The 263,408-nt window shown below is 39.9% G+C and overlaps 1 protein-coding gene across 2 annotated transcripts; it reads right to left on the bottom strand.

Annotated features, from left to right (window-relative positions):
- Positions 1 to 41,114: 41,114 nt before the first annotated feature.
- Positions 41,115 to 191,600, bottom strand: sgcd (sarcoglycan, delta (dystrophin-associated glycoprotein)). 2 transcript variants are annotated; one of them, XM_036524608.1, is made up of 8 exons: positions 191,196 to 191,600; positions 95,902 to 96,087; positions 78,049 to 78,150; positions 75,240 to 75,327; positions 73,256 to 73,375; positions 53,890 to 53,962; positions 43,293 to 43,416; positions 41,115 to 41,528 (listed from the first exon to the last, which is right to left on the bottom strand). In XM_036524608.1, the coding sequence occupies exons 2-8, from the start codon at positions 96,085 to 96,087 to the stop codon at positions 41,355 to 41,357; spliced, it is 867 nt and encodes a 288-aa protein (XP_036380501.1). In that variant the 5' UTR covers positions 191,196 to 191,600; the 3' UTR covers positions 41,115 to 41,354. The 2 variants fall into 2 exon arrangements, with proteins under 2 accessions (XP_036380501.1, XP_036380500.1); XM_036524607.1 differs by lacking the exon at positions 191,196 to 191,600 and adding an exon at positions 107,910 to 108,170.
- Positions 191,601 to 263,408: the final 71,808 nt, after the last annotated feature.

Raw genomic sequence — 263,408 nt, 5'->3', positions numbered from 1 at the left:
TAACGAACAGGAAGCCGACAACTGTTCGTGACAAAGAAGAGGAAGTGCCCATAGGTTATGTGACCCTGTGTTTGGTCAAAATCTTCCTTGTTTTTAAATTTTTTTCATCTTGAAGATGCAATGTGGAAAGACCTAAGAGCTGTGAGCAAAACAAATGTGGAAATGAGATCTGCCACCAAACAAAAAACAGTTGCTTCGAAATGACAAGTAAACCCTTTGCCATTCTCATTACACAGTTGCAGTGCTGATCTGTGGAAAATTTCTGTTCGCTTAGCCCGGTCACACTTCCTCCAGCCAGTTCATACAACTCAATCACACAAACAAACAAAGCTGCCTCCCTGGACGTGCAGCAGAACTCGTCCCAGGGCCGGCTTGTCAACAAACGCTCCACAGTGGCTGTCGGATCTCGGCTCATTTGGTGAGCTAGCAGATGCCATCGCAAGCAAAAAACTGTTAACCTCTCGGCACAAGCGGTGGCTGAATTTGCAACAGATTCATAATCATCCAGATCCTCGTATTGTCACACCCCGGGTGATGTCATACTCGTCATCTGTGAGGCTGGCGAGGTTTAAATTCTCTGTAGCAATCTGTGTCAAACAACACACGATAGAATGCCCCCTCACGGGGTGCTTCTATACTGTAGTCGGAGTAACGCAGTGTCGGCCATTTCAGGGGAGGGTCAAAACAAGACAGATTTTTCTCCACATCTCTATCCCCAACATTTGGCCTCCTGTGTTGCCTCAGCTTCACGCAGCTTATTTATAGCATAAACAGTGCATGCCAGCAACTCATCAGGATTTGGAGGGAGCAGTAATACATAATTGGGGGACTGATCTCTCCCAAAGCAGGAAAAAAAAAAAAAAACAATGGCACAGACCAGCAGTCATTGGGGAGAATTGCATGTCCAAGAGCACTGAAAATACACAGGGACAGAGCTTAGACATGGGACCTCTTCCTTAAATTATCATTGTTGGAGGGATTTGAAAATCAGAACATTGATCTTTGGTCAGGGTAAAACGATAATGCGCTGCTGTGGATTCGTCGGGTCTTGTACTGCGAACTAAAAATGGTCGAAAAGCTAAATTTACAGCCACATTGTTGGAACGCGCAGCATGCTTGTAAATTAAAGCGCCATTGACATCTGTTTTGCATTAGCCACTTTACTACGGCCTCTTGCTATTGACTCAGGAAGTGTGGAGAGATAAAAGCAGGAGCCTACCCGTGCGCTTCCTTCATGAACCGGTTTGCTATGGTACTGTAGAGCTTTGCTAACTCTCATCAGTTAATGTCAATAAATAATCCATATAAATCATACAGTGGTATTCTTATCTCGCGGTGCTGCCCCACAGCACAGCGGGGGACAATGAGAGACTAGGCTCAAAATGTCTCCGCTCAAAGGTAGGACGTACTGTACTGTAAATGTTCCATTTATAATTCAAAAGCCTTGGGGTTTTCGCTCCATCTTTCAGATGGAGATTTATTACACGCTAACTCTGTTAATTTCCAAACATGCAAAACAAGTTTAAAGGTGTAGAAGGAAATGGGAAAAGGGTAACCGCGATCACTTAAACTGCAGGGCGATTAAATGTGCACGTCTTAGCTCACCACAACTTTCATCATATTTAATGCATTAAACAAGACTCCTGGCTCTTTATGTAATCTATATGCAATTAGGTATTAAATGACGCCATTATATCTCCTGGTGGGCTAATAATATGCATGGATTCTTTAAGAACTTATGCAACGCCATGAATCAAGCAAAACAACTGTCTACGCCTCTTAACCGCACGCACACAACTGGCCCAAACTAAGCTTCTGCTTATGACATGCAAATTTGCGGCAGACCCGGTCAGCGGCGGAGGTTTTGGGGTTTTAAACAGGCTAAACGATTGACGTCTCCCTTGCACGATCCGGACTGCACCTTCATTCCTTGGCGGTAAGTGCGGCGCACCCCTACGCCCGTCTCCGCCTGCCGGAGTGTGTGTGTTTGAACTTCTTTATGGCGACGCTCCCAGAGCCCCGCTCCCCAAAGACCCGCTCGTTTATCAACATCCTCATCAATGGCATATCACTTACCGCCGAGAATTCATGTGGCTGATAATAGCTCTCTCAGGAGACTCTTCCCAGTTATTTGAAGGGACAGAATAAAACGTGATTACACACTCCTCACTCTCGGCAGGCTTCTGGCACCGTCAGAAAAACCCGGGGTGGAAATGAACTCAACCCCCCCCAGCCCGGTGTGATTGAATGACAGCGTTTAAAATCGGCCCCGTAATGAACACACTCGCTGTGACCCTCGCGGCTACTCGAATGCAGCTGGTAAGTCTTTAATTTAGAGGTACACGTACGAAGGATTTGTGTGGTTTGGCTGAACTTTAATCTACCTGTGTACCTGTGCATTCTCTAGTGTAAGGTGTTAGCGTGCGCGTTGCAGTTTAATATGCAGGGAGTAACAGGTGAGAAAGCTGCCCTTTTTCACAGCAGGATGGGCGCATACTAATCTGCCTATAGGACCTTATGAATATGTTTAATATATATGAATGCTTCCTCAGCAATATTTCATTTCAAAGAGCAGATTACCTGTTGCTTTATATTTTCATGTAGATAAAATGCATTCTCCACCATCACGCGGCTAACTGCTGTACTGTACAGACTCTGTGGATTGACATGCAAGTGCTTGGCCTGATTACAAGAGTGTCTCCCTGGAAGACAGGCATACTGCTGTAAAAAATGGAGAAGCCTGCTGTTTCTTGGCAAGGTGAAGACAGATCTTTTCAGATTAAGATAACATTTGTCAGTAATTTTAACCTACATATAAATGCATGCTTGACTGTATGTCAATACAAGCACAGGTTTCCTTATCGATTTTTGATACACTTTTAACGGTGAGTCAGATTTAAGGGTGAATGTTGATGAGTCCAGGATGCTGTTGCCTCGCTCCACCGTGGGGGGGGGCCTCTGCAGACACAGGGTGCAAGACGGTCTACTCTCACATTCTGGGGGTCAGATCTGCTCCCTTGTCAGGAGGCTTTTCAATGTACACGTCTCACTGGAATAACAGGAGAGACCAGCAGCTCCCTGTGAGATGGAGACCTGCCTCCCAGCATGCCGTGCTTATGAAAAATAAAACACAAAAGAGAAAGCACACGGAGGCAGTAGGTAGCAGTGTGATTTCTGACACTCTCACAGCATTTTGTCTAATGCTCTGCACCGTTATCCACTATAATATCCTACACCGTGTGTTGCTGTCAAGGAGTGGAGTTTTGAATTAAAACAAGCACGGTATTTTTGTTTGTAGTATTGCCATCGGTGTATTAAATGTTACTTTGAATATGTGGGGATCACTTTTATGAGGCAGCAATTTCATGCTGATGATTTCTGGAAACATTGTTTGTGTCACATGCTGTAGCACAGCTTATGTGTGTCACAGTCTTGGTTGTAATAATAATCAGACCTTCAATGCTCCGCTGTGCTGGGAATCTTTCTTACCCATGATATTTTACATTTTTGTTCCATCAGATGTAGGTCAGCATGTCCTTTAGCCAGTTTTTTGGGTCACCAGTACACCACTCCAAAAGAAACATAATAATCTTCAATTCCATGTGAATGTTCTGAACTTAACTTTTCAATCAATAAAATCACAAAGTAAAACGAGCTAATATCCGAAAAGTATAAAATGCAATAAAAGCTTTTCTCCTTGAGTAATCCACTATTTATCTATCCATCAGGCCCACACTCCTGCAAAGATCTACTGTATGTGTTAACTTAAACTGTGTCTTCAGAACATAAAAAATGGAAGACCTCTTGACTGGCTGAGAAATATGAGTAAAATGATGACCTTTGCGAGAATCAAGTGCCGCTCCCTTGCAACCTCTCGTGGTCAATGAGTCCTTGGAGGAAGCCTTCCTGACCGTTCACAGGCCCCGACGCGGAGCCGAGCTTTGAAGCAGAGGAGAGCACGACCCTCCGCAAACCACAGCTCGCATCCCCCCAGAGGACTCATTGTCGTCTGTGGAAGACTTCCGTCACTGTCACACATGGTCAAGACTGTCGTTTACACAGGCCATCTGTTCAGAGATCCGTCCCCGTGTCCCTGAAGTATGCTGTCTAAAAATGAGTCTCGCAAAATGGAGGAATCAGTCTCTGAATAAGGTGCAGCTTTATTTATTTATTTATTTATTTGTGAATAAGTAGAATAGGAATTCATAATCACGCACTGTAACAGCTCCATTGTTTTCCTGTTTTAAAGTCCTTCCAATTACCTATTAAAAAATGATGCGAAATATGGCGGACAGTTTCAAGTCGTGTTCCGATAATGTTCATTACTGTAAAAGGCATTCCGCAAAGCCCATCGCTATTTGCATTGAAAATTGCTGGTCACCCAATATATGCCCAGTTTTTTGCCAAAAAAAAAAAAAAAATGCTGCCAAACCCACTACGATGTAATTACACTTGTGAAAATACCTCCCCAGACGTACAATCACTCAGTGAATGGACATTAACTAAGAGGAACAAGATACGGCAATCTGGAGATAATGACAGTAAAAAATGCAAAAAAAAAATAAAACACATGATGCCCTGTGACTGTGTACTGAGTGCTTCACAGACAAATTGCGCCAAAATAGCAAACAGATTAGTGGCTGGTACAGCAGCTCATTCAAGCTAATGTTATATTCCAGCTGGCTCTAAGTTACTGCAGCTATTTAGGGAAATGGATAAACAGTCACTTGGCTTTAAACTGGAAATACATTCTAGATGATAGCACCTGGCTAGGGAAGGTCACTTGCAGTGCATATTCTCATTACATTTCTTTGCAAATCTATACTTCTTTGATTGCCAACAGCTATGTGACTCTTTTCAGCAATTTGGTAGCTAGCTAAGTCATAACCTATTTCACCAAGGGATTTCTTGTAGTTGCATACAATAAAATGTGTAGCTTATGCTGACCTCATTGTGGTTATGTAGTGCACCGTATCTGTGGGATCAAATTACAATATATTGCTACGAGAGTGGGAGGGACTGGTGGTCAGCCAAATTCAAGACGGACTCGTGTGAAAATTGTATACGTGCCAAATGGCTCAAAAGATATCAGCCACCCGAAGTACCTTTTTTTGGAAATGTAAAAAAAAAAAACAATACAACTCTCGATCCAGATTACACTAACAGTCTCACAGAACAATCATCCTCCTCTGTCCAACAATGAGTATTCAGACAACATCCTGTCTTTCGTTGTAGCTACACAAACTTAATAATAATTTTAATTAACTTAAAAATGCATTCCTCATTATGTGTATGGTGAGGAAAAAATGTTTCATCTGTATTCAGGTTAAATTCATCGATGAATAAAAATATGTTTGTAGTTATAATGACTGTAAAGCAGAAATGCTGCAACATTCATTAAGCTCAAAAGATGTTATCCAAAGATGGGTAGGATACTGCTACGATAACAACAACAACAACAACAACAATGATAATAATAATAATAATAATAATAATAATAATAATAATAGGAAGGAGACGCCTTAAGTAAACTCTGGAACATCTGGAACAGGAACATGTCTGAAACGATTCCAGTACATTTTACACAGACAACAAAGAAAAAAAACAAGGGGAACTCTGGTGAGAGACAGAAGGAGAAGAAAAACTTCTAGTTCCTCTTTTTTAGGGACATATGATGCAGATTATAAATTTAACTGGTAGAACTGTCTGCCCGTATGTCACTGCTGACTGAATGGTTTCCCAAAAACCTGATGATACAGTGAATTTCACTTGTATTAAGGAACTGTCTCAAGAAGGCAGTTCAGCTTTTGAAAATGCATTGCGCATTGGCTGTATGTGTTCATTCACAGAAGGGTAAAGTCTTTTGTAAAGTCTTCTGTGTTTCTGGCACAGTTTGTTATTGTGTGGAAATATTTTATGCTTTACAGTCGCATGGCACTATGGAACAACTGCACTGCCTATTACTGGTTACATTAAGGTGTCATGGCAATTTCCATAGGGTACACGTATATATAATGGATTTGTAAGTACTGAAGCAATTTTGGTTACACGTCTTGCTCAAAGGTACAACAACGGTGTCCCTCTTTGGAACTGAACATGCAACCCTCTGATAACAAGAATTGTTCCATGATCACCACGTCACACTCCTGCTTGCAAAGTAAACAATAAAAAATATATAAAATACATTGAGGTTGGGGGGATACTTTCCTTTGCCATATGTATATTTGGGGGGGATAAATATTGAAAAAATGAAAATAGAGAGATCCCCAAATACTGTAATATACCAATGATAAAGGCTTATGTACCAAGGTTATTTATTTGTATCTAAGTCAATATATTGAAAATATGTAAATTATTGCCATTTTGGTATATGGCAATATGTTTCTGCTTTGCATTAATAGAATTTAAACAGAGGTGGAAAACCCCGGCTTCAGAAAGTAAAAGTCCTACCATGTATTTGTTCTAGCCATTCACTAAACAACGTCTTTTCACAAATTAGCTCCTCTACCTGGCTGAAGAGTTGTGCTAATTAAATTCAGCTGGTGTAGTGCATGGGTGGGTCAAATGCGTGGCAATATATTACCGTATATTTAATTTTCATATATAAAACAAACATATTTTCAGAATAACTGAATCCATGAATCACAAATCCTCAAATGGTGGGAATGTCCTGTAGAATGAAGGGGCCTGAACTGGAACTGCTTTGAATTTAAGTTCTATTTACATTTATCAATACCTCTACCATTGTCACCAATCCCATGGAATCATGATCATTACTGCACATCTTCACTTGAAGCACACAATGTACAACGTTGGCATTGTATTACAGAAACATTACGGCTGGCCTTTTAATAGATGACATGTAACAGCATGGATGTACTATTACACTGAGGTGCATATTTGACTAAACTTAAACAATTGGTAATATTAAAAATAGTACATTTTAAGTTTAACATGGTGGAATGCCCATCTCAGTGTTTTCATGGTAATACTCTACTGCCATCCTGTTAATAATTGATGTGCTTCTTCTTGAATTCTTGAAATGGGCATCATTTTACATTTACATTTTGTCATTAGGGAGATGCTCTTATCTGGAGTGACTTACAGCATCAAGTTTTGCATTTCCCTATCTATCTTTTTTCCTATCCTAGAGCCTTAAACTCTCAGCATTTAATTGTAATGATGATGTGTGAGAATAAGCACCTCATCAAGGCTGCAGACGATAATTAATTAACAAATGCTTACGGAGGGGACTTTGCGGCTTCATGTAACTCATGCCCTTGAGTTGAATCAATTCCCTGAAAGATGCCAGCTGAACTCCAGTGACGGCCTAAGTCAACTGTTATGTTTCCCATAAGCCCCTGCTGCAACTTTCCCCAGTGGCTGAGGAGACCTTTTTCTATAGCATTGACAGGCAGGCAGAAACTCTCTATGATTTAACAAGGTGAGGACTGGCAGCGGGCGCATGGGCAGGATCGCTTTATAGCCGTGTCAATCCCCATTGTCTCCCAGCATGCACACCCACGTCTCGGAGGCCTGCAGGTACCCCCGGAGTACGCCGGCTGAAAACCCTCCGTAAGCAAAAGTCAGGACGCATCAGCTGGCCTGTCAATGGGATGCAGTGGAACCTGACAGGCAGCACATTGCAAGACACACTGTGTCTGGCACTCTGTCTATCACTCTCTCTCTCTCTCGCCCTCGCCCTCTCACTCGTTCTTTCGCTCCTTCTCTCTCCCTCTCTCGCTCTCGCCCTCTCACTCGTTCTTTCGCTCCTTCTCTCTCCCTCTCTCGCTCTCTTCCCCCACCCATCTCTCTCTCTCTCCTTGCACTGTGAGGAAGTGGCGCTCAGTGAGTGATAGGTGTACATACGTTTCTGACGGGCAGAGTATGATGATTTATGAAAAGCATTCTCTGGGTTGATGAAGAGAGAGAAGCCGTTCGCCTCCCGTCCCCGTGTTCTCATATCCAGCGCAGATGCCTGGTTCAGAAGCACAAAGCCTTGCAAAACACGTGCATGTAGGGTCACCTGTGCATGGAATAACCAGTTGAACACTCAGCAACACAGGGTGCCTGCTGTGGTTCCACTACCACCCCTGTGAGTACAAAGCAGGGTGGCAAAATCAGGACACCATGATACGCTGCACTCGCTCTTATTAAAAAAAAAAAATGCTCCACGTCCAGTGTTGTCGTTTTGCTTCCATCCATCCCCGCTCCTCCCGCGGGGGGTGACATCCTCTCTGGGCGATGTTGTGAAACCACGATCTCTCTGGCGCGGGCCGCGCCGCTGGGCTCTGACAGGTAACTCCCAGGACGGTCATTTCCCCCACCGTCGAACATTAATCCCACTTTCTGGCCATAAAGTGACTCATATGGAAGCCATTAGAGAGCTTGACAGGAGCCAGAGAGGGAACTGTGAAAGGCCTCAGCTTTAATTACGCTGCTTTTCCGCCTAGAGCCCCCTCATAGGCCATCCAGGTGCCATTAGAGAGGTCCCCCCGGCAACAAGCCGCATTTCGTCAGGAAGTCCTTCTTAATTACAGTTTTGCAGGTATCTGATTTCGCCATGACAATGTTACTACCAATGGCACAACAATAATATTGCAAAAAATATATATTCTGCAAGTGAGGCCCACATATTTGAACTGGGACTCATTACTTAAGGAATGTTATAGTCTATTCTGTTGTGGTTATGGTGAAGGAGGACAGACTGCAGCTCGGACTAAACAAAATGATTATCACGTCCTAGCCTGTGCTAAGGTTATGTCACATTCAGACATACCAGAAATATGCTACATTCTGTACTGCATAATGGTAAAGAGAACTACTTAATGCTAAACCTATATGATTTATTACCGCTGTCTCTCCATAGTCTGTACAAGAGAGCACCCAATAAATCTGTTTCGATGTTTGGGTTTTAGATGTACAGGGCCTGTAGATGTAAGCATTTCAAATGCGAAGGAAGAGTCTTAACCCCCTTTGAAAATTAATGACCCCAACTTAAAAAAAGTGGTCAGTAAAATGTAATTGTTATTAACATGGATGTGTTGAACGTCTTTTTTGAATGTGTTTTAAGGATCCTCAAAGTCCACTGATGTACCATAATCCTGAAAATAGAGCTTTTTCCATGGACATTTCAAAGTGGACTGTGTGTGAAGTGTCTGTGAAGAATGGGTCTGAAAGGATGCTAGCCATTGGATAAGAAATAGCATCTGTTTGATTTCTTAATATTAAATACAGGTGTATAACTGTGGATGCTGAACCAATTCTTTTTTGTGGGGCCACTGTCCTTTCCATTTCCTCATTTGTCATGAATTTTGAAAATTGATTTTTTATTGTTTTATACATTTCATCCTGCTGTCACTGGCGGAACATTAGCCAGCATTGTCAGATTAAGAATTAAACACAAAGTGCTACTGTGATTGAATGGCTGTAGGGTAGGTGTTTTGAAGCCAGCAGGTTCACCTCCTTCTAAAGAAGGTTAGTGCTGGAGCGAGTAGTTGGGCAAACATCCAGGCATTGGACTGAAGGCCCAGGGATTGTGAGCAACTCCTACGGAGTGGCACTATTTGCACTTAGTTAGGATGACAGTCATGCCAAATTCTACAGGTAGAAAACCACAATGGGTCTCAGTTCAGTGAACTAATTGCAGGAGTGCAGGAGTCTGGAGTTTATCCGAGTGTGGACATCACTGTTTGCTCCAGTGACTCTTTCAGTAAGTTTAGTTTTCAGCCGGTAGGGAACACTAAGAAGGGGATGCCATAGGACAGACGACAATGAAAGCTGGCTACTGTTACTGAGGTGCTTCAAAATAGCTAATACAAAGTCTCAGTATTAACACAACTTACAGTGAAAGTTGTGGTTGATATAAAATACTTATACCATACCCTTTTACAATCCACTCTTGCTACCAGGCGTTCTCAGTGGGAGACATCAACTGAAACAAAATATCACGTTAACATGCATTCATTTATTACCCATTTTGTCTTTAGTTCCAGCCAGACATTATAAAGAAGGTTCAGTATGCATCCTGTTAATGACAGACTGTAATTAAGAATGCATTTGACAATACATTAATAATACTACTACTGGAAAAAGCAACAGCAGAGCAGGTAGGGGAGAGCTTACAGTCTGATTTTATTTTACAAATGAAAAAGCTTATAGTCAATAATTACAAAAATAACAATAGAAATGAATGTATTTCCTTGTTATAAAACACAATGCACAAGAATTAGTACAGATTGTGAATACAGAAAAAATTAAATAAAATTAAACAGACTTGGAACTTGAAAACACGTACAGGACAAAAGGAAGAGTTTCATGAAATCAGTGCTTGTCAAACACAAGTAAAAAAAAAAAAACAAATTTGGCTTTTTTGGGAAGAAAATTAATTAGCTGACCAAAAGGAACAAGAAAATAACATTCTGGTATTGGATCCTTTTGTATAGCATGTAATTTAGCACAGATGGATTTTGACCTATTTCAGTGCAAGTGTTTGAAGTGTATAAATACAATTCAATAATCTCTTTTTTCCTACTCCAAGTGAAGGAGTGAACTGCCTGTCAACATAAGTACTGCACTTTTTCAATGCCTTTTCTACCTTGTAAAAGCAGGACTCTAAATAACTGCTGTTCTGCATTTTGTACAATATCCAGATTTAAATTTTAAACATATTACTTATATTCACATTTACAATATGTAAACTTCTATGTTGCAATTCCATTGACATATAATTGACTTTAGCCAAGTTTTTTTTCCCTTTTTTGTAGTATATTCGCTTCTGTCAGGCATGGCATCTGCCCAGTTATATTTTGGAGGGGTATATTCTGTACCTATACAGACCTGCGGACCTTGATGTGACCCACAGAAACAACCATGATGACCCTGAAGCCTGGCTTTCGGTGATATGACAATACAATATCATATAGAGTCAAGCCTCGGGGTCGTTATGAACATTTCCATCTATACCGTCTAACTTAACCTGAATACAAAGAATTCAGAAACAGAATCATATGGTCTAAAAGTAAACATACAGACTGGGACCATTTTCCAAGTTACAAAACAGAAAAAAAGATTGGGCAGTGTTACTTTGGAACATTGCTCTTTAGTGTGTGTAAGGTAAGGCAGGGTAAATTATAAGTTGTACAATGGTGTCATATTGAAACCAATATTTTGAATGGCAGTGCTATTTTCACAATCATGCACAGCATTTATTGACATATTGCCACAGTGACGCATTGCAGTGTTTGCATGCTGAGAGCTTTCTTTACAAACGTGTATGCACTGATTTAGGATTTGTACACTTGAGTAACTTTGGCGTTTTAGTACGCTAAAAGCTTTTTTTTTTTTTTTTGTAAAAGACTGTATTTACTATCTCACACATTGTTAGCCCCAGGAGACAACAGGGTTTTTTTAGCGTGTGCTGGCCTCGGATATAGCTGGGAGAGAATGTAAAACTTCTCTCGGTCCACCTGAGATTCAATGACAATGACAGTCATATCAAAGGACATAGCGGGCTAATCCAGTGCTGAAGACAGAGTTCCAGGATTTCGCTTTGAACGCCTGGTAAGGCATGGTGGCGTGTTCAGCTGTGATAGCAGATCTTTAGTTTGCCTTTTTCAGGGGACGCTTTGAGAAAGATTAATGCTTTTCTCTCTCTTTCATTTGCTTTTAAAGTTTAAGGCATGTGTGATATGAGAACGAAAAAAACACATTCAGTAAGACTCTATTTCAATATGCTGTCAGTTCATACCTCTCTATAGGGAATACTCGCCCCTCTTTTTGCAAGGGCCTTAACACTCTTGACCTCAAAGTACATTATCTTTTATCAGGCCTGGATTGCCATGGAGTATTTATAACAAGTACTGTTTTCACATACTGACCACTCAAGTTGGTGCATCTGCTCAAAGTAAACCATTCAACAAGAAAAAAGAAGCTCCCTTAATCACACACTAACACTCTAGAGGAGGCAACAAAGTTAACATTGCATACTTTGCATAAAATAATGACAACACCTGGCCGACACAGGGTAAACACGGAACTCCTTAATGTAAATCAGCAAGATATAAAATGCGAGGTCAGAGAAATGCGTGGGATCGCCTGCGCAAAGAACCTGCAGAGCTTTAAATAATTAAGTCACACCACAAAAGACAATCCCTGGACCAGCAAGTTTCAAAGAGCAGGGAACCTGCACTGTCAGCACTCCCCACGGGTCGTCAGCACAAACCTTTTCACATTTCAGCGCGCGCCTCTTGCTTTCAAGCTTCGTTAACGAGCATGGTCAACCACCCCGATCTCACAAAACACTCTCCCTGGGCCGGGCGGTGGCAAGTCTTTCACAGCTTTGAACCGCGCTAATGCCTCTCAGTGATCTGCCCTTTCCACATCTCACTGCTCCAACTGTGGCTGGAGTGAAGGGGGAAGCCACCTTGCATATAAGTGTTGTGAATGATAAAAGTTTTGGATTTCAACTTTTCGATTGAAAAGCAACATTTAAGCACTGTGGATCTTGTCACCCTCTTTGTTTGTGTCTTCCACAAGTACAACCTCTCTGTGTGTCAATCCAAAATGGACTACACAAAAAGAAAGGGCACTGTCAATAATTAAAGTGAGACTGTTATATGTGTTATTGACTGAAAGGTACTGACTATTGAGGAGAGCTATATGTGACTCATTTGGTTAAATCTAAATGTACATGTTGGGTGGAGCTTTTTCAGTTCATCAGTTCTGTCAGTACTTCATATCAAGAGTTAAAAAAGACACTTACATTTCATGTAACAATGGAAGATGAGTTCCAAATTTCTAAATTAAAAAAAGTCCAGAATGCATTGCAGCTGGAGAGCATGGTCTATCTTTAGGTGCTGTCAAGGATTCACTGAAAGCCTGTAGCACATGACAAATACCTTTTTACAACAGAGATATTGATGCCTTTCAATCCAAAACTTAATTCACGGGATCTTCATTAGCCTTTGACTGAGGATGATGTACAAGGCTGACGTTAATCGATTTTTCTATTTACATGCCATTTTCAATGAATAATGATGAGTCTTGTTGTTGGCATGCCATCTCCCAATGACCTTGTTCATCTTTGAAATCTAATGCTGCAATGATATTCAGCTCACAGAAATGAATTACATAGCTCAGGACATGGCACACAAATTCATCCATTGCCAATCATATTTTAATGCACCCTTAACCAGGGTTTGTGTGTATATCATTCTCTTGAATTGTTTGAAGGCAGTCCCTCCACAGAATTTCTGTATGAATGGAATGCAGAAAGAAACATACATTCATACATATATTACACAAATAAGAATGATAACAAATCTTAGATGCACTCAATGTTACAAGGCAAATGAGATCCAGCTATGACATTAGCCTACTCTGACAGAACTGGGGAAACGCTGACCACCTTCCAGCTGCAAATAACAGCTAATCTTCAAACCTCACCTTGGTTCCCATCACCTGGATGTGTCCTATGCCTAGCACCTAGTATTTGTCGCTCCGAACCCTGAATGAAATCAGAGATGGGGCAATGTTGCTCTAATAGGTTGTTGCTAAGCCCTACGATTGGTGCAGCAATAGGGTGTAGTGGTAAGGAGTAAGGCTTGTAGCCCACAGGCTGCTGGCTCAGTTCCTTGGTGGGTTGTGGCTGTTGTACCATTGATTAATAGGCCCTATGTGCATGATGGCGGTATGTTTCCTTTAAGGATGATTGCAAGGCACTACACCACTTAATGTATATTTTATTAATTACAGTTCAGCTCAGACTGTTTTCTAGTTACTGTTACTGGCAGTTCTGTGTGTTTGTGCTTGTTGCCCTTTTGACATGCATTCAATGCATCTTACCTTGCTGGTCTGGTAGGTCAATAAGAGCATCCGCCAAAGGAAGAAAGAAACAGATAAACAGACAAATAAACACAAGTACTGTTGCTGTTGTTCTTCTCAAGTATTAAAAACTCTTGTTAGAGTCGATAGTAAATTTGGTGTAAATTCAAAATCAATGTGATTGATTCTACCGCTGTTGCTGTCAGCGTATTGGAGATATTTTTAAATATGAAACTATTCCCCATTCCAATTTGCATAGTGACATTCTCGCTCCCCTTTTGCCTCTAATTATCCTATTTCAGCTTGAATGCCAGAAGCATGACACACATTTTCCCGGGGAATGGAGCTATAACTCCGCACCACGATTCCCCAAAATGCCCTTTGTCATTCGATATGCATTCAGGATGACATTGATGGCCTCTTCCTCTAACTTCTCAAGGGTGATACGCTCCACGTTATGTACTTGAACGACACCGCTCCGGTTTCGCTGGTGGAAAAAGTTTGTTTGCGCTTTCATTAATAAAGAAGTCAGGAAACAACACATAAACATTGCAGTATTTACTAAGGGAGATGTATGCTTTCACTGTCCCCTGGCACACTATAAAGGCTGTAAAACTTTGAATGTGGCTGATCCACTGGTCTAGAATTGAAAACATGTTGCAGAAGTAGAAACAGATATGAGCTGTGGGCATAACTCCTTCGGGTGCAGCCGAGGTTGAGATGATTTCTGAGTTTGAGTTTCTGATGATTAATCTCACTCACAACATTTTCTTATGACTAATCTCTCCACTATGAAGGTGGTACCAAACACAATGCAGTCTGGCTGAACACTGTGTTCACTCTGAAGCAACACACTAACAGCCATGTCGTCTTGGAGCCAGCCTACTTTAACAATTCTGCTGCGAGGCTTCAACTGTGCCTTACTTTTCCGAAAAGTTTATTATCTGAAATCTTGGGAAGCCAGCTTTGTGAAAGGAGATCTGTCCCTAGAGGCCAGGAAAGGAAATGACATCACGCTGTGATTCACTGGATTTGGAAAGGCTGCTTTTGCTCAGTCCTTTAGATATTGTTTTGTTTTTTTCCCCTAGTCACACAGAAATGAACCCAACTTCTGGGAAAGGCAAAAAAGATGGTGTATAATTATTAATGCAGGTTTATTGTCTAAGGACAAAAAAGGCTATTATTGTGGAATGCCATCTTCTTATTTTATGAGTTGTACCCTATGAAAGTTTTATACTTCAGTTTACATTTCTCACTTTGGTTTACCCTGCGGAACCATGGCACTGCAAGCTGTATATTTGACAAACATCAAACTCTAATTGAAACACGAGCAAAGCGAAAACAAACAAAGGTGGAAAATAAAGTTCAAACAAATCATTAAGTGTCACATATTTCAGCACACAATTACAGTCGACATGGAGTACAAACCGTGGGTGGCCAAACAGCATCTGATAGCTCCGAAAGGAAATGCGTTTTCTGTTTTCATTAGGAGCCGTGGTGTTGTAAGATTCTGTTCGCATCAGCTTTTCCTTCGCACACATCCCTCACTCGGTCTTCACCAACCGAAAATTGCACATCCACCCTGACAGCCACAAGTGTGGGTCAGCAAGTTTGTTGATATAACTTTGTTATGAACTCTACTATTCCCAGTACTGTTAAACCATTGAGAACCGCACAACTATGCTGTTAATAAAATGGAGAATCCATTGGAGGTAATGTACAATGTTTGCTCTTCCACCAGAGCAAATGGCAGTGCCATTTGAAAGATGTGTAATATTTCAGATATTACTATTTGTCCAGCTGACCTGGGCTGGGGTGCACACTGTCTAGAGTTACATCCCTTGACAACATGTACTGACCCCAATTTGTAACTCTTTTTCCAAACTCCTGTATCTTTCAGACTTCATAACTTTCTCTCCTGATCTTTAAAACGGCATCTCTTTCGGCACTGACACTGGCATGTTTGCCTTTGGAATGGTATATAGCATTAGGCTTGCCTCATAGTGTGGAAAGGGAAGCCCCAGTTGCTTAAAAATATTAGATCTTTCCACACTGACTGTCTCCCAAGGTTTGTATCCATGTGAATCTGCTGATAATGGCAACTGACACAAGGGTATATCCGCACAGTAGATGCCAGAACTAACCTGTTCATTGCCGTGTGGGTGTCAACTGATAGGGCCCTCTTGGGGACTAATTGCACTAATTGGAAAGTAATTGCATTGTCAGATTTGACAATGATATATTACCCTAGGTGATGTTATTTTTTGACTCCCAGAAGATGACCATAGATGCATCCTAAACCTCAGTACAGGTACAATCCAGCTGGTGAATATCCTGAGCCTAATGTCAGAAGTACATCACTGATTAAAGTTCCAGACCACAAATTTCACATTTCACTGAAAGTTCTGCAACATCAAGACTGTTCTTGTATATACAAAGGGAATACAAGTTTACTGATGCAATTGTCCTATTGATAATGTTAAAAATTACATAATCTTTCCTGGTATTGCATGAGGAAACTGGATAATCTTCTTCTTGTTCACTCTGAATGTTTAAAATATTAGACTGAATTAGAGAAATGACTGAATTAGAATTTTCTTAATCATCATAAAATTCAGAGCTCAACAAAAATGTATATTCTTGAGAATTTTGTAATCATTATTTTCTCTTCTCAGTCAGCTAACCAAATAGGATGTGACTGATTGATTGACTTCCATCCAGTGTTAAGGATAAAGAAAGCTCAGACAGAGATATCTTCATACAGCAGTGCCCTCAAGGCTTGTGATTATTTAATAACACTTCACAATTTTATCCCCTTTTTTCTTTGTTCAGTAAACAATAAGACATTCACCCCCTTTAAAATCAAAGGGCTGGTTCTGGATTATTCTCATCTCTGCAGAAAGGTGGTTATTATGACATATTTGGCAATAGTGGTGTCAATTTACTCTCCCAAATGTACTGTGCTCAGAGGTCACCGTGCCCGGAGGTGAATGTAACCAGTAATTTGAATTCTTTTCCATTAAAAAATTCACAACCATAGAGTTAACACTTCACTCTGTACAACTGAAGGTACTATAACCAAGCAACACACACACAAACTTGCACAGACGTGCACATGCAGACTAATTCAAAATCGAAACCCCCGCAGTTCTTAATGTGATAAAACCTGTCCTAATTAGTTGATAGTAAATAAGCTGTCAATTACAGTGACAAGTTATGTGTTCTCGTCTCTAAATTTTCCCCGAGAGATCAAATTATCATCTGTTGCATGTGCACCGATACCACCCCTCCCTAAAATCCTGTTCAGTCTCTGATCCGTGGAGCTGATATATCCATGGTCAAGGGAAACCTATCATTTCAGCATACATGTTTTTAGAAAAAGAATCTCTGCTCAGTGTCCAGAAGCCTTGTGTTCACTAATGTTCCTTGTTGTAATAGAATGAGATGGCGTCAACAACACTTAGGGTGAATTCACCAGCAATTGCACCAAGTCTCTTGGTTTTGTGATGTCTCAAGGTTTTGTGTAAACCTCCCTTATGGAAGTCTGTGACTACTCCAAAACTCCTACTTACAGTTCCACTCTATAAGTGTATATTTTATGTTATATAATTGAATTATAAAAGTTTATAGTTTTTCAATTGTTTAAACATTAAATGTTTTTAAACAAAATAATACTGTTCAAACTACATGCAGAGCATTGTAAATGAATGGATAGGAAAAAAAAAACAAACACTTGGAGAATAATGAGGTAAGGTGAGGGATGGAGCAAACAGATATAGGTGTGAGTATACATAATTGTACCTGTAGGTAAATTGCATTGGTCTTTACTCCAGGAATCATAGCAATAACCTCCATGAGATGAGACTTTAGCTGTGAAATGGCTGCCAAAGGGCTATTGCTTCTTAACCATTTCTCCAGGGGCAGTAGCCAAAGAGATTAAATTGCAGGAATACGCACTCTCAGCCAGCATCAGTATCCTATACTGTAGCTGGGAAAGTGTTTATTTTTCTTGATGAAATGCAGAAAAAAAAATCCCCTGCCATTTATTAATTATTTATTGGAAACTGGGAAAAACACCCGGTGTTCAGGTTTATTGTTATTCATGTTTTGTCTTATGATAATAAGACATCCACTATGAGGAGTATTCAGTGATTCCTGGAAGCGGAGTATATTTATTTGTTCACCATTTGCCAGCGTTAGAATTTCATGCATACCTACCTATAGGTGTCCTCCCATTACATTTAATAAATATACCACATACTGCAGGGCCTGATCAAACACAAATGTTCCTGAGGGTTAAACACAAGCTTCTCTGATCGAAGTCAGGATTCACACGCATTGGGAAAAAAAAATACCCCCTTTATTTGGAGTTTTATGCAGAAGGTGAAATCATGAACAGGCTTGATATGACTGTGCTGGCACGTCTCCAGCCTCAAGCAGGGCCAGAAATACATTGACTTTTTTTTTTTTGTTTCACAACGAGACTGATTTCGTTTGTCATGCAAAATGATCTATTGAGTCCTTCCATTCAAAGGGACAGTAGCAGTAATATTTATTGCATCACTAAAGTAAAAGAGCCTATTCTCAACTGTATTACTTCTCCTGACATGCTTTACTGTGGTGGATTTATGGTGGCATCTCTTAGAAAAATACCTATTGACATCACTGGACAGCTTGAAAGAATTACAAAAGGGGAATTGTTTTGCTCTGTAAAATTTGGTTTAGTTGGGCCTTTGTGTAACTCAGTCTCTCTTCCTTTTAACCTCTGAAGTTGATAAATCGCTAGCTTGTTGGCATTCTCAAGAGACTTTGATTTGACTTTTTTATTTTCTTTTAAAACTGTTTTGCAGTCCAATGCAAACCACATTTCATCTGACAGAAAGCATTTTAGGCTCTGAGTTAAGTTTGACTTTGTAAACAAATACATTTAAAAGATGAAAACTATATGCCCACATTACAAGCACGATGTTTATCAAAATGGTAAATATCAGTTGCTGGGTTTCTTTGAAAGTAGTGTAAAGAGTAAGCTGTCAGGACTGCCCACTTATATTATGCAATACATTATATTATACAGCATATGCATATATTTGGTCATTGATGACTGGCAATAAACAACCACACCCCTCATTGGATGCTTATTAAAACATTCTTGTATATGAATCATATTATAGTACAATAATCTATTTGTTCAAAATTATTAAAAGTTCAAAAAGGTTTGAGATGTCTTGACTAAAGTAAATCAATCAAATTTCGCCCCCTACTGGCAGGTTACATTCATAGCGCCTTCCAGCTGGGCATGCAGCATTGGTCTTCCAGAGTCGTAGTTCTGCAGATTCATCATTATTGATGATGTTCATGACAATCATTGAACTAAAGCTGGATGCTTTCTTATTTTGACTATTATACAACTATACGTAATGTAGGTAATGTATTGCTTCAATGAGTCCAAATTCCTGAACATTGAGCGCTGCCATGTCATTAAAGCGAGTATTGCAGTGCAGAAGCAAAGGCTGAAAAGGATGAATAAAAAAGAGGCCTGTAGTGAAGGCCAGTACAGGCCTCTTGGTCATTATTGCATGACTCAGTGCCAATGCATGGAGTTGTTCATTTGGATCTATGTTGTACACACTCCTTACAGATGCACTGATCTTTATAGCATGCGAATAAGATAATCTGGTGGATTCAGTGAACTGAAGAAGCTATCTAGATGATTTAAAGATCTGAACAGAAGCTGCTGAGGATTCATCAGACAAATACAAAAACAGAAGCATAAATTAAAAAAAAATCCCAAAACAAATATTACTAAAAAACTAAACTCAATGTTTTCTGATCCCGGTAGGAGAGGTCTGAAACATCCTCTGGTTTTCAGTCTGAGCGAGCGCATAATTACCACAGCTAATTGAGCTGTTAATTCAACCTTTGTCTTGACTGGATATTTCTCAGCTGGTCCCTTCTCCTAGGTCTTTGGATTTAGATACAGTTGGCAGGGAGCAAAGCTTACTTCAGTCTCTCCTCCAACTGTTCAATGAACTGCTGCTTCACAGCGGCTGTTTGAGCAGTTCTTAAGAGGAAAGCAGTTAAGAGGTTCTCAGACTACCTGAATAGAATTATAAAACATTTCCAATGAAGATGCACTCTTAAGGTTCTCCACAGGAAGGCACATTACCTTAACTAACAAATTATGTATTATGAACATGCATGAGCATTCTATAAAATATAAAAAGGCATAGTATTGTGATGTCAGTGTACAGTGACACCCACTTTTGCTATGGCATATTGGTCAAGGAACTAGCCTCCTAACAAGAGGGTTATAGATTCAAATTGAGGGCATGGTATGCATGAACAATCTACTGTACTTGAACCGTTTTAGTAAATGCCAAACCGCCAATTCTACAGTATATGCTAAAGCAACCAAAGTCTGTTAGTTATCCTGGATAGGGACACCTGCTGAGCACAAGTAAATACAGAGAAAACAAAATTATTACGAACAGTAATGCCATGAGCAGTTAACATCTATTGTCTAGTTTGTCTACTACGGTTTTCAGTCAGGCTGATGCAATGATTCACTCCTTTCGCGTGGGAAGGTCTTGGGAACCACTCCGTGTGTAGACTGAAAGGACAGCAACTCCCCATTCATTACTGTTTTGTTTACCATTAACATAATTACAGTCTGTTTCAGTTGCATGTAATCCCCCCAAACATTTAATGTGTGGGCATTTAATGTGTGTGGGTGGCATAGTGGTAAGGAGCAGGGCTTCTATCCCAAAGGGCGCTGGTTCAAATCCCTGCTGGGACACTGCCACCGTACCCCTGGGCAAGGTAGCTAACCCACAGTTGTCTCAGGTAATATTCAGCTGTATAAATGGATGGAAACTATAAGTCGCTCTGCATAAAAGTGTCTGCTAAATGGCAATAATGTAATGTAGTGTTATGTTATGTTCTCCTGAATGTGAAATTTCATGCATGCCCTCCTTGAATGAGAGAGGTGCTAACAGTGTGCAATTATTCTGGAGAGCATTGAATAAATGCAAAGTTGTTGGATGCTTAACCCAGCATTGTCTTCCTTTGTTTGGGCTAATTTGCAGCATCTCTCCCCACATCCAGCCTGGTCCTTCCCTCTCCCTGGGCATGGAGAATGAGATCCATTTGTCTGCAAAAGGCAATCTTTGAACTGAATGCACAGGATAAAAAAAATCTCATTTGGCACAAATGCTAAGAACAGACCTTATGTTAACTCAATAGAATATGCAATTCTGAACAAATATCTTGTAACTTTTGGCATCAGGTTGGAACAGTTGAATAATTCATACTGACATATTTAAAATACTGACATAAAAATACATTAATACTGGCATAATTAAATATGTCATACAGTAAATAAACTCATAAATAATGGAATGAATAAAATAGAATAGAATCAATATTTGACATTGATGCAAAGATGTTCCAACTATATTTTGTCCATGAGTGGACATGGACATTTTGGTTGAGCTTTAAATACAACAAAGTTAAAATAGAGCAGTGGTCACAATGTATGTAATACACCCTGTCATAAAATACTGCTATGTAATGATTTCTAATTTTAGAAACACTTTATTTAGAAAATATGTGGTAAATAATAGACTAATTTACTTTACTGTGGGTTTTGTTGCACGTTTCTAATTGTGGTGCATAAGAATTCCACTCACAGTGCTAATTATTTGTGAACAGTGGAGAAAAGGTCTGCTTTGCCAGCTTTTATATTCACCTGAACATTCATTTGATATGAAGCCATTTGTTTTTGATAAACCATGCTGTAAATATGCAGATGTTGGACCCTCCAAAATTGCATGGATCAAAGTTGTAGGAGGGGTTTTGATTGCTTAGCTCAACATTGACTAGAGGGTAGAACAATATTATAGTAGTATGGTATAATAGTATATCTAAAAGTGACTCCAATTTAGATGACAGAACTTGATGTGACAGAACTTGATGACGGGCAGCAGTGTAGCATAGTGGTTAAGGAGCAGAACTTGTAACCAAAAGGTTGCTGGTTTGATTCCCCATGGGGTCACTCCTGCTGCACCCTTGGGCACGTTCAGCTGTATAAATGGCTAACATTGTTAAAAACCTGCAATTAATGTAAGTTGTTCTGGATAAGGCTGTCTACTAAATGCCAATGATGTAATGTAATGACAGGAATAGAGTCTAGCTAAGATGAATACTTCCAGCTATATGTCTGTAGTTTTAGCCCCCCAAACATAATGAAATAATTAATGAAATTCACATTCATGTGGGCACCTGCCCTTGCAGAGACAGAGTTCAGTTTGGAAAAGTCCATGAAGTACCAAAGCCTCCCTCCCATCTTACTAAATTACCAGCACCACTGGGCTACACCACTCTCTCTGCGCAAAGGCTCCATCATCGTGCCTAATTCAAGCATGACCTGCACCTCCCGCTTCAAGCCAGGGATCAACCTTGCTGTCAATTGTCACAAGGTAGTGGGGCATGGACAGCCGAAGGAGGTGACAGGGAGTCCAAAATACAGTGCAAGGCAGGTGTTTATTACAGCAAGGTGCAGGTGCAGAGGTGAAGCATATATACAGTGGTGGAGAAAAATATATATACAAAAAAGGAAAATTATACAAACTGATAGACAGTGTTAAACCACATTAACACTGGTCAGCAACAACAATATATGAATTATTAAAAAAAACAAAAAAACAAAAAAACAAAAACATACACTACTCTCTTCACCAGGCTGTGCAAGGAGAATAGCTTATACATCGCTTGGTGTATCCCTGAATGGAGCATACTAATTTGCAGATAGGTAAATTCCTGTCTGGACACACAAAACCATAAACAAAACCGTGAAATTCGCCACATCATAGTGATACATTACTGAACACATAAAAAAAAAACAGTCAGTCTCATCTACACAGATGATACACAGACTGAAATCATTTCTTGGCATTTCTTGGTTATAAAGGAAATGTCCGCACTTATTCGGTAACCATCACCTAGAATTTACAATAGCACTGTTAAAGGAACACAACAGAAACCCCCAGGACCATATATGTTCTGTCTCCCACATATTGTCAAAATGAACATACGAGATGTTAAAATAAGGTGTGGTGGTAAAGTGCGATGGCAGCGCTAAGCTACCACGCGACAGCACGAAAAACTTTTAAAAATCAAAGTTAAAATAAAGCAGTGCTCACAATGTATGTACCCTACAGCTTGTCATAAAATACTGTTACATAACCGTTTCTAACATCAGAAACACTTCATTTAGGCAAAGTGTGGTAAATAATAAGCTAATTTACTTTGGTCTTTGTTGCACTTTTCTAACTGTGGTTCCTAAGAATTCAATTCCACAAACAACTTGATTGCTTGTGAACAGTAGGGGGAAAGGTCCACTTTGCCAGCTTATATATTCACCTGAACATTCACTTGCTGTGAAGACATTTGTTTGTGACGTTTGTGCAGTTGTTGGACCTTCCAAATTCCAAAAAGTTGTCAGAAGGGTTTTGACTACATAGCTCAAGACCAACTAGGGGGTGGAAAAGGATTATAGTGGTATAATAGTATATATAAAAGTGACTCCAATTTAGATGACAAAACTTGATGAGAATTGAGTCCAGCAAAGGCAGCTAATAACCATGCCACTTACAGCTATACGGTTTTAGTTTCAGGCCTCTGAGCCCAAATGAAATAATACATGAGATGAGCATTCATTTGGGCCCCTGCCCTTTGAGGCTTTCATCCAGTCTGGAGGAGGCCGATTTAAGTTCCGAAACATCTCCCCCAGTGCAATCCTTGAGTTCTGTTTCTGACAGGCTGGCACATCCCTTCTATCTGCTAATACATCACATGCTATCAAAGACTCTGCAGGTTCTTACAGCTTTGATAAACACCCTCTGCCTCTGATACAAATAACTTCCCGAAATTCTACATAATCTCCGCTAATATTCTTGCTCAATGTGCTGGTGTCAAAGGCACCGCCGGATTGTCAACATGACTCAGTGTGAGGTGGTGGAAAAAGTGGAAACAAACTGCAAACCCTCTGTATTTCTGAGAGCTAATATTTGTCTGAACTCAATTAACACCGCGCTGATATCACGCTCGTCAGTCTCAGATGCATCATTTTTTCCCCTGGTTTCTCAGCTTTGGAATTGCTTAACCTGTCACATCATGACTGCAGAATCTTTAACTCTTTTTAATCCTTATTAAAACCCCTATTTTTCAAAACTGGTATTAAAGATAAGATGAGCTCTGTCCCATTTTAGTTTTTGATGTGTATAATAATAGTTTACCACTCATTTTCGTATTATTCATATTTATTTATTTATTGTGCTTTCAAGCTCTTGCATTTTACAATACTTTTATGATTAATGCATTCTTTTGTGCATAAAATAATCGTCAACAGCCAATAATGAATCAGTAATGCATAATGATGCTTATATATATCAGACATATCAGACAGACAGACAGACACTGCAAGGCAAATGCAATGAGGACAGTGACGGCTTATACATAACCCATACAACCTGTATTTATTTATATGGGCATTCATAACTTTCAGAGAATGACAAATCTGCCTTCATGAGTGACAGTATTACTCACATCAGAATGACTTGTGGACATTGATTGGAACAATAAAGAGGATGACTTGTCTCCTCTCTGTTTAGGGCTGCAACAGGAGGGAGTGTTCAGGAATATAAGTAGTGTCTTAAACTCTCCCAGTCTGTCTCAATGACAGCTTGAAGACTTGGGTGCGGTATCTACACGGCTAATGGGGCCATTTGTAAATGGAAGTGTTCAAGGTGAAGTGTGGAGAGTTCCCATACCACACAGCGGTCTTTTCTGCCCAGTTCTATGCAAATGGGAGATAACAACTCATTTCATTTACTTGCCTGGCTTGACATTAATTCATTTCAAATATCGTAAAAGCAAAGAAAAAAATCCATATATGCTCAGCATACACCTATAGGACAACATTAATCTTCATGATGTTTTCAGTTTCGTTCGGCTAGCAAATCCTATAAAAATGCGGGATGCCGTACAACTCAGAGACTGGGCAATTAATTCAGAAGACAGCATGCAGTTTTAATTCCCTGCCATTTTCCAGTTCAAAAGCTACACAATTTGTGTATCATAATTTGCAGTCCATTGGCTAAAACTCAAATTAGCACCCAACATAAGTGTTGAGCTTAACTGCAGGATGATTTTATAATGTGTGTAAAAACACCCTCTTTAGCTGTGCAATTAGCAGCTATTTGCATGGTCATATATAATTAATTTGTCGGACATTAAATAATTCATAAATTCATGTCAATGTCATTAAGTTTCATGCACATGTTTTTGCAGCATATATCTGGCAAGCACTTCCATATTTGCAAGTCCCTGTGCACAGTGCAGACAGCTCTAGTCATTGAGAAGATTTGTCACCAGCCTTCATCCTTATATCTTCAGTGGTATCTGCTACCTGGAATTTGCATTGGAGGATCTGACTGACACCCGGGTTTAATTTTGTCATTGACTGTGAAGACCAGACAGAAATTCCGAGGTGTACATTTAATTTATGTCTAAGCTATAGGGCTTTGATTTTTTTTTTTTGTCACGAATGCTGTCATGAATGTGGTATGGGCTGGTGCTGAGGTTCTTCACTCAGTGATGTCATAATTGTGGTACTGCCTGACACTTTAATGCCCAGTATGAGGGAAAGGCAAACACAATTCTACTCTGGCATGTCTCCAGACAGGCACCTCATTTGAAATCAGACTCCCTCGAAAGCCGTCAGCGTGGCAGCCTTCAAATCGATTGTGCCCACACATTCCTCATTATGCAACACCGTGAAAGTCTTGATGTGCTCTTAAGTGCCCGTTGATGTCAGAATATATGAAGATAAAAGTTAAGAGCAGCGGTTCGACTGGGGAAGCGGTATTATCAAAAGAGAGGTAAATAACTGCGATTGATTACAACTGCAGAAAAGAATATCTTACTGGAAAAGGTCAGCATTATTAGAGAGGTGTATTGGCAGTTGCTGTGTTGTCCACTTTCATTTGAATCTATCAGTAAACTCTGCTTGCTCTTTAGACAGTGAAATAGAAATAAACAATATATAGTAATAAAAATTCACATTTTGGGGGTAAAACCTCTGCTTTTCTTGCTAACCTTATCAAGCAACAATTTGTACAAAAAGTCATCAGAAGGAACTGTATTTAAATTCATTTTATCACTGAAATAACCTGCAGTGTCTGACTGTCTCTGACCTGAAACTGCTGTTAGCTTTGAAATCAGACCTTCAGCCCTGCAGGAATGAGAGAGAGCTGCATGTTTGCATGTTTGCTCCGTGGCAACAGAACAGGGCATAGGCGTGATTTACGCTGGGGGCGCCGGTGGCATGTCCCCGCTACTTTTTGTTGTGGCCCATTTCGTCCCCACCACTTTAAAAAGGTGTGGGCACGTCAAACCTGTCGTTGTCCCCAGCACTTTTCAAAAAAGCCCACGGAACAGGGACATGAAATATCAGCCCATGGCCTCTGTAGCGTAGGGCGAGAGCAGTCACCCCACCTGGCCTCAAACCCGGGCCTACGGGGTACCAAACATGCAACTTTGACTGCGACACCACAGAGTCAGGCTCGTTGGTGCGGCAGTCAGAGCGCATACTCAACCGTAGTGACGGCACTCCGTCACACTGCCCTCCATTTTGGGAAGCGCTCCCACGCGCTTCACGCACCGAGGCATCCCTCACGCATCCCCCACCGTACTTCTCCCATCCCAGGGTGCCCCACTCACTGGTGCTTCACCCATCTCTGGGGTCCCTCACACACCGTGGTCAACCGAACCACAGCCTCCATGATGCATCTCTCTCAGAAGAACAGAGGGAAGATGAAGTGCATCGATGTGTAGACGTATCTTTGTGCTACAACACGTGAGGTGCCATATCTGCTGCATGAGATGAAATGACCGTAGCTTTGTACAGACGTTCCTGCACCAAAATGCCTTCTACAAACATAGGACACATTTGCAGTGTGCCCTCATAAAGCTGTGGACAGCTTTCCAGAGAGATTAAAAATAACAGAAAAACCCAGCCTGTTTAGGGAAGAACCCAAAAAAAAAAAAAAAAACGATTCCCTGACACTGGATACACAGATGAAACATTGGGAAACTGTGAAATGCAAAATGAACAGTAAGATAGACAAACAAAAGTTTGAAGACCACCATTAGATCACTGCATCAAACATGAGACCTCATGTAGATGGAGGGATGGCCGTTGGGGTGGACAGTGATCTTTTATTTACTGAAATGCTGGATGCTGTTGACAGTGCCTTTGTCTGTGTGCATTGCCTTTTGCAAGGCCATGGAACACTAACTAGTGTGGTTTATTTTGTAAAAGAAAGAATCTACAAATTTACATGGTTGTTGTTATTATGTGGTTCGTAAGATGCCTGGTGAGTTGCTCAGATGTCAGTGGTGTGGTGCCTACCCTTCAATTTCTGCCCACGTCATTGTGGAGCTATGTGGGACTTGTAGTGTGAAAAATAGGAGTTTGGCTTGTGTGCAAGTGTTTGTGAGGATCGCAATCATCTCGCTTCGATGCTCTTGCACAACTCCACAGGCTGGTGAGGTGAGACGAGCCTAATGTGAAATTAATGATTCCAGAAATGCATTTTACAAAGGGAAAAAAAGTATTTAAATAATAATAATATGACATGCAGATGGTAGGCCAAAGTGCTATTGGGGACAGGAGAGTGGAACAAAATGGAGAGGGCCCCACAATCCATCCTGGAGCTTCAGCAGACATCTGGGAGAGAGAGACCAACTGTTGCCACAGAACCAATGCAGCCAATGCATAACTAGAAGGTGCACAAAACACCTCAAGTTCACAGAGAAACAGATGAATCACTCAGACCATGGCTATGTGACCCCTTTACAGATGCATCTGTGCTTAGCTGCTGAGAGAGTGCAAAGATTGAGATGACCAGTCAGCCTGCCTGGTGGAATCCAGAGGATATCCAGTCACTTGTTTTCATGTTTCCAAAAAGAACCTGTCCTCTGCAGGAACCACATTTTTTTTTGCTTCATGCACTCCTGAATTGTTATTGAATTGAATACAGCTTTTCACACCATGAGTGTGTACAAACACAGACCCATAGTGAATACCATTGTGGGTTGAAGGCAACCTAATGTAGCCTTTGTACACACCTATGACCTTACAATTGCATAAAGTGGGTACAAAAACTGCATTTGGGACCAAATATGGATGTATCGGGGACAATGTGCAACTCAGATGAACTGTTCCGGGGAAGTCGGTTAAACAGGTGTTCCAGGAAGACTGCTTGACAGCCACAGTGAAAAAAGGATAGCATAACCCAGGAAACATTTAAGCGCTTGACTGATTGTGTCACTCTTGAGCAAGCAAGGGCTTACATTAAGGCGTTACGTTCATGAGGTCACACGGCTGACAAGGTCATGGTCATTGTTTGGAGTAGGTCTGCTTTCTGAGTGGGAAACAATGATTTAAACAACTCTTGTTCTCCTGGCAAGAGAGATGCAGGGCTTCAAACCTCCGGTGACTCACCATGGCACAGACACCTACAACAAAGACAAAGGGCCTCAACAAAGTGCCACAGAGAATACATGATACTTTGTACCCCTGGAGAGGACATGTGACAGCAAACACAAATTCAATCTGTAGTAATCTGGGATTTACTTATTTTTCTTTGATTTGGAAAATCCCTGAATTCTCTACTGTTATGAAGTGCATCAAACCAGAGAGACAAACGTAATAATCTGTATTCTCTCTCTGACTGCACTGCAAGACTTGTAATACTACTGCAGCTGAGGGAATATAATATTTTTTTTTCCTAAATAATATAGATCATAGATAAATAATACATGTGATTTATAAATAATACTCATTCTCTTTATTCATATGGATTCTGTGGGGATGAGGAGGTAGGGTATTACTTAGTCAGCTGTAGTATATTTACCATGAAATAGTTTCATAAAATAGACTGGATGATGGCACTTTTGTTTAATCGGAATGTTATGTGCAATATGGTAACGGTATCATTGCACTATAGTTTTATTCTTATCTGTGCATTCCAGAAATTAGGATAGGCACACTACATTAAAATATGGAGAACTATTAAATTGCACAATTTGTAACAGTTTTTAACTTCCAAGATTTTTAATACTCAGAATGTTCTATTTTGCCTATTCTGTAACACTCAAGATGTGTTTTGGAGAAATATATGAGAGAAAAGCCAATAATAAGAATAAGATATCCTTAGTAATAATAAAAATCCTAATGGTTTCAAAGCCTGAAAGTGCCTGGCTGGCATACTGTTTAATTTTTTTTCTTGCCAACTGAATAGCAAAACAACAAGCAAGTGTATTTACAAGTATGAATGTATCAGAGACAAAGTCAGTGTGGTTTCTGAGTGAAATGTTATTGGGAATTCTGTTAGAAAAAGTGTTGCGGTAATCATACTCCCTGGGGGAATTGTGGCTACAAAAACAGATTATAAATATGCAGAAGAAATGTTTGGAATGCCTAAAGTAAAAATCTGATTGTGAGATTATAGTATTTTTCAACTTTTGCTGCAGACCATCTTGAGAATTCTTAAGCTTGTAAAGAAATACCATACACCTTTTCCCTGATTCCTGCTTTCCAAAAAAAAAAACACATTTTGTGCTTCTTAGCCTTTGCTTTTTTTTCCTCCTTTTTTCCTTTATTCATATTTTCTTGCTTGACAAACAAGTACTATACAATAGTACAAAGCACATTTTTCCATTGTATACCACACAACAATGTCTCGCTATGCTAAGTTGCCCATAAATACATGCATGGCAAGTTAACTTGAACTTAAAATGCAGAGGAGTGCAAAACAGCCTTCTACTTGTCTGAAATTTTTTTGTTTGTATTGATTCTGTTGATGGTATGTATAGACATTGATGGAAATGTCTATGTGACCAAGAACTCTGCAGGGCTGAACCCCAGGGGTACACATCCCCCCTAGCTGTGAACAAAAGTTCTGCTTGTATCCTGTTCTCTCCACTCAGAAAATCTGCCTACATAGCACCAGTTATTTCCTGGTTTGCTGAAAGCCAGCATGCTTCATCGATTACTCAAATAATTGCTGAGACATTTTTGTTTTGTACTGCACTTGTACGTGAAAACCTGAAAGTAGGAAAAATAAATAAATAACCGGAATGTGAATTATGATCGATGCAGAGACATTGGCAGAAATAATGTTCCTAAGCAAGCCTCAGACATGACAAAACTTTCAATTAAACGAAAGAAAACTTAATGCCAAAAAAAATTAGAGGAGAGTGTGGGATAGATTTTAGGTATTACTAGTTATTTTAAAGGCAGGATCAGGTCACCTGTAACTTTGGGATACAGTTTACAACAAGGTGAATTTGCATGTGAAAAAAAGAGGCATATTCATTCCATCAGCATGAAAATACACTGATGCCACTACAGAGAACGGTAAACAGCCAGAGATGGATTCTATAAAGGTAACGTAGACTCTTGTTTTTCTATGAAGACTTGCCTGTGACAGCATCAGGAGTATCTTAAAATTCAATCCAAGCCGAGTGCATTAGCTAAATGACATGACCAGCTACCTAGATGTGTTTGGGAATACATCAAATTAAAAATACATAAAGTGAGTTGCAAGCTAAATAGTTTTACACCTCTTTGGTCAGGTTATGATACTGAGTGCAATAAAACAGGTATATAGATAGTTTGCTACCAACAGAGTATTTAATATTTTATACAGAATCGATACAAATGAAGATGGTCAAAGTATCAAAGAGTTTGTTGGGTAGAACTAGCTGAATTGCTTTTTGTCTGATGTCTGAAACCACTAATTATGATGGATGCTGTCAGAGTAACTTGAATTCAGCAAGTATTTCTCTAGAATATAATAGAATATTTCAAAAGAGGGTTGTGTAAACATACTGGCGGACAAGGTTGGAAGATTAAACTGACTTGTCCCAGTACATACCCTGCAAATATCAAAAATGCTGGTGAGTTTTTGCAAATGATGTAAACTTGCAGAAACTTCAGTTTGCCCAGTGCTAAAAGTGTTCAGAGCATGAATAAAAAGCATAAATATGTGATAAATGTGATAAATACATGATAAACATGGAAGGGAAAACAGGGCGTGATGACATTGCTGATCACAGTAAACGCACAAGGGTAGATACTGCAGAAGTGAATGTGCAGTCTAGTTTAGGGTTTGTTTAGGGATAGGGTTAGGAGCCAGATTCCTCTTCTGGAGTAATGAGCTGAGCTCATACAATACAATGACACAAATTAAGTGCGTGGTAAATATATTCTTCGATGGCTTTGCATAGGCAGAATCTAACGCATGAGATATGCAACTGTGCATATTTCCTTAGATGACATTGACCCAATGAAGTTGCAGTGGTATGAACTGTAACATTTACCAAAATCTGAGAGGAGCAGCTGAGGTTTTAAAATGCAATTTGCAGTACACATGACCCCACAACACCGTGACTGCAGAAAGGAACATGATACCATTGCTGATCACAGTGAAAACACAAGGGCAGATACTGCAGTGGTGAATATGCAGCCTAGGTTTTTTAAAGGCAATGTCATCCTTGGACTGAAGTCCAGGCTGTCTTCTTGACGCGAGCAGATGGTAGCGTTTAGTGTTACGTCATGTGCTACAGATCCAGATGCGGGTGATGCAATGGGAAAGCAATTGTGCCATACTAGGTTGGCCAGCTTCAGCTCCAGCTCACAATAGCCTGACTTAAGAAACCACATAACAGGATGTATTGGGGGAAAAAAATGTTAGAAACACTGGATATTATGTTGATTGAGGCTTGAAAATTCTGCCAATCCAAGGAATCACTATCTACTCATACCTACTTGTGTAGATATTAAATAATCAGTTTGACACTTCAGTGAAATTTTATTCTTTAATTTGATCATCTGGTTACTATCCGCCCATCTCATTAATAACACCTGTGGAAAATTAAGGAGAAAAAAAAGAAACAAAAGCATTTGAAATTGTTCTTTTTTAATTTTACAGATCTGAGATCTCAGTCATTTCTCAGCATGTTGTTAAGCACTACACTAGAATTTTAGGGGATCAAATCGATGAGCAACAGGTAACAGCTGGTTCTGATGAACACAAAGTGCTTTTCTCATCATATTTGCCTCAGGGAATCACTGAAACCCATTCTACCTCAAAGTCGGATAAATATCTCATTGTGATATATGGTGTGTGGCATGTATTTAGCAATGTTTGACATTGACATCTGATTGCCAAACTAACTTGGTCCTGCCTTCTTTTAAGCATAATGAACCTGAAGCAAGTCATCAATATATTACGCTTAATTCAGGGAATGAATTTTTCTCAGCATCGTCCAAGACAAATATAGTTCAAGGTTAATCTCACTCTCTCCTCCTACTAATATTACATCTGAATATGACTTCTCTGCCTTAGCTTAAAATAAAAATAATTGTTGTTTCTTGGGAGCTTGATAATTGTAGCAGCTGTGTTCTAATATTTTTTTTTAGAAATATGAAGATGAAATATGTTTGCTAGTATTTTTGGACAGATGCTGTACATAGGCAGAGTTTCAAAGAATGTTTACATTTACAGTATACATTTAACAAATGCTTTTATCCAGAGTGACACACAAGGCATGTAAATGCATATGGTAAAGCCACATTCTCAACAATACAGTACTGTACTGTATTGTACAATCAGAAGATGCCACAGAATATTGGAATAAAGATGTAAATGTGACAGTATGCTACAATAAAAAGTTCCATAGTTTAAAAAAGACTAAATACAGTGCTAAAATAAAAAAAATAAAAAAAACAAGTGTCACAACAAGAATGTATGAATCAGCGCTTTAATTGCCCTAACACTGACTGTTGTGGGAAACGTTTCAAAGCTACATCAAAAAGTAGAAAATGCCTATGAACTATGAACACCCCCTTGATATTTCTTTTTTTGTTGCAACCTTGATTTTAGTAGCCTTACAGACAGTGCATTGAAAGTAATGAACATAATAATCTAGCTTTGAGGCAGTGGAAATGCTGTAAAGATGCCAAAGAATGCCATTTGCTTTTCACATAAAAAGCTGATTATACTATACCGCTTGACCTACATGGGATGTCCTGTTTTTATTTATTTTACTTGTGCTGGTTTTCGGAGACATTTTTGTGTTAATAGGGATAGCTCTCTTAAACTGTAAAATGAGGAAAGGAATCATCTGTGAAATAATTGAAAATCCATTTAAGAAGTTTATCCCACTTCACCACAGAAAGTTGTGTGCCTCTGTAAATACATTCAGTGCATTCAGACATGGGCTTCTTAAGATCCTATTGGCAGATGTGTGTTTGGGGCAGAATTTGCCCAAAAAATGAGGTGAGGGCATGTTGCTCCAAAATAGGCTGTGTGTCATTATTTTCCAAGGTATGCGTATTCTGAGTTGATACTGCAATCTGCTTTCTCTCTGCAACCCTCCCACACTGGAAAAGGTTGAATGAGTATTGCACCACAATGGCCATTGTTTGTAACAACATTATTAGTAACCAAACATGCAAAATTCAGTTAAAAAACATAGAAAACCAATTTTCTATTTGACATATATTGCATTGTACGTTTGAATAATTTCACCCCATTTGATAACCCTGCATAACTAGCCTGTCATTGAAATGTTTGATTTTTTTTATTTCTTTAAACACAGCATGTTATTTTCTGTCACCTGAAACACTGTAAGACACGTTTATTAATTAATGTTCAACTCAACCTGTCGGACACATTAATTCAGCTACCCTCGTGTTCTCACCGGTCACACATGCTGCAAATAATGTCCCCTGTTGTAAAACAGTAGCTAGCTAGCAAAGACAAAAGGAAGCACTTTTACTGTAACATATCGCACCATAATGCAGTCATTTATAAAGGGAGATCGAGGTGACAATTCAGATATCTATTGACAACATTCCCTATGGATTAAACAGTAGCTAGCTTCAGACAGTGCACAGTACTGTCAAATAACTGACACAAAATAGCTGGACAGTCTTTCCAACCACTTTACTAGCTTGGTACCTAACTAAATAGGGGTCTGGAGAGCAAACTACTACAACCCCTTATCTTTAAGGGACTTAATGGATCAGCCCCCCGCTACATACAGGACATGATCAAGGCCTACCAGCCAGTAAGAGCACTGCACTCTGCTACCTTGGGTCGCCTCTGTGTCCTGAAATACAAGGGCAGCATCTCTCGGACCCGCCTCTTCTCAGTACTTGCTCCATGCATTGGAATGCATTTCCTCCTGAGATTCGTACTTGAAGGGTGCCTTCAAGAGAAAGCTGAAAACTCATCTCTTCAAGCTGTACCTCTAGTCTACCTTCCTATCTATCCTATCTGTTCCTATTTTCTATTAAAAAAGGCACACTACACTAGTTTAGCACTTAACTCAGTATATTACTGACATCTTGTAATACTTCTCAATAACTACTCTTAGCGTAGTGATGCACTTTTTACTTCACTTTACATGACTTTTTACTTCACTTTACATTACTTCTTAGCATAGTGATGCACTCTGGGTAAGAGTGTCTGCTAAATGACATAATGCAATGTAATCTGTAGCAATGACACAATGTAATCTATGGCATTTATCGATTTAAATTACGTTAAATGCTCATGACACATCACAGCTTTTGTGAGGTCTGTGTTCTAAACGTCATTGCTCTACACTCAACCTAACCTAAAAGTTGATTCTCAGTAATTTAAATCGATCTAACTAAATTTAGCTCTGTTTTGTGATTTGAATTTTGTAACACAAGAAAGCTATAATGTGAAACATTTCAGAGAAAGCTTTGGGATTACTTGCCACTTAATTGTTCAAACTGCCATCCTTGTTAATTAAAAAACCTCATACTGTAGCTTTCGCAATAGCGCACAAACTACAGACAATCTGCGCTGTTTCGCGAGGATAATCATTTATTCTATTTACGCATTGGTCTCAATTATTCTGTGAACTATTTGTTTTATTGTTAATCAAGGAGGATAAAGGGGAACAGGTTGAAAGTAATGATAGATTTAAAGATAATGTTTAAGCCTCCCCTATTTCCAGCTCACCAGCCGCCACTGGTACAAATACAGTTGCAAGCAAAAATTGCATACTGGACAGTGCACAGTGCCATGGGAGAGCTGAAACTATTGTCTCAAAACAGAAAGCATTTAGGACCATTTTGCAATCTATTGTCTTAGCTTGTCTGAACCATTCACTAGACCAGCGTTTCCCAACCCTGCTCCTGAAGGCACACCGTCCTGCATATCTTCTATCTATCCCTGCTCTACCTACCTGACTGAACTCATCAGTGGCACTTTTGATTAGCTGAGCACACCTGATTTAGTCAAGCAGGAAGGATACATAGAAGATATGCAGGACAGTGTGCCTCCAGGAGCAGGGTTGGGAAACACGGCACTAGACCATGGACAACCTCCTTTTCATCAGTGTCCATAGGGTTCAACCAGTTTCTGCCATTGCTACATGTATACAAACTTCCACATTGTCTGTTGTTTTTGCTTTGTTATAGTTTGAACTATGTATGTGACGGTCTTTTTCCTTTTCAAAAATAAAACTATTCGACAGCCTACTGATGTTTGTACAATTTTATGCAGAAGTATTCAAGAGGTTGATCTTGGTCCCAGAACTGCTTTATATTCTATTCGCTCAGCTTTCATAATTAAAGAGAGTATCTTGTGACTGCGTTCTGCAATAAGGGCTAATAACTCTATCGGCCACCAGGCTCCAGGCAGAAAGGTATAGTTTTTCAGGGCAGGTGCAGGTGTGCAAGCTAAGTGCAAGTTAAAAATGCTCAAGGCAAGAATGTTCAAAAAGATTGCTCAGCTCCCATAAGTCTAAATTGGCTCCTAAATGACTATTCCATTAGATGACTATTGACTATTTTGCTAAAAGAAAAAAAAAATCCCAGAATATACTGATTTAACATGTCATTTTATACATCACAAATAGAGGACAACTGTACGTTTCCATCAGTGCTGCCTCCGTTCCATCCTCAGCATCCACTGGAGCGACTTCGTCACCAATGTCAAGGTCCTTGTGCAAGCGTGCAAGGTCACCAGCATGTTGAAGACCCAACCACGCTGGGCAGGACACGTGTCCAGAATGGAAGACCACCGCCTGCCTAAGATTGTTCTGTACGGCGAGCAACAGAGGGGCGCCCAAGAAGACTGCCTCAAGTCTTCCCTCAACGCCTGCCACATTGACAACCGTCATTGGTCAACTCTGGCTGCTGACCGCGAGGACTGGAGACGCACGTCCACCAGGCTGTCTCCTCCTTTGAAGACATTCGCAGAGCCACACTGCAAGGCAAAAGGAGCAGGCGGAATCAGCGCAGCAGCGCGGTCCCCATCACCTCTGACCGGACCGTCATCTGCGGCCGCTGCGGCCGGACCTGCCGGTCCCGCGTCGGACTTGTCAGCCACCAGCGAGGCTGCAGCAGGTGTGGACAACCACCTTCTTAGATCTTCGTTCACGAAGCCAGGCCGAGAAGAACATCTGTGGGTGTCACACACACACACATGCAGTGGGGTTTGTGCTCGAGTGTACACCTGCAGTGGCCAGCTATAGTGGAGAGCTTATTATTGTCATTTAGCCATTATGTGTCCTATTGGTTTGCTGGTGTCTCACAGGCTGAGATCACTCTCTTTTCATCTCAGCACAAGTTTCAGATGATGGGCACTATGGGCTACACTCTGCTTTTCACCTGGGGGTGATCAAGAACAAAACAAAGGAAGAGAAACAGAGAGAGCCGCAGAACCGGATAAATCGTTCCACACTATTTCCTCCCCAGTTTTTATTGAATTCCAATCTGTACCTCACATTAGTTATGAACTGTGACATACTGTCCTGGCAAAGAGAACATTGCCTGTAATAATCGCTGCAACCCAGTTAGTGGGGCCATTAGGATAATGTAACAATTCTAGCCTGTAACCTTAGCTAAAAAACTCCAGCTTCCAGTGGCAAAACTGTTAAAAGGTCAAACAACATGTTATTCATTCCTGTTTTTAATTCTTACCTCCTGATCTTTTTAGTAGATGCACATCCAATTACAAAGCACTTTCATTCAGGGAACGCAATTTGCTTTTATTAATAATTTTATTAATACAGTTTATAAGATTGCAACTCAGTTCATAAATACAAATTTTATACAGAAAGTATAATAAATTTAAGATTGTAACTGATATATTTTCATCTCATTATTACAATGCTTTTCTATTCTGTTTCTGTATTTTGCATAGAATGTGCGAGGCTCTTCTTCATTTGTATAATGGTTAAAACAAGTAAAAGAAAGAAGGGAACAAACAAACATTAAAAACATTGACCTCAGCCTCGCAAAAATGTGTTAACCCACTTTTCCCAGGCAGGTAATTTTGGCCACAACTTTGTAAAGAAGACACAGTACACATTCGTGAACTAAGTCAAGCCACTACACTGCAACACATATCAGCTGAATGTCACACCAAGGCAACAAAGTGTAGCAGTGCCCCCCCCACCCCTTAGAAAAAAGAGAAATGAAACAAAATGAAATAAAAAAAAACAACCCTCCCCCATAATATCCTCTTTCAATCTCTGTGGACAGATATCCAGATGTTCATTGTACCAAATTATTCAGTTTTATTTACATTAATTTTGTACACATGACAGGATGACATGCAGTTTCACACCCAATGCCAGGTGCTGAAGTGCAATTTTGAGTGATGTTCTCATGTTCTGTACATATTCTTTACATTTTGTGCTCCTTCTGTATAAACTGCTATGCAAAGAATGCCTTACCTATGACGTAACACATTTTTGTGAAGCCTAGAGCAAACTAAACCGTCTCAGTTCTCTCTCACACATAAAACTCATGAAACAAACCTATCATGCTACATTTTTTTTAAAACACTCAACACATGTTTATGTTAAACATTTAAGCCTTCATTCACAAAACAAGAGAAAAGAAACCATTCTGATGAACTAATTGCTCTTTAGCCTTGCGAAAGGTCTGCATTTAGTTCAATCTAATATTACTGGAGGGGTCTGTGAAAGAACTGATCAGCAGTATTTGGATGCAATGACAAAACTCGTATATTCTGATCATAATCAAATCCAACTGAATTGAGAGGCCCATTTAATCTCAGTTGATGTGGATAACATTACACACTCATCCTGTTTTTCATGTGGATATTCTGATTCTACCTAGGGTGGATTCGCTTTTCTGCTGCAACCTTCAGACTGTTAGTGTTGCGGGGACTGTACAAGGAATAATGCATGTTATGAGAGCTGTTTCAGCTGGGGTATAAACGTCACGATAAGGGCCATCCCAGCGCGACCGATGCGAGGAAGTGTGTGAGATCGCCTGCAGTGAGTCGGTCCCCATGTTCCCATGTCCCCATCTGCCTCCTCCTGCTCCGTGTGCCAGTCAGTCTGTGAGCTCACTGAGACTCCTTTTGGGCATTGCGGCGGCAATCAGTCCATCCCCCCGTAAGGAGATTTAATTAGTCTGGGGCTTCCTCTGATGCACAGTAATGCTACTCAGCCTTTTTTTTTTCCCTGAAACATGTCATTCCCAAAGAATTTCTCATTTCCCTGTCTCATTACAATTGGCCATGACGCAGATCACACCAAAGGGAAAGTCTGCAGTCTACTGGAGGTGTTAGCCATGTGAATGATATAATTAATCTCATCGGCTGGATTGCGGTGGCTGCTTATTGCAGAGATATTTAAATGTGTTACTTTTGGCTTTAACTTGAAAACCTGCTCTGTTTATGCTATGGTTAGCATCAGCATATCATAAAAATGCAAACATTGACATGAAAAGAAAAAAAAACGCTTTTTTTAAATTTGAAAAGCAGCAGTCTCACTTAAAACAACTCCCTCGATGTGATATTGCTACAACTATTCGGAGGCCATATTACTGGCTGCTGATGCCAATAATGAGGTTTAGGAAACACATCTGTATCGTTTCTAATCAGTTCAAACACATGGGAAGGTCTTTCTGATAGAACAAGGAGAAGAGGGGAGCTGTGTGCAGCTTCATTACTGCCATTGATTCAGTTTGCTGAGGTAATAGCCACTGGCACAGGAAGAAGATCCCTGTGCGTGCGTGTGTGTGTGTGTGTGTGTGTGTGTGTGTGTGTGTGTGTGTGAGAACTTGTGTGTTATAGAGGGAGATACAGGCATATTGCACAAACAAAATCAGTATCATGGTGTTAAAATCGAAGCTGTTACAATACTCTGGCACAGATTCTGAGTATGAATGCATTTGGCTGATGGAAATGGTTGTAAAATTAATGCCTACACATTGAATGGATGGGAGTGTTTTAAATGTGACTGTAAACTTGCTCTTTAGTTAATGTACGCACATTAACGATCTTTCCTGTGACAGTTCATTTTAATGTCATTTGCATTTGTTGAAATTAAAAATGAATGAAACACATGAGCTTGGGTATGGAGGAACAAGTATATTTATGTAGAGGACAGTGGAAATTTTGCCATATTGGTTGTTAAAACACAAAAAATCCAAAACTTTGACCCCCATGTGTGCACTGTTATGAGAGTGATTGACAGCTATCATGATCATATGCATTCCATGGCAATGAGCGATTTGCCAGTGAGTAATTACCAAGAGGCGAACTGTTTCTGTGAATGAATTAAAAAAAGACAGAAATAAAGTTGCAGAAGGCAATATGGAGTTTTAAGTCACTTTTTTTTGGCTCTGCACCCAACTTCCATTAACCCCTTTGCATCAGATCACATAACTGTCATTACAGTAATGTACATTAATTCATGTAGTCATGCATGTCATGAAGTCTTCAATAATGAGCTACTTTGATAGTCGTGTAAGCCCCTCCAGTTTTTGGTTTGAGTCTCTGTTGTTATACATCACAAAATGCAATGGATGAAAGACAAAAAAGAAAGATAATATAATATAATATAAAAGCTCTTATTAAAACACACTTTCACACAACACACAAGGAATGCAAAGATCGTCATTTCCCAACTGAAAAAATAAAGTCTAGCTTTCGTTGTTACTGTTCCCTTTGGTGTGACTATTTTACAAAAATGGAAGTGTCAAATAAAAAGTGTTATTTCAACGAGCAAACTTTGTATACTGTAATCTACATGCTAACCTACAGAACATTGTTTTAGCATTTATGTTTAAGCACATTTTGTCTTTTCTTTGACATTGACTAAAAAAAAATTACTTTTGGGAGGATATTTATCTTCTATGAAAATATACAATATAACCTGTGATTTCTGCTTGATTTAGACAGCATATATATGGTTATGTATATTTACACTTGAACAGTATAAAAGACGTGATGCTCTGATGGTGATTGAACACTAACATGACCACCATGCTCAGATGCCGATTTGTCCCTCATAAGAATCATTTTCTTACTTCATTCAAAACCTTAATAAGAAGGAGAGAAAGTAGAAAGCTCTTCCAGTTGTTTTTTCTTTTAAAAATGAGATCCTTGCATTCCTATGACAAAAGAAAACTGAAAAAATGTACTCTTTGACAAAAGTCAGTGATGTGCTTCTCCTTGCCACAAGTGCATTGAAATAAGGCACAGGCACAGTTCCCCTCTTTGAACAGAGTGGGTCGATTCGGTTCTGTTCCAGTACGAGGAATTGTTAGGGTGACCACCTTGGAGGAACCACAGGATTTTAGGTTACTTTGTGCACAAATATACATTTGTATACCTTCTTATTGAGTCAGTAGGCATGTTATGACTGAAGCCCACCTGAACGTGATGTGTAAAATTCCTCTTTTTATGGGCTCAGGTCTGTGCAGATGTCATCTACTCACCACATGACAAACTGCTCTGTTGCATGCAATCACAATACATATGTATGAAAAATATAGAAATATGACAGTGGCTTTTAGATATTGGATGATGTGCATCTAAAACACAGGTTGATCTGTCTTAAGTAACATTTTCTGAAAAAAAAAACAAAAAAACACAAAATCAAGAACAGACAAACAAAAAAGCAAAAACATAAATCCAAGTAATAAACTTAGATCAAGTGGAACAAATGCATGCTTCTTCTGCATTGGATGAGATGACACAGTGACCACCCTTCAGAAGAATGTTCTGGTATCCTTCCCTTTCCCTCGCTAGAAGACCAGAACAAAGGTGAAATAAATGTACTTTCACCGCAAAACAGTGGTGCGGGTGTGCTGCAGTGGGGGAATGGGGTAGGGACGGGGGAGGGACGGGTGGGGGGGGTGGTTACATGGTTACATGGTTTTGTGATTTGTTTTATGGTGATCACCCTAGTGATTCTGGTACTGAAACCGATTTCAGATCAGCGGAGAGAGAGATGTCACTTGGCGTGTCCCTCTGCGAATGCTGGGCAGCTCCACTCAGTTCCTGTCTGATGGGAGGTGGATTGAGGGGGGGAGGGGGTAAGCAGTTTAGAAGAGCAGGAACGCCCCTCCCCCTCCGGTTTGCGCGTGTCCTCTAGAGGCAGACACTGTTGCTAATTTGGCAGGTGGAGCCCGTCCCGGCCTGGGACAAAAACAGCTTTCCGTTGGGGCACACGCACACCTCGAACACAGTCTGCCTGGTTGCGGTGGGAGAGGCCTGGCCCTCGGGCAGTCTGAGGAGTTTAATTCTGCTGGCATCCAGAGTGATCTGGAGAGACAGGGAAAAGGAAGCAATGCACACACACAAAAAATCAACATCTCATGCACATTTGCTGCCCCACATTGTTTCAATGCAGATTTCACTGAGTAGTCAGGTTGTAGAAATCACCTCTAATAGCATGTATTTCATTATATATATATATATATATATATATATATATAAGTTTTCATTATATTGTGTTAGTTTTTTTAGCACCAGGCCTATGTATAGAGTACATATTGTACATATGTGTGTATACAGTACACACAAGTGTACTGTATATGTAGTGAGTGTTCTCCTCGTTATGGTAACTGCCTGTTGTTCAACTCAGAGAATCTCATTCTTTATTTAGGAAACATGGCACATGTTGTTGACTATGCCCCCTGCCATTGTGGAACTGCCAATTGCATACTAACGCTTGTCTCATTGCGATAATCTCCGTGCTCTTGCAGGAGCACTGAAGCGAGAAAAAATGCATTCCTCCAATACATTTGTCTGCAGCCAATGGCTGTTTTTCCACACTGTAAGTCACACAGCACGCCACAGTGGAGTGTTTTATCCTTAGAGGGTAGGTGATTGTCGTAAGCTGATGATTGACACAGCAGGGATTGAACCAGGGCCATAGCACTCAGCTTGCACTGTAGACAAGCACCTTAACCACTGAGCTACCCAGGAGCCTGATATGTGATGTGGTTAAATTCAACAATTAGAGCAATAATATCAAACCAATTGTAATGTTCAATATGCATGTATGTTATCTGTATTGCACACATGTGCACGTCAATGGATAAGAAACCCAATATTATTTCCATTCTAGTACATGTTGCCTTTGCCCATATAGTAGCAAATAATCTCTTATGAAACTCAAAAGCGCAACCTGCCAGACAATGAAGCGGCCAAACCATTTTAGCAATAACTCCTGGAACACCTACAACATCACAAGCCGGCTATCCGAGTCCCATTTCCTGCTCTCTCACTCGTGGGACTCTAAAAAGTTTGTATTAGCGGCGGCTCGGAGAAGAGCTGCTCGAGATATAAAAAGGTAAGAGGAGCCATTACCAACAGCCTGGGGGAAGCATTTCCACCAAATGACCTGGAACACTTTTAAGCAGGAGTCTCAGCTGACTTCTCCAGACATCTGTTATTGAGCAAATTTCCCCATAAAAAGCGAGAGGTCGGGGATGTGCGATTCCTAATGCCCAAACCTCACAACTAATTGAAGCGTTACTGCTGGGACCAGGGTGCCAATGGGATGGTGTGAGTGACTGCCCTCTACAAGCAAAGGAATAGGAAGTGGAGGGAGCTGGGAATTCTCTGTCTTTTTTTGGAGGATGGTGTTCTTTTTAATTAATCTTTTTAATTTCAAGGGTACAGGACGTATCTGCAGTTCATATATTAAATATATACTGTATGCAGTACTTATCTATGCTTACATTAGTTTTACAGAGGGCATTTTGAGTGTCCTTTGCATGGGCATTTTTTGAAGGAACATTCCGGAATTCACAGTTGCTTTACAGCAGTAAAATAATTCACGCAATCAACACTCTATTGGCTCTCCAGGGCTGAGATGTACAGTATAGTTGCATGTGACATGTTTGTGTGCCAATAACGGCAGATGGCTTGATGGAAATATCGAACTGTCTGTGCTCAAAGCTGAATGGACAAGCTTTCTAAAATGTCCAGCTTGCCTTGTGCAGCCATAATATCAATGCAAGCCAATTCTACCTAGAAAAAAAAAATTAGAATGATGAATCAGGTGAATGGGGCCCATACCTCTCCGTCCTTCGATTCCAAACGCAGCTCGTTTCTACAGGCTGCCTGGATGTCCCCAACCTCTGCAAAGATCTTAACTCCTTTAGGGGCCTCCATGAACAAAGAGCGGGTTGGAGACTCAAGTCTGTAATAAAGAAGCGACTGTTGTCATTACCAAAAACATATCTTTATACCAGCAAAAAAAAAAAAAAACCCATTTATTTAAAAATAAATAAATGCATGTGTCAACCTAGTGCATAAATATTATTCCCCTCCTCAGTTTCAGACATTCTGCAGCAGTGTTTTTCTGCTTCTTTTACCATGATATAGGTTAGGCCCATTTTGGAGTGATCTCGTTTCACAAAGCCAATATGATCAGTCAGAGCATCACTTATCTCAGTGATAAAAGGTATCAAGCAGCGTCTGGGAAGAGAAGGCAGCTTTGGATCAGGGCTTGCTCTATTGAGGCCGATCTGTCTGTTCATTTTCCTCCTCCTGGCTTTAGTCAGGATTCAGCACAGCTTGACAAGGAAATGAAGTATTGATCCGATGCCATGACAGATAACAGCTAGGGACATTTATATTCAAATAAGTTTCAGTCAGCAAAACCGTTATGTACAACCTAGTTTTTTCCTTGTATAGATGTCTTCCTATATTAAAAATACAGCTTATATATTTCATTGAAGCACTTGTGGGGTACTAGTGGGGTACAATATTACAATAAGTGGCCATAATACCTGTGTAGCCACACTGTATGCAAGTGCACACTAGAAAACTATACTTCACTAACTTGTATCATATTGCATACCTACACAGGATGGATGTAGGAAGTTTACATTATGGGAAATTTAAAGGTTAGGTTTCCAAAACAAACAGCAACAACGTTAGGTAGCCCCAAAAATCCAAGTCTGGTTGTAGCAATGGTCAAGTTGTAATTACACTGTAATCAGTTTTTATGTGGACATGTAGTCAGGTATAACAAGTGTTAAAGGTTAAAATGGTGTATCAGTAAGGGGGTCTTTGAGGCTGCCTAATATATATTCAGAATGTCTGGGACAAATGTAAAACTGCCTTATATCTGTAACTTGTAATGATTATTATCATCTGAATACATATGTTGTGTGTGATGTAAAATATACAGTATGTAAATACACTTACTAGTTGTTAAAGTGCTAATGAATGTATCACTGTATGATAGTGTCTTATGAGCTGGGCATCATAGTGTGTATGATGCTTAAATGAGAAATCAATCAATTGATCAATATTTCAATCAGTGCATTAAAGAGAATTTATCTTTAACTGTACAGGAATAGACACTACTTTGTAATTATGCAGGTACGCTATTTTACAAAGTTCATTGGATTGCAATCCATGCTTTCACATCAGGCAGAATTTCAGATCTTTAACCAAGACTTGGGTTGTCAAATCTTTCATGTTCCAGCTAGTGTGCATTAATTTCCACAAATGGAAAAGTCTAATGAAATTTATTACCGCGATTAGATGGTGATGGGCAGTTTTATTAAATGCTTGTGGGGTGTTAAAAAAGTGACAAAAACGCTATTGAGCGTGATAAAATGTTACAGACTATTTACCTAATATCTGTGTATTACCTCCGAGAAAGAGGGAGGACTGCAACTTATTACAAGTTTAACGTGATGCATCTGCAATTCTGTGTGATCCAGTATAAACCCACAACAGATGGGAAAGTTTGCAGTTAAGTTAAGTTTGCAAAGTTAAGTAAAGTTAAGTAAATCCCAACATCCATCTGAACAGTTGCTTTAAATTACATTTGGATAAAAGAAACCAGACCTCCCTAAATATAGTCAAATAAAAGGCAAGAGGAATACTTTCTTCATACTGTGAATGAACCTATTCAGTGAGGACTACCTTTATAACCTGCAGAGAAATAGCAATACAAGCTTATGAAAATTACATATTTCTTTTCATTTCGGAGCATAGGAAAAAGTGCAACTTATAAAAGTATCTTATGATTTACATTACAGTGTGTAATTCTTTATTTAGAAGCTACTGTGCTAAAATGCATAAATATGGTGCGGCATGGCATTCACTTATGACTTGGCAAAAGAGCATCTACTATTGAATATCTTAAAATCCCCTCTTGTTCAGTTCAGCTGGTCATAATGTTGTCATCATCCAATCAGAGCCAGACAAAAAATGATTTCAATGGCAGCCAATCACATGCTTTGTCTGGCTCTGACTGGATGACGACAACATTATGACCAGAATTTATCCCCACCCAGAAGCCCAGCCTAATGCCTGCTTGTACAGAACTCATTCTGCAAGGAGTTAAAAGAGGACCTTATGATGACCAATGGATTGTAGTTCAGGTTCAGATTCCTTATAGACAACCAGTCATACTTTTTGATATTACCTCCATCATTTAATGTCCAGCACATTGTATATGTATGGCAAATTAATGCGACCACTGGAAGTTGGTACATGAAAATAACTCATCTGGAGAGAGCAGTTTAGATCATTGTTTTAGTCTTGTTAAATTGGAAGATTAACATATTGGGCTGTGTGAGTTTTGATCTTTTTACAATCACAGAAGCAGAATAATCTAATTCTATTGTGTTGTGGTACAAGGTTTACATTATTGCAGACCTTTATTATTAATGCCATTATTTCTCATTATCCTATCCTAAATGTAGAGTCTACGAAGTCATTCCAGAATGTCTCAGTATTTTGTTTTCATATTTCGGAAGGCTGCAATGCTTAGTCATTGTTTACTTTTGTGGAAGGATTATGTGCTTTATTTGTTTTTATGCCTTATGCGTGGTATTTGTTTTCATTGACAGCATAAGGTCTGCAGTGAGAGGACAGAATTCAATTCAGGAAAGGAACGACACAGGAACATGAGACAGGCAGTTACCTGTTCAGAGCAAGACATATGGAACTCCAGAAAACTGCCCTGTTCTCAAATGGTAAATACTTTGACTGCTCATCAATTTCTTAGATTGAAATGGCTAAGGAGTATGATATTTTGTGTAAAAACAAAGGGTGCTGTTTTCTGGCCTCCTTCATCCTTCCATCCTTTCAAGGGTGTTTTTCCTCAAGCTGGTCTTGCTTGCGTGCTATGGGAATATGTTTGAATTACATTTGATATGAACTGTAAACAATGAGCTTGTAGTAAATGCTTAATAGTCAGATTAATTGCTCAATTGAAGTTGCTTATTTGATTGTAAAATTAAGCAATATCCTCCCCTAGAGGTGACACAGATAAACCATTTTAGAGTAGCCCCCCCCCCCCCCCCCACCCCCACCCCCACCCCAGCCCCCTCAGGTTTACAACCAATCAGCCACTACTGGTCTGCACACACTGTATTAGAAATCTATTCTCATTTACACAATGTACGTTTGAATGTTTGTATCAGGAACATTGGCATTGTGCCTGTATTACGGAATGAATTGCATTGAACAAGTCATAAATAGGAGAAGAGTGCACAAACAGCTTAAAATAAACACAACAATTGCACAGGGCACATTCTCTTCTGAGAAAAAAAAACCTCATTCCTGATTGTTTTAAATAGAACAGAAAGCAACTGAATGCCATCTGGGGTAGGATAACCTCTTCACTTTCCAAGATTAAGAGCTACTCTGTTCCAGATGTTTGGAGTTTAAGTAATTTAGCTAAAAGCCTCATTGTGGGAGCGTGCAACATTTGAAAACCTGCTCAAGCAACTCTGAGGTGAGCAACTTTCAAAGAACAGAACACTTAGAAAAGAACAAGAATAACTTTTTCAAATGTCTACAGTACATTTTATAACTATAAATAACTTATTTAACGTGTTTTGCATGGTATAAAGTGAACGTATTTTGCAGATTTTAGTTTAGACAATCTGTATACTAATTCAAAGACCCTGTCCTAGCTTTTTTTTAAATACACCAAGAGAGAAGCAGAGGGGTGTGGGTAGGAGGCATTCTGCTTCTTGGCTTGTCTGGAATATGTCTATTGATTAATCTAACAGTGATTTGGACCAAAAATCATTCCAATTAAGTATATACCTAACAGCGGTCTCCTGCAGCCAAATGCTGACAAAGACAAAAATGTAGCTAGTTTATTAACTGTACAAGCTGTCACACACACACACACACACAAACACACACACACACAGATCACTGATCATATCCATTTTGACTTTTATAGGGCCCACCAAATAGACAATGCATTTATACGATCCTTGCACTGTTCTGGCACAGACGTGCTTCTTCCGTAAGCATAATGGAGAAAGTACAGTAAAAATAATGAAAGAGCAGTACAAATGAGCCAGAATAGAAAAAAAAAAATATTGAGCTGAGGTATGTGAGAAGGAAGCGGGTTGCTGGTGGAATTGGAATTTAAATTGACACGCATTTGACTGAAGCCATGCTGAGCTCCATAAATCCCCAACTAGCATATTGTGGAATAATGACCCAGTGAAGGTTTTTGAGCTTCAGCTTGCACAAAGGGTAAGCTCTGCTGGTAATTAGAAGTTAAACTTAAAGGCTATGTGAGGACCTTTCAAGTTGGTCGGCGGAGCCTATCGACACACCCTGTTGATATTGCTAAGCAGAGGGAGTTTTGAGGGTGGGGTCAGGCTAAAACACAGCGCCAAAGCAAGATGAATTATGTTGATGGCAACCAGAAACCTTCCTCTGGGGAGATTTTTTTTTTGATGAATGTTGATTATACATTTGAATAAAATGCTCACAATAGCATAATTGTAATAATAATAATAACAGACATAAATTTATAAAAATGGTTCTGCTTCATTGAATAAAGGCTTTGAGCTCTAGTGCAGTGAAGTCCATGCAGAGCAGAAAATGGCTAGAGGGAGTTTAATATCATGTGACCTTACTAAACTTCTAACATTATTGAGATGCCAGCGAACCGAGTAATGTGGTGTGCTTTCTAACACAAAGTAGTTATTATCCAGTGACTACAACACATTTTTTAAATTATGCCTCCAGTGTAAAATAAAAGAGTATGTTCCCATTATTAAAGACCAATCACCCTGTCTCATCTTAAGCCCTGTGGACCAAGTTACTGTAGTTGTATACACAGAGATTAAGATGGATGAGTAAATTATGTGTGCTTAGACAACCGTAAAACAGACCCCTGAATATGATTCTTTTGCAATGATTTCATTTATAACACTTAAGTCAAATAGAACCTCCTTATCTCTTAATATAATTGAAAATATTGAATTTTTCCCTCTGACCAGAACATGGGAAATTAAGTAAGGAATATTATCTAACTTTCAGAGCTCTTCATTCAAAAATGTGTTTTTCACCTGAAGCTTCTGTTTGAAGAGGGGGGACATTTTGAATAACCAACATTTACTGTGATAGTAACAAGGAAAGAATTACAATATATTTTACAGGTCTTAGGAGGAAAGAGAATCTGAGTGAATGAACATGAACATTTTTGTGTTACTGTACTATTGCAGTGCACATTTCTGGTACCTCTTTCGTACGGCATTTATATGTAAGCTAGCCGGCAATTGTCTGATGCCGAATATGTACTAAAGAGAAGCATTCCATGTATAAATGTGCTTTCTGCTTAATAAGCCACAGAGTGAGTGTTTTAAGATCCCGAAAATAAAATGGCTCACTTTTCAAGATCGCAGCAGTTGAAGATACAAAGGGGTCGTGGGAAAGGATTATTTCCTCATTTAAAACACAAAGACCAACTACCCAGCTTTCATAAACATTGTATGTTAAAAGGTTGCCTATTAATACTGCAGTACAGCTGTGGCAGTTTTGTTGGGTTATATTGCACAACCATCACAACCAACTGCAGTTGTACTGAAAAATAAATGTGTTTGGCCCATTGCGTGCCTGCTCCTAAAAAAGTTCTTGTGGCTCTATTCACTAATAAGTACTCTGTCTCTTTGATTGGTGCTTTTTTTCTACAGTCATTGTTCTCAGATCTGCTTGACTTCCTACACAGTAAATCTATGCAACATGGTGGCCTATGTTAAGTTCCTATGACCTCGACACTTCAAAGTCCAGATGACGAGAGACATTGCTGCCCTGTCTGCACAGTGCAGAATTAAAAATGTAGAACATGTAAAAATGCGTCCTGAAAAGGGGAATGAGAAGGAAGTCGTATGGAGAAAGGGGTGGGAATGTTTTGCAACAGACGGGGATGTGTAAGGACATTTGATAACCATGTTTGAAGGTGAAAGAAAACCGGAGAGGCACGCTGCCAAGTTTAATGAATATACTGCTTAGCAAGACTAATCAAAGATAGATGAGCGGTCTATGCAGCGGGACACAAAATCCTCCACAGTGAACATTTCTGCAAGGAAATGCAGTGCGATTTATCTCTATGTTAAATTCGACCATCAATATTGATAAACTTTATGGCAAATTGTTCCTGTTATACCAGTCATGGGACACCATACAATTGTCTCAAATCTCAAGCAAACAAACTTAACTCTTCAGAGCGTGCAAACGTGGATGAGCTGGCCAGTATCCAAAGAGCACTGCCTGGTGCAGTAGCCACTTTTAAAAATAAGTAATGACAGGTAAGCATTCCATAAACAGATAACATAAACATTTATTTAACCTCACTTCATGGACTTGATGGGCCGACTGCCCAGGAACTTAATAGGCTTAGCCCCCCTCACCAAGCAATTTTTTGTTGCTTTTCACTTTACATTCACAGTTATGGTTAAACTCACTCATGATTGCCCTGCAAAGTGGCCTCAGTAATAAGTCTAAAAAGGGTTCAAACATCAGCATTACCGACACCATTGATTTCAAGAGCCACCGAGTGTTTTCTTTCAAAGGAGCATGCAAAACCAGTCGTTTTTAAAGCCTAACACCACTACTTTCTTCTTTAAATCTTTAAAACGTGTGTACGGTCGGAATCTGTATTCTCAGTAAAGCGGCGGCTTGTCTCGATGTGGCCCGCGTGTGCGGGGGGGGGGGAATGAAACAGATTATCAGACACAATGTTATTGTGCGGCCTGCATGCCTTCCTCCAATGGCAGAGTTGACTAATCTGTCACTTTAAAAAAATCAAATTGATCCCTACAAGGGTGTGCGGAGAATAATGGGATGCCGGCGACAGGATCCGCATCTATCCGGGACGGAAGGGACAGCCGCCCGCCGCTCCACCGGCAGCTTTTCATACATAAATGAGCAGAAGGGTGTCATTTGCTTCAACCAAGTATATGGAAATGTCACCTGGGGAATGGATGCTTAAAACAAAGACAGCTCCTTTCCCTTTTCCTTTCATGCCACCTTCAGTATATCTCCAGCTGAGATCAAAGGTTAATAACTTTTCAGGCTTCCTTCTCAAAATTGCTACATTCCAAATACGTTGCAAATTATATAGGCTTTGACCTAAGGGAGGAATCACAAAGCTGACTGTGTAAATTTATGCACATTTTTCAGAGGATGACATATTTTTGTCCTTCACAATGACTCCTAATAATTTGTATTCCTACTCTGAATGGTTAGAGCTAAAAACAGGTTCCAAGGAATACTGTGGATTGTACTTATTTGCATAACATTTATACAAAACATTTATTGAACAAAACTGTTCTCATTTTAATTTTGAACCATACTTATAGCTTACTCTTTCAATATCCTGGTACCATTCAGTGATGTAAATGTCACTTGAATTATGTAAAATGGATTGACTTGGATGTTGTTGCAAGGTCTCATTTTATTTATTATATTATACATTCATTTTTTGTGTTTTTATTTGAACTGACCCTACTCCTGTATTGGACAGACAGTACAGTATTTCATGAGCAGTCAGCAATCTCCCTTGCTGGGTAGTGGAGTTGATTATTTCTAGTGAGCTTATGGTGAATTTTATGAAAGAGAACCCCTAGGTACCAATGACCCACACCATGTTCTGTAAATTACTCAGATAAATATACAACAGGGTGGGAGTTCGCTTGACAAGCCAGGGTTGTTTGCAGTCTGTATAGGAACTATGACCTAATTGCAATGCCATCAGGGGCTATTCTGAAAACCACTACAGGCAGCATTTGTTTTAATGATTACAAATGTCTCTGGGATTACAATACAATGGTTGTATAACCATGGATATTGAACAGTAAAGAAATGAGATAATGGCAATCATTGCATTATATATTGCTCCCCAAGAATGCTTTTCTGCTGAAAACTACTTGGATAGTTGCTTTGGCCTCTTCTGTAATCGTTCTCTCTTTATGTAAACCACTAAATCCATCAGATTCGTCAGTATGTCTATCATACTTCAAATACAGAAAGCCCGAGTCCAATAAAGACTTCCTGTTGTTTGGTGAGACATCAATTGAACACAGACATCTCCGCCAGAGGAGGCAATCTGAAACATTCATATCATATCAGGATGTGAAATACAAATTGCAATCCCTTTGAAATTGTTACCTGCCATCATTTTCGGTGCATTTGAAAAAGATTAGATTTTACTCGAGCTTCACTGGATTTTTGTCCTCCTCTAAAATAATTGGATATGTCAAGCTATGTTCATATATGAATTGGCTACTTGTCTCATGAGAAACATCAAAATAAGTTCTTTCTTCCAACCCTATATTATATGGGCGACATAACTTTTTACCCTATTCCATCAGTAAACCTTTAAATTAATACTTTGACGGCTATTGTAGATGATTGATGACTTCTGCTCTATCTGACAAAATCATTCTCTGAAAATATCAGTATTGTCAATTGATGAAAACAGGTTTGTGATGTTCGAAGTAGAGTTAAACCATGTGCAATCTTACAGCGGTAGGGTTGTGAAGCACAAATTATACAGTAAACTGTCTGCAACATACGATGTAAGATCTTGTCGGTGCAACTTGTTAGGTTATCCATTTGACTTTCTATACCACTGCGCAGTGAGATCCTCCAGTCTTCACCACTCTGAGACAGGGGTGTCCAAACCTCTCCTGGAGGGCCACTTGTCCTGCATGTTTTAGATCTCTCCCTGCTTCAAATGATCAATTCATTACGAACTCCTGAAGCTGCTGAATAACAAACTGATCATTTGAATCAGCTGTGTCGGAGCAGGGAGAGATCTAAAACATGCAGGACAAGTGGCCCTCCAGGAGAGGTTTGGACACCCCTGGTATAAGAGGTCAGTTCAGGAACATTTCACTCTCAGCTGAATGCATTGCGTGCTTGTTTGTGTTTGTTTGTTTGGCTGTGTGTGTGTGTGTGTGTGTGTGTGTGTGTGTGTGTGCATGTGTGTGTGTGCATTGTTGTTGCTTCATTAAAGATGCAAGTCCTGCACTGGAGCTACAGCAATGTTCTACTAATGCATCTCAGTGGTTTGATTGATGGATGTCAGATTTTTTTTTTCCTCGCTTGTCAAAATGATCCTGATAACCCTGCTCACCTGTCTGTTGTGTGGCATATTATATTCTGATGGGGAGCAGGTGAGACACTGTACCTGAATCTATCATCTGAGAGTGTTCCAATGGACCGAGGGGTGGGTGGGTGGGGTGGGGTGGGGGGGGAGTTGTCCTTATCCCCTTATGGCAGTTATCATTCATTAAGCCCGGCAAATTTGCATGGCCTGCCACGTCTCATCCACTTGCCAGTATCACCTCCTCTCTGCTGTTGGCATTGTACTTCACATGTTTGTTTTAGTTAATGAGAATCTACTTTAATTAGATTTTGATGAGCATCCGGGCATTGATCAGGGGAGAGAGTGGCTGTCCAAAAAGGCGGTGCCAAGAAAACATGCATCGATCTTATTAGTCTGCGCCCGCACACACAGCAGTGCAAGCCTCTCATTTTAAATCATGGCAGCACTGGAGGAGAAAATATGTTTATTTTCAAATGAACAAAAAACCTTGTTATTGCAGCAAAAATCCATTCTGCACAACACTGAATTTTCAAAATGGCCAAAACAGTGCCAAAAAATAGCTTCCATACCAAACTCTGATGGAGAGCTACACAGACCGCCTTTTATCATAATGCACATTATGTTTGAGCTAAGAACACTTTGACCAAAAACAGCACTGTGTTTGGATGCAGAGTGTACATGCTGTCCTTTCTCCTTGATTGTATTATTCTGGTGCTCCAAAGTATTTTAAACTGCTTTCTCAGTCTTCTCAGGCACTGGATTAGACATTTGGTGCAGCTGACTCATAAGTATTTCTTTTTCACCTGTCCCCGGTCTGATCATGTCGTCCCGACACAGCTAATCTTACTGGTAATGAAGGCACCACCTCACAAGCAGTCATGTGTCACAAATGCACCTCTAAATGTGTTTCCTTAATTATACAGCTGTTTGCATGTTATACTTCATCAGATACAATCATGGATGTCAATAACTTGGGTGAGTGCCTCATTTAAAAGGCTGTAATCCAAATCAAACCCTCCCTTGCAGTAAGATGACAGAAAGAGGCTCATAGGAGTCTTCTGCGGTCTTCTGTTGACCAAACACACAAACCTTGGAAAGCTCACAACGGACAAAGGTAACTGTTAATAGTAAATATGCTATCGAAGGGGGAAAAACTACAACTCACTCTCTAGAGAGCAAAAATAACACTGAATCACTACACAAGATGACACCATTCACTGCAAAGAGTTATTGAGCAGACACCATGGTGGAAATACCATACGTGCATACAGGGAGACTGACCGTAGCTCCTTAAAGGGTTCAGCCCTGACGTGAGGCGTTTCTACAGAGTTGCTGAACACGGCTCCCTCTGCACCTGAAATGAAAAGAAAAGCAAAGCGTGAATCCCCGCTGCAGTCGGTCAATACCAGACAGTGATATGAAATCAATGGACATAATCTCTGGAGTCATCAATCCATACGTCTCGGCAGGGCTCGCTCATTGCGTTACACAGTGAGTTATAGTGAATCGTGGCCTCCTCCCTCTGAATAAACAGGGCTATAGCACAGCTGCTGCATGGTGCTGTGGTGTGTTGATGCTGCTGAGGCCTTTACAACGGGCCTTTTGGTTTGCTTTGCCCGGAGTGATGTGGTGCCCCCTGAGAGCATTGGATTCCTATGGTTTCTCAGGCCTTTTATGACGTTGCACTGTGACGGACAGGCACTTCACCAAAGGAGAGAGCCACAAATGTGTTCACAAAACAACCTACTTTCCCTGACAACATGGGACATACATATTACATGCACGCAAGTTCTGTGAGTGAAAGTGGGAGTTCTGCCTGCAGGACCATTGTTGATTCATGGTATATTCATATAGGAATGGAAAGATTCTGAAAGATTGCCCTCTTTTCCAGCTCTGAACTCTGTAGGCGGGATCCTTGAATATAACAATTCCAAATTGATCCAACTTAATGATCAAGATGACCATTGACCGTTGTAATGTAGCAAAATCATTATAATGCAGTCATTATGGATATGTATATTTCTCTGCATGCATTTGGTGCTCCTATAAATTACAATGATGGAATGTGGCAAGATGATGACACATGTTTTTGTTTATGTTATTGTTATTTCTTCACATCTTACAATGTGTTTCACAGTAGCCAGTATGTACTCTACTGTAAGTTAAGATGTATCTGTTATGACCAAAAACAGATGAATCTAATAGTTTCAGACTGCAGACAAGGCCAAACACACGGTAAAACACTTAAAGCCATATTAAGCAGCTTGCACACTACCCCAACAAATGCCAACAAACGCAAACATTCTAAAGTTTGCAGTTGTTGGCATTTGTCGGTTAGCAGACTTTAGAATGTTCAGAAACCAACTGCCAGTTCTACACTGCCCAGACAGTGCCCGACCTTAGCTGAGAAAAAAAATAGTCTACAGTAAATAGCAAACATCTGCTGGCAAAAGTGACTCTGTCTATAGAACACTATTGAATGGGAAGCAGGCTGAGAGACCACAGATACAGTGCAGTCAGTCATTTCACCTGCATAAACCTACAGAAAATGAAAAAAAATAATAATTTCAAGTTCATTTACATTATGCCTAAACACAGTTATAATGTCCCCTTCCTGTTCCTAATACATTTAAACTCACACAAGGTATGGTTACAAACAGGAGTGACAATCGGAAGAGTTTAGTCCTGCTAGATGCAGGTACTGAATGAGCATTCAGTTGCGTTTTGGAAATTGGTAAGTGCAGTTTACCACAAGGTGTCCTTTCATTTGAGAGCTAAGCTGCACCAAGCACCTGCACTAAGCTCCATCCAGAAAGTTTTTCCACAACAGCAGACATAATGTTAGATAGCTAAAATGAGTTCATGGCATTGTTTGTCAGAAGTGTGTTGACAAAAGATGTTGTCTGCAACAAAGATGCCAAAAGAAAGATGCAGTCTACAAGTGCTTTGAGATATCAACATCACAGATCTTAACAAATGATCAATTAATGGAAATGACTCCAAACACATTTTTACCTATATAAGTACAATATATACATCACAATGCATATTATATATATTTTAAATTTGAATGCTAATCTAATTTTAATATGAAGCCATTTTCCCCCAAAATATATAAAAATACAACTCGGCCTATATTCTTAGTCAGGTCAAAATTGCTAAATGCTAAAGCTAAGTGAAGAAACTTATTGCTTTTGGCCAAACTGACACCAGTAGATTGAGTTAGACGTTTTTTTTTTTTTTTTTCACTTTTCTACCATGAATCTGGAATAGAGGATTAAGCTGGCTACACCACCATTTCTTCCCGGCCTCACGTAATATGCTCTGAAGCAACAAATGAGTAATCCAGCTAGACACTTGCCTGCAGCTTACTGATATTTCACACTGTCCCACAGTGTGCTACAGGAGAACCAACGTCAGTTAGAATGTTTGATACACATGTCACTGAACTAGTAGTAACTAATAGATGCCTGATGAAGATCCAACACTTTTAATGAATCAAGAGATGCTGTATATTCTAGCTAACGACTTCGCTGTAATGGGCAAATGTATTTTGCTTGAGTGTATTTTAGAGGATTCTCATTTATTCACATCATGTTATTTAAGCAAATTAAGCACATGAAGTTATTTAAGCAAAAAAAATGTCAGTCTACATTATAATTTCAGTGCATAAAGTGTAAGGAAGGAGGATTTTGAGTCCTGTTGTACTTTGTTTTCTGTGTCATAAGCAGCTGTATCTGAGCCATGTGGCCCGCAGGGTTGGGGCTTATCTCGATTTTTGTTGCATGAAGCAACTGATGTATAAATGCAGCCCCTGGACAGGCCACTCTATAACACAGCCATTACTGGCAATACATCTCTTTTAAAACTGAGTGCCAAGCAAAGAGGCAACGGGTATCATTTTTGGAACTTTGGAATGACTCTACTCAACAATTTTGCTCTCAACTTTTGGAGGCGCTCTGACTGGTTATTTGTGATAGACGTCCAAGCGAACTAAAAGGAGTGCTGTGATTCTAAATAACTAGGAACTTCAGAACTAGATTAGTCCTTTGTGTGTTTGCACTTAAAAATATATTTGCAAAAATACCGTATAGTGATTTTGGTGGGAAGGAACGTTTTGCTGTTTACTTGATGTATTGTTAAAACCGTGTTTTGAAGCAACAAGGTAAAACGTGAAAAAAACTGTCAAAAAAAACACAGTCCTTCTATTTATTTGTTATTGTATTAGATAGAATCCTTAATATTGACTACATCTGATGTGTGTCTGATGTCTACATCCAGCTCCACGAACGAGACAATGTTCACCTACAGTTATCTTTGTGTTTTTATCCATCTTCGGCTGCAGCACCTTTGACTTTGGTGATGGAGGCACGCTCATAATAATAAATCAATAGGCAGCCCTGGAGAGCTGTTAATCAATATCTTCTCACCTGCATTTACACGTCACCTCATGCACTTGGGGCGACTTTTATTTTCGCTCGATTCATTGTCTGCTCCATTCAGACAAACTCGGCCAATGCTCCTGCTGACATTCTGTAATGCGCCGGCAATAAATGTCCATAAACAGATTGAGTGAAAAATCAATAAAGCCATTTTAGTTTTATTTTAAGTCCCACATAATGTCCCCCCTGAAAATTATTTCATCAATGTGTTTCCATTACGCTGCTTTTCGGCCTCATCCACCAACCCCCCGCCCCCATGTTGATCAATCAGCGAGTTATGAAGCATGAGGCAGGATATATCGCAAGTGTTTTGAAGCCTCATAAAGATTCACTTAATGGCTTTCATACCGAGAGAAGGGAATCCACCGGACAATGGAAACTGTGCGTCAAAAAAGCTTGCCCGTCTCAGAAAAAAGGGCTAATATGCCTATCTGTGGAATATCAGCGACTGTCAAAGGCATGACTATTTCAGGCAGAAATTCCATTTTCTCATTGAATTTCATACCATAAAAATAAAATCACCCAAGACTTACAGTTGTGACTGTATTATTTAAATTTTAAAATCTAATTTTTTTGCTCATAGCAAAAGCTCATGGATGGATTGTGTGCAATTCAATCATTACTGAATCACCAAGCAAATAGCTATGTGGTCATTTTATTAAATTTATTTTGGTTGAAAATATTCAGTGAAAATAAGTATTTATTGATACAAAAGCTTTATTGTATCTGTGATACTGTATGCAGTGGTATGTGCCTAAACAGACCTACACTTCATCTTATTTCAAATGGATTACTCAATGCAAAATAAAGTAGGTGATGGATTTCTTTCCTTTGTTTCACATACAAGAAAATAGATAGATAGATAGGTAGATACTCATTTTTATTAGAATTTTAGCCCATTAAGACAAGGGCTAAAATTCTATAAAACCAGCATTTTTTCAGAAATGAAATGCATCTATCATACGTTTAACTCATGCCATCCTACTCCCAAAGCATATTTGGACATTAAATTGATGGAAATACTTTGGCAGTAACCAAAAAAGGAAAGAAATGATTTGAAGAGAACTGACTCCAGGAGACCAAATAGCAGACTGGGCTGGGAATACTTATCTGACTTAGTCTGGGGGCCATTCACTGGCAAAATCACATAAACCAAATGGAGCCCTTTCCTTGAAAGCGAATCTTTTAGCTCTGTCACAAAAGCACAGTTTGGAGCGTCAATGGGATATTCTCAGGCAAGGACTAATGCCTACACAGGCAATATTAAAGGACATCAGGTTGCTGCTTCTGGAGAAACATGTTTAATTTGTGTCTTTTCATAACAGGGACAGCCATAACAGTACCTGCGTGGGTATTTTTGTGTGTGTGTGTGTGTGTGTGTGTGTGTGTGTGGGGTGAGGGGAGGATCCTGAATGTTTCTGAGATATCTTTTTTAAGTGCCATGGTCTGGTGAGCTCTTTCACGGAAGCGAACCACAGTCATCTAACACAGCGCAGGGGGAAGACGACCCAGCACCGGGGTGAGGGGAGTGGAGGCCGTCAGCCTGGCAGATAACATCATCCTCCGCAATGAGGCCATTTGTCACTCGAACAGCGGCATGAGGCACGGGGACACGTGTTTTTTGCGAGGAGCAGTGAATGGGCTCCGGCCGATCCTGAGCCCAGCTGAGCTTTGACGGGGTGCAGTCACACACCGATCTACACATGTCCTTGATCAGACCTTCAGCGTCAGTGCCTCCTTCACCAACGATCCGCAAAGGGGAACACGTGATAGAGCATTAGAGCAAGGTATTTTTTTGTTGTTGTTGAAGGGAGTGGCATACTTTTCCACTATTTATTAATTATTAACTGACATAGCCCGGCTTCATATGCTTAATTGTAGATATGCTCAAGTAATTAACAGGTATTGATGTTCTTCAAATTTTGTTTTGTTTTTATAATCACAGGCAGTCTGTTTACATTCTTTATAATGCAGAGGAATGATTGACAGGTGCCGGAGCTCTGTTCGTTTAATGATTAGACAGAATGAAATAATTGTGTGCACGTCTTAGCAACACTGCGACATCAACATGCCACAGCAATGTCACAATCCAGGTGCTGTGTTCCTTTCGCTTCTGCATTAAACTGAACTGAAGTTCTCAATGTTGCAAGGAGAAGAAATACACACACAAGAGGCGGAATCAATACCGAACTTAAAAAAAAAAAAATCACTTAATTATAATGGCAATGTCCCTTTCAATTCCGGCATTGGAAATGAATTATATTGTATATCAGGGGAGATGCTGTAGATTTATATGAACTGGTGTGAGTTGACATTAGTGAGACTGCACATCAAACTGGAAGTAGCTAAAACGTCATTGCACTAAGGGACGTCACCCCTCGTCCACTCCCAACAGCTCTGCCATCACTATCACCACCCCTGATGACTCTTTCATCACCTTTACCCCAACTTATATCACTGACTCTGGCTTCAGCTCTCAGTCCGTTCCAGCTTTACCTCAGTCAATCAATAAATCAATCATCCAGTTTCCACTGTTAATGCTCTTAACGATTCAGTTTCCTGCAAAAGCACAATATGGAGAAATAATGCAAATAATGGCAAATGAAACACAGTTTTTAGCGTGTTACTTTCATTTGTGGCTGCTACTCTGCGTGCTACTCTGCTGCGTCTGCCCTGCCTGCACCCAGTCGGGCTTATCTTCTGTACTCTGGTCAGGCAGAGCCGAGTTGCTGTGTGAAAAGAAATGGAAGCGGTCCAAGCAGCCTTCATTGCTTATCGCTCTCTCCTCTCATCTTTCAGCACCACCCCAAATCCTCACAAATTCAATCTATTATACAATCTGCAACTGCCAATCGAAGCAAGTTATTCTCCGCTTCCTCATCTCTTTTGAATCCTCTAACCCCCCACCACCACCGCCGCCACCCCCAACCCCACCTCCTTCCCCCCGATGTTCCTCAACCTCCGCTTGTGAATTAGTTTCACCCTCATCACTTACAGTATGCTTGTGGTCATTTTAAAAAAAAAAAATCTCCTTCGTCCGACACCTTGCCCTGAATCTTCGTCTGACTCACACATTTCCCTTCCTGCCATTAATGCTGTGTGCTCCACTCCCTGAATCAGATGTCTGCTCCTCGCAGCTACAGAAACCTACTGTCTGCCCTCTGGATACTGGGCCTACTCATGCTTTGCAAGCTAATTTCCCCAATCTCCCACCCTCTGTCCCCCTTCTCGTTAACATGTCCTTATTTCCTCTCTCTTTCCTTCTTTGACTTTCTTCCTCTTTTTCTTTGTAAAACCCCTGGTGGGCCTGTCCATCACTGACTCTGCATTCTTTCCTCTGAAATGTGCAGTTTTGCACCTGTCATTTAGTGGAATGAAGCTAATGTCTTGAAATCACTCCTTTTAGAGAGCTCATGCAGGTTCCCTTCCTGATGTCTTAATTCCAGTTGATTTGTCTTCTGTGTACTACAATATGTACTTCACAAATTCTAAGAAATCCAATCACAGAAATCCAATATCCAAAGTAACTCTGAAGTTTACCTTTTCATCCATTGAGACAAGTGGGTATTTACTAAGGCAATCTTAGTAAAGATGAAAGGTTAAATTGCCTGGGTTACCCTGCCCAAGGATACAACAGCAGTGCCAAATCAGGACACCCCACTCCGGCTGAATCGGCAATCTTTGGATGACATCTCTATACCTTACAACTACACGAAACTGCTGCCGTGATGTGCTGTACTCATAATTCATTTTTTCAACTATGCCAAACTGGGAATCTCTAGGTCTACTTTTGCTTGGTTATCCTCTCATCTTCCTCATCACAGTTATCACAGCTATGCCTGGAAGCCACCTCTTTACTCATTAAGCTCTCTCACTCTTTTCTGGCATACCCCAAGGTTCCATTTTGGGTACATTCCAGTTTTTTTTTTTTTGTAGCTGCCCCCCTAAGTCATCTTATGGATAATCACCGTTTCTCCTATCACCTCTATGCAGATGATACAAGGTAATTGTTATTCCTCTCTGATTCTCAGATTTCCTACTGGAATTTGAATGTGTCTTTCAAATATCGTGGTTACAATCCCACCATTTTAAATTCAAATTCAATTTGTCTGAACCAATTCAGACCTCATTTCCCTTTTCACCTTCATTCCCCCCCTGCTGAACTCTGCACGCCTGTCTATCACTTATCTCACACCCCTGGATGTGAAAAACCCTAGGGTTCACTCCAGGCTGCCAACCGTCCTTCTCTCAGCATATCAGCCTTGTAATCATGCTATATGAGTATGGGTATGTCTTATGTAACATCATAGAAATCCTTGTACAGGATTTGACCATTTATTGTGTTGAATATTGTCATTTGTCTTTTCACTCAAAAGCTTGCCTTTTTCTTTCTTTCATCCGGCTCCTTTGGCTTCCCTCCTTGTATTCCTGTTGCCACTGGTGTTAACCGACTGTCTCCGATTTATTTTCCCTCCCAACTATAAATCTCATTAAGATTTACTCATATATTGTGCAATTAAAAAAGTCATTACGGTCTTTTTGGATTGCAGCACTCTGCCCCTTTTGATACCCTGACTGAATGTGAACAGAATCCATGAAATATCTCATTGAAATTGCAGATGGTATGCTACTGTTAAGCACAAGCCTTTAAGGCCACTGTATGTGTGTTTAGCTTTACCAATAACCAATAATAAATGTACAACTTTAATAATTTGCTTAACAGCACAAAATACAATAACATTTAAAAACCTACCCAATGATATGCCTTTGTGCAGTGATGTCTTCGTTCTGCCCGATCTGGTGATTATTACCAACATTTTTTGACATGTATTTTTTGTGTGTTTTAGAAGACAAAGAGCATTGCTACATGTAACTGTTCTTGGAAATAAATATGCATTATATGCTTTCATTTTACTTGCCATAACCCATTAACCACACAGTGCAACAAAAAGTCATTTATCGGTTTTTAACCATTAATGTATTTGTATTTTACTTCCAGGGCATTGAATAATTTTATTCAGACACTCTTGATACCGCTCAACAGTTGTTTTGTCATTTCTTGTGAATTTATGAGTGTTTGCATTTCAAATGATGATTCATACTTTGAGTATTACTGCTGTAATATCTTTTCCCAGTGGTCTTATGTAAACCAGTTAAGACGGTGTGCATGCTCTTGCAATTCACAAGAATGATGGCTAGCTCTCACTGCTTATCGTGACAACAGTGTATTTCTGTAGATTTCTGTAGAATATTTTTCATTTTCCCATACCCCTACTAATTCTAATATACATGTCTGTTTTCATACCTTACATTTACTATATTTGACTCCTGATTTTTTAAGCTGTCTACTAAATGATCTTTGATCTTTCAACGGAGCTGTTTTAAAATATTTAAATCTTGCTGGTTAATTGTGATTCAGTTTCAACATGTCAAATACATGAATCAGGTTAGCTATGCTTCAGTTGAACTCAAAGATGTTTCTGGCATTCCATATGATGGTATTCACACAAAACATTTGTTTAACTCACATTTATTAACTTTTGTTAGGTACTGTCTAATGTACCACATAAACCTCCATCCTGGACACATACAGTGACAAGGCTTTTTCATACACTGTCTCATAAAAATGAGGGGAAAAAATACGTTTATTTAATACAGACATAGCTGTCAATGACGAAGACTATAAAAGGTGTCACTGTAACAGCATGATCATGTTATACAGCTGAGCTCAGTTTGCAGATCCATGCTGTTTGTTAGAAATATTCTCAGTGGTAAAAAACCAAGAGAGCATAGTCCTGGATACAAACTAATCTTACTTTGTGATGAGTGGCCTACAGACTTATTTTGGCAGAGAAACAAATCTCCATGATGTACACATGTAAAACAGGGTACACAGAGGTGTTAAATATAATTTATTGCTCCTTATAGACTGTTTCTCATCGACATGCCGTGGTCACCTGACAGAAATCCAATGGTCACAAAGCAGAATGAATTTCCCCGTCAGACATGATAAAAACATGAAATGTAGTCCCCTTCACCCATCCTAAATAATTTTCATGTATGACGTTCCCTGCACAGTTAATCCGAAGGACGTCTTTAGGGTCTGATTAAGAGGAAAGCCACATTGGGGGAGTGGAAGAGAAAAGAAAACTTGGCATGAATTTTTGCGTTTTAGTTACAGCGATGGAGAGCACAATAAAATAAAAGAACTGAGTCACAAGTTTATCTTCTTGTTTATGCTCATTCTTATTATGTAGAATGATAACAAAATGATTTCCTTTATCCTACATGTTTCTCTTCCTTGTGGCCATAAACCAGTGCCAATGTAATAAAAAATATAAGCCTAATAAAGCATTCAGACTTGTATATGGGTGGCCTTCAATAGCAGATTACAATGCTAATATGCGGAATGCTATATGACATATTCATAAAACTTAAGACTTCCAACAGACCTAAACAAAACACTCATAACTGAGAGCCTGGCCCACAGTCTACTAGTTGACATAAAAATATTGGCAAATTTATACAGTATTCATTCAAACAGAGATTAAGGCTGGAAAAAATGATTTCCCAATTGAATTAATTCTGATTCTTACTATGAAAATTATTTTAGTATTTATTTGCGGACATGATGTGTTTCTTTGAACTATTTTGCACTACCTGACGCTAAACACATCAGAATGTCACTCATGACATTTTGTCCTTACAGAGAGCAATAGCACTTCGAACTATGAACATTGGTGTCAACTGAAATATACATATGGAATTGTACTGAGTGAATGTATGCATGTTGCATGCAATTCATCTTATGCAGGACTCCCACCTTTCAGTTACAGTATTCTTCTCAAGACAAAGGCATGTCCATGCCAGTGCGTGTCTTGTCATTGTGTCAGTAGTATAAAAAGATAAGTATTTCAAAAATCTAATACAAACTTAAAGCATTGTGTTGGATGTACTAGGGGCATGTAAAGAAAAAATTATGAATGATTTTCATTTTTCATACTCATCTTTTTGCCATTGAGTTTTATTTATTTTCTTTGGAATTATGATTATGTGTGAGGTGAAGAATGGTCATTTGCCTGTACATTTTTAAAATAATGTAGTACAGTGATGATTTCACACAAAACATTTCCAGAGATATAGGCATTATTAAACAGTTAAAGTTACTGGAGCAGTCGCAACCTAATAATTTATCTACATACTTCCTATTTACTTCCAAACGGCCTACTCAAGTTAAAACAAAATCACAAAAAACTAGAATGACTGCCTCACAGGAACATCTTGAAATATATTGGGGTGGTCAGGAAATATCTTTAAAAAAAGTTTTTTTTCTGTTCCTCTGAACAAAATTGCTCTCTGCAAACTGTTATACAGTTCCAATTCACAGCATTAATTGCCTCTTTCTTGTGAGTGACAGCAAATAAAATTAAAAGGAACAATTTCCATGCAGCCTACCTGCTAGCACCATCCTCTACATAACTCTATCCTTACTGGATAGTTACTATTACCCACTAAAAGGCTTTGAAAGTGGAACTGAATCTGAAATGAGAAAGTCTGAAAGTTGCTGTGTGACAAGAAAAACACCTATGCTGACAAATCCAAGACATTAAACGTAGCAACACGGGAGAGGTTTGAAGGTTTCAAGCACAGTTTGTGATTAAAGTATACCTTACCCCTACTGCCTTAGATATTTCAAGCTTGGGTCTGAGCTGTGTCATTAGCAAGCCATGCCAGAGACCATCTGCAGTGGCAGAACATAATTGGCTCCATTCCACTGGGCAGGGTGGGTCACATTGACCGTCACGCCACTCATTAGCACCTCCTAGTGACGTACTGGGTGCCAATGTGTCGCTTGGATGACGTCAGTGAGATGCTCCTATCCTTTATTCAGAATTGTTTTCCTTTCCTGCACTGGACTGTGAATAAATAGCCTTTGTTTTCATGCAAGTACAATGGAGGATTGCATTTGTAGTGCTACGGCATGCCTGCTTGAGGGAAGAGGATGCACTTGAGGGTCGGGTGAGATTAATTCCTTAAAAAATAACAGAAAAATACACCTTAGAAACACTGAAATAAATGCATAAAACAAAGAATTTTCTATGCGTGCAGCTAATGTAATTCATGGTTGAGCAGAGCCAGTTCAGACATTCCCAAAGCATAAAAACAACTATGCTGTCTCTGACAGTTTAATAATTGAGCTTTGGACAGACGGTAAGACAGATGTGATTGAAGGCTTTCCTGCCTGGGTGTTTTTATTTGGCTTGTCAAACAGGCATTACACATGCACAAATACTGGGAATGATTCAAAACAGCCAAGGTGGGTATGTCAGTTTTCAGGTTTTAAACACTCTAATACCAAACGAAAGATGCAGGTGACGACAGGCACTAAAAAGCCAGGACTATGTATCTGTCAGCCTTTCTACACTATGTGTATCAGCGATCCCTTTAAATCATGCTGTTATATCATCTCACACAGTTTCACCTAATCAAGGCCATGAGATTTACGATGGTAAGAGGGAGCATCCTGCTTAACTTAGGTCCATACACGCATGCAGTAATTTTATTACATTACATTACATTACATTCATTTAGCAGATGCACTCATCCAGAATGACTTCCAGCCCAATAGAACATAAGTGTGTCCATTCAAGTTGAATGAGCAATAGGGTCAGGCCAGGCTAACAACACTCCCAGACCAGTGAGTGTGAGTATAACACTGTTCAAGCCCTACCCCAAGTTAACTTGTGCAATCTGCTTAGACAAGGGAAGCCAAGTATACTAACCATACATCAGTCGCTGGATCATTTATGTATACAAAGCATATACATACTGTGTATAAACACCAGAAATACTCATTTGTATAATGTGGTCTTGTCTGAAGTTCCCTAATCCTAGTCCTGGGGTACTGATAAATACATAATTTTTTTTTTACCCATTGTTTATATTTCTTTTGAGTTCTTCGCTGATTACATTTCATGAGCTGATTTGAATTCTTACCTGGATTTACCATACCATCTTTTGTCTCCAGAATACTTTGTGATGCCAATATGTTTCTGAAGGTGAGTCTGATGACAAAAAAATTAAATCTTAAAAATGAATTAAGATGAATTATGTGTTCAAGCAAGTGATTACTATAGAGCCCAGAACAATTAAGATCAAGGTATAATGTTTCACACTAACTACAATACAAATGCTTGTGGCAGATTTGTTTAAATTGTTACCGTGGCCCTTTGAATCAAATTTACAATTTTAACACATACAGCTATTTTTCCTCATTTAGAAAATCTGGAAATTAACATCTTGTTCATGCAGCTGGATTAAGCTTCCAAATTCACTTCATCATTACAACAGCAAGCGTCCCAAAAGAGTTTTTTCCTCTGCTGCTGAAGTTTGAAAAGCAAATTTAAATGCGATTTAACTACAAGGGAAGAGACATAATAAAGCATAGGGATTTGTAAGTGTTTATTAATTTTTGGATATTTGATGAAAAAGGGATGCAATACTGTTTTCAGGGGTAGAAATTCATGTAATTACATGGACAAAATGCCATTACTTTTATCTTTTTATAGCACACATTTGGAAAAAGTTCTTCAAGCAAAACATTTCCTGTCCCAAAGGACTTACTTGATTATGAACAAAAGATGTGAAATCTTGGGCTACCCCAAGACCAGGACTGAAAAACATTCAATAAAAACAAGAATCAACCCAAAAATAAATATATTACAATATCTTGACAGAACCGGGAAACACTGCGAATCAAAAAATAGCACAAATGCAATAAAAAACAAACATGTTAGTTGTTAAGCAGGGCTGGCTCCCCTTATAATAAATTAAGCACTGTGTGATTATTAAGTGTGGCATTCAGTTTAAATTAGCTTGCTCTTCACAGAGTCAATGGGATATAATTGAGGCAAATTAAAAAGCTTTAATCATGAATACAGGAAAAAAAATCATAAGGTATGTCATTATTCTACATCTCCACTTAATTGTTAATGGTTCTTGTTGCCTAAAATGAGCATGTTTGGAAATTTCCAGACAAAGCTTTAATTTGTTAGAAACAGCGGAGTGTTTTATTACTCCGACTAGCTTAATTGTTTCCGAATGAATTGCATTTATTGTGTTGATAAGTAATTCCGGACACTGCATTGCTGTTTGACGTGGCCCAGCTTAAATCTCATGCCCCTTAGACTGAGTCCAGGTATGCTTTACTGTGGCTCTTGCCAGCAGACTTGTTTGTAGTCTTCTCAGGTACTCCTGAGCGTGGCCGAAAACCTTGCCTGTCTGAGTGGAGCTGCCTTGTTAGCACTGCTGGCTAACTCTTATTTTGCGGGGGAGCAGGTGCAATTCAACTGCAGTGTCACAGCTGGCCACCCTAGGCACGTTTTAGCACAGTGACATCTGTTTTCAGGTCTGCGGCTTTTCTAACATAGTTTCATTCACCTTTTCGTCTGTGATCATGCATTTCATCATTCAATAAATGAGGTCTGCTTAGCTCGAAGAAAAGAATTCGAGCCGTGCTGATTGCGTCTTGTTAGCCTTCACATTTCAGACAACCTCATGTCACTATCAGGTCACTGGCACTACTTAGCATCTGTGAGATACATCTAAGAGTGCTTTTCAGAATGACAAACAAATCAACGTGCTGCTGTTGCGCTTGTGCTGATTGCCAGCTGACATTTCGGTGTTTGATAGTGCAGATCACGAACATCTTCCGCAGGTCGCTCCCAAGTGAAAGTGTGTAAAAGCAGAGCACAGAGCTAAGGTATCTCGCTGTGAGACACATGGGGCTTTCTTTATTAGCGCCTCTCTTCAGATTTCCCAGCTCACCCCTCCACGGTGTGCTGGAGAGTTCAGCCTCACCTCCAGGCTGGCTCCAGCTGGCTCCTGCACCTGCTCTGGTGTACCCACACAGATGCTCCAGATCAGCCAGCTTTCACCCACTATTACCTGCATCCAGGCCCCAGAGTCACAACGCATTGAAATGACATTTTCACAACAGTTACATCAGACCGGTTGCCTGTAGCTGCGTAATGTGCAGCTAGAAACCTGTGGCCCCCGATCTGGCGGATACACTACAAAGTGGCAGCTTTTAACATTATTTGATAGCAGGGCTGGTGCTATGGGGGTGCTTAGGGGTGCACTGCACCTCCAGATGGACCTCAGTGCATCCCCAGTTGTCACCTTATATCCCGATATCTACATAGTATTTACTGCGTTTTTTTACGATAGCCTATGACGCTTTGCCCCCGCGTGGACTGCAAGCGCACCCCTCTGTATTTTCTACTGACCCTGTTTGATAGCAAACGTGGCAGAGGTATACGACCATTGTGGACACTGTTTGTTACGTAAAATTATGATTTTAGAATTGCCTTGATAAAATGAATTAGGTTATAACAAAATGTAACCCAATTAAAACAAATAGTTTCATGCTGAGGGAATTGAGTCTATGTATGAGTCTATGAGTCTATATCTGTTCTGAAATGTGGAATGTTTGTAAATAAAATCCTTGCAAATGTGTGCATGAAACCTCTATTTTCAGTATACAGAGAACAATTCATATTCTGTTTAAGAAAATTATTGTAATATACCAAAAGAGAATAAAAAGAAAACTGCCTTTATCTAAACGTAAGGGTGGCACAGTGGCGCATTAGGTGTCTCTGAGAATCTAATTTGGTCTCATTTGAATGGAATTCTACTCTACACCACTGCGGAATGGCTTCAGACCGTTTTTTTTTTAAACAGAAATACCACAGCAGGTATTGAATTTCATTACTTGGAGGGAGTGTTATTGAATCCACAGGACCTGTGGTTTCATCACTCCAAGTGGTGTGCCTCATGCATTTTTAACCTAAATGTGGATGTAAATTACAGCCAAACACTTTCAAGGTTTAGACTAATCAGAGTAATCCCCATCTTGACATTGGTTGGCTGGCAGAATCTGTCAATATTTCGGAAGAAAATTAAGCCAATCTGATTGGCCGTGTCTGCAATAAACTGGGCTTCACAGTAATCGGCTCCCACTGTACATAAGTACACCGGGCTGGCATTCCTACTATTCCAAATTTTATACGCCGCCACTACTGCTGGGTCAAACTGTGCCATTCCCCAGAATTATCAATTCTACTGCCTGCCAATGGTAGGGGACATGATTGGCTGTGAAGTGAGGGCACTCGGAGGAATTTTTTAAATGATATATAGTAATAAAATCCCCTTTCCAGCTTCTTTTTCCCACTAAGTAGTAGCTAGGGTCACAAGCATTGTTTCATTCACCATTTTAAAAGTCTGACTGAAGTTTTATGGTCTGCCTACTAATCAGTATATTGGAACATGCTGTAGTGCATAGGGATAGACAAATCATATGCAGTTCCTGAAACCGCGCACATAATTTTTGCAAAATAAGTATAAATGTCTTGTGATTAAATAACAGTTAATGGCCTGTTAAGGGACCCATTCCATTGGGAAATTAGACCTGATTTAATTAATCGTTATGCCGTGCTTTATTCAAAAGACATTTTCAAATTGTTTAATGGCTGAGGTGGCAGAGCCGCTTGGCGATGCATGATTACAACATTGCTGATGCTGGATGTGGGAATTGTCTGCTATAGTATATTAGTAATGATTTCTAACTCCTGTTATCAAGTCGTTGGATACAGTGCAGTAGTGCAATGATCAGACCAGACTTCTCTTTTCTCTGTGCCAACTGCACTGGTTTTGTTTCATATGCCCCAGCATCACTCTACCTCCGAAAGAGATGTACTTTATTGGTCATAACAATTGGGTATTATACAGTTCTCATTGGCTTACGATTTGTTATGCTTCTGCGTTGGTTTGTCTCACAAGTCCTTTTCATCATGTTTCAGGTCCCAGCAGCTAATTCTAATTACACGCCAGCACATGTTTTTTGTAATTATACTGACCTTTTTTATTGCAAATTGTATTGTGTTACATAATATTGCATATTATTTACATATTTGAAGCTGTGCTAAACTGAGTTGCATTTATCAAAACAGGAGTCATATCAAATATCAGATATAATTAAGATGAGGAGATTTTTTCCCCTCATAGGCAGGTTGTCTCTGTTCCTTCTTTACCACACAGTACACTCTGTGCACAAACCCAAAAGCTCAGGGTTGCATCACAACTGTATGAATAAATAATGGTAATAATAAAAGAGCATATTTTCAGAACTACTGTGTTTGCTTGGAGTCCACAGCCGAACTGAGGGGAGAGAAAGTAATGAACTCTGGCTTACAAGATCTACTGGGGGAAAAACAGATAGAGACAAGGTTGTGAGTAATAACTTTAAAAGAAGATGAGGGTAGCTCTGGGGAGCAAAATTCAGACACAATCAAATGGTCCGAAAAACCTCCCAAGTGCTCAGGTTTACAAACTCTTGGTCCAAAAATAAACAAATACTAAAGGCTCCAGAGTGCAATTTTGAACTAATGGAAGAGGGAGGAAGGATATTCATGTAGCATACAGTGCACATTTTTTTTTTTTTTGCATTCTTGAGCCAAAGGCAAAAATCCAGTCAGTTTTGATATAATTATAGTTTCTGCTCATTTCTGCCTTTGGTGATAACCTCTGCTCTGAATGAAGCAGACCACAATAACATCAATATGCTGTTTGTTTTATAAAGCACTCTATCAGTGTATTGTTAACTTTTCTTTCTAGTCAAAGTCTCTCCACCGTCTTTAGAGAAAAACTACAGTAGAGAAAAGTAAAATAGCAAAAATATGTATTTTAAGCAATGCTCTGTATACTTTGTTTTGAGGGCTCTTAGATTCCAGTCTCCCTCCAGTACAAAGATAAATTACTATAGTCTTCTACCATCATGTTCATCTTGTGTTAAACCATAACAAAAATATGTAAATGATGCTGATGGCCTGTTCTAGCTAATATATTTTCCTCATCCATTTGCTATATGGTTTTCTTTCAACCATTTATTTATGATAGTCATACTTATTTTATTGTGTTTCCACATCAGAATTGTGTAGCACATATGATTGTAGTGTGGGTCCATAAGAGTGTGTGCAAGTCTACTGGTAAATTCTTAGCCTATCTGTTGACATAACAGATATTTCACCACGCTGGTTGATGGTGTAGAATCAAGGGCATAGATTTGTATATGGATGGTAGGGATTGGTCCCTACCAATATTTGAGCGAACTCGTTCGAATTATCTTTGGAGTGAAGTCATATTAGATAATTCCGATGTGCCCTCGATTGTTGTGTTCCTACCAATGTTGAGACCAAACCTACGCCCTTGTGTAAAATGGGAAAAAAAGTTGTATGGTAACAGCAGGAAGACACTCTTAAGTATAATGGAATGTAACTGCACTGTTTTAAATCCTTCAATATTGCTAGCTGGTATGGAAAGAATGGAAACTGAAAAGACTTTTTGGTCTCCTTAATGTGCATTTTGCTAGATTAAACTGTTTTAGGCCACTATGATGCTACTCTGAGCCACTCGGTTTGGAACCATTTGGAACACTTTGTGGAATCTATTTCCCTGCAAAATAACCACAATGCCTTTGGTCAAACAAATGCATTTAAGCAAGTATTACTTCTTAGACAATACTATGACTTATGCGGTCAAAAAAATTGACAACATTTGCTTAAAATTTGTTTCTGAAAGTTAAAGGCAAAGTGAATTGCAGCCAAATTAAACAAAGGATTTAGTGTCAGTTCCTTCAGCCAGGGAGTGAGGAGAGGCGGGTGGCTTTACACTTTGATGCTCATCGGACGGACAACCACACAGGGACCCACAGTGCGTCATGTCACTCACTGTGATAGCACTGTCATACAGTATGTCTGTATTAGTAACCCTCAAGTGTCTCTGCAGTTTTTTTTTCCTATAGAGCCACACGGGCATTGCACCTATCTTTAATCCTCCATCCAGAAGAATTCCGTTCAGACACACAAAACTGGATGATTCTATTAAAGGGCTTCTGATAGACAAGCAATCTCTAGCCACTATGCTAATGACCCTGACACACAGTAATCATTTGCAATGTGATTTATGGCTTGTCTGTTGTGATTTGCTCTTATTTGTCTGAAAAATAATTCACAAGGCTTCTCGACCATCAGTGGACACATCCGCCTCATTAGCAAAATTTCACCTTTTTAATTCTGAAAAAATGCCTATATCGGTATCACATATGCTGAGCAGCGATAACCATGTAACATATTCAGGAAGAGTGATGTAGAAGCATGTTGTTTCGGTTGACTGAGCTTTTTGCATAGCTCAAGAAGTTCTCCCTTATGTTCAATTATGCCTGTAATTCTTTTATGCTTAAAATGTATGATGATGAGTATTTTTTCAGCAGTTTGTGACTAATTACATTTTCTGCTGTGTAAAAATGTCCATTAGCTGACTGAAAACTAAATGCCAAGTGAATCATGCTTCAGTGCAAACATGAGAAACATAATTGCACTGTTTATGACAATGAAACACATTTGTTAACCTAAATGGAAATGGATTTTATTATGCACCAAAGACCAAAAAAAATTAGTGCTGAGGGATCAGTCACTCATCTACTCAGATACATCTTAGACTGTTAAAAAGAGGAGATTACATTGCTCCTTTACAAGGTTCTCGTTAAAAACATAATATTTATGTTCCTTTAAAGGATGATTTTCCAGCCCATCTCTCTCATCTGAAAGGTTCCAGTGTAAAAAAAAAGAGGAGCTCTAACATGTGTCCTTCTGACCACTGAGAGTGCAGTGGTATCTTCTTTAAAGAGATAAATTGAGTTCAATGATTCACAGGACATGGCATGGATAACAACCCACCAAACGTCATTACTGTTACCAGCCTTAGTGCGCTATCATGGTGTACCATTTATATGAACAATTTAACTATGACATTTTACCATCAGTGTCCCCTTTAAACTAGTAGAGGTAACCACACACCATTGTGTTCCTACTTTCTTCTGCCATGTTTCCATGTGTAAGAGACCACACAGTGAATTGAAATACTCCTTCGGTTCCAAGCAAAGTACTATCCTTGCGGCCATTACACTGTGAACTATGAGGCATATGCAGTATGTTGACCATAACTAAACCAAAAAGGATATAGCGGACCATATTTTTTAATGAAATGTCTCTAACGAGTTAGACTTTTGAACCGGGGTTCTGCATCGAATTTACTGTACAATAAGAAAACATTTGACCACATTTTATTTTTTTGGAGGCAGACCTTACCCATGACTCGCAACCGTTCAGCACCAACCACTACTTCTTGGTCATCAGCGGAAAACAGCAGCTTTCCATTGTTGGAGTTCACCTCAAGCTTTTTTCCACGTGCTTGTATTCCTTTTGATCCTGTGCATGGAATACACATGAAAAGAAATGAATAGGTGACTCTCTTTCACTGCAGACACGTATTAATCTCCTAACTATCATATCCTTACACTTACAGTAATAGCCAGAGTGAAATTACATTATAAAAATACTGTTTTAATAAGATCTGTAGGATAGCATGCAAAATTTGAGGTGAAATTCTTACATTCATGGACTTAGTTTTGCATGTTTTTTGTTCGTGTTAGCTTTCTGCATTTCAACTTTTCAGTGTTTTCATAATTAAAATATTATTATTTTAGATTAGGTCATATTACATTATGAGGGCTATGAACACATCAAATTCAAGGCAAAGGCATGCAGACATCATTAACACTGCCTGTTTTGTCTTTGACATTTGAATTCACACATTATTTCTTTCATGGTGTTAACCCATTTACACAGTTGCCAATCAAGTCCTCTTAATTGTGCCAAATGTGTGTGCTCCTTTTGCAGACAAGACAAACAGAAAACGATAATGCTGCCTCCTTTTGTGAACAATTCCGCTCAAACCATAGGAGCCCCGCATGACTTCATTTCTACCCATTCCCACATGTAAGCAAAGAAAGAAAGCTTCAGAAAAGCAACTAGTTCAACTGCAGAGAAATGGTGTTGATATTTTAAAGAACATGGCATCCTCACAGCTACACCATGTTGCCCTATGGCTCACTCTGTGTCATCTGAGGTAAATTGGGGCTGTTCACACAGCACGTTAATGACTTGTTCCTTCCTGATGGAAACCCGCATTTCAGGGGAAAAACCAGGGGTAGAAGTTACAGCATCATGGAGGATCAGCTGATAGGATATGAGGGAGCACATACCGGTAACCCTCCCTGGACATCACGATTCAATCGGGCTGTTACATTTTTCTCTAAAAGGATGCTACGGCATTCCTCCGGCGATGGTACCCCGCCGATTTCACAGTGCGCCATTAGCGCTGACTCAATCAAAACCAACAGCGGCCACTTTTTTTACAGATAATAACTGCATTGCATTGCTTTAAAAGGACCTCGTTCACGCATGACTTCACTCCTCACTCCACAGACTGATATGGGGTGGCCTATTGGGTTCACACGTTTACCATTCCTGCCTTTGCCTGTCTTTTCATTCTAGGAGAGATTTGTTCACGTGTCCTAAGCCTCCTATGCAGCAGTTAAGCAACAAACTATCACATGGAGGAAGAAACTGGTATTCTGGTAGGCTACCTATATTCTGTTTTATTTTTTCATGATTTACTTGTCCTTATCAAGTGTGGAGATGGTGGTGTGGTGTAGTTGTAAGGGAGCAGGGCTTGTAACCAAAAGGCTGCTGGTTCAATTCCCCGCTAGGGCACTGCCTTTTTACCCTTGGGCAAAGTGCTAACCCCAAAATTGCCTCAGTAAATATCCAGCTATATAAATGGATAATATGTAAAATTGTAACCTATGTAAGTCACTCTGGATAAGAGTGTCTGCTTCATGATGATAAGGTAAGGTAAAAGTAAGGTAATCCCGGGCTATGGCATAAATGTGCAGTATGTGTTACACGTGTAAAGCTTTTAAAATGTACACTGTCCATATGTTGATTGCTATCCTGTATGTTTACTGAAGCAACAAACTGCTGTTTAAGTAGCTTGCTAGCATGTCCAACAGCACTGGTCTCAAAGGGATTTGAAGGAATCACAAGTCACAAGTCTAATCACATCCACAGTACCACTGTGGTGCACCTCACGCCCATCTCCACATGACATAATTCCCTTTAGGCAGGTTTAATAGTCAGATTCGTCAATGTCAATATATTGATGTTAGTTCTGGTAGCATCAGATTTGTAAAATGGCATGAATTTTGCTTTACTTTGCACCATATCTTACCTGCAACTAGTTGCGTGACCATTTGATTTTTCCCATTGAGGACGTTGACGGACACATTTCTGGATGATTGGAGGAACAATGGGCTACCCTGTGTAGGAAAAGCAATACCAAAGATAAACAATCAGTTATTTGAAGACATGTAGAAGGAATTCTCACGATAATTTGCATTTGCACAGACGTTCCAAGAATAAACATGTAACAAACCGTTAAATCTACATGCAAGTTTGAAATACATTTAGATTTAGTTTAAGCATGGCCATACACAACTATTAGTCATTGGATGGAGAAAAGCTAAATGCTAATTGGGATGTGAAATACTTGTGTCTTGATACATTTTGGTATGTTTTTTTTTAAATGTTCATCTCTTTTTTCAATTTGACACTTTTTCACTTTGACATAAATTTATGGGGTATGTAAAAAATATTTTTTTATGAAAATATGTAATAAATGACAAAAATATGTTTTTTTTGGCTATGCATGTTTACGTTTGCTTAATTGGATTTATTCAGATGAGGTTTTCAGTTACATCTATTTTGTATGTTCTTATGATGTGAATTATGGGAAAAAGGTAAACACGTGGCAGGTTTTTTTTTTTTAACGGTTCAGATCTCTGCACACAGCTGAGCATGTATTTTGGTGAAGCAGTGATCTGTTTGAGTGTTTGTTTGTTTGTTTGTTTTCTGTTCCTTTTTTTAGACAAGTTCCATTTCTTCACCGTATAAAGCTGAAATGCAAATCATGACTCATGCATGCTTCTGTTGTACCAGTCCCTTTTACTTGCCAAGGGAATCTTTCATGCTCCAATCAACTTCTTAATTAAAGATAGAGCTGAGCTATTGTATTCGGATTAAACCATGGCGGATTATGTTTCTTGTGTATATTAAAGATAATACTATGTTGTTCTATATTTATCAAAGTTGCTTTCAGATGAGACGTATAGCAAAATATTGATACTGGAGTAACTGATCTGGCCAACACCTGAAAATTCTGCAGTAGGATTCAGAGAAAATGAAAATTTCACAGACCATCAACCATAACTTTTTTATGTTAGCAAGCAGTTTTCTTAATTTTGATTTGAAACAATTGATAAGTTTTGGCTACGTGTGGTCCTTCAGCATTTCCTAATGGTTTTATGGATATGATGTTTATAAAATATGAACCATGGTCCATCACAGTCCACTCACGTTCAGTTTGCATGATCTAATCTCAACATTGAAGGCTTCATAGTGATCTAAGAATGGTAATTTTAATGCTGCTGCTGTGATGTCATAAAAGGCCATGCAGCCTTTAGGCCCACATTGCATTTTTGGTAAAAATCCACTTTCCATGTCCTGCTTATTTGGAAATTCATTTTCGTTTGGAGAGAACATCATTTTCCTTTTGAGAAAGACATGGAATTGAGCATTATGCAATTTTTGTGATAAACATTTTTTGGTGCAAATTCAGTTTTGAAAGATGGAGATGGAAGGCTATAACACTATGCAGGAAGAAAATATTTGCCAACGCTCCTGCCACAGACTTGGAGAAACTTTTTAAAGTGTGGTTTAATAAACTTGTCAGCATGTTGGCCTATGCATTTAAACATATTTAAACCCATATTTAAACACATATTCATACCATATTAATATTTTATGCATATTTGACTTAATCACATATTTATATAGTCTTTTTGTGAATACTCTTTACTTGTACCTTATGTACAGGAACCCTTCCCTCCCCTGTTTGGAACATTGCATCTTTGCAAAAATTGGATGCAATCCCTTGTGATCCAGTTCACAACATTGTTTTCAGACGCACATTGTGTCTTAAAAGTGGGGACTGCCTATATAGTAAACAAGTCTCTGGGTTGCCCAGCACTTCTTTTTGAATGCATGCATTCATTTTGATGCAGATTGCAAAAAGATGGATGATGTGTAATTCACCGTCTCTGATAATTGTGTTTTACATTATAATAAACAACAACAACAGCAAAAAAAAAAAAAGAATCTGGATTGTATGCCAAACACACATCCAACAAATCGTGGCTCTCCAGACATCCCGCAAGGAGAATGAATTATTACCCAAAGTGACGTATTCTCAAAGGCTCATACACGGCCAGCATTCCAACATACTGAATATTCAAAGGAAACGAAGCAGCAACTTTTAAATTATTCAGAGACGTTTTACTGGTGCATTATATATGCACGCTGGGCTTGACGAATGTTATTATGCATGTGTGTAAGCCAAGACTGAGTTTCTTCCCCTTTGGTCTTGTGTACCTGGTGCAGGTTCTACCCCTTCTGACATAGTTCATATGTCAAGAGGGCTGTCCAATTTCGGGCCCGTCAAGCTCACTTAAATGCTTTTCCCATCATTTCTCCAGAGTCTACTTTGATGTGCATGCCAATTCCACAACACTGGCAATCCACCTACTGTACGAGCTCATTTTAACAAAAATTCGGGGATACTGTGCAGTATCTTTTACACTTAGCACCTCTTTGTGAAGCTTCGTCAATGACATAGAGAAAGAAAGAAAGACAGAACAAAAGAAAGAAAGAAAGGCATCAGATTTTTTTGTCCAGACTTATTTTTGGACAGTTGTCTTCGCCCATTTTTCATCCAGATCAACAATTGCTATTCAGCTCACCTCCACCTTGCTCGGCCTCCTCTCTGCTAGTGCTAGACAGATGAGATAAAGCATGTGCCCCACATATTATCAAGCCATCCATTCGATGCATGATCTGTAATATTATTTTCTTGGGACTTGGAGAGAGGGAGAAAGTGTCTCTGATTGCAGTAACACCGTTGCCCCCGAAACTTCTTTACTTACTGGTCTGGACTGTATTTCTTTGGCATACAGAGGTTGGAGGAACTCAGAGTCCCCTTCGAGTTTCAGGCCCTTCTCTGTGATTCTTAAATGACCCATGCCATCCTGTAGGAGAAATAACAGAAAAAAAGAACACAGGGATTGTTAGGATTAGCGTATATGTAAAAGAACAAAGGAGAACTACAGTAAATTGAACAGGAAGTTGAGAAGACCTTTGTAAACTAGATGATGCCAATCCACGGAATGGTTCACAAGTACTTTGATTCTGGCAGGTTTGACATTAACCTTCAGCTTTCATCAGTCAATAAATAAACCTTGGAGATTATTTTTGAAGATAAGTGCATTCTCTGATATGAAAGGAGCCCTCCTGTATATGATCTGGAAAGCCAGCCTTTTGTTTTCCAATACCTTTGATCATAAGGATGTGAAGACTATTATCAAATGGAGATCAAGACCTCAGTACCCACCGGGCCTTGAATGGTTTAATCTGCTCTTGACAATCTTTTCATAAATCCCCTTTTCCATTTTCATTCTGTAAAGTAACTGGGAAATGTAAGTAATGCATGAAACCAGGGCGTGTTTTAAATATTAATTAATTCAGATTTGAGAACCTTTGAAATGATATTCACGCCAAATCAATCTGCCTCCACTGGAGTAATTTTTGTGGAACTTCTGAATTTATGGAAGTCTTTCGACCAGAGATTTACATTTGCTGTTTGGTCATTTTAAGTGACTTTCTCTTTGTTCATTACCACATTCAGCCTTCACTTGCTGCACATGAAAGACTCAAACCTTCCCTAAAAATGATGTCTATACTTTCTCCACAGCTATGTGCTGTGGTATGTATGTGGTGTGTGCTATGTATGTATGTAGATATACATGTAGATATGCATGTAGATGTGTGATGTATATAGAGAGAGAAAGAGCGAGATGGCATGGTTAGATAAGTGATAAAAAAACAAAATTATGTGTAATGGTGCATCCAGTTTTCATTTGAATTGGTGTCTGCTGTGTACACAAGGCTATGGAGAAAAGCACAACTATTTAGGAAAATACATCTATACAGTTAGTGATTTGTTGTGGCCACTGTACTTATTACTGTACACGCAGGTTTAACATGGAATTCTGTCACCCAGCAAGTATACTGTCTGTGCTAATAAGTGATTATTTACTTATTTCTTTTAACAAAAATATCTGGATGTGAAATATGTACCAGAAAGTCAAGTATTCTCAAAAATAAAGTGAGGGGAAAGTGTTTGATTGAGTAATACACATGCATGCACCAAGTAGGCCCTCATGTCTGACTTACACTGTACATACTTGGTATGTCCAACCAAACAATTTCCTTGGGTCTTATTTTCTGAGAGAACCACCTTCAGGGCATTTTAAAAAAATTGCCATCAGAAAACAAATGTGTGGTGACTCCAAGCTAGAGGAATCCTTGTCCATATTAACACGGTGTCATTTTCTATCTCCATTTTTGGGCTTAGAAGTAGAAATGACATACTTCTCCGTATGAATGCATGTCAAACATGCTGTATACATTACCCCCATAGTGACTCATGCCATGTAAGGTCTGACATTTGTGGTTTCGGTGTAACCTTCCCAGCCCCGCCCTGGCCCCCCCTCCCCGCCCTCTGTATTTTGGATCAGCAGCGCGATGGAGTGGAGTTTTGTAGAGCTTTTTTTCACGCCGAACTCGAGCGAGCGGCGCTGCCGGCGACGCGTGTGATGAATAATTCAGAGCGGCATGCGCCAACAGAGGGGCCCCAGAACAGTCAGGTGAGTCTCTCCGTCCCGCTCTGCTCCGCCGGGAATCAACAAACCTCCACTTGCGTGCCACAGTTTATGCAGCATCAAGGAGTAAATTGATTTCCACTCAACGTGTCCTGGCAGCACTGTCACTGCTGTGGGAGGTTGATATTTATTGCGGATGAGAGAGAGAGAGAGAGAGACAGAGGGAGTGAGAGCGAGCGAGTGAGAGATAGAGAGATGGGCACTCGTGAAGACGTGGATCTCTCTGGTTTTAACTATGAGCGACACCTGTGAGTGTGTGTGTCGGTAGGACGGGGGGAAGGGGGGGGGGAGTGGCACACGTGACCAAAACCACGGCCCGCACCGGGGCTCGACAGCTGTTGAGGTACACGCCTCACAAAGAGGCGAGCTCTTATCTGTTAGACCGGGCAGGAAAAGACACCGCTGTACTCATTTGCATTTGAGCCAGGAGGTTCTCCACCCCCGTAGGCTAATGTATGCACATGCATCAGCGTCTGTGACCCGCCGTACACAAAGCAGGGCGCTCCGTGAGCCATGTGTCTGTCTACATCAGCACAACCTTAGAGGGCAGGAATCCATAACCCAGAAGACTTCCAATGAAAACGCAGTGATTTATAAATGTCACGCCCAGAGGCCATTGTGATTTTTTAATGACAACATCAATGTCTATTCCGCCACCCCCCGAAGTGAGAAAAAATAAATGAGAATGAATAGATACAATGACCGAGGGGGGAAATGATTAAAGTCGAATCAAATTCCATTACAAAGACAGCCGGACAGACATGTGACACTGGCAAGGTGCTCCCCTTTTTGGAACAGAGATGTTCACAGGCACCAGGAACATTAGCAAGGTTAATTGAAGTTGAAATCAATATCCCTCTCTCTGCTGCCATATTTTGACAGCTCCAAAGAAATTGTTACATGCTTTTAGTCTCAGATGCGCACTGAGAACATATACTCCAAGACAATTTAAATGCATGACAGATAGCATTACCCCGAAGAAGACAAAGGGGCACGAAGTAAAATTTGTCTGTGGAAATGAACCATGTCTGCATTGCAACCGCCGAGCAGAAGTGTTTTTGTGTTCTGTTGAAGATATGCATGTAAAACACGGGCAAACATCAGGGTGCACATACCACTGACAGGAGAGGTGAACTGGGGCGTTTACCCGAAAGAACTGTCTAGCACATGCAGGGAATATCATGTATAATAGAAATATATTTCATCTTCATTTGAAGCTTAGCCAGGCGAAAGGTATCGCACCAAGGAGATGTGATTGTAGGAGAAACAGATTAAAAGGCACCCTTGCATTTACATAAGGTTGGGGATTATGGCATCTATTACCATACCAATGTTAGAAAAAAAAAACACTTTTATTTGAATCAATCCCTGGAGAGAACGTGACCATAAATAATGCATAATCAAAACGGTCATTTTTTAGGCTCATATTGTGCTCTTTTTTTTAAAATTTTTCTTTAAAGAAGCTTAAGTCTCCTGCTTCAAATCATAATCAAAAAAAAAAATCAGATTTGTTCAGGAGAAATGAGTAAAGACACGTAGTACATGCCGTACAGAGCAGCAGGGGGTTTTGGTATAGTTTCGGTTTGCTTCATAGCGCAACGTGCCAGTTTTGTGTGTACCGCCTGTTGAACCACAGTCAAAACGGTCTGTGGGAATACAATATGTGGAATGCTGAGCAACCCCAGGGAGAAAAGGGAACAGGCTAACACGTGCTGCTCTCTTTCCAAAGAATAAGCCAGAAAATAAAACCTTAACCTTAAGGCAAGAGCGCAAATTCCTCTAAGAAGGCAAATATTTCCACAACCTCTCCAGAAAATGGATTTGTGTGTGGAAAGATTACTGAATGGAAAAAAGTCCCTCCATACACTGGAGATCAAACGCATGCGGTCGTACATTAGACGTAAGCACCCCTTGGAGAAAAACGCTGCTTCTCTGAAACCAATCTCATCATTTCCGTTACGCCTCCATGTTTAAATCTAACAAATATTTTTTTTCAATTGTTGTTTTTTTTTTTCAGGCATGTGATATTGGATGCCGAATATCTAAAACCTTTGAAGAAATTTGTGATACTGGGTCCAAAATGAAATTATTTCCAAATTGTTTCCAAGCTTCAGCTGGGTCTGGTGGCTAGCTCCTGGAGACCCAGTCCCAAGTAAAGTGTTTTCTAACTTACTGATAAAAAGTTCCACCCCCTGGTTTCAAAGTAATATTGTACACAGGAAGCCTATTTCACTCAAGCTACAGGTAATATCCCCAGTGCTGTTATAGTCATGTACGCTTTCAGATGGCTATCAGTGGAATTGCCTTCCGATTGCGCCAAGCTGTGTCTCTAAATCTGATCGAGTTCCTCCGAGTGGGGGAAGCCACCATTTCATCATCCATCAAATGAACGTGCCCCTGTCTAGAAAGAAAGCCGTTCTGTCCCGTTTAATTAACCTGGCAAATAAACACAAACAAACACACTTCATCCGCGCCAACCCTGATTTAAGAGGGGGTTCATTACTGTTCTTTTGGTGCGCTTCTGCTACCAATCACTGTCGGCGAGTATAGATTTCCTATTAACTTCATATTAATTTGAACCACAGAAAACAACCCTGAACCTTCTTCTAGGAGTGCTGAATCAAGCTCTCCCAAGACAGTGATTGATATGTGAATAGGACTCCCATTCTGAATGAACACACTTACACTCACTGGACCTGTTGTAAATGACTTGTGTTAGGGGTTCAAACTCAGCAATTATCTCTCTTAAACATCTCATCTTTTGCAGCTAATTGTCTACAGTAATTTTTCCACAACTTATTATTGGGGTAATTGAATAGAGAGGCGCTTCGGAGTGAGGTGGTCTGTGCTCTCCCGGCCTCCCATTGTCTGTGGACTGGCAGGTTGAAAGGGTAGGAAATGGGTTGTGGATTCACCAATCTTCAGATGAAGAGTAATGCCCTGACTGTGACCTGGCCTGACCTGACTTTTCACTGTTCCTTCAGTAACCCATCACATTCTAGGAATGTGTTGGTGTTTCATATGCTTTCAGGATAAAAACACCCTTTGCTAATGCAGGAACAATACATGCATACAAATTAAATAAGGTCTTCGCCCTGTCTTTGATGGATCCAGGACACGAGATTGAGCTTCTATGAAAACTGCTATGCAAAAAAAAAAAAAATACAAGGCTTTCTTGTTATTGAATTTAAATTGCCTTGTTTTCATGGAATAACATCAAACAGAAGTGTTTGTTTCAAGATCTTGACTGCTATATTGTACCGTAATACTATGTGGGAGTCTTTTAACTTATAGCTTTCAAAATGGCTTATTCACTGGACAAAGGAAAGGATCTCCTTTTGCCTCGTGTTCCTGTTGCCTTGTGCAATGTCTTTGAAATGTTCACCTCCTCCTTACACCTCGTAAAATATACACTCTAGTTTATGTTTCACTGCAACTTGTAGGCCTTTATTCAAACTAGCTGTACTATACTTGTCCTTCACCACGGGTCATGCATTTTTGTTTTGTTTCACTCGAAGTCATGCAGAAAAGCGCGCTGCAGTGAGACTGAATAGTGCCAATATCCTACAGAGCCACCCATCTACAGTCTAACCACTTTTGTAGAAGTGTCTCACAGTGATTTGCCCTGGCTTGCTGCATTTTCTAGGTATTACAATAACCGTTAAAAGTTTCTAAGATGAAATGGGCTTAGTATCGGCATAGCAGCGCTGACCCATTCCACTCCGGTGTGCATACCTATGCTCAGGGGGCTGAGTGGAGACCTCGCTGTGGCACCAAACTTAAGGGTTGTTTGCACCAGTCCTGCTTTCCCTGTGTCTCAACATGGGCAATGCTTTCGTCACATTCACGGACACTTCAGAGATGATTTGGCCTTGGCTGGGACAGGGTCCCCCCCGGGCTCATTCCAAAGAGAGCAGAGAGGAAATAGACGAGTTTACTTCTCGTGTAAATCATATCAGGAGGTCTTCATTTTCATGTGACTTCCACGGATAAACAAAGCCACAGAGAGAGATTGTCGCATTTCCTTCTATGACGCTAATGCGAGAAATGTTATAATCAGACTTCTTGTTTCCCTGGAGTGAAGGAGAGGGTCACTGCCACTGATATGAGCAGCAGCATAATCATTTTGCCTCCTTCAGTTTCCATGTCTCATTGCTTTTCAAACCAGCTTCCACATAGACAACTGTAAATACACTCTCACATATACACTTATAAATAATACGCATATAAATAATACACATTCTCACACATACACACACCAAGAAAAATACACACACAAACTCTACATGGACTGCTCTTCTTGCCATAGCAACAGCTGGAATGTAGGGATGGAGTGAAGGACAGTTGATCCTGACATTGCTAGAATGGGTTTAGAGCAAAGACCTCCTGCAGTAATTCAACACAAAAAAACACAAACCACCTTCTTGCATGACCCGCAAGCCAATAGAACATACTCCACCTACATCTAAATGTTAGCAAGAAGACAGCAGAAAAATATTCCTTAGTATCCAGTAGATTAATATGTCAAAACCCTTTTAGTCGGCAAAATGGGTTTCATAGTTACATGCTTTTTGTCATACTACAAATAATTCACATACTGGCTACATGCACCTTTGATATTGTCTTTGTAACATGTCCAGTTTGGCAGGTATCTGCATTTCTCCACAAGAGATTCATTTTCCACTTAGCCTCAGATCTGTGGCATGATGTATTACATGGTGCATTCAGGGACTACAACTGTTATTTAACATTATTAATTAATAGTATTAATCAGACAGTGTATTCTGACACTCCTATAATTATTATTTCATAAACCAACATGTTAAAGCATTTCTTTGGAACAAATCTACAGTATATGCTTTGAAACGAAGTATTTTAAATAATTCTGCCTCTGCAGCCAGCTATGTTCATTTGTGTATACGGTAAATACTCACTGACACCAACAATATGTCTAATCCTTTGGCTTTATATATAATAAAATTAATCAGCCAATGTGGATTTGTCACAACATAACCTCTAATATAGTCATCTAATCTAAATAATATGTTCCAATTCCAAAGCCACCTTGGTTCCATCAACAATTTCCATTGAGGGACATTATGCCATTTATTCAGACTCTCACCCATTGTGAGAACACATCTTGGATTTGAAACGTTATCTGGTTATACAGCTGGGTTTTTATTGAAGCAATTCAGGCAAGGTATAGGTACAGTACCTTGGTGAAGCAACATCAGCAGGGCCTCCCGAGTGGCTCAACCGATAAAAAGGCTGGCTGTTGCTAGCAGCAACAGCAAGTGAACAATGCACAAAGGTCAAGCACTACGGCTTGAGCACAAATTTGCTTCCTTTCACCAAGGAATACAGGGAAGGGTAGACTGACCAGGCGCTTAGTCCACTCCATTGCACATAAGCTACCCCTGCTGGTCAGTTTGGCATCTGCAGTTCTCCCTGAATAAAGCTGCCTGTGAAGTGTCCTCCCCTGACTCAACTCCTGACAAGCTTAGCATGGGAGCTGCTAGAAGAAGCAGTGGCTGTCATCACATGTTTTGGAGGAGAGCATGTGTTTGTCTGTGTCTTCCCACATTGACAGTAGAGGTTGCAGCAATAGAGGTTGCAACTAAGGACATGATAGAGCATTCCATTTTTTTTTAGAAAATGGGGAACAAAAAACATTGGGCGTTACAAATGAAAAATCAAAAAAAAAAAAAAAAACATCATCAGCAGTGTGCCTCATGTTGGCCGAACCTCCCAGTACAGGGCTTAGCCTAAAAAGCCATACAATACACAGCCTCTTGTGCTGTACTTCCTCCCTTTGACACCCTCCCTACCTACCTCCCGTTTTCATTTCAGCCATATCTATTCCATCATTTCACTTGGGGGACATGATGAAATTACAACACTGCAGCGGCTGAGAATGAATAGATGACCTTACTATTACAGAGAACGAGAAGGGCATAGTGTGCATCGTGTTACAGAGTGTTTCCTATCCTGTCAGGGTTTTATGGAGTAAAGAGATCATAAAACATTAGGACATCCGAAATGATCCTGATCCCCAGTCGGGCCGGCACCAAGCGTGTCTACAGGCCCGTCTTTTTTTTTTTTGCTTTTGCTTCATCAGTGAGAGATATGGATCGTGCCTATATGCTGCACTCCACAGATGTTATTACCGTTAATGGCACTATCTGGAGTTGCGTTTTTTTATCTGAAGGCCCTCGTATTCATCAGTGATTGTGCTGTCCGTTGGAGGATTCAGTGCTCCCCGGGCTTCACAGTCGGGGGGCTGCAGTCGGAGCTTGTACAGTAATCAATCTGTACAGATGTCCCACGCAGGGCCATGTGAAATAATCATGGCCAATGTGGGTAGAATGGAGCTGACACAGTCGACAATGGGACTTTTAACACCCCGCATTAGCAGAACACATTCCTCTGCTCTGACTGCTACCTCTGTCCTTCGCAATTCCTTTCATTTTAAGCGACTGCATCCCTGTGCGTTCCTTAAATTGCGATTTGTGAACCGGGCTGGACTTTATTCTGTTCAGCCCTAATGTCTTGAAAGAAAAACAGCATTTTGTTAAGCCGCCTTCACAAAAAAAAAAACAAACAAACAAACAAAAAAAACCATATACTTCAATACAAAAGTACATAGTATATAAAACCATTTGATAGATAATGGGTTCTGTTCCATGTTATCTGGTTCCTAGGGTTTCCCAAGCAATAAAACATGTGCAGATTTTCCACTTGGGCTGCTGTTGTTAAAATCTGTTCCCTGCGCACACTGTCTTTTAACGGCTCCCTCACTCCAAAACCTAAATCAATAAAATCCATCACTTTGAATTTGTCTGAGGGGCTTTTCATCGCGAGGCGGGGACGCGGCTCTTCATTATCATTCATCTGCCAGTGGTCGGCAAGTAAAAACAGGGGACTCGGCGCGGGGGAAAAGCATTTGTCACCACTGTGGTGTCACACGCAGCAACTTAAAACCACAATTGGCCAAATGACCTCCTGGTCTCGAAGCCATGGTTGGTGTTTCGTTGTTCGGGCATTACGCAACTTTGGTATCAAGCGGCGTCATGTTGCTTTGGCTTAGATGCCATCGCAAGCCCTCAGATCTCTACTTGTGCACTCGTGCAGGGGTAAAGTCACATTCATTTTGCTAATATAGCACATATTGCAGCATTTTATGGAGAGGATCTTGGTATGTCCTCGTATAATATACTGACAATTAAGAACAGCCCTCAGGATTACGCTGTTTTTCCAGCCGCAGGTGCTGCAAGATGAGGCCAGCCATGTGGGAAACTAGAGAGCATTATACACGTTTGTAAAGTCATAGGTCCAGCTCCTGAGTGGAAAAAAAAAAAACGTTACGACACTCTTGAGAGAAGTACTGAGCTGCTTTATCAAAGCCCTTGGAGAATCAGTGTATTTTACAGAAACACGCATATACATTATCAATCTTAATTGTTTATGGTAGCACATTTGTTCCAGATCTAGAAAAGCGCTCCCTAATTTGTGAATGACCTTGCAGAGGATGATTTATCAGGAGATTTGAATCGTAAGTGTCATGTGATGCCTTTTACTGTAACTCTTTTTTTTACCACTCAGAATGAGTGTTCGCTTTTTTTTTTTACCATTCAGAATGAGTGTGTGCTCACTTTCATGGAACAAGCACTTGATTGAGGGACTACCAAGGTTAATCAGTGTTTGGTCAGTAGGTACCACTTGGAACGTGAAGATGTGGTTCCTGTACAAAGTACGCCCTCTTCAAAGACACGCTTGGCGTCGGAAAGGAGCGTCAGAACCCTAAAAGGTCAAACTCATTTTATTTTCAAAGTATGGTTTGCGATCCACAGAGGTCACATTCACACTGTAAACGGAGTCTGTGTGGCACAGATAAATGGCACTGTAAGAAATTCCACCATATGTAACAGTAATATGGGAATGAATTAACTGATATTACTTTCATAAATTTAAAATTCTTTGATCACCACAATAAAGCAACAGAGCTGCAATCTCCTGCAGCGTGGCCCTGCTAATGTACTTGGGGAAAAAAAAAAACATTTAAACAAGTATGCTTTGCTTTCAGCTGCTGCTTTCCTTTAGTAAGCCAAAATACCGTAATGTAGCCAGCGTAGCTTTTCATTACATGTTCAATATTTAATGTGCTTTTTTATCTTAACTGCATCTAACAACCCTGCATTTGACAGCAGCATAACAGACCTTGTTCAGGAGCATGCTGACCAAAGAAATGCCCAAAACAACAGAATTACTGCAAACATGTCAGACATTGCGAAATGCCTACAACAGAATCAATCACTCTCCATTCTTCTTCAGTCAGTTGTGTAGCAGAGGACAGAACAGAATCTGATACAGTGCTTGGGCTCAAGGGCATTATCTCCTTTAAATTGTTGAATCATAGGCTATCATTGCAATGTTTACCCAGGGACAGCTCTTGAATCCAACAGATGATGCTACGTTTTGAGGTGATGATGAATACACAGCTGAATTTGACTATTCAGTGGCACATACCCTGGGATGGTATTTAATATTTTATTAAGGGCAAGAACAAAAATGCTGTGTCTTGCCATTTAGGACTGACTCCCTCAAGCAACCTCATTCTGAGAAGAATGACTGGCTCTGGTCTTATATTGCACCATGCGCCACTGTAAATGATTGGAGTCAGGCGCAAGAATCAGGGTGACATCCGAGACATTGGGGACATATATTGCAATATTGGAGAAAATATGACTGTGGATTAGTTCCTTCGCATTTCTCTCATACTCTGTTTATTTGGTATGCATTTGTTTGACAAGATGGTGTCTCTAGAGGAGCAGGCCGGTGATTGGTTTGTCTTCCGAGTTGGTCTTTAAAAGACAGGGAGATGATCCCTCCATAAGTGTACAGCATGCAAAGATGACTCTCAGTGGCCATGTTTATGCAAACCCAGGAAAATACATGGCTGTATAAATGCTGGGCCTTTTTACTCTTCATCTTAGAAAAACAGAGGCACAAGTTTGGAGTTTCACGTTAAGTAGTTTCACCAAAGAACTTTACAACCCTTTTTGCAAAAAAGTAGAGTTTGTTATATTCCTTGATGGAGTGCCTACACCAATGTCTGAATCACCGGTGTGCTCTGTTATGAAGTTTTTTCCAGGCGTTACTACAATATGACAACCTCATAATCATTTTACATAAAGTCCTTGTTTGCATGTCACAGTGTGTAACATCTTATGGCTTCTTGCAATATTGGGTCAGTCCCCTAGAATTCATTTTATTACTAGTTTAGCCTCTCCCCCTTTTAATTTAATACTCCATGGACAGCTGTCATTCTTAATCACATGGCCTTTTTGATTAGCAGAAATGTGGCATATCCTCTCATAGAAGTGTTTATAAGTGAGTACAGCCAGACAGTAATATTAATGCAAACTACGAATCATAATTCTGAGGACCTTGTCTCGAGTATTATTTATACATTATACAGTGGTTAAAAAATAGCACCACCTGCCATTACTACTTCTCGATGGGTTGCAATTAATGACATACTAGATGCCTAGAGAATAGTTTTTAACAATGTGCCTGTGGCTGCCAAAGCAGGTCAAAGAGGATCATTCCTTAGGGTCGTCAATTCTGTCTCTATAAATCAGCATTTAAATGAAGTATTCTACACTTTCAAAAAGCCCAGGGCTGTTCATATATATAAAAAAATCTAAAATGGTTTGGTTTTCTTCTGAGCACTTTTTTTCTTTCTCTCCCCCTTTTTCTTCTTCTCTCACTCCCTCCTAAATCTCAGACTTTTTTTTTCATTTGTAGGGGGCTTAAGATTTCCCTGCTTGGACTTTTATGTGTACCAATTTGTTTCAATCGACTGAGCATGGTTCAGTCTGACTCTGCCCTTTCTCTCCATACACTCGCCTGACAGAGATGCGTATAAGGGCTGGAAATGCCAAGCCACATTTCAGTGATGGTGGAGAAATGTCATGTAATTCTGTCCGCTCCCATAACGTGGAGGGAGTTACTTGTGCAAGTCCCATTTCTAATCTCCTGGCTTTGATACCCTTTCCAAAAAACCGAACAAAACGAAACACAAAAACTGACAACACCACCATCATCCTCCAGGGCAAAGCATATATTGCTTGCTGACGTTCTGTTGAAGCAAACACTTGGTCAGTTTAGCTACTGTCAATTCAATTCTGTCCTATCAAACGGTGGTTCCTTTGCACATTCATATGTGTCCAGACATGGAGGATAATGGGGAATAGGTCATGTCCCTGCATCTCAGTGGTAGCTCAGAGAGTATTAAATACAGATGTTGTAATCAATGTTTAAGTATCTAATGAATTCCTTGATTGATGTATTATTGTTAAAGAATGTTCCAGTGGTATAATGTACAGTATCTGACTAATTGTTATAGCGGGTATAAAAATCCAACAGACAAACATAATGTTCACCAGAAGTCCGGTTATCCATTACATTTACGTTACATTTCTTCATCCAGTCATTTCTTTATGGCTGTGGTATGGCACTGTCACGAGACTGACAGGAAGACAAGATAATCAGACATATCTTTGGTTACAGGATACATTTCTCCAACACTATTGCTAGAAAAAGAGATGAAGATAGACGTCAATTACACATGAACAACTGCAACTCCCCATTAATAATAAAAATAAAACTTAATAAAAAACAATTTGACAAGAAAATGAAACCTCGGGGACAGATGTTTGTATCTCAAATTTTCATTGAATATAAAGGCTAAAATATATTTTTACTTGAATTGGGGAAGCATGGGGCTAATGGCACTTTATGATATTATTTCTGTCCCCTGACCCTGCCACCCTCTTCTTGGGTTGGGGGGTTAACAGCATGCTGGCTGATTTTTGCAGCCTCACTGTGTCCCTTGGGGAACCATGACTGAGAACTCTGTTTGGACCGATCAAGCAAAGCATTCATATTTCAGCAGCTGGGGCCGTTGGACAGTAATTACTTTGCGGATTACCTTGCCGTTTGCGGTGTGTCTGGTCATCCGTTAATGCGGCGCGCGACTGTTCCCAGGGAGATTTGTCCTCCCTGACCCGTCAGGTGACGCCTCAGCAAGCGGGTCTCTCTGCTTCCCGTCCCCTCCATGTCACGCGCTTGTTGGCCATTAAAAAATCGCCAGGTTAGAAATGCCTGTTGGCGTATTGCGCTAACTCCTCTCTCGCCAGAGTGCTGATGCTCTACTTTCGCCTATTAATTACTGCGAGTAGAAAATGCAGAGAGCATACGTACAGTACATTTTCCACACACTGTAAAGGTTCTGCCCCTTTCCAAACTGGTACTTTTTAACAGCAATTAATTGCTCAACAGGGCAACTGCCATGTTTCCTCACAGGACAGACATACTGGAATTCAATGGTCAGTGAAATGACCAACTACATAGCTGAGAGGATGGGATGTTTGGATGCAACACAGTTTAAGTCCTTGCGGCATGACACCAATGCACATGAAACCAGTAATTCGCTCTCAGAGCATTAAGCATCGTGATTCCCTTTCTGCTGATTTCAATAAAGCTGGCAGAGGCAAATGATTCCAGCTCATCGGCATGTCAACATGTTTTCCATTTCTTTTTTTCCCTGTTTGTGCAGCTGTTGCATTCAGCAGACATGTCCCTGGCCATTAGTACATATCCAAACATGGTCTGAGTGGTGCTGGCTGCTGGAAGTGATCAGAGAGTGGAATTTATCTGATGTGAAGGCCTTTTTTAAGCTTGTACTGGATGATTCAAATTGTTTGCTTTGTAGCACATGAGCTGAGAGTCTATAAAAACTTTAATGAAATGAAAATATGCCTGATTAAAAGAGTGTATCTGCGTAACTTCTGTGGCTTTCTTACAAACCAGATTAAAGAAATACCCTAATTCAAGTTTTAATATAAAGGATATTTTATTAATGTGAAACATAAACCACACTGTTGAGACTGATCTTGGTTTGATCACTGATCACTGGGGAGATAAGTCTTTGATAATAATGTGATAATTTCTGTTCTTTTTTTTTGGAATATCAAGTAACATAAAACATAATACTAATATTTCACAAACATCAGATAGAAAAAACATACTGTAAGTATTGAAAGTATTTTAAAAACTGGTGCAATAACCATACAGCAGATATAAGCAATTTTCTTCCTGTCAATGCCAGGAAAATCAGGACAATGATTACACTACAAAAATGTCCACAATGGCTACAGCTCGGAGAGAACACTATGATGTGCCAAAATAATGGATAAAAATCTCCCACCCAGACACATCAGAACAGTCTCACACTGGAGCTAATAGAATATGACACCATTTTCAGTCTAGCAGAAAACAGGAGCTGCCTCCCTGGCCCCGGCCCACATCAATAACCAAACAAAAGAACAAAACTACAGGACTTTCGATGGCACTCGTTGCCTCCCTTTTGCAAGCAGACACACGCTAAATCGGAGGGGAGACGTTAGGCACATGGCGATGCTGATCACTGAGAGGGGAGGAGGAGCGGCTGTAGCACGGCACAGTGGCACAGGGGGAGTCCAGCAGGTGCGGAAAAGGGGAGGGGGGGTGGGGGCGAAAATAAAAATTCCCTGGCTGGACAAGAAAGGCACGCGTCCACCGCTTGATGTAGTATGTGTCAACTCCTGAGCCATAGATCAGTCCCCACAGGCCAGTGATCCACATCCCAGAGCGGCTCACGCTTCAGCGAGAGCCCAGCTCTGCCCTCTCACCTCATTGGCGGGCGGACTTTTGCAGGTGGGGCCGCTGCTTTGGGGGATGACCTGGCGAGGAGCCCAGATCCAGAGAAGCTCCCGGTTAAACGGAGCACCTCCGACCCCAGCAATGGGGATCTGGACTAACCTTTCCACGGCTTCGAAAATGCAGCGGCAAGCAGAGGGAGAGAGGAGACAACATCCCCCTCTCATCCATGTGACTCAACGGGCAGGGAAACTTGCTAAAGCATGAAGGTCAGATTTGGGTACTGACTAAATTCATTAGCCAGCCCGCACCTCCCACTCTATGTTAGAAGAGAGAGAGAGAGAAACTATGCTAACAGCAAACTATGCAAATATTTTATATGATCACAGGAATTATTTTTTAAACTTTCCTTGCGACTTACTGCCAATATGTAAGTGCAGATGTTGTATGCACTTTCTGCTGAACGAGGCAGCGGTATGACCAGAAATATTTTTTGGCGTGAATTAAGTTAACTGTGTCCTATACTGTAAATACCACCACAACGGTAACCAAGGCATCTGTGTAATGCCTTTCATTATTTTTAGTGGTAGTGTGCTCCTTGCTAAAGATGGAATGCCAAGTCTGTTGTGTGAGAAAAATACACTAAACTCAATGAGACATTTCATTTGCTGCACAGGCAGTCTATATTGTAGCTCTGAGTTGCAGGAAATCCTTAATAAACGGAATGGCTCCTGAACTTCTGTGTTTCACCCAACCTCACAAGATCTGACACACTCCAGCCTTTTCTTGGGTTTTAGTTCATCCAGAAAATATTGTGTCTAATTTTCACTGTGGGAGAACCAAGAAACAGAGACACTTTAAATCTTACATGTATAGAAGAGCCTAACGAGATAAGGGCTACTGTCTTGTCTGCCCTGGAATGACCCATACAACCGAAGCCTGTGTGCCATTGTTTTAAGACATCTAGAGCCTAGATTTTAAAAATAAAAAGTAGGGCTTAAAGTTTTAATAGAAAACACTTCACTTCTCTGTCATTTAAAAGTCATATTCCTTAGCCTTTGAACTGACACTTGATGTTTCCCTCCCAAGACTTCAAATAATTCTAGTGTGAGTATCCCAGAGCCCTTTGCCGGTTGCATACTCTACTTGTGCTAAAAATTGTGGGACCACTCGGCTTGTGTTCTATACGCTATTGTGGCTCACAACTGCGGCTTACACAAAATGCTTGTGAAAAGCCCTGTACATGAAATAAAACTACTATGGTTCTGCTAAGTTAGGGTTGACACATATTTCCATAGCTTGTGAGCTCTCTCACAGTGAGATTGATCAAACAACACAAGGCAGAGTGATGCGGTTTGCTTAGAATATGAATAAATAAATGAATTATCAAACAACTAAGATGGGAAATAGTAGTAATGCTCAATCCTGAAGCAAATTATAGTACTTAGCTTGCTGCATGGTATCAAAAATACCCTGCATATTCTCAGTTCCTCACTAATATTTTGTATTCCTGAACAGCCTAATTCAACATTGATGCAGCTAGAACATTGTTTTACAATCCACACATTCTAGTCCAAATCAAACTCGACCACTAACCTGTTGCTAATATTCATTGACATTTCCAGCATTACACTGTCTAGGTTCTATATAAGCAGGACATAAACTGTGTTATCTTCCTTGACATGCACATCCATAGTGTGATGCTCAAAAGCAATCTGAGGAGACACTAACCAACAGCACATGCCCGCGACCCTCTATACCTGTAAATGTGAAAGCGCCGCCTCCAAAATTCCCCATGCTCGCAGGTTTGCATCTTTAGGCCAGTGTTACTTCACTGCTTGGCTTGTGCATACAGCACTGTTTCAAGTCACGTACAGCTTCATTCCTGCTTTGCATCCATTTTGAAATAAATAATATCTGCTTGAATATATAAATATGCATAGAGCAGAAAATGCAAGAGGACAGATCAAAATATTAAAATGCCATGAGCAGCCCTTTGATGGCCCGTGAATTAGACTTTCGTTTAATTAATTACTTCATTTTCCCTATTAAACCGCGTTCTTGAACATCAGCTTGTTCTCATGTTTAATTCAGGGTGAAATTCTGCATTCTACTTCTGTCCACATCTGACGCGTCGAAGGTGCTGCAGATTACTAATCTGAAAGGAGATGGAGTTTCAGTATGACTGGAATTTTAGAGTCAAGCCAGTGATAAGAAAACTTAGTGTCAGACACTATACTTTACTATGGTGCTCTGGCTGTAGGATGAGGCTCACTATCCAGAACTTTCTCTGCCGTTGTCCCATGATGGTGGAATGACCTTCCACACTTCATCTGTTCTGCCGAATCCCTCGCTATTTTTAAGAAACACGTGAGGACACAGCTCTTCTGCACTCATCTGATCACCTGAATCGCTACCACCTAAAGCAATTTCTTATGCCCTATACTCCGTTTTCCTTAAAAAAAGGTTTAGTGCACTTATGTTTCTACCAGCTAGCTTATACCTTGTCTGGTCAACTATTGAAGTTGGTCATGCAGCACTTCTAATATTATGACTCCATCTATGGCTTTTGCTTGTGTTGTACTCTGCCTCGCTTGTAAGTCACTTTGGATAAAAGCGTATGCCAAATGAATAAATGTAAATGTAAGAGACATAGGATTCAATGGAATTCACAGCTGCAGCTCGCCCTTCACGTCATTTTAAATGGAAGATTTAGGTGAGTCACAGGGCATTCACAGGCTGTAAAAATGCTTCTACTCATCACACCATGTTTTTTTTATGGAGACAAAATATCAAGTAAACATGACACACAAATTATAAAGCACACATTCAGATGAGTTCCCCGCTCTGGTAAAGATGTGAGGAGGTTGCGAGAGATGGATCGGGAGACTCGTATAAGCTGGGAGAAAGCTGTAAAAGTTCTTGTGAAATTACTTGATGAGTTTGGACGGAACAGAATAAAAATGCATGAGTGTGAATTAAAGGGCAGGTAAATATTACTGTGGGTAACAGTGCTGCATGTTTAAATTGACCATATTTACTTTGACTGCATAATAAAAACATGCAAAGAAACCATGACTTGAGGTCTTAATTTCTCTTAGATGAATCGAGTGCTACAGTATGCATTTAACGCTGAAACAAATCAGCCACTGTGAGACCAGATTAAAGCAGTCCCCTGAGGCGCCAAGGCTGCCATTGTATAATTATCAAATAGCCATTTGTGAGTTTGGGCCTTTGAGTACCCCTGAAAGAGACCCTCCGTTGTACCAACTGAACATCTAATCACACCGAACTGACAATTCCCTCCCTGAGTGGAAGGCGAGTCAAAGGAAAAAAAAAAAAGGTGGTGGTACTTACTATTGTGAAGTTCATGACTTTGAGGATCCAGATGGTTAAAGCAAGGTTGACCAGAATTAAAATCATGAGAAGGAGGACGAAGAAGTAAAGGCAACGCTTCCGCCATCCGTAAATCCCCACTTTGTACACGTGTGGTTTCTCTGAGCTCTGCACATTGTTTCTATGAGTGCACTGTTCCTGGGTCATCTGGAAGAGACAGGGGAGAAAGAAAAAAAAAATGCTGTAGTTCATGTTACATCTTCAGCTCCTCCTCCTACCCCCTCCAACCCCCCCCCCCCCTTCGTAGAAGACGTAGAAGACTCAAGCTAGCATAATGGCAGACTGAGCATAATGAAACATAGTTTGGTTAGAAATCAAATTGATTCATTGTCTCATAAACTTTTGATATCTCTATTACTCCCTTTCTGCACCATTGATGCCCTGATAGTCCCCATTAATGATGATTCTAATTGTCTGTCGGAGAAGAATAAAAGACATTGTACACTTCAAGCACTGTAATAATAGCCCAATAACTCAAAGCAAAATACAATTTACAGTCTGTAGTGCTTTGAATGGGTGACTTTGCCTGCAGCCCCATTAGCATCAGACAACCGCACACATTCAGCGCTAACTGATACAAATCACACACAAATCTGTGTGCATTATCCTTTCAGAGCGCAAAGGCAAATCAACAAAACCCAGCTTTTGCCTAGTAACTGTCTTGAAATTGAAGTGCAACAACAGAAATATGTATCTCTACGCTGAATCACACACAGCAATCCAACAATTTCATCTGTGCAATATTGCTTAGGACATTTACAAACTAATGAGCAGCATTTGAAAATTAGCATTTGAAAATATGCAGCAAACATTCGGTTATGCATATTTTGGGAAAATCCGTGGCCATAACAGCAATGACAGGAAAACAAAACCAAACAAAAAACAATCATGACTGTGGAACCTGTGAAAAACCTACTATTATTGATCTGTCTTGTATTTCAGTAGCAGCCACCAGGGTTCTGAACACTTAACCTTGTGGGAGGCCGATCCCATCACACCAGAACCCTTTTCAAATGAGCCAATATGTCCGCTGCACTGGGGTCAAGGTTCAGGGGGTCACCTACAGTATAACCCCGCAGCCCTCAGGCTCTTTCCACTCTTCTCCACCTCTAAGTGTGATTTAGGAGGGGCAACCTGAGAATGGGCAACCTCCCGCTAAAAGGTAACTGTGCCCTGCCACGGTTATTGACGCATACGCCAGCCACACAGCGGTGATAATGAATGTGTGGACAGGTGACAGACCCCGCCTCCCGCTGACATACAGTACAAACAAATAAAAAGATCAATGTCACCGCTTTGAAGGACATCGGCAAATGACATCTTCCTCAGAGACCCTGTAGTGCCGTCATACATCAGCCTCAATTCTCCGCACCACTAGAGGACGAGTTCACAGAGGGTTACTACCAGCCAGGCAGGAAGTGAATGCTGTGTTCCCGCTGAAATGTTTCCCCTCATATCTCTGTACAATAAACCATCACGGCTTACCTTGGAAAACAATCTGATGAGGGTCTACATAATAACCATGAGGATAATAATTCATGAGTATATTAAATAGGTATCATATTCGTACAGCTATTGCTGTACATTGGATTTGGGTGGTGTGAACTTTATTTCTCAGGACTTGGCTGAGAATAATATTTGTAGAACTTGACTTTAGTATGGCAAAACTATTCTTTATTAACTGAGTGAGCTGGTTAATATACTTGTAGTGCATTACATTCTTGACTGGGCTGCTATGTTTACCTATTATCACATTACCTTTCAAGTGTGATTAATTTTCTTGCACGGTTTAGTGTCAGTCTAATTGTGAATTAATTTGTAGTTTCAATTTCCCTGTCTCAGCTGGCTGCATTTAGTGGGCCTACCCAATTACAGTACCTATGTCAAATGTTTTGTTTTTCAGAAGAGTGGCTTTTTACTTGAAAAGCAAGAGAGAAAAAAGACTAAAAAAACACAAGTGGGGTATTATATGGCAAGTTGGAGACATACCAAAACACTGACCTTTATGACTGAAAGCCTGTTATACACCAGTCAACCAAGAGCACCCTGTTTAAACCAATACAATTCAGAAAGAGTTTGTGAGTCTGGTGCCTAAGCAAGCATAGCCAATCAACTGTGAATATAAAGTGATTTTTTTGTCTAGAGCAACCCAAACACTGCTAAATCTCCCTAGGTCACAGCTAAAAAAAGATAACATTTTTGTGAAGGGAGCTGTCATGTCAATTGACAGTATAAATATCAAGTTGACTGGCTAACAGCTATTCTTGCAAGTGTATCTTTAGAAGGTGATATGTAGCTATTTAGAAGGTCCACAGCTCATAGACCCAAATTAATTCTTTGAAGCATCTTTTATTAGCATTTTGGTATGTTCTTAACCACTTATAACAACAGACATCATGAATTGACATTAGCAATGCTTGCCCATTATTAGGGTCTGTGCCTCCAGTCAGTTGGGGAATTTATGAATCCTGACTCCATGTCAGACATCATGCATGGTTCAAACAGACATTGTTAATTCGTACTTCAATTATAACATTACAGTTTTTTTTATTTTTCATCGTCTGTCCCTTCACTTTGTCATCTCTAACTAGTGACTGAGGACAAAAATGTTCCACATTCACGGTTTTCCCTTTAGCCTTCTCTTCAGAGCCAATGGGCCAACTTTTCTCCCGAGAGTCATCCTGCAAAACCACACAAATAACATCATTCATTTGCTAATGCTTTTCTGTTGGAGTAAATGCACACCCTGGAGTCGTAGTTTTTGTCTGGAAGGGAGATGAAGTGCTTTTAACAGCTGAATAAGTTTTGTTGCTTGTCTGACACAAATCTACCAAATGACTGATGACATTTTTTTCCTCACTCCCAGATAAAAACTACTATTTATGAGGATCAAACAAAACAATTCCAGTATTTTATCACTAGCTACTGGCAGTGGCTGTGTGTTCAGCCATTTTCTGTGCATTCTTTCATTTTATATGCCTTCTTTACAGTGCACAATTTTGGGATTATCATCTCAGTCTGATTTTTTTTACCTGGCCTTCACCTGTTTCTTTTAACATGGCTCTGGTGGTACTGAATTGTCGATTCATTGAGTTCACACCAAAGACCAAAACTGACAGAAGAAAACTGAGCATTGTCAAATATGTCAGTCTACGAAATTGGACTCTGTGGGCAAGAGAAAGAGAAGGTTGTTATCTGTTGGAATTTATGTGAGGAAGTGAAATCCCCTGATGCTTTGAATCAAAATCTTCCTTTATTGTGACAAATCCATTTGGAGCAAGTGAAAAGCCTACATGGACATTGCATTTCATCAACCCAACTCAGAACATCCATCCATTTTTCGGTAGCGGAATTATACTCCCGAAATGAGCTGGAGGCACACCCGGATGAGACGCGCACATACAAGCAGTGGGGCCGTTTAGAACCAATCAGATTAGACAGCATGCCCCTCCACTGGGGGAGCAGCACTTAGAGAATACCCACAAGGGGAACATGTGCTCTCTATGCAGATCTGAACCCTAACCTCCCAAAATTGTGAGGGAACAGTTCCCATACTGCTAACAGCAAGATAAAAAAAAATCCCTCTTCAATGTCATTGTGGCATCAGAATGATGACTAAAGTAAACGCTGGAGCCAAGCCATCCACAGCACTATTGTTACAGTGCATTTCACTGTGAACTCTTAGCATAACACCAAGGTTAATAAGCACATGATTAATTATGAGCTGCCCTTCCTGGTGCTCTGTCAGAGCTCTACCCAGAGACCGGCTGTAATACGCACAAGAGCAACATCACAAGAGACCCAGGATGATCACCAGATAAAATACTCGATTCCTGACTAAAACAATGCCAGGCTAATTATCTCCAGAGGAAAAGAACCAGGCCTTACAGCCCTCCCTGATGAAGACATGGCTGCACAGAAAATCATTTAACTCCTTAGGTTATTTAATTACAATAAAGGTTCAGCAGGGAGAAGTAAACCACAGTAGCACAGTAACTCCTGGCTGGTGACAGGCCACAGAAAGTCAAGCCACACTGCAGCTCATTCCCATGGGAAACTCACTGATGGTGGTTTTTCATGCGTGTGCTGGAGATTCCTTTCCTATGAGACACCATGTTCACAGTATGTGAACACGAGCAGCACACGTTTACTACTAAGTTCAGTCAAGGGGATGGGGTGCATGAGATACTAATAAACCCAATGACATGAAGTAATCAATAGGAAGAAATCTGTGATTCCTAAGCAACACACAAAACAGGAGATACTTCATTTCCAGTACCAGTCAAACGTTTGGACACCTGTGGTTAACATATTGGGAAACATGCATTCAAAGACGAATCTAAAATATAACATAAGTTTTGATTTGTTTAACAGTTTTGTGGTCACTGCATAATTCCATGTGTGTTATTTCATAATTTTGCTATTATTCTACAATGTGGAAAAAAGCAAAAATAAAGAAAAACCCCTCTATGAGTAGGTGTGTCCAAACTTTTGACTGGTACTGTATGTCCCTGAAGTTGTACACTTTATTTCAATACCCATTTAGAGAATGATGTCTGGTTAATGTCCTTTAATTTTGCAACCTTTATGACTCATGAACTAAAACTGAAAACCACCCTGGTTACTGTTCTGAAAATGAAATGCTGTTTTAGGCAACCTTCAAACATTCATGTGGAAACATTATGGAGGTGTATTGATCTGTCTTACTATTAACTGATATGTATTGAAAACACAGAAATGCGTTTAACAAAAAAAAAAAAAAAAAGTCAGAGCATCAACAATTACTCAACTGAACCAATTATAAATGTGGCTTAAGCCTCTTTACTTGAAAGCCTTGTTTCAGGAAATTCTATAAGGCCAGCGCTGCCGAATCCAATTAAACATGGAAAGCACTTTGATGGAGCTTTTTAGCAATATTTTATGACTCTGCCTTTCCGTGACTTTGACAATTTTATGGCAGCACAGGAAGGAAGGTGGATGCATTATGGTCACATTGCTTCATCTCATTTTCACAGAGCTTCTGCTTCTTCTTCTATCAGCCATTTGGGTGCTGTGACCCCTTGCGTTGAGTGAGCGCCTCCTCGCAGACTCTGTGACCCTGCTAAGGGCATGCTTCTTTTTCTCCCTTCAGTCTCGGCTATGCTGCATATAGATTTTGAGTTGTGCATGAAATCTATATGCATGTGCAAGTACCGGGACAGTCATACTATCAGACCTGTTTCTGAATAATGTGGCTTGAATAAAACATACACACGCACACACATACACACACACACACACACACACATTTTACAAAAAACCCATTGCTGCCATTTCAGTAGCGACCGGGAGTGAGTGTTCAGCCAGATCACTTCCTGTGTTCGTCAGTGGAACCAGGTGCGGTTTATTTCCTCCTCATTATTTTTAGTTTCCATTTTTTAGCTTCCATGCCATGCCATCTCTGACGTGTCTACCATTTATAGGGATTGGATCAGTGATGTGAGAGGGTGTGTGCTGAGAGAGTAGAATGGATTGAAGGGGATTCATTCCACAGATCTGAGTCCATTGTCCCATGGTTTGATTATCATGGCTTACATGAGAGGACTGAAATGCTGTGGTTATCTTATCCACTTGTTTAAATGATGTCATAATACACTAGACTGCTAAGAGTTTGTTGGCAGACTTTTTCATCAGTGAGTCTGCAAGGGCTACCTTCATTAATGTATTAATAGTACGACATGTATACTTATATTTTACATTCATCACTTGTAGTTGTTCAAATATTATATTCAGAAGCAACGTGAACTAAATTCCTTTGAGTCACCTGGTGAACTAGTTAAATGTAAATGCTTCTTTCTGACAACATGATAAAATGCATGCTGGATTTGGATTTGTGAAAATAAATGGGTAAGCATAAACTGCCATGGCCAGTGCTGCTAAATTGCATAGTAAGTGCGCTAACATTAGCTATCTAGATAACATACCATATAATCATTTGAAGTTCTGCAATACTTTCACAAATTACTAAGTGTTATCATTGTCACACTAACATCTTTATCATATATGAAATACATATCTTTGAATATATAAATAAATTGATTGATTCATTGTTTATTGAAACTGTGAGATCTGCCAGCTGTCTCATAACTGCTAGTCATCATTGGGCCATGGGTTAGGACGTGGCTGCAAATATTGGTCTTCCAACTCATGGTCATTAAATTGCTCATATTTAAAGTGAGACTGACAGGCTGTTGAGTCTCATATTTGAGACAGCGAGAGAATGTTTGTTTAGCTTCTGAATTCCAATGGAAGTAAACAAGGATCCTCTGAATATTAAACACCTCCCGGTGCCTCATTTGCTTCCCCATTCCGATCGATGCCTCGGCTGTTGTTGGGGGTATTCATGACGGTGCAATCTAAATGTGCTGTTTAAACACCCAGGTGCCGCATTATTTCTCCCATACCATGTCATAGTTTGCATGGCAAGTGTCACTCAAGCCAAGATAACATACTTTGCATTTTTATGTATACATATACACAATTTATATGAGACAAATAACATTTTTTTGCACATAACTAAAAGATCATTTTAAATTAATCAAACTGTTTCAAAACAATGTGTTGCTGATCTTTCATTAGCATGACAAGTGTTCAGTTTGAGAACTATGCCAAATTTTCTGTAAACAAAATCAGACTGAACCAGCTCTGTATTATTTGGTGGGCATTAATACCTGAGGTGCACAAACAGAAAATTTGTATAAAAACTATTATCAATCCAAATGAACAGCAATAATCTCATCAATGAGCATCAATAATAACTATATACTTATTGCTGGAATTACATAAGAACTTTCCGGGCAGTGTACTGTACATCCTTAGGTACAACAGTTATGCTAATGTTGCGGCCAAGTGTCTCAGAGTGGATGATTATGTCTGCAACATCAAGCGTACTGCCTAGGGGCGTTACATTGGAGCTTTTAAATATGCTGCCATCCAATCAGTTGATTGTGTGCCAGCCAGGAAGTGAATATGGTGGCTGAGAAGGCACAAGTAATCCAGACAGAAGGCAAAATCTACTTCTGGCCGGTTACACTAAATATGAGTTCTAACTGACCAACATGCAGGCTGACCAGGCAGTAAGTTATAATGTTGGTATATTAATGGCATTACAGTATCCAATTAATACCTAACCATTTAGCAAGCAATATGGTTAGCTAACTAATATGATAGAAGTATTCACACAAAAAATGAAAAAGCATACAAATACTGTCAATTGCTTGCTGAAAACATTACAGGTTTAATCAGCAAGCGGAAAAGCGCAAGGTAAAAAGCTAAACTGTCCGTTAGTTAGCTAGCTAGCCAACTTTAGCTTTTTAAAATGACTGCAGAAGTAGCACAAAATGCCAGGAGTGTTATGCCAGTTGACAAGGAGTTGCAGGAATGCTGGCATTACATATCTTTCATATTACTTGGAGATAACTTTCAGGGTTTTGACGGGGGACCTCCAAAAGATAACTGGAGAAATAGATTAATGAGGGTTTACAGTAAGTGAAACAATTGTGCTTGGCTAGCTGACCAGGACATAAAAAAACAACATTGCAACAGTCACATTGTACTCAAACAAAGTGAAACAAATGAGGCAACTAATGCTGCACAATTAATGCTTCAATGAAACAAATCAGCCCTTGATTTCTCACAGCTATATGACAAACAAAAGAAGCATACTGGTAACCGTGCAATTTGACAATTAGTCTACAATTACCGCTGACAATGAGTGTGTTTCTCAGGCAGTAATGAAACAACAGTGCTTTGGAGAGAGACCAAAAACAATCATTTTTCTGTTATAGAGGCTCGCTTTGATAGTCGAAAGCTTTGGTTTATGTTGCCTTTAAAACTGTTAACGCAATCCAATGTAAATGATACGATCTTGACAAATGTCTCCATTATCAAAGGCTTATAAGCCACAGAAGAAAAACATACCAACACAGAGAAATAAATAAAATCTAAGATGTGCTTTCCCCTGAAACTGCCTTGCACCGCACAGACAAGCTCAGCTGTTAAGGGCTTTATATCAGGTGGTTCCTACACTGGGGCCTAATCTTCATATTGTTACTCAGCAGATCTTTATCAGGTTCCTATTGAGAGGTGAAAACATGGACACACAGTCCTTCATGGTGTTTAACTGATGAAGGAGTGCACTTCCTTTGAACTGATTCTATCTGTTAAACACTGAGCTCCTCTTCTGAAGTCCTTGTTGGTACAACTCTCAGTGTTAGAGGTGGGCAGATTTTGGCTGCAAGTGAGAAGGCCTTGGAATGAAGGGGGTTTTCCTTTCAATGCATACTCTCTGTTGGACCGGGTCCCCCAAAGTAAGGATAGTAATAAAGTCAAAGCAGGCCCTGCTCACTGCACATGCATTATGGACAATAAACTAGGCACTGAAAGGTGTACGTTGTATAGAAATAGAATTTTGAGGACAAACAGATTGCATAGTTTTCTTGTGTGATAGCATCTTCTGTGTCTTTATCTGTTTTCCTTCTCAAGCTTTGCATCCCCATAGCTTTGTTCTAAAGCTTTTATATGTTATGAGTCTCATAAGTTATAAGTCTCATAATCATACCGGGTTACCCAATACAACATATCCACTGAAATATATATGCACAGCACAGAGACAGTGATTTAGATGAAGAGGTGGCCTTGTACCATGGGCTTCATTTTCACTAGTAACCATTCAGATCACAGGAATGCAAAACCAATTTTATCTAACTGAAGAGACGGTATGGAGGTAGGGAGGTGGGGGGGGGGGGGAAGGGTCCCGGGGTCCTTAAGTGACCATTCAGTCTGTTTCTGACGAAGAACAGCTCTCATTCCTGGTAGTAAAGTGATGAATCAAGCTGTTAATAATAACAAATGGAGTGTTTAACAGATATTAACAATATGCTCCTGATTATTTGCAATTGACAGCTAACTCAGTATTGATATTACTTCATTATGCATGAATGTGTGTGTGGTTCTTTGGAAAAAAAAAAAAAGGTAAATGGATTTTTTATAGTTGTTACATTTTGCTGGCTTCACTTTGATCACCAAATCATTTATGACTGGCTGCTGTGTCTGGGATACTTTTACAGTTGTATATGCATGACATCACCTTATTCAATGGACACAACAAGGATCATACATATCTCCCACTGACATCATACCATTAGTGTGCCGGAGAGAGGACTAAGTGTGTGCACTGTTGGTCATCATCATCTTCATTGCTCACAGTCAACTTTCTAATTACAGCCAAAAAAAACGATGATGGTAAATGGCTGGTCTGAGTCTGAGAGCCCATGACTCACAACATCATTTTTTTTCACGCTGGCACTTCTATTGAATCAGAAACAAGAGTCAACAACCAGCACACGTGCAAGTCATTTCTCAGGAGGCAGTTACACAGTAATTGTATGCAAGCCACGCAGTGGCCTACAGGCCACCACTGTTAATCAGCACAACAGAATGAGACGGTGCCACCAACACCTCAGATTGTCTTCTGAGAACAAGAGTCAAGTCCTCTATGGATAAATCAAGGTGTTGTGTAGACAACCCTCATAGGCATACATTCCACATTGTATTAAGGTTGCTTAGCGGGTGCCTCTTATCCAGAGTGACTTACAGTTTATAAATTTCTCTTCACATTTATACAGCTGGATATTCACTGAAGAAATGCAGGTTAAGTACCTTTTGCAAGGGCAATCGCAGGGCCCCACTGGCATATAAAACCAGTGACTTTTGGGTTACAAGCTCCCTGCTCCTTAACACTATACCACACCGCTGCCCCTCAGCCAGCATGGTGCAGACATGCAAAACAATGCACCAGTTGCCGTGTACAACCAACAGATCAATGGAGAGGTCCAAGTACGATCTTCTTGGCAGGAGAGTCTAGACTCTACAGATCTCCACTCGGAAATGATTGATGGCAACCTGACTGTGCAGCGCTATAATAATGAAGCCATGGGAGCTCACTCCCTGCCCTTCCTGCAGGCTCAGTCTGACCTGACAACATTCCAGCAGGACAGCGCATCACGGCGCTCCTGTAATGTCTTCGTTGTGCAATGATAATGTGACAGTTATGCCATGGGTGCCCTTCTCGCCCAGACTCGAGCCGCATTAAGCATTTGTAGGATGAAGCGGGGGAAGCACGTTGCATAGGCGGCTCCGAGACAAAAGCACAGGCACAACCATGTCTACTTTCCGCAAGAGAGCGAGGCGGCATCCGCAAACCTTGTGCAGAGAACTGATGGACAGCCTGTATCGTTTCCAATCGTGCCTCCATTACTACGGTAACACGCGGCTGTCTCGGTAGACCCGGGGTTGGTAAACTCTGTTAATCACGATGGCTATTCAGATTCAAGGAATTGTAATCAATTTCAAATATGCCGTGTTCGTTCGATAAAATATTAGTACACCGGCTACAAAGAAGGATTTTCAAATTTTCCTGATAATCATGGGCGTTCGGAATATCAGCTCCCAAGGCATTCTGTGAACTTTTTTATCAGGTTTTCTTTTCCAGTGGGGAGGAGACAGGCCAATTTTAGCTTTGGCTGTTAATCAGCAGCACACTCCCTCTTTATTAATTCCCTGCTTCTTAAAGAATCAGCCAATCAGATTTTTAAGCAGTCTCCGCTGGCTGCTAATGTGTGACTGGCGGCTTATGCATCCTGTCACTCAAACTGCTGGGTGAGTCAGAGGAGCCAGTTCGAACGAAAACGTTGAGTCACTTCTTCCAACTCCCTCAGATGATTTCTTTGGAATGGGAGCACTGTTTTTGAGAAACACCAAGACAACCAAAATAAACAAAGTTACTGCTGAGCACTGTGAGCTGGATCTATTGCCTCCGTTTGACCCCCCTATCCACTGGTAATCCCTGAGAGTCCAGCCACTTTCACAGGGAGGGAAAGAATCCTCGGCACTAAACCACATAAAAGATGCACACTCTGAAACGGGGGAACAGCACACCACTTGTCTCGGGATTCTCAGCATGAGCTAAACCGTAAAATTCTTGCTTGAAGTTAAGCATAAATCCATTATATGATGCCTAGCACAGGAATCCCCTGAGAGCTGCATGTATGTGTTCACACTATATGTGTGCATGTACATGTGTGGAGTTTTTTTTCTACCTCCTGTCCCCATGGGCCCTGACTTCAGCAGTTTCTCTTTTCCTTTGAGGGCCATATCCAGCCCTTCTCTGACCCTTGACTGCCCCCCACCCCCGATGTTACTCTGACAAGCAGTTGCAGCACATCATAACATTCACCATCAACAAACACCACCTGTTGACAGTCACACAGGCAAAGCTAGACAACTTTTCCTTGCTGGTATACTTTTGGCAAATGCGAATGTCTCCCCAGCAGCCCTTCGGTAGTAACGAAAAGATCTTTCCGCTCTGAGCTCGCTAGATATATTTATAGCAACATGCATCCTAGAGGGATACAATAATGGAAACCAAATGTGAGCTGAAAGTGATATCAGGAGCTGCATAGTCTGGCCACTGCACTGAAAGGAGTGTGAGAGGAGCACCCTAAAATAACTTTTCTCTCAGTGCTGGGAAGTTTGGCTTTGAGCTGTTTTCAGAAACTCTCCTCAAAGCTGTCAATTAATGTACTTCTTGTAAAGAATGGAAATTGACTTATTTTGTCAGCGGTCAGTGTTACACACAAAAACACTGTCAAAGTTTCAGAGTTTCAGATACCTTTACAGTAATACATCTGTTAAATAGGAAAATGTAAAATCTATGAACAGTAGTTACTTCTGAATACCAAAAAAATGTGACACAGTGTTATTTTTTTTCTTCAGTCTCACTCTGGTGATTAACACTGGCATCAAAACATACACTAAGTCTTACAATGTTCAGTCCAGTAACTTCCCTTCCACTCCTCTCTAATGAATGGTAAACCCATGCATCTTGCTTACAGAAATAAGGAAATAAACAGTGATGAAACAGAGCTTACCTCTCACTCTTACAGCCCCACAAGCTCTTGCGAAGTCAGGGTGTGTCAGACAGATAAAAGAAGATTGAGCCTTTCTTAAAAAGCTGCATGAGGCTCTTTTTCTGACAGACGCTGGGCAGCCCCTTGTCAGGTTTTCCAATAACAAACTCCTCGCCAAGTCTCTGCCCAGGCCTCAGGAATTTCCTGGACACTTTCAGAGTCCTTTATCCAGAAGATTCAATCGATGCTGCACAGAGACTGAATTTTGCACCACTCTGCTACTTTGACTTGCAGTCGTTGGTCAGCGGCCAAATTTAGACTCAAAACACATGTGGGAAGTTAAAGAGGCAGGGCCTGTTTTTTTTTTTTTTATGAGCCTCTGCCTACAAAACTAGTGTGTGTCTTTTAAGGGGGGGGGGGGGGGCATTCCCCTCCCCCCTCTCCCTATGTTGTTATCTGACTGTCAGAGCAGGCAGGAAACAGCCGTGCTCCTACTACAGAACAGTTGGGTTTTGGGACACAGAGATAGGGCTGCTGACGTATTACACAATAGCGGTTGTTGTTAAGTGCGGGCCACAGTCTGGCATTTAGTGTGGGCAGTTAATGAAGGCAAGTGTCACAAATGAATGCCGTTGTGTGGCTGAGTTAAAATGCTCCCTTGTTAATAATAAAGGAAGCGTTCAACTAGAGTCAAAAAAAAGAATTCATAGGGGAAAACGTTTCTCTAAGTGTGGAAGACCACTTACCATATTCAGACAGCTAACAAAGGTAATATCTCAGATGCTTGCCCTGCTTTTAAATTTTAATAGGATATTTGGTGGAGAAAGATTGAACTGTAATGGAAAGATAACAATCTCTTTCTGGGAATCAGCTTTTTTCCACAAATTAAGCAATCATTTACAGTACATGTGATTCTTTCTCTTCTGCTGGGTCATCTTGGGAAATGCTTATAATATTACTTATGCTCGTAATTATATGAAAATCCAAATGCGTACTCTTTCTGTATTCTCCTTACTTTTGAACCCTACTAGTTTGAGTGAGATTTGGGATTTGGAGTGAGCTATGACCATTTGGTAAACATCAATGGTGCAAGGTGCAATGGTAAATGTCAGCACGAGTAAACACTTCACAAATATCCATGCATTTTTTACCTATTTACCAAAGCATCCAGAAAAATGAAATCTCAACCATTTCATACAGTCCAATGCCTATAGTCTACCACTCAGTCATCACAGCTCAAGGTAGGCATGAAGGGTGGACACACAGACATATCATAGCATGCTGCATCATGGGGTATTTCAGGTATTTATATGTACCTAACGGGAGACAGATGTGTCAAAGGAAAGGTTGCTCAAAGAGCCAGTACAAACATAAAATTCTGGAAAGCAGCTTTAAATTGAAACATTTATCACAGTTAGTGAATACTAAACTAAGTAAAATGCTAAACTACTCAAAAAAGACAAAGCAAAAGAATGAGCAACATGCAGTGGCTGTAAATGCACAATAAAGTTTTAAAGCCTAATAAAGCATCGAACATGTGATTATCCGATGGTACTTTTTTTCTGATACTACAAACGTATGCTGTGCCATAAAAGTGCATCCCAAACTAGCTACAACATATTCCAAGGAAAACTGAACATGGTGAAACTATGGTGTATGATACGGCTACCATACAACTTTGAATAATCAGGCTAGTGTAAGCGAACCAGTGTCTCAAAGAGACAGAAAGTAACAACCAAACCAATGCATCCAAAGACTATTCTGTGGCATTTGCACATGCAGCACAGAGCTTCTGGAAATGTAATACAATAGACCTGATTAAACACCTGAAGGTGCAGCACTGTACTAAGCATCTTGTTTTCTTATCTGGAAAAAAAACCCCCTCAGCAATCATGGTAGCATTCTCACAAATGTGATCATGACAATCCAAGGGCAAAGGAAATCATGCACAAAACACTGGAATTTACTGTACTGCATGATCAGTACAGGATTTATTGTGCTGGATTATTTGGGTTTGCTGCTTTATTGAATACCTTGAACTCCTACTGCAATCTAGAGCAGGCGGTTTCTCTCAGAGGGCACTTCCTCAACAGTACCATATCTGTGCACATCTCCATAGACATCCATTCGGTCATAAACAAAATCCCAGCAGTCGGTTTCACAAAAAAAATAAAAAAACATTTAGAGCTCAAATGTTGTCTCCTAGGCTCATGTTAAGTTTAGCTTCACGGTGGATTGACATGGATTTAAAATGGCATGTTATTTTACATTTACATTTTTTTTATTTTTCCAGGAGCTTAATAGATAACATATTGCTGGGTGCATGAGAGTTGAATTTCATAACTTGTTTATAACCCAGAAAAACTGTTAGTGTCATCTTACACTTGCAATGAAAAAAAGTAGAATGAATTAAATTGTTCAACATTATTCTTGTAATGTTCATTTAGTGTAATTTTGCGCACTGTATGTTTGATACGCTTGCTTGTGCTGTGTCAACAAGGGAAATGGAAGTGCAGATTACACAAATGTTTTCATCTGAAGCTAATTAAAGATTTTTTGGTTTGTGATATCTTCCTTGCATTGATGTTGTTTACTGCTCTGACTTGTGACTGTATGGGACTGTGTTAATTGGAAGAACATGAGGGATGGCTGTCAGGGAATATCATGCATTTTCTCAGTACTTGCGTAAGAAACTGACTTCCTGAAATATTGGCATCTGAATAAGGTAGCACGGTTGAAGGAACACTGGATATTAGTATTGGCCCAAAAGATCTCATTTCTGACCCTGCACACCGCTCAATGTTTGAAAAGCTTTAGTATTCATTTTGAAACTAATATGAGAAGAACATCACACAATCAGAAGTATGTAAAACACAGGCCACAGCTTATGGGGGACTGTTTGCAGGCAGGAAAAAAATGGCATTGCAAAATGCAGCAAAATGAGGATAACACGCTTGGCACCAATGTGGTAGTTCAGTTTGTGCAATATTTACTGTTCACCAATATCAGCGCTACAATTCTGCCGTCTTAGCTGTACTAAATGGGCTCCGGCAATTACAGCAAAATATTAAGACCCAACAAAAGAACAAAAGATGACACTTGTGATTCGCTTCAGTCTGCAAATCAATAGTTTCCGCAAACTGGGAACCTCGGTGTACAGGGAGCTATGTAAACAAATAAATTAAAATCTCCTGCTGAAAACACATTGAGTCACAGTAGTCTCTGATTCATTTCCTACTGCCATTGCCAAAGTAAAGTATACACCATTCTCTGGACTGCTTACTTTCCATTGTGAAATATTTCTCATTTAAACTTCAGGCATGCTTTCAGTTTATTACGGGCGCATAAAGAGCAGTGGCCTTCAGCCGCTTAAGGGGACAGGGAGAGGGTATGTCTCGCATGTTCATCACTTCCTCAATATTTAAATCTAGTGCGTGGCGGAAACAATCTGGATGGAGGGTTTTTTGGAAAAGAAGACATTGAGACTAGAATTGAAGTGGACATGTTACATAAGGAGCTGTGGGAGGAGAATAATCAATGTGTTCTGCCAAGATAGCTTTCTTATTAACCATAATGGGAACTGTTCTTTTTCATTATTCTGGCAATACCAAGTGGGATGGGGGGGGGGGGGGGGGCGCGCTTATTTTTAGTGTTAACGCTGCTTGCTCTTGCTTGTGCCATGTGGCCTTTTAAATTACTGGAGAAGGATCACAGAACTGCTCCCAACGGCTAATGAAATTAGCATCTGTCACTCAGAAATGCTGTGCGCTATCACATTGCTTTATTCCTGAAGCTTTGGGAAACATATTTCTCCCATTATGCCAACTGTTTTTTTTTTTAGAAAGGGGCTGATTGGCCTCTGTAGGTAAAGAAAATGAACCCGGTTGCGACATTGGCACCACGAGACGCGAGACTGCTGCAATGAATAATCACACCAATAAAAGAAAATAAATGAAGAGAAAAAAGGGTCCAGTTTTCATTTAACAAAAGCTGAAAAAAAATGTTCTTTCCCTTGGCAATGTAACTATTGTTTAATTGTTCAGTGAGACAGAAAAAGAACAGGATTTTTCTGAAGACTTGATTGTTGTGATGTAGGATGGATTGCTTCCAAGTATTTCTGTGAGTTTGGGGGCACAAGAGCACATGCACACATGCACAGGCAGGCAGACAGACAGACAGACAGACACACACACACACACACACAGTCATCCATGATTAGCCTGACAACTTTACCTATTGTTGTTCACATATATGCCTTTTTGTTCCCAAGGTTCACGCATCAACCAACAACATTATATATATAATGTGTTTGAAAAGACTTATTGATTTGTGAGTGAATAGTGTCCTTGGCATGGGTACTCCTGGCAGAGGCACTGAAAGCTTGTCCATGTGAAGCAGTCACCCCCACACACACACTCCACAGAGATCCAAGTGCTAATCGGGGAGATGAAAGGAGCCAGGACGTAAACACAGAGTGAAGTGGTAGGACTAGGATGTAAAACAGGAATCACAAAGGGTGAGAGAACGGAGTAATAATTACACTACATGAATGTAACAAAGACCCTGAAGGTCTGTCTGTTTGAAAGTGCTTTAATTGAGTGAACTCCATGCAGCAAATCTCAACAGCTCACTTTGTAATTGCGAGTATGGCCAGTTTTTCAAGGAATCAGAAACGGTGTCAACGGACCACGTGCGTGTGTTCATTATGAGGACAGTGGTAGACAAACAAGAAAGTTATGTATAACTAGAGTCCTTTAGAATTTGCTGAAACACAGAAAAATCTGTCAAAGACAGGACACAGTTCTTGCATTGTATTATTCTAGTTAGATGAGAGAGATCACAAAATAGCAATGAAAAATGTATATAAATAAATAAATTCTGAGATGAAGTGTCTAATATACACAGGAACAAGGTGAAATCCTTGAATTGCATCAGAAGTGAGAGAGACAGGGAGGAAAAAAAAGAGAGAGAGAGAGAAAGGGAGAGAGGGAGAGACAGAGAGAAAGTGAGGCTGAGTCATCTATGGTGACTAAACCAAAACTGTCAACAGCAGAACAATATGCGAGTTGGCAAGATTCCACTTGATGGCTTTCAATGTGTTACTGTAATGCTTATCCCCAGAGAGGCTCTGCTTTGCTGACCCCTGATCAGCATTAAGATCTGTTGCCTGCCACTGACCTGATTCAACCTGGCACAAAATGGAGGTCAGTCTAAACAGCAGCCTCTGTGGTTTGCACAGCATCCCAGGGTTTTACAAAGGACGTCACCTCTCTTTTGAATCCCCCAGAGGAAGAGGGAGAGAGGGTGATCTTTTAGAGGTACTGTTTACTCAGGAAAGCCAAACAAGTCAAGAATACCTGTACATTTTGTTATTGTCGTTGTCATACTGTACACACAATGTATTTTCATTCCTGGAGCAGTACTGACTGGAAGCTTACACAGACACATCCATTTACACCTTGTGAAATCCACTTTTTTTTAAGATGGATAGCCTTTTTACTTCACCAAGACTTGGATATGCCAATGAATTACATCTCAAAAAGCCCAAGTTCATTGCTTAGTCTGTAGAAGTAAACAGTAACATCAAATGAACAATTCAATGTGGACCTCCTGGAGTGTTATTTACCCCTTAGGTTGCACTGTCCTTTTAACAAAAGCACAGCGCACAGCAATTAAAACTTGAAACTGAGTGGGGGAAAAAAGAGCACACGCGTACTAACTTTGCAGCGAATGCTTTGGGTTTCATTTGATCACATAATTTGTGTTCCTGTTGCCAAACACCCTTGCGTTAATATCCAACAAACACAGAGATGCCTCCGCTTTTGTTGTTGAAGGGAAAGAAGGCTCAAATTGAAGTCAAGTGAAGATGGGGGGGGGGCTGGAGGATGGGATGAAAAGGCCGCTGCTGCTCCCCTGAGCTAAACCTTGCAGAAGGAGCTCGGTGTAGCGTGGCGCTATCACACCGCAGAGGCTAAATCATGCCGGTCTCCCATTCGTGTCCTCGCCGGCACACACCTCTTCGCACCCACAGCACGTTCGGGGCCTGCTACACTTGTCTTCACACTTATTATTAGGTAATGAGACACTCCCGTCGGCTGGCTCTCCACACTACTCCACCGATGCCCACGTTGACATACCCACACACTGTGGCTCCGGTCGGACCTCAGTATCCACTCATCTACCCCTCACCTACCTCCCTGAATTATCAACTGAGAAATGAGACATGCTTTATAAAAAAGGCTTACAAGGCTTTTTAAAAGATGATTCAAGTTTTTATCAGTAATGGCTGATGAATGTCAACTTCTCACAATCTCATTCAGTTGGCCAAAATGAAAATGGTTCCATCGGTGCCTGTTTTGTGAATACATATGCGTTGTGAAGTGAACTGAACTAACAGTACAGTAACTGACAACTGTCATTTGTTAGGTATATTTCTGAATATTTTAACAGCCAAACACATCCATCAAAATGGAAAGGAACTCAAGAATGATTTAAATCATCTACAGTCTACAACTGACTCATTTGTGGGGTGGCTGGTAAAAAATAGAAGCAGCAGATTTTCCACGCAATCTGGTACATCTGCTGTGTTTCCAGGAATTTCCAATTAATATGATTGAATTTTCAAGCTGCGTTCTATACAATGCAGTACTCTATGCTTCCCTTACCCATTGCAGAGAAAAACTATGAAACAGACATAATTAATTTCCCAATCCATTGTATACCTAAATGACAGATGATGATAGATTTTTATTTTTGTATCTACTTGCACATGCCCTGGTCGATGTCAATTAAAAAAAAAACTACAAGGTTAAAAACTATATTGCTTGCAGGTCATACACTATTGTGAAAAGTCAATTCTTAGCTTGCATCCATGTTTCCTCAAGAAACTGACAGTCAGAATGACAACTAGGGGCGCAACAAATAATCAACATAGTCGACTAAAATCGATGAGTTGGTTGGTGGTTGGTGACGTCATTGCATGTGTTTTTCGTGCTGACTTGGAATGCTCAGACATGTAGCCTAAGCTACGTTGCTTTACTGGAGTGAACAACAGAGATGGCAACACCTTCACGACCAAAGACCTCAAAAGTGTGGCAGCCTTTCACTCTTAACCCTTTCGCATGCAAATTATTTTTTCTGCTATGTTGCATGCGTATTATGTTACATGAATCGTTATGTTACCATTAGCGTTATTAAGCTTCTCATAGTTTTCAGTTAGCGTTTGCTATATTTTTAATGTTAAATCGCTGTTTCTTTAAAGCTAAAATTAGTTTTCTAATCACACCGGTGTGACCGTACGCACGAAAGGGTTAACTCTGCCAAGAAGGTTGTGAACTGCAACATTTGCAAACCTGACCTTGCCTAGCATGGGAGCACATCAGTTATGCTCAAGCATCTGTAGAGGTGGCACATTAGCTCTGTGGATGATGAAAACTCATCTCGTTAAGTTAGTTAGCTAGCTAGCATAGCTAATAATGTTAATGTTAAAAGCCATGTTACTTCACGCTATGAACTGTAACGTTTTATATTTTGAAATACATTTTCTCTTGATCAATAAATTATTAATGACGTTGAACATACAGTGTAGCAAATAATAACCTATTATTCACAACGATCCTGTTCACATTCCAAATGTGCCCTAACTTTACAATGTTAAACCAGAGCCCATCTGCTATTCAGGAATTCTCTGCTTAAACATTGTATTGTTGTCATGGTGACGTTTATGGCTGGAAATAGTGTTGCAGCCGAGTGCACAAGTTTAGAGAACACCGGAGAATTTGATACTTTCTGAATCGTGAAAGATTTCTACAACTCCTGTCTATCCGTGCGTGCCCAATGTGGGTTGCATTCAAATTAATTTGAACGAGTTATGGGTTTGTTGGATCTCGTAATGCTACCATGGATGGCTTTCTTCAAAGGAAGCAGAGCTGTACTCCCCAGCAAGCAACTGCCCTCACTGAATTAGTCCTAGTAACCATTCATTAAAAGATGTATTTTTGAATGAAGTTCTCATCTTTATTGTCTTTATTGTTAGTTAGCATATGCCTAAAACAACCTCAAGCTAAATTTAAAAGTTGATAGATAAATAAGAGCCATTGAGTATTTGTGCAATTCCACAATCCGAATAGTCGATTATTTGTTTCAATAATTGATAGATTATTCGACTATCGAAATAGTTGTTAGTTGCTGCCCTAATGACAACCAACGAATTCACTGTCCTGCACATGTTCGTCCTCAGTAGGTCAAAGTGACTGCCCTCTGGAAACCCAAACAAGAGTGATGACAGGGAAGCACGATAAGTTCTTCATCAAACTCTGAGAGAACCCAGTCTTGATTGTGCCAAGGTTCCGCCAGAAGAATGATTGCACCTATTTAGTTTGTGATGGCCTTTAAAGGCAGAGAAGTATACTCCCCCCAGATAAGTAATGGGAGCTGGTGCATTTTCTAAACACCGTTTGCAAGTGATGGCTCTAATTATGTCCCATTAGATTGATGTGTGTTTATTTTTTCAGACAAAACCTTGATTACGGGGCCTCTCCGCCTTCTCTGAGCAGGCCCTGACTCAGTAGCACAGATGTACTCTATACTTTGCATGGGAAAGAAGAGACCTGTAACCCTCAAAGAATCAAACATGAAGAAAGGTGAATTTCTCAAGAGAAGCTACAAACAGTTTGAAAGTTGCAGTCCATACCTTTATCAATTTCATCATTCTTTTTGTTTTTCATCTTCTTCATATAGCAGTAATGCTCACCGGAGACCCTGTTGGACACCTTGAGGAACAGAGCATGCCTTGCATAGGAACAAGTGCTGTAAGCACTCTAAAAGTGGAAGAGAGATTGTGTAACACAGGCCTGGCATATCTGCTTAAAATACATGGCGCTGATATGTATATGAAGTAGAAAATAACACGGGCAAAATGTTGAGAGCGAGGCTCTCCTGTCTAAATTTGCATTTTGTGTTGACTTTTCTTTGTATTACATCATTCCCTTATTCAGAACATCTTACACCAATATCATACATTTATACAACTTAGACAAAGTACCTTTGTCAAACAGCACCCAATCAAGGAATCCTCAACCTTTGAGTTACGAGCTCTGCTCCTTAGAGCTATGCAATGCCTCTGCCCTCATCACCAAGACCATAAACAAAAAATAACCAACTCAAATGGATTCCTGTGATGCTGCTGCTAGCTGCCATGCCTACATGGGAAAGTAGTAGCCAGGGAAGAACACAAAAGTAGGTCTAGCATTTGGAATATGTCTTTACTGAAAGGTCACGGTGAGGTCAACAGTGCCCAGCCAGATCCTCACCACACATCAGTTTGCCCAATGGAATTTTCACACCATTCTGCGCCCACTGGGACAGTGTCAAAGAATTAAAAGCAGTAGGTGTCCACACCCCCCCCCCCCCCAATCGTCAGCAAGTCTGTCAGGGTAAATAATCGAACTGTGCAAGAGGGAGTCTGGGAGTCAGCTTTGAATGATGGGTAAACTATGGAGGACCCAGCTGGGCTGTCAAATGCGATTGGGTGCAACAATGCAGACAAAAACACTACTGTCCACGGTCCAGAATGCTCCAGAGCGTATCTCAAGAATAGTCATTTTTATCATTTTATGACTTGTTTAAATACAGACATATGCAGGGTTCAAAGCATAACATATTGTGCACGAGAAAATGTGTGTTTGTTTGACTGTGAACATTGTCATCATCAGTCAATGTTTTTTTTTCAACCAGTCTGTAACTTCATTGCTTGTGTAAAAGCACAGTATGCAGTTTCCACTGCCAACTGTCAGTTTTATTGAGCCTAGTGTCTGCATATCCTAACATAGCACTGCGTTGCCATTTGCATTCTTTCTCGGCAGTGTGATTGCCCTGGCAACGCAGGCAGGCTCCTGGGGCTGCTGACAAACAGGGGTTTGTAACTTTTAATTTAAATTATTTTAAATGTGCCTGCGTTACTGAGGGTTTGATGCAGTGCCAGAAGTGTTATATCTGAAATCCTGCACACTGCTTTCACACTCTGGCTCTGATTCAGTCTAGCTGCTGTGTGCTTTGTCCTTAACTTGACCTTAATTTTAATAACAAGATTAAGTCAGTATTTCTTTCTTTCATTACTCACATAACATTATGAGTTTGGCGGTCACTTGAACTTTCATGAAAAACGTTGTGTCAGTCGCGAAAAGATAAATCTTGCCTATTATTTATTACACAAAGCTGGATATAGGTAGCAGTTTATTGCATGGATGTAATTCTCTTTAACAGGTATGCTATACCTGTGGGTGGGTTGCAAGTTGAAATTGCCTTTGTCCTCCCTGTAGGATTAGTACTTTTGGTTCTGTACTACTACTTTTGTGCACTATTTATCAAAGCTGTTTCAGGTTTGAACTACTTCCTTTCTGCCTTATTGCATTGCCTTTTTTAATAGTTATTTTGGATAGTCCTGGGTGCTGTGAACTTTGACAGTGTATTCAGTTGCTTATCTGGATGTGTGCATCAACACACAATTCATGTTCAGCGCATGGTTGGGACTCACGCACTCAACATCATGACATCAGTGAAGCAGAACAATGCTGGCACTGTAGCTGCCTCCTGGGCCTGGCGTCTCTGCCAAATGGCCTACCTGAATAAGAAGCTTCAAGAGGACCCTAATCTGTGGTCTCTCATGTTTTTTTTTTTCGGGGGGGGGGCTGGTTGTTTGGTAATTAGAAGTCTGTATGGCAACACTCATTGTCAAAATGCTTCCCACATTGTTTGCCCATCATATTACATACATGGCACTGATTATTCAGTATCCATATGGCAACCGTACATGCCTGACCCTTCTGAATACTTGTTTTGTAAGTTGCCCTGGATAAAAGTATCTACCTAGTGCATAGGAGGACAGGACACATTTAAATTTAACCATTTGGCAGATGCTATTATTACAAATGTTGCAAAGTACAAACAAGGTCACATGAACAGTAGCACACAATGTAAATAGTAAAAATGAAACTGAATGGTACTCCACCAAATCATGAGATCTATTATTTTTGTCTTGTTATAAAAATGATGTAACACATAGAAAGAAAAGTGCTCCTGTAAGAGAGTAAGGTTTCTACTGCATTACCGGTGCAGTACATGTGTGTTTTTCATGTCAGAGCAGATCAATTAACATTTAACCTTATGAAAGTTTATGCAGTTTACAATGCATGCTGTGACCATCTGTTCCAGTTTACTAAGCACTGTAAAATGTTATACTGTAAACCAATATTGAAGCTCCAAGTGAAAAATCGGGAGAAGTATTTTCCAGGCAATCGCTACACAAATAAATGAGGTTAGACAAACCAGCCCTGTCCATAAAAAAATCCTATTCACAACTTTATCTCCATTTTCTTTCCCATGACTACGATGTCCACACCACAGCCAGGTGACAAATAAAAAGTACCATTATAACCATATCACACACAACCTTCACATTTTGACTGTATGAAAATGCATATCTCCTGACCTAAATTTGGTAAAGCAGAACACTATTGACACAAAAATAAAAATCATAATCAGCCCCATTTAGGGTTCTGTATCCAATGGTGCCTGGAGCAGATGAACTGCAGTATCTCAGGCAAAGCATGAAATATGACATGAGCCAAGGAAAGAAACAGAAACAGGCTTAGATTACAGGGAGATCAGTCATGAGTAAGAGAGGGTCACAGTAATGGCCAGAGAGGAGAAGGAGAAGGCCAGGCCTCTGGAATGTGTCACATCCCAAAAAGCTGTTTAAATGATTAGCTAGACCACTCACATCATAAATAGACACCAGATGAATGTTACAATGGTGGAACTAGGACAACTTTTTAATACAGCCAGAACATACCTTATGAATACTGAAACAACCTTACATTTTATTATTTTTAAAACATTAACATAGCAATTATTTTACATCATATACCATGACACTTATGGTTATCGTTTGCATCTCAGTCAGAATTGCTGTGTCCAAACCTGTTATTTCAAAAGTGCAGGCGATGTCACGGGTAATGCAAGGGAGCTTATATTAATACAATTTCCCTGTGACTGTAGTTAAACTCTGCAGGGGATGGCCCATCATTGAACTGAGAGTTGATTTATAAATGGTGACAATACTTTACTGCTGCCACTGAATCAAACACATCTGCTCGAAACAAAAGCAATCACAAAAAAATCAATTCTCCTTTTCAGTTTTGTTTTTGCAACTCTGCGTGCCCTTATCTCCTCTGGGAGATGGCTTTCTTGTATTCTAAATTGATCTCAACAGTAAGCTCTCTATATAGCTTACTGGGTTTTGGCACAGGGTCAGTGATGCTAGACCTTAAGAAATACTTTCATTTAGTGAAACTGAAGAGAAAAGTATTTAGCTGAAAAATAGTTTAGTCAGGTTTCTTTCACCATGATTTGCCCATTATGTCTATGATACAACAGACATGCAATTTTTGCTTGTAAGGAAAACAAACTACTGGAAATGTTACACACTACACTCTCATTGTTATAATACAAACAAATCTTGTGAAAACAGGTTTTGACAGTTTTGAATAGAGCTGAATAACATGCATAAAGAACACCTCTGACAGGGAGGGCAGAATGCCTTAGCATTACAGTGCAACATTCTGATTGGTCAGTTCATCGGTATGATATTGCTATGATTCATAATAGACAAAAGGAGGCACCTGGTTTCTATTACAATCTCATGTGACCTCATTAACACTATTGTACTGTACAGTCTCAAATCTTCATTTGGACAAATATTAACTGCAAGGGCCTTTTCCAGCTTTACCAAAGAATTGTTTATTTTTGCTTAGATCCTGAAGGTGTTGGCCCTCAATGATTACTATTTCTTGTGGAAAGTCATCAACACTTTTGCATGCTAATGCTTAATTTGGACTGATACACAAAAGTGCACATGCAGGCACACACAAACACAGACACACACACACACACACACACACACACACACACACAAAGCAAGCATTGGCACTTCATTCCTGTCAGCATTTCACAAACTGTACAGAAAAGTTATAGTACGTTTCAAAAGAAGGGATTATGTCTGCAGTTTGTCAAGAATGCCAAGATGTATAAATACCAGTTTAGCACACTTTTGCACTTTGCACTGTGCAGCTGGGATAATTTCAGACAACAGGACCCTGAGTGAGAGGAAACTACGCAATACTTTTGAAGAAATGTCAGATTAAAGTGCAGAGCACAGCTCCTGAGGACACATCAGGAAAGATATGTCTTTTAAATATAACTCATGACTTTGCATGTGGTAGTTACCATAAACAGAACCAGACAACCCACAATATTAAGGACAGATTCTGCTTACTGGCACGTATATATTCTGAAGCACCACTGTGAAACGTTTAAGGTGTTGAAGCTTTGATTTGTCACAGTATGTTTCACTGTGTCCCCTTGGAAATAATACGCTCACTGATGGTGAAGTTACATTTGGCATGTTGCTCTGAGGCTCTGAGTTTGAATTCAGACAGAATATCAGCTGAGAATAGTTTTACTCGGAGAGCCAATGAGCACAGACTGAAATATCCAGGGAGAACCTCACTTCCGTCACGCCACTGATAAACCACTGTTTGGCCCTTGAACAATAAATTTTCTGACCTTACAATGCATGGAAATGCTAAATCTTATGACAAAGGAAAGGCGTAATGAGCAGATGAGTCACACCTCTAAATAAAGGTCAACTAGGCAGTTAATCTGTTATCCCATTGCTGTGCCAGACATTCCCGCTCGTGAATAAGGATTGTCATTGAACCCAGAGTTAGGGGACAGAGGCGACAGCCTTTTTCTCCAACAGACATAAACTTCATTGCAGAAACACCTAGATTTATTTTGATTAAGTACATTTAAACTGAAATGGAAGAAGAGATAATGTCAACAGTGGCTACCCGTGGCATGGTGTGAACTGTCATGAATTTTCATTAAATCCCAAAAGCGTGGCGGCAAAAATGTGAAAACACAATGATTTAAACAGGGTTAGAGGGCATTCTTTTGTTCAGTCATTCACTTCCTCACTTTCCAAGAAGCTTCCAGTGAGAGCTGCTAAGGGCAATGAAAGCTTATAATAGCAGTGTTGCAAGGACACTGAAGAAAAGACTACTGGACAACACAGAGGGTCTGCCACATTATCATATGGGCATACACAATGTTTGCAGTTAAATCACAAGAGCACTCAAATATATCTTGAGAAGACACAGTGACATCTCATCAACTTCTTTTATGAATAATGAATGAATAAAGACAAAAATATTATCTCTAGTCTCTACCAACCACATTTAGTGTTAGTGAATAAGGATACATTTATTTCAAATCACATCACCAAGCCTTTAGTATATAGTGATGTAAAAAAAAAAAGATGTAAGCCAGTGGGAACACATATATAAACAAAATTAACACAAGTGTCATAGTATTCTGAAATCTCAGTGATTTTTTTTTTCCCGGTCTAACGCGTTTTTGCACTGTGGTGGAATCCCCACATATGTTTGGAAGCTTTCCATTCTAGCAGACAGAGGTGTGTTACACCTTTAAATTGTAGACAGACCGGCGTGCGGCAGACGTGACTGTTGCTCTTTTCGCGATCTCAGGTGGCCTCATTAACCGCTCTCGCACGAGCTCGGAGCTCCAGTGCTCCAGATTCACACAGTCTGAGGCTGACAGCTAGAGCTGTTCCAGCCCCAGCCAGATCAAAAACACCCCCATTCCCTCAAATCTCAGCCCTGGCGGCGCGCGTGTGTGTGTGTGTGTTTGTGCATCAGGGGGAGAGAGAGAGAGAGAGAGCGAAAGAGAGAGAGAGGGAGTGAGGGCTCAGCAAATCACTGTGACCGAAACGTCACCATTGGGCTCATCGAAGGCCCCTCGAAAACGGAAGCCACTCGACATCTGCAGCCGCACGCTGCCTTCCTCCCACCGTTTATGCCACTGTGCAGCGGCAGCTCTTATTGTGAAAGGGTAATAACGTCCCTGGGAGTGGCCGCGTAGCGGCTCTCACTTGTGGATTTCACCTGGGACCCGACGGCTGAAAACTGAAAAAGGTCAACGGGAAAAGGATTTCACAGAACTGCCACTTACGAGCCTTCAAAGCCTCAACAGCGGTAGATGGGGGACTTCACTCCTTTCCAGAAGCTTGCCGGTTCAAATCCCAGGTGTGGCACTCTATGGCAGTAATAAAGGAGGTGCAACCATTGAGATTGCATGGGCCCCTTGAAGCCCTAACTGAAAGAAACCATTCCTATTTTAATCTTTGACAATATGTGTTTTTTCCCATCGTTTTAGGGAATATATGATCCATGCCAACCCTTTTGATAGTTGGGACCTTTCTTCCCTTGTAGACAAGGAGGAGCTTTCCTTAGTGTATGAAGTGTTGAATGAAAAAAGACACAGTGAATATATATAATTACACACACCATCTGATGACCAATACACTTTTTTGCTTTAAATATCATTTTCTAAATCCCAGTTCACAGTCTTGTGATGAAACAAAATTACCCTTGTACCCCTGAGCAAAAGTAAACTTGAGGAACTTAACTTGAATTCTTTATTCACTGTATACATGAATACAATGTAAAATAATAAACCAACAAACTCACAGAGCAGCATTCACTGATTTTAGAAACTGTATCATAAGTTTCAGGAGTATGCATAAGTGCAATCTGATTCATTGTTTTTCTTGAGAAGCCTGAACATGAAATCAGATAAATTAACTTCAGGTCCAGGAAAAGGGGAGCAAGGGTCAACATCCTCATCTTAGCTGCTTTTAATCTTTTGTATGTAGCTCAAGGGATTCTGAACAAACAGGACTCAGCTACTATTGACCTAAGTATTAAGGTTCACTTAACGTGCAGACTCATCCTAGAATGAATAGCATCAAAAAAGCCAAATTCTATCTTTGCCCAGATAGTCAAGGTCAGCACTCTTCGGAGATGGAAAAAAAAACAAATCTGTAAGAAGTCCATATTTACCCTCTACCTATTATGTGATGGAAAATAAATGTCATTTTCTGCTGCAATGAGTTTGACCATGACTCAGATAGCACAGGAAATTATTCCAGAGCCAGGTCAAAATAACAGGCGTAGCATGCTGTGCTGCTCCTCATTGCTGCATTTTTAAAAGATGCAACAGGTACTAATTAATTGTCCTACTTTCGGTATGCATACTAATAAGAAATTAGATATAGAGGGGATTGAATCCGGGCCACATGAACATACAAAATCATTCAAAACAAAAACAGACGCAGCATATATTTATGACCTTGTAAAATGCATAGTGGCTTGTGTATTGATTTTCATAGGGCCTGATGTAAACTACAAAAGATATGGCCTGCAGGAACGCTGGGTAACCACACAGTGCTTTAAATAGTTATAAACCGACTACAGCAGCGGCCCCCAACCACCGGGCCGCAGACTGGTACCTGGCCACGGGCCATTCGCTCCCGGGCTGCATGGGAAGGATATACAATTTATTTTTATTTATATTTAAAATAATAATTAAATACAATTATAGGCTATTCGTGCAGTAATTACATTGAACTTGGTGCAGTCTGTTGGTCCTTTTCTCACCACTCTAATATCTCTGTCACGCCCACAGGTTTACAGATTTTGAACTTGAGTAAAGCGCGCGCCACGAGTTCATCACTTACTACGGTCTGCGTGAGCTATGTTGCCCGCTAACTTTGTACTAGCTAGCTAGCTGACATGAATAATAATAAAAAGATATGGAGCACTTTTGCAACGTATTAATACACACATACATTATATGGCCAAAAGTATGTGGACACCTGACCATCACACCTATATGAGCTTATTGGACATCCCATTCCAAAACCATGGGCATTAGAGACAGTTTGGAACTCTGTAGTGAATGATTCAACACTGGATAGGCGGTTTTTACGAGCTCCATCTAGCTCTTTTATAAGTTGAACACCAGCGTTCGGTTATTAATGAATTAATGCAAATTGTCAGCAATGTAAGAAAAATTCCTTATCAGACAATGGGATGTTGGGTGTTTAGTGTCTTTACTGAAAGCTGATCACAACTCAGGTAATCCAGCATAAGATACCATCACCTGATCCCATAGCCTGTGTCCCATCTGTGATTGCCCCATGAATGAAATATCTCTCCCAAATTGCAATTCTTCATCTTGACTTTGATTTTAAAGCCATAGTCAGTAAGCTAGCAGTAAATCTGCAAGGCGGAGCTTGTCTTCTCCACATAAACCCAGCAGTTCTCTCTGATGTTCCTCTCTCATGTAAATGATGGACTTAACTGTGGGTATTACTCATAATGCCCAAATTCAAAAGTAACCCTGTAGCAATAAGAAATCTTCCTAATTACAGACAAAGCAAAGCTGGCTTGAGAAAGTGGTTTGATTGAGAGAATGGCCTGATCCATAAGGGTTTTACATATCATACAATTTGAGGAGTTTTTGATTGCTACTTTTTACTTTTAGAAAGTGGTGATCATAATGAATTTGCGCAGATTTAGCTTTCACCAGAGTTGCGGTGTTGAGTCATCAGTTTCGTTACAAAGGTGCTGCAAGTCTGCTGAAAATAGGCTGGGAAGTAATAAAGTTATCCTGCTGGAAAAAAGCTGACAAAGATGCAAAATGCACAGTGTATGCTTACAAACATGATGATTCCATGTTTAATGTGCAAGCAGCAAACGCTTCAAATGTTAATACTGTTTAAGCCCCAACATTTCTCTTACACCACAGTCTATTCATGATAGACGGTTCCTTTTTAGAGATAAACCTTGTGTGTCCCACTTCAGGAAAGGGGACAATGGTATCCATTGGCATTTATTGTTTTGTGCCACTGCACAGGTGTTGCTATTCTGACAGCAATGTAGTGATGTTAAAGTACGGTTGTAAGCAGGACCACTATGGGAGGGGGGATATAGGAATGGAATATTAAAGGAACTTGAGTTGTGTTATTGTATTCTATTGAATTACCATGTATAATGTCTGTAAAATTGACAAAATAATGAAAAATCTTATATACATTAGAATGTGATCACAAAACATAATAAAGCTTTGGGCACTTTTGTTTCAACACATCATCTTTGTGACTTTCAGAGAACACGACCGTTAGTTCAATTTATAAAATTGTACCATCAGATTTTTATGACCTGTTATGTAAAGAAAAAGATACCGTGCTATCGAAAATCTAGACTTTTTATGCTACATGGAAAACAATGTGAACATAAACTAAAAATAAATAACAATAAGGCTGCTGTCCTTATTTAAAAAAGGACAAAACCAACTTATTAAAACTACTTCTATTTATTATTCAAAAACAATTTCACAATATCACAGCGACAGAAAAAGAAAGTAAGACAATATTTCAGCTGTGGCCTTCATCTGTGAATAAAAAGATCAGGGAGTAAATTTGTTTACTGCCCTCTTCAATAAGGCATGCAGACCTCTGTTGTTTTTAATGGTAACTTTCTGTGACACATAATTCTAATAACAGGGGAAAAAAAGCTTTCACGCTGTCTTTTCCCTGGATATAGCCTCCCATGCTTATATATGTGCTGGTATGACTTTGTGGCAGTTTTACGACACATCTGTTCTGTTTCACTCATGAGTGCCCCAAAAAGCTGAGTCCACACATTTCTGATATTACAACCGCACCATAAAAATGACATGCACAAAAACAAAATGAGAACAGAAAGACTGACTCTCATTTATTTTTCTGGGTCTCTTGGAGCTATAAATCCTTTACCTGTTTACTTTTCTGATGTACAGTAGGGATTCATTAACAGAAACACTTCAGATTGTGTAAATAAATAGCAAAACAATTTTGTGATCAATAAGAACAATACCAAGGGCATATGAGGTTTCCAAAGACTAGAAGGAATCTAAGAGAACTCAAAAAACTAGAAGGAATGCAGAGCATGATAACATGTTGGGTTTTTACATAAAAGAAATAGCAAAGAACAAACTATTCACTGTATAAAACAAACTAATATAAACAATAAACACTGTCAAGCTTGGAAATTTGAAAAAAATAAGTAATTTTCTTAGAAAAAAAATATCCCTGTTGTACAAGGTACAGAATAAATGCAAAGGAGTTATCCACATTGAGTAAGCTGGTCAAAGGCTTCTAATTTATTCCCATATTTAGGGAAGATAAACCGATTCCTCTTGGATCTAAGACTAAACAGCATGCTGAAGGACTGAAGGTAGAAGGCTGCACACAGAAAATATTACATGAGTGATGTAGGCGCCACTGAGAAAAAGAACTCTAACTGAAAATCCCAAAATAAACTCTCCAGCTCCATTAAAGAGGAGATGTCCACGCATCAAAGCTTTTACGTTAAGGGGCAGATTCAGACTTTAGGGTGCTTGAGTGTTTTTCATACACGTTTGTCAGTTTTTGGTATGCAGACTTAATTTACGCTCCCACATTTCTCTTAAAATAGGGAGTACGAAATTTTGCAGGGGGAATAAATGTAAATAGTCCTGAAAAAAAACACACTTCTCTGCCTGGAACCTGATGGCTGATAGATTTTTTGGACCTTAATGTCAAAAGAAGCCACAAGAGGAAAGCAGCACTCTCTGACAAAATGAAGCACTACTGGTGTCATTTGCTTTTCCAATATTACTACACAAAACAGTACAAGTTAAAAACATCAGTGTGACATATTTTTATTTTAGAATGGAAAAAAAAAACATAACAGCGTACTTGGTTCAAATGTTTCTCTTGCATTAGTCACTGGGTAGATGAATAATACAGCAACAGGAACCGCTATTATAGAAGTGTTACCCACCAATATTTGATATTTTGTTTAATAATTCTGTATATCAGTTTAAAATTGTATAACATCCCAGACATGAAGCGGTATCCCTATCAATGATTGAGAGGAGGGTATCTGTTCACTGATCTACTTAGTTAATGGTTCACACCAATACCTCGCTAGGGCGGCCCTACATACTGTCCAACTGCTCTGGGAAATTTATCTCATGGCTCTGTTACTATCCAGTAGGTATTTGTGTTTTTTTTTCTTTACAACAGTATTCTTGCAATGGTCCTCTTATGAATCACTGTTCATGTATACTATTCAATGTAGCCTAGCTAGACAGCTAGCTAACAAACCATCGTTTCAAATATAACAAATGTTGCTATGACTGAATTGACATATTGCTTGCCTCTTTCAAACATGACAGAATCAATGTAGTATAAGTCCTTTTGCATTTGCTAGCAAGTTACGGCATCTTCAGATAAAAATGATCTGGCAACATTAACAGAAGGGTTAACTCTATCCTCCCTTCCAAGCTTCATCATATTGAACCTCATCATGATGATTTTTTGTAAAAAGGTGCAATGGTTAAATGCTTGCAGAACATGGCATAGCTTGCACAGCAAGACAACTGATACACAAGTACAAAAGTGTTTCCAAACCACCAGACGATTTACTAGCAATGCTATTTTACTATTTACTATTTTGCATAGTTGAAATGACCTGGGCAGGACTAAGAGCACTGATCATTTTAAGCATAACTGGGATTGCAATGTACATTTTTTCACCTTCCGGTTCTTTGAAGGAAAGAAGGCATGAATCATAAATCATCACTTTGTCCACCCAAAAACACTGGATTCACTGTCTCAGCCCAACACCATCTAAACGAGGTGTAGAGGTTTATCTGTGCCTCACCTTCTGCAAGTGGGGATTCTTCTTTGCTGATTATGTCGTTTCCACAGAGTAGAGGTTGTACTATGTTTTTCTCTATCTCTATCTGTAGCTATCTAGTATTGTTTGCTAGTTGGTCAGAGACACGTTCTGTCTGTTCTGACTGTACCAGGGTTTTTCTCAGTATTGTGCTCTGTATGGAGCTGACTACTGTTTAAATCATGTTGAGTAGATGGCTAAATTGTCCTGCTGATCTTCCCTTATAAATGACAGCATTAAAGTATATTGTGCTTTAGTAAATACGATGGGCAACAAAACAAATAGGCTTTTCAAACTTTTAAAGTTGCTTGGTTAACTATGTGACAGATTGCGTAACAACAGTGACATAACTTCATCTGGCTCTCACTCATTAAAGTATATAGCAGTGTGCACAACAATTTAGGCTTCACAATCGCATTAATACAAAAAATATCAACAATTTGATGTAAAGCAATCCAAGTTGGATATTTTTCTGTGGCTTTGTGAAGTTTGATGTATCTAGCTACAAAGCGGTACACACTGTGAGGTTTTTTAACATTTGTGTAGGCAACCAAGATACAAAGAAATATATCCTGACAAGATTTCACTAGTGAAGACAAATTGTTGAGTAAATGTCATGGGTCAAAACCATTTTTCAGTTCTACAAAGACTTCTTATAGGAGGCATGCTTGCAGAACCACAAAAAGGATATTACTTTTGACAACACCAAGCCACTTTTGGATGGTGCCACTCCAATGACACGGTGCACACTCCTAAGAATAACACTGCTCTGTTCTGCTGTGCGTATTTTGCAGAGATATGTAAAAAGTCGTCAAGTCTTCACAGATCGTAGGAAGCTAAGAACGTCACTGGAAGTATTTTAATAGGTTTCATATACTCACAAATCTCTTCCTCGAGCCAAGGCAGCTGAACTTGATGCGCCAAAACCCAAAAGATAAAAGCCGAGGTGAACTTAATGGTCCTGCTGTTGAGCTACGTCTACATCCAGCTCCAACAGGCTGGCCTAGGTTCTTAATTAGGAGGAAAGGAGAGCACTCTGCCGCGGTGAATTAAAGATCCTGCCACTTTGCAGAGCGTTACACAAGAGCCCGGGCTAAATTCAGCTTTGATATACCGCCGCAGAAAGTCATCAAAACAGGATTTTCCCATGAATACGAAGAAGACTTCTTAAATGTGCCTGGCAGAGGTGATTTTGCAGTGGCAGGCGCAAGGTTGATATTTCCATACTTTTCACCGTTAACCGCAGCTGCGACTTGAGATTGGTAGTGCATTTCTGTGCCTGTGTATTCATGTGTGATACCTACTACAGCACCCTCATACACAACTGCACAATGTGTATCAGAGTAGGTTTTTAACTCTATATCTTGAGTTCTGGAGTTGAATGATTCTGCTTCTCAAGGGAGTATAACCAGAGTATTAATAGAGTTACACTGCTTACATGGTCTGTGGGTCTGATGGACTAATTAAGAAGTGTCTGTGACAAAGTGCGTAAAAGTCATTTTCCAGCTTCCCACTGGAAAAGAAGAATAATTATCACCTCATGACTCATTTAGCCTGCAAAGACTCATTTCTATTCCTCAATCAGCAGCAGTGTCCTAATCAGACTGTCTTGTGCCTGATTGGTCACAGGTCAGTTCCTATGCTGATACAGTCAGGAAAAAAAAAAGTTGACAGACAATATCCTGCTAGATTAGAGAGACTTCAGTTCGCTCCAAATTGTTCGTGCTCACAATGTGTCAGTGAAGAAATGGAATTCATAGGCAAGGCCAAATTGCTTTATCTTGGTTTTGGATTAAAATTTGGACAGGTTATTCATACTGGAAAATAGACTCCAGAGGTAATTTTTCAAGCTGTTTCAGATGGATTTAATGAATATGAGCATGTGAATGTGTTGCGAAATCAGTGGAATCCATTCATTCACTGAACTGAAATGCATCACCTTGGTGCCACAATGGAAAGCAGAACATTGTTTGACTGACTTGAAATATGTCCTCAAGAAAGGGACACACAGTCTGATCTTTTTTCCTGTCTGTAGCATTGATACATTGTCCAGTACATGATATCCAAACAGGAAACAACCAGGGGTGAATTCCATCACTTTACCCACAGCAAGTGCATCAACAGAATACCAACACCCACCTAGTAGGCCTTGTGTGTGCCAAGGTGAAGTGAACAATCCCTGTAAAACACTAACATTTTGCAATGCACCAGTGTTGGGATAAGCAATACTGGGTTTAGGAAGGATTTAAGAGGGAATTTCACAAAAGGTGATGTGTGATGCCTGCTTGCCATATTTGTTTCTTTGTGACTCTGTGGGATTATTAATTCCTCTGAAAACTCCCAAAACAAACCCAGGATATTTTCCAATGCCCTGCACATAGTCCATCCACAGCCACCGTAAGCATAACTGCCGTACAACATCATGAATGAACATTTATGTCCATATTTGTATGACATTCTCTGACTCACCCAGCTAAAATGAGCCCTTTAACATTACGCAGTATGTTTGCTGCCAAGAGTGAACACTATACTGTTTGTGTGGTTATGAAGCTGCGTGACATTATGCAGCGCTTCCAGGGGTGTTAAAGAAAACAATATTTTCCCTTACCATAGCATTATTCATAAATGTGTGGGGGGGGGGGGGGGGGGGCATGCAAGATGATTATGAAGTCCATGAATCAGCTTCAATCCAGGACAGTGGCTCTGCATATAAATTATCTCACTGGATTCCTTGTCCGCTGACGGTTTGGAGAAAATATGAAGAATTCAGACAGAGCATTACTCTTAGCATAAGCATATTGTTAAGGAGATTAATAGCTACACACAGGACTGGGAGCAGATTTCTTTCAATATTCTGTCCACATGCATACTCCAAATTCCACCAGTGTTAGCCAAATTTAGACACAACTATGAATATTGAAACAAACTGCAGAAGACTTGAGAAAACAAATTACGAATTTAAAATACAGAAAATACGGATTCCCTGATTTGGGACATAAAAAATGGTGTGTGCTTGCAGTGCTGTCCAATGTAAAAATGTTTTGAAGGACTGTTACTGCAGATGCCAAATATGTCTCCTGAAATGAATGTCTTAGAATTCTGGTTGCGGTTAATAGGAAGCTGTTTGGCTTTATCTCTGCTTAAAATACATCCGCAAGACCCCAGGGGTTGCAGAAACTGGCTCTGTAAAATTTCAGGAGATAAATGTTTAAAATGCTGACAAAATGTTATTTGTTGACATTTATCCACAGAAGGTCCCAGAAGCTTCAAGCCTGACACGGTAGTATTCACAGTCTATTTTAACTGGTGCCAGAGAATGACAATTAAAATACTGCAGACATAAAGGGCATAGCCTCCTCCAGACCTGTTTAATACAGATACATTTCTTCATAAAATCAATTTAAAAACAAATGGAGGACCAAAGGAACAAGCAAAAAAGAAAGAGGCAACATGCCTCTGAAGGTCAGTTCAGTCCATGGCTCACTGTGAATGTTTGATTATTGCCAGTGATAATAACAAAAAATAGTGACATTAAAACGCGCTATTGAAATGATTCTCCATTTCACTTAGCAAGGGCCTAAGCTGGAGATGGAAGGACTGATGTATTTGCTTATTTGACCTGATTCACATGCATTTCTGTTGGCTGCATTGAGCTGCCAAGGACAACCAGAGATTACTTGCAAGCTGACACTTATATGATTTAGTTGATTGTTTACAGAGATGCTGACAACAGAATACAATGGAGAAACTTTCAGCTACTTTCCAGTCGATGTCCTCTACTACACCACCTTTTCGTAGCAATATTAGTCAATACTTTTCACTAATATTGTAACTGGAATTAATGCAATCCACATACAAAATGTTTTTCTTTGCATGCAACTAGAGTATAACCTTATCATGCATAGTGTATTAGAGGACAGATGCCTCTACAGCATTATAAAGGGGGGTTTGAGTAAGCCCTTTCTTTCCTGTTTATTTGACTGCACTCAGGGAAACAATGCAACATTTAAAATGCAATATTTCAAAAGGCAGATTGGGAACAAGTTAAGGAAAAACATGGAAGTGCTGGAATTTCAAAACCACAATGTATTCTTCGTATCCTATCTTCCTCTAGATAACATCACGGGCCTTTTCCATAAAACCAGTGAGAGAGAGAGAGAGAGAGAGAGAGAGAGAGAGAGAGAGAGAGAGAGAGAGAGAGAGAGAGAGAGAGAGAGAGAAAGCGATAGACACGATTTTACAATCTGGCTTGTTTGCCAATTGCATCTCTCTAGAGATAGGGCAGAGAACTCAGAGCATTGATAGGGTACATCCCCCCCCCCCATCTTTCATTTTAGATGTTTTCTGTGCTGGGGTGGAGGATTTTATCATCCTCCCTTTGGGAGTTATTTCAGTTTAAAATCATTGATACTGATTACTTGGGGCTGTCATATTGATTTTTAAGATTTATTGTCGGCATGGTTTCTAACAGAACCCCTTTCCCACCTCTCCTCTGGTGTTAGGAGTCATTTATTAAATGCTTCCTCGGACAGGCCTCGGTAAGCCCGGATGCTGTGCTCTTTTTACGTCTCCTACACCCAGCACTACTGGGATTTCCTGGTTGACCTTCATGGAATAAGTGCTACCCTCATCCCCAACAGAGGGCCTAATGGGTCATCTCCCAGCTGGATGAAAGACTTTGTTGGTCAGGGTATGTAGCCCCCCCATTGGTCAGAGGGTGAGAACAATAGGTGACGCGCCAGCTCAAATGTACAGTTTGCCTATGATAACACCAGAGCTCACGGGTATCTCTTTCCTTTCTTGAGTAAACAGTACCTGTGGAAGATATGAATCTCCCTCTTTCTCTCTCTTCCTCTGGTGGTCAAAAGACAGGTGTTGCCCTTTACAGGCTGCTGTTCAAACTATAAAGGCTGCTGCTTAGAACGACCTCCATTTTGTGCCACGTTTAATCAGGCCGGTGACAGCCGCAGATCATAACACTGATCTGGGATCAGCAAACCAGAGCACGATTCACATAAAAATGGATGGTGGTGGCTCCTCAATGTGCTGAACCATGTGACTTTGAGCTTCTTAAGGGAAAATGGGGTCTGCGGATAAGCATTACAGTAACACTGAAAGCCGTCAAGTGGGATCTTGCCAACTCGTGTATTGTTCTGCTGTGGACAATTTTGGTTTAGTCACCACAGCTGAGTCTCTCTCTCTCCCCCTCCCATGCTGTGCCCTGGCTTGTTATAAAATGGTGTAATAGCTGGCTCTTTTTTTCATCTGCTGGGGTCTGAATCTGAAGAACCCTTTCCATTAACAGGATTACCATTGATCCAGGGATTCTGCCAATCAGAGAGCAACCCTGGAACTTACAGCTCTTGTACATCCATTGCGCACAGTCAGTGTTGACATCCATGCCCTTGTCATTCCAGCAAACACAAACACATATATCACATAAATCCATAGCGCTCTTCAAAAAAATACCCCCAGCGATTGTCTGTTAGATGTTCAATCACCAGCATATTTTTTCCCTTTCTCTATTTGAAGTAACCTTTTCTGTCCATGCTTAACAGCAGCATTACTTTATGAAAGGAGAAATGACTCAAAGCTGGAATGCACATTAAATAACCTTCTTTAAATAAAAAGATCAATATGGCTGTTGACCCTTCATTGTTGATACATCTGTAAAAAATTCAGGAGCCGGTTACAACATGACGGATGCCTACAGCAAATTATTTCTTATACTAATGATCTGCTCATTTTAAATAATTGAATTTCAGAGTCTATATGGCAGCTGTCAGGCAGTTTAATTAAGAAAATTTCCTTCTCCGATGAACTCTTGAGAGAAATGATTTGAGAGTGAGAGCCGTTATGCAATGATTTCTAATATTCAGTGTCACAGTAGACCGACTTCAGACAGATTGATCATGAGGAGATCATTTCACCGCCACCCCCCTCCCCTTTCCCTTTTGAGTGTGCCTTACTGAAGTGACACGTTCATAAAATTAAACATCACCATACGTGAAGCTTTCCTAAGTGCTGTTCTGCACTAAGACCAATAACAAAGTTACATATCCGCAATTAGGAGGTCAGTAAAAAACATTTCATTTAGAAAGATGAAGGTACAACATGCATTTCAATTATGTACCAATTGTGACCATTAGTACTCTTCCATTCCTGTCTCTGCAGAGATTTACATGAGGATGGCAATATGATTTTGTTTATACACAACTTCTGTGTATTTGGGTTTACCAGCCAGGAACAGAAAGCCCTTATAATTTCAGCTCATTTTTTATTAATGCCTATGCATACATTTATATCCTATGTCTAACAAAATCCGTGGGCAGGATATTTGAACAAATACGCGCAAAAACATGACCTCTGCAAACACAAAAGGACAGTCAGAGAATGGCAGACGTCATGGGGGGAAGACATCTGAGGAATACAGACTCAGTGTCACACCAGCAATGGCTTAATTTTCGGTGACGATGCAGTCACGCTGAGAATAAAATGGATGCATAAAAAAGAGAACATTATTCCTATGTCCTTGCCCTTCGGGGGCCCCACTCACTGACTGGGATGCATCAGTGCCTAACAAGCCTGTTCTGTAAAGCTAAGGGCAGAAGGACTTCCACTCCCCTGGTACAGGCCAGACACAGGTGGGAACTGGAGGAGAGGTAGCAAATTAGCAACAGAGGTAAGTAATACTGCCTACCCGATTCGGACTGACAGCATTGTTGCCTTGGTGATATCAGAGTTTCCAGGATTTGCATCTCTAAATTAAGCATGTTGAAAACACTGAGACAGAGTGACATGTGTGCCTCTCTGCTAGTTGAAGAATATAAGCTGCTAAACTATAAACAAATGTCGAAAATCCACTCAACTTTAAGGTCACTTGAAAATATAACATCTCAGTACGATATGCCAATACGCATAAACAAATATAAATAGACGGCCAATGCATTTTACAACATTGTGCCCATTTTTTATGTGCATACAGTATGTAATAACCGCAACTTAATTTCACCTTCAGAACTAATGGGTTCTAAACAAAGTTCTAATATATTAAGGGCAATATAATAAATTACTGGTATGTTGGCAATATTGTTATTCTCACACAATAAATCTGTATATTTCCAATGGGGTTGCACTAAAGAAATTAAATCTTTCTGCTGTGTGATGGAACGTACAGGACAGGAGACAGAGCTGATTGCACGCTAGGTCATCTTTCATCACAGACCAGGGACACTCCTGTTTTTTATTAATCACAGAGATGTTCCATTGCAAAAGAGTGTGTAAGTTTGAAAGTTAATCTCTGTAGTTAAAATGCCAACCTGTCGTGCCAGACCCTGTACCTCTGACAGGCAGATTTGTCACAGTGGCGTGTGGCCCAGCTGGTGACACAGTGATGAATTGTGGGACAGAAGGCCAGGGTGTTGGGGTGAGCGCTTTGGGGAACACACAAAGCTGCCCGCCAGCATTCTTGTTTTTTTTTCCCCGCTCATAGGCCTGAGATGCTGTAGGACTGTGCTTTTAGGTATTAGTATGCTTTTAACTGTGTACTGTGGGACAAAGAGGTGACATTCTCTTTACTTCACCCCATAGTTCATAAAAATTTAAAGGATGTTTCTCACATTCTGTTGTCAGCTGTATTTCCACCCCTCCCTCCCTCCCTCCCAAACTAAAAGAGCATAACTTGTTCCATCCTGTTTTGATATTTATCAAACGTGGAAATGTCAAGAGCCACCCTTTCAAAACACAATGTGACCCTTTAAGATGCACGACAGGCGTATCCTGAACTACAATCTATCAGCGATGCCCAGTCTGAAAGGTGAAGCCATTTTGTGCTGGAGTCCCTGGTGCACGCTGGCAAAAGCGGAGAAGTCCTGCGGGGGGCCTACCCGGAGTGGAACGCATTTTCAGATACAACTCTTTTATCCTCAGCTAATTAAGTCTTGTGCTCCTGCAGAGAAGTGTGTCTATCATAATGAGTGCTACTTGATTAGCCTGCTGCGGTCCTAGATGGGTGGAGAGGTACCTGCTGGGTGTTTTCACTACACTGTGTCTCCTAGCAAACAGCATGTGCAACGTGACGCCAACCTACCTCACAACTCACAACTTTTGATGCCGTATTACAGAATCACCTCATTACCGGCAGTGCAGTTCACAACTTCATGTTGCTACTGTATGTCCATATGTTTGGTAATTAAAAAAAAAAAGAAGGAAAATACATATCTGTGACTGCTTTCGTTCATTATCTGCAATGTGTGTGTATCAGAGGGGATTACTTAGCAGGAATTATAATGCCAGTGGTAGTCAAACAGCTTCTATGACTGCGCAAGCTAAAAACTGCTTACCTACAGGAGGCAATTTACCCAGTGAAGTCTGTGGACAAGGTTTAAATCCTGCTGTCAGTGAGTCTGAGCCACAGAACCACAACAGAACAAATTTAAAACTTAAAAATATTTTGCCTGACATGATCTACGTTTGGATATCTTGGTGCCTCACCTTTGTCAAAACTTTAGAAGAACAGCCAGTGAGGCACACATACATACATGTATGTAAGCACACACACACACACACATACACACACACGATTGCATTTATGCTGACCAAAGTTAAAACGCATATACAGTATATCCGCACACAGGCTCACACAGAGCAGACAGTTATCACAGACACACAGAAGGGCACAAACACATATACCCACACACACACGCACGCAGACACACACATTTTTCATAAGAATACATCCATGGGATCATTTTTTCACATTGTCCCGAGGCATATGGGGTGTCTTCTTTGTGAGGCTGATTTGATGAGACGGAGCTCTGGAGGGAGGGTATCCAGATGGGTATACTGATTGTCATTCAAAGCAAAAACATATGAAATGACACATGAAATGTTTCAGTTATTTCACTTGACATATTTCCTTCAAATTACGGCCCACTGATTTTCTTTGTAGGGTAGATGAGATCTAAATATTATGCACACAAAGGGTAAATGGATTTCGGAGCATAAAACAAGAGTAAGCATTTTAGATGAGAGGGAATAAATAACAACAGCTTTGTGTAACAAGGTCTTTTGAAATAATGAGTCACAGACCCTGAAAACCTAAAGGAAATTTCCAATAATTTATGCATCTCTCTGAGGAGTATTTGCTGCCACCGAGCAGAGGCTACAAAGAGGTGATAAGAATAGAATTCTGTGTCTTAACTGACCTAATGGATTGGAAAACAAATAAATGACTGTGAGGAGAGGGGAAAATAAAAATGAATTAATGCAATGGAAGTGTCAGGTAATGAGCCTGCTCCAGCTGCAGTGAGACGCTACCATCTTTACAAGATGACATTACAACAATAGCAAATCTTCTGGGATGCTATTCTGCATCTTTATTGTTTTAACTTTATACATTGAAAATATTGGTAATTAGAACTTGAACTTTAACTCTTCTTTGCCACACTTTGCAAACAAAATCAGTATTTCATTGTTGTCACAGAAAAGTAAATAGTACTGGATGTAAAAAAAAAATTGGTTTGGACCATTGGCACATTGCAGCCCTGTTGGTATGCTGTTCCGCTGACAAAACTGCGTTGTGCTCTTTGGGGGGTCATTGTGCCCTTTGTCGCATGCATTTATATTTTTTTTATTTTCCAAAACTCGTTTGCAAAGACAGGACATTCGTTTTCTTTCTTTACAAAGGAACATGACTGACTGACATCTGCAGATGCACCAGTGCACAAGCCTTTGGTCTGGGGGGAATGTTGAATCCAGAGTCTATTTTACTATAGCAGCAAAATCATCTCCACTTTTAAGTAGCACCCCTGCTGCTCAGAACAAAATTTGCCTCGATCGCCCAGAAAGTCTGGCATTCTTCCTTGTCAGTTTCTTTTTCTTTTTCAGTCCTTGTGGAATTCAGTTTCTGGGATCGCAGAACTCTCTGCAGAAGAATCACCTATCATTCACAGAATGTGCAAGAACACCTTGCATCACAGACGATTGTTTCACGTTTTAAAAAGTCCACACCACACCTCGTCAACACAGTACTAATTACAAACTGTCTTATTATCAGTTTTTGTCTGAATTCATTTACATTCATTTGTGCCCATCTAATTGATGCAGCTGGTAGATCTGTGTTTTGTGCAGAGCTCCTTGAAGCTATTCCTGTGTTTGTCTGAGGCCGCATTTTTGAAGAAACTACTGCCACCATGTATCTGCCACCTCTCAATCAGAGGTAATGGATACTCTAACACAAAAAATGGGCCAAAGAACCTGGAGACGGATGTGCCAAGCACAGACTCAAACCTGGACTCATTAGGAAGGTAGACCATCAACACAAAAACCAATCCCTTCCATTCACGGTCCAAACTCCTTGGCAGTCAATGTCTATTAATACAGTAGTGGGATAAATTGGATGACTCTGGATGTTTTGATCAGAGACTGAACACAACACTCTGTCCAGACTCACCCTGGATTTAATCAACTTTAATTAAATGCATGTTGTGTTTTTGGAACACTGAACTCCAGCTCCAATGCTACCATGCTGCAGCAACATTGGTAAATTAATTAAAAAGCTATCCTTTGTTCTGGTGTTCTAACATTACAAGGCATTGGCATAATTTATCACAACTAAGATGTAGGGTTTTCCAGATATTACTGTGCTGAATGGCTTAGATGGAAGAACATGAGAGTTTTTCTTGAACTCACAAGACTTCGCATCGATATATATGCTTTTCTTTTAATGAATGGGTCATTGCAGTCAGCTGAGCACAAAATTATTTTTCCTCTATTTGTGTAGCTGTTGGAATATGAAGGCTTGAACAGTTACGAAAATGAAAACAATGAACGATTATGACAGGTTAGCCTTATTCTGTTAACCCTGATAAAGAACAATTCTGACAAAGGAGGGGGCTGGCCCGACCTCATAAAAGCTGAATGAACATTCTTAAGAGAGCGTTTTCACACAAACACTTCTCACTTTTTAGTCTTCTAGCTGCTCCTCTCCTGCTTGTCCCAAGGCTTCCTCACCGGGATGTGATGTATGCTTCAATGCCATACTAATTCTTTTCAGGTAATTTAGTCTTAAAAAATTAATGGGTCCTGTCAACTCAACTGATCACACATCTATATATTTAAAAGGATAATTTCACACTGTCCTCCACTGTTATTAACAAACATTACTTTATTTGCTTAGCAGACTCCCCTTATCCAAGGTGACTTACACAGCTTGCATTTCATCCATTTATGCAGCTGGATATTTCATGTAGCAATTAAGATTAAGTACGTTGCTACCGGATACAGCAGCCGTGTGCCGCCTGGGAATTAAGCCTTGAATGTTTTGTTTATTGTACAAGTCCAGCTCCCTTGCTACAACACCTCCCTGGCATCCAAAACCTAAGATGTTTCTTGATTCTGGCAGCTCTAATGATCTGGGAGAGCAATGAGTGTACTTAGTATCACTCTGTGGTATTAAGATCACACAATCTGTCAAGGTTCTTATTGCACAAAATGCAGAATGTTCAGCAGACAACTGTTTTTGGATTAAGTGATCAGTATATTTAAGATACAACCAGAGATGATTATGACATGATGATAATCTTCTCCTTTCTCCCTGGTTTGCACAAGCAATGGATTGTGGGTAGTAAGGAGCAACTGAAGCATTTTAATGACAAGGCATGCAATAATGCATTCAGGTCATTATATGATACATTTCATGAATTGGAGTTCATAATGCAAAATCATCAGAAAATGATGATTCTCCTCTCTCAGATTGCCAGTTGGACATATTAGGCTCATCTCACCTCAACATCTACCCCCACCTGCATTGAGGCGTAGCAAATGCAATACTAATATACACTCACAAGTCACCTAGTGCATTACACAGAGGTAAGCACCTATGGGGGGTAGCTTCACTGATGTCATTCGAGCAACTGGAGAGCAGTGAGACAAGGAAACCCCCGCTGACATACCCATCCCTATCCTCAGTGAAAAACAGTCAACTTGTTCTGCCAGTGTGGGCTCCCATTCGTCACTACCTGATGATCTAGCCCAGTACTTAGGACTCAGCTTGTGTTCGATATGAACACCTTAACCACTGAGCCACTCAGGAGCCTCTGATATTGCTTTTCTGACACGGTATGGAAGCTTGGGAGAACTTCACTGTGGTAGTTTAGGACTCCTCTGAGCTTTCCTGCAGGAAACGACCCCAAGTGAATTCCGAGGAGTTTGTGATTTACTTTCCTCCACAAGTTTGGTTTCCAGCAGTGTTATTGAAAAAATGTATCATGCCACACTGTGTTACACTTTGTTCACTTCACTGCAGACAAACTCAAAGGTGGAAGAATCAGCTTTTGCTTCCACTTTTGTCCTGCTCTACAGGGCATTTTTTTTCAGAGATCCAGTGATAAGCATTAAAAATGATACCATGGAGGAACCTCATGAGCTACTGTTCAGTTATTTTTCTTTTCCACTGAGGGGAGTGCATTTCCAACACTTTAGGTAATTATTAGCTGATTGTTAATGCTGAGCCATTCTTGCTGTATTGGAGGAGGAGCCTCAGTTGGTATGTTTTTTTTTTTTTATGTTGTACTATATCTTTAAGATTGTCGCAATGGTAAAAGCCATCTTTCACAATCCACTGCACACAATTGAAACCAGTGTTGCGTTCAGTTTCCCTGACAACTTTAACTCTCCTAATGATGTGGGGATTTGTCAATATTCCCTCCAGAAGGCACCAGCAGAATGTCACCATGAACCACAACAGATGTCCAGTATCAACATTTTCTCTCGCACATCAATTTGACAATGAAAGTATTTTCAAAGAGTGATGTATTAGTGATGTATTTATGGTGGGTGAAGTAATTTCAATCAGAGAACATTGTTGCCCTTTAGGATCCTCCCAGGTTTCACTTTACTACTTTTAACTTTTAAGCATACTTTACTGTGGGCTCCAATAGCTACAGAACTTATTCATGTCTGTGCTGTGAAAGATCTACTGTGATATGCTTTTAGCATTGTGAGGGAGAGCTCTCACCTGTTCTAAAAAAAAAATACATTGAACATACTTCAGTAATGTAATGGGCAGCTGTGTGATGTACAGGAGAAGAACAGGGCTTGTAACCAAAAGGTTGCAGGTTTGATTCCCTTCTGGGGCACTGCTGTTGGACCTTTGGGCAAAGTACTTAACCTACATTTGCCTCAGTAAATTTTCAGCTGTATGAATGGGTAAAATTGTAAGCTATGTAAGTCACTTTGGATAAGAGCGTCTGCTAAGTGACAATAATGTAATGTCATGTGTTTAATCTTAAACTGCGTGTTAAATGTTTGTGCAAGATCTTCTTTGTTCATTAATTTGACTACTTTGTCCACTTACTGTACCATCTTTCTGAATAACAGATCTTACTCCATTATCTTCATTTAAAACTGGTTAATTATAACTGTCTGCTAGTTTGACAGTAGCTATCGAGCCACACCTGTCTGAATGAGGGCCCATTAAATACAGGGAGGTAGCTTGAGAACTAGGGGCAGTTTGGTTATGGCTTTGGCTAGGCTGATTCTTGTGCTGTGTATTGAAATTTGCCATCACTGTCACAACCATCAATGATTTTCTGTGCTTATCATTATTTACTTCTGTATCGTTGTTGTTGTTTTTCCATATCATGTTCAAGACCACACATTTTAATGATTAATAAAGAAATAACAGGATCACACTGTCGTATCCAGGAAACAAGAGGAAACCAGGGAACACATAATGGCTGACTGTTGTCCTTGTGACACCAGGTGAGTTCGCTTCACCCTTCTACCTTTCTGGACACAGTCTTCATGTAGTTGTGTACAAAGCAAGTCAGTTGAAGACACTCATTAATATGCATAATCCAATCAAATTGAGAAGAACTGTTGAAGCATTGGACACACTGATTGATTCTCTTTTCTTGTGTCTGGACAAAAATGACAAGACATAAGTCCCAAAGTCAAGTTTTAACATTTACAGTCTCATGGGGTTATGGACCTCTGCCAGAAGAAGTGGCCCTCACATGTTTGTGTCCACACATCCTAATATGCCTCTCCTTTCAAATTCTTTACGAGCCGATAAGGACACGTTATCTTCCTGTGCATGATTAAGGCAAATGCAATCATCAGTCTGCGATAATTGTGAAGAAGCTAGACCATTTGCCCTTACAAACCTTATACCCCAACTGCTGGATTAAAATTCAGTTGCTGAAAGACATAATGCATTGTTTTATTTTAATTACAGTAATTTATTACTGCAGTAGAATGTTTCAAAGGCAAATTCATGAATTATTTACCAAGGCTTTAAATGTGACTGTATAGCACTAAATGATAATATGAATGTACTTTATATCTAACAGTCAATTTATGAACATATTTAAAAGCTGGTTACAGTTCCTTTATTGTTATCCTTGTAGTTATTGTTTTGACAATTTATAGACACTTGCTTTGTTGATCAATCAAACCTTTTAAATCCACTTGGAGCCACATTTGTTTCAAATGGTTTTCTGTGTACAATATCTTAACATTTATCAGGGAAAAAAAACAACAACAATGAAGAACCCCAGGAAATTTTGATCCTGGGATTAATTTTACATGCATTGCGACTAATGCTAAATGAATGTTATTTTGTAAATCAAATGTGTTGGCAATAAACTCTTTCCTAAAGATATGTTTTCTCATTTGGTTGCCTCCATACTTTAGCTCTGTTCCCAAACACATTTTCTGTAGTTAGGCAGCTTGTTTGGAATTTCTTATGTCATCTGTCCTGTGTGTGTTCATGTCCAGCATTTCATCTCTCTTGGCAGTAATGAACTGACAGGTAGAGGCTGCGCCAAGCTTCTCGTTTGTATGCTGTGGACTCCCGTACAGAATATGCGTTACAAAGCCATTCGTTTTAGCATTTGTCAAGCTGCATCTTTCAACAATCAAAGGAAATTTCGCTTAGCGCAAACCTGATAAGAAACTAATTTATCACGTACGTCTCCGGCCCAGTGTTATGAAGTACCAACTAGCCACGTGAGCCACTTGCAGTCTGAAAAGGACTTCTAATCCTGGCCTCACACTAGACCCTTTTGTGCCTAGGTGGATCTTTGTGCCTTGATGAAATCTCCAGCCTCTTGCCGGGAGTGATACAGAGACGGATGGCTAATAGCGAGGTGTAGTTCTACACTCTTTTCTCTGGCCTGGGGCATTGACATTGATGAACCAGAGAAGCAGTTTATGTCATCACAGAAATAGTCACTCCTGTACTTGTCTGTTGGGGCGATGCTGAATGTGAGGGGAGGTTGAAAAGGTTTAGCCAGCCGCTGTATAGCTGGTTCATACTGAATTGTATCACTGAGATACACACATAACCAGCTAGCAAGATTCGCATTAATCAGTTTCAGGCACAGTTTGACTCGTGATCTGGAAATCAGTGTGTGCATGCTTATGCAGTTGAGTATTACTATGGTGGCAATACAGTTCAATGATTCAAATGATTCACATGCATTTTGTTGGTTGAATTGCATCCAGATCATTCCATGTGTGTCACTATTAAAAAAAGTAAGCTTCCAGAAGTCCTATATTTTCATTTTAAAATGTTAATATTCTCTGTTATTTGCCCCCATTGCATACCTTTTAGCTTCTGAGATAATTTACCTATCATGGGAATCACAGGAGGGAAGTGCTTCTCTGAGCCGATAATGAGAATAAGAGGAGGTTTTGTTATTTGTGAAGCACCGTGCCCCGTGACTGAGAACTCCACCTTAGTGTGTATCTTTCTGATAGCCCTCCAGATGCTCTACATTCCATTGTCTCTAGGAAACTGGAACTGGAAAATAAAAACTGCAGACACATGGATTTGAAAGAAATGTAGATAATTAAAAGAAGATAATTCATGACAATTAGTTCGATGTCACATTTATATAGAGTATTTGCCTGCATGTCACATTTACAAATAGGCAATTACATGTGAGAAAAGACTGAAAAATGTTCAATCATTAACAAGGCCAGCGTTTAGTTACTTGTAGGAGGATCTTGTTAATATTGTGAACTCTCAAAGACTACATAAAAGGGAACATATCTGTAATCTCCTTAGAAACAAAGTCGGGGAGAGACTAGGGTTTTGAAGTTAAATCTCATGATACATAGAAATAAGGCTGAAAATAGCTTCCCTAATTCACAGAGGGATGCTTTGATCTACAAACAAGATTTCATTTTTTTGTCTTGCATCAGGAATTTGAGTGTCACATCTTACAGCATGTAATATTTATAATGAAAACCATTTGACAATGGCATGAAAAGCAACTCAATTGACTTTTGATTAACATGTCTGCGTATGAGACTGCTCAAGAGCTCCTTAACTTGATAAATGAGGAAATGGATGTAGTTGATGTAGGCCTTGCACCTGTGTCGCGGGCACAAAGAGGACACTGGAGGCTGGGAACCCTTGACGATTGGATCAGCCTTTGCATCTCTTTGCGATGATTACAGCTGTAAGTGACAATATTGCTCGCCAGACAAATTCCAATTACAGACTTTAATCTTCCCAGGTGAAATGCAAAAACACAGCAAATTGAAACCAGAGCCAAAAAACAATGTAATAGGAGGATTTAAATGTTTATAGGATTGATATTAATCATAAATAGGTTAGCTGCTGAGTATGTGAGGGTACAGGAAGCTTATGGACATGTACTTTGAACCTCTGGCTTTGAAAAACTTCACCATGTCTTCCTCATATTTTTGAGCAGATATTAGCGCCCGGGGTTGGAACAAAATGGTACATTTTCCCCTTCCTGAAATGGAGATATATTAAACTTTGGTCCCCCCAGGACACTTTTTCACATTAAATCTCCATTACATCTGAGCCACCTCTCCTAATACAAGCATAGTACAAATAGATATGGTTAAATTACAGAATAAAACATATAATGCAATTAGAAATGCTGAAGTTTGTAATAAAAAAAAAAAACTTTAATCGGCATGCAAGTCACACTGATAACATTGATGTGGGATTAACATTAAAAAAGACCAAATTCAAAGAAAGCTCTAGTTGTTCTTTTTTACTTATTGCATACTGTAAAAGAACAAACATCCATACATCCATAGTATATTCTCAAACAGCTCTAGCAATATCCTAAATATTTTCCAACAGTGAACTTCATTAATAGGTAAGTTATAGAGAAGATGAGTGGCAATGTTATAGATCTCCTTTCTGTAGAGCTGTGAGAGTAATTTAACCCTAACAATAACAGTAATCTAGTAATAGTAAGTTATAGTATAGCTATTGCAGCTAGTTGGCAAAAATAAATCAACACTTGTCCACTGTTTTCATTCATATTTATTCATTAGCTAGCTACTGAATGTCACATTGTCTTAAACAACTGTGTATTGAAAATAATTGTTACAGTAATAAAGCTAATATAGCTAGATAGATGTCTATCTACACTTTTGCTAGCTAGATGTTTAAGAGCAATTATTTGTGCAAATAACTGACTGAGTTGTCAATAAATGTAAAGGAAAGTGTCCTTTGCTAGGTTACCATGGCAAATGCTGTGACTGACAACATGAAGAGTAGATTTCAAAATGAAATGGTATTTGCTAGTTAGTGAGGTGTCAGATACACAGTGTGTAGCTAACCCTGTTTTTCCAGTTAATTAAATTGTTTCCCTTTGGTAAAATGGTAGTATTGGGAATTGAAGTGTTGTTGTAAATGTGTGGAGTGTTATCACATATTCAAGCCACTGGCCACAGTCATGCCTGATTAGGTAATGGAGACCCACACAGACTCAAACCAGTACAAGTTAAGTGTTGCATTGTAGCTTTCATATTGGTATAGTGAATACAGATAATGTAATTTGAATAGACGATAGAAAGTATGATCATTTATCTAGTTTATTATACTCAGAACCTCACCGTGTAGTGCAGATGATATTTATTAAATTGCTTTTCTTTACTTAGTATGTTGTCAATTGCTAATTTTGATATTTTGTGCTTTGTTTAATTAGAAAAAAACAGTGCCCAATGTATGGTAAACATTACTGAAAATATCTTCACATGTCTCCAGATCACAGTCAAATTTGGTATCCATAATGGCAGGTTCAGTTCAAATCCATACGAGGTATGGCTACTTGCCACAATGGCCATCCCATTGGCACATGCTTTACTGTAAGTTCAGACTTTACATAAGTGCTTTTTGTCCCTGGTGGCTCACAGAGATTGCTTGGTATGGAGCCTCATTCTCCTCACATCAGTCACGGCTTCTCTTGCCTAAATTTTGCCTTCCCAAACGCACTGACCCAGTGTCTCACTCCATGCGGAGAAGGCACTGCCAACATCTGTGGCAATGTCTCGCCTGTCAATCACGCTCATGTGCGGACCCACCCCGGAACACTGCCGCAGCGTACCATTCTGTTTGGGTGATTTTCCGAATAAGTGGGCCTCAGCTGGAGGCTGTGATTAATGGCACAGTCAGGCGAGTGCACTTGATAGAAGGAATATTAATCAAAATATTGTTTCGACCTTTAGTGTCCATTGCGCCGGTGTATTGGCTAATTCATCAGAATTGGAAATAGATAAATAAATCAATTAAACTTGCCCAGAGTAAGACTTTGCAGGTTTCGTGTACTGTCCAACTCAGGAATGATTCCAATGGAGATGTTTTCCCTTACCAAAGGCTTTTGAATATGAAAGCAGCTAATCAAAAACATTAAATTCTGTGGTTTAACGGGTAAATTGCTTTCCACAGCAATTTACGCAAAATGAATTTATATCATTCAGTATAAATAAATTCACAATACTTCATTGGACAAAATAGTCTGATGTCAAACTTTTTGCATAACAGATTTTTTTTTCTCAAATAGAATTTCCATCACAGGTACTCTACATCTATAATTACTGCTTTTTACTTAAGTGCACAGCAGGGCAGTTTCCCAGCTTTCACCAGACTGTGGTTGTCAAGGCAATTACTATTTTTTGTTCCAATGTCTTTTTTACACTGACTTGGGAATCGGCAATTGCGTATATTAGGCTCACCTCACGTAACATCCTATACGCTTGTGCAGACGCACTGAAGCTCAACAAATGTAAAACTCCATTATGTTTGCCTTCAGCCAGTGATTGTTTTTTTTTTTTTTGCCATACATGTCCCACAGTGCATCACAGGAGGGTAAACGCTGAATGAAGGATGGAAACATCTCACGCTGACAGCATCTGAGTGACTGATAGGCAGCTGATAAGTCACTAGAGGGTGATATTGACCAGTATGGTGAGGGTACCCTGGCCAACACATCCCACCCTACCCCCAAAAGAATAGAATCAGTTGAGTTCCGCTGCCGAGTACTCTTTGTGACGTCACAGCCCAGACTCAGGATTGCAATATCTTGAGCTCTACTGCACAGCCTGCACACAGAATGAACACCCAGACTGAACGAGCCACTTGGGAGCAAGGCAATTATTGTAAGGTTTCCAGATATAATTACACTGTGAATATGATACTCCTGCAGAAAGTCTTTGCTTTGATCGGCATATGAATGCGGCATTCACAGATCACTGCAGTAAGTTTTTTTTTGAAGCAATAATGTGCATCGCCAACATGATGACATGACAATAAAACATTTGTTTCCATCCTGACACTGATGTGCCATTGCAGAATACTGTTGCTGTTGTTTATGCAGTGCTGACAATATACAAATATATGTGGGTGTGAGAAACATTCCCCTTGATTTGTTAGAACCTAAACAATGTTTTATTATTTTGTTCACAGTCTGAAAATGTTTGAGTAAATTCCACCTACTTTTGTACATGTGCCTGAAACATCATTATAGATTTTGCACCATCAGCCCACAAAAAAACATCAAGACAATGAGCTGCTGAACCAGACAGCTTGAGTGTTTTGTGGGCAGTAGACTCTTTGTGAGTTGATGTAGGCAGAATTCTACCCCTGTGTTGCTTGTGGTCTTTTTTTTTAAAGCTATGTGGTATTGGGTTCTTTCAAAAGACATTTCCAGACAAAGGTTGAAAATCTATCCTTCAGTTTGAGTCTATCCAAAGTCTTGGCCAGCATTCTTATCATTTTATGTTATGTTTATACAGGTTACTGTAGAATAGACAATATGTCATTTTAACAGCTTGCCCATTTCAATGAGATCTGCTGCACACAATAGTAGTTGTTGTTGCTGGTTTTCAATGGAGAACAGCATTTTCATGTATGGCCACATTATTGTTTGTGTTTTAGGGTGAGGAAAACAAGCTTGAATGCCACATGGGTTCACATGCACAGGCTATATATATACAAGTACATTGAAAGGAATGAAATATTTGTTTTCAGTCCAAAACCTGACTTTTGCAGTTGTAACACGCACAAATGTTAAATTGAATTGAAGCAATCCAATTTACATGCTGAAGTCTGTAAATCAATACCCACATGGTTAGAACAGCAGGAGCAATACTCTCCTGTGAAAACAGCAGTTATTGACGGTGAGTGTCTTCCTTCTCTTTTGACTAAAAGTTCAACAGACTTCTACTGCAGACATCACGTGCAAAAAGCAAGCCACAGATGTGCATGATGTGTTTTTCACACTGCACAGCACATTGCAAAAAGTTTCAGATACAAATGACTTGTTCCTCATTATGAATGAATCTGATGAAGACAAACGACATCTCATTTAAAATTTTCTTCCTTCCAGCTTTCTGCATTATACACTTTTAGATTTTATGACACAGTGCAAGTTGATGGATGAAGTTTCTCATGCAAAGCATTGGAACAATTATGTGAGAGTTTCATCTCTGCCAATTTTTTTTCTTTAAAACTTTTCTCAGACAGTGCTCTGGTCCACCAAGCACTGATGTATGTAAGGGCTCATATGAGTAAGTGTCAGTGAATAGGGTGTGTGACAGTGCTTTCCGTTACGGGAAAGAAAGGTGGTGTATCTATCGCTACCTTGTTGTAATACTAATAATTGTACAAATATCCATAAGCTTTAAATGTGAGAAGTGGGAAAATGAAACTTGCAAACAATATGAAAACATGCTGACACATTTTGTCAAGAGCCAAAGTCTGGGAGCTCATGAATATTGATGAGGAAAAGGTCTATAGGCTACAAAAAGCCCACCTGCTGTGACCAGCGCAATTTCACAACCTACACTCCTGAGTAAAAGACTGAGGCTATGTTATCTGACCTATTAAAAAAAAGTTCGGTGTAGCAAGTTGATTCAGTACAACCGACGGAAGGCCTTGCAGTTAACCTGGCCTTGCCATTAACAGTAGGCTGTGATGGGACTGATGATTCCCAGATTAATCACGCCTGGTGCACAGACAGCCTTGGCTATGACCCAAATGGCAAGCCATTCATGATTGTTTTAAATAATTTGCTTCTGGACACCTCGTCAACCATTTTTATCATTTTTCCATTCAAAATGTTCACTCAAACTCCCCCCTTAGGGCTTTCCTCACAGAATAAAACTGTGAAGTAATTACCGACCAGCACAGATAAGCTACAGTACTTCACTGTGTTTGCTACTTTGAAACCCATACATATCACTTCAGTATAATAGTTCCTACTAACAAAGTAGCAATGGTGTCAGTTGGCTTTCAGCTTATTAAGGGTTTAACATGATCAAACTTGCTAGATCACTGTCTAATCTCAAAAATTCAACAGAGGAGCACATCGATTGACTTTTCAAATAATGGCCATTAAGCTTTCATTATCAATAATTGCTTTTTTTTCTTTTACTTAATTAGGTATTTCAAACATCAATCAGCCTGTCAGTCTTTAAATTGGAAATATATAAAAAAGGGCTATGTTCCATTTGAGACAGTCTGTGAAGTGAGGAAATGAAGGGTGAACTTTGTGCTTCCTGCTGACTTTATACCTTGGAAAATGCTGCGTTTGTGCTTTTCAGCCATAATCCTGTTAGCGAGTGGAACCAGCGCTCATTATTAGAACATTATCAGCCATTCCACAAGTATTCAAAACCTTCCGTGCCTTTTTGGAACTCAATTTCTGCTTGATTTTGTTATGAGGCATTTCAACAAAATTAGAGCTGCCTCCCCTTCAGAAGTCTTTCACTCACTTTGGGTACATTTCTAAACTATTGTATAACCAATCTCGAAGACTAGACTAGAGCTAATACAGGATGGCTTGACTATAAGCTGTGACAGTTTTTCAGTACATAGCCAGAAGAGCCACACGGCTGTCACCCAGGATGAGGAAAAAAAGAATGCAAATTTCCATGAATATCGCCTGAAATCCTCATATGCTGGTCACATGCAAAGGAAATGTGTTGAGTTTAAACTCAGGCAGAAATAAAGAGGCATGTTCTAGAATGCATGCATTTACCTACATGTATGTCATATGGGTTAAGTTTCTATGCAAAATTTACTGATGATCAAATGGAATAGGCAAGTATTAGAGTTATTAGATAAGCCTGCAAGAAAAGAAAATAAGCAATCCAACAGCAGAGCATGGCTTTAAATCAAATCACACAAATTACCACCCAAACTGTCAATGACGATAGTCATGTGGGTTATTAAGGCCGTTAATACGGTTGGGTGATTTTAATGTATTGGAGTGGCTGAGACAATGTTTATGAAAGAGGGGTTTTTTTTTCCCTTTTTTGATGGAGATGCAGAGGATTAGAAATAGAAGGGGTGTGGATTTGAGGAATATTGTTAGTGCGCTGGCACCAGAGAACAAACGAGGAAAAGGAAAAAAGTACGCATTTTAAGTTAATGGGAAGCAGAGTGACAGGATGGCTGTAACTTAAGCCATGTAGCTTTTTGTCAGACAGCTAAAGAGGCAAAGTGGAAACAGCAGGGAACAATAGGCTGACAGAAATCCTCAGAATGGGCAAAATGGGGAGGGGGGGGGGGGGGGCAGGGGTGGTGGGTGGTGTTCAGCCTGAGCAGAGTCAACTACAGACACAGAGGATATGTAGTTTAATTTAGTTTGGTTTAGTTTAGTTTAATTCAGTTCAGACAACTTCATTGTGATACCCAGAAATGTTTGTAAATGTTAGAGACTGCAATGCCCAGCCATATACCCATTACCTTACAGTCAGTTTCTGCTGGGGTGTTTACAGTGAGCTTTTCAGTAATTCGTGAACTTTGTTATAAACTGAAAAGGTCCCTGAGTTTGCATTGCTGGTGAACTACAATGCAACGAACAGTGTTTTGAAGAGATCTGCTCTTCTTTAACGCTATTGAATGCTTTTTTTTTTTTTTTACTTTTCTCACATCCGATATGAGAAAAGCCACCTCAGTGTGAATGGAACTTATAGCTTAATTATTGTAAAAGCAATTACAGAACAATCCATTAATGGTTAATCAAACACTCTCTATTTGTAAAACATCAGATGGGCAGGCCTGCTATTGAAGAACTGTGGATGAATGAGTGGGCAGTACGTCTGGGGGTAGAGCAGCTTCAAATTCAAGGCTGCCTGTTTCTTCACCATATTAGTTTTTTCTTCTGTCCTAGTGTAATTTTAGCAATCTTTCACTTCCCCTTTCCCACTATATTAATTATTTATATATTTATTTACAGTATTAATTGATTTACATAAACACAACCCTCCCACGCTGAGGAACAGGGCTTAATTTAGATTAATGTGGAAGCCTTGTAATATTGTACTTTCTCATGGGATATTATTTTATAAATTCAAAACAGTTTTATTTAGTATGATTTTTGAATGTTGATTTCCATAAATATAAAACACAGGCTCATGCTCTTTTTTTATTGATGATGTCTGAATGGTGCACCTCAAGTTTTTGAGTTCTCCTCTCTTCATTGTATAGTATTGTCTGAGGAACTTTAAAACATTTAAAATGCCAATATGAGTTATGAGGGTATCTTTTCCTATCTACTTTCTTTCTTTTTACAAGCTTACAGAATGAATTCAGCCATTTACAGAGCTCCTAAAAACAGTCAAAAGTAATAAGAAAAATGAAACTCACACCCTCAGGTTAGTATTTTGAGCCTTCAGTTTATATTTGTAATTCTCATTTTCACAGTTTATACCCACAGTTCAGTACTTCTAACTCTCAGTTTTATAAATTGTTCTTTCAGTTTACACATTTGAGCCCTCAATATAATAATCTGTAACCTCAAATTGCTTGTTCAAATGAGGACTCCAGTTAGTAATTCAAGGTTAAGAATTCTGAAATTCCAGTTCCAGTTAGTACATTCAATTTGTAAATGAATAAATCAAGGGTTTGTAATAGACACTTGAGGGTACACCTAATTAAATTTAGGGTTCAAAATAACAATTTTTTGGGTACAAATCAGAGGAGAATTTAAAATTTTCTGGTTTTCACTGTGCCCTTTTGAGGAGTTATTTAAGATTGGATATTGAAAAAAAACTGAGCTTTCAATTAAATGTTAATGCAAATTAATAACAAAAACACCCAAAAACATTCAAAAAGATGGATGAAAGTGAGGAAATTACAGCTAGAATGAGGAGCTGAGGGACCTAGAGTTATCAGATTCTGGAGGAGTGGTGAGGAGATAATTAGTTGCACAGGGCTCTTGCCCCCGGGTAAGTGTGCACAGATATGCTTGGATCAGGTATTATTCTGCCCATCATGTATATTATCATAATAGAGATAGGGGAACTGAAGTGCACCAAATTATCCTGAATCCTAAACATGTTCTGGAAGAAATTTAAAGTAGGTTGCAGTAACACTGTGATAACTCTATTACAACAATGTAGTTGTATATGGTGGCTTGAAAGTTGTCGTTTGAGTGGAACCCTCATCAGAACCTTCCTGGACCATGCAGTGACAATGGTCATTTTCTGTTCTCACACTGTCAGGGGTAAATGAAATCCGAATACTGCAAAATGTAAAAAGTCTCATGGAAAATTGTCATCTTTGCTTTCCCGTAGCCATGTCACCTCATTACATTGAAAGAGTGGTTAGTAAACTCTAGCATTTACATACTAACAGTGTGTCTGCACAGATTAATGCTGTCACACTGCCACACCAGGAAACCTAATCCAAACTAATATCACTCCACTACACCGTGATGCACTCTGGTTACATTATTTATCTGTGACTATCAATGACTTTAACACATTCATGTAAGCTCCTATGAAATTCATATAAAAAGCTTTTTTCCAGAATAAATCTAAATATTCCCTTCTTGACCAAGGGCTTCTCACATGAACAAGTGCATGAACATGACAGAAAACAGGGGATTGATGATAGTCCCTCACTTAATTTAATGCTCCGTGCTCAAGCAGAAACTGATATATTGCAGAACATTTTGTTCCACAGTGTAGTGCCTATAAATTGCAATATTTGTTTGCTAAGAAAACACCCAGGGTAATGTACATATCTTGCAGTTTCACATTGTTCATTTGCAGAGCTGGATATTTACAACAGCAGTTCAGGTTGAGAAACTTGCACTATAGAGGATGAAAGGCCTGGGATTCACTCCTGCAACCTATACCTGGTAACAGGTAGTTTCTTGACCCTTGCTTCACATTGCTGCCCATTTACATCTTGATGCAATGATTTAAACTGCTTGTGGGAGTTTTTTTATTCTTCTCTCCTCTCCCAGAGGTATTTATCTTGTTGTTTTTTTTTACAGATGACTTTCAACAGGAAAGTTAAATCTTTTTATGGATAACATAGCTGTTACAGTATGTTGCACAATTTAACAATTGTCAAACTTGTGGAATTGTGGAAAGAAATGCCATCTGCTTAGGAGAAACAAGAAATGATAGGAGAATTGTCCTTATGGGATATGAGTCATAAATCTTTCTTTTCATCTAGAATCTATCATAAAGTGCTTCCGCGTAACCTCCATACAGCCTTGCAAAGTGCCACTCTTTGTCTTCTAAATGATGATCCATATTCCAGCTTGATTATGAAAACAAACTAGCAAAGAATTACCATCCGTTTACTGTTTCTTGATTGGTTGTGTTGTGACAACAGTTAAAAAAGACAAAATTGTTTATCTTAAACAATTGAGGAATTGAGGGATTCTATTTCATTTCACTTATTAATTTCTTTATTCAGGACTGTCAGATGCCAAGTGTGGGTTTGAAATATGTCACCACTGTGCTAGTTTATCTTCTCGGAAACACTGCACCTGATAGGCACCATCAATGTTAACTGCTGTATGCGAGCGGAGGCCTAATCGTAAACAAGACCCAAAAGAATTAATTATCCCACTCTGGCACCCTGGCATTGCTTTATCAGTGTAATATGGGGAAGATTTAACATCCTGTAGGACAATGATAAGGAAATGTGTGGTTGTTTTGCAGGCTGAGTAGGCAGAGTTGGCTCTGCAGTTCCCTGCCATTACATCATCAGGCATGGTGATTCTGGTTGGTACACTGTACCAAGTGCAAAAATCACAACGATCATCTGTTACAGCATAATTTAAATTTCTGTAAATGAATCTGCGTAGTAGTATTTTTTTAAGGAAAACCTTCAGTTATCACTGAGTATCACATGATTATCATAACAATTCTCTGATAAGCAAACACAGTTCTCAACAGGTCACTTGTAGGTCTGCAGGTACCTGCAGACTGCAGGTCTGAAACACTGCAAATAAGCTGCAATTATCTGCAAATTAATAAATTATTCTACCGTTCTATTACCGTGCATCACATTTACATTAACAAGACGTCCTAAAAAGGTAACTTGAGAGGGTGGAATTTTGATTGCGTTATGAAATCAATTTTAATTTTCATTGACAAAATGTAAAGTCAGTACACGGAACTTGGAACACAAGGACCAAGTTCAGACCCTGTCAATAACTTATGCAATATAAAGCTGCAAAAGATACATATGCATTGGAGTTTCTCATCCGCTTGGGTGAATTTGCAGTGCGTGGCATAAAGTTACCTCATAATAAAATGGAAACTTCTCTGTAGACATCATGAATTTCCCAAACTCCAACCTGAAAGTTAATGATCTGTCATTGGGAGATGATATGTCTGTTTTGATTGTGTAGAGTATTTTTGTAACTGATCCACTGGGGCACTGCTGAGAATCTTAAGGTGCAATATTAAGTTGTGAATTTATGGCCATACAAAAATGCATAATGTATAACTCACATTAAAGGGCAATAAACTGCAATGAGGTGAAAGTTGCAATGCGCTACAGTATCGGCATAACCATTTATAAAAGTGTCATCATTAAACTGTATTGTAAACATGTATACAGTAAGGGTATACAGATTTGCACAATTTTGGGTACTGCAGTATAATATATTTACAAGTATGGAAAATTTCAGTAATGTCTTCCCATTCAATCTGTCATCATATGGCAGTTTTCTGTCCTAAAAATGTCGTCATCACCAACAAATACAGTATAATAATACTGTCATCAGATGTGCAAGCTTGTTGATATATATAAGAACAGCCTCCTGCAATAATTTTTTTCCAGTTGTTTCTCTTCAGGATATTTAATTCAAATTAACTTTGATGAACATTAAACCGGACAGTCAGTGTCAAGCTCCAGTTTTGACACGCTGCTACACTACAATTTTCCTTCAGATGAAAAAATAAAATGAGTGTTAAATGTTCAGGTGGTCCGGAAAAGTACTATTATTTAGAGAATTATAACCTTCCATCGTATGACCTGTATCTTCACCTTTCCATTACTGGGTAAATGGAAGTGCATTCCACCCAACACATTGCTACATACACTAATTTTGAGATTTCATCGAAAAGAAAAAAAAAACAGAAAGATACAGCAGTGTTAAAGAAAAATTCCTTTTCAGGAACCCAATTTTTAGCCATGTCGGTTTTATTGCCAAGGAAGTGACACACAATAAAATACAAATATCCTCCAGTGAAAAAGAAAGGTCTTTATTTACACCATAAAATATATTTCTTCCAACGTATGGTGTGTGGCATGGAGGTCTATACACTCCTCGGTCAGGAAACATCATTTCAAGCTTGAGTGCTCCCTGTACTGCTTTGTGTCCTGAAACACCAGCAGAATACAAAATCTTTTGACCTTTTTCAATATCTCCTTTATATATTTGAGTTTGGGGATACGTGTCCTCCCTGGTGCAAAGAAACATTACCAAATCCAATCTGCCGGTCTTTAACTAGAATAATTAATGGAAAGGTTTGTTTTAGCTTACTGTATATCACAATAGGGGAGAAAGAGATGGAAGCATGCCTTATTTAACTCAGAAATGATTTTGAAAGAGCACTTTCTTTAAGGCATTGCAGTACAGATCTGAATTAACAAATATATTTCACAGACACACACAGACACACACACACACACAGGTAGGCCACTGAATATTGACACACTTGACAAATTCAAATCAACCCAGGTTCCTGTAAATCAATAAAGGTAAAAAACATAACTGAAATTCTCAGTGTGTGGTCTCTTTCCTACTGAGATCAGACCAAGGTCCATGGCCATGTCTGAGTTGATGTCTGAATTCCATTTGACACGCAATTGATGTGCTAAATGCAGGCTGCGGACCTGGAACCTCTCCACAACATGTTTAGACATTGCGTTGGGCTACAATATCTCCAGCCAACCATGGCATGCTGACTGTGTTAAATAATGCCACAGATGGAGACCATTAAGCAGGGGTCATGCAGTAATTATGAAAAAATGTTTTTTGGTTCAGCGAGGTTACCCAGGAGAGAGTCGCACAGGATGATGGGATATTGTCCAACTAATAGCCCACCTGCCTGTCTGCACGACCTGCCCCAGTCTGACCGGGGCCCCGCGCGCATGCCACGTAATGAAACACGGGTCTCGTCGCCCCTGCCGAGGACAACCACTAAATTTGGAAGTGCTTTGAAAGTCAAACAGCTGGTCTGGAGAGTTGAGAGCTGGGGCTATGGTGGAAGTCAAGAGAAGGGGCGCCCACGAAACTAAAACGTAGATGTGGACAAGGGCCATACGGGGGTTTGCAGCCAAGGAAAAACCGACAGATGCCTTCACAGTTGAAGGTGCATCCAGTGGGCTCGCGCATTTCAAAATCACGGGCCGAGAACAACAGGAACCACTGCGTGAAGTGCCCACCCTATCAAAGGCTTGCCGTAGTTAAAGAAATGAGTACAGGACGAGTCATAAACAGTCTGGGGCCACTGCGCTAACTGCATAGTGCCGCTTTGGGAAATCACGTTGAAGTGGCCTGTGCTGCAACTACTCCATCTGCATCTTCAGGCACTGCAAATAAAGTTAGCACTGCAAATGAATTTGTCAGGAATCAGAAAGTCATGTGATCACACCAGCACACGTGCAGCTTATTTTTAGAACTCATTCTGTGTTCTTGGCAATGAATTCAGAGAGACAGACCCTGAAGCACATATTATTAAACATGCATGTGAAACAAATATTAAAATAAGGCACTTTGGAATATGTGTGTATTCTTGCATTATAGGCAAACTGTAGATTTAGTCATCGTAAATTAGTGGAAATAGTGTGACGTAAACTATTACCTCAAATTTTAGTAGACACATCTCATCTTGACCAGAGATATGTCTAAAATTGGTAACAAAGATTTGTGACAGTATATGCTATACTGTAGGCATTGGGGAATTACTTCTGTAATTCCTCACTTGCCTGGCTTTGACACTGTCAGATACTAAAATAAGCTTGCCAACTCTGAATAATCTCCCCGTGTTAATGCACACTGACGTGTATAAAAGCACCACCATTTTCTTTCCAATTAGTTATTGGGATTTATTCCGCTAAAGCTCAACGATTTGTATTACTGTGCACCACTGAAACACCATCAGGTGGTCTGTTTTATGTTGCTAGCTAGGATGAACAAACCATGCTAATGGTGTCACTGTAATAGCTGAATTGAATAGATTGCATGTTCACAGAACCTGCCGGTTGTGGTCAATGTGGTCAACACAGTTTTTTTTCTAATGTAGCACACAAGATTTTCATCAACAAGGCAGAATTTTCCTGAGTATGCTACTCCTGACCTGCAAACTATGTATCCCATTGTTGTGTACTTTGAGGCAAAAAAAGTGTTCAGTTCATTTTATATACATTTTATATATATAAAATGAACTGAAAACTTCCCATATATGTATGTGGGCGGTAAGCCAAGACTTTGAGTGGTTGTGGCGAGGCACTTCATAGCAAACAGTATGTTTTTAGAGGATGACATTAGCAATAAAGTGAAGGATACCAAGCAGAAAATTAGCTTGGTATACTTCAGTTGGCCTGACCCTGTCTGAAGTGCATGAGAATATCTACATGCTCCTTTTTAGAAAGTGTTGGATCCAATACTAATAATCTCAAGGCTCTTCCCTGGATTTAATCAACATTTGTCCTTAACTTTTACTCACATTTAAATGTAGGCCTAAGCCATACTTTTTTTTTTCCTTCACAAATAATATTCAGTGAGTTCGGAATGAGGACGGGATCGAGAAAAAAGAGCCACGGCAAACTAAAAAACAAACGAACAAAAAGCATAAAAGGCAACAAAGATCTTTTTCCACCAGGACTCCTTGCTTGAGTTTTCTGTGTTGTCTTATTTTTGTTTGTTGTTTTCAGTCAGTGAACTTGTGAGTAATCCTTTGAGTTTGTGCACTGTCTTGCTAACCCTGTAGCTAAATAAATACCTGTCTGAAGACTGTGATTGGTGTCTTGCTGTTCTCTGTGTCCTGTTATTCCCAAATCATCACTGTGCCATAGTACTGAATCTTTATACTGAAACGTCTGGTGTAAGTATACTTACATATACAAACGTTGCATTGCATTGTTGGCATTTAGCAGATGTTCTTATCCAGAGTGACTTACATAGGTTACAATTTTTACATGTTATCCATATATACAACTGGATATTTACTGAGGCAATTGTGGGTTAATTACCTTGCCCAAGAGTACAACAGCAGTACCCCAGCAGGGAATCAAACTGGCAACCTTTCAGTCACGAGTAAGGTTCCTCACCACTCTGCTACACTGCCGCCCCTCGTGTTAGTTATGTATGTTGTATACATACACTGTACCTTATGAATATCTGATGTAATCACATATTTATTATGCTTTTTTCGCTTCTATGCTGCCCTTTTTGGAATCACCAGTTGTATATTATGCTCGTCTCAGTGTGACCTCTGAGTTCAAGCAGGAGTGCTGCAGAAGGGCTGACGAATGCAATCCTCTCATACGCTCTACATGTCCCACAGTGCACCGCAGTGAAGTGGGTGCCAGTTTGAGGATAAGTGTTACTCCACTAGCATCGTCTGAGCGTCCGCCTGCAAGCGGTGAGATGAGAGACGTACCCAGCCCCTATCCCTGGTGGAATTATGCCAGTTTTTCCAGTCATCGTCAGCTGATGTGGCTGAATCTGGGTTGAAAGGGTTCAGCCAGCGCTAAAGACTTGCGGCTTCCCAACTGAGCCTCTCTAGGGCCCCCATTCCAGTATTTCTTGTAAAAATGGATTCCTAGACCATGTTCAGGAATCCAGCTTAACACTTACGATATTCTGTCTATGGGAACACATAGTACAATTCCAACAGTGTGGTTTATGGAAGGGTTATGATGGAGCACAATGTCCACCAATAAAAGCCCCCAGTCATATCACAAGAAGAATGCTGTTAATATTCATATTTAATTTACTAGTTTGAATGCCTATTCAGACATCATATGAGAGCTCCATTTACAGATACTCTGAATGAATTTGAGGGACTAGAGGGACTGCCCACACTTTATTTCCAGTGGAAAAACCACACAGCCACATACTCAGCACATTTCATGTAAATACTTACAATTGCTTTATTTAATTTTGGTTGTATCTTGAAGGCAATTTATTTTCTTCCAGATAGATATTAAGCATGTATTGATTTAAACTTTTCAGGAGTTACAAATCTTGCCAATTCCCACAAAGTAATAAAATTAATGACTATTTTGGTAAAGGTTTCACATTTGGATAACTATAAGAACCATAGCGATCAACGGCATGCTGGTATTCTCTCCAATGAAAACACTATAATTCTACATACCTGTTAGTCATTTTTTCTTACTCCAGAAGAAAAAGAAATAGAGGATAAGGATAATGAAAAAGGTGGGCATACACTGGTGCAGTGTTATAGTGTGGGTAAACAAACTTCTGAAAAGGGAGGAAGTCAATGAATTCCATACTGTTTACAGAATTGGCTTTGCGTAAAGATGAATTATTTAATTATTTTCACATATCCAAGTTCCCCAAAGAGATGACCCCGTCACCATGTTTTATTGTAATGTATTGTGATATTATTATCATTTTACATGGAGCTCTGCTTGCACACTGTATATAAATACATGTCAAATGCAATGTTCACTAAATGCCATAATCTTCCCCTTGTAAGCACATGTTCCAAAATGCTGACAACATGTACAGGATATGACACTAATCAACAACTCCTCCCTCTGTCTGCTTTAAGGAAAACATTCTCAAATAGGAGGTTATTAAAGGAAAGCTGGAGGCACACAAGGACACGGTGTACATTAAGTCATTGAAAAATGAAAGAAAGAAGAAAAGATTTGAGAGGATGTATTGTAAGTTTTGCTCTTTCAACAACGTAAGCAAAATCATAGATGATTACATTGAAAGATACTGCTTGTGCTCAATTCAACAAGTGAACAATTTTTTGCATCTGTCGAAACCAGGGTATTCCACTGGTGACATTTTGTATAGCTGATATAAGGTCAGCATATTTGTCTGTGATAAACATATGTGCTACAGCATAATTGTATCACTAACATTTCTGTAATGTGGATGTTATTCTTAACCCTAGCATGTAGCAGGGCTTGAATATAGAGCACATTTATTCAAAATTTAAATCTATTTAAATAAAGTACAGCCTGCAACCTGTAAATCCTTGAATATTAATCTTTTCCTTTTATCCTCTGTAGCTTTATTCATCCATGGGACATATTCAAAGCCGTTTACACCTCTAGGCTTGATCTGGGGCATGAAAGTATATCCTATCTCAGGTAAGATGTTTAACATTCACTAAAGACAAGGTTAAATAATTTTTGTTGTTGTTGTTGATGCTTGGACATAGCAAGTCACATTGGACCGATGCTTCTCATTTGCAATGTACGACACACACGGACGTTTAGTCAAGCTGAAAAGCAGATTCATGAAATGCAAAGACTGAGCTAAGTGTGGCCTATGACTAAGAATATAGCCAATACAGCAGTTACCACACCGAGCTACCAAGCTCCATAGTGTACAACAATTGACATAACTTCACCAGGGTTCTTTGAGTGGTGCTCACCGCAAAATAATCTCACAGAAGGCAGAGTGCAAAGATGGCAACATATTTGCCTGCTCATTGCTCTTACAGCATTGTATAAATATATATTCTTGCCAACAACAATTGGTAGTAATTGGCTGTGGTGAGCAATGATCACGTGCTTTATGAATAACTCCAATGTTGTTTAAGAATTAGCGATCAGCGGACACAATACTATGAGACAGTAAGCAGATAGTACAGCATCACACAGCCATGCATGCAGTACTTTGTGTGCGGCTTGTTGCACGTCTTTGTACTTTTTCCCGTAGGCATTAGGATTCTGCACTGAAATCACAGAAACCTATGGAATCTACTGTATGATGGACATTGACTCCCCTTGCATTTTGCCCTTTACTACAAGGCACCTGCAGAATATATTTTGCTTAACACTCCTGTCTGTTGTTATGTTACTGCAGTGGCCAAGGGGGTAAGGCATTTGTCTCGCAAACTAAAGAGCAGGGATTCAAACCCTTTCTGTACCATAATGTTGGGAAGCAGTGTGGTGAAGAGCAGGGTTTTTTAGCCCAATGGTTCAATTCCCAAGGGGAACAATGCTGTTGTACCCTTGTGCAAAACATTTAACCCAGACCTTGTCAACAAATTTATAAAAAATGCACAGACAATTCCAAATTGATATTTAAAGCCAAAGACTCACTCACACCACGTGTTAGTGCTACAGTATGTCACATCATACAGTTAAAAGCAACTGTATTTCTAGCTGTTTAGTTTTCACTGATAATGGCGACTCAGCAAAACAATGTTTTCTAGCTGATTTGCAAAAAGTATGTCCGACAAACCCCCAAGGCTATGGCAAGCTATTTATATCATAGCAAGTTCCAGACTATATTTTGAATGCACACATGCATACTAGGGGCCATCTCATCTTCTTGTATCTGCAATGGGTAAGAGTAACTGTTGAATTTTAACTAAGGAGAACCAAGGATGTGTCTGATTCGGTACAAACCACCTTCATGGCTCCTGTAAGAACAAGCAGAGTCTCTGCTTAAGTGTTTTTGCTCAGGAACAACCTATTTGTTGCCAAGGAGTGGTCTCTTCTTGATGTTGATTGACTAGCAATGTATCTCATTTTCATCCAGAGTAAGCATCCCTTCCATTCAGCGGTCCTGCCCTAGTATGATTTACTATTATATGACACATATAAATATAAAAGGCCATGAAATTAATGGATTTACAAAACCACTCTTTCGGTGGCACAATTTGCAAGGTTGTGCATTTTGAAATCATGTTTGGTGCAATTTAACTGAACTCAAAATCGAAAGTACTAAAACATTAAGTTCAGGTTTAAAAAATTTGTTGAATTAGCAATGAGCAAAAAAAAAAAAAATCTCATAGAGCAAGCAACATCAAAGTTTTTTTTCTTCCCCTTTCTCTTTCCTCAACCAAAATTATCATCGTAAATTAAATTGAGGGGATAAAAAGATTAAGTTCCCCGGTGATTTGTGGCATGAAAGATGCTTTGGCACTTCAGTTTTTATCTCAAAGCAGGCCTCCACAAGACGGGAAGACCTCAGCTGTACGCTAGTAACCCAGGGAGACAGCAGTTAAAAAGAATTTTCTTATCATCACACTGTTTATTCAGAGCTTGGAGCTGAGCAGAGGCCACAGAATTTCCACACACACAGAAAAAAAAGTTATTTAGCAATGGTCTGGGCAGCAGCAAAAGATACTGTAGAAATATGGCTGAGATTATAATAAAGACAATATACATACACACACACACACACACACACACACACACACACACACATATATATATATATGAAATATAATGCAATATCTAATATGAACAGTAGTTATTTGTCCCCACAGATCACAATTCAGTTTTTCTGGTTCCAAATTCATACATTCAAGATGTCACAGATATATCTTCTGAGGCATAAAAAGAATGGTCTAACGATAGTCAAAGAAGATATGAAAAAGTGGTCACACTGGTATCAGAAAGGAAAGAAGGTTAGATTGAGCCTGTCCAAATCTTATAATTCTTTGTTTTATCTTGATGAAAAGAAAAAAAAAATCTGCTGCTGGCCCATTCAAATATGAAATGAATGAGTGCTATGCTGTTACTGTCTGTTGTACAGAACAAGGAACTGAAAGCCGTCAAGAAAACAAATTCTTCTCACTGCCAAAAACGCTAATTCTCATCAGGCAAGGGGAGATTGTTTTCATCAAGTATTCATGTGCAAGATCTGGATATCCATTATCCTGAATACCCTCGACAGCCAATGCCTTCAAATGATCCTGAACATAATCTTAAAAGATTGTTAGGACATGGAAATTTGCTCTGCCAAAACTGTTCACATAAATGCTGTTGGTTCACACCCAGTGATTACAAAATACATGAAATAGTACTGCTCTTGTATGCATTGCTAGCATAGAGTCTACACTACAGAGCCCACAAATGAAGCTTGCATTTTATATAGCCTATTGCTAATAGGATAATTATGAAGACAATAAACAGGAAAGGACTTTTTCAGGCTAACAAAGGAGATAATTGTTTGTCTAAACAAAGAATCCGAAGTTGTGGGATGCAATTGTTAAAAGGATACATTAACATTTCAACAGGGATGACTAGATATTAGAGTGGTTATATCATCTTTGTGTCATCAAAGTAATCCAAAGAGCAAAACCTTTTCACAAATATCCCATGTATAAAGGAAATCTGCTACATCATATTTAATGTTATCTGCAAGTCATCATATGTATAATGTCATCTCTGTGTTGGACAGTAAAATCCAAAGCCATCTGGTTTATGTCTGACTAGTGAGGAAAAAAATATTTCTGTTACTGACAGTTGCTGTTTGAAAAGAGACTGAAATGCCCACATGCAGTTTAGTAAATACCAGTAGGTGAGAGTAACTGCATTGAGATTATGAGCTAACATTAACACGCTATATCCATACAGATAATACGTTTCCATTAGAGTCACGCTATTGACATACAGAAGAAATAAGAACATCTTAACAGGATGGATTTTAGTAAGAAAGAAGGTCGTGTTGATAATTCCTGGCATAATATTCTATGTAGCTGTTCTACCTTACTCTGCTTCAAAGCAATCACTGGCACTCATAGCTAAAGATATTCAAGAGGCGATTTTCGTTCACATTTACATTTTTTGTCATGCAGCACATGCTCTTATCCAGAGTGACGTACAAGATGTAAGGACATTTAATGTTACATTTACATTTCTGATGTCTGGCAGTGGATATTCTCACCAGAGCAGTGTGCAAGATGACTACATTTAAAGTTATAATGAATAACAAAAACCTCATAAATGTGTTGAATTTCTTTGCAAAAATGTTGATACTCTTACGTTGGAATTAATTCATGTTTGTGTCTGTATGGCGCTCATGGATAATAATGGGGAGAGGACTATTATTTTTACACATCTGTTGAAAATCTGGGTCTGGGCTGAAAATCTTTGTCAGCATTTTTATATGGTTAAGTTTTCAAAATCAGCTTCACAAAATTGTCTTTTATTAAATGAGGGACATTTGAAAACTAGCACAAAAGGGAATGAAGGGAGTGTAAAAAACTTTCTGCCCAAATACCAACTTTCGAATGTCATGCCCCTACACAATCCATTATGATAAGCTATCATTAAATAAATACACGAATTTGTTTTGACAGGCAGTATTTACATCCCAAGTGCCTCCTTTAATCTTTAAAAAAAAAAAAAGAAAAAAAAAAGCACGCCATTCCAGAATGTAATGACCTATGAAGGAACCCTTGCGTGAGCCAGGAGCTAAATCCAGCCGTCCGCTTTTGGCACATTCTTGAAATGTGCGCTGACACTGACGGAGTGGCACAGGTGGTGGAGGCTGAAATAGTTGCCATCTTTGATTGATAAAGAGCCGCGGGTGTCGCCGACTGCCACTCTGTCACTGACGCTCCCTGGCCTGCGCTTTCAGTGGGGGAGGCGCGGGGTCACTGAAGCTCTTCCAGGTCAGTTTTTCCCGACTCTGACCGCGGTGAGGCCCCGGTGACATAGGCGGTCCATCTGGCCCAGCCTTCTGCGTGACATCTCTCATTGCAGAGGTGGAGAATGCACAGGCACACCTGTTTAAGCAGCTCTCTCTGCCACGCGGCCAAGGTGCCTCGTAAGAGATTCGGGCAGCGGTGCATGAAGGTTTCGAGATTTGACTGAAAGTGCTGTTAGTTAGCTCAAATGAATGGGGGTGTTATTATCTATTCCAGATGCCTTTGACTGTCATATTCATCGAACTGCACTTTGTCTGGCTCCTTCCAGATCTGGGTCACCCTCCTTTTCTTCCCTCAAACTGCCCGGACCGATTTCGCAAATAGCCATTTTTTTTTTCTCCTTCTCTGCCAGTGAAGCATGAGAGTGTAACATTATCCCTAAAGCATGCCTGCAGGCTATCCTGGAGGAAGTACCCTTTTAAATTCATGCATAAGGCTGTTCATATGTGATGACTGATCCGCTCACAGTGAACTTTGCTAATTATGGACTTCCTCCATACTGGCTGACAGCACAGCCATGGAATGTCCGTGCAATGCCAGACATATGCCACTTTTTATCAGAACTAATGCAACAGCAGTGGTTTCACAGAGCCATTGACAGACAAAGGAGACCCCCTGTTTGCCAAACACTGGTATCAGTTAGAATACATGTAAGGAACATTACAACATTCTTTTATGATTAAATAATTCAATGGAATCCCTAAGATGGTGTTCTGTTAAAATTGAATATTTAGTGCGCTTGATGTCTGTACACTTCACCACTGTATTACTGTTGATAAAGGCTACTACCTTTTAAACTGTAGTGTGTAGTTTGGGCGTGAACGAATCTTTTTGAATCTTTTCAGTGTACCATATGTACTCTGTCATTATTCTAAAAGATTTCTTTGTTTGACTCACCAGTCAGGCAACCCCACAATTATCCAAGTGACAACAACAGCGGTCTACACAAAAAATCAAGGAAACGTTTTTTTGTTCATTCATTCAGTTCTTTCAGTTCATGGCTACGTGGATCTGCAGTTTGTGGATGCAGGATGCAGTTCATTAACTCACTATTGATTCAGTGACTTTTTCCAGTACATTCAATGTATATGAAATTTGTTCAGTTCCTTTTCCAACCACAGGGAGACTCCATCAGGGATGATATTGTGCTGTTTGTCACATGTAAAAATGCCAGATTATTGAAGCAAGTTGCCCGTTTTAGGTAATTGTTGAATCGATACCTTATTTTTTAGCACTATCATTATTATTTATTGTTAGCTTAAGTCATATGTATTACAGATATTTTCCTTTCACTTAGACTGCTTGGAGGAACTGAACGAATCAGTTAATGAATCAATGAGTCAATGAACCAGATCTCTGAACTGAACCAAATGAAATACTCAGTTTATTAAAAAGATTCAAAATGCCCATCGCTACTGTAGGCGTATTTAGGACGACATGCGTTTAGTGACTGGTGACTGCGTGGCTGCCACAATCATGAGAAAAGCCCAGATGAGAATTTCCTCTATTCAAAGGTTAATTGCTTGCAAAAACAAAATTGTCACTGCCATTTGTACAGCTCCCCGCAAGGAACAAACTCAATAGCCTTTTAACAGACACCAAAGTGTGATGCTTTAAATTGCCACTGTTCACCCATCTCAAAGATCAATGCCCCTCTCCATTGTGAAGAGGCAATAATTTAAGTGAAGCAGTGTGGTTTTAGGGTACTTTTACTCTCAGGTATCAGAGAATTAAATATTATATTTGCTGCTCTTCCTCAACCCATTTGTCCATGGAAATGAACAACTGCTCTGAATAGGAAGATGTTATGGACACTAATCATAGCCAGAGGGTTGCACCCCAGACATCAATATTGTTGAATGCCTCATATAATCTTCTATTCCTTTCTTTGCAGACCAACCCCCAGATTCAATAAAAGGTGTCAGTTTAATGCTTTGCTTTAATCAATATCGGAGAGAGAGAGAGAGAGATCACAATATTCTGTCAGCGATGGCTTCCATTGAATCCAGAGTAGGTCAGGTGAGGACACAAACACTATCCACTTTCTACACACTCACTGCAACCAAGAAATCAAACTCACTTATCTTTTTACTTTACTTGAATGTTGAGAAGAATATATAATATTACCCATAAAAACAGGCAACATGGCCGATTATCAGGATATAATTTGTGTTGTCTTTTTGCCTCCTTTACTCACTTACTTAGCCTTTTTCATTAATGATGCTAGTGACCTAAAAACTCCAGAAGCGTAGTCACAGCTGCCACATTTCTCAGCTTCCCTCACCATTGAGCTATCCTCTGGCAATTTAACGAAACTGTGCACTCTGTCTGAAGACCGCCAAAGGCGAGATGTGGTTAAGCGGTCAACACACCAGGCCTAGGAGTAATGGGTTAGAAGTTCAGATGGGACCCTGCTGTTTCAGTACATTGTTGAACAAGGTATTGTACTTTACACTGATCCAGCTAAATTCCCATTGTGTAACAGTGTAGCATATGAATATTTAAAAGCATACAGTCAGGTAACTACATGTATTGCTGTAAATCCTTAAGGATCACATTCTGGAAGACATGATGAAATTCTTTCATCAGAAGCCCTTTTCCCTGTGATATAATAAATCATAATATGCAAGAGGGTGGGCATGATTACGATTACTAGTATGACAGTGATTCGGTCCGAGGTATGAGGCAAAGCTGACGATATACATTATATACATTATTGTCAAAAACAGCAATGCCAAAAGGTCACATTCACCAACCAGATTGCATGGTTGAAGCTATCTGAATACAAATATTTTTTTTTTCTTCACAGACATTGTTGAGTTTAGCAAACATCAACATTAATGAAAAATGTGTTAAAGTTAACTGATGTGCATTTATTTGCATGTCAACGTTGAGGAAGAACTTTGATAAATGGTGCCTGTGTGAAATGTTGGTGTTGGGGTAGTGAACATGTTTTTAACTGAGACACATACACTGAGCAGCTAGCATCTTTCTTGGAAGTTGCAAACCTTCTTTTAGTGTTAATACACAATAAAGCATGCGCGTGTGCACACACACACACGCACACACACACATACACGCACACACACACACACACACACACGCACACACACACTCACTGTGTGCAGAAGCTTTATTAATTCTCTTTGCTTTTGCCCTTTTCCTCCATATCCAGATTACACAAGTAAATATGTGTATTTCTTATATGTATAAAAAGGCTGTTAAAAATACACCGTGTCCTGCATTGGAGTAAATGTAAGATTGGGTTTTCCCCCAAGATATGCATTTTAAAAACACAGCTTGCTCTGCGTTCGCGGACAATTCATTCGAATAAAATTTAATTCAAAACTGAACATCCTACAAGTCCCGCAATTCACTACAGGAGAGCTAGTTTGAGGGTTTGGCGCACCTCACAAGATGACAACAACTTAACAACTTACACACATCTGATGTAGACATGTTTTGACAAACATTGTTCTTATTTTTAACAATTGATAAGGGAAGTTCTATTTTATGCAAACAGACTGGCAGAAAATTGGATTCCAACTCTTGTTATTGGATTATAGTCACAGGTTCAACTGGAATGGTAAGACTTTCTGTGGTGAATGAATAAACATGTATTTTTCCCCACATCCTTTCTGAAATTATGTTTTGTTTTTGTTTTGACAAAGTGCATTTTTATATTTTTAAATTACTCTTTGAAAAGAAGAGCCACCTACAAGATTACCTATATAGTCCAGTTCACTTTATGAAGTGTTTAACATTAAACTACATGAGGCTTTAAGAAAATGCTTGAAGATGTGTTAGATACTTATTTTGTGATAAGAAAGGTTATTAGTCTGAATTCCATCAGATTAAAAATGCAATGGCAGCAATTACCTTACCATTAAAATTTTACTTCATCTGCACACAGATTCATAAAAGCCTTCAAAGGAACACAAAGAAAACTTTAAAAGGTTGATGAGCTGAGAACGTAACCCACCTCAAGAACATTGTTTATCTTCTGGGAAGCTTCCCTACAGAACCCAAAGCAGGCTGAATTTCAATGATAATAGTAGTATCAGGTAACTCTAAGCTGCCTCCTAAATAGAACTCACTGTAGCAGAAGATTCATTTATATGCAACAGATGTTAAGAGGCTGATGTATTGACTGCCAAAAGCTGAAATATTTGCACAGTGGTTCAGAGACGCGGCATACTGGCCACAGAATGCTGATGAAATTTAACGTCATTTTTATTTATCTTTTACTTTCCCTTCTTGCCCTTGCATGCTGCTCTTTTTCCGTGACTCTACTACTGTAGCTATAACAGTTCTTTCTGCTATTCCCCATGGTGGATTAAATCACCGATTGTCACATTAGCCTCCATATCGCCAGTCTTGTTACTGTGTTGCAGATATGATTATCACACCCAGGCCACATCTAGTCCCGCCCATGTTAATATCTTAGTCTGGTTTTCTATTCCACTCTATTTCCATCCCATAGCACCTTTTTTCCCAACATCATTATGTACCCACACCCTCTAAAGGCAAAGATCAAAGATTCCCAAAAAATACAAACAGGTGTTGCACCCTTTTGGGGGACATTGGGGGAAAAAACTGACAAAATAGATCTTCACTAGATCCTCACCGTAAAAAGGCTACCCTGTTAAAAAGACATCCCTGACAGGTCAATGTCCTGGAAAAAGAAATGGCTTATTGGAATGCAGGAGCATCCTGAGCTCGCTGCTGAGGAGATATACACAGGCTTCAGCTATCCAATCCGCTGCCAACAGAGACTGTGGACGCCAGACTACCAGGGCAGGACTTGGGGAGACTTCATCCATGAAGTCGTGAAGTGTACAAAATACATTTTGATTAAAAAGAGAAGTGAAAATTAACTTTGGTCGCAAAGATAGTGTGAACGCTCATTTATAAATGTCACTGTGGCCGTACTGTTGCACTGCTTCCTGGTTTATCTCTTTCAAGGGGGCTGAGGGGGGGTGGGGGGGTTGGGGGGGGGCAAGCAAACAATTTTCTCAGCACTGCAGAGGAGAACAGATTTCTGTGGCCTTCTGAACTCCATCATGAACATACGTATGTCAAGCAGAAAATCTTCCACAACATTGTAGCATGTGGAAGCCTGTTGCACAATTCCTTAGTCAACAGAGAAAACCCACAATATAAATTCAAAAAATATAAAAGAAGTGGATAAAAACTTCATGGGGGTTATTCTATAAAAATTCAATCATCACCAGACATATGTTACAGTATCAGTTAGTTGAAGACTGTACTGCTCTTCAGTATTCAGCAATCGATTTCCATCAGGTAAAGTTGGCTTAGGTTTCTGAAATTATCATTCATTTCCTAAATGGAGACTTATATTTAGCTATCTTGTTTTGTAGCAGTTGACTGGCACTCTAAGCCTGAACTGATACCAAAGCAGGAAATTATTCAACCATACTGCATCGTAATGTTGAGGAATGGCTGTGGCTTGTTCATGTCTCACATTTTATGTTCTGGCAGAGCTTTATAGGCCATTTATACTTGTGTTTAGGGAGGGTATAAATTTGTGTGGCAGTCTTGGAAAACCCTTCACATGGCGAATGTTTAGTATTTTTGTGAAAATTACACACTGCCCAAAGCATAGAGCTTTCTCAGACAAGGTGGGTTTGATCACCCTTGTTACTGTCAAGGTATACATTTCGGTTGCTAAACCTGTCACAATCCTTCCGTTGTTTGAACCTTCAATAAAATAATAATTTAGTAGTTATTTGTAGACAGCTAGACAGCTTACTAACTTACTAGCTTAATTCTTAACTCAAAATTTGTAACTGCCAATTTGTTTGAAAACTGAATAATCTTTAGCATTCTCAGTCATATCCTCATTGTGCAAATGCAGCAATCCTGAGAAGAAGCTTATTCATAGGATATAAAGTATGTTCATATCATTGTGCAGTGATAATTGGGCTACTGGGATGTCTCACAGCGTTTATATTGATGTGTGATAAGTAGGAGTATGTGTGCAGGATGATTTTGTATGCTCCAAAGTAGCATGCTTTTGCAATTGTTTATTTAATAGACTTGCAAAAGCTGTCAGAAAAATGGTGAAATAGTACATTAAAAAAGAAACACAGAAATTAAGGGGTCTTGTTATGAATTAGGCAAATCTCATTTTGACTAGAAACTATTTTCAGTATGTTTCAGTCTATGGAAGAAAATTAGGCCTAGTGTTCTCTGACAGGTTTCTGTAAATACCCACACATTTATGGAATTGGCACTTTATTATTTGACCACATTGTCACAGAGCACTTGTGCAGCATAACATTGACTTCACAAATGTTGTGGCTTGCAGGACTGACAATGAAAAGTACATTCTACACCCATTAAAAGCCAGTCAAAATGGAATTTTAAGCAGCTGCACTTGCAAACAATAGGTATCTCAGTTGAGTTACAAATTAATACAGTCAAAAACTAAGGTGTACATGCTGGTTATGGGAAATAAAATGTATAATCAAATAGTCTTTAAAAAACAGTGCTGTATTTGTTCACCAGTAGTCTTTCCCCATATAGATACTGGTTCTTAAGTTTTGTAGCAAGCCACTTAAATTGGGCCTTTGAAGTTTAAGAGGTGTTTTATTGTATTTTTAAATGGGGAAAGGGAGATCTTAGAGAAAAGGGCTGAAAACAGGCCATGTTCATTATATGCAATCTTTATAAAGCGATTAGGCTATCATCTATTCACACTGCCCTTTGTGGATCATCTCTGGGCTGCAACTATGGGTACGAAGGCGAATAGGATAAACAATCTTGCACCATCTCATAAGATTAATACAGTGCTTATAATTAAAGTCAGAATGGGAGGATGCACTTAGGACTCTGGACCTTTGACCACAGGGTTGAGGGGTTACGTCCAAGACCAAACGTTCATCTTATACATTTGAGGATTTTTTCCAGATAAATGTATTACCTCCTACTTATGGATGTGAGTATTCACCCCACTTGACCTGAAAGTACAAATATAGATTGGCAAAGTGAACATTCACCAAAATTAACTAATGGAAAATCTATTAAAAAAACATGCAGATTTGTTAATCAAAATTAAGAATGCATGATAACTCAATACAACTTCTAGTCTGATGCTTTTTGCATACAATGAGTTCAATAAAAATCTGTTGTGTTATTCTACAATATGGATTCTTAACAACTGAATTTCTGAATTCTGGATTATTTGAAAAACACAGGAGCAAGTAAGAGATTGTTTCATCTTTGCCTTAGCCTGCTCCTTCTGTGTTCAAACAAAACAAAGGTATTTCCGTCAGCTAATTGCTTGTCAGCAGGAAGGATGTCACAGCTTTTGACAGGCATGTAATGCTATTGCTTTGTTGACTGACATTTGGTACAGTCAGGAGATTTTTGAACAGGTAAACTGAAATGGCTGTGAGATATTTTTAAAGATACATTGAAAAGTATTTTAGTTCAATCAGTTAAATGTCCATTATCGATGTGTATTGAGGATTGTTACAAAAAGAATATTTGGACAGTAAGCACTTGAATAGTCAATCAAATCCTTAAGATGTGTGCAAACATTAATATCTATTAGAAGATCATTTCAGTACACAGTTGCTAGGAAGAAAACTCATAATGAGTCACAGGACACATTTAACACATTAAACATGATTCATGTGTTGACTATCAATGTCAGTCATTTTCAATAGCATAAGTGGAGATGCAAGGTTGAGCTGAGATGAGCGTGATGTGGTATAGAATCAATTACATGTTTTAACCGTTCCAGTGCATTAGTTAAAATGTAAGCTATGTTGAATTGTGCCTCATCTTTTAAACATCGCCATTTAGCCAGCTATGTATAGAGAATTGGCAGGAACAGCTGTGCGCGGCTGAACGGAACAGAGCTTACAGAAACAGCCGGTATGCACATCCTTAGGCTGCCTGCCTCATCCAGGAACAGCTCCAGGGTCAGTGTTATTATCTCCCTCCTTTTAAAATGGATCTTTTGTAAATGTGCATATTTATTGTGTGCTTATCTTGCAGAATATAAAATTAGTTGGTCTTGCATTTAATAGGAAACCTTTCCTTTGAATGTAATAAAGAGAAGGACTGTAGCTTTTGTTATTTCTTCAAAAGGAAAGACAAACAATTTTCTTTTTAAGTTTTGGGATGATGGAATATGACATTGCGAGTCTCTGTAAAGGGGGTTTTAGGACATTTGTCCCTTGAATTTTCCTGTAAGTCACGGAAAGCCACCATGTTTGTCTTATGTATCTGTCCTCACAGGTGTCCTTGACTCCACAACTTATTTGTTGTTGATATTAAACCCCTACAACATATTACCTGTCCTGACAAAACACCTGAAGAAATGCTAATGTTAGCTAAAGTTAGCATTCATTTTAATGAACATGTGTTTCTGATCATAAGGTAGCTAGCTACACACACCAACCATACTGTAGCTACTACTGAATTTCATTATTTAGTGAGTCATCCACTTTAATGACCAAATTATGTGTTGAGGCCGACAATTTACATTCAAAATTGCTTTCACTTAACAGGGATGTGTGAAGCATTAACCCACCTGAGGATTGTTGTGACAGTGGGTGAACAACCATGTTTCTGCATCTTGGCCACCAAGAACAGTGAGATTTAAAAGTAACTGATTTGGAAGAGTTGACGGTTTAGTGATGCATTGCTGTTAGCCACCACTGGAATGTTTTTATTAGATGTCAGTTAAGTTAGGAATTTTAATTGTGTGTGTATATTGGGAAGCAGTGTGGTATAATGGTAAAGGGCAAGGACTGTAACCCCAAGTTTGCAGGTCCAGTCCCCGGGTATGCCTTGTTGTACACCATAGGCATGATGGCAACATGAATTGCAGGTTACATACATGGTGTGTTACCATGACCTGCTACCACAGTCTATGCTTTCTCTTGCCAAGATGATGCTTGAGGTAAAAGCGCTCATTTGAAAGACAAAAACTTTACCCAATAGATATGCAGACTGACTCCTAAACTTCGGAATATTGGTCAGTCAATTCTTGTGAAAATGTGAAACATTACCAGGGTGGCAGTGTAGCATAGCGGTAAGGAGCAGGACTCATAACCGAAAGGTTCTCAGTTCGATTCCCTGCTGGGGCACTGCTGCTGTACCCTTGGGCAAGGTACCAGGATTGTGTGAGTAAATATCCAGCTGTATAAATGGATGATAAATGGATAAAGAGCATCTGCTGAATGTCAATAAGGTAATGTAATAATAATGTATAAGTTGGACAGGTCAAATGAAAATTAATGTTAGGTCAGCCCTTTGAAGACAATCACCTCACTGAAGGCTTACTATCAATGATCAGTGACCATCACTTTGTTGAAATCACCACAGGGGGAACAAGAGAAGGCTGGGCATTGCCCTAGCCCGCTTACATACATTAGCAGCCTTCTTTCTTTAACAGAAAACCATAACAGGGATCTAAAAGGTGAGTTGGAAGGACAGTCAACCTTTGGAAAAGTAGCAGACTGTGCCAACTTCTATAGTGCACAGTGTATGCCCCAACTGAAGGTTCAGGGCGGATAAAAACAAATGGACCTGAGGTACACACAATTCCATTAGTCCATGGGTCATGTGTGAACAAGCAATGTACACACCTTTTTCAAACACCTGTGTCAAGACAAGACCTTATTGAACACATTGGCATTCTTCTTTTTTATCCTAAAGTTTCATCCTTTTCTTTTTCTGCTGACTACCTGTCAATCATTGCAGCCTTGGTGCTTTGGGAATGCCAGCATTTCTCCTATTTTTTAAATGGCCCATGCTTAGCTAAAAGGCATTTCACTTGATTTTGATCTACCGCAATCCAGTACCGTAGCCAACTGCCTTTGTCAATTACCCTCACTGCACAGGCAGAGGTAGAGACCTGTTGAAAAAGATCATTTCTGTTATTCCATTATCAGTTTTGCTTTTCCCTTCTGCTTCAGGTGTGACTTCAGGTTTTCTTGGAAAAAACATAAATAAATAAAATTGTAAAATTTACTATTGTTGTAGGTAAAGATTTACAGCTGTTTGTTTGTTTGCTCAGCAGATTCCTTTTTCCAAGGTAACTTACCAAGCTTATTTTTACAACTGAATGTTTTTTTGCACTGAAGCAATTCATGTTAAGTACCATGCTTAAGGGGACAGCCAAAGTGTTCATCCAAGATTTGAGTCTGCACCCACAATGCACATCCATAATATTCAGGAATTCACATCTGTAAATGACTTTTAACGAATCCTCATGATTTATTTCCATTCACATCATTCTCTCTCTCTGTCTATCTCTCTCAGTCTGTATACACACTGGTCCTCACTTTATGACCATGATTCTTTAAAAGGGGGCAATAATTTACCAAGACATGTAAAACATTCATGAAATGTTGTGCAAAGGTACACAGGGGAATCCAAGCCAGATCCTGAAAATTTCAAAATCCTAAGCTAATGCACTGCATCTTCTGATTGGGTTACAGGTAAAGCTACATCTCAGTCTTCACTGGTGTTTTTATAATTGTAAAAGGTTTACCTTTTGGTATGCTTGGCCCTGTCTCCAGGGTGGGAATAATGCATTTGAGTGTGATCTTCTTCTTCTTCTTTTTTTTTTTATTTTATTCTCAGATGAGGCAACGAGGCAGCTGTCAGGTGGTGAGATGTCAGTGCACTTAATGCAGATAGCTTGTTCCCTCTACAGGAGTGTGAGACTCCTGCCAAAGAGAAACTTGACCTGCCTCAGATGGACATCTTGTTCGGTCATTAGCAGAAAGGAATTGATTATTCACACTCACATCAAAGATGCTCTATAATAACTCTGCAAAATGGCCAACACTCTTCATAAATCATGCATGTCTGTTAAGCATGATACATGCTACACCGTATATAACGAGAGCCCTGCATTAATAATGTGTGCAGTTTCTCTTTTGGTAACAACAAATACCCTCTATGTTATCGGCACAGCCCTCTGTGCAGAACATCTCTGAGTCGTTCCTCTTCACCTCTCCTCAGCATGATTTTAAATGAGACCATTAAACAAGGTCGTAATTCTCATTTTATCAGAACCTACGCGTCCTGCACAGATCACCCCCAGAGCATATGCCACACTGTCCAATTCTGGAGAGCTACAGGGGTCCAGGAATTAATGTTCACAGCCGAGGATGTGGTTTAAAAGGGGGATAGGGCGGGGGGGATTCTGAATCACAAGACCCTGCTGAGCGAGGATGTTGTTTATGCTCTGGCAGGTTGTTTATGGTACAGAAGGGACTCCTTCAAGCCTTATACCGGTAAAGCCACTTCTGAAATATTACATGTCCACCAAGGATTGTTTTCTTTAAATTCCACTCTGCCCCTTCCACCCCCTCTTAAAGGTGCTTATAGGTGCCGTGAGATCAGGAGACCATTAGAACAAATCCATATAGATTCGCCCCTGCTGTAATATTGTGGGGTGAGAATTTAGGTGAAAGCGAGAAAGATTCATTGCTTGCTAAATATCACAGACATAATATTGTGGAACTGGCTGTCAGATGCTCCTGTTTTCTGAGCATTTGTCATATTTGGTCTCTTTTTTGTAAGGATTGCCTGCCTAGGAATCACACTACCACTTGGTGCTACATTAATACTTTTAGACACTCTCTCACCTGGAAACTTATTTTCAATATGTGTTCTTCATGTGTGCTGACCACACAGCCTTATGATTGAAAGCCAAATGAATTAACAAGACGAAACAGAAAAGCACGGTTCTAATGCCTAATGACACCAGCCATCAAATGTATTGCTCGGATACTTTTTCCTTCAAATTGTCGTGTTGTTTTCCTGAACAGTAATCCTCGGTGATCTTGACCGTAATTCTTTACCATCTCCTTTTAACAAAAAAAAAAAAAAAAATTACCCCCCCATCTTTAAGGATTACAGACTGATTGCTTTTGAAAACAAAGGCGGATGGCCGGTGTCGAGAAGAGAGAGGTTGTAATTATCCAGAGGCTTTGTACAGTCGGTCCCTGCACTTTCCCTGTCTGCGAACTCCTATGCCATTTTCCTTCAACTCTGCCCTCCACAACGCTCAGTGGGAGGAACAGAGTCGTTTAGCTGGAAACTGCACTTTGGCTGGGTGGCACTTTTTCCACACAGCTGCGTGCTATAGAGCACTTTAAGCGGACAGGAGCACTGTAAGCATAGAACAGCCGTAAATGCAATTGCGTTATGGGGAGGAACCTCTCAATTCACAACTCAACTTGAAAGACACTTGATCTCTCATGAGCCCCCCCAACCCCCTCCCCCATTTGGTTAACTTCAGAGTGAGCGTAAGTTTGACTGTTCATCTAGGCATATTAGGTACTAGGGTTGTCGCAATACTAGAATTTTGAAGTTTGCTACGACATAAGCTCAGATTCACGATATTTGGGGCCTTTTTGATACCAAGGCAAAAAGGAAACACACAAAATAACAAACAAAATAAGAGTGATTTAATAAGTCACTACGTCAAACAGCACTGGTGCAGGAAATATAATTTGCATAGAGTGAATACCAGTGTCCCTATTTCTGTAACTGATCATTTTCACAATTTCTAAAAATCAAGATTTTTTTATTAGTAATTGACTTCCTATTTGACATGAATCCAAAGGTGAAATTTCCTTCACAGAACTACAGATAGCTCTGAGACATTTGCTATTTCAGTACTACCAAATGCACAATTGATGAAACTTGGAACCGATTTTGAAATTTCATTTTGCGGTGGTATCGGTATTTTTTTACAACCTTATTAGCTACACACACATATATATTTTGCCAGGCCTAAAAAAATGTGTTCAGCAGAGAAGATGACACCTGACCACCATTCACATTACCTTACCCTGTCATCTCAATATGCGAATGCACAGCAGACTGTGTGGTCAAAATGATGTTTTGCGTATTTCTTACAGTCAGTTAAATGAAGACAACTGTAGTTGCGTTACAAGCTGAAATGTTAGGCTGTATGACTGTAAACATTATTATGGTCAGGATCCTTAACCTGAGTAACCTTTAGATAGATCACAAACTAGTAATGTTGTGTAAAATCTGCATGACAGAGCTGAACAGTAATTTGTAACGGATTCAAAATCAGTGTTTAGCCCGTTTTTGGGCATAAAACACAAAAGCCATGAAGTAGTCATAAAATGAAGCTTTTTCTATGTCTATATAAGCTTTTCTAGCTTTTCTAAAATGAAGCTTGTATGATTATTGTTCGGTTCACATCTAAATTCCATCAAATACATAAATAATCTCAGTCTAAATATTTTTTTTTTGTTCATCCACCCATCATCACATTGTCTGTAAATGCCCCTCTTGCACCTTTGCCAGGCAGGATCACTACGCAAATGCAAGTGTGCCCGCTCCATTCTTCATGAGGGGAACCTTCAGGACACAGAAAATGTAGCACTGAAGGACAGAGAGGGGAGATGAAGAGAAATCAAACAGGCTTAGGCCAGGAGCCAAGGAAGCAGAGACAGAAGCTGTGAAAGCGTATCAAGGATAAAAGAGAAACATTTCCCAAACGTGACAACAAAATTCAGAGAGGAAGCTCTCCTCTCCCTGCGGGGCTGTCCTCACTGCATGAGAAAGAGACCTGCAGTCTGCCTAAATAAAACATCTCAAAAAAGCACTCCACAAAAAAAAACAACCCAAAAAAATGCAACTGCTTTGCTGGGGTTGCGAGGTGCATTTACCAAGCATTACTACCATGGCAAATATCAACAGGGTGCATATATAAATCACTGACAGCAAGTAAGTAACCTTGGCAAGTGAGCTATACTTGGATCAAATGGCATGCATGATTTCAAGTCTCACTTAAGTGCTTATCTTCAGCAGCGGGGCTCAATATCTGTTTCTCTATTAAATGTTTTAAAGGCTTGGATACAAGAACAGCAAGGCTACTGAGCTGGAACAGAACACCTGTCTGAGAAACCTTTTGGGTCTGTCCGTCTTAGATAAATGCTAAAATGTTTTTCTTTGCGCATTTGGTGACCCTAGATTATATGGGTCGTTTCTTGTATTTCAGAGACCTGGATTAACCTGGCCCAATACCACAAGGCATCTTTGTCCGTGAATGCGTCACTACCATTCCTCCCCTCACTGTAAGCAATCAAGTGTATTCAATTGTAAGAATTAATGCAGGGAGTCTTAGCTAATTTCATTTGTGTTTATGAATAGTAGTGTAGCCTAAAATCTGCTGCTGTCTAAAATGCACAAGGCTGGCCCTTGCTGTGAACCATGTAGGCAGTTGCTTAGGGCACCGTCCATCACCAGCCCAGCATGTGTCACTGTATCTGTTATTTTATTTTTATTATTTTTAATAACGAGGTTGTGCCCCACTTTGGGTAAATGTCTGTGTGTGTGTGTGTGGTTGGGTGTTTGTGTTTGAGTGTATTCACCTTATAATGGTTAAGGTTAGGAATGGAGTTTGTAAAATCTTAACGCAGATCTGCACTTATGGGCAAATAACCCTGAACTGTCCCTGAGCCCATAGGCTGTGAGTGACAGTACGTTGTTCCCACTTGGTGGTGGGCAGAAATACATACATCGCAGCGAATGATGAGAGAGATGGTGAAAGAGACAGTTATGGAAAGAAGACAAATCATTGATGTGTTATGAAAAGGTCCAAACTGGCTAGCACACAGAGAAATCAGAAAAAAAGAGGAGGCAAATGATCGGAAAACATTTGTGATTCATTTCATCTGTTAACTAGCAAACAGTAGCTACATGATAAACTTTGCTGGCTAGCTAGATAGTTAGCTAAGTTAGCCAGCCCTAGATGGCTAGGAGAACATTACAGCAGGAAGGATGTTGAAGTTAACCATGAAAAGCTGGAAGTGCTCACATATCTCAAAATTTGAAGAGCACTACCATTCTGACAGTTAATAAAGCCAAATGGGCAGCAAACTAGCTGTTTAAAATTTAGTGTAGGTTTAGAAGTTATAATATTTAAAAGCTATTTTGAAGTGACCCTATCAATAAACTTTTTAATTGTAGTGCAAAAAACAAGCTTGTAAAAAGAGTTTGTTGTAAATTTGTTCGCACACAGATGTTTAAGCCTCAAGCATAACAGCCTCATGTTTTAAGTGTTTTACATAGTGTTGGCAGTTATTAAACGATGACATCTGTATGCCGTGTATTTGTCTCTTTTCACATTCAAACCTAGTGCAATGTTTAAGGGTTTTGTTGAATCTCACATTATTCTCAGAGGGTGATCTGATTGCTTTACACTGTGTCAGTGAAAATCCCTTATTCACCATAATCATTTCTCTGAGGAATGCTCCAAGCGTGTCTAATTGGAGTCTGAGGCTCTTGTTCCTTAATTTCATATCTTATTACAAAGCGAGAGTCTCAACCCAAATTAAGCTTTTCAAATCAAAACATTCGGGGACGCGTGCTTTAAACAGCTTGTCCGCAAAAGCAATTTGCCTGTACATCATGAATCTATCACAAGTAACATCAAGAGGTCAAGCACAACTAGACTTGTAGGAGTACTTTCAATCATTTCCAAAATAACAAAATGGAAGTAAGCTTACACCCAAATAAATTAATAACTACCTACCCAGAGTGCAGCATAAAAACTGCATCCCCACAATTTTTCATCATGCAGCCTTTAAAAGTATATGATGACATACATGTATACACTGAGGGTAATTCAAGTAACATGTTTTGTGTAATACCCACTTTGAGTGATGTATAGAGCATAAATTATGGATATATGGAAATGCTTTTCCTTAAAAGATATAGATAGCTAATAAATTCTGGTAACATCACTTATTTACTCAGTAGACTTATATGCCTTCTGTTTTTAAATATGAGGTGCTCATGGAGTTGGATATTACACGTAGCTTGCAGCAAGGCCCTACCCGGGATTCAGACAAACAACCTCATTATTGATATTCCGATTGGTAACCACCACACCACATAGCCACTTTCTAACAACTTTGCTACTCTGTGCACTTCAACAAAACAAGCAATCCAGTATTCTGCTTACTGATCAACTTGCAAAAAACTTTGTCTTACATACCATAGCCGGGGTGTTACGATGCATTGTTTTTCCATCTTGAACCGCAATATTCCCTCTATGTTCTGTTCTAAAAATGTATGTATAATCAAGCTCATTAAAAAGTTATTTGTCAGTGAGCAGTGTGTGTGTGTATGGGGTGGGTGGGGGAACGACTCAAAATGATGGTGAGTTACTCAAAATGGCAGTCTCTGTTCACGAGCAGTTCCATAATACCCAAACATTGCTTAGATTCCATTAATTATTAGCGGGAATATCCCAACGGAAGCAGGCTGTGGATGAAGTCTTGGAGGGCCAATAAGAGTTATTGCATTATTTAGCTGAGACAGAATGATGGAGTCCTAGGTGAGGCATTATTTTTTCCATACATAATGATGGGTTGCCTCACATAGTCTACTTATAACATGGTTCTTGGTTCTTCTTTTTTTAAAACACAGGCTTTTGTAGAGGATTTTTGTGGTGCTCTTCCGTGTTGTAAGTGTGAAAATGTAATAGAACAATACAGGATTGGGACCGAACACTAAGCAAGAATGGAGTGCACTCAGGATCACTGGGAATAGAATAGTAAAACCCCTTTTCACACCACCATTATGTCTGGCAAAATACGTGCATTACTCCACCTCTTGGTGCGAATAGGCTCTTAAAATCAATAGCTGCATTCAGCAGCATTTTACTCCATGCTGTCTTTTACCAATCTTGCTGCATTTTACAGAGTATCGAAAGTGGTAAAACTCTGTCAACAGTGCAATGTGAACGGACCAGGAAGAACGTCATAACTGGAGCGCAAAACGCCCTGTCACATGGTCCAAGTAGTGCACTCTGATTAATGATTCACAGCATCTCAACAAAAACTGCCCATTGACTGCCCATTCAGTATCATTTCTTTTTTTTTTTTTCAAAACATAGATACTAGACATAAAGACGAAATTAAATATTTTAACTTCACAAAACACAAAATCTCCCTGAAAACATCAGTTTGAAAGCAAGCACTTTATGAAATTTGTAAACATTACATTTTGCCAGCATTTTATTCAGAAAATGGGTGAACTGTGCGTTTCATATGCTCCAACCATTATTTTGTTAAAAAATAATAAATGTTGAAATGTTAAAATGAATTATGAAAATAAGCTATCCAATTCATGGGCTCAGAACTACTTTCCATATTAGAAGCTGGTAGAATGCAGAACAACAATAATACTAACAACAATGGTTATTATAATCAAAGTGCCAGGATAAAGTGGAAGTGTAAATAATAATACAAACATAGCAGTGCTGACTCTAATGGGATCTCAGTGCTAATGGATTTTGAAATATTTAAATTCCTGTTCTAATAGACTTCCTTCCTTTTAAATGATGTTTGTGTCTGGGAGTGCAGGGGGAACAAAGACACGTGTAACTGTGACATTATCAGAAATTGGTAAAACAGTTGTAATTACATTGAACTTTCTTCTTGAATAAAGTTTGGAAGCAATGACAAGCCCCACAAAAAAACTGTTCTCATCTTCGCCTGATGCGCTGACAAATTCACTTTTGGTTCTCAGTCATAGAATAGTAAAAAAAAATAAAATGACATACCCTCTGTCAATTTTCTGTCAGAGCCCGAAACACAGCCTCATGTTGGGCTTTGAATTGGGTCTAAATGAATCTGTCTCAGTAATTGTTCTGTAAGTGTACCTCTCTGTGAAGTCTATAATCCATTACTCTTGGGCCTCTTGAGGGGAGGGAGAAGTGGGGGGGGGGGGGGGGTGGTGTCGGGTGTGGTGGTGAATAGATTGCATGTTTGAGTGTGTGTGACGGGGGGGTCAACAATCATGGTAATCTCTTTATAGTCTGCCACTGTTGTTTGTTCTCTGGAGAAATCACACTGCTTCAGACAAAACATGTTGCCTTCATTTTTCTGGTACTGTGCTGGGTGCATTGGACAGGGCCAGCAGCCTGGGGATGGAGAATATTTTTAGTTGGGAAGTCACTTATGGGCAGGATGAGCTAGCCTTCATGGTACTGTGCTGTCCTCTGAGGTCCTTGCAAAATGAAAGTGCCCTCTAAGGTTATTATTGTTCCAATACAAAGGCAGCAAGAGTGCAACAATGTTACAGTTCATCCACAATCCTTTGCACATCAGTCTCCCACTTCACTTCTCCTAGTCTATTGTGTGCTTGAAAGGAAAAAAAAGTGTGTAAAAAAATTGCTGCAAATAACAATGATCTTTTGTGGCACTGTAAGCTTTTTGGTTTCCATGATCTAATGCAAGATCAACCTTGGATTGACTTTGATGGTGTGCATTTACAACGGGCAACTCAAATCACCCTCCATGGGCTGACTGGTCTTCAAAAAATATTCGCAATCAATTTTTGCCCTGTTGTGCATCAGAATGAAACTCACTTTTGAGAGTATTCTTATAGAACTGCCCAGATGTTCCTTTTCAATGGAAAAATCTATCTTTGTGTGACAAAGCTCCTTAGAAGTATGAGTCTACTTACATAACTGGGGCCCCGGGGGTTACAGTCAGGGAAAAGAGAATGGTTAGAATCATAACATAAATAAAAATAGTTTCATACAATGATACTTTATTCACGATTAAATAAATCTGCAGTGGGCTTTCAAGAGGGAAGATATTTGAATATAATACACATCATTTCCCAGCAGAAAAGTGGGGAAAGATTTGACAAACGTAAGATAGAGCAGTGTCTCACACTAGTCTTTATTTTTATGGCAGACAACATTTGGTCCTTGATTCACGCACGCATGCATACGGGTACACACATGCCAAACACCAAGCATAGCAGTCAAAATGTCCCATATGGCAATGTCACCATCTTGGTAGAAACAATAGCAGTTATCGACAGGGTAATAAGAAATATAAATCAAGCACCTTTGCCTTGCTCTTGGAATCTCTAAAACAGTGCCAGATCCGACCCCTTCAAAAAAAGGAGGCCAGGTGGCATACAAAGAGTGCCAAATTGTCATTAGGAAGCATGGTCAATCGGAAATTGTTGCAATGGGTTGAAATGCCAGGTGAAAGTCTCCCCATCCCTACCCCCGACCCCCATGGAGCTGGGTCTGTTGTAAAATGGAATGAGACAAAGATACAGACCTTGAGTAATTTTTTATTGTTATAGAAAACCTAGTCTATGTGTTCAACCAATATAACACCTCCTTTCAAGAGCGGTCTATATATCTGCAGAAGGTTTGCCCCCATTAAAATAGCTGTGGCAAATCTTAACCACCTTTGTTGTAAGAGATGCCTGTCCAGTCAAGTGTTTTGTTTTCTGCTGAAACCTACAGTCAGCCTTCACATTAGATGAAAACTACAAGGCTTTAACTTGGATTGCCTCCAGTCGAGAGCAGATATGATAACTATCTTTGACCAAGTAGAGAATCACAAAACAATACACAAAAACTAGAATCCATAATATCTGTCACTTCCGTTTTGAAAATGAGCTATTTTTCATCAATTATTAAAATCAATGGATGATCTAGAAAAATAACAGTGTTGTATGGATTGCACTGACACAGTTAGCAAGAATGTACAATTTACTCACGCGAATGTTAAATACACTTGAAGGTAGCCACGGGTGTTTTTCACTATTTGAACTTGTATCTGTTTTCCATTCATTTAATTAAAATTCAGGCATGTCACAGGTTAAGAAAATGTAATTTCAGCAGCTCATCAGTCAACGCAGCCATCCGTTTAGCAGGTAGAATGTGACCATCATTCATAAATTTAGCATTATCTTTACATTCTTTGCTTGCCTGTAGTAGAGCTGAAAGAAATGTACATTCATACAGCGTTGTGTATTTCACACCTCAGAGAAAACAGTGTATTCACAAACAACATTTTTCTTGCCCAGTTTGTCTGCTCGTAAATCGGGGGAACACAAGAATGTTAGCTAGACTGGATGGCTATACTAAAAGGTTACACTTAATTAGACACTTAGTGCAGGATTTAAATATTACCTACAGCTTGCCAAGCACCTGCTGTTCATTTCCCCAGCAGAGCAAATCTGCATAAAATGATATGCGATGTTATTGTGCACCTAACAGTGTGCCAGTGGCACTTGTGCAGTATTCGGTGTACAGGGAAATTCTAGAGCTCTCGTCTGGAGATGGAAATCAAATAATGAATGAATTCACTTCACTGCAACTCATTTAATTTTCGGACCCATTCAACACCCCCACGTCTCGATGCGAAAGCTGATTTTCCTTCCCATCAGGCCCAAATACGGAGCAAGGGAACAAAAAAACTCCAGCAGAAAGCATTTCCCTCTGTGCACACTGTTGCATGAGATTTTTTTATTTAATAAAGCAGGGGAAATAAAGACATGATGAAAGCGGATAGAATATGCTGAAAGTGCTCGGCAAAGCCCCTGAACTTGGACGCTATCGCCTAGCTATTTCTTCAGCTCTGTCAGAGAGAACAATATTTTGTTCTTTCGCGCCAAGTTTTTCAATATTCCCCCTGCACATCCCCAAGGGCCTACAAGTATAGTAACTACACTTGGCAGCCAAAAAACGCTTTCCAGTTCAGGGCCTAATCCGGGGTGCCAAGAGCCACCCTCTCTAATAAGAGTGAAGAGAAGTGTAATTCACATATAATGCATGAAATCTTTCTGCAGACTGAACCGGGGACCGGCTGGCAGAGTAATGGGATGGGCAGCTCTTGATCTTGAATGTACTGTGATAATTCCTGATGGCTACTGAGAGTGAAGCCTTGTCATTTCAGCTTCAACAAATCACAGCGTTTTACAGCCTGTCAGTGTTGTAGAGCTGTTTCAGAGAAGTTTCCATAAAATGTGCGGCAATAACCTCATGCAATAACCTCACACCTTCGAGGGAAGGATTGTCTCTGGGGATAACGCATGCACTATTTGGGTATTATTCCTTGAACTATGCCATTTTTGTGCATGTACCAAGAATATATATTATTGTATCAATTAGACTTGCAGTGTCAATATCAGTTTGGATTGAGCTTGGTGGCTTTGCTAAGGAGCCCTGTTATGAGGGCTGGTTCTTTGAGTGATGTGCCCTCTTTCTGTAGCAAGTGATATTGCAGCTCAGGTCTCAGTAAATCCAACTCTGACCCTCCTCAAACAGACTTGCCCAGGGCGGCACCACCCACAACTCCCTCACACTCCACCCACTCCAAAGCTCACTGTTCTTATGAGCTATCCACTGTACAAGCCAACACAACATTATGCCTTGTACTACTGCTTACTGCAATTTGTTAACCAGGTCACCCTAACCTATGTCATGTTGTGTGTCATTTAATATCTTGAATACAATCTTATATGTAATCCAACTGCTGTGTTCCACTTGACGTTCACTGGGACTGTTGAGGTCAGGTGTTTTAACTCAGGGTTACATCAGTGGCACCTGGAACACAAATACATTACCCTGAGGTCTGGTCCTCAGTAGTCCAATGAGTATGGACTACAGAGTGCAGACAAACACTCTCAGTACAATAACCAAAGCAAATAATCAGAATGCTGCATTGATATTAAATCAGTGATATTTCATTGATATTGATATTACATTGATATTGACGTAGTATTATATTTCAGTGAATATTATAGCAGTGTGGAATCAAGTGCTATAAACTAATCAAAATCACCAAGGCTAGAGGCGGGGCACAAAAGAAATCTACTGTATAGCATAAATATGCTGCTGAGATGCCATTCGCTTCAGTTCTCAGTGAAACTTTGAGAGCAAGTGCTTTGTCACAGGTAGAAAGGCAGAGCGCGCTGTGAATGGAGCCGTGGTATGTCGGTAACACCCGGTGAGATGTGCATTTCAAGCCTTTTGGGAGGACGTGGTACCAAAGTGGGGGGCGAAGTCCCAGATGGGGGGGGGGGGGTGTCTGATGGATGACAAGCCCGAAGAAAAGGTTTGCAGAAGCTGGAGCACGAGGGAATGGGGTTCAGCGCAGCAAAATCGGAGCTCGGGCTCCTTCAGACTCTGAGCTTAAATCACTAGCGGGGCCAAAGATCAAGCGGGCTCGTTTCATCGTGGGCATCTCCACTCCTGGTATGTTGTTACATAAAGTGCTTCTCTGGCTGGAGAGTAATGACTCGCATTCATTCACACCACGGGGCATGTGTTTCTTCTGCTCACCGTATCACCCGGCAACAGCACCGGCTCTGTATGCATGACACCGCTCCGAGCGCCCATGCTCAGCTCTGGAAAGGCATTCAGAAGTTAATTGTCCCCCTGTATGCATTTATTAGCCAAGGATATTCCGTTCAACTGTGAGTGATTTTTTTTTTTTTTAAGAAAATTATTCTTCTCATTTATTCATTGTGGCTCGCGAGTTGATATTAAATATTTATTCTAATTTATTTGAATCTTGCCTTCTGGTGCCGAGTTTGAACTCTGCTGCTAGGAACTTCACATCCTGCTCACATGCTGCGGCACTTCAAAAGAAATCCAATAAATTGTTTTATTTTTATATTTATTTTTTTAGCAGAGTTTTACACTTTTAAAAATTTAAAATGTGAAATGCATACTTGGAGCCACCAGTTAAACATGGGCTATTGTAATTAGAGTGGAGAAAACAAACTCCTCTAGTTTCTCCTCTGTAGAGAAAATGCAGTTGAAATCCTTGTCCCTGGTTCACACAATCCATGAAACTTTAAAATCTGACACACAAGAAAATTGCAGATAGCACTTAAGCACTTCAAATATACTTTTTTTTTTTTTTTAGAAAAAAAAAAAACTATTGTGACAAGGGTGATTTCAGTGACGTGCAAGGAGACATTTTATGTGAACAAATCACATTTGTGGAGCCTTTTAGTATCCAGTGGCCCCTTTTCCAGACTACAACAATGCACTCAGAACATTCTGGATTGAGAGCAACAAGCAGTTGTTCTCTGAAATGAACTCTGTGTCTGAAGGACAGTTCCATTTGCGGCTGTCAAAGAAGCCAGGATGTTTTCCGTGGCTCTGACTCCATTTTACCTGGACAGGTTTCAGGTGCTCTCTAATCTCTATCAATTCCACAAAAACATCCTGACAAATATTATTTTGGTGTGTGAGTGTGTGTATGGAGTTGGGGGGGTCAAATGCCCGATAGGGTGTGGCTGTTGTATGGAACAAGATACTTAAACTTCAACTGCTTCTGTAAATGTAAGCTGCATGGCATAAGGGGTACCTGCCCTGAAAATAAATAGGAAAATATTTAATTTGAAACGAGTGTAGCTACCCACATTTTTTTTTTTTTCTGCTGATCCCATTACTGTAGTTTCGTATGTTCCCTGGCATTCTTTCATTCCTCCAGACGATTGTACTGTTCTATATTAAGTGTCTCAAAAGCTCCCTGTACTCATCAACATCTGTTCACTCTTCCTCAGCCTCATTTTCATCTTTGACTGCCTCGCTGTCTCACAGAAATTTGATCCTCTCCTCTCCCGTGGGCCGAAATATGTGTTGTCTTTCTCATTTCTCAGCCACGTTTCGGTGTGCCTGCGCTAAAGACAGCAGCAATCTTCTTTTCAGCAGGTGAGAAAGCAGCTAATTCTGTCTCTCTGTCAATTGATTTCCTTCAAACCATGTAGGGATTTCTTTCCACCGACTGGGCAAGCGGCCAAGTCGCCCTCAAGTCCTCATTACACTTTCTACTGAAATTGAGTTTTGAGTAGTCCTTTTCTGCAGTCACAGACTCCTGTGCAAGGCATTTGGAGAGCTCTGCACACGGAGATATTTGTAAGATTGATTCGGCTTTTAAGGTAACCTTTTTAAATGAAGAGTACCTGCATTACAAGGAAGTCCGGCTCGTAAGTGCTGGTGCAGTAGCAAAAAAAAAAAAAAAGACAGAAATATTCATAACACTTGAATAATGTGGCTACAATATATATGGAGGCTGAACTGAAAAGATGCCACGTCTTATTATCTCAATGGTTCTGTCACTCCCAACTTCCAGTACGGTCCGTGCTCTCCTTAACAAGAATCTACAGGCGGGAGCGCTCTTTCCTAATGTCTGGTGCTTCCTCTTTTCTTGCTGTTTAATCTGCTGTGACGGATATATTACACCATCTATTCTGATATCCCTGCTGACAGTGAGTCTTTAGAGCAACGCGCCACATCGCCTCTGTTTATTCACAGCCCCCCCGGGGGGGACGTGGGTTCTCTGGGTGCCTGGCCGACGACACTCAGCGCAGGGGGTAAAGTAGCGGGATTGCACGCCCCGTGACAGGGGGCAGCAGGGATATCTCCTGCAGCCTGTCCACCCCCTCCATACACACACACACACACACACACACTTACTTCTGCGTGATCCCACCTGACCCGTGGGCTCCGATCAAGCCCGGAGGGTAGGCTCTTTAGAGAGGGGCAGGGCTCATGTCAGCACCCTGGCATCATTTGGCTGTGCAAAGGATTCATTTGTAGTCCCACATCTGTGGGGGGGGGGGGGGGGGGGGGGGGCACTTCATAATTCCATTTACAATAGCAGTTTAGTGATTGGTTTGTTTAAAAATCTGTATCTCAAGAAGCAACACAGTACCAACAACCTACAGCCCAAGTCTTGCTGATGTATCTCATTTTCTAAGTTTTGTAATTTCAGTAACAAGAAATATTAACATGGAGATGAGACGTGAGACTTGTGAATGGCATGCAATATTGTGAGATTCACCTCCACGCTCAGAAAAACATCAGAACCAACCAACAAACATTAACTGTTGTTTATACAGACTTGTAAAGACTTCAGACTTGAGTGAATTTCCATGAGAGAAGTGAACTGGCTTAGAGGAACCTATGATTTCAAGATTGCCTGTTAACAGCAATTTGAAGTGATTTAAAGTGCCATTTCTGTTCTAAGGCCCTCTGTGAAATACAGTCACACGAAAGAAATTCATTAGGGTATTAAAATTTTATGAAATGATGCAATTATTTGTGCACTATGAATGCTATAATATTATAATTAGTTGCAAAGATGTCTGGTACTAAATGAGTGCAATTTTCTTGAAATGACTTTGTAATTGTCAAGTACCTCAATAATACAGATTAATGCACAAAGTTACTGCATGTAATACAAGAGCTTCCAGTGAGGAAATGCACTAAATTTTAGCCTGAATATAAAACAGCTCTTGAGATAATTTCAAACTGGACTGTAAACACTGGTCAGGTACTGAACACCTGAATAAAAAAGTTTCAAATATACGTGGATACATTTTTAAGCAACAACTAACTCAGTTGTAATCTGAAAGAAGCCAAGAAATTAAACTAAAACAAATTCAAAAACAGGCACAATAAGACAAAAGAGATTAAAAAAACAAGGAACGATTCTCATCTGTAAACCTCTGGATAACCATTTCCCAAACACAGAAAATGTGAAACCCTCTTCGAGTAGGAATGTAAACAAATGAAAATAAGAAACATGTAAAGGAATCCTACCTCTTTGTCAGAAGCCAAAAATCACAGGCTTGAACAAGTCAGAAAACCATAGAGCTGAAAAAGCAGGCAGTGTTTCTGTTTGTTTCTCTTTAATCACCTATATTTACAGTGACAGTCTACAAAAGCGTGGAATCCAAATGCAGGTTGCACTCCATGGGGCTAGAGGAGTGGGCATTTCATGCCTCCAGTGGCTAAAAGCTGGCTCTTAGGCAGGTATCTTTAACAGTGCGAAAGTACATTAGTCCTTTCTCTGGATTGAGCAGGAGAGGAGAGAGAACTGAGCATCCTTTATGATTAGAAATCCAGTGTTAACGTCTCTTTTAATCCTCAAACGATTAAACCAGGCAAGAGATTAAGAAGGTGGTGTAGCATCAACATTGTTCTTCCTAAGGCAGCAACCTCTCTTCCCCCCCACATCCTTCTGTGTCTCCTTATTTATTTGGGACTGGATCTGAGCGAGAGCGAGAGAGAGAGAGAGTGAGAGTGAGAGAGAGAGAGTGGGAGAGAGAGAGAGAGAGAGAGAGAGAGAGAGAGAGAGAGAGAGAGAGAGAGAGAGAGAGAGAGAGAGAGAGAGAAGCTTGCAGTGTCAGTGTTAGACTACATTAGCATCTCTGAGCTCAAAGTAGGTGGAGTTTTCTTTGCAGCAGAGGGGATCATGATTTGAAATCCAAGGAGAGGAAAAAAAAAATAAGTATAGAGGGGGAGGGATGGAGAGGGAGAGAGGAAGGGATAGAGAGAAGGATGTATAGGGAGGTTACCGGAGAGCAAGAGACAGTATGCGAGAGGAAGGGGGGAGGGAGGGAGGGAGCGAAAGAGGGAGAGGGAGATAGGGCAAAGAGAATTAGCACTGAGTATCTACAGCTGCCTTGAAGTTGGCAAATTGACAGGTTCAATCCCACTAGAGGTCATAAACATTGATTAAAATATTTAAAGGCGCACTCTCAGTTTTAGGGAGAGTGGTGAAGGAAGGTTTAACTGACCTAAATCAATATTTGTTTGTATTGAGATTGAGTGTATAAAAGGGTATGTGACAGACAATTAATTATATTCAGTACAGTACTGCTACTGGTTAATACAAGGAGAATCATTACATGGTACCAGTTGTTTAATGCAATCAATGTGAATCGTTTTGAACAGCATTTTCTGCACATTAGCGGTCCATTGAAATTAAGGGCAGTTCAGGCTTCTGAAACCGAATGTCTGATACTGATTCAATATTCAAAATAGCGCTGTCATGTTACCACGTGTCATCAAGAATACAGGCTGTACATTCGTGCATCCTCTGTGTCACTCTCCATTCCGTCTCTTTTGTCATACTTGCCCAAAAACATCAAGCTAAATGCGTTTTAGCAGGCCTTGCAGTTTATCTAAATTGCTTTTGGATAGTGCAGCACTCAGGGTAATCATGCCAGTTTATATACTCTGCTGACCTTCATGTATGGTTGGCTCTGCAGCCTTATGCACAATCATTTGGCACTTTCACTTTCAGGCAGAATCATTCTTAATTATCGTGTGGTATGAAAATAAAGGCAGTCTGAAGTTTCCAGCAGGTATATTGAAATTGAATCTGAGCTACTGATTATTTTTAGTCATCACATACAGTAGGTGGAGGTCATGTCAGACTTTGAAATAAAATAAAGACTGACTGCTCTCTCCTTCACCCACCCACATCCAGCTAATAATAACAATAATAATAATAATAATAATAATAATAATAATAATAATGATAACAGGTGTTTGTGTTGTGCTTTTCATAATGTGCACTCAACACAATCTCCAACAAAAGGTAAACACTATGCATTACAGGCAGTATATATAAGAAAAATGGTACAAATAACAAAACAAAAGTCAAAGCATAAAACACATATTGAAACCAAACAATTAAATCCACACTATTAAACATAGGGAGAATTGAGCATTAAAAGCAAGATAACAAAATTGTAAGCCAGGTAAGGTCTTAAAAATAAGTTCAATATATACAAAACTATTCTAGGAGCAACTGCTAGCCACTGCAAGAAAGCTAGGATTGAGGTCATATTTGTCCTATTGCTGGTCCTAGTTCAGCTGAACCAACTGCAGACGGGACAAAATTAAATGCATAGAGGCCTTTCTCAGTGTCCTTGAATGACAGAAAAGATCTCATTCTGGATATATTTCCTAACTGATAAAAGAACGTTTGGAATCTCTTTTTTTTTGTAAACTTTTTCAAATCCCATATTGGCATCAAAGATAACACCAACGTTCTGTACTGCAGGTTTTTGTTGGGAATTTAAATGAAGTAGTTCTGTCTGTTCCTCAGAACATGGTAGCAAGACTGTCTAGCCTGAATTTAGCCGAAGGAAAGTTTTGGGACACCATATTTTCAGCAATGGTAACACTTTCATCTAGAGCTGATAATGTGCTCATCTCACCAGACAGATAGATTGATTTATGTCGTTGGCATAACAATGGAAAAAAAAAAATGTTTTGTTTACTAAGCTGGTGTTCAGGTGCGCTGAGGCTGTCCATGGAGGCGTATGAGCCTTGTTGCCAGGCAGCCAGCACTGACCCCAGGAAGTGGTTAGTGTGGCTGCCCGCCTCCACTGCGCCTCTGAGGGAAGGTTAGTGAGGAGGACCCACCTGTCCAGTGATAGGCAGTGTGCCTCCTGCACAGGCAGACAATGTTTAAGGGCACCGGGCTCTTGTCGGCGGGTTTGAAGAGGGAGGTGCCACACCGCACAGCGTGACAAAGCTGTGGCGGTGGCTTGAGGCCAGCCCCACCCCAGTGTCGGTCCCCCACACACAGTGGAGCCTTACCGTCAAGGTCAAGGAACGGAAAGGTCTTTTCTCACTTACATCCCTCAATGCTGAAAGAGAGCCGACAGATCGTCTTGTTTTGAACATTAAAGTAAGCGCCCTAGGACATTTCCCTGCCTCATTTCTTCATAGGAAAAAAGGTCCGCGTGCAAGTGTGTAACACGTGTGTATCCGTGCGTTCCTTTTAAGCATTCTGCCAATGTCAAAAAATGTCAACAAAAACTGTGGACGCTTTTGATGATTGAGGTGGGTGCAAGGGCTTAATTGAAGGTTTTTAGTTTCCAAGAATAGAAGCAATAAGTCAGCTCTATAAAACAAGCCTCTTTCACTTCCGATCCAACTCAATTAAATTTTGCCTGTAATTCTTGGCTCCCCTCGGGCTCATTGCTTAAGTACAAAATGATAAATCAACCCAACCTTGTTACATCTCTTAAAGTCTTCCGATATCTTTTCAGTGGAAGCAGCTGGATTTTACCAATCTGACTGGGCTTGTGAGCACCCGCCTTGGACCACCATGATTACCTGAAAATGTATATATTGGTGTATTATGTTCTCCATTCACAGTAATTGGTTTTGTGGGATTTCATCAGGTGCAACTGTCCCATTGTTGTGTAGGCAGGGACTATATTGCACATATCAGGAATCAGCAGTCCAGTGTTTCATTTTCGAGCAGAGGAAGTCACATCAGATCACAGCTTTAAGTGTTTGTGTTTTCCATTGTCACGTTGACATTGCTGCCATTAAGACATGTTCTTTAGCACCATTTATTATTGTTATCAAAAATCCTTATCTGTTCAGTTTTCTTTGTGCGTATATGAGCTAGACATATCAATTTGTTGACACTGATGATCCAAGATTCATAATGGAAAACAGATACTGAGTGATAACATTACCTTTACAGGGAAAGAGCAAGATACAGTGCGGAGAGAAAGGGATTGCTACCGCTGCTGTCTAAACAATGCCCCTGCAAGATTTTGTTATCTTAGGATTTCAAGATGCATCTGCTGGAGCTGGTGCCAGCTAAACAAAGACACAATGCTGTCTGAAAACAGAACGTGCAGTGCTGTCTGCCAGCCATTCAGAGAAGGAGCCAATGGGATCAATTCAGTAGGAACTGAATAGTCTTGATGGTGGCAGTTATCAAGCCTCAGTGTCATAAATGAATTGAGCAATATTGACCGCCGTTTCATCACTACAATCATAATAAAAGAGTGACAAGTATATCCAACTTAGCAATGGTAATTTTGTAACGGTAAAATTCCACTACATGAGTCTTTAGCATAATAAAAATACAATGATTAAATAAAGAAACAATATGAACATTTGTGGCAAGTCTGACTATGATTACCACATATCTACAAACACGTTCATGCAGCGATATCTTATATCTCTATGCATATAGTATGCCATCTGCAGCTAGACACTATGATAAAACACACCATTAAAAAACACAAATCTTCTGAAAGCATTCTACACAAGATAAAAAGGAGACTTGAAATCAGGTGGTTACATTCCTTTTCTTCTAGTTATTCTTTGTCACACACTGGAAACACTCCCCTCAGCAACGCAAGCTGATATGACTGTGAGCAAAGACAGGAGGGGGCTTGCTCTGAAAAGACCACAGCAGGTCATGTCGTCAATTTCCTGAGCTGAAATTTTTGCCTCTGAGTGTCAAAGGATAGCATATCCTACTTATTGCACGTAGCTATTTCAGTTCACGGCATATTTCCTGCCCACCAGAGTCATGATTTCATAATAATCATCCACCTGTCCTCCAGTAGTCATTTCTTGTGTGGTTAGTTGCCATTGCAACTCTTGCTCTGAGAAGCAAAGAATCCTTAAAAATACATAATTCATAAGACAACCGATGTTACAGATATGTAACAAAAAAATAAGATGTGAAATCTATAGGCATCACAACCTGAGGCCCTGCCAGAAACAATACTCATAGTGAGGCGGAAAAATAACTAGAGGAAAAATAAATTAATAAAGTCATTTTTCAATATTGTTTTTGTGGAAATGAACCTTTAAAAAACACTATTTGAGGGAGAAGATCCTTGAAAACAAACCCTGAAACAAGTCTCATCACTCTTCTGGAAAACAGGGGAAACAAGTGCAGTTGTTCCGTATTGTGAAGTTCGGAAGTAAAAAAAAAAAAAAAGGTGGAATGTGTAAAAATATGCCTCTCGTTTTCAGATGGTGACAAGACAGTGCTTTCCATATCTGTCATGATCTGAAAATGAAAGGCCTATTCTGTCATGTTTGGAATCCCTCTGGAAAAGCCTTGCTGTGAGTGACGGAGACCAGGAGCTGGGAGCCAAAACTGTAATTACAGGGGCGTGATAAACATCACGGCCAGTAGAGGGACCTTTGGGCTTGTTTTGTCAGAGAGAAAGTACGAGCGTCAGTGCTGGATCCCTTTCCCTCCCGTCTCACGCCTCCACGCTCAAACAGAGCCACGGCGGGGCAGAACAGCCATCGATCTACATATCGTGTCCTTGTGATAGTGTAGGGCTGTCACTGTGCGAGGCACACTCCAGAAAGGGTGGCATGCCGGGTTCTCTCAACCGAAAAACAGAGCCAGAGTAGGTCCTAACTTGGAATGCACAAAGCGTTTGTAGGCTGGTGTGCGGATGTCATGTGCTGTCGGAAAAATAAGGCCGCGTCTGAAAGTGGGTAAACCCACTGTGCTCTAATGTGTACCTGTTCTCCCTTTCAGATGAAAGAAAGCCAAGCTAAAAGACCCCTTGCAATGTAGATGTGACAGCAGCTTTGGGCACGTCTTTCTCTCGCAGTTTCCCTGTACATGCCATTAAGCCATGCTTAAATGCTGTGTCCATATGATGGCTCACGGGTTCAGAATCTCTATGTTAGAATGTCATACAGACTCTCACAATTTCTCACACATACACACAAACACACACACACACACGCACACACACAAACACATGCAGACACAAAAGAATGCACGACTGTATGCACTTACACCCACATTGATGTGAATGCACAAACAGACACTGACAAAAAAACATGCACACATGAATGCACAAACACACATACGCACATACACACACTCACATGGAGGCATGCACCCACACACGCACACACAGTACACTGGTATTTTATGCTGCACTATAAATGTTTTTCCTGGCAGGGCTTCCAGTGCCTATAGATTTTACATTATTATACCATTTGTTTTATTAAGCTAAAAGAATAGTTTGCTTGTGTTCTCTGTGTTTATTTTATTATTATTATTACTCCCCTTCCAAGGAACTGCGTTTTATTGCTGCGATACATCACCACCCTTATTTAGTGTTCTTGTTGTTTAAGAAAAAAACTGTCTCCTCTGCAAGCAAAGGAATGGCAACACCACACTCACCCTGGGGGGAGTGGCATTTCATGTGAGAAACAAGAACGCAATACTCCCAATATCAACTTTACATAGCTGCAAACATAAGTAAAAATGACAAATGACAACAAAACATCCAGTCATGTCATGGTGAAAATCCTGTAATACAAGCTAGCTACCCCCCTTTTGTCTGCCGTGTGTACCGAACAGCTTGTTTGGCAGTGCTTACAACAACAATTCAATTATGGTGAGTGAATGTACACTGACTCCCATAAATTCAAAAGTTATTGTGTGCGCACAATTCATGAAGACATTATCCATGAAAGAAAATCAAAGTAATGTCTAGACTTTCTCTCATTCTTTTTTTACTGTCTCCGCTGGTGGATTGACATCGCCCTCGTCCCATTTGGCGCCGGCTCCAAGATGTTAATAATGACCTTAGTGGGAGAGGAGTTTAGGAAAAAAGACGTACCACTTTGTGTATTTCATCACCTCTCTGAGTCACATACACATTGCTGACTTCGTCACCTCGCCGAGTCAAATACACATCCCTGGCCCTAAACTACTGTGGATGATGGGTATCAACGCTAAGAAACTGAGGAGAGAGAGAGGCAGCAAAGGCGTGTTTATCAGGAACTTTACAAGTAAAAAAAAAAAAAAACACTCAAAAAAAAATCAGTGATTCCGGTGTGGCTTTTCCTGCTATGCAAATGAGACGTGCTGGGATTTAAACGTACAACACTGTCTAAACTCATTCTAATAAAGTGCTCACAGGCCCCAAGTAATGAAGAGTTGACACCGAAGGCTCACATTTAGATGCACAATTGAGCGTGATTTCAAAGCGTGTCTGCGCGCGCAGTCCAGAGCAAGGGGAGATGAATTCGGGTTTAATTCATAATTTCGAAACACTCAATCATGATGTCTTCACGAACGCTAAGTGAAACGCAGCATCTGGTTCTGTGCGCCTGAGAACGTAAATTTGCCCCCTCTCCTGGAAAGATGAATATGACCTCTGATGTTGTTGCCCCCCACCCCCTACCCCCCACACCTCTCCCCTGTTCTCTCCCCCCCCCCACCCCCTGCTTGAAGAGAAAATAACATGTTATGATTCCTTGTGTGGCCCTGCTCATATTTACTGCGCCAGGACACTATATTTTAATGCCGCGCTTTATCTCAGGCGTTGCAGCTCCCCCCCGGCATACCCCATGCTGCACACGCACAGCGTCCGAGCAGCAAACCCATGGCCAGGCTCAAGAGGGGGACTTGGGCTGTGGTGTGACCTTGGATTTCCTTGTCTCTCAGCTTAATTCTCCTGGAGAAGGCCCCCCGTGTTTACTGGGTCTCCTCGAGAATGAGTGAGAGAGAGAGAGAGAGAGATATACAGAGAGAGAGAGAGAGAGAGAGAGAGAGAGAGAGAGAGAGAGACGGAACAGAGAGAGTGGGAGAGGGAGAGTGAGGGGCTTGGTTACCGCAAGGCCGTCGTCCTGCCGGGGGAATTTATAGCTGCTGTTCTGATCAGTGCCAATATGAGGAACTGAAGGATTACACTTCCCATTTACAGCAGAGCGGCCAAGAAGGCCTGAACAGCCACAGAGACCTGCCAGCCCCTGCTGGTCAGTATTGTATAAAAGCAAATGTAAATGGGCTTACAAGCAAAAAGCATCCGAGCATCTGAGGCAGGCAGCCACCAAAAGGAAAATGCATCTTATAGTTCATGCCACCATGATCCAGATGGGTAGGTCATGCCATCTGCAGAAAGGGCATAGAGAGCTGTCTTCTTAAAAACTACTGTTGTGCTCAACAGTACCTTACCTTCAAATAGTGGTATAATACCTTGAGCTTGAAATAATTACTACCTGTTCTGGACATTTTCCAGACAAAATGTTTAGTAAAGTCTTGGGATACACAACTAAACACTTTCCCTGCATCTTATCTTCTCATAGTAGCATGCCAGGTGCCCTTTACCAACAAGCAGAACAGCTTGTACCATAAACAAGTGTCCTACTACTCAAGTTATCCAGATGAAAGCATAAAACTGTACGAGAAAATTTGTGAGATTAAGAGAAATGCATCTCAATACATTTTGAGTTTGTTTCATCAAAATATTTCATCAAAAGCCACAGCAGGTGAAAATCACAGAACTTTTTTTAGAAGCACTGTACAGTGTCATTTTTAAACTACCTATCTTATTTTGGCAGCTCGGTAATACACATTTTCAAATAAAGCAGAGGCATATTATCATCAGGAATCTAGCCAAAAACCCAGTGGCAAACACTAAAAGATTTACTTTGGGATTTTGAATTAATAACACTGAACTGTGCAGTTCAAATGGAAGATTCTATAAAAACATACAGTACAAAATCAATGGTAGCACTGATGAAAAATATGGCTTCCTGTTGATTTAGGGTTCTGTACTCAACTAACCCCACTGTGATACACAAACATTTCAAGTTCAAGAGTTGGGGTTTTGTAATTCATAAATACATGAACATTCTGAACTCATCAAAAAAAAAAGTATGTCCAGAAATCTATCACCCCTGGTGTGTTATATAAAAGGGTCCTCTCTTCCAAAATTAGGTATGTGAGATCACAGAAAGAGACCAAAATGTTACCAGATCAAATGGCCCTTTGTTTAACCTTAGAATAAAAGCCATGTTAATTTGATTACTTCGGCCCACAAAGCAGACGTACAAAACAGTGCTTTGTTTCCTACCGTTTGATGTTTTCAATAATAAATCCTTGGTTTCTGAAGTAAATCTGTGCGGGATCTGTGTCTGACAGACTATTTTTAGTGTTTCCTTCTAACCCCAAATAAGGAGGTCTCCTCCTCCAAATGCTAATTTACCCATGATAACAGCAAGAGGACTAACTCAGCTGTCTGGAATTACTGCTATGCCTGGCTATGCAGTCAGACTGACAGACTTGGAGTGTGGTCTATTTAAAAGACCAGAGTATGGGGTAGGGTTTCTCTTGTCACATGACTCCCAATCACAATGCTAAACCAAAAGCGTGAGCTGACTAAAAGGAGATGCTGAGTTACCTGAAATGCATCACTAATTCAGATCATAATTCAAAGCTAGAGTTTGATTCAGACAGGGAGGCTACTGTTGCTCCCCTGGGTGAGGCGCATTACCGTCATCGATCCACTAAAAGTCCAGCTGTTTAATTGGGTTTGAGTGTCTTGTTTACAGTAGAATCGAGATTAGAATACAGTAAAATATGGTGGAGATTACCGACTGTAAAATGACTCCAGGTCTCGCATCTCACTCCTCCTGTCTCACATGTACCATAAGTTTCATTTTTTTTTGAGGGCAGCTTTAGAGGAAACCATGGATGGCTAGCCATGTAGTCCAACTTTGAATTCAGCCTCCCTCAGTGCCACTGCCTCTGAATGTGGACCCCAGGAGAAACCCTGCCGTGGAACCACTACAAAGGTACAGCCAAACAAAATCACAGGGGAAATAGAGAGGTGAATTCTGCCTGGATGCAGTCGTTAGATGCTGTTACACAAAGATATATATATTCACATACAGTTATTTTTATACAGTTAGATTGGTTCATTCTTCATACACAGGGGTATAATGCTGGCAAAGCTGACAGCATACTGTAGATTTAAGTACAAGTATAATATTGCAGGATTGAAGGCGCACTTCACTGAGCTTTGATGATTTCATTACATGTAAGAAGCATTGCCATAATTAATCAATTTACATATCCCTTTACTCCCTCCCTGTTACCTGGGAATTTTAGTCAGGTCTGGACAGACCTATACACATAGAACAAAAGAATACATGCTAATAAGGTATATTTTCAAATGAGGAAACACTAGTAAAAAGACATAATCATCACACAAACTTCAACCAAATTGGTGCGCCTCATGCACACTATTAGAACATACTAAATATGGTAGCGCTGTTGAGCATATTTGTTGGTATTCAGACCACTAAACATACTGTTAATCAGTATGAACCATTGCCTATATGATTGTATATTGCAGCTGCGATTGCACATTCCTACTATGATTAACCATTGCAGCAATAAATGCATCACTGCCACTATGTTTGTGCCATTGTCAGTAATGGTTTATGTGGTGTTTGAAAGGCGACACTGAGCATGTAATGAAGGAATTTTTAAATGTATTTCATCTACTGAATTTATCATAAGATGCAATAAAGTGAGAACATTTTGTTTATTCAACAGTCTGAGGATCAAATGTTTGTGAGAGAGTAGCAATGCGGTTAAAAAAGGGCTATATCAAAATCTAATTTTCTGGTATGATGCTATATCCTCAGATTAAAGAATAAGAATGAAATAAAGTTGTTGTTTTTTTAGCAGAGCCAAGAATTCAACTCATAAAAAATGCACATCTCATAAGAAGCACCCCGGAGTCAAATGTGAGCAAAGAATTTAATGCATGTATTGTTTTACTGGCCACTGCACCACAATATCAAAGCACAAATTGTGCCATTAAGCGGTGTCAATGAAGCCTATAATCTCCTCCTCACGAATCCACAGGTGGTCAGTAACCAACCAAAGCCATGTTATACACAAACAGAAATCTTCAGTCACTGTTATGAAGGAATTGTAATGTTTGGTTAATAAGGAATGGAGGTCTGTGGTATCTTTCCTCATAAATTAACTTCAGGATTGTGGCACTGAGGAAATCGGGATGAAACCATTTTGTAAATATTTACATCCATAAAGGACTAATTCATAGGCTGGCTGTTCACATTTGGATGCTAACACACCCTTGTGCATTGTCACAAATTAAAAGATTAACTATTTGAAATGGTCTTGGATGCAGGTAGATCCCCCTCTAGGGATTGCCCACATCAGACCCTTGCAATAGTTTTTTTACAAGACCTCTGACCACAATTAATGAGGTTTGGGGTACTGAAGATAGTTGCAACAGATTTTGTTTCACTGGTATTTATATTGTTTCATTATTTTTAAGACCCCTTTGTGGTGATTGCAAAATGGCTAGACGAGTTATGAATTTTCAGAATCAAGCAGACAGTAATATTGGGTTGCCTGTCTGCTGTCAGGCCCATGATCTGTATAGTCGTTTTTCTAGGCTTTTACACCATTAATAATCTGAAGGCCCCATACTGAAATTGCAATTACCATGATCTTGTAATCACACACATTCAAGTTATACCATATCCGTACAACTGATATACCTAAATGCTGTAAAATAAACAAATATCCAAGCATAACAGACTATATATACAGCAAACTTTGCAATAGTATAAGGGTTTTACACAAATGTATGCAAACACACTCTTTGTATTTTCAGTTATGTAGATTCATTATTTTCGGTTTCTTATCTGTTTCTGGGAGAGGAATTGTACACTCATGTACACTCAGTTCTTCTTCTGGTCAAATGTATTCAATGTTGTTGTCATTATAAGTTATACAATTGCTGAAATACATTTTACAACTGATCACAACAACAACAAAAAATGGATCAAGATTGTTTGCGTAGGCGCAATGCATGTCATTTTGGCTCACGTTATAAAATCGGTTGTTAGCTTCAATAATGTTAGCCTTGAGAGGTATCGCTGTCATTAGCATTATAACACATTTCAGTTTGCTTCTGGGCACGAGCATAAAGGCTGGTGTCTGTAATTCAATGAGTCATATGTTGCCTGCTCCCCCTCCCAGAAGGCACTGCTGTCAATTACCGGGAGTGCGATGGGTTCATCCAGTAGGACAGCATGGCCAAAGCTGAGTACGGACCAGTGTTGATGCAGTCTGAAACGCTGAATATCAACACAACTTGCATGCGGCCACGCTTACTTTAGCTTAATTCAGCTTAAGCAGCATTTTACACAAACAGGTGTTCAAACTGATGGTTATGATTACGGTTAGAATATGATACCTTTTCTGCGCAAGCAACTCCTCAGGAGCTACGGTCTGTCAAAGCTCTTATCTGTCATGCTGTTCTCCTGTTTCTCTTTGTAGTCCCCTAGGAAGGACACAGCAAAAACAAACATCACGCTTGCCAGGACTGTCTCCTCCACCCCCCTACCTCCTTGTACTGGGATAAAAACTGCTAAAATAAACCCCTGACAAACCTGCTTTGTTGCCATTGTAACACGATTCTGTCACCGGATTACGCTGATGATGCACTAAAAATGATAACGTCGGCAATGCTGTGGTTTCTGAATGGACAACATTGTGGCATTGTTCAACGCTCAGATATCCCCAGTGCACACTATCACCTGCTCCCACAAAACATCACTCTGAATATTTGCGCCTGAATTAGGAACAGATTTGTTCAATGGACTCCCGGAAGCAGATTTACAGGCATAAACCAGAGGCCTCTGGAACAGAACCCATATCTCTGCTGACTGCTACTTTCTGCAAGCTGCTGCCAGAGCTGCAGTGAGAATATGAGGCAGTTGCCACAGCTTCTCACTTATCAGGTAAGCTTTGTCAACCGGGAAATCTTAATGGCCGCTCGCCAGTCGGGCGTGATTAATGTAACATGTGTATAAAATTGGCATTTGCTCAATTTTATTAGGTCATTCGATTCTATTGGAATGTTCTCCCCAGAGCGCGGTTATCTGATTGAGTTAGAATCCAGCTGCTTCCGATGAATTTAAAAAAAGCATTCAATCATGTTATTAGTTGCTGTTTCTATTCTTTAAATGTAATTTATTTATGTGTTTAATTTGGCAAGGAGAGAAACAAAAAACTCCTGCATGATGAGAAACATATGGCAGGGTAAGCTAGGTGGTAATAACAGAATATGATATGAAACGATTGGTTAAATCTATCGGATTCAAACGGATTATGATACAGTGATATTGGCAATTAAATAAGATTCTGTCCTGCAGATTTATTTACCTCAGAGGTAGGATCAAAGGTTTCCTCTTCTTACAGAGCACCAGTTAATAAATTACCATGAACCACAAAAGTCATTCATTTCAGTTTGTGTGTAGGCAGTAGAGCCTGACTTATTATAGTAAGGAGACACAATTTTGTGCAAACTTAACATTTATTAGTCAACCACTACTTACAGAAGACAGAGAACTGTAATTTCAAAGAAAAGAATTCATCCCAGGAACAAAGAACTCTCCCGCTCGTGCCTTAATTTTTACTTGCAAAGCATCAGCTCACCACATTTGCCTGATCTAAAGAGAAATGAGCAGATACTGTTTTACTGAATTTGAAGTGCTGATGTCATGCTTATTACTTATTTACTATTAAAGTAAATCTCCTTCATGAGATTGTTGTTTTGTTTTTCAACTAATGCATGATGCAAGGAAATGGAGTACGCCATGCTACCATTAAAACGTTGCATTTACATTTATTATTAATAATTTGGCAAACACTCTTCTCCAGAGCGACTTACAAAAGCGTACGCAATAGGGTTAGCCAAGTAGCCATGCAGATAATAAACGATTAGTGCCATCCTTGAACTATAATGCCATTGTGGGAAACACTGCCACTAGAGGATAAAGTCACAGGAGCTTAAACTGTTACCTCCAATTTCCAGTCACCAGGTTTGTAATACCACAACCTATATAACACTGACCTTTTCCCTGAAGTTCCACCAGTATCCTCCATGCCTAAACTCTCACCCATTTGACATCTACTAGCTTTTACCACCATATTAGGAACGGAAGGGACAGAGTTCTGGGACCCAAGATATAGGTTGGTTTTGAGTCTGGTCTGGAAAACGGGCAGTGCTGGTCTGGAAAACGGGCAGTGCTCCCAGAGTTCTGACAGTTGTGGGGAGTTTGTTCCACAAATTTAGAGGGTAATAAGGGTAAAGAAGATTGTTCATGCAGCTGCATTCAGAACTAACTCGAGACATCTTGAGAGTATCCAGGTTAAGGAGCAGGACTCGAAAGGTTGCCGGTTCGATCTGCTGTACCCTTGGGCAAGGTACTTAACCCACAATTGCCTCAGTAAATATCCAGCTGTATAAATGGATAACATTGTAAAGAACTGTAACCTATGTAAGTCGCTTTGGATAAAAGCGTCTGCTAAATGAATAAATGTAAATGTAATGTATCCAGCACCACCACCAGAGTATTGCTGCTCTGGGTGAAGACACAGTCTTACTGTCAAGGGTGAAGGAAAAGCGGTGTAGTGGCGGTGACTTGAGCTGAGATGCTTACAGATCATCCAGACAGATAGAACATTGAGCCATGCCTTGACTGATGGGGCAATATGCTTGCCAGTGTGCAAAAATGAGAGAAAAAGGTGTGTATTATCTGTAGAGCAATAGGAGGAGAAGCCATGGTAGGCTATGGTAGGCACATTCTCTGAATGCAGAGAATGTGCCTATAGCCAGAAGAGGAAGAAACCAAGGGTGGATCCCTGAGGGACTTCTGCTACCTAGCGGGAAAGGTTAGAAAGTTTGGATGTTGCAGTGTTTGCAGGTAGTTGTAATGCTTTGCAGGTAGCTCCTTGGTTGGAAGGGAGGAAATCATCTAATCAGAGTAGGAGGCAAGATAGTCTACATATTTCATGGGAACATGACCACCAATGTGAGAACCAGTGGATGACACCGGTGAAAGGGGGAATGAGACAGAGACAAAGCAAGAAGGAGAGAGCTGAAGTGAGCGGAGTGGCAAAGCATTACCATGACTTAGAGATTTGTACGCCAGTGTCACCACCCCATCAGAAGGGTCATATGGGAAAAGGAAGAATGCAGCAGACAGAGCAGTTAATGTGCCTTTTTCATTAGGTGACATCCAAGTTTCAGTGATGGCAATGAATAGGATTAATATAAGGAAGGCATATGATAACATGAAGTCAGCTTTTTGAACATCTGATTGACAATTCTTTAGGCCTCCATTGACCATCAGGCTGAGGCTTGGAGAATGTGATTGGATGTGTTAAGTTGGCAAGAGGACCAAATCAAAGGTGGCAGTGTTAAAATGAACATCTGACTTTACAGTTAGAAGTATGGACTGGGATATGAAATTAGCACATTGTGCTTAGTAAACTGTCATCAAGCTTTTACCACCACTGTTATAATTTTACCACCACTGCTACCATTTTACTGCCATCAGCAAGATTTTACCATCACTGTTATTGTTTAACCACCATCACTATCATTTCACCACCACTCTTATCATTTTACCACAACCATGAAGGCTTTACCGCCATCATTAACATTTTACCACAGAGCATATGACAGCCGTTTCTCCTCGTCCTTCCTCAATGGACCCGCATATAGACCCCCTATCTTTGTACCACTGAGTCTGCCTAACTGGTCAGATGCCTAACTGATTCTAGCATTAAACTGCTGTTGAAGCTGACCATGAGATTCACAATCCACACTACACCTCCTAGTAAGAAGAGCAGAAATGTCCCTTTGCATTCAGAGGTACATATATTTTTGGAAAAAGATATATTAACCAAAAAACTTTGGTTTTTTGGGTTCTGCTGTGCCACTGCTTAGCTAAAATTCAACTTTGTTCAATATCTGTAAGGAGATTTCTCTGAATCATCATGAAGACATAGTGTAAATGTAATAGTAGGTTTTAAAATGTGATCAGCTGGTGATATAGCATGTATGCAGCATTATAATGCTGCACAACCCTCCCTGCTGCTTTTTCAGCAAACTATTTTCAATCAAAAAAGTAATGCGAGAATGAAATTCGTTAAGAAATGTTGAATGCTAGAACATGAGAGGGTATTGACAGTGATTGGGTGAAGCAGCCATATTTTTCTTGAACAGAGACTGTGTCTACGAAAAGGGCTTAGCAAATTACAGAATATGAAAGAATCATCACTGAATATGAAAGAAAATTGTGAAGTATGCACATGATATTTCTCTCCTAATAAATTCTGGTTGAAAATCCTTTAATCTTTGCCTAAACATGGAAGCTTCATATACTGAAAAACAGCAGCTACATAATTTCAAACAAATTTAGTTTGTAAGATACATAGATGTATTAGTTGATTATTAAATTAAGTAGATTAACTAATTAAGTAATTAAGCTATAGCATATAAACTAGCATCTTCTTGGCCCCAAATCCAGGGTGTTGATATTTAAAGGACATATAGAATGCTTTCTTGACAATGGATAGAGAAAGGTGTCAGACAATTCTGTGAACATTAAGCATACATACATATTTACAATTTTATGTTGTCAAAGTCAAGTGTATCATCTCAGTAAAAAAAGGAAAGAAAAAAAAAGCTTTCCTCTTAAAAAGCAAAAGGCATAACCATTTAAACAGCATGAGCATCCCAAGTAAAATCAGATTACACCTCCGTCTCTCACCGATGCAACATGGCCACACAGTAAAAGGTGTTGACCTGCTGTAAATGAGATGATTTGCGCAACTTGACAGCCTCAATGCCGTACTCGCTCCTGATTTTTTTAGCTTTTATTTCAGCGTCGCTCCAGAGAATCAGCTTCACGCTCGGTTCCTTTCAAGTCTTTTACCGGAGGAATATAAAAGGGGAAATAGGGGGAAAAAAAAGCAAGGAAAGAAAGGATCACAAAAAACCTTTTATTTCTGGTCATTGTTAGCTAGTCACAAAATAAAAAAAAGAATTCTATTGCCTTAGCCTTAGCCTTACCCTTTCTGTCACCTCAGTCTGTTGTGATTTCTACCTTGGGAATTGAGAGAAAAATACAAATAATAAAAAAACAGCAAAGCTGATAGCCTGCTCTTGTAGTGCAGGACACCTTTCAGAATGTAAGAACCTGGCATGAATACTGCATTTCCCTTTAAAGGGTACCTGATATATTCTGTAAAATAAAGAAACACATAAATAAAAATATAAAAAGCGGTTGGTTGGTTGCACCAATAGCTTGTCAGCAAAGCAGGGTCTTGAGAGAGAGAATAATACAAAAGGGAAACCACTAATAATAATAATAATAATAATAATAATAATAATAATAATATGCCTGTGTAACAATAACTTGTTATGGCAAGGTCTGGTTCACTATACAGCTAGCTGTGTTTTGCTGGAAGCTTCCAAATTGTCCACTGCGAGATAATTAGTTATCTAAACAATGTTACTGCTGGTGGCCAGACTGCAGCTGTCAGTACTGTTAGACAAGCTGAGACGAACACCTTGCTTTTTGGAACCGTCTTTATTATTGCACAAAAATGAATCTGGGCACTCTCCTTCAGCTGGAAGTCAAGATCATTATGCATGATGTATCTAATTCTGCCCATGGCCCAAAATTCAATTTTACCCTCCAAATTTTTTGATCTGCTTAAAACATAAATAATGACAGCAATCTGGCCATCTTTCAATTGAGTATCTTTTACAATGATTTTCAGATCCACTCATAAAAATAACAATGATCGTACAAGTATGACTATCTTTTCAAATCATCATATAATAAATCATAGTGACAAAAAGTGCTTTCAGGAAAAGACAATAGCTAATGATTTCACACCCAAGCCTCTGAAAACACATAATAATAATGATGCTCCTGATTAATTTGGGTCTTTTTAAAATACACAATGTCAGTAAGGGAAATCAATGTCACAAAAAGACAGCACACGCCGTCTTCATTATAAACACCATCAATCAAAGCTAACCCATTGGTGATCCAAAAACAGACCATGGTCAAAGCAGTGCAATGTGTATTGGCATACATGAGCATGAGTTCACTCAATTTGAACTAAAAATCTTGGGTTTACGCAATTGCATGTAATTGTGCAACTGAAGAAAAAGTGAGCAGAACTTATATATTATTAACTCATATGTCCAGAATTAGCCTAGCTTTGCTATAAACTTGTGTTGCACAAGTGTACCAGTGAGTGTTGTTAGGATAGGGTCACAACACATTACACACACACTGTTTTTTTGGTTGGTGTCTTTAATTTGGCACTTGCTGTTGACATCATCAAGCAGCTTCAGGCAGCCTCCAGGTGACCCAATAAAGGTGCAGGCCGGAAGAGGAGAAAGTGGCAAAACCCAGTTAGTGTCTGTTGGTTTGGTGCAGTCTGGATGGGAATACCGGTAGTCAGTACTACTAACAACAGTTTGTATTATTGATACCACCGTTTGCTGTCACTGGGATGCCAGTACACAGTGCTTCTTTGGGGCCTGTAGTGACTGTAGCACTGTAGCAAGGCTGCTTTGTTATGTTGTTGCTTTGACTTGCAAGATTTTTTTGGCATTTTGGAGACATCTGTTTGCCATCCATTCTATGAAATCAAGAGTGTGACTGCCTTTGTGCCATCAATTTCAATAATAAATAAACTAAACTGAACAAACCACCACAGTGGCTCAGATGGCTGTGGAGCCCACAAGACAGCTGGCCTGTGAGGAGATCCTGAGCTGGTGGAGTTGGTGATTTTACCTTTTGCTGCCTGGGACTGGGAGGTCTGCATCTTTTATGGGTTTGTTGATTTGGTTTGTTGTACACTTACACACAACATGAGGTTATGCAAGCTATTCCTATTACAGCCATATGGATATATTTATTATGAGCCCAGTGGTAGCTGGTCATAACAGTGTACACATTCTCCCTTGGTGGTGAAGTAGTAATGAATTGTACACCTGTGTATTGGTATTAAATGTTTTTTTTTATCAAAATATAAGAATAAATCATAAATGTATGTGTGTGTGGGTGTGTGTGTATACACACACACACACCAGCCATGCACCCATACTAAGTGGGTTTATTTAACTTGTGTTAAATATCAATAATTCTCAGGAAATGCACCGTACTGCTGTACTGCCTCAGCACTGAATGCGAGAGGTTATGTGAAACATAAAAAGGGATGATGGGTTACTTTCCTCTCCCTTGACCTTGTGGCAGAGCTGCATCCTGGACCGGGCTCTTGAGTTATAGCTCCTTACTTTCTGTCAAACAGCTCTCGCTGTGCAGAAATTCCCACCATGCACATTTGGAAGAGATATGAGGTGAGATTTCCCCCACCCTCGTAAAAGAGAAGACATAGCGTGAGGAACACACCTAGCTCCCAGACGCCAGCTCTTCTTTCCTATAATCCGCCCCGTGTTCCGCCGTTTAGAGATGAGATTCTATACAGCAGAGTAACAGACCCCCCTCGATGAATCAGCCATCAGTGTGCTCTCCCTGCTGGGGTCAGAGGTGGGTTACTGCCCTCGCCATGATTGATTCTTTCATGGGGGGAGTGGGGTGCGGGGCAGGGGGTGATTTGCCACTGCGGGCTGCTGCCGCAAACATGTAATAAAAACGAGTGAAGTGCAAAAGGATGGAATGACACCAGGCCAGGGACAACCAAGCAAACAGGAGCCCATGACACACAAGGCAAAATGGCCAAACCGGGTAAAGGTAATGCCAACTGACGGAAGATGTGAGCGTGATGCTTTTTTATACAGTCTGCTTTTTGCAGCTACTTAAGGTTCAGATGCTTCCTGTGTGAGTACAGAAATAAAAGAGCAGTGTGCCCTTGCGGAAAATAAACATCAAGTGGCTGTGCTCTGCATGTGTGTGTGTGTGTGTGTGTGTGTGTGTGTGTGTGTTTGTGTGCACGCTGTTTCTTTGCACATATGAACATGTGTGAATGTGCTATGGAAACACTGAGATGAAAAGATTGACAGAGCTCTCTGAGGTTAAGAAACAACAAAAAGACATAGATGCATAAAGTAAGTATGCATTGTGCTGGACCTTTAACAAAGGCAGTATCTATCCATGACAACCACAAGCATCTGCAGGTTCAGGGTGGGGCATTCCTATAGAGATGCACTCGAAATAAATAAAAAAAGGAGCTGTCTGCAGTAGTCCCATCTGTATTTTTTTTTTTATTCTTCCCGGGGTGATGAACAGTTTGCCCGGCACTGTTTTCCTTGGTGCCGAGACTCTTGGTAAGTGACAGACCCGTCGCAGCCTGGTGATCTTAACAATGTGCATTTCCGATGACAAAGGACTTTAACATTACAGTGACAGCCGGTCCCCCTGTCCCCTTCTACCTCGGCTCTGTTCAATCCGCTGTAGAAGAGAGCGCACTCATACATTCACTTCCCTTCCTTAGTACTTCCAGCTGTACTGTTAGCCTTCTCTACTGAGGAAGTATATGGACGTTTTTATCCAATAAACATATGGAGGATGTGCATGAACTCGAAAGTGCAAAAATCAGTAACCATTAGCCCTGTGATCTTCACTGTTTACCGTCTTCCCCATTGCAGTATGTGTCTGTTCTAAGTAACTGTGATTGAGACAAAGGTTCCAGCAGAATTAGTTGTTTGCTGCGGGGGAGTGGCTGAGATATAAACATGGAACAACGGGCAAAAGAAGCACGTTACCATGGAACCCACATGACAAAATGACACTGGAGTAAAGTTGTGAGGCCAAGAAGACCTTATGACTGTATTACAGTGGCAGCTCATCAGTTGTCTCTACTGCAAATCATTTGGATGATCTGTTTACTGACCTTCTTTTGAAACCAATTGAAGGCATCCTTTAAAAGGTGAGACCACATAGAAGTTAACAGAAAGTTAACAGGAGGCTATAACCAGAAATAAAAAAGTGGTCCTGTCTGAAATTTTCCATCTTCTGCATATGATGTGTTACGGTGGGAAAAAAAATCTCCATTTTACATCTGTTGTTTAACAATTTTGCAGAAATTTTAATAAACTAATATTTCTATTTGACATTTTTTGTGGTTTTGTCTTCAGCGTTATATGTTATGATTACCTTTATGTTGGTTTGTGCACAACATTTTCTGAAAGGCAAAAACGGTCAGGACTGGGGACTGAAATCATAGCTCTGAACTGCTCCAAGTCCAGTAGGTCACTCCACAGCCTAACTGTAACCACACCTGCCCTTCGGCTGGAGTGATATTATGAAAGCATGAGGAGAAAATGGTGAATTCAAGACATGAGAGGTTGAATATCAAGGGCTCCCCTGCCAATGCAATGCAGTGGCGTCGAATAAAGTATTTAGGTTTATTCATTCAATGCGAGTAAACCCTTCAGACACAAAACATACAGAAAATTGTCCTCTGTTATCACTCTAATACCCCCTGCATATAATAAGAACTATTACCAGTTGCTTACATTAGGGCCACATGCACAGAATCTGCTCTGTCATTATGCTAATATTTGACGCAAAACATCAGTATTGCACAGTGATCTCATGTATCATTTGTTTTTATATTACACACATTTATAATATTGATCTAGTGGATTGAAATGCTACCAGCAACAGCAACAACACTCATCTTAATTGGAAAGAAAGAGCAGCTGAGAAGAAACTGGGGTTTTTCCTTCATGCTGGTATTGCCCATACACTGAAGTGGGCCACAGATTCTGAACTGAGGGTTCTACTCTCCAGCTACGCAATCCCAAAGCACTGTATAGGAAAAGGAAATGAAGTGTGTTATTTGGTTGTGTCCACTTTGGTACACAGAACAGGGGGAGTCTGTATTCCTTAGGGAGAGGTTTCTGAAGAGCTGTCAGGGCTGAAGGCAATCGTTTTCCACATGGATTAAGTCAGGACCAACCAATACCCCCCCCCCCCACCCCCGCCCAACTCCGGCAGGTCGCTGAAGGGCTAATAGTTCCCCATTGTTATTCATAAGAGGAAGGAGCCTGCTGAACTCTTTTGGGGATTCCACTGGAGTGCGTTGTCACTACGCAGTGACAGGTGAGATGAATGGACACAGCCTTATGCTGTCAGCCGAACGGTGAAGTGTATGCATTTCAGCCGAACCTCAGGAGGGAATTCACAATTTTTTTTTTTCCGTGGCACTATTTAATAAAGTACAGTAGACCGATAAGTAAAAAGCAAAAGATCAGTTAATCAATTGATAAATTGTAATGAATTTATCAAAAGGGTGTTCCCCAAAGTGAAAAAAAAAATCCTTTTAACATTTTGTAGTTTACTATAGCTGCCTCAGTTATATCTGTAAATGTCCTGTTGCATAATTGCTGAAATGCATAATACTTTCACAGTTTGGTCACTTCTCAAGTGTTGTAAACGTTCCTGCAATTAGATGGACAATTTCACCTGATGAAAGGCAAATAGTATGAGATTGCTGGGGAGTAATTACCAGCGGATAAAAAGATCTGCACAAACACCTGAAATATGCAAAATGTGTTTGTTAAGCCTGAGATGAAGGCTTAGGCAGTTACCCATTTAAATCGAAACCATTTTCCTTCAGAACAATTGGAATTTAAGATTGAGGGTTGCAAATTATAGTTTACCAAAGCATGGTCTACAGAGTTAATTTTGCCATTTCATGTGCTGCATATAATGGTTCTGTCCCGTGATTGCCTCATGCAGTCAATCAATGCACAGCAGGTGGAGCCAGCGAAAGTAATTTTATTCACCAATGTAAAGCGGTGTGTCTCACACCTGCCTTCCGAGGACCGGTTGGCTGTCTGCAATGCCTGAGCTTTACCGCAATCACCCTGCCTAAACAGCAAGGTAATAAACGTACAAATCACTACATTTGCATCCATCTAGCAATGCTCTGGATTAGAGCACCCAGTGGGTGTGGAGTTGGGGGAAAAGGACACCACGCTAACACCCAAGCAGATTGTGATTGAATTGAATCAGTCCATTTCACAAATTAAGTCCTATTCCCAGAAGAGCTTTATCTTGAGGTTTGCTACATTGTTCAACTGTAATGCCATTGATATGTTTCGGGAAATGCTGTGAAAGAGTCTTAATGGTCTTCAAAAGGCTGTATATGGGCTCCTGAGTGGTTCAGTCTGCAAGAAGCTCCTCCTGAGTGCAGGTTGAGCCTTGGAGCGTGGGTTCAAAACTGTCTAAATCATCTGCTGTCAATGACTAGGAGCCCAGATCATTGTAAACTGGATTCATTCTGCAAGGAACATGGATGGATAGGTCAGCCTCATTAGACTACTGTCAGCGCCCTTCTACTCATCAGGCAGCTGTAAGTTGGTTGAATGATGATACTGGAGTAGCCTCTATCCTCAAATTAGTGCTTACTTCACTGTAGTACACTGTGGAACTTGTAGTGTGAAAAATAATCATGTTGGCATGTGTGCTTAGTGGAGGACTGCATTTGCCTAACCCAGTGCTCTGGCGCATGTACAGATGTTGGCAAGGCAAGAGGTGCCTGAAGTTGTACAATTGTCAATCACAAAAACAGTTGGGAAAGATTTAGACAAGGCTGTAGATGGTAAAAGGACAGCTCATAGTTTGGGGATTCTGTGACTTTAATCTCTGCAGGGCACCAAATTAAAATTTACACATCTTCTAATAAGACTGAGTGCCTTGCCTCAGAAAAAAATAAAACCTAACTACACAAGCTAAATATGTCCTTTACACTTATGTACAGTGTGCATGAATCTAGCTCAGATGGAGGCTCTCACAGATGTCCACAGACAGCACTAAAAAGCAATGGTGTTGTAAACCTGCTGAGAGGCTGGGCCTTTGGATGTTTTTTACTGAATTAATCAGAATATTCTTGCAATGTAATGAAGTACTACTGGTGTTATATGTTGTATTCCAAACTGCATTCTTACCTGCTACATACTTGTGTACTCAGTGTACTTCTGAGCAAACTAATGACGACACACAGTTCCACCAAGTATGTGAGTGGGCAGTAAGCATAAAAAAGATACTCGTCATTTTCTAGTTATATACCTAGAAAACAAAATACTTAATGACCACTAAAGCTTGTACACAAATGTGTCCATCTTTGCCCTTTTCCTTTTGTGAATCCTTGTGAATTTGAACAAGAACAAGGGAAAGGAATGGATACATGGAATGGTTTATAAATATGCTTCAATGTATACTACAAACAGTCCACCCAAACTCATTGTGTGTGTGTGTTTGTGCGTGTGTGTGTTTATTCCTTACCATTTCATACATTTGAATGAAATTGAGATGGAATGATAAGCGAAATTTAATTTGCAGCAACCTACAGGAGATGTGTTTGAAGAAATATGGATTGCTGACTTGGAGCTACACCAGCATTTATGCAAGATTATTTATTACCCTTTGTTCTGCTTGGGAAAGTGTAACAACTGCCTCATGCAATTACAGAGTCCTGATTGCGCTTTCCCTGATGTATCCCCCAGATATAACCCATGTACTCCAAACTCTAAAAGGGAAATTCCCTGACTGGGGAAGTTACAGATAGTATACAATATTCTCTGAAAAGCTGCAATCAGCCAGGATCTTACAATGGATTTGCTAAAACAGCTCTTCTGCAAACACCCTAGTGTAATGCTGTATCTGACTTTCCCAGTTTAGAGCATGTCATCTTTCTTAAGTTTATAAAATACAATGAGGAATGCTGAACTTGTGGAGAGTCATAGAGAGGTTCTTGTGCTGTTGGCACTTTGCTTGCACTGCAGTCATTTAGACCACTGGAAGTTTCCAAAGAGCAAAAGAATGCTGGCACACCTGTTCTTGAACAGCATTACACCCCTAAACGCGAGGGTCAACTCACTCGCTTGCTTCAGTTGTGTACATTTATTTGCCGAAGTGCCTCCAAGAACAGATACGCTCATACTGTTTTATGTCAACGCTGCCCTTGAAATAGTGCACTCTCCTCAAGATGCATACCTCTGAGGGAAAGGCCAGGCGATTAAATGCGAAGCGACACAGAATTTCCTTAACAGAGAAAATGGCATCATTCTCAATGGCAGCACTGTCAAGTCGCCACACCAGCGCTTCTGCAGAAGTCATGAAGTATTTATTTTATCTCTCAGTATAGAATACGTCACTTCTGAGAAGTACAGAGTGTGTTTAAGTAGCATTAGTATAGCAATGGTTCTGTTCCAGAATTGTTCCCATACTAACACTGTGAGAGTCTATGAATCTAATCTATAAGAATCTATAAGAATCATCCTGGGCACGCTAACAACATATAATATGGTACTCATGCAATGGTGAATGATATATGAAAAAAGTTTTAATTAAGTAGATCTATCTTCTCATGCTAATCGCCAAAGTGCTTAGTACTTAACAAAGTACTTAACGTGGAAGTTGACAAGGTAGGAGCAAAAACAATCCATTCTAATGATGAAATGTAGACACTTCTTCAAGTCTTGTGTTTTAGAATAGTCTCACAACAAATATAAGAAATACAGCAGAGAAACTGGGCATTCCAGACTTTATAATACAGTGTCTAACATTCTAACAGACCTTGAGCGCCATGAAGAACAAAAGCAACATGAAGGTGAATGCAAAGTGGCAGGGCCAATTATCATGGAGACACTCAAACTTAACAATGTGAGTAAAACTATTAGTTTATGCTTGAATTTATCTCTGATTGCACCGCTGCACACTTGCCTACACAGCACTGGCAAACCACACGGTGACATTTGAATAATGAGTGATTCACTCTGTTTGATAATGGTTTGAATAAATATAATATACATTCAAATCCATTTTGTTCCCTTTCTGAATAATTAAGTTAAGCTCATTTCATGAGAAAAATGTTATTTAAAATTTAAATATGCATTTAACTCGTTCATTTGGAAATCCACTCCTACAAGATGTGATTCTTACACTACGCTACGACATGAACTTGTGAACTAGGAAATATATATTTTTGTCTTTATTAATTATGTGTTAATAACTGACCACAGTTCCCTGTCTTGACCCTTCAAGCAACTGCGGTCTGTCTCTGTCTCTAGATTAAATGTGTCAGTTATGTGTGAGTTAGATACAAATAGCCTGCTATAAGAGGCTTCAAGGGTAAAGTCACATCTGCAAGGCATCCAGATAACCAGTTCACTCACTGTAGGCTATATGATAGACCATACTCTATGCCACATAAGAGATTCAGAACGGGGCCATTTTCAACCTGTCTGTATTCATTTTTGTATTAAACAAAATCAAAATTATTACTCAGAAAAAGGAGGGTAATCCTATATTTGTCATTTGAAGAAGAAAAAGCAATGTAAAATGCTGAATATTCTACATTCAAAAATTAGTTTACAGGTACATTGATGAAATCAATCAGTTGAATCACATAGAAAAATTTAAGCTACACTTAACTGCTACCACAAAGACCTGGGGCTGTACATGTCAGTCTGTCACACACTCAAGGGTCTGGCAGGGAGTCTCAGACCGGGTGCTTCTGTTTGTCCGCTGCACGCTTAAGCATTCTTTCGTTCAGCTGAGCCCAACCGTAGTTTGATTATTAATGTAGATGCATGGCTGTTAAAGGCAAGCAGACGTGAGACAGGGACTTCAATGCCCTGTTCTAGAACAAGACTAAGAGTTCTGGAATCCTTCTCCTATGTGTTCATGTTTATGCTTTTTTCCCATAATGCACCCCTCTGGTTTGGAATTGCCAAGACGCTGTTGTCTCTCACCGCACCGACCACTGTTCTCATAGGGGAGTGCGGAGTGTAGCGAATGCAATCCTCTGACACTCTCACATGCCAATGCTACCATTTTCCACGCTGCGATTATTCACCCAGCACACCTCAGAGCGCGAAGCACCTGTTGGACGACGGGCACGGCTTCACTAACGTCATCCAAGCAATGCGCAGGCTTCTGATGAGTCACAAGCTGCCAAGAAACCCCTGCCAAAATACGCACCTCTACCCCTGGCAGAACAAAGCCAGTTTGTTCTGTCGCTGAGGACTCTCGGTCATTGTTAGCAGGATGGCATAGCTGGGATCAAACCTGGGCCATAGAGTTCAACGTGCACTAAATGCACACACCTTAACCACTTAGCTAATCAGGAGTCCAATAAGAAGTGGAATAAGATTTTATTGTTAGTGGCATGGGAGTTAAACCTCAGACCACTATATAACACATAGAATGGAGGAGTCCAGCAAACTGAGCCCAGAAAGCAATCTTTCAACATCCATTTTTTCTCCCAGTCATATTATTTCCACCAGCACAGTATGCCTCACCATTTCTGAACACCAGGGTCACTTGTGTCTTTATATACATAGCAGGTGTGCTGGGTTATGTAAAGGTCAGCTGTCACTTAAGACAGAGTTGCTGTCACTCAAAACTAGTACATTACAAAACTGCCATGTAAATTTGATCTAGTGTGATTTCATGTCAAAGATCAAACTGCTTGCTGTTGCAGAGGGAGTACAATGACACTAAACACAATAGATCGCTAACCAAAGCAATCACCTGGATCTACGGAAAAAAAATGGACCCATCAAAATGAATTGCAGCCTCTATTGTTCCTTTTACATAGATGTACTTTTTTCAGCATAGATAAGCAAAAATTACAGCTTGCAGCCACATATTCTCTTTGAATATCCTTAAGTAATGTATTTAACGTTCTCAAGGTCTAACCAGATAAGCATCGCAGTCTATCATATCTGTATCTTTTCTGTATGTAAGGGCACGACTGCATTCCTAATACCCGTGGCAATTCCATTGTAAACCTTGTCTTGGGTGGAAAAAAGGAGAGTCGGCACATCCAATAGATCAGGTGTATTTCAACTGTGAGGAGGAGCTGGTGGTTTAGTATCAGCCATGTGCTGAGCTGCTGATAAGGACTGGGCTTGAGTTGTCATTGGTCATGGGGGGTGGACCGGAGAGTACGGCTCCTCTGTCAGGCCCCTGCAGCTCCCCTTGGTTAAATCACAATCCCCCAGCCAAGGTAAAGGGATAACGTGTTACGCTACATATTTATTTGCCATATCTTCCTTTTCTGGCCAGCCTGAGCTCCATTCTTGAGGTTCTCTTTCCCCCCAGGCGTCTCTACAGCATGTCTCACTCGGCCTGGCCAGACAGACATGAGTCAGAAATCGCATTAACCTTTAAATGCTAAAATCAATGCACCATTGTTAATTTGTGCTAATTCATTTCCAATTAGCGTTCCACCAGGATGACTTTGACTTCCAAGATTTTTTTTTTTTTTTTTTTTTTTTACTCCCTGTCGACTGCGCTGGGAGTCTTTCTTCCACGGTGCGAAAGACAAAGATTAAACAGTCAGCGTGCGCTGTTTGGACCTCTTCATCTCTAGATTTCACTTACATTGTGTTACACTGCAGACTGGTACAAATCCACTTTGCTGCCTTGTCAGGTTTTACTCTTACAGTGTTCACTGTGCTCACCTGGTCTGCCTCCTTTTCAGTGCCATCTGATCACTTCAGCTGATGCAGAAGTAAAATAAAAAAACTCTATTGCCTAGTCTAGAACCAAATCCTTGCATACAACCCCATCACTATTGTACCTACTCCAAGGAGGTGTTGTGCCTTTGACACTGGCTCTTCATGGTGTGTGGATGATGGCTTCCTTGTTTATATAACATTTTGTGTTTTATATGATGTCCTTTGTGCTTGACTTCTGGAGTGGCTCTGGATTATAGCATCTATGTGATGTCAATAATGTAGGCGCAATGTTCTATTACTCATCTTGTATGTCGCTTTGGATGAGTGTCTACTTGATGTCAACACTGTAATTGTAATGTTATATGTAACCATCTTGTAAGTACATCACTCTGGATAAGAGTATCTGCTAAGGGAGAAAATGTAAATGTAAATATTTACAGGGGAATAGAGTGTATGATTCTAAATCCCTGCCACACACTTTTACTACTGCATACAGGGTCTTTTTTCTTTTTTGTATGACAGCTAGCCTTTGATCACTATATTGGGTTCAGGTTTTCTTACTAAAATCTACTGCTCCCACCTATTTAATGAAGACATTCTGGGATCTCCAGAGTCCTTCCCAGTCCTCTGCATCAAATGCTGTCAGAGAGATATTCACATATATTTGTGAAGTGGGATGGAGAAAAGTGTACTGTAGGTAAGTGTTTGGACTGCGCACTGCCTCTACAAACCGCATTGGTTACTCTCACCCCTACTCTTCTGGGTCTTCCACCTGCTCTTTCCACCTCCATCACCGTGTCCTCTGATCTATAGCTGCTAATGCACAGTCATTTTTTTTTTATCACTGTAAGAATGAGATGTCTACCTGGTCCAGTACAGTAAGGTCAATCTCCACTACACCATTCACTGGTGTGTGCTGAAATTGTATTCTGAGTGCCACTGAGCATTGACTGTTAGTGCTAGTCTATGGATTGACTGATATGTTTTAATTTAGCTCATCGTGGCAGAATTGCCACGGCAATAGCCTCAGTTAAACTCCATAAGGTGACTTCCAAGGTTGCTGACCAAACTGTATAGATGCATCTATGAATTCCGAGTTTTTAGCTGACATATAAGCAGGCAATATTGACAAATACTGCCTCCTGAGACTGGCAAAGCAACGCATATTTCTGGGACCCAATGTAGTATGCTTCTTCATCAATTTATTAATTTTGCAAGGGGTCTAAGTGAAGCAAAATTTTCCTGGTCAAAGCTGGAGCAATGCTGTTCAACACCTTTTCCAGGGGTACAGGAGTAGTGTAACAGGTAAAACCAAAATCTCAGGTCAATTCAAACATTGCCTGCCATACTATGTGTGACTTTTCAATGTGTGGTGTGGTGTAAGGTATGCTGATGAACCATAGGTCTACATTTTAACTGTGCTTAATGACACTTCATTGCCATAGTGTCCCTTAAAAAGTAGAGCAATGAAGCCATTATCCATCAACATCAATCTGCCCTATAAATTTCACCTTCTTGGTGTGTGCTTAGTGTCAGATCATGTTAAATGATTGTGGGCAAAGTACTGATGATGATTAAGAGAATAACACTAAGTTCCCTTTTATGACCACCAGAAGGGTCCCTGCAGTCTGTTGTATTGGAAATGCAATGCTGGCAGGGCAATAACATTTGACCTATTGACACCAGCAAGAAATCAATTACCAATTAAAATACCTGATTATAAGTAAATTAAGGCTGGCCACTGTAATGAAAACAAATTTTCATTCAGTCTGTGTAACTCTTGTCTGCATGAACTGTCACTGTCCCAGGAGTTGTGTCTTTCTCTCCTGGATTAAAACATTTTTTTGTGAGAATAATGGGAAGGCAAGCTGCAGAAACATGATCTAAGAGTTCTGCAAAGAGCACACCTTCTTTAAAAGGTAAGTCCATGCTTCTCAGCACGATTGTAGAATTAATCACCTTGTTCAGCCAGGACGCCGTCTGGAACACTCTGAGGAGTAGCCAGCATTGTATCAGACACCTTAGAAGGAGAGAGAGCTCTCCATGAGCAGAACAAATGCATAATGTATGACATAATGTTACCATCAAAAATGTTCTCAGCACAGTAAAACTCCGGGACCTACTCAGCTGAGCTGTAACATACAAAAGGATATGTTTCAGTCCTAACTGTTCTCCATAGAAAAAAAAGCCTATTGAAAAAAAAGGTTAGAAATCAAAAAAAGGCTGTGCGTAACTCCAAGGGCTACACAAAGACAAGCACAGTAAACTCTTATCTTGCTCTGAGTTCTCCCCAGCTTTTAACTGATGACAGCTGGAGACAAAAAAGCAACAGGCACACTGCAGAACTGCCGTTGTTTTGACGTAATTTCTAAAATAAGCCACTTCTGCTGGGTGCGGAAAACGATTATTCAAATTATAAGATCATGAGTGAATGGAGCACAAAAGGATATTTTACAAAAAGATCACCCAGAACTGTAATTATTTTCAAAGTGTTGAAATTACATTACTGATAGATGAGATGCCATGGTGCAGTGTTGTTGATAAGAATGAATATTACAGACTCAGGAGCAACAAGGCTTGTCTCAAGCACAGCCTGAGCCCTACGGCCCGGCTTCAATCCCAGCCTTGTCATCAGATGACAGTAATCTGGAGGCCAACAGCAGCAGAATAAATTGGCTTTGTTCTCCTGGGGTAGGGGTGGTTATGTCTGCAAGGTCGCCTTGTCGGCCAGGGTTTCCTCATCTCGCCACTCTCGTGCATCCTGCCGGTAATTAGGTGCCCCCTGAGTTGCTTAGATGACATCAGTCAAGCAATGCCTATCCTACAACTGGCACCCACCTCACTGTGGTTTACTCTGGAACTTGCGGTGTGAAAAACAGCCATTGGCTGAGTGAAAATGTTGTACAGGAGTTTAGTCATAATGCTTCAGAATTACCATATGACTGCAGAGGTTTTTGCGGTTGAGCGAACCTAATGTACCAGTGATGATTCCAAACGTGGGTTGCATCAAAGGGAGAAAGTTATAAAGAAAAAGAGTGAGTATTGCAGAACTCAGAATAAGTTAACTATCAATGTGTACTTGGTTAGCAGAATTTTCATAAAGTGCAACACGTGTATGAGGCTTGAAATTCCTTTGGTTTTCCATTATTTTATGTTCACCCCATTTCATTGTTGATATTCACTTCAAAGACTGCAGAGAGAGACAACCTGCCTGGCACTGTGTCTTAATCCATTTGCTATCCAAAGCAATTCCTCTCTGTTGGCCATTGTCGCTTCCAATCTCTTTACCTAATTGTTCAGAACGTCTGTTTGTTCCTGTGATGGCACAATTAGACAGAGTATGCGGCAACAATGGGGATCGCAGCACGGGAGAATAATTCACTCAGTTTGCTCATGTGAGTGCGAAGGGAAAAAAAAAAAAACATTCCTAATAGTTATAATTAACTGACACAGCTGGGTTAATAGCCCTTGAACCATCCCAAATTTAAATTGCCTATACGTTGATGAAGAAAACCACTTTAAGTTCCAAACTTTTAAATCAACTTGACTATTTTTTTCCGAGTTGGGCACATGTAATGCATAGGGCAGGATCGCATTTCTTAAAATTGGAGAGTTTGAGAAGAAAGGGGAGATGAATTTAGATTTGGGAAGAACCGTGACTCCACGCCTTTTTCGGTAATTATAATTACTGTCTTTGATGCAGCTTGGAGTTTCAGGGAAAAATGGCGTTTTAAAATACGGACAGGGTGCACACGTGAGAAACAGAATGAACTTACCGTGAACTGGCACATCATAAAAGTAAAACTCTACGGAGTTGAGTTCAGCCTTTCACAACGGGGTGCATTCCGCTGGAAAGTCCGATTAAAAAAAAAAAAAGAGGCAGTGATCTCGTTGCATGATCACCATGCAGAGTGAAGACACCGAGGAGACGAAGGATCGTCCATCAGGGAGCTGTCCTCTCCCTTACTGCAGGTGCGATAGTGCTAGGAGTTCACGTACTGCTCGCATTAACAGCCCGCAGCCCATTTGCAAGCGCGCGCCGACAGTGCTGAAACATCTCAGGAGGGGGGGATTTACGGCCAGCATGGACGCCTCACAGAACACAGCGACATGAGGCGGCATCGTAAAAATGTGCCCATACAGGAGGCATTAGGCACGTCCGCGCAGGATTCATGGCTGTTGTTTGAAATAAAACGTCATTACGAAACAGGAGCGCGTACGCTCTCTATGAATATTTGAGGCGTGACATAAACCCCAAGACGAAACAGTCTGCACGCCCAGACTACACGCATAGAAATGCAATGATGCTGAGGGCACGAGTCAGGCAGCCCGCGGAGCGCAGCTGGAGATGTACAGACGACGTTTCAAAGGGACTCAACACAGGTCCTCGGAAGCTGCAGGAATCTGTTCTACCTGGGGTGCTGATTATTGTCGATCAAAAGCAAATTGGTGATAATCTATGTTGTCGTCAATCGGGACATAGTTCCCACTGAAATGCACATAAATAATTAAAGCAATTTGAGTAATGCGACGGTTCGCACATTCAACAGTTCTCTCCTGAACTGTTGTGATGGATGCTTGCAAACATTAGACTGATAATCAAAACTTAGTTTTGTTGTACGTCACCAAGAAATTGTCGGTCTAGGGTGGCCAATAATTTATTTAGCTGTTTATTGTAACTGGAGCTAGATTTAGCAGAAACTTTCCGTCAGTTATTTCCATAAAACTTGTTCTGCTATGGACTGTAATATCAACTGAAGAACAGACATAAAGAAAGAAGTATCTACTGTTAAATCACAGCTCCTTTTCATCCTCAGCTGTAGTGTCCTTACCTTTGGTTCACATTATGTAAGTCCTTTGAGACAGCCCTCTGCTTTCTTTTCAGCAGGAACTGTAAGCACTTATATCAGTATAAGCACAAAACATTTTCTCAGTACAGCAGCATGACGGTATCATTGTATTCGGGAGTCAATTTCACATCTCATCGCATCTGAGGGAGTTTTGATTTATGCTGATTGTCCGTTCCTTGTTTGGTTCCCCCCACAAAGCTAGATCTCTGGATGTGCTTTTAACCCTTTATGTGTTGATTTGGTATCGCTCACAGTGGCACATTATCTTGATTGAATTTAGACATATGTGCATTGGCTGTTCAGTTTGAATTATGCACCAGACAGGTCTGTGTAAGTTCCATGCATATATTCCTGTCTTTCCAACTCCGCGGTAAATTAGACCTACCTAGATAGCCAACCTGTGGTGTTGTGCCCTCCAGGGCTTGAGTTAGTAGCCATTTATATTGATGATGATGAACAGCCAGTTTATTTACTGCTCTTGATTTACAGTGTGATTAGTGTGTGTCAAAGTTTCAATTTAATCTGGTCCACAGTACACAGGCTTGCTTTTGAAAATGGTGCTCTCCGTAATGACACAGGCAGAATGAAAAACTGATTGTTTTAACAGAGGCGCAAAATTTCATTTGATACGCGGAAAATAAATTATTTATAAAAGTAGGCCTAAATTAATTGTGTGTCATACTACATACTGTACAGCAGAATAACATTACGGCGGTGCCTCTAGGTCAGAGCTAACTGCCGGCAAGAGTGTTTTGGATGCTGTGATTACATTATAAACTGGATTCAAATTTTCTTTTTAGTTCTTTCATCACAAATGACATCGCCTGCTAGCCAGTTCAACCTTTTGGATTGAATAGACTGGGCTTCCTTTCTTCTTTTCTATTTGCCGCTGCTACTGAACCCCTGTAACACTTTCAGTAGGCAAGCATCACTGAATTTTCGTTATCGTAATCAGCGTAAAATAGCCCTATATGTGGAAGGCATCATGCTGTTCACAAAACAACCCGAAACATCTTTTTTTTGCATATATTAACAATTCTGGCACAGAAATCCAGCTACAAAATTAATTGGATTAAACATGGAGAACACTCTGAAACACAGAGAAACCGTGTTCTCATGACCAGGACATGCCACCAGAAATACTGGCAATAATCATATTCCCATTTATCTTGTTTTAACAATTTTGCCTGTGCAATTGTTAGGATCTTACATTTCTCCAATTATTCTGAATATCTTCTGTAAGAGTGAAAAAAATATCCAAGGCACACACTTTTCAAAGCCCATGCGTGGCAATAAACGATTCTGATGATGCTCCAGATTAAAACTCATTAGCGTCTCTTGATATGATATATGAGTAATTCATGCTGAGGCCTCTGATGTAGTCCTTTGGGCCTTTTCCGTAAAGTGACGAAACCCCCAGTCGAGAGTCCGGTTCAGAATTAGCACCAGCCTCTCCGTCATCCCAGATGATGAGAGTGGGGTGTCTCTCACCCTGCCAAGGATTGTGGAGTCATGGGCGATTCTTTGCCTTAAAAGAATCACCAATTTAGGGGGAGTCTGGCTTTAATGATTACTGACTCCAAGTTATTATGCAGGATATGGCAGGCCAGCCGAACAGGCGGCATTTTTCCTGACTGGTGATTCATCCATCTACTCTACCCCAGGACACCAGGGCAAGCTGTACAACACAATTTATTCAGACTCATGTGCTTATTACCATATGCTATATGATGGGACAAATGCCATGGACATGAATGCAGCGAGTATTTTTGAGACGTTTTAACATCTAATAGTAAATCACTTCAGATCTGAATAAATATATTTTTCTAATTAACAGTGTCATCTGGAATTAATAAATAAGGCATCTGCCACCCTAACACATTCATAACGTTTTGAGTAATCTACCTGCTGTATGGTAAACGCATGTGAACTCACCTTAAGTCATGCAATGCAAATTAGGACAGTAACTTCAACATGAAAAATGGCAACTTTACTGAAGTTGCTGAGTTTTCTAAATAGCCTTTAGTTCATCATCCATTGCTTTCATGCTTTGGTTTGTCTTTAATAAGCTTATTTCTTTCTTTCCCATGCAAAATAGAGTATTTTACAGAATATATTATTAGTTCAGTAAATATATTTAAAATATGTAAATGGTAGCTGTTTTGGTATACTGTATATATCTCATTTGCATGAATGTATTTTAACTGTATTTGCAATGTAGTCCTGGGCTGAACATATTTCTCAATATATTACAATATATTTAATTTCCATGGGTTATTTCTCATTTGTGACCAGGTAAGTGATACATACATTCCATATGGCAATGATGACAAAACACAAATCATGACTTTCAGCAATTTCCTGCTCAGCAGTGTAAGATCAGCATCGTTATTTCAGGTAACCTTCGGAACTCCTAAGTTTGCTAACTTGTTGGAATGATATTTTGAAATCCATTGAAGTTGATACTGATAACCACATAATGGAAATTGCCGTTTCTGCTCCTTAGTTAGGTATTGTTTCAGCAGCTAATTGTACAAGGTTCAGTTTCTCGGCGCCAACACAAAGCGGCAGATCAAAGTAAGCAAGGCACTTTGTGCACATATCGTGTTGCCCTTGGTGAAGTTTGGGAGGTTTTGTTGCTTTTATCGGGACTTCATAATGTGACAGCAAAATGATTGGTGTGCATTTCCCTAGAGGAGAATAATTGTTGTCAGGGTACGATAAGGAAGTTATTGTGTTTTACTTGGCACCCTGTTGAGTGCATGGCTGTGCTATAATCCACACAATTACAAGTCTCTGTCTGGGAATTCAATTGTTCCAACCTCAAAGACAGAATTGCACATAAATGGTCTCGCAAAGTATTTTGAGATTTCCACATTGCCGGGTGATTGCAATTTAACTGTCTGGGTATAAGTACATTCACGCTCGCTCCTCTGAAATTAGAAATGTGAGCAATGCCATTCTCTCTTTTATCTGCATTTCTTGTCTGAGCGGGAAGAAAAAAAACATAGCTGTCAAACATCATGTCTTTTGCTGAAGTTAAAAGGCACCATACTGTTATTATTAAGCCACTATCATTATTGTTTTTATGTATATATGCAATGATCTAACAATAGTCACCCTAGCAGTATTACACTAATCATGTTTCTGTCCACGATGAGACTTGGTCATGACTACTTAATTCAAAGATTTCTCTATGCAGTTCGTCAGTTTGCACAGGACTGGGGAAGGTATACAGTATAAAGTATTGTAATAAATTTCAGGCTATTTATGATATCCTTTTATTTGGTTTATATGGGACCTGCACCCCTCGCAGTAACTGTTCACTGTTCCATTCAACAGCTTTTTGCATTCTGGAGGCTGTCAACAATTTTACATGTTTTTGCAATAGCCATCCTCATCCTGGTAAAATACACGCTGCTGGCAGCGATCTTACAAACTCTTCAAACCACCAGGAGAAACACGTCGTTATTAAGAAAATTGAACCTCTCCTGAACCGCTAATGGCGAAGCACATTCAATTTATTATCTTGTATTGAAACCCTTCATTAGCAAGTGCAGGGGATCACAGGTTTGTTCAGCTTGTGGGCAGGTTGCAACCTACTCGAGACGCGAGGGTGGGCCCACCTAATTTGTAAAGTGTCAAAATTTCAAGTTGGAACTAATACAGAGGTCTGAAATTTGTAGTGCTCAAGGAGTGCACGTGGATTGTTCACCTCCAGATGGATGTAAGGGCTTGCAAAGTCGTCTTTGGTGGGACTCATAATTAGTGACTGTTTTTCAGGTACAATATGAACATACGCCTTCTCTGCGGATGCATATGACATTATTCACGCACAAATGTATTACTGGGATGAACTGGGAGGGCTATGAGCTGTAAGGGAATGTATTATGTCATCTGCACAGTTAGCCATATATACGTCCCCTACTTGCAGCACATCAAATTTTATATCAGCTCTGAAATAAAGTTTAATAAAAAGAATAAAGCCCTTTCAAAAATGATGCACACATTTGAAAATGAACGTGTAAAAGATGCCCAACACATTATCAGCCTTTTAGATGCAGTATGTTTTCAAGCAAATAATGATACAGCATAAACTGATAATAGTTCTAGAACTAGGTCACATTAATGAGTTGCAATCAAAATTTCCTGTGCATATTTTTCTGTTGAACCAAGTGTCTCACCAGTACAGCTGAAGTTGTGGTATTGTTGTTGACAAATTTGACTGACAAAGCTCTTTTTTTTTCCAGTCAGAGAGCTCTCTGAGTCACTCTTGACTTGTGTTGGTCAGCATTTTCTAATGACCGTCAGCAGGTGAAATGAAAGAGACCACTCTGCTGGTGTAACATTACACACTGTGCGAGACGGTGTGTGAAGGCCAATGGCAGCTATTGAAGACATGGAATTTGAAAAAAATTAAGCTCTTTCTCTTTCTATTTCTCTCTCTCTCTTTCTCTCTTCATATGTAGATACATTACAGTATATATAAATTATGAGGTAGGTTGTGGCATTTAAACAATGCTCAATTGGTATTAGGGTGCCTAATGTGTGCCAAGAAAATGTTCCCCATACCATTACACCACCTCCTCCAGCCTGAACCGTTGACACAAGGATGGATCCATGGATTCATGTTGTTTACGCCAAATGTCGTAGCAGAAATCAAGATTCGCCAGACCAGGCGATGTTTGTCCGATCATCTACCGTACAGTTTTGGTGAGCTTGTGCCCACTTTAGCCTAAGTTTCCTGTTCTTAGGAGTGGTACCCGGAGGGGTTTTCTGCTGCTGTAGCCCATCCACCTCAATGTTCAACGTGTTGTATGTTCAGAAATGCTTTTCTGCATAGCACTGTTGTAACGTGTGGTTATTTGGGTTACTGTTGCCTTCCTGTCAGCTTTGACCAGTCTGGCCATTCGCCTCTGACCTCTGTCATTAGCAAGGCGTTTTCGCCCACAGAACTGCTGCTCACTGGATGTTTTCTGTTTTTCGCACCATTCTCTATGCTCCCCAGAGACTGTAGAGACTGAAGTCACTTAAATCAGATTTTCTGCCTATTCTGATGTTTGGTCTGAACGGCAACTGGACCTCTTGACTATGTCCTCATGATTTTATGCATTGAGTTGCTGCCAGATGATTGGCTGATTAGATGTTTGCATCAACGAGCAGGTGTACAGGTGTACCTAATAAAGTGATCACTGAGTGTATATATTGCATACATACAGTACATACATACAAATAAATATAAATATATACAGACACACAAACTGTTTGTTTAACAAATCCTTTTTGAATTGAAAATTATCTTCAGCCTGTGTAGTAAAACGTGCTTGTACTGCACAGGCAAAGACATATCAAAGTGATATTAAATTTACATCTCAAAAGGTTAGGAGCTCCATAAGACTAGTCTTGTGATCCTGCTACCTCCATGCACTGTAGCTGCAGTGATGTGGAGCCAGGGAAGAAAGACTCCCAAGAAACATATCACAAAGAATAAACAAAATGCATTCATTGTAGTTTTTAAATGTCTCTGCCCTTCATGAAATAGATGGAACCATCACGATTTGCTTACAGTGTGATGGTGAGAGGGACCAATGTAACATGTTACTTTCTGCCCTGTTATTACTTACAGTAAATGTTACAGATGATTGCAAGGTAGAATGTAATATAATAAAAAAAAAATCCCATACAGCTTACACCAGGGCTTCCACTTATCTGCAGGAGAAGCCAGATGGTTGACAACAAGAGAGCTCCATGTCTGTTCTGGAATAATTGAACTCAGAAATCTGTCAAGGAAATTCATTAAAACCATTCCCAAAATATATGATGAAAATGATCATATTTTCATCTAAGCCATTATAGATCAAAAAAAGGAAAATCATTAATTAAGGCATGTACACTGTATGATTCCTTTGGCAAAAATGTAGGCTTTCCTCAGGACCATGGCCAAAAAACCAGTGTCCTGCTGCAATGACGGGTATACCATGCTGTAGGAGTCTTTAAAGGAGATGAGACTTGTATTACTTGCTGTTTATTTTACATGTAGTATTGCGATGTGTTGTGGATTCTGTGATCTAGTGACTGATGTATGGTAGTATGATGTAAGTTAACTTATGATAGGGCTTGAATGGCGTTATGCTCACACTCACTGGTCTAGAAGTCTTGTTAGCCTGGTCTGACGCTGTTGCTAAACTTGAATGGACACACTTTTGTTCTTTTGTGCTGGAAGTCGCTCCGGATTAGAGCGTTTGCTAAATAAATATAATGTAATGTAATGAGACATCAAAATGAGGACCTGATTTATTGTGGTCATTTTAGGTCACATGTCACCTATACTCAAAGAGCAGAAGATTGCTGAGGTCAAAACCAGTTAATTTTGTAACTATTGTTATGTAAGTGCTAATTTGTTATTTATGTTGTTATTTATATTTATTGCAGTGCCATTTCACAACTGTGTACTCTTCTTCCCCCAGCGATGTCATAGTGATTAAAAAACGCTAAAAACATTGCAATGCACTATGCACACAATATACATATCTGTATGTTGGGGTTATTGATGATGTGGATTTAAACGAGGATAAATCAATGAACAAATTGCCTAATTATTATGCTGTAATTAGACAATTAATTTAATTATGGATGTAGCAGAAAGATGCTAGGGGTTAAAAAACCAATGAGTGCTCCATTCGGCATTAATGTTCCTTTGTTCTGCTAGTTCCCTTCATAATTCACTTGGGGTAGGCAAACAAACACAGTCCTTCTCCCAGGTATTTGTTTTCTTGGTAGAGAAATCATATAAAGAGCAAGGAAATAGCAATGCACAGAGACATATAGATGGACATGCTGTGGCCTCCATTGAATTCAATATACATGTGTTCACTAAAAGCACAAACTCTTCCTGTTTTTTTTTTTTTTAAGTATCATTTGGTTTATCTGGAGTCATCACAGAGTACAGATATAGGCCTGTGCTAAAGGGAAGCAGTACAGTCTGAAATCCAGAACTCAACCAAGAAGCCAAATATGAAGGTAGTTCGGATTTCTCCCTCGCACTTATCTGATGAATATTATCTGATGAAATTCAAAATCTGCCCCTGTGCTGATGAGATTCAGAACGTTTGCCCTGCTGTAGCTCTGATATTTCAATCCACATTGTTGCATATTAACTTGCAGCACCATTGATAGTGAAGCCCCATTATATTTCCTTAGTGGCACTATCTTAAGAAACTGTACATTTATCTGTGGGCTTCCTCAGGTACATCTACCTAAAAGGCAAGATAGTGGGAGGCCATATCAATTTGGATATAATTATTTAATGTTCATATTTAGTAATGATTGAGTGGAGGCTCTCATTTCTCAACAGTATGTTTTTTTACGAGCCAAAAACACCTTCTCTCACCTTGATGAGATTTAATGAGATCAATAGGAGGCCTTGCTCTTGCTGGGAAACCTCAGTACCATGATAACTAGCGGAGCTGCACTGTGATTCAGGGTTTGAACGCCACTGCTCTGTACGTTGGCTGTCATTAAACTTCCCTCCTGATGGCTTAATCTAAGACATGGCAGTCAATGCTCTCCTTGAATCATTTCCATGAGCCACCATGGGCCCGTTTTTTTCTAATTCAGAAAGATATTTTTTGGTGCGTTATTGCATTTGCTCCCCAATGAAACACAGTGTTTCTTATAAAAGCTCTATTTCAACAGGAAGATAAAATCTATCAAGCCGTACTCAGAACTATCACTTGATATCTAGTGCAATATATCCAGTACTGAATTGGAATCAACAACTTTGTAGTGGGTCAGCGGATGAGTTGTAAAATGCCACCTATATTTTGGTTAGAAAAAAAAAACCCACTGTTTGCTCTGGTACATCAATTTGCATCTTCCCAGACATTTAAACAGTTGGGAGGAATTAAAAGGTAATGTTAATATATTCAGATTTCTTTTCAGATATCATGATGAATAGAGTATGCAAATATGAATTTTGTTTTTCTGTTTGTATTACTTTGATTCAAACAGTCCTTTAAGATAACTATACATGAACAATATTCTCAAACAGGCATATGCCACATGTACAGACTGCCTAACTTTGGTTGCAAATTAAAACATATTCATACGTCTGTATCTGTGTGTGCGTGTGTGTGTGTGTGTGTGAGAGAGAGAGAGAGAGAGAGAGCGCGCGAGAGAGAAAAAAAGTGTGTTTGTGTGTCTGTGGTGGTCTGACCAAACCCAGGGTGTGGTCCTGCCTTACACCCTGTCCCTTCCAAGCCCCCATTTTACTGCAGTCGTCTAAAGAACACAGTGATCACTTAAATTTTTTTCAGTTGACCACTAACCTGTTGAGTGTGTTAGTGTTGTCCTAGGTGTGGATATTGTGAATATTGTTCCAGCTTTCCCAAAGAATGACCGCCTATGACAATTCACTACATTCTCATTACATAAATAAAAGGTCACCTAAATTCCTTAAATTGATAGAAGAACAGAGATGGATGAATGTTTGTCTACATATTAATTTTGTGGAATGCAAACTAATCCACTGAAGGGATTCTCCCTTTCAGATAGTCAATTCACCGTGAATGGACGAAATTTTCTGTGCCTGTGTTCACCTTGAATCAAGAACATGGAGTATCTTTATGTATTTACCCAGACAATCTACTCATATCCGATGCAATAATAAAGCCCCCAAATTTGGAACCTCATCAGTGACAGCGGGCTGAAGGTCGATCTCTACTGAATAAGGGCAAAAACAGAACCCTTTTTCTGCTCAATGGCACTCTAACGCAATATTCAATTAGCTTATTATCAATACAATTAAAACCGGTTATGCTTGGCGTATTTTCAATCTGACAGTAGTATTAATAGCAATGTAGTTCTACATTGTTCTCTTCACAACCGTAAAGAAGTCAGCAGTCTGTGATATAATTTTACCATTGGCTTTAAATGTACAATGATTTGTTTTGCTCTGGGTTAAACCCCTTGTATAATTTCTGATAATTAGCAATATCACAATTTCCAATACCATATCCAACATTTGTTAGATGTACATTAAAGTGCTTCATAAATATTCATGAGTAGATTTATTTCATGCGGATTTAATGTACAATTTCACTTTGCCTAAAGTCTCAAAGACTTTTAGAACATTAATTTAATCTTTCTTGTTCAACATCAGAAATATTTATGCATTTTTTGGAGGAATGCAGTACTGCAGGCCAAAGAGGAGGCATTGGACATTTAAATTACATCGCTAATTAATTAACATGGACAATACTATCTTTCCTACCTCTCAGGCCAGATTTTATGGGCAGATTACTCATGTTCATTATGCCCCTGAGAAAGATGACTATTTGCTCGGGGGTGTGGGGTGTGGGGGGGCTAGCGGGCTTGCTGGACATAACTGATTTATCGTAGAAATAGTAGACTGCTGGCTGGAAATATGGAAACTGGTTGTCTGCGGAGACGATGACATCATAAGAGAGGCAAGTGATATGACAGCAGATTGCTGCACACCAGTTGAAGATGGTTAAAACAATTTGTGACACAGTCAGTGTGAAGCACTGCATCCTTTTCAGAAGGGTACAGGACATCTCACTATATGTGCTAAATTGCTTTTTTGGAAAATGCAGGGGAATGATTTTAATTCATGCTAGACGCTGACTGGTGTGGTATTAAACACTATAGGGCATTGGCACAGAAGTTAATTGTGATGCTGAGACAACATTAGCAGAGCCATTGTTTCACAATAGATTAAAGTGTATTTCAGGAGTTTTTCTGCCCCCGCTTTTGGTACCACAGTTAGCAACACAGACCAGAATGCCCCTACTGCTGATTTGCATGTCATTAAAATGTTGCATGGAGGGACCCACTACGGTGTTTCTGTGGAAATATAACATCTGGAAACGTTTGATCTTAAGCAGGTTAAGAGTTTTGTGCAATGAGAGAATAATCAATTACCTGGAATCCGAATTGGACACACAATATAAATAATGACAAAAAATTAGCCAAATGAAAGTGATCACAAATAAAGTAAATAGTCATATTGGTGTGAATTCTTAGATTAACAGCCAGCATGGCTACAGTAGTAAAGGAAAGAAGACCTTTGTCTACCTTTCAATTAGATATTTTTAGCTGGTAGATTACTGATATCAATGCTGGTCCTTTCACATCAGCCTCCCCTGACTGATGCAAGACTGCGGATATATTTTCAGATATCTCTTCTTACTAAGGTAAAGTCAAACAGTGATTTGGATAGATGTGCCCCAATATTTTAGAGATTGCAGGAGTGAATTTATTACAAATAAGTCAAGTTATTCTGCGCCAGCTCACGCTGCATTTCAAAATCAATGTAAATCCATTGCAACACAGTAATACGATTTGGAAGAACACTTCACAGACCCTGAAAATTAAACCTAAAGCCAAATAAGATCCAAGCAAAGCTGTTCCGCATGCAGCAAAGACATTAAAGCTTTCATTATATCAAACGTATGTTTTGAGATCATATAGGCATTTTAATTCAGATTCCAGTTCAGAAAAAAAAAAAAAAAAAAAACGCTCCACTTCACTAACTTTGCCATGCGAAAGGAATCTGCCTTATTAGATTTTTCTCAAATGATAGACAGTTCCTCAGTCTTATCAGCTTGATTAAAAGAAAAACAGGAAAATGTTTGGGCAACTAAAATTAGTGCAGCACATGGTGGCAGTGCACATGGCAGAGTGATCCATAAATTATGTCACTGAAAAGGGGAGCTATACAATATGCAGAGATGGAGGATGATGGAGGCTGTATTTCTGCAGCTAATCGTCAGACTTGACAGCTCAGCGCTCCCACACAGTTCTGTGGAGGCACCACACCTCACCTTCTCCAGTGTTTGGTCTCAGTCACAGCGAGGCGGCGGTATGTTAGTAAGAGGATGGGGGTGGGGGGGTGGGGGGGTGGGACAGGCCCATCAGCTCTCGTTAAGCCCCTGTTTTTTTCGTGATCTCGCTGTTAGGCTGTTAATTAGGCTGTGCAGGGATGGATCAGCTTCTTCTGTCCGGGTGAAGCAGGGCTTACCCCGCCTAGCTGATCAGCACAACATGACCTGGCCAGTGCAGGGAGGCACCTGTCCGTAACCCTGAAACGAGTCAAGTAAGGGATATATCCTTAGAGGAACCAACCACTGACATAGCTGGCTTGGTACATCATGGAGTTTAAAACAATGTAATGCAATGGGATCAATCATTCTCAAAAGACAGCTAAATTGAACAATACACAATACTGCTGTATTTTTGTATTCTTTATTTCTTACCTGAAAAAAAGGATGGATCGGTCAGTACAAAGGCGGAGATTTAACATCAGATTTTACAGGTAATTTGTTTCAGAAATGCTGGGACCAATGTCAGAGGCAGAGCCCTCTCCAAGGATCGAGCAGTAAAGCATCGTAAAGACGTCCACTTTCTGTCGTTTTTCGCTAGATCAATAGCTGCTTAAAAACAGCTTCAACCTTTGGTTTGCAAATAGCCCCTGAAAGCCCGCATCAAGTGGTGTGCTCTACTTCAACAGTGAAACGGAGCAGGTGAGAGCGGTCCAGGTCGTTTAATTCATGAGGGGGAAGACATTCTGTGAAGGTGAGCTCTCTGAACACTGCACATGTAAATGCTACCAGTTCTGAAGGCTTTAAAGGTGCTCCGTTTTTTTTGTGCATTTGTTTGTTGCTCTCCTGGATACATGGTGCCTCTGTTCATAATTAATAAAAGAGGGCCCCTACATGTATGCAGTCCGAATTACTGCTCAATTTCCTTTGCATATAAAATTTACAAGCATGCCAACACAATCAACACAGCATTATATTCCCATGTTACATTTTTACATCTGTTACAAGAAAAAGGCTTATCTATCTGTTTACCCATTGTTTTATGGTGTTTTTTTCCCTTCTCCAAGATCATTACATTCCCTGCAGGCAGTCGAATCAATGGGAATGTTTAATTATTGGAATGAAGTGTTGTGGTAAACACAGCAGGCGTTAGAGGAGTTTGCTAAACAAACAGTACTGACTGTTTCAACAGGAACGCATGCGATGATTCAGCATGACAAGGCATGAATTATTGAGGTTCGCTAGGTCTCTGCTCGAAGCAATGCTTCACTTGTACACGGAAACCGGCAAGGCAAACAAAGACACAAAAGGATCTTTTTTTATTGAAGCCATCCTCAACACAGAGGCTAACAATAATTTATATCAGCTGTAAGTAAGATAAGCACAGGCTGAATTATATCAGCATAAATACAAAGGCTTTTATATACAAGAGCAGTGGAAAAAACCACTAAATCGTATCTCCAAGGCGACAGCCTTAAGTAAAACTGTGTTCAGTCTTACTTTTAGGGTATGAGGCTGAGTGTGCTTTCAAAACAGAGCTTGTGTGTGTGTGCGTGTGTATGCAGGAGCTTTTGCTTGCCTGCATGTGTGTGTGTGCATCTAGCACCTGTTATTGTTTTTCTCAGGGTTTAAGTTAAATGACTGCAACTCAGCACTTTTGAAAGTGCTGTGTCTGCACACAGAGACATGTTTCAGCGAAGTCTTATGTACTTCAGCTACGATTACAACTCAACAATTCTGACATTCACGACAGTGATAGCGCAAATGCCAGCATGCCTAAATTGTGACAGAAGTGAAGAAAGATCTCGAGTGAAGAATGTAATTGCAAAATACATGTAAAAAATATTAAGAGGAAATATTAAGAATAAAACCACACCAGGGATGCAGCAAGGCAGGGTACCAATGGATTTGTAAGTTAATAGAAGTCATCAATTAACCTACACAAATTTTTCTCCACCTTTTCTTTCCCACTCTCTCCACCTTCATTCCCTCCTCCCGCCTCTCTCTCTGCCAATGACTGCCAAAATTGCCACCATCCGTGACTCCTTCAATCAATCCATGCCTGCATTTCTCTACCACCAGCCAAAAGCCATTTCTTTTCATGCCCTAGCCTCATTTGCCCAGCATGCAGTGACCTCAGAAGTCCTGATGTCTCATCCCCCAACTACCTGCTCCTTGGACGTGTTTCTCTCTCTTCTTCTCTAAAGATCTCATTAGACATTCTCCCATTCATCACCTCATCAACAACTCCCTCCCACAGGCTGCGTCTCCTCTGTCTTCCAGCAGGCTTATGCCACCTCTGCTCAAGAAACCAACACTGGGCCCCTCTGCTGCCCAATACTCGCATCCTGTCTCCTCTCTCCCTTTCCTCTCCAAAACCCTGGAACATGCTGCTTTTAATCAACTTTCACACTTTCTCATGCAGAATGACCTGCAAGACCCCAATCATTCTGCCTTCAAGGCTGGCCATTCTACTGAAATGGCCCTTCTTTCTGTATCAAATGCCCTCCACTCTGTAAGGGATGCCCCCCAATCTCCTGTGCTGATACTTCTAGACCTTTCTGTGGCCTTTGACACAGAAAATCACCCTGTCCTCCTGTCTTCCTTGGTGGCAATGGGCATCTCAGGCACTGTCCTCAGATAGATTTCATCTTACGTCTGAGGGCTCACCTTTCAGCTGTCCTGGAGAGTTGCCATATCAACCCCTTGAAGTGTCTCTACAGGAGTCCCTCAGGGTTTGTCCTTGGCCCCCTTTGGTTCTCCTTGGATACAAGATCACTTGGCTCTGTCATTTCTTCCCATGCCTTCTCACATCCTAATCAACTGTTCCTATCGTTTCCCCTGTCTGATACCCAGGTTTCATTACGCACATCAGTTTGCCTAGCTGATGTCTCATTGTGGATATCTAAACATCACCTGAGACTCAGTTTGGCCCAGACCGAGTTACTCTATATTCCAGACAAGGCTCCTCCATCCAGAGACCCAACCATCACTGTGGAATACACCAGAGTCAGCCTCCCAGTCTGTCACCCTTAGGAGGGTGTCTTGACAGTGATCCCACATACACAGACCACATAGCGACAGTCAGTAGCATCTGCAGGTTGCATGAGAAATCACACCTCTGCAGGTGTGAAGGCTGCGGCTCCGTTTAGGGTACAATGTCCTCCAATTCTTCCATGTCTCACCGATCCTGATCTCCCCCCGCTGGCTCACAACCATTTCAAAATGCTGGTGTTAGCACACCAAGCGGCGCAGGGAATAGCTTTCTCTTATCTTCAATCGATCGTCAGACTCCACAGGCCGGGCCAGGCCACTGCGCTCAGCTTCTTCAGGACACTTGGCTGTGACCCCTCTCATAGCCTTGCATCCCTGTTGCCTCCTCTGTCTGATTTGCCCCTATAAGGTGGCTCAAGCTTCCTGTTGCTGTCAGAACGCTCAACGCTCTGGCCATCTTCCATCGCAGACTGAGGTTAGTGGGGTCCTGTCTGTGTACTTTTTATGCCATTTTATTGGATGCATTTTGTAAGTCCATCTGGATAAATGTCATCTGCCTAATAACAATAATCTAATTATTATACCAAGATGAAACAAAAACAGACTATGAAGCAACCTTTTACTTAAAGCTACAGATTGTAACTCATATCCTTCGAAGTGCAAGGCAAAGGCCATATACAGTACCACTGACCATTCTAGTCTGTTTTATAGGCACACATTTCCATTTATACTCTAAAAACAAAGTTTTAATAATTAAATATATGAAATAAAATGAAATAAAAATAAAATCACATTCTTGTCATGATTGTGAATGTGGCATCCTGAAATTTGACCATGCATTTGTAATGTTAGGGTCACTTTATAGGCTACTAACACTGGTGATGCACCACAGGGAGTAGCACCTACACATGTAATATGCAACTGAGAATTAATGTGTAAGAGACATTGTCATTTGTACACACATTTTTCTCAAATTGCCAACTTAGAATACAAAGAAAACACCCATGGCTGCAATTATCTGATAAACCGTATTTGATTGATGATTGGATAATGAGATTGTAGGCATTCAAATTTACAAACGCTGGTCATGGACCATGGAACTTAACAACCAAATCATGACACTTTTATTTAGAATTTCTTAATACACAATGTCTGACATTGCCAAGTATCAATATGGTATGTGTTTGGGATGTGGTTCAAAATGAACTACCCACAAAATTGTGGAAAATGAGAGAAAGAATTAGTGTAACAACAATAGGGGGTCAGCACAGGGGGTCAGTGGGCCAGTTTGCATAGGATGGTTGAAAACAGAGGACAACTTGCCACTTATCGAATAGAATTATTAAGTTATAACTTCTTTGTACCATCTGTACTTTTCTGTATTTAAATGATAAATTATTATTACCACTACAACTCCAATGAATGAAATTGCCCTTAGATTAACTGTATTACATGGGCTTTTGTCCATTTCATCTTGAACTATTTTGAATAGAGCATAATAATAGTGTGATTTAAGTTCCAAAGGCCATCTGCTTCATAAATGTGTATGACCTTAACTCCAGACAAAAAAAAGAAAAAAAAAATCACCTCCCTCTGCCAACAATATTCATATCCTTATGTTCAATAGATGAAACTTGCTAAAATGAGTTTACTCTCTGTCGCACAAGTCTGGAAGAGGCTGATTGATTTTCAACGACTGGAGATAAATCCGCGTTCCGCATCTTATGTCACTGGCTGCTGCCTTGTCTTCTGCTCTGGCAAACCTCATCAATCACCCATTGCCGCGTGGACGTAGTCCCCACATATCCTTATCCACTCCTGTCCCGGTCCCCTAAGATTAACTAACCCTTTCTGCCGAGGGCCCGGCAGATTGTATCACGCTCTTAATCCGTAATCTTTAAGGTCACAGTCCGCCGATCTTGTCATTTCGTGTCCGAATCTGTAACAACGGCCACGTTCCTCCCGATTTATTAAGACTGCCATGTTCCGCTTGTCAGCGGGAGGTGACATGGGCTTGAGCGAAATGGGGCCTTCCTTACTGCTAACGGAGAACTGCTAACAGAGGAGTACAAAGAGCTGAGGTTACTATGTGTGTGTTCGTTGTCTGAAAATCTGACCGGTGTGAGAGCTTGGCTGAAGGATCGGATAGTAAAGTGTGCCAACGTCACACACAGAGTGCCATTAGGACAAACAGTAAGGACAGCGAATGACCACAAAGGTTGTTGTGTGACACTATCGATTTTTCCCACTGCCCTTGACTGCACCGAGAAAGCAAACACACAGGTGGCTCCAGACACGCAACAGGTGCAAAGGGAAAGAAGTCACTGAAGTTATTTAATCATTGTCAAAATATAAAATATCTTTCCCTTATGGTTTGTTTTCTTCTACATCATTCCACATTATTTTCTTCATATTTTTTACAACAAACTTGCCACATACAGACTTTTCTCAGCAATATGTACTCCCTGTATAGCAGCTAGGTTTCCCCTGTCCTTTAACTTGTGTGTTCTGTGGTGTCTGGTTGTCAGCTCTTTTTATTCTTCACACGTTTTGTTGAAGAAGTGATTAAGAAATCACTCACCTGAACAACCTTTTCAAATCAAGAATGGAAAGGGGAAGCTTATTTGGCTGAATGGGCCCCCCTATAATTATTCTACAATATATTCAACTCAATGTTGTACTGCTGTCACAAGGCTATGCAATAATGTTGACTGTGTGAAGTACTTGTATTATTAAAGATTAAAGATTTGACCAAATATGTATCATTAAACATACATACATCCTTACCTCCAATTCCAGTCTTATAGATATTTCTGATGAACCAGCAAATTCATAATCAAATGCACTTTGAGTTTAAGCTAATGCTATGCTGCATATTTTTCCTCTTCTTATGATGTTTTTTTTGCCAGTTTAAATTAATGCATTCAATGCCGATGTTTCATTTCCATGACTGACATGAAAGAGCTTCCTCTGCAGATAATGAGTTGCAGTGATAATCCCAGACGGGTCCCAGAGGACTCAAAGCAGCCCTTTATATAGAGCACTGTTCAGATAACTTACTATGCCTCCTAAATGACATTTTGAAGAACACCACACAAGACCCTAGTATAAATAATCTTGGGGAGCCTTTGAATGCAATCACAGACTGAAAAAAAGAGAGAGAAAAAATATCTATCAAAAGCGAAAACAAAGGAACGATCCAATGGGCGAAGCTCTTTGATATGGACAGCAGTGCTACAAGAAAAGTGATGGCATGCATAAAAGTAATTGATTGTCTCATCTGCTGCCCTGCTGAAATTAATATCACCTATGAATTATTGTCATTTGATTACCGATTTTTCATTTATTCCAATGACTTTCTTCCTGGGTCAAAGCTGACTCCCAGCACATGCGGTTGCAACTACGCCAGGAGCAGACCACAGCGAGCTAAAGTTTGAGTTTGCGGAAATGCAGTTGGAAATGTAATGAAAATGGAGCAATATGGGAACAATATGTGTAAGCCTCCAGCTTTTGAGCAGAAGAAATTAGCTCGCTCTTATGAGCTTTAGAAAGGTAGCTAGCCGCACTCCAGGGACTGTCGGATAATGGGTTTATTGCGTTATTAGGGTGTTTCAGTCAAACTTCAAAATGATCCATTTAACAAGACAAACACTATTACCTATTCATCTAGCCTGTCTTCGTAATTGCAAAATTCATCTAAAACTAATACTGTATTTCATCAAAAAATTATGATATAAGTGGCAAATTAACTGTCTGCCATGACACTGCGGAGTTTCATGCTTTTGTGGAAAGTCTTGGAATAAAATACGGAAGTTCCCTCTCTTCCCCAGTCTACTTGATTTGTTGGACCATTGCTGTCTGATGCTACAGTTGGCGAACTAATTGTTTAAAGTTATTTGATGAATCTCAGTTCCTTTAAATGCAAAAGATGACTTTTCATCTAAAGCCACAGTGGAGTAATCACTAATCACTATCTGAAGTGTAAAGGGTAGTTATAGGAAAAGGAAAAAACAAATGAGAAATAGAAAGATAATTTCTATCTCAGGCTTGCATTTCTTTTTGTTTCATTTTTTCCATGTCCTTTCAGTTCGGTTCTTGTTCAAAATATCCCCTATACAGAACAGAGCCACTTTGAATCAAAGGACATACATGGTATAGGCTGGGAATATTTTGTATGAATATACAATATACAGTAATGATATGATAAATATGCGCATTCATTTACTAACCATCAATTTGCATAGGTATATGTATTAACAGTTTTCATGCATTGTTATGAATGATAAGCACTTATACAAAAAACTGCTGACTCTAATGGGGATTATATTAATGCTATTCACCATATATTCCATAACAGCGTAGTTTTACACATTGAAGGAAAAAAAAATTGAATCCTGTTTTACTGGTTTTACAGTAAAATTTGAGGTTAGCATCTCTGTGTTATCAGATGGCCTTGCAAAAAAAATAAAAACCTTATGAGGTTAGGGGCGGTTGCTCTTATAATCTGGAATGTTATTAGAATTCATTAGACCTCTAAAATGTGAACAGCAGTATGCTCCTTTACAACTGAGAGACGTAGGGTGTTTTTTTTTACTGACTTATTTATTCCCATCAGGTAAAAAAACCCTGCAGAAGAAGACAAAAGGAAATAAAACTCTTTTCTTCTTCTGCTACACCCACCCGCCCAACAGCTCCAGCTTCAAAATAATTCATACGATGTCTTACAGGGACCTCGGAATATAAAGCAGAAAGCCTTTTAAATTCCTGCCGCATAACGGGTATTGAAGATAAAGGGCAAGTGAAAACTGAATGTTCATCATCTTATATTACTAAGAGACAAAGGAGATCTCTTTGATCAAAGCCAGAAGGTCAAGTCGAACAGCTGTTAAGAGGAATTGATGAGAGACAGATCCAGTTGGATCCACCCCAGGGATCCCAGCACTCGCTTGGCTAAAATGGGTAAACTTGTGTTTCGTAAATCTCCTAACCCCACTTGTTCTTTAAAGCCATGGTCTGACTGGGATTTTGAGAGAGCAGCAGATACCAGCCATGACTAGATAAGTACAGTGAAAAAAAAATCAAACAAGAAATTGTTTCTTTATTATGTGCTTGTCTTTAAAAATTAATGCTGTGCCTACGATTAACGTATCATAATGACTTTAACGTATGATATGACTAATGAATGATAATTTTTTTGTTAATACAACATTCCCACTCGATTTTTTCTCCAGATTTTTTTCCCATAACTTTCATTTTTTTGACAATATGAAGCCAAACAATGAACTTTAGTTAGCATTTGTGTTAACTTATGAAAGTTTTGTTTCACTGTGTATCACTTGTGGCCATGTGCACTCTCATTTGACTTTAATTATGTATGTTGGCACCATCTGCCTCTATATATATATATATATATATATATATATATATATATAAATATTCATCTATCTTCCACAATGCAACTATGTGTCTGGGAATCCTTGTGAATCCATTTGGTGAAATAAGGATCAGGACAGTGAATATCCCTTGTTAAATGTGAATCTGCAGTAGGAACATAAATTAATACAGTGTAGTCACACAGATTGTTTGACAAGCCATAACACATGAGAGGGGTTGAGATTAAACATAAGTCCCCTTTCTTCTCTGGTCAGAAAAGATTTATGAATTAAGCCCTCTTAAGCATTTTCTCTAAAAGGGCTGGTCTCCAGAGCAATCTGTCACATTTGAAACCAGAGGATTCTCCTTTTTCTGTACCAACATTTAAGAAATGCATGCCTGAGTTACGTACGTAAATCAGGTATAGGACCCTTTGTTGTGATCTGATGTACTGTGAAGCATTACTCATACAATCTACATAACATCAGTGAAAAACACTAAAAGCCTCCCATGACCATAGCAATTACCTTTATGACAGATGTGAAACAGGAGCATATATCACATGTCATAACATGCACATGTCCACCTCATGCTGCAGGGCACCGGTGTATCACATGGCATGGTCGCTTGTCGCAAGCAGCTATGGTCATGAGAATGGCTCTATAGCAATGCCATTGTTTTGTATATTGCCCACCTTAAATACAGCAGTGTGGGCATTTTTGCAACCGAAACAAATTTCTGTGTAAACAGATCATAAAGTATAATGTTATCTTAACATTTGACCTGTTAAGGGCTAACCTTGACTTGATTTTGTCTCATTTCCTTTTAAATTTCAAAACGCTTCCTGTAACTATGGCAGCATTCAATCTACACACTTTATATATAAACACTGTGGTGCTTTGTTCTTTGAGTAAGAGATTTAAAAGCCCAGGATTTCCCAGAATACTTGTGTTAATATTTAAGTTGGTGTCTAGGTTATGCTTCAGTAATAGATTAGTATCCAACTTACATGCATTTAGTATTATCTAAGACATACCCCAGTTTGAAAGGCTTAGGTGTGGGTAGCAGACACATTTCATGACTTACATTCTGCATTGATTTTGCCTCATTTTCTTTATTGCTTTTACAGGAGTATACTTGTCCCTGCAAATATCAAGCAAGCACCATTTAAAAGGTCAACAATTTAAAGGATGTTTAACATGTCTAAAAGATTACGGTGACATTTCCAGGAGTAGGTGACTGAAACACTTATTGGTTTCGAGTAATGCTCAAAGAGAATCTTAATATGTATTAAAAGAATGTGGAGAGAATCGTCGTACAAAAAAACCCGCCAGCTGCTGCATGATCCTTTCAAATGAGATTCAGATCTAGTTTGTTGTGTACAAATGCATTGGATATGAGTTCCCTGTACAGAAAATTGAAAACCTCTCTTTGCATTGTAACTGAATTCACTTTCATCAACATGACAATTGAGCAAATTTATTTCAGAAGTAAAAACGTGGGAGAGAGGGAGAGCTATGGCACGGCCGCAATGTATTAGCTAAGAGGCAGTGGCTTAAATGAGGTGACTCGGTTTCAGGATCTCACGGCATTTCTTTGAGATACATTTTCGGGGATTGTGCTCATTAAAATCTGAGACAAGCGCTCACGGCAGCAGAATTGTGTGGTGTCAGTGAGTCTCACACTCCTGATACAGAACGAGAGCAATAAATGAGACTTTCTTAGCATGGTGGCTTCAACACATCGCCTGTCTCATTTGTCATACGCGATGTGCTTTTATTCACTGTGAGGATGTAATGTGAATAATAGAATTCACAATGGTGTGAGTGAAGTAATATGAAACACTTCTATCTCATAATTATGTAGCACCTACAGTACCGCAGCCCTCTGAAATTCACCCTTTTTTTTGCAAGAATGCTTTTATTTTAAATACATCTTCAATATGTCTTGGACCATTGGCCATCAACATCAATCATTGCTGAAGTTAGAACTGAGTCCCTGCAGTATGTGGAGGAGAAAAATACAAGCTAATACAACATATGAATGAATGAGTGTTACATTAACACAGGGTATGGTGGGGTGCGATCTTACATTCAGTAAAGCATACAATCATATTACATGTAACAATATCCCACACCCTTATATTACCCACTCCCATAACTGTTGGATGACATAGTACAGTTTGAAGTTATGCTCAAAGTTGTAGTAACACTCAAAAGTGGTACTACACTCAAAGTTGTAGCCACACTCAAGGGTATGCTGACTTCATAAAATTAAAGAGTTGCAAAAAGTTCATTGTAGTAATACATCCTTTTTATTTCAGCATTACAAACCATAAACACTTTGCCATAATTAACTTGTGTAGGTCAAAAAAATTTTGAGTTTTTATGCTGTCCCACAAGGAGCGGCTCCTCAAAAGTAATGTGCCTTTGTTTTACCACTAGAATGCAAAAGGAAGCAAACTTTAGAAGGAGAGGGGGGTGTAGGTCCCTCTTCTTGTTTATAATGATGTGAGGAAAATGGCTTTATGCAAGTAGACGCCTTGATTATTGGTGTCTTATCTCATTCTGCATTCCCTTCACACAGTCTCCCACTCCTCGGTCTCTTCCCTCTGTTAGCGTGCAGAATATTGAAAAGGAGGGTCCTCACTTACAGAAAGTGAGTTCCTTGATTCGCAGTACATCCAGTCAACCTTGATGCTTACATAGATGGTATCAATGAGAGTCGCACGTGCACCGGGAAATGAGGTCCAGCCACTGCTGCTGATAATCGAAAGAACTGAGACTGAAAGAAGGGACTGTGTGAGCCACTTGCCTTCTCTTCAGCCCTCATCTTAGCTCTCACATTACCAGGATCATAAAACTTTGAGGATAATGCCAAACAAGCTTTCATGTACCTATTGAAATTAAAATGACAACTAAGCTCATTGTTATCACATTGACAATTATGTAACACTCTATGACTTGATGATAAATGCATAATAAAGCGTTCATAGCTGTATTTTACATTGTTAAAATACATTAATACACGTTGGTAAATGTGTTATTAAGGGCAAGGCTGTTCTGTATTTTTGATCTTATATAACATATCTTCCCATCTTAACAGGGTTTATAAATTATCTCAGTTTGGACACCCCAACCTCCTAAAGGTTTGTAATGTCACTTGCACAAAATCGAAGCAACCAGGGTGAAAAATGGACCGGAAACTGTGATTCAGTTTTTTGTTTTTTTTTCTTTTAAAAAAAATCCGCTTTTCGCACTTTTCAGATGCAGGCTGTAATTACCATTTTCATTGTAATGATCATTGAACATTAATTAATGAATATGTTTCGTAATGGAGGTACAATGTGGTTTCACTCAGCATGGCTCATCTGTTTATGCATGTTTCACTGCTCTGTAATAGGGAAGATTTAGCCGTGCACACATGAGCTGACACATAAATTAATTACTTAACACAGCCTTATATGAAAACCCATTACCTCTAAAAGAAACACTACTGGAAAGCCATTTTTAAACAACACCTGTTGACTAGAAATAACAAATAGCGGGCACGTCATTTGCAAGGAAACTCAGATTTGATTTATTTCATTTTTAACACATGTATATGTGCTAACACACCAAGTAAGATGAAAATAGTCTATCGTGTTTATGTCCATTTTTATATAAACAGGAACCAAAATAAAAATCTATTTTTTACTTTATATTTAGTATATATTTGAAAATGTGAATGATTCTGATATTACTAACGACTGCACAAAGACGCATTATCATCCCCATACAAATCAATGTGATAATTAGTGCATGCATACTTCAGTGTGCCGTAAATGACCACAATACAACATAACCTTCATAAATAAGGGGAAGGTAAGTTATGCTTAGGCAGGAGAGACAAAATGCACTCTGAAGAGGTGGGTCTTCAGTCTACGAAGGGAGGTAGCCATCGAATCCGCTCTTCTGACCGCTATGGGAAGCACTAGGGCCAGAGAAGACAGAGAACACAACCAGGATCACGTGACTACAAAGGACAGGGATAGCCAGGTGGCCTGTGGTTGCAGGGCAGAGTGACCTAGCTGGTGTGTAGTGTCTGATGATGGATTGAAGACCGCTTCCCGGAAGGCAAACACCCGCATTTTTAAACAGATACAAGCCGTTACCCTTAGTGGTGGGAGATCAGTAGGGGTGAGACATGGGAACGTTCAGGAAGATTGTGGCCCAGCCAAGTAGCAGCATTCTAGATGAGTTGCAGGGGTTTGATCTCACATGCAGGGAGACCAGCAAAGAAGGATTGAAGGATTCCAGATGGACTGGGGCCTTCTATGTTGTACAGCAAGTTGACTAATATCAAAATAGTCCTAGCAGTGTGAAACTAGTAAAGATATACCCACATGCAGTATGGTTAAAAAACACCCACACACAAATGTAAAGGCTTTTGTTTAGCCTTGGATTAAGAATACCTAGAATATTCTTTCTCTGAAAAAAAACAAGTATTACATTTTTCTGCACCATATATTTTTTTTCCACCCAACACATGGGGGTTGATTTTGATGGTCCAAAAGCAACCAGCAACAGGTTGCACAGTCCTGACAATCTGACAGATGTGGGTAGGATCTTTTTTTAGATTTAGTTTTTAGTTTTTTTTTTTTTTTTAAGAGACCTGCAAATACAACACTCTGGTGCAAGGTGGAAAGGGTTTTGACATCACTGGAAAACAGGAATTTTGTGTGAGGAAGGCCAATACAGTGGCACAACAACATTGTCTGTAAAGTTTAACATGAGTTGACCAATTAAGTGAGAGAAGTAGTGAAATTTACCAAAGAAAGCAGCATTTCTTTTCTCTTTTGCACACAATGGACACTCCGCTCCAATTTGTCTAGAAGGCTATATTTTAAACAAATACATCGTATGTGTGAGGAGAAAAGCCACCCTCCCATTGTGGAATCAGTTTACAGCTGTCTGCTTCAATACCGCAGAGATTCTGTTATGCAAAACACCAGTCATCATTCTGCAACAACCAGAGGGCTATAACCACTACCTTGACAAATAGAAAGGTGAGCTAGTAACAATTGTTGATTTTCCAAGAGGTTTTTTATGAGTCCCACCCCCCGCCATTCTTGAGATGGATTAGACTTCCTTTGAAGTGTTTTGTGTATTCTTTCCACACACAGAGGTGAATATATAGTGTCGAGAATTCCTTGCTAAGATGTGCTGTCTTGGTCATGAGTGTATTGGATTTCTTAGTCTAATCTGTTTTGTATTTTTACAAATCTGAACATAAATAGTTCAGCCCCACACTTGTTGCAGTCATCTGTTTTTTTTTTACACTTGAGGTATATTGTAATCTGTATTCTCATCTTGCATTTCAGGAAAGGGAGAACACCTACCTACCTACCTACCTAACTAACTTCCATTTAGGATATTAATTTTAAGATTAATGATCTATTTGTAAATAGTTAGATATTATATTATTTCTGTGATGGTGTCTTTTTGTGGATGTCTCCCTCATATGCTGTGTTTATGGTACATTTACCTTTATTTTTGTCATGAAGGGTTCTGGTAGTACACTGCATGGCTGTTTAATACTGGTTTTTGTAGGCCAATTTAAATGGACACTGCTCTGAGAGGAAAACCACTGCACTGCACTCCAGAGACATGCACATCCCTAAAAAGTCCAGATTTTGCCATTTCCATTTATATGCAAATCCTAGGAGATGCAAAGAGTGAAAGAGCATGCATAGTGCAAAAGATATTGTGTAAAAGGTCAGTTTTCAGCTAATCAGTAGGTAATTGCAATGTATCATAACCACAAATTTCAGTCCCATACTTGTTAAGTCATGAGTAAAAAAAAAATCACACTTACTAATATTTGTCATTGGGAATTAAGGACAAAGGCAATGCATTATATGAATATTTTACTAAAGCACCCTAATTTGTGCAATAGTACTCGGATGTGCTTCATTTTGTCTGAAAGTATACATTCTCAACTAGTTAAGTTACGAAAGCTAAATAACGCAAGTAATTAACTGATAAAGCTACCAGGACAGACTATTTGTTGTGTGATTTAATGTTTTATGATAAACTTGGTCTTTCCTGGCATCTTATAATGGCTCTGACAAAGCCCCCATGAGCAACTCTACAAATGGATAAAATAAAAAAAAACCTAAGAGTCCAAGGGGAAATCAGAGAGATGTCACCTCCTTTATAGTAACAGACCTTCTGTTTAATGTTCAGTGATTTTTTTATTGATCTACCTCTAAAGGACCCTGCACTGGGGACCAGTATTTGGGCTCATATAATCTCACTGCTATAAATCAGCTCAGTGCCTTATCTATTAGACTTTTCTCATGTTATGTTGGGCTGATACAGATTGAAACATTTCTAAAGAAATTGGAATGAATCAGCTACAATATGATAATGTGTTTCAGTCAGGTTTTATTTGAATGTCAGAATATTACCATATACCGGGCTGTAGGCTCGTGTTAATTTATATGGGTCTATATGTAAATCGCTGGATTGGATTATGAAAGCCTGATAACATAAGATTCTCATTCTGGCAATTTTTTCACTGTTCAGCCTTTTTCTGCCAGTTCATAAAAAAAACCCTGGAAAATTCACGAAGACTGAATACATAAGGTGGTTGATTTGGCTCCAGTTCTGCTCCAGATGGTGACCTCCCCTTACCTAGCCAGAAAAGGAACAACTATTAGCCACACAGAAGACGTTTCACCTTACCTTCAAAGACTCTAGGTTGACGTTTTGAATGTTATATTATTTCAACCAGTTTTGTAAGCCCTATGGCCATTTTGGCAATTATTGACAAAGAACTAGTGAAGCCAAAAAGAAAAAAAACAAACTAAACAAGACCTATTTTTCTCATTTGTAAATGCACTATGACAATATGTGAGAACATCTCAAAGCACTGAAGCACATAATTGCTATAGAACTAATTAAGTAACTACTCAAGAATGGCGTTGGCGGAGAGAGCGAGAGACAGAGAGAGAGAGGGAGAGAGAGAGAGAGAGAGAGAGAGAGAAAGAAAGAGAGAGAGAGAGAGAGAGAGAGAGAGGAAGGAACCACAGTACAAAAGTAGACTCACAAAAAAGTAATTAGAGAATGCCTATGAATGCACTTATGTAAATAACAGTGGAACGGACATTGGGAACTGAGATGGAGAGGTCCGAGTTTAAACCCACAGCATCACACCTGATTACCTGAATTAGATAAGATGATTAGCCTAAGAATACCATCAGCTTTGATTCCTATTTCTTGGCACCCTTGTTTTTCAATACCGCAGTGGTTGTGGCTTAGTACCCAATTACTGCTTGCACTTGCAGCTGATTAAGACATCCACATTGACAGGACTGTGTAGGCATTTTCAAACAGGTAATGCACAGTTATGCAAGCCAACATTGATTTCAAAGTCAGTTTTTTTATTATTATGGATTCTAATGGTTTATCCAAAGGAGATTAAAGAGCAGCTTTGAAAATGCAAATTGGGTCTCTGATCATATGTTGTTTTGAGTGCTCCGTTTCCCCTTTTTTGAAAGCAAAACTTCAAAGCATACTACTTATACTTCCATCCATAAGCATGAGGTGGATGTTACCCTTGTACCTTGAGAGTGGACTGAGGCAAAACCCCATTTTTGCCGGTTTGCTTGCCATTGTCTCAGGGGGCTCTGATGTATCGTTTCTTGTCACATTTATTTATAGAGATCCCACACTGTTGTTACACCAGATCCTAACAGTCATGTCAGTTTTCTGAATCTGCCACTTTTATGTCAACATCTATTTTGTACCACTTTGCCGGAACGTTAAGCCGGGCTTCTGGTGACAAATCTCTTTTCTGTGTTCTTCATGGTCAGTAACCAAGTGAAAATGTGTTGAGAGGAATTCCTGCTTATTTTACCCAAGTTTATCTTTCTTTTTGTCAAACACACTGCTGAAATACATGGGAGGATGACCAATCCCTTATTGAATATTTGCTTGGCGTTCACAGGGAGAGTTCTTACCCATAATTATTCAACCAGCTGATGCATTCAAATGCATGAGGTTGCCTGAAAAGGAGAAAACACACATACACACAAAACCCTTAATTATGTTTTGACAAATAAGTCCAGTCTTTTTTTTTAATGTTTTGGGATAAGCAGAAAGGCAGAAATACTCCAGAGGAGCACATAGAGAAGAGCACTGTTGAGGAAATTTGCTGAGGATTCTCTTTTCATTAAGTCATACATGAAGAGGAACTAAATGTTATCGTTATCGTCTCCTCAGTGTGAAATGATTATATGTCCTATTGAGACTGCGGACACATTCCAGAGATTATACTGAAAACATCAAACAGAAGAAGCAAAAGAGAGGCTCATTCCCTCACATGATATACTGCATGTCATGCAGAATGTGCAATCAAGGGTTTGCCAATAAAAAATGAAAGCACACGGAATACCGTAACCAACACGATTTCCACAGTGATATTATATTATAATTTGTCCCTTTTTCCTTTCATTTAATTTGCTTTCAATTTAATTTGCAAAATTGGGTTTCACAACCCAGGCGGTCAATGAATGATTCTGGGGTTCTGTCACATGTCAAAAGTAGTTAAAAAAGTTTAATATATGTGTGCAGTACAACATGATTCCAGCACTTTAATGCAAGGACTCTACGCTCTCATTGGTCTACCACTCCACAAATTAACTTTGATGTTTTTTTTCACATTTTAGGTAAGTTCAATAATACATTACATACTTTTACCACATATATGCATATAATAAACCATGACAAATACTAAATCATTACTTTGTATGAATGGAGAGATTCTGTGATGGGGTGCATAGTGTTGCTGAATTAAAGTTCAGTGGTGTCATGTGGTGTCATATTGACACATAATACAACCCTAAAATGCTTCATGTTGCCTTAACACTGAACCTGATTAAAGGTCAGATATTGATGCTTTGACTACAAGACTAGGTTGTTAATTCATTACTGAAAAGACAGACAGTGCAGACAGACAGACAGGGCTGAGAGGCCGATCCCTGTGTCTTCACTGGCAGAAAAAAGTAGTTGAAACACTGTACAACTCATATTGCACATGGGTAGTCTTATATCTATGTAATATCAGACATCTGCATCTGTTGATTTCTCTAGGCTGAGTAATCTGCATATTGGAATATTGATTGTCCCTTAATGTATAAAAAGTTGGGTAGTCCTTGAGAAAATTATGCCATTTTTTTCTGCTCCCTCAGTAGCCTGACTTTGTTTGTTTGTGTGTTGATGGATGCGATCTGTAACTAAAAATAAAATGTAAATTCTGCCACCTATGCAAAGATATTACTGGCAGAAGCTTAAGAACAGTAGAGGGAAGGAAAACAAAATATTAAATATGATGGAAAATAACCTCTAGCACAGTTGCATATCCCAGCTCATATACTGGTCACTGTTCACTTAAATTCCTACATAATTTGTTGAGGCTCTGTTTTGCAGAGGCACACTTGAGGATTCTTGCTGAGGAATAAGCAGCGCTAGCATAATGTTATTCACACACACACTCCAAATGTAGACTTTAAACTGTCTGCATGACATCTGGTTTGGAGGCAGAATCATCAATTGTGTATGAAGCCGTTCCTGATTCTCAGTGAGTACACAAACATGGCCGGCTGTTTAAAAACGTTCTTTACATTTTTTTCACCCTACCCCAAGACACACAAAGTATACCTCAGTGTACCCATGTGACCAAAAAGAGAACTAAAACAAAAGGGTATGGAAAAAGCCTAAAAAAGGAGTAAAACAAGAGTTGATCAAATACAGGGCTCCCAAAATATTGCTTATTCAGCCTCTTTGGATATATCAAGAGACACATATCCATGCAAACAAAAACATAACAGTAGGGTTACCTGTTGTTACAGAAATGCATCCAGGATACTTGAGGTGCTTGGTGTATTAAATCCATCACCCTTTGTAAATCTGAAGTACACACACACACACATATATATATATATATATATATATATATATATACACAGGCTTGGATTATCATCAAGTCTCACCAGATGTGTCAGAGCAGGTTTCCCTGTATACAGCAGCCATTCCTGTCTTTAAATATCTTTTTAAAAAATGCTTTCAGTTCCGAGTGGCTCAGCTGGCAAGGTTTTCACTTTGGAGCTGAGCCCGACATCCTGAGTTTGAAATCAGCTGTGTCATTTGCTAACAATGACCAGGACAACAACACAACAATTTGGCTTAGTTCTGATGGGGAAAGGTGTGGCTATAAAGATGTGCTATCCCGATCTAAAGAAACACTCTCAGTTTGTTAATCTAAATTGTCCCCATGATTTCTTGTTCAATGACCTGAAAAACTGGTCTTTCAACCCTTTTGATGTCAAGTGAAAATCTCCAGTGTCTTAAAACAGCAACAGACTTGTATACATATACAACTGGTACACAGTATTTGTTTCAGCAACACATGCCTCCCGCACACTGTCCCCTTCTGTTACACATGCCATTGTGTCATATTTGAAATAATGTTTTTCTTTTTAGATATGTTTTCATGCTTATTTACTCTGCTTTCTTCATTACATTTGCTCCAACTAAATGACATAAGTAATTTGATAAACTTGTTATGAAATATATGTTTTAGACATCAGAGCCCTTACCTTTACTAGACATTAAGTATAAGCCAACTAATAGAACATAAATATATATTTCTCCAAACAGTACAGTACCATACCATATACTGTATTATTTTACTTAACAATTTGATTTGCCATAGTCCCTCACATAACAGTGGGTTTGAGTGTATAGATTTTAAATGTGCCCAGTTTCACCAACAGCAGTCAGGAGGTGAATGCATGCCAACTCACTGACTGAAACATTAAGCTGCACTTCTGTGGAGTTCATGAGTTGCGTAGAGAAGTGGAGTGGCAGCTAAACATGCGTGGAAGCTCGAAATTTTCTAAATATTTCTGTGTTCACTCATGATGTGCAGAGCCTATGAAAAAAAGTGTTTGTATGCCCATGGCCCTGAATGTGGTGGGGAGAGGCTACCATGGGAGCAGGAACGTTAGGGGGAGGCCCATGTATATGACAGGTGCAGCTCCTCTGTTGACTGTTTGCCACTGTTAGCCAGCTCGTAGGCGTTGCTAGGTAACTAGCACCGGGGTCCAGGTATGAGCATGGCTAGAAGGCAGAAAAAAGCTCTGTTTTGTGGCAAAATGCTGAGATACATAATTGATTATAATGTCATGATTCTCTTTACCGGGGTGTGGTTATTGATAGAGGCTTTTTAGTTTATGTAACTGCCCTGCTCCAAATGAGCCCGCCCTGCCAATAACGTCAAAATGACTCCTGCTACAAAGAGTCTTGCCAATTCATTAAGCCTTTTGCAATGCTCTGTGCATTCGACACAATGTGTCTTGGTGGTTATTGTCCTGTCAGTCACACACATCTCTTGCCAAGGGTGGAGAAAAGCAAAAAACACAGTAAACACAGTCATTGTGAATGAATTACTGCTTAGAAAAGGTAATCCTAACATACGCAAGCAGCATCCCCGAGACACAAAGTACCGTATACCGCACTTTGTATTCATCTGCTGGGCGGGCTAACTCCAAACCCTCATCCAGCCCTATAGGTCTCCTATCTGCTCCAAGGACCCATTTGCTCTCCATTTGTCTCCGATAGCCTGGCTCTGGAACAAGTCTCCCGGTTCTCCGGAGCCATCGCCCTCAATCGTGTCCTTTAAATCAAGCCTTAAAGCACTTTTATTGTTCGGCTTTTATGTAAACGGTCCCCATGAAACGGTCACGGCTGCCGCTTGCTGTATGGCAGCTGATTTCCGCCGTCGCCTCATTGCTATCTTGTATTGCCCCTTACGTGTTCACTGGCCCAATTAAATGGTCTCATGTACTTTCCCTATCGGCTTTTACTGTAACACTGTGCTGCTGCTGCTATTCTCCATCTGCTGTTGTACTGCTGTGCAGTACTGCCCCCTGACACCACTATGGCATCACCCCATTCCTATATACGGCCTAGGCTGGCACTAGCCTTTTTCTATTAGGCTGGCACTAGCCTATTTCTGCCCTAATGGAATTGTTTCTTTGTACCTGTGCTATCTGTCTCCTGTTGTATTGTTGTGTTGCTGTTGTCTCTTATTGCTGCTATACTGCATGTGCCCGTGGCCCCTATGTATCTGCCCAGGCTACCTGTCTTTGTCTGTTTTTATTGTTGTTTTATTGTTGTATTGGTTTTGTTGTTGCCTGTCAAGCACCTTGAGTTGTCTAATGTACTGTATATGGAAAGAGTTATATAAGTAAAAAGTAGCACATGATAGCTGTACTCCTTAAGGGTTTTGTGAAATGTTTATGTTTATTAATGGAAAATTGCCAGTTAATGTGTTCATACCATTCTTATGGGACTCAATTTTCTTACTGTATTTCACACATCCTTTTAAAAGTTTCACACATCCTTTTTAAAGTTACTCTATGGTGTCTTTGAAATGACTTTCTCAAACTTTTGTCCTGTAATATTATTTGTTCAGTAAACCATTTAAAGAGGAGGCAGTTGAACAGGCTTTATATTCAAAGTGATGAATTAACACATTTATTTTGTGAAGATGCAGGGGTTTTTTTTTCCCCCACTGCTGTCTTCTCATTGCTGAGGACCATTTGTGGTTGATACCCATTGTTGCGTGCAGCAAGTGCAGGTAAAAGTGGTGTCTACTATAAAAATTATTATACTTTTAATTCATCGAAAACCTTAGCAATTTTACTAAATAAATGTGTTAATCCTCCACTTTGAAGAAAAAACTTGTTCAGCTTCCTCCCCACTTATGCATGCATTTGTCTCAGTACCTAATGGTCCACCCAGAGAATATCCTTTGTTTCCTCTCTGAGAGAACGCATTAGCTGTCATGTCAAACTGTATTATTATAGTTACCTTCTTTAGCTACTGCTATTTAATAATCCTGATTCAGCTGTGATCCTGGCACCACAAAGTTCTATTCATTTTCCTGGGTGTGACATTGCACAGATTCCATTTGTGACTGGCGCACGATTTCAAGGACAAGCCAACATGATGTCTTAATATTAATCAGGCTGTAGATGAGTGTGTTATTACAGCCATATGTTTTGTGCATATGGTATAAATAAATCACTTGCAGGAATAGGATTTCCTCACGCAGGCTTCATATCCTTTTCAATGCATTATTCCCTCTCCTACACTTGACTTCAGAGGTGACACGGGAGCGTGCCCTTGCTGTTCTGTGTTTTCATACGTGCAATTTAAGGCTTTTAAAACCGCGCTTATTCTGTTGATCCAGTCATTCGCAATCTGAAAGATCACTTTGATTGTGTGCATGGCCATATATGGAGAGGAAGGGACATTGACATCTCTTTCAGGCCAAATGTTACATAATTCTCATGGGGTTTCCGGTGACGGTACAAATCCATTTAAATTGAACCACAAACCAATTAATTTCTTACGTCTAAGGCGTGTTCCCTGGCATAGATAGAGATTGCGCTGGAAAACAGTGTCTGGGAAGGACATTTTTTTATTAATGTGCTGACTGTTCGATAAAGGGTAGTGGCCCTGGATGGACAGGGCCATCGTTAATCCCACGAGATGCTAATGAGGCAAACGACCAAATGATGTATTGCGTTATATATACGCAAGGGATGTATGCATTGCGATAGGCACTGTTTTCCTCTGCAGCTATCTGTCTGCACTGGCTCAGGACCTTCATCAAGGCCTTGCTGAGGTCGATCATAGAGGCTTTGTTTATTGATTGACCTATTTGAAACTCCGGGGCACACACAGGTCAGGCTTCAAAATTCACCACTGTTGATACAGCCGCTCCATGGTCTCCTCTTGTCGAGACAACCCACATCCTTCAAGTCCATGCCGTCCTAACAGTGAAGCATCACACCTCTCTGCCCTCTGGGTAACCCTGATGATTGGATGCCTTGATGGACGTCACGGCTGTTGGTCAAGGTAAGATAGCACATTCGTGTCAGTGTAGACATCTGTATTGAACGCATCAGTCATAAGGGCCTGCCTGCACCCCCCGTGCATTCTGCTTTATTTAAAAATTGGTCATGTTTCAAATTAGCCGTACTGATAATATACAGGTTGGCTTCTTGACCTGCTGTACTTTACATTCATCTGTTTGTTCATGGCTCATGTTTGTCACTGGCAAATATAAAGTGTATCTTCCCCCCTAGCATGTCATCTGGTGCTCTGCAATTCTGCTGTCCATGTGTGTAGCATTTCTTAAGACTTCTGTGATCAGTTTCATAACCTCACCAACAAGTCCCTGTGGAGGTGGCCATGTGTCAGACTGGCTTGGGTGGTTAAAGAAAGAAAGAAATAGGGAGAGAGGACATCTTTGATTGCTTTGCAGTTATGCAAGTCAATATTCTGTAAAAAATTCCCAGGAAACTGCGCTTGGTTTTGAAAGGGTTCTTCGTTGTTTTTTTTTTTTGGCATGACACACGACAGAGTAACCAAAGCAAACGTGAGAGAGAGAAAATAATTACAGAGATATGAGTATCTTAGAACTACATTTTACAGTTTACAAAATAAATATGTATAATTATATTCAAGATCATCCACACTCAAATGGAATATGGTTTCTACATTTAGACTAATGCATATCTACTTAGTTTGAAAAAACCATGAGTCACAACCTTGCACAACTAACCAACTCTCTCTCTCTTTTGCTCTCTCTCTTTCTATCTCTCTAGTGTGTGGATTGTGTGTGTAGATTGTGTTTCATAGATGATCTGGCAACTTGGGTAACGTCAGACAGACATGCAAAACTTATGGATCCCTGTATGACGATTATTCATAATAAAGTTTGCCATGCAGATTATGGGAGTTTCCCAGGAGAAACAACAAAACCGGAGGGTGCTGGGAGTTACGGGAGAAACCTGGGAAAAACAGGAGTGATGCCCCTACCTAGTGCTCCAGTGTTATGCTGAAGTCTTACACAGACTCAATACACAATATACAAGATTTCATGGATGCAAGCCCAAGGCAATCAACTAGGCTATACACGCTTTGCACATGCATCACCGAGGCTTATTCTGCTGTTTATTTTGATATGCGGTACATTGTGAAGTGATAGGGACTTTGTGACTTATTCAACCAAGAAGTAGGAGTGTGAAAATGGGTGAAGAAATTAGTAAAGATATTACTTTGCAGAAGTTTGATCTGTCTTCATAACGTGATTACTTCAGTATGTACAAATATGTGACTAGCATCATTACAAAGCTGGTTCCGCTCTTTCTTGTGATAGTTAGCGATGAAACCGAGAAGGAGGGATGTGAATTTGGACGCAGGCTACGTCTGTCGGGCTTTAAGGGTTTAAAGAAATTTTTAGTGACAATTTTTTAAAGATTTTTTCCAGAGACCCCCCCAAAATTTTACTGTTGAGGCTTTCAGGGGGTCTCAAGGGGGTATCAATCAAGTGGTCTTGGACCCCTGAGACCCCTCTATTTCGCACACTGTATATATATACATATATATAAAATACAAAATAAATAAATAGAAGCTGCTGGTGAAAAGAAACAGTGGCACTGTTTAATGTCATATCAATATGGCCCTAACCTCTACACCACCAGGGAAAGGCAGTGGTGAGCCTGGCCACTTCATGCAGAAAATTACCTACACCCACCCACCCTTCCTCCTCCAGCTTAAATGAGATAGAGCTTTATCCGACGCACATCATTCTTATTTACAGTCTAATGGTGGGATTTTCTGTGTCGAGGCAGCCAGCATGAGACCATCTGCAGCCGCTACCACCCGCAGAAATGTAATGGAAAAGTATAGTCTCGCACTATCACTGTTTTCCCAAATGGGTCCTGACGCGGGACACCTGCCCGGGGGGGGGATCACCACAGTGAATGGTAGCGGTGAGTCATACTGTGGGAGTCATTGTGGAGGAATTAAACCCGAAAATGCTGACTATGTGCTAACAGCACTTTGATATTCAAATGCCATGGATCTTTTTTAGTTTGTTGTTTGTTTGCTCGCTTGTTTTAATTAAATATATACATATTAGGAATATATTACGCCATAAACCGCTGGGCTGGTTTGACTTTATAAGCGCAAGATAAAACCATTCTTAAAACGCTTACATTATGGTCTGCATAACATCCCCATCAATTACATGAGGTTTTCTTGGGCTACAGTTAATTACTGTGATTTATCATAATTGCCTGCAAGTTATATTACAGGCTACCAGTGGAAAGCTCCTGAAAAGAAATTGTTTACCGCCATCCAAGTGTGAATTCCTGCCCACAAACACCAAAGTGCAGGGAATTAATTGCATTTAGACTTCATTAGGTTAAATCTGTTGCATGTTACATCCAGCAAATGCCTGGTTACAAAAGAAGAGATTACCCGTGCTCTGTAGGATTCTGCTAAAAAAAAGTGACTATTTTTTGTGTCCCCTTTAAGCAAAGAAAAACCTGCAACAAAAAATGACTAAACTGTCATAATTCTTCAATGTAGTCACAGTAATATTTCACAGAGACACTTTTTTTTTTCTTTTTTAGAATTTTGTGTTCCTATTATTGACTCAATGAATAGTTTTTTATATTCTGCAGAAAGCTATCTCGCTACAATTTGGATGAAAAATGGTAGTCTGCAATATTACATTCACCGCATGCAGTGACTGTAGCCCAACTAACTGCATACTTATGTAGAGAATTTGAAAGTTTCCGGGCTTGTGAAAAAGTAGGAGTCAAGAAGAGAGTTTTATAAGGATAAAGGCGCGATTCTTGCAGAGAATACCCTCTAATGCAAAAAATGAAAAGTCAGCAACAAATTTCCAGACAACGAAATTTGAAAAGCAAGCGCTAAAGACAAAGACAAACAAATCGACAAAGAAGACAGATGAAGGTAAATAATTGTTTATGATATGCATTTTTGACTGTTAGTACATTCTTAAATTTTTTCAGTCACACCACTGCACATTATTTGTTAGGGCTGTTGGTACTTGCAGGATGTTACACGGGAGGACTTGGGTCTTGCTACTGGAGCCCTGTTGAGTGGACTGAATTTGTTCTGTCTATACCAGTCATGGTCAAGCTATGAGGTATGCCCCCCCCCCAAGCTGGGTTTGGGTGAACTGTAAGGGAGAGAGCTTTGCATGGAATTCATTTTATGCATAAGTTTGAATGCAGCTTTAAAAATAACAGAACTGCAAACATTTTTAACCAAGGCCTATTTTTCAACATTGCTAGACGTTGTGCAGGTTCTATTGTGTGCTGACAAAGGAACTTGTATTCAATGGGGAAGTGACTACTTAGCAATTAGAGATGGTGAAAAGTCTAAAGAATAGCAGTTGGCATACACATAGTGTTTACATTGTGTTTGTTACTTGATGTGCAAGATTTTTTACACTCGGGCTATTTTAAAACGTTGTAACTGAACTCCACAACGTCATTCTTCAGTGCACAAATGTTAATACAAGTGACACAGAAAAGATAAATATCAGTAAATATATTAATTTGGTCACTACAATATTGTTGGCAGCATCTGCCCTAAAATGCTTATCTTAAATCTGCATCAATAGCCAAATAATGCATGTCTAGGCAATGTTGACTGTATTACTCACACAATACTTTCTCATTATAATACCTGTTAGATATTTTCAGCAGATCATTTTTTTATGAAGTGGAGACTTTCATATGGTAAGGTGTTTATTAGTTAAAGGAACAGATATTTTGAACATGCAAATGTTTATTGCAAGACTCCCCACTGTTGACCATATGTGAGAATATCCCGCTCGAAACAAAGAGAATGACTACCGTTAAGGGCATGACCTGGACAACGGCGAGGTCAAAATTCAAGCTGAAGCGCAGGCTAATACGTCAGGAAGAAAAACTGTTCATTAGCGTTTGTCATCGATAAGCTCCTCCACCCGGGTTCCAACTGTTTCCCATTAATTTGGAGGAAAAATAAAATCAATCACTGCAACCGACGCTATGATCTTTACCCGTGGCCTCATTCCTCTGCACTCCTGTACCACATGGCACGGTGCTCTCAATCAAAGCGGCTCTGAGGTGGAGGCATGTACTCCACACGCAGAGAATGCACTGAAGAGACTTGTTGAAGAGGACTGAAAAGGTCACTCTCTTTAACAGAATGCGTGGGCTTAGAATCTTAGTACCCTCTAAAGAGAGTCATCACATAGAAGGTACATGTGACTTTTCAGGGCAAGCCAAATTCTGATTCTGATTCTGATTCTGATTCTGATTAGTACCCTCTAAAGAGGGCCATCACATAGAAGATACATGTGACTTTTCAGGGCAAGCCAAATTCAGTGTGGCAGAATTATTATTTTATTCAGTGTAGCACAATATACACGGTGACAACTTTTCTCTTTTTTTCCTTTTATTTTTACAACTGTAATGAAACAAGCACATACGATATTTGATATAATTTGATATTTGAATTCTATACATGATGGTGTTTCTTTTTGTGCCAAGTTTATTTATAAGTAATTTTATTAATGAAGTAATTATCTGAAATGTTTCATGCCAGAATTTAGTATAATAATATTCAAAACTAAAAACTTTTCCAAGAGGGCTGGAAGTTTTTTCTCAGAAAACTGTCAGTTTAGTGGCCTATTTCCTATAATATATTCTGCCATAAGTGTAGGTGGTAGCTAGCTGTCTACCCAAATAATTGTTTTGTAAAAATAGTAAAAATAACTGCATGAAATGCTGACAGCTACAATTTAGTTACTACTAAATAATTAACTACTATTATCTGGAATGGAAACGGCAGATGTGACATCCATCAAGTCACTGATAGGTGGGGCAGATCTCATACCTGCACAGACCAGGACTGGTTCTGTCTGGTTGTGTCCCACAAAAATACCCAAAATGACGCTGACATCTGACCCCTTACACATATTTATCTCCGTACCATATAACCTAATTTGAAAAGATACAGTTTCACACATGGCCACACATGGACTTAAGTTCTTCTTCCTCTTATGCCTCTTTTTTACTGCTTCTTGGGCATCATAATTTCCTTGCTGCATTACATTATCATAAAACCTCAGTTACGCTTCTTACCATTGGTGTTACTTCATATCGGCCAATAGCTACAGCAGTTCATTCCGGACAGTTACAAGGAAAGGAAAACTTCTGCAGCTGGACTCCGGACATTCTCAGGTTTAGCTAGCCTGCTTGCCAGCTTGCTACAATACAAACAAAATAACACTGTAACGATTTTGCTGTGTCCTGCTGTATTGGAGTGTCTGTTGTTGACTTGTCCTAAGGCAGTAGCCACCACCTCACCCTAGTTCCCTCATTCATGGTTACATGTACTTCTACTGATGTGTTTCGGCATTTGACACTTGGACGTGATAATTTAAAAAGAAGAAGAAAACATCTCTTTAGATAGTAAGATGAAAAAACACTTTGAAAACCCACAAAAGTGCACAAAAGAATTCAGTAAACATTGAGCAGCATTGCTTTCAAATAATTCTTCTCCAGTTTGTGTGAAGTGATGTGTGCCAGACTGTTTAGTCTAACTTGGCTTTAAACAATTTTAATGGCAGACCAATGTGACTCATGCAGAATGTATTTTTTTCTGTATGCAGAATGTGTTTTCTGGAGATATAATCACAATCACTCTGGATAATAATAAAATCAATAATCATATCTTTTGAGAAATGGCAACACTGAACTTCATTACAGCCCTGCATGGCTTTTGAATAATATTAGTTACTTCAATATGTGTGTGTAGCTCGCTTGCTAGAGCTGCAGATTATATTTTCATTGCACAATGCGTGCGTGTTTGTCATGGCAGATATAAGAACATTGGAAACAACCATTTATCATTTCCCTCAAATATCAGCTGGACATTTTTTCAAAAATTAATGGAATGGAAAGGATCAATAATAAAGTGCGTGTGCTGTGTGTTTGTGTGTGTGTGTGTGTGTGTGTGTGTGTGTAAGAAAAACATTTTAGGATAACCTAAATATAATAAATCTAAATGTTTCATTTGTAGCTAAATCCATTCATGACTCTCACTCATCACCGAAGGCACACAAACACTGAATAATCAT

The sequence above is a fragment of the Megalops cyprinoides genome, chromosome 3, assembly GCF_013368585.1.
Source record: "Megalops cyprinoides isolate fMegCyp1 chromosome 3, fMegCyp1.pri, whole genome shotgun sequence".
In the NCBI taxonomy this organism is placed as follows: domain Eukaryota; kingdom Metazoa; phylum Chordata; class Actinopteri; order Elopiformes; family Megalopidae; genus Megalops; species Megalops cyprinoides.
Note: the sequence above shows the minus strand (reverse complement) of the source record. Positions and strands in the feature narration are given on the sequence as shown.

Bases quoted from the DNA above. Each gene is read 5' to 3' on its own strand.
- sgcd (XM_036524608.1), bottom strand. From the start codon at position 96,087: ATGACCCAGGAACAGTGCACTCATAGAAACAATGTGCAGAGCTCAGAG. The intron at 75,328-78,048 runs GTAAGTAAAGAA...TTTCCTACACAG, and splicing joins AAGAAATACAGTCCAGACCA to GGTAGCCCATTGTTCCTCCA. The intron at 53,963-73,255 runs GTAAGGTCTGCC...TTTTCATTTCAG, and splicing joins TGAACGGTTGCGAGTCATGG to GTGCAGAGGGAGCCGTGTTC.